At 45.2% G+C, this 288,358-nt stretch overlaps 1 protein-coding gene across 7 annotated transcripts; it reads left to right on the top strand.

The window, feature by feature from the left end:
* The first annotated feature begins 57,673 nt into the window (after positions 1–57,673).
* CAB39 (calcium binding protein 39) lies at positions 57,674–267,238 on the top strand. 7 transcript variants are annotated; one of them, XM_069213410.1, is made up of 11 exons: positions 57,695–57,866; positions 60,125–60,331; positions 85,922–86,077; positions 89,165–89,377; positions 92,314–92,478; positions 106,810–106,928; positions 124,409–124,577; positions 142,270–142,329; positions 192,425–192,490; positions 238,960–239,103; positions 264,330–267,238. In XM_069213410.1, exons 3-11 carry the CDS (start codon positions 85,964–85,966, stop codon positions 264,516–264,518), a joined length of 1,239 nt encoding a protein of 412 aa, XP_069069511.1. In that variant the 5' UTR covers positions 57,695–57,866; positions 60,125–60,331; positions 85,922–85,963; the 3' UTR covers positions 264,519–267,238. The 7 variants fall into 7 exon arrangements, with proteins under 7 accessions (XP_069069515.1, XP_069069511.1, XP_069069516.1 ...); XM_069213414.1 differs by lacking the exon at positions 89,165–89,377 and having other exon boundaries at positions 57,674–57,866; XM_069213411.1 differs by lacking the exon at positions 60,125–60,331 and having other exon boundaries at positions 57,734–57,866.
* Positions 267,239–288,358: the final 21,120 nt, after the last annotated feature.

The raw sequence follows: 288,358 nt of genomic DNA, 5'->3' as shown, positions 1-288,358 counted from the left end.
GGCAGGCCTCACTATCAAGGCCTCAAAGTGCCAGATAGGGCAGGGGAAAGTGGTTTACCTGGGCCACCTGGTAGGTGGGGAACAGATCGCAGCACTGCAGGTGAAGATCCAGACATTTATGGAATGGGCTCCTCCTACAACTCAAACCCAGGTGAGAGCCTTTTTAGGCCTCACAGGGTACTATAGGAGGTTTATTAAGAATTATGGCTCCAATGCAGCTCCTCTTAATGACCTCACTAGTAAGAACATGACTAAAAAGGTATTGTGGACAGCCAGCTGTCAAACAGCTTTTGATGAGCTCAAACAGGCCATGTGCTCTGCACTTGTCCTAAAAAGCCCTTGCTACTCCAAAAAGTTCATAGTCCAGACTGATGCTTCTGAATTGGGCATTGGGGCAGGGCTATCACAGCTTAATACTGAGGGCCAGGATCAACCTGCTGCTTTTATCAGCAGGAGATTGACCCCTAGAGAAAAGTGTTGGTCTGCCATAGAGAGGGAGGCCTTTGCTGTGGTCTGGGCACTGAAAAAGTTGAGACCATACCGGTTTGGTACTCACTTTATTGTTCAGACAGACCACAAACCTCTAATTTGGCTAAAACAAATGAAAGATGAAAATCCTAAATTGTTGAGGTGGTCCATCTCCCTACAGGGAATGGAATATACAGTGGAACATAGGTCTGGGAGTACCCACTCCAATGCAAATGGACTCTCCAGATATTTCCACTTAGACAATAAAGACTCATCTGGGCAAGGTTAGCCTTATTGTCCCTCATTTGGGGGGGGTTTGTGTAGGAAAGTACCATCATGCCTGGCATGTTACCCCCATTTTTACTTATATGTATGTTTGTTTTTGCCTGTGTCACTGGGATCCAGCTAGCCAGGACCCCAGTGTTCATAAAGTGTGCCCTGTATGTGTCCCCTGTATCACTGAGGCTCTGCTAACCAGGACCTCAGTGTTTATGGTCTCTCTGGTTTTAATATTGTCACTGCAGGCTAGAGACTAATTTTACCAATTCTCATTGGCACACTGGAACACCCTTATAATTCCCTAGTATATGGTACCTAGGTACCCAGGGTAATGGGATTCCATGAGATCCCTATGGGCTGCACCATTTCTTTTGCCACCCTTAGGGAGCTCAGACAATTCTTACACACGACTGCCACTGCAGCCTGAGTGAAATAACGTCCACGTTATTTCACAGCCATTTTACACTGCACTTAAGTAACTTATAAGTCACCTATATGTCTAACCCTCACTTAGTGAAGGTTGGGTGAAACGTTACTTAGTGTGAGGGCACACTGGCACTAGCCAAGGTGCCCCTACATTGTTCAGGGCAAATTCCCTGGACTTTGTGAGTGCGGGGACACCATTACACGTGTGAACTACATATAGGTCAATACATATATGTAGCATCACAATGGTAACTCCGAACACGGCCATGTAACATGTCTAGGATCATGGAATTGTCCCCCAAATACCATTCTGGTATTGCATCCCTGGGGCTCCAGCATAGAGCCCGGGTACTGCCAAACTAACTCTCTGGTGTTTTCTCTGCAGCTACTGCTGCTGCCAACCCTCAGACAGGTTTCTGCCCCCCTGGGGCCTGGGCAGCCCAGTCCCAGGAAGGCAGAACAAAGGATTTCCTCTGAGAGAAGGTGTTACACCCTCTCTCTTTGGAAATAGGTGTTAAGGGCTTGAGAGGAGTAGCCTCTCCTTGCCTCTGGAAATGCTTTGAAGGGCACAGATGGTGCCCTCCTTGCATAAGCCAGTCTACACCGGTTCAGGGATCCCTCCAGCCCTGTACTCATCTGGGCAAGGTTAGCCTTATTGTCCCTCATTTGGTGGGGGGTGTTGTGTAGGAAAGTACCATCTTGCCTGGCATGTTACCCCCATTTTTACTTATATGTATGCTTGTTTTTGCCTGTGTCATTGGGATCCAGCTAGCCAGGACCCCAGTGTTCATAAAGTGTGCCCTGTATGTGTTCCCTGTATCACTGAGGCTCTGCTAACCAGGACCTCAGTGTTTATGCTCTCTCTGGTTTTAAAATTGTCACTGCAGGCTAGTGACAAATGTTACCAATTCTCATTGGCACACTGGAACACCCTTATAATTCCCTAGTATATGGTACCTAGGTACCCAGGGTACTGGGATTACATGAGATCCCTATGGGCTGCAGCATTTCTTTTGCCACCATTAGGGAGCTCAGACAATTCTTACACAGGACTGCCACTGCAGCCTGAGTGAAATAACGTCCACGTTATTTCACAGCCATTTTACACTACACTTAAGTAACTTATAAGTCACCTATATGTCTAACCCTCACTTAGTGAAGGTTAGGTGCAAAGTTACTTAGTGTGAGGGCACCCTGGCACTAGCCAAGGTGCCCCTACATTGTTCAGGGCAAATTCCCTGGACTTTGTGAGTGCGGGGACACCATTACACGCGGGAACTACATATAGGTCAATACTTATATGTAGTGTAACTATGGTAACTCCGAACATGGCCATGTAACATGTCTAGGATCATGGAATTGTCACCCCAATACCATTCTGGTATTGGTGGGACAATTCCATGCATGCCCCGGGCTCCAGCATAGAGCCCCCGTACTGCCAAACTAACTCTCTGGGGTTTTCTCTGCAGCTACCGCTGCTGCCAACCCTCAGACAGGTTTCTGCCCCCCTGGGGCCTTGGCAGCCCAGTCCCAGGAAGGCAGAACAAAGGATTTTCTCTGAGAGAGGGTGTTACACCCTCTCCCTTTGGAAATAGGTGTGAAGGGCCTGAGAGGAGTAGCCTCTCCTGGCCTCTGGAAATGTTTTGAAGGGCACAGATGGTGCCCTTCTTGCATAAGCCAGTCTACATTGGTTCAGGGATCCCCCAGCCCTGCTCTGGCGTGAAACTGGACAAAGGAAAGGGGAGTGACCACTCCCCTGACCAGCACCTCCCCAGGGGAGGTGACCAGAGCTCCTCCAGTGTGTCCCAGACCTCTGCCATCTTGAATGCAGAGGTGTGAGTGCACAATGGAGACCTCTGAGTGGCCAGTGCCAGCAGGTGACGTCAGAGACCCCTCCTGATAGGTGCTTACCTCTCTCTGTAGCCAATCCTCCTCTGAGGGCTATTTAGGGTCTCTCCAGTGGGTTTCTCTTCGGATAACGAATGAAAGAGCTCACCAGAGTTCCTCTGCACTTCTCTCTTCGACTACTGCCAAGGATCGACCGCTGACTGCTCCAGGACGCCTGCAAAACCGCAACAAAGTAGCAAGAAGACTACCAGCAACATTGTAGCACCTCAACCTGCCGGCTTTCTCGACTGTTTACTGGTGGTGCATGCTCTGAGGGCTGTCTGCCTTCACCCTGCACTTAAAGCCAAGAAGAAATCTCCTGTGGGTCGACGGAATCTTCCCCCTGCTAATGCAGGCACCAAACCTCTGCATCACCGGTCCTCTGGGTCCCCTCTCATCTTGAGGAGCGTGGTCCCTGGAACACAGGAGCTGGACAGTCCAGTGGCCCTTCTGTCTAAATTTGGTGGAGGTAAGTCCTTGCCTCCCCACGCCAGAAAGGTATCTTTTGTACTGCATGAACTGCAGCTGCTCGGGCTTCTGTGCACTTTTGCAAGACTTCCTTCCTGCACAGCATAACCCAGGTCCCCAGCACTCCATCCTGCATTGCCCAACTTGCTGAGTTGGACTCCGACTTCGTGGGACCCTCTTTTGTTGTGTTGAGACGACCGTCGTGCTCAGATCTTCTGAACGCCTGTTCAGGTGCTTCTGCGGGTGCTGCCTGCTTCTGCGTGGGCTCTCTGTGTTGTTGAACGCCTCCTCAGTCTTCTCCTCCAAGGGGCGACCTCCTGGTACTTCCTGGGCTCTGGCAGCACCCAAAACCTTCAACCGCGGCTCTTGCAGCTAGCAAGGCTTGTTTGCGGTCTTTCTGTGTGGAAACAACTCTGCATCCTTTAGCACGCCAAGGGACATCTTCTGACCAAAGGAGAAGTTCCTGGCCCCTTCCGTTGTTGCAGAATCTTTGGCTTCTTCCACCAGAAGGCAGACGTTTTGCACCTTAATCCTGGGTTTAGTGGGCTCCTGCCCCCCCTGGACACTTGCGTGACTCTTGGACTTGGTCCCCTTCCTTTGCAGGTCCTCAGGTCCAGGAATCCGTATTCAGTGTTTTGCAGTCAGTTGTTGTCCTTGCAGAATCCCCTATCTCGACTTTACTGTCTTTCTGGGGTAGTAGGGTAACTTTACTCCTACTTTTCTGGGTCTTGGGGTGGGGTATCTTGGACACACTTAGGCGGTCATTCTGACCGCGGCGGTCGGCGCCCGCCAAGCGGTTCCCGCCGAAAGACGGCGGCGGCCATTCTGGCTTTCCCGCTGGGCCGGCGGACGACCGCCAGAAGACCGCCAGCCGGCCCAGCGGGAAAGCCCCTTCAACAATGAAGCCGGCTCGGAATGGAGCCGGCGGAGTTGCAGGGGTGCGACGGGTGCAGTGGCACCCGTCGCGATTTTTGCAGACAGTGAAAATCTTTGTGGGGCCCTGTTAGGGGGCCCCTGCACTGCCCATGCCAGTGACATGGGCAGTGCAGGGGCCCCCAGTGGCCCCTGCACTGCCCATACCAGTGGCATGGGCAGTGCAGGGGCCCCCAGTGGCCCCACTGCACCCGTTCCCGCCATCCTGGTTCTGGCGGGAAGGCGGTCGGAATCCCCATGGCGGTGCTGCAAGCAGGGCCGCCATGGCGGATACCCTGGGCCAGCGGGAAACCGGCGGGAAACCGCCGGCTCCCCTTTTCTGACCGCGGCTTTACCGCCGCGGTCAGAATCGCCCAGGAAGCACCGCCAGCCTGTTGGTGGTGCTTCCGCCGCCCTCCGCCATGGCGGTCATGGACCGCCAGGGTCAGAATGACCCCCTTAGTGTTTTCTTACACTCCGAGCAACACTCTACATACTACACTAGGCCTGGGGTCCATTCGTGGTTCGCATTCCACTTTTGGAGTATATGGTTTGTGTTGCCCCTAGGCCTATTGTCTCCTATTGCATTCTATTGTGTTCTACAGTGTTTGCACTACTTTTCTAACTGTTTACTTACCTGCCTTTGGTTTGTGTGTATATTTTGTGTATATTACTTACCTCCTAAGGGAGTATATATCCTCTGAGATACTTTTGGCATATTGTCACTAAAATAAAGTACCTTTATTTTTAGTAACTCTGAGTATTGTGTTTCTTATGATATAGTGCTAAGTAATATAAGTGGTATAGTAGGAGCTTTGCATGTCTCCTAGTTCAACCTAAGCTGCTCTGCTATAGCTACCTCTTCTTTGCATGTCTCCTAGTTCAACCTAAGCTGCTCTGCTATAGCTACCTCTATCATCCTAAGCTGCTAGAACACTACTAATCTAATAATAAGGGATAACTGGACCTGGCACAAGGTGAAAGTACCATCAGGTACCCACTATACGCCAGGCCAGCCTCCTACACCTCCCCCCAATTCACCTACCAAATGTCCCTCCTCCCTTTCGTGAAAGACGCAGGTTCCTAGAACCTTGGAATTAATGTGCACTAACTCTAGAAAGCAAGCTAGACATTAATGACACAATACATATAATATAAACTTATATAGGTATATGCATAGGTCAGTAAATTGCCCACACCTACCCATAGTATCTATTTCAGGAGATGGAAAAGATAGGGGGGAAACAGTGCAAACATTATCTATAGTTCATAAATGCAGAGTTCATCTCATAAGTACATAGTCAGTTCATACAGGCAATGGATATCCTGTCCAGATGTAGTTGAGCAATCAAGTCTCATTACATACCAAACAATAACTCCTCTATGAGTAATAACGTGAGTCCAAAATAAACTTAATCCAAACTAATATGTGTCACTTTTTCCTTTGTAGGCAGCAAACGGTGAATCGCCAGTTCTTCTTACTGTACTCCATTAGAGTATTTTGCTTTGTATATTTCGTGTGCACTTAATTGTTGCCATCCTGAAGGGTTTGCCGCCTTAACATTGTTTTTTTCTCTTCTGTAGATTTCTGCAGGTACTCAAGATATTCAGAGATGCAGCGAGAAGAAACCCAATGACCCGACGCCAAGAAAAAACCCTTTGCGACTTTTAGAAGGAGGACGCCAAACGCAAGATGGGGTCGAAAAAATAACCTGCAGAAGAACGCCGCACTACGGAACAGAGAATGCCAGCACGGGTACCAGGAATCAACAGGTGCGTTTGGAGGGTAGGGACGAAAGAACTGACAACGAGTGGTCGTCCTGGTGCAGCGCGCAGCCTTAAAGGCTACGCACTCCACTTTAAAGGGAGCGCAACCGCCATGCCCCCAAAGCAATGTGGCGTGCCTGTCATCCGCCCTTACAACTTCAAAACGATCTAAAAACCAAGTGGGTAGCGCAGAAAAGTTATGAAATCCACAGAAGCTACAAAGGCACAGAGAAATGCCCTCGAAGGGCACCAGCATGGTAGCCACTTCCACGAGGTATGTAGAAGGTGAGTAGTCTGCCAGCTCTGTGGCACCAGACAGTTCAAAGCACAAGGAGAGCTGTGGGATCAAGAACTCTTGACAATCAAAAAATTAGATTCTCTAAAGTTATTTGGCCAGGCGAGTGCTCTTGGGCCCACAGCTCTCCTTTCTTGCCCATGCAGCTCCAAGCCCAACCTTGTAGCTTACTATCACCCTGAAATCTAGAGCTCCCTGCAGCTCCTGGCTCCCACCACAGTTTATGGACTACCAGTAGCTCATGGCCTCTCTACCAGTAGGCTCCTCTCTAGAGCTCCTGGCACTCCCTGCAACTTCTAACCTTCCATGCAGCCAGTGGCTCCACCTGTAGAGGCAAAATCTCCTTAAACCTACAGTCCTCTCTACAGCTTCTGTGTTAGGGTCTCCCTGTAACTTCTGTCCTCACTGCAACTCCTCTGTGCCTTTCGCACTTGTACTGCCACTGAAGTCCTGGATGTACTGAAGCCCCTGGCTCCTCTCGTAGCTCTTGGTCTCGCTGAACTCTTGCACTAAGTATCCACAGTCTCAACAGCTTCCGTTCACCTGTCCTACTTCTACTGTTTCTGGCATTATTCAAGCTTCTGGACTCCCCAGAGTTCCAGATCTCCTAAAGGTTCTCGTTCCAGATGCAGATTATTGTTCTCCCTGCAGCTTGTGGCTGTCCATGCAGATCTAACCCCTTTGATTTTTGAGCCTCCAGATAGCCATGCAGCTCCTGGGCTGAAGCCGTCCTGCAGCCCCTAACCTCACCTCAGATCTTGATATTTAACCAGCTCCATGGTCTCCACCTCAGTTGCTCGGCACTTCTATTCCTCTCTAATCTGAAGCACAGCCTCTTTCTGCTTCATGGTCCCCTTTTCACCTACTCTGGTGATGTATTGGGATTATAAATGATAGCTTGTTATGAGTGTAATGTTATTTCTTACACTTTGTATATTATTTCCCTGGAACACTAGTCTGAGAGGTTTCTCGAGCGTTATGTTCCAATGTTGGTATTCAACATGATGTTCTACAGTATGTTATGTGTTCAAAAATATGTAATAGTATGTGTTTTTTCTTGGCTGCTGAAAATAAAAGTGAAGAAGAGACTGCATAAACCTCACCTCTATGTCCTAAATAGAACTGAACACTTTTGTTCATGTATGCTATAACATTTTTGACTAGTACCCTGACTGAAGCAAAGAAATATGGATTGAGTAACAGTGTTGCACACTATGCTTCATATTCAAATTATAACCCAGGTTATGGAATGCTTTAATAAATACATTTCGAAAAGCTGTGGATCAATTTACAGAGATTCACACACGTTTCCCCTTTTTTTATTTACACCATTACACTTTTCTTATTCCTACCAACATATCTCGTGACATTATTATTTACATATATAGATAATTATCTTTGACTATGGTTATTTCAAACAACATGATGCCACCACTTTCATTCTACAGGAATCTGGTAAACCATTTATTAAATGGTCAACTTGGATTAGGACTTTTAATGCATATTTGGGAGCAATTAATGGACACAGTTATAAGTCTGAAAGAAAAATATGCTTTGCTGTTACGTAGGACGCAAAGGACAGAATGGGTTTTGATAACCTTTCATCTTATATACCTCAGACAGGGGAAAAATTGGATGGGTTTCAGGTATCAACAAAACAATAGCAGAAGTATTTTGAATGTGTATTGGACCTGGCCCTTTTTTCAGGGTCATCCCCAAACTTTTTGCCTACTTCCTTCTATTTTTTCTGACCAGTGTTTGTTGGCTTTAGGACTCTGGGCACTTACCACTGCTAACCTGTGCTAAAGTGCAAATGCTCTCTGTGTAAGTTGTATTGGTGATTAGTTTATCCATGATTGGCCTATTTGATTTACTAGTAAGTCCCTAGTAAAGTGCACTAAAGGTGCCTAGGGCCTGTGACTCACATGCTACTAGTGGTCCTGCAGCACTGGTTGTGCCACCCACATGAGTATCCCTGTAAACATGGCTCAGACCTGCCACTGCAGTGTCTGTGTGTGCAGTTAAACCTGCCAATTCGACCTGGAAAGTGTACCCACTTGCCAGGCCCAAACCTTCCCTTTTTAATAGATGTAAGGCACCCCTAAGGTAGACCCTAGGTAGCCCCATGGGCAGGGTGCAGTGTTTTTTAAAAGTGGGACATGCACGGATGAGTCTTACGTGTCCTAAAAGTGAAATACTGCCAAATTCGTTTTTCACTGTTGTAAGGCCTATCTTTCTAATAGGTTAACATGGAGGCTGCCTTTAAATATCTTTTAAGTGCAGTTTCCCTTTGGGAGCAGATGGAGATATGGAGTTTGAATTCTCTGAACTCACAATTTAAAAATACATATTTTGGAAAAGTTGGTTTTTAAACTGTCAGTTTGGAAATGCCACTTTTAGAAAGTGGGCATTTTCTTGCTTAAACCATTCTGTGACTCTGCCTGCTTGTGTATTCCCTGTCTGGGTCAGACCAACAATTGGGCTGTTTGCGAATCTCAGACAGTGACACAAAGGGAGCTGGGGTGTAGCCTGAATATCCTGATGGGCCATCTGGGCTAGATTGGAGGGAGGAGTGGTCACTTACCCCGGAATGGAGCGTGCCTGCCCTCCCACAATGCAGTCTTCAACCCCATGGTGTGTGTCTGGAGCCAGGCATGGGCAAGGCAGGATCTTGTGAACAACAGAGACTTTCCTTTGAAGTTTGCCTACTTCAAAGGCAGAAAGGGGTATAAGTAGTGAACCTAAAACCCCAGATTTTAAGATTACTTCTGGAATCAAAAGAAATCCCTGCCAAGGAGAAGAGCTGAAAGGCTGGAGGAGGAGTACTTCCCCCTTGTCTGTGACTCTTCTTTGCTAGGTTGACATGCAGCTGCTGCTTCTACCTGAATTTGGACAAAGACTGGATTTTGAGGTGAGCTTGCCTCCTATTTTGAAGTCTCAGGGCCATCAAAGACTTCCTCTGCCAGCATCTGGACTCTCTGCTGAGACTCCTTCCCTGCCAAGTGGTACCCCATCCAGTACCTGGGCCCCTGAAAGGTAAAGCTTGAAAAAGGCTGAAATCCATGCACAAGATGCAGTGCAATGAAAATTTGTCACACCACCAAAAACGACGCAACCCCTTGCAGCGCAGTTTTTCCATCACCATGCGGCTGCGCAACGTAGCTGGGGATCAAAATTATCGTGAACCTTCATGGATCTGAGGTGCTTGTATTTGTACTTGACATATAGGCCCTCATTCTGACCCTGGCGGTCTTTGACCGCCAGGGCGGAGGACCGCGGGAGCACCGCCGACAAGCCGGCGGTGCTTCAATGGGGATTCCGACCGCGGCGGTAAAGCCGCGGTCGGACCGGCACCACTGGCGGGGTCCCGCCAGTGTACCGCGGCCCCATTGAATCCTCCGCGGCGGCGCAGCTTGCTGCACCGCCGCGGGGATTCTGACCCCCCCTACCGCCATCCAGATCCCGGCGGTCGGACCGCCGAGATCCGGATGGCGGTAGGGGGGTCGCGGGGCCCCTGGGGGCCCCTGCAGTGCCCATGCCACTGGCATGGGCATTGCAGGGGCCCCCGTAAGAGGGCCCCTAAATGTATTTCACTGTCTGCTGCGCAGACAGTGAAATACGCGACGGGTGCAACTGCACCCGTCGCACAGCTTCCACTCCGCCGGCTCGATTCCGAGCCGGCTTCATCGTGGAAGCCTCTTTCCCGCTGGGCTGGCTGGCGGTCTGAAGGAGACCGCCCGCCAGCCCAGCGGGAAAGTCAGAATTACCGCCGCGGTCTTTCGACCGCGGAACGGTAACCTGACGGCGGGACTTTGGCGGGCGGCCTCCGCCGCCCGCCAAGGTCAGAATGAGGGCCATAGTGATTAAGTGTACACTACTGTTTTCAGTGCAGACCATTACGTGACCACATACTGTTTTTTCCTCTTATGTTCTCTGGTGTCCTCCTAGAGGTATTGTAACTTTTTGGACTCTGGTTTTTGGTTGCACCTGTGAGCCCTTTGCAGAATGCAAGTCAACTTCTGGCATCTGGAGATCTATACAATAAGGGAGCTAAAAGGTTTCTGCAAGGGAAGGGAGCTGGCTGTGAAAAGAAGATCCCAAAGGTGGGTTCTTGAGACAGCTGAGTTTCAGTATGGGATTAAACGCTGGGAAGCAACCAACCAGATGATTCTGAGGAGGAGGACTACTCTGATGAGGAGGGCAGTGGCCCTGAGAGGGAACAAATGAGAGAAAAATGGAGTCTAGCTTGTGAGCAGAGGCTGAGGGAGCTAGATGAAGAGCTTGTAAAGGCTGAGGCTGAGAGAGCTTTAGCCCAGGAAAAAGAAACGTTGGGAGCTCGTGAACTGAGCTGTGAAAAGCTGAAGCTGGAAGCCATGAGGGCTGAGTCCAGTTCAGATGGTGGCAGCAAAAGTCTTACTTCTAGTACAGAAGAAGTGCAGATGCCCAGAGACTTGGTGCCCAGCTTGAAGGAGGAGGTTAACATACTCCAGGAGGTTCAGGGGTATGAGGTAGCTCCAGTGGTGCACAGGGTCCCTGAGGTGGATTGGGGAACTGGCATGGGGAGTCATATTCCTTGTGGTGGGAGGGACACTATTGGCTCTAGGTGAGAGTGACAGGGAAAAGGGTTCCCCCAGGTAGACGTCTTGGTTGTGAATTATGGAGACACCCCAGAAGAGTGTGGGTTGAGTGTCAGGGACAGTCAGATACTGTCTCACCACTCTCAGGAGGGTGATGTGGAGTACTTTTTCAAGGCGAGGCACTGGATGGTTGGGTGAAGGGTAGTTTGGTTAACTCATGTGAGGGGCTGTGCGATGTGATTGCTGGAGGGCATATGTCCAGTCCTTGTTTTCCAGAACTATGCCAACAACCGGTGGAGTGTGAGTTCTCTGACCCCAGGGAACTTGCACTGGAGGCAGACCCATGGGTGACTACCAGAGGGTCTGAAGAGGCATTTGGGGGTGCTCCTGAAGGGAGTGTCTTAGGTATTTCCCAACCAGTTGAGATGGGGAAGGCTTGCAGTATCCCAGGTAGGTCCCTCTGTAGTGGGATGGGTGAGGGATGTCCAGTCTCAGAGGAGAGAGAATAGGGGTGGCGGAGTCCCAGGATGCCCGAGATCCAGTCTCAGAGCATGGAGGGTTCCATGAGGGAATACCAGGAGGGTAGCCTAGCCTGTACCGTGGGACAATCTGCTGAGGGGGATCTCATAGACCCAGGAGAACGTGGGGGGGGGGGTCCTGTCTCCAGAGTCCCACCAGTTCTGGTGTCTGGTAGTGCCACTCCTACTGTCCAGACAGAGGGTTGAGGGGGGGTGGGCTCCAGTGGAGAGCCTGGAGGGTCAGGGTCAGCTCTGAGATCAGAGCCTCCAGGAATGACCTTAGTGATACCATTTCTGGGCTGGGGGGGATCCAGGCTCTGCCTGATGGGCAGAGGTCAGGTTACAGGCACCAGCCAGACTCTAATGCAGCACTTAGGGAAGGTGTTTATCTTGTGGGGGTAGGTATGCTCCCCAGGAAGTCCTTGATTGCCAGGCAGTAGTCCAGTCTTAGTGTACAGACCCTAGGCTGGAAGGTCAGGTGCAGGGGCTAAACTCTGATCTGATGGGAGGCGGGTTGCCCAATCACCCCCGGTGTGACTTCTAGGGGTACTCTCTGTGGTGGGGGTGCAGAACCCTGGGAATAGGGGCAGGGGAGGGACAGACTCACCTCTGACTTCGGTTCAACCCAAGGGTACAGACCCTGGGTTGAAGGGCCAGGTTCAGGGTGTCCCTCTGACCTGGAGGGAGGGGTAACAGCTACCGTATTTTGCTTGCATCATCACTGGGCGTCAAAATCATTGTGAACCTGCACAGATCCGAGGTGCCCCGTCTGGAAATTAACGCATTCCTCTCTGTTCAAGAGAAAAACGACGCATCTCCTACCCAACCAGAGAAGAAACGACACACGGCCTCACTTGCCAGTAAGGGATCGATGCATCGCTGACTTTTCTAACGCGCGCTTACCCATGTGGCTTTATTTTTGACACAAACCAGGTACTTTGTGTAACAACGTTTCCATTGTTTTCTATGGAGTAAGACTCTTTTTACTTTAAAAATTCATAACTTGACTTGTGTATGTTAGATTTTTGTTGTTTTGATCTTGTTTGATTTAGGTAAATATTGGCTGTTTCTTTAAATTGGTGTGGTGTCCATTTTGTAGTGTTTTTACTCTATCACTGTGTGTTTTGGTACAAATACTTTACACATTGCCCTTGGCTGCTTGTGCCAAGCTACCAAGTGGGTGAGCAGGGGTTATCTAAGATCTAAGTGTGTATCTCTTTTGCCCTGACTAGAGTGAGGGTCCCTGTTTGGACAGAGTGCAAATGGATTGCCAACCAGAGAGACCACATTTCTAACGATGTGAAATAAAATCTCATAAATATGATGAGACATCTTTAGAAATTTCACTGAAAAAAGATGTTAACAGTGAGAAAAAATAAGTGTACCTTTAGAGTAAAAGAAATGAAATATTTAGGCCACATCTTGTCCAGTAATTGTGTTAAATATAGGCCAGGGCTAGTAAATTGTATAGTCAAATCCCAATCTCCCAATAACAAAGATCAGCAATTTCCTTTTCTTGCCATGTGTGAATTTTAAGTACAATTTGTAAAAGGATTTGCCAAATTAACAGACATTTTCATACTTATTCCAAAAAAAAAACCATGTTTGAATAGAACAAACAACGTGAAATACCTTTAAATGAGATTAAGAAGAAAATAACATAAGCTCCTGCCCTTCAACTGTTCAGAGAAGAACACACTAGCCACGTCATTGTTGATGTCATTTCATATGGTTTGGGTGCTATCCTAAACCAGAGTTGTGGTTGCAAACAATAAACCATAGACTTTACATAAAGAACCTTAGGTCCAACAGAACATCGCTACTCGGTGAATGAGAAGGAGATGTTGGTATGGCTGCATGAATGTTAAGAAGACCACAGCCAGATAGCACCAAAAAGTAACAAGTCCCAATTGTAGTCTATGGAAGTGGTAGATCGGACTTAGGCATGATTTCAGGCTGACTGTGATAGAGTCTGGCTCGAATACACCTAGTTGATTGGTCCTGTTGAAAGTTTGGTAGTCAAAAAGTTTGAAAACGTTTCTAAGCCCCACACCAGAAAGGGACTTTGTCAATTTTTGGATGAAAAGCATTGAAACTTCTTCAAACTCTCATTGCAGAATAGAATTTTGCCACTTTTTAAAGAAGAAAATGTAACCCCGCTTCAGCCACAACTGAAACTGTAGCTGCCTCTGTGAAACCAAGGCTAGATACCTGAAACAGGTTAGACCCGCTGGTGCTTTGGGGCTTTGATGATTTCTAGCTGAAAATGATCTAAGTCCCAACTCAAATTGGGACTAAAGGGCCCAATTTAAATGTTGGTGATAGTGATACTCCATTGCAATGGAGATGGAGTGTGGTCCAGCCGTCAAATTTTTAAGCGGAAGGGCCATAGTTTGACCATGACAGAGACTACTATATTTCTGCCGTGACCAAACTTCTCCAACAGCCCAACAGATTATGGGCCTCCGTAGAACTGGCTATATGTCTGTCTGGCCAATTAGGATGGGTGAACATTTAGCTGCTTTTTACTTCCATTCAGACTGAGGCAAATTCCGGCAGTAAGGGGCAACAAAAAAATACCCCCCTCCCGATGGGAGTTGATTCCCATGGTGAGGAGGACATTGTTTTTTTGTTTTTTTATTTTCAAACTCAAAAACCCACTTTGGGGTTTTGCATTTGAAAATATAAAACTTTGAATACTTTGCAGTATGGCTCTGTCATGTTTGACTGAGCCATAGGGCAGAGTTGCAATGCATTCATAGGAACCTCCTTGACCCCCAGCCCATCATTTCTCCTTACAGGCTAGAACAGCAGGTGGGGTCCTTCTTCTGTTATTCTACTGGCACAAAAATATTCTTAAGAGGGTGCCTTGGGGTGCCACCTTTGTTGTTGGCACTAGCTAGAAGGTAGGTGTGACTCCTGTATCCTTCCTAACCAATGGAGTAAAAGTTTCTGGGGTAACCCTACCTACTTTTTAGCAGTTCCCCTTTTCTACCTCAAACAACCTACTGTGCCCCTCACTCTCAAAATTCAAGAAGGAGAAATGTTTTGTCCCTGTGCAAAACCTGTGTTCCCACCCAGAGGCGTGTTCAGGGTAATGAACAGTCCCTTACACTGTGGTCACTCATAACTGGTAATAGGGATATATTTCCTTCCAATGGGTTTGGTGCCAGCCTGACTAGGAAAGCAAAGGCTGGATCCTTTCTAGGTGACACCTGACATGTACTTATGACAGGGCAGGCCTCTTTGATGTTAATTAGGTTTCTGGCCCACCCTATCTTGTCTTCCTTTTAGGGGATGAAAAACACCTCCCTACTCCCATGCTATTGTATTGGCTCTGAGACAGTTTTCACACCTCATTCAGAACTTTGTGCTCTAAGCGTCCTTCTTTCATTGCCCTATTATGTGACCAGGAAAAACTGAAAGGTCTTCCTTTGCTCTCTTCCTTCCCACTCCAATCATGTGATGAAGGACATCATTTCAATCTCTTTCCTGCTTGAAGTGCTTGAGACATGCCTACCGAGACATCCATCCATCTGATACCACTGACACGAAGCTCCTCTGCACTGTATAAACACCCTGCTGCTGAGTGTGACAGAGAATAATGCAGCTAACAGCCAAGGCTGGAATAACTAACCAAAACATTACGACTATGTGACTGTATTTCAAAATGCCGCTTGACTGAAAATTGGACCCCTGTGCCCAGACTTCAGTATATAAAAAAGCTACGATTTTTGGAATCACCGATCACCACATGCCAGACAATCCCATATCATGGTGCTAGTGTTGTAAGTCTAGTCTGTGCATTGGTAAGTGGTTAAAATCCAAGGCCCGAATTTAGCAAAAAGTCATGCAACGCAGCATAACATGTAAAGTTATTGTGCTGTGTTGCGTCAACGTGAGGGAGCAGAACAGCACAATATGTACTAAGATGTTGCACTGTTCTACCATGTCTATGATGGTGCATTTATGCTGGCATGCACCAATGTAGACACCCTTACGCCATAGTGCATACTGGAAGGGTGTCTGCATTGTAGTAAGCATAGTTGCACAGGAAGTGGTCCCTTCCAGTATAGAAATATACTTTAAGGCGTTTCCCACTTTGTGTCCTGTAGAAGTCCTCACACATGCAAAGAGAAACAAAAGAGGAAATGAAAACATTTTTTGTTAGACCTGACAGCCCTAATGGTGGTCATCGCCCAAATTTTTTCCTGCCTCACACTATTTTTATGACCCTGTTTTTGCTAGTTTTAGGACTCTGCGCACTTTACCACTGCTGACCAGTTCTAAAGTGAATCTGCTCTCTCCCCTAAACATGGTAACATTGGCTCGTACGCAACTCGCATACATAATTTTCCTGTAAGTCCCTAGTAAAGTGCACTAGAGGTGCCCAGGGCCTGCAAGTTAAATGCTACGAGTGGGCCTGCAGCACTGATTGTGCCACTCACATAAATAGCCCCTTAACCAAGTATCAGACCTGCCATTGCAAGGCCTGTGTGCGCGGTTTCACTGCCACTTCGACTTGGCATTTAAAACTACTTGTCAAGCCTCAAACTCTCCTTTTTCTACAATTATGTCACCCCTAAGATGGGCCCGAGGTAACCCATAGGGCAGGGTGCTGTGTAGGTAAAAGGCAGGACATGTACTTATATGTTTTATTGTCCTGGTATTGGAAAACTCACAAATTTGTTTTCCTCTACTGTGAGGCCTGCTTCTCTGATATACCAGCATTAGAACTGCACTTATATACTTTCAAGTGGTAGATTCTTATATGAAAGGAGTAGCCTTGTTGTGTGTAGTATGGCCAGAATGGTAATAGAACATCTTGCTTACTGGTGAAGTTGGATTAAATAATACTATTTTAGAAATGCCAATTTTAGAAAGTCTGTACTTACTGCCATCTGTGCCTTACAGTCTGTCTCCAATCCACGTCTGGGATGTGCTGGTTGACAGCTCCCCTTGTGTATTCTACACAGACAGCCATAAACACACAACACTCAGTCACATCTACATACTGAATGGGTCTCCCTGGGCAGGAAGCGTGGAGGGCTCTTCAAAGGCCAGTGGCCTGCCTTCACACAAAGGACTGATAATATTATCTAATTTTCTAAACTGTTGTGGAGTACTTTTTGTGGTGTTTTTACTGTGTTACTGTATGAGTTATTGCAAAATACTTGATGCATTGCCTTCTAAGTTAAGCCTGCCTGTTCCATGCCAAGCTACCAGAGGTGGAGCACAGAATAATTTGGATTGTGTTGTGACATACCCTGAATAGGAATGTGGTCCCTACTTGGACAGGGTGTATACCTCTGCCAACTAGAGACCCAATTTATAATAATGTCTCACTACATTTGCCTAAAGGAAGCGCAGGATTTTAGCACAAATCCCTGTATACAATTGTTTGTAAGTAGAGATTTGCATAAAAACCAATGGGTGGTTGCATGGGAAGTCTGGTTTGTGTTAAAAAAATAACACATATGCCCTCATTACGACTTTGGCGGTCAGTTTCATTGACCGCCAAAGACAAACCCGCCAGACGACCACTAGTGCTGGCGGTCAGCAGACCACCATGTTACGAGTGGTGGCTGCTCTCCGCCATTATTGAGGCGGAAAGCAGCCATCATTTGTTCTGGCGGTCGGAGGAGCAGAGGCTGTTCCCTCGCTGGCACCGCCACGCCAGCAGGACTCCGCCCTCCGTATTACAAGCCGTAATATGGCTCGGCGGTGTCCTGCTGGCATGGTGGTGGCGGAGAGGGAAGACCGTCAGGACCCATCCCCGCCCGGACAACCTTCGAGACTCAGAAGGTAAGTGGGCGTCCGAAAAGGGAAGGCGTCTGTGTGTTTGGGTGCATGTGTGCGTGTGCGGGGGTGGTGGTGAATGCGTGTGTGTATGCAAATGAAAGTGAATGAGTGTGTGCATGTATGTGCGCGAGTATGGGGGTGTCTGAGTGGATGCATGCAAGTGAGTGGGGGTGTCTGAGTGGATGCATGCAATTTAGTGGGGTGTCTGAGTGGATGTATGTGTGTGCTGCATGTGTGTGTATGTGAATGCATGCGTGCATGAAGGGGGGGCTCGTGAGTGTGTGGATGGGTGGGGTTGTGTGCATTTGTGGCGACATATGTGTATGTGTGTGCTGGCGACAAGAATGAAGATTCCTGTTGGCGGGTGCGTGACTGCCAGGGCTTTCGTGGCCACGGAAAGCCTGGCGGTTTGCAACCTCGTAATCCGGATGGCGGCCTGAGGCCTACCACCCGATTGGAGGAGGTCAGCGCCGGCCACGGCGGTGCGACCACACCGGCAGACCAAGCGGATTTGTGGATGTTTGGCTTCAGCCAAACCCCCACATCTTGTAATACGGCGGTCTTCACCGCTGGCTCTGCAGTGGTAAGACCGCCAGGGCGAGGCTGGCGGACTCATAACTGCCAGATTGGTAATGAGGACCAAAGTGTTTGTAGATCTGAGTCCAGGTTTATTGAAGAGCATCCTACAATAAAGCCTGAGCATGCCCCACCAATGGAATGCTGCTGGCCAAAGGACCAAAATTTTGGCTAGTGCCCCGACAGAAGCAAAGACCTATGGATTCATGAAAAACTACAATACCTATGAATACAACAAGTCTATAGACATCAAGAATGCAAGGTGTTATAATCAATCAAAATGTAGCTGCCCGTATGATTCATTATGTTCAACAGAAATACTCTTCTTCTTACTGTAAGATTGTAGTGGCATCAGGATGTTGTAACCATCAGAATTATCCTTGTTTTTGGTCTGATGCTAAATGAAATTAAAGTGCTAAGTAACCGTTCACAAGAAATGAACTTAAAATAGGGAGGGCAAAAAATTAAGTTAACATTTTGCAATTAAAAATGACATAGTGCAATATATTACAAAATATGTGGGATACTCTTCACCTTCGTGTCCTTGATAGAATTGAAAATTCTTGTTAACAAATGCTATAAATGTTTTCAATTCTATGACAGGACTGGAACCTGCAGAATATACTACTTCAAAACTTGTTAACACTTAAATAAAAAGGATTACTTACAGGCTTACAACAGACTTCTTCAAACAGAGAATCTGATTACTAGTCAGCCATGCTGATGATGTCTTCAAATCGTGCATCAACATAAATGATATAGAATCCCTTGCTCATCTGACGGAATGAGCACCAAAGATAGTGGTGTCCTTGGCAGCTTCTGATAAAATCCGTTTGTCCAATATGGCCAGGGTAGTAGGAGATATTGGAGCATAAGGAAGTATGAAAGAAATTAGTAATTGCACTGAAGGTGATGAGCTCAATTCCGCAGTGACAACTTCATACATTTTTATGCAATGGATCACACACAATTTTTTTATTTCCTGAAAAAGCGTAAAATGTAACCTGCTTGTTAATGCATTTTGTTCTTTTTGAAAAAAGAAAGGAAAGTCCTTCTGGAGTGAAATACCTAACTGTAAGATGCAGCGCTCTGATATCTGAAACTTTTTTACAAGACGATAAGCAAAATTTATCAGTTAATTGCATTCTGAAAAGATATTTATTATCTGGCCAAGTCTGAAGGAATTTTTAAACAATTGGAATATCCCGTAAAGATGAGTATTTAGAACAAGGTGGAGAAGAAAATCTATACCCCTCAAGAATTTTGAAATTAGAGGATGGTCACCAATGGGATGATCATCTACCGGTAAATTAATGTCAAACTTGCTGAACTGTACAAAATTATGGTTCGCCTTCAGATGCAAGAGATATTCAGAAATTCAGCACAAGGTGAAATCTGCTACCACAGGATCCAAATCCCATTCCAAGCACCATCTAGACCATCTGTTCAAAGCTGATCAATATATTTTTTAGCTGAGTCAGAGCAGCTGTGTTCCAAAAGTCCTGGCACATTTCAGCATCTCCGGAAAGTCTGCAGGCTACTAGATGTAACAGGTCTTGAGTAACGAAGGATGAGGTTGATTTAATGGTTCCAAACGTAAAGAGGGAAATACTGGAAGAAAGATGTGTTGTTGGCAAGACAATTCTAAAAGAACTGGGAACCAACTCTTGAGTTCTCCATAAAGTGGTATTAAAATCACTTCTGCTTTCTGTCTTCTGATCTGAAGGGCTACTCTCAGGATCATAAAAAAGGAGGGAATGCATAATTCAAGCCTTTCCATTCCTGAAGAAAAGCATCAGTTGTTTCATCAAATGGATATGTTCTCCAAAAAAGAACATAGGAAGTTGGAATGTCCAGTGAGAGGCGAAAAGGTCTATTTTACAGCTACCATGCATCTACATTACCCTGGCAAACCACTCGCTGGAATCTCTGAAATATCTCGAGTTACAACACCAAAAAAAACACAATGGTCTCATATTTATGCTTACCTGGGGGACCTAATAATAAAGGGAAGTCCTTCAGGTTTACCCTAAAGTATTTATATTATTATTATCTGGAACTCTGCTTTATCCAGGCATAGGTGTTATCAAGAACTCCCTCATAACAAGAGTTCAGACCACCCTGGTAGAATCATCTTTCTTGGGTGAGGTAAGGTAGCCGATGATGAAGCATGTCACATATTGTGGGTGAGGAGTCCTCATCCAGAAAACCCGGATCCACCAACCGATCCTAGGGTTTGGATAGGATGAAAAATGGATATCCATCCCCACTTTCTGTACACCGTACTCAGTGTGTTTGTTGAGATGTGTGTTAGGAGGATGTATGGTGGGGGTTTCCTTGTCTTCCCTCCTTGTGATAGGATATGTCTTTCCAGTCTGCTTCTTTGTTAATTTTCCTGGGACGATGCATTGCTAGAATAGAACTGTTGCAAATGAGACAATAATGCCATACCTCTTTGGCTATTTATGCTAATAAACAATATTTCATTCCCCTAGAAGGCTGACATATTGTGCTGTGGCTTTGTTGTCCATTTAGGAAAGGATATAACAGTGGGATCTTTGAGAAGAAAAAGAACAAATTGCAAAAGACCCCGCTAAATGTTTCAAACGTTATATAAAGAGTGGTTTCTTGAAGAGACCATTTGGCGCCTGTTGTTATTTTTCCCCATCTTGCACCTCAGCTGGATCATTTGGCATATGATTTGATCACACTGTCCGGAATGAGACCACAAATTGCTCTGCCATTCCAGACTTCCATGTGATTGAGCCACCATTGTAACGCTTGGTGAACTTCTGAGGGTAGTTGAATTTTATCTAAGAAAAAACACTTTTGTTAAATGAAGAATCTTTAACTTTTGGAGGGCACAATTGTGTAAGGGTCCTGGGAAAATAGTCTGAACTGGAGATGCTGGAAGGCCAACCAATCTCACTATCCAATGAAGTTTGATCACATTTATTTGTAACAACTTTGTGAATTTATTTCTTGATAGCTTGAATCATTTGAATTGTAGTTGAGATGTAATCTTTTGCAAACCATAGGAAAGTCATTTCATTTGAGTGAGAAAGATATGATTTCTATTTGTTTCTGACAAAGCCTAGATTATGAAGTAGGGAAACAGTTAGATTCAGATATTGTTGAAAAAGATTGGATTTTGAGACATCAAAATATTGTCTAAATAAATAATTGGACATATTCCTTGAGCTCTTTAAAATTACACAACCATTATCAACAATGTGTTGAAATACCAAGGGACTGAAGAAAGACCAAATGGGAGAGCTGGAAACTCATAAATTTGATCTCTCTGTTGAAATTATAGGAATCGACGATGAGGACCATAAACTGGAAATGCTAAACGAGCATCTTGGAGATCTAGGTTGATCATAACGTTTCCTTCTCTTACAAGACAGATACTTTTCATCTTGAAATGTGTGTAAAGAATTCAATAGTAGAAACGTTTGAGGTTTACGACTAATAGAAAACGACCACTTATTTTGTCTACTAGGAAGACATTGCTAAGTACTACCCTAGGATGAAGGAAGGTTAGACTGGTTGCTTGTTTTTGAGTGAGCAATGGTTGTTGCTGTAGCATGATGAGCAGGCTGGGCGTCACGGACAGTGGTCACAAGAGCTTTGCGTTAGTGGTCCCAGCGGGCTGTCAATACTGTAGCACGAAGAGCAGATCTCGCAATGCCTGTCATCACCAGCATTCACTGTAGTACAAAGAGTCAGGTTCACTGGCGCTTCGCATTTGTGGTTGGCACAAGTGGCAAGGAGCCTGTTCATGGTCGCAAAGAGCCTGAAACTTCAAGATGTCTTCCTTTATTCAAGGAGGAGCTCAACTGATGCCACACGAGGGGCACATCTTGGGGTCAAGAACTAACTTCAGCAGAGACTAGCAGGATTCCTGCAGTTCCAGCTGCATAACCAGTTGCAGGTCCAGGTAGCAGGTCAGTTGGGCAGCTGCAGGGAGGCCTCTGGAGCTTGTTCCTGGAGCTCAAAACAGGGTATAAGACAGCTGACCCTTGGAGTCACTTCAAACCTGGGATAAAAGGTGCAGGTCCAGTCTTTCTTCTCAGCAAGCTGGGCAGGCCTCTAGCAGCAGAGCAGCAGAGCATCCTTTTTCTGTAGTATACTTAGGTCCAGGATTGTACTGAAGAGCTAGATCTGAGGGTCCAATAATTATACCCAGTGCCCACTTTGAAGTGGAAGAAGCTAGAAGCTTCTGGAGTTTCCCCCAATAGATGAGTATAGAATGTCCTTTCTCCCTACCCTGGTCCCAGTCTGGGAGCACAATAGGCAAGAGTGAAGTCCTTTGTGTGTGAACTCAGCCAGTGCCTTTCAAGTGCAAGTGTGGTAGATGACTGCTCCTTCCCCCTCAAGTGGAGATGACCTATGCTGATGCTGTCTGGGAGGAATACACACAGGCCAACTGCTAACTACACCTTGTCATAGACCCAAGAACATGCTACAGGTAGCAAATAGTTAGGGTAAGAAAATGTCAACTTTCTAAAACTGGAATTAAATTGTGACTTAAAATCTAAGTACAATTCCTCAGACACCAAACATGACTTTCCTACTCACTCTCAAACAAATGATATCACTTATTAAATGTAATAAGGTAACCCAATGTTATCCTATGGAAAGGTAGGTCTTGCTGTAGTGAAAAATTAATTAGTTTTTCACTGCCACGACAAGTATAACTTAATGCACATGCATAACTTTTCAACCACACAGCACCCTGCCTAAAGGCTATTTAGGGCCTACCCTAGGGGTACCTTATATGTATTAAAAAGTAAGATGTAGTTCTAGCAAGAGGTTTAATTTGCCATGTCCAACTGACATTTTAAAACTGTACACACATGCCGAAATGGCTGGACTGAGACAGGTTTAAAGGGCTGCTTAAGTGGGTGACACAATCAGTGCTGCAGGCCCACTAGTAGCATTTACTTTACAGCCCATCGGTACATGTAATACCACTTTACTATGGACTTACAAGTAAATTAAGGGGCATATGCACCACCTTGCGCCACATTAGTGTCATTTTTTTTATGCTAATGTTGCTCAACGAGGCCAAAATCCTAGCGCCATATTTACAAAGTGGCATAATGCATGCATTGCGCCACTTTATAGCCCTTTGCGCTACATTATGCCTGCCACACATTATGCCTTACCTGAATAAATTTAAACACATATGTTATTGAATGCATTTTATTTTCCTCTTCTGAGATGCATAATGGCACAGCCAAGTTATGCTCTCTCAACCCCACTCTGATATCGTATTAAGCAAACACAAACCTGCTTCCTTCTCGAATGAGACTCTCTAGCACCTCGTTGTTTTCATCAGCTTTCACTGAGACTCCTCTAGACATTTCATATCATTATAATTTTCACATTGACTATCTTCCATTTCAACATCTGTTCTCTTTCTTTTTCTTCACTGTTGAAAATGTTCCCTTTCTGGAAAACCTTACGTCTCATCAGCAGATCTATTGCAATTATTGCAATAACCAATAATGGCTTCAGAACAAAATCTATATTTTCACTTCCTGGTTTCCACCTGCCTATAGCAGAAAATCAATTTCCAGTTTCTTCCCATGCACTTATTGCTTCCAACTCTTTCGCCAAACCTGAAATATTCTGGTTATACTTCTGCAAATCTTTACTCTTATCCGAAATGTAAGTACAACATTGCTAAACCTTCAGCATCTGGCAGACTCCGCTCGCTCCTTTGCGAGAAATAAATCTAACGCAAGTCTATATTGCAAAACCATAGATCTTATTGCTACAATCTCTGTGTTCACAAGCAACAAGGAGTTTGCTGTGGTAGTAGCTAATTTGCCCACTATTGTAGACAGATTTCAAATCTTCAGTTCATTCACAATCATCCCTACAGATGGAATCAATGCACCAAACATTACTCCCACTAGTTCCGTAGCACTAGCTCCTCGTCTAGTTCAAGGTTTCGTATTCCACACAGGATCCTCAAGGTGTTCCACAGGATAGATCTGTAGAACACTATTGCTAAATAACACGTTCCATGCCATCCTTTAAGCAGCTTAAAATAAGCATACTGTCCACATATGAAATACACTCCAGGAATCACAGGATCCTTCCTATTCAGGAAGAATTCACTCTTGCCTTTAACATCAAAAACATGCTCACAATTACTCTTCCCCATAAACAACAGGTCAACGTAACTTCTGATCAATATGTATGCATAGCTTCCCCCTCTGTTGTCAATCTAAAGTCAAGGCTGGCAAGTTCCCTTACACTTGATGTTAAATTTTCTCCTTTTTCCATCTGTGTTGTGTCTGTTTTTGATCAAGGTTCTAATTCCCTTCTTTAGCCTCCACTATATTCAAAACATTATTTTCTATCTCAGACGTGGAACAGGTCAGTGTTTGTGTGCATATGCAGTATTTAAAGATGTTAGTGATACAAACTATTTCTCTGCTATATCTGTACCTTTAAAATAAGGGTTCTTGTTCAGATGTCTAAAGAAAGGGAAATCTGGCAACAACAGGTCATAATTGGAAAAATAATACCGGAAGCTTCCCTCGTTATGAAATATCCTAAATAAAAGACTGCACATGAAATGACTTCTGACATAGAAGCAGATAACTACATGGAAACGTAAAAGTCCCTTGCATTCATCGTGTTACTATATTCATACAGCAACTTAAAATATGCATTTGCAGATTAATCTCCTCTTGACACATCCAAGTGTAAAGCTTCCTCATCTAACAAATAAAGGTTATTATCTTTAGGGCTTAGTGTTTGTGGGGAAACACTAGGGGGTAACTCTTTCTCTACAGAAGTTGTAGGTGAAATTCTCCTATTAGGAACACTATTAGTACCACAAGGAAAATAAGCAATATGACTCCTACTATATACCTACACCTATTTCTCTTATTTGCCTCCATTACTTCCCTGAAATCAAATCTACCATTGATTAAAATGCAGCAGCAGAATTTTTTCTTCATAAATGTCATCAATGCAAAACAGCAAACAAAGTTCAACTCTTCTTCAATAACATATAGTTATTTATTTTATTTATTTTTAAGTTTTATAATGCGCACACCCACCCCGATGGGTTTCCCGGCGCATACGGGTGCAGGTAGGGTAAAATAAACTGATTAGATTAGCACAACCAGGTCTTCAGACTTATACGGAAAGTCAGTAAAGAGTTGCAATTTGTTATGTCTTCTAGAAAAGAGAGTTCCAAAGTTTGGGGCCTAAGTAGGAGAAAAAGCGACCTCTCATACGAGTGAGACAGAATCTCAGTACCGCAAACAAGGAATATGCAGAAGATCTTTACAAGCATGTGGTTTGGTAAGGACTCACTAAATTCTGAATATAGCGTGGTCCTATACACTGTTTGGCCTTAAACATATAGCAGAGAGGCATGAACTCGATCCATTTAGAATCCCTGAGCCAATGTAATTCTTGTAGTAAATGAGAAACAGGCGCTGATTTGGCAAAATGGAAGAAGATCCTGGCAGCAGAATTTTGAACTATCTGCAATTGATGGACCGTTGTCTTATCAGTGCCTAAATAAAGCACATTTCCATAGTCTAGTCTAGATATAACCAGAGTTTTTATAGCGGTCTTTTGGTGCTGCAGGAGGAATGAGCCAGATAATCTTTCTTAGCAATCTAAGTACTGTAAAGCAGGGGCAGTTACTTTGGTCACTTGGGGTTTCATAGAGTTTGTCATCAATAAGAAATCCCAGGTTTTTCACCTTTGAAGATGGAATGGGTAGAGCCCCTAGAAAGTCCAGTCAATATCTCGGGCCCCAGAGAGATGCATTCTTGCCCAAAACAAAGACCTCTGTTTTACCCCGATCAGCTGAAAAAACTTGAAACACGCAGTATGATAAGAAGGAAACAAGCTATTGTAGTGCAGTACCTTCCAGACCTAGATTTTCCAACCTTTCCACCAAAATAGGGTTGGATACTGTCTCAAAGACTACGCTGAATTCTAGTTGGATGAGTGCAGCAGTGCCTCCATCATCCAAATGTTGTCTGAGATGTTCTGTTACCCCCAGCAGTGCAGACTCAGTGCTGTGTCTGGCCCTAAAACCGGACTGTGAACAATGCAAGAAGTTGCAGGCCTTGACAATGTTGGTAAGATGTGCATTAACATGCTTTTCCAGAACTTTGGAGAGCTGGATAACAAAGAAACAGGGCAAAAATTAGACAGGTTTGCAGGATCCATATTGGTTTTTTTCAATCAAGGAAGAATCATAGCATGTTTCTACCTTGTAGGAACAGACCCGTCTTTCAAAGAAGAATCAAGATGTAGCAGTATTAAAGTTAAACAAGTCAAAACCAGTAATCAAAACTTGTTGGGGGTTAGAGGGTCAAGTGGGGAGCCTGATTTAATAGATTGCAGGATGGCTAGGAAAAATGGAAAATCAAGGAGCCATTCACCTCAATTTAGTATCACAACTAGACTGAGCTGACGGAACATTACCCTCCTCCACAGGCACATTTAACATGTTCACAACTGGGTCGAGATCTGTTTTCAAAGAGTCACCAGCCAGCTGTAAGTGTATTTTTTCTACTTTTTGATTCAAAAAGGAGGCTAGCTGGTTGCATTGCCTCTGAGAAAGGGGGGAAACGGGATATGATACTGGCATCTGCCAGTTCTTTCACCACTTTAAAAAGTGTACTGGGCAATTTTGGGAGTCATTGATCTTGTCTATATAACATGTTGCACGAGCAGACTTACAGAGGGCATGACAGACTTTCAAAGCTTCCTTATAGTGGTTCTTGGCCTCATCCGAGTAGCATTTCCTTTAGAGTCGTATTAAAGTTTTGCAACACTTCTTTTCTAATTTCAGTATTTGGTTAAACCAGGAGGCCGGAGGATGCCTTTTGCCAAGCTGTTTAGCAGTGATTGGCAGAGTAATAGCAATACAATAACCTCAGTGATCCACTGATAGATCATAGCCTGGTCAAGATCAACCTTATGTTGTGGAGCAGGCTGAGTGCTGGGTAACTGCTCATTAAGTGCAATGATATTGAGTTTAGACCAATTCCTAAAACTCAGGTTAGGTTTCGCCATGTTGAGGGAGGATGCAAACAGACCTTCAACTTAAAGGGCACAGCAAAGTGATCAGACCAAGAAAGTGGGAGAGGAGGGTCTGTTGTCAAATCCTTCATGTTCAAGAAAATGGGGTCCAAAAGATGCCCGGCGTCATGAGTAGGTGTAGAGTTTATGAGAGTCAGATTGAGTACACTCAGATCCTCAGTAAAGGATGTACTCAAATTATCATGCGCATTATCAAGGTGGAGATTAATATCCTCTAATAGAACATAATTAGTGGCTCACAGAATTTGAGGAGCCAAAAAGATTGGGTAGAAAGGAGCACCACTTCACAGCGTATCCCAGGGAGTGGTAGATCAAGGCTCCAGAGAGTGTAAAATTGTGGGTAAGGGAAAGTGAAATGGTCAAAGCTTCACAATTGGGGTCTGGGAATTTTTCAGTTTTGAACTGTTAGTCTTTTTAAAAAATAGTGGCAATACCACATCCAGGCTTAACTTGCCTGTCTATCCTTACTGAAGAAAAGTCAGTAGGAAGTATTGCGATATAAGGCAAGGAGCCTGCGTCTAACCATGTCTCATTGAGGAGTACTGCATCAGTATTATAGTCACATAAAAAGTTGAATAAGTGTTGCTGATGTTTCAGAAACAAGCAGCTTCAGTTTCATTTATGGCTTGTTCAAGGGCCCCCTCAGACCAATCGAGCGCTGTTTCAGGCTAAGTTTGGCCCCTGACAGCTTGATTATCCTGCTCCTGCCGCCTTTCGGCTCTTTTGGAACAGGTGCTGGGGAATCAAGGGGACATTCAACTTGACAAGTATGGGAAGCATGAATCCAGTTTGCGAGACCTCCACATTTCACAGCAGTCGTGGTCACCAAGATGACTTGATAAGGCCTGTGCCAACTAGGGTCCATGTGTTCCTGATGTGTTTCTTCACCAAGACCCAGTCGCGGGGACTGAGGTCAAGACACTGTTCTTGATGCAGAGGGGCTATAGTTGCTCCAACCTGATGAGACACAGAACAAACCACGTTAGCTAGTCCCTTGCAATAATCAAGGACCATATCATCTGAAATGTTCACAAGTGCATTCGCAGGAATCACTGGAAGATTCATCACCCTCCCCCATGATCTCATGGGGGAGAATCCAGTCTTTCGATCAGTTACACCCTGAAGACTCATCAACACAAGAGGCAAAGAATCTGGCCATTTAAAAAATGTCGGAGCTTAGACTGTTGCCACTCTGGAATTCAGTATACCATTCACTTGCTCCTCAAGACCTGAAGCCTCAGGTCTATAGCTGCAATGTAGTCTCTGTTCCATTTGTAATGCTGCACACAACAATTTCAGGTCCTCATTATTGAAATGAGTCCTGTGATCTTTTTCTAAAGAAGTCAGGAAGCCAAATCGAGGTATCGCTCTCTTAACAGTAATTTTGCTACAGTGAGACTATTGTTCCTTCTAGTTGGATATGCCTCAACCCAAATGGGAAAAGATGCATACAATGACCAAAACATACCTCAGTCCATTGAACACAGACATCTTGATAATGTCTATCTGCATCCTGCTAAAAGACCCTCTTAACCTTCCTATATGAATCAGTGTGACTGCAGTTTTCTCAACATTGTTAGGTTGACACACAATACACTTATGACACAATGTTTCAGCCATCAATCTGAACTTAGACTTAAACCACTCCTGTCTAACGAATCGCACCATAGAAGTGTCTAGCCATACTGGGTAACAGACTATTTGGCAACACTGGTCTTCTATCCATTGAAACCCAAATATAATCCTCTTTTGACACATCCTACTCTGATCTAACTCTGCTGTTCCTCCTCATATATTTCCTCCTGAAGCCTCTTTACCTCATCCCAGGTATTAGCTGTAGTCAACAAAAGGTTATAGTTAGTCTCATTCATTTCTTCATTTGTATATACCCCATTAAATGTACCAACATTGTGAGCCCAATACTTTGCAATTTAATCTGCATATCTATTGCCTAACGTCAGATGATCATCTCCAGAACAATGTGCAGGGCACTTAATCACTGCAATGTGCTCAGGCAACTATAATGGATCAAGGAGGCTTCTCACTTGCTTGCCAGTCCAGATCAAAATCTAGAGGACGTCATAAACCTCCTCTGGGACCCTAGCTGTCTGAAGTCATGAACGACACCAAGGCTGTATTGACTCTCTGTAAAGATTGTCACTTTCAATTGATCAGCGACACAACATGCTCTTGTAAGAACAATTAACTCGGCCACTGTTGCGTAGAATACTCCTTGAAGCCAGGAAGCCTCAACAACTCCAGAAAGAGTGCAAACAGCATAAGCCACTCTCAGTCTTCCTCCACTGTCTCACAAACTTGAACCATATGGAACAAAATCAGATTTGGGTAATGGTTCATCTTGTGTGTCTGGTCTCAGCTTAGTGCATAGTTCGGTGACATCAAGACAATCATAATCCACGTCATACTCATCATTACTTTCCTGGCCAGGTATTGGCAATAAGGTTGAAGGATTCTGAACATCACAGCGTTTCACAGTAACATTCTCCACGGCCAATATCATCTGTTCATATTTTGTAAGTTGGCTGCTTGTCAGGTATTGGGTTCTTTTTCGGGTCAACAACAGCTCCACAGAGTATGAAATGTGCACCGTTAATGAATGACCCATGAAAATGTTTTCACATCTCTCAATACTTATGCTGACCATTGCCACTGCTTTAAGTCAACCAGGCAGTGCAGAAGCTACGGGATCTGAAGCAGCAGAGAAGTAAGCCACAGGTCTCTTGGCATTCCCATGTGCTTACATAAACACTGAGAAAGTGCAGCCCTCCTTTTCACTGCAGAAAAGTTCAAATGTCTTGGTATAATCAGTCAACCCCTATGCTGGGGCATGACAGAGACTTTCTCTCAGCTGTAGGAAAGCAATGAAACAGTTGTTATCCCACGGTATCGGATCAGACACACCCTTGTGTGTCAGCCTCTGCAAAGGCTTGGCCACCAGAGAAAAGTTGGGTATTCACTAATGACAGTAGTCCACCATTCCCAGGAATATCCCGAATTCACTTTGTGTGGTTGGCAAACTCATTCTCAAAATTACTGAAATTCTCTCTTGTGACACTTTTCTCGCTCTTTTCTCAATGTGGTGTCCAGGGTATTAGACCTCTTTTTGACAATATTGTAACTTTCCTAGAGATACTTTATGTCCATTCTCAGCCAAATGGTTCAACAACGCATTAGTGTCCTGTCTGCAAGCTTCCTGAGAGTTCCACACCACCATTAGATTGTCGATGTATTGTATCAGAACTGAGTTACAGGGCATAACCAGAGATTCCAGATTTCTCTTTAGAATCTGGTTGAAGATGAATGAGCGCTCAGTGTACACATGTAGGACTCAGCACCATTCCAAAACACAATTTCCTAACCGGAATGCAAAGAGGAATTGGCTAACCTCATGCAACAGTATCGAAAAGAAGGCTTGCCATAAACCAATGACAGTGACCGACTCTGCCTCACATGGAATCTGAAACAATATCATAGCTGGATTCAGTACCACGGGACAACAAGGAACAACAATCTTATTTATTTTCCGGAGATCCTGCACAATTATATATTTACCACTTGGTTTCTGAAGGCCCACAGGGGAAGAGTTACATGAACTACCCATTATCTCCTTCAATATTCCCTGCTGAATCATTGACTTGATTATGGGAGTTTTCCCAGCAATTGTTTCAGGAGTGAAATTGTATTGAGGGGTTCTCAAGAATTCAACTTTTGGTTTGACAGAAATTCAGACAGGCTAAACACCTTCAATAAGTCTGAAGTACTTTCCAAAAAAATCCCACATTTCAGGTTTAACTTTCTCTTACAAATCTGAGGTCAAATCATCAACTGTCAACAAAGTCAGCAAAATACAATGTGATCCACCTCTGGTTAATTTAATAAACAGCATCCTCATCATCTGTCTGTATCTCAATGCCTGATGGCGTACAACAGATAACACTCAGTTTGGAAAGCAAATCTCTTCCCAAAAGATTCACTAGGCTGGAATCATATTATGAACTTGTGTTTGTCCTCATAGTACCCTATTTTCACTGTAACTGGGGGAGTTTCCTGAGTCATCGTCTGTTTATTCTCTACACCTATAACTTGGACTGTTTTTCCCAAGAGGGATAGGTTTGGGACTTCTACTGTTCTCAGAATTGAACAGGTAGCACCAGTGTCAACCAAGACAACCAAGCTATCTGTGAATGGTCTGCTCTGGTCTACCTCCAAGGCTGCACCAAGTATGCAGTCAGCCTCCTCTCTCAGGCACCATCAGGCTGACTGATTGGAGCCAGGGCTTCCATGCCGTTCCAATAAAGGAAGCTGTTGGAAAGGATTATTGTCTTGAGCCACATTTGTATTTATTCGCACACCCTGAGTTAAATTTTGTCATGGCCCAACTGCATTCATACGGTCAGTCTGGACCCCTCGACCTCTACCTTTTCATAGGATTAGGAGCTTACTGATATACACCCTGCATTGTACCAACATTAGCCAAAACTGTCTGCATCTGACTTGTTCTCTGAGCTGCTTTCATCTGAGCAACTTTTTCGGCTGTTTCTGTTTCATCTCAATCTCATTGTTGCTGTGCATGGCGTACTGCAGAATTTAATCAACTGACTTATTCCCTCAACAAATGAAATGTTGCTGAATCATCATGCTAATCTGATTTCTCAGTACTGTCACAAGTCTCGACAAATAATGTCCCAGGTCCTTAGCCTCTAACGTCTTCATTCCACTAGACTGCTTAAATGCCTGCAACAACCTCTCATAGTTAGCATGAATCGACTCCTTTGGTTCTTGAGCCGTTCGGTCAATCTTGACTCAGTCACTATGTTGGGGAGGCACCTTAACCTTCAAAAATGTCATAACCTACTGATCATTTTTCATCACCAATGGTGAGGGACCTTTTGTTATTGTGTTTCTAGTCAGTTCTGTCTCGGGCCATTCCGTCCACATATCACTTGGAACAACAATGTCAAACAACATATTCAAATCAAACCACACCTATGATATTTTCACAAATCATTTGACTTATCTGTACCATTCCACTGGTTTCTCTCTCAATTTTGGAAACTCATTGGTCAATCATGCAGGATCACTTCTGCTCCATGGCACATGTACATAACCTCCACCAGGTACTTCTCATAATGAGAAAGTTGTGACACCCACCTCTCCTGCTCCACGAGGTGGTTCTCCTGGGGGTTTATTTGCCTCTTCCTTTTTCACTTATTTAGTTTCCCACTTATCCAGTTCATTCCATTTCCTAACATTATGGTTTAATGATTTAATTTGTGTTTTCATTCCTGGGATTCTCATGTCAGTGATGTCAGTTTCATTGAAGCACACTCAGTAACTCCTGTTTAAAGCCTTTGTCGTATTCAAGTCCACGTTATATTTTTGGGCCAATTCTGCTAAGTTATCATGAACTTGTCCTGCACGTTTGGCAATATCCCTACACATGAATGCAAGTATAGCCTCATGATAAGTCTCTAATCGATTCAATCCAAGCTTACCACTAATCATTTCATCCAATTATATTTTAAGTTTCATCACATCCACCATTTTCCTTCGGAGATGATTGAATTGTTCCATTACTCACCTATGTATTGACACTTTCTATAGGTAGGGTACCCTCATTAAAAGCTTTTATGCAATCATCTATCGCAATGGCACTGAGAGTCTGAGTCACCACAGCAATCTTAGGCATGGTCTCATTTCCCTGTGCTCCATTTCCACAAGTCAAATGTGGCTCTCATAAAGGGGTTCCAGTAGTGGGCATTTTTTGGTATGTATCTACAGAGCCGTAACCTACTCTGCTATAAATATTCTCATCCTGGTACACTGTTATGATCGTCGCATTCCCCAATATGTTTCTTTCTCTGGAGAGAAGAGCGAAAACACGTTCAATGTAGAAAAAAAGCTGTGTGTGGAAAAATACATGTGCCACTGATGTGATGGAGTTTGAAGCTAAGCTAAGCACAAAATGGAGTCAGTGGTCAAGATGGAATCGGTGGTTAAATACAGATAGCATTACACTCCACCCTTTGACCAGTGACTCTCAAACATACAGGCCTAAAAGTAACCCTTTTTGGTTTAAACATTTTAAGTAGGTTAGGTTTGCATTGTACACATCAACATGGCATTATTGTAGTACAAATCACTACGAATATTCCACCTAAAATATTGCGTAATTGCCCAAAATTGGGTAACCAGTTAAATAACCAATCTCACCACCCTTTGTCAACATTTTGTCTTACTCCTTTCACAAATTCATGTAAAGTGTCAATATGAGACTAGATAGATTTAGAGTGCTCTGATAGATTAAAGCAGCACATTTCCTCAAACTCTGAGCAGCCTTGGCCATGTTTCAAGAGCAAGTAGTCAATGGCTGCCCTGTTTTGCAATGCAGCTTTTCTAGTGCCTCGTATGCCAAGGTGTAGTTCAGTTTATGCATTTGATGTGTGATGGATGTTCTTAACCAACAAACATGCTAACTTGTTAATAACTTGAGTATTATAAACAGCTAATTCTGGAACTCCTACTATAGAAATGCTTAAACTCAAATATTCTGATTTAGATAATAACTGAATTTTAGAGTCACAGCCTTCACTTAATTCAGAGGTCTTCAAACTGGGGGGGCCTCAAGTGATCACAGGAGGGGGGCGAGACTCTTGCCAAAAGAAGCATTACACACATAACAGGCCTTTGTTTTAAGCAGAAGCATGTTTTTGCGTCTTTAAAAAGGTAACAGTACTTAACTGCAATGTTTAAATAGGTCTAGACAAATTGAAACATTGCCATCTTTATACAATAATTGTGCAAAATTCTGAGGAGGGGGCCCAAAGATTTATATTTTTCAGCTGGGGGGGGGGCACGGCATTAAAAAGTTTGGAGACCTCTGACTTAATTGAGCTGTTTCCCTTGTATAGCGAGTATATACATGGTGATTGTTAGAAATGGGGTCTTTGGTTGGCAGTCAGGTTACCCCTTGTCCAAGCAAGGACCCTCACTCTAGTCAGGGTAATAGAGAATCACCATCAGCTAACCCCTGATTACCCACTTGGTAGCTTGGCATGAGCAGTAGGCTTAATGAGTGCTAGGTGTAAAGTATTTGTACTAACACACAGTAACTTAATGAAAACACTACAAAATGACACAACACAGGTTTAGAAAAATAGAAAATATTTAGCTATACAAAACAAGACCACAACAACAAAAATCCACAATACACAAGTCAAGTTATCAAGTAAAAGCCGAAAAGAGTCTTCATGTAATTTTAAACACAATGCTAATGCTGTTAGCATGAAAAGGTACCTTGGGTGTGTCAAAAATAACTCTGCAAGGGTGAGTGTGCGTCAAAAAGGGCTTGCAATGCGTCGATTTCACTCACCAGTGAGACCTTGCGTGGTTTCTCCTTTAGTCGGGTCGGTGTGCGTCGTTTCTTCTCTCTGCAGGAGAGAGATGTGTCGATCCGGTCAGCACTCTCAGGTCCGGGCAGGACTTGCGTCGTTTATACATGCCCAGCGGTGTTTGCGTCGGAAATCCAGCCACACGATGATCTGAAAACCATGCAGTACAGGTTTCGATCTCACCAGCCTCCATCAGCGATGCTGTGCGTTGTTTCTCCACCCAAGGGCGTCGATCTTCCGGTCGCGTTGCAGGTGAGCATCGTTTTTCAGCTGGGAAGCTGGCGGCACTTAGATTTTTCAGCCGCAGATCAGAGTCGCGTCGATCTTTTCCCTGCACGGCGGTCTGTGCATGGATTTCTCACTCTTGGGCTGCCAGCTTTTCTCCTCTGGGTCTCAGGAACTGGATGGGTACCACTTGGCAGAGTAGGAGTCTCTCCAGAGGCTCCAGCTGCTGGCAGAGAGAAGTCTTTGCTGTCCCTGAGACTTCAAACAACAGGAGGCAAGCTCTAAATCAAGCCCTTGGAGAGTTCTTCACAAGAAGGAAGGCAACACAAAGTCCAGTCTTTGTCCTCTTACTCTGGCAGAAGCAGCAACTACAGGATAGCTCCACAGATCACAGTCACAGGCAGGGCAGCTCTTCTTCCTCAGCTCTTCTCCAGGCAGAGGTTCCTCTTGGTTTCCAGAAGTGTTCTAAAGTCTGTGGTTTTGGGTGCCCTTCTTATACCCATTTTCTCCTTTGAAGTAGGCCTATTTCAAAGCAAAGTCTAACTTGATTGTGAAATCCTGCCTTGCCCAGGCCAGGCCCCAGACACACACCAGGGGGTTGGAGACTGCATTGTGTGAGGGCAGGCACAGCCCTTTCAGGTGTGAGTGACCACTCCTCCCCTCCCTCCTAGCACAGATGGCTCATCAGGAAATGCAGACTACACCCCAGCTCCCTTTGTATCACTGTCTAGTGAGAGGTGCAACCAGCCCAACTGTCAAACGAATCCAGACAGGGAATCCACAAACAGGCAGAGTCATAGAAATAGTTTAAGCAAGAAAATGCTCACTTTCTAAAAGTAGCATTTTTAAACGCACAATCTTAAAATCAACTTTACTAAAAGATGTATTTTTAAATTGTGAGCTCAGAGACCCCAAACTCCACATGTCTATCCGCTCCCAAAGAGAATCTACACTTTAATCATATTTAAAGGTAGCCCCCATGTTAACCTATGAGAGGGACAGGCCTTGCAACAGTGAAAAACGAATTTAGCAATATTTCACTGTCAGGACATATAAAACACATTACTGTATGTCCTACCTTAACCATACACTGCACCCTGCCCTTGGGGCTACCTAAGGCCTATCTTAGGGGTGTCTTACATGTAAGAAAAGGGAAGGTTTAGGCTTGGCAAGTGAGGACACTTGCCAAGTTGAATTTACAGTTAAAACTGCACACATATACACTGCAGTGGCAGTTCTGAGACATGATTACAGAGCTACTAATGTGGGTGGCACAACCAGTGCTGCAGGCCCACTAGTAGCATTTGATTTACATGCCCTGGGCACCTCTAGTGCACTTTACTAGGGACTTACTAGTAAACCAAATATGCCTATCATGGATAAACCAATCACCAATACAATTTACACAGAGAGCATATAAACTTTAGCACTGGTTAGCAGTGGTAAAGTACTCAGAGTTCAAAAGCCAACAGCAACATGCCAGAAAAAATAGGAGGCAGGAGGCAAAAAGATTGGGGATGATCCTGCATAAGGAAAAAAGTCCAACAGTGAAATAGAAACATCATGAGTCCTAACCGTGTAAAAACACAAGGTCAACCTGGTATATTGGCAGGAATGTATGTAAAAGTGGTATTTCCACAGGAGAACAAGCACCCCACTGGTAGTTTGACATGCTTGATGTGGCTAGCAGCAGTCACAATATGTTGGCAAGAGATGCTATTGTCCATATTCATACAAGTTCTATTGTTTCTACGCTGACACAGTACTCATTGTTCCCACAGGATCTCTTGAGGAGACCCCGTTCTTGTCTCCAGGCACATTTGAGCACATTTTCTGATTTTGTGAGTATCACAAGTTAAGTTGTACCAGACATAACCGCTAGTAATACTGTAAGTAATCACATGGGTAGGTTATCCCATTTCTCAGCGTTACCTCTTGGCAAAACCTGCAGTATTCGTATAAGGTAAAGTGTGACAACACATCACTTTCTTGAACTGCTCCATCTTTATTGGTGGCATTAAAGATTTGCAGCAAAACAGTGGCAGGAGTCGGTATGGTGACCAAGCATGTTGCTATGACATCAACAGAACTTTTCATGCTCAACATGCAGAAATCCGATTTGTTGAACATGGCTCGTGCCGGATGGGTCCAAACATTTTCAGACAGGTGCAGTAAAGGTGTCGATCGGTGTGGTCGATCAATCATTTCGAAGCTATGGGCTTTTGGTCCCTCCTGACCCCACAAGCCCGAAGGGAGACCACGTAGAACAGCTAACACAAACACACCTCATAGTATGATCTGTAAAAGAGACAAGTATGATCATTCTTGCAGATAACATTTATCATTTGGTACATGTTGCCACTTGTTCTTTCCTGGTATTATGATTATGAGGACATTGTCCCTGACCTTTGGGATAACTTCTACTGGTTCAGGAAGGCAATTTGGAGATTCTACTCACACCTTAGCACCAGTGTTTTTGTCAGTTGAGCCAAAACCTCCCTCCCCATGCACTGTAAGAAGGGCTGGGGCAGTCCCCTTTTTCACTATTTATCCATACACTGGAATTATTATAATTTGAGCAAGTATATCTCCAGGTTCTATTGTCAAGTCAGTATCTCTGGTATTTGAAAGAATAGTTTTTAATTCTCCTTGGTAGTCTGCATCAATCACTCCCTCCAAGACCTGAATACCTTTGTGTGCCAACCCATATCTGGGAGCAATCAATACAAAATGCTCCGGGGGAATCTATATTCCAACACCTGTTTCAAGAAGTGCCATGTCTCTTGGCTCTAATCAGCATGTGTTTAAGGCATGCAGATTATGACCTGCAGATTCTGGTGTGGCTCGGTAAGGAGCTAAGGCTCCTGGTTTTATTTCCCAATACATGATGGTGTTGGTCGCTACCTGGGGTTGTATCTGTAACACTGGGGTCATCATTCGCATTAAATGGGTCCCTGCATTTGTCAATAGTCTGTTATTCAAAATTGGGAGGGCTTCATTTAAATGCTCTCTTCAGTTTCTCAAAGTTCCATCGGATAACTTCTGTAATTGGGCTTTCAGTAAGCTGTTCATTCTCTCAATCAGTCCTGCAGCTTGTGGATAATATGGAATATGATTAATTCACTTAATATTGTGTTGTGAGCAATAATCTTTCACCAATTTTCCTTTGAAATGTGACCCGTTTTCACTCTGGACTTGGAGTAGGACTTTGTAATACAACATTAACAAGTCTAGAGTTTTGATGGTGTTACACTGAGTGGCACGTTTGCAAGGGGTGGCAATCAGGTAACCAGAAAAAGTGTCCACTACTGTACAGGCATATTGGCATCCGCAACTAATCGGTAGTGGCCCAATGTATTCAATCTGCCATATCTGGCCTGGCAACTTCCCCCTCCACAACTGACCTTTAACAGTTTGCGGGACAGATCTCTGTTTTGTGTGTGTTGACAAATAGGACAATGCATGATCACTATTTTTAACAAATCTAGGGGAATGTGGATCCCTCTAATCTCCGTCCACCTGTTAGTGGCCTTCACTCCCACATATCCACATTTTTGGTGCACCCACTTAGCCATCCCCAACGAGTCAGAATTGTGTGTCTCCACCTCTGCCTCTGAGATTTTGGCTTTGTCGTCTGCAAGGGAATTAAACCATTGTTCTAGTGAGTCGGTGGGACAGTAGGCATCTACATGATACACAGTAACGGTACTTTGCTCTTGCATTTCCCAAATTTCTTGCCATACTTCTTTGCCCCACACCTCCTTGGAATGTATTTGCCAGTTATGTGCATGCATTGTGGGAAGCCAAGTGGCTAACCCATGGACACTAGACCAAGAATCAGTATAAATGTGACAGGTCCCATGCAATTCTTGTTTTGGTGCCTGATATACAGCATACAATTCTGCATATTGACTACACTTCCCTTCTCCTGTAGTGGATAGCAACTTCTTTGTGACTGGCTTACATGACACTGCTTTCCAATGTCTTTTAGCCCCCACATACTTGGCTGAATCATTGGTAAACCATACATGCTTCCTATCCTCAAGGGACAAGGATTCAAATGGCTCACCCCACCTCACTGTGACTCTTTTATCTCTAGTACCTCCTGCAGCCTCTCATAATCTTGCACTGGGGCCTGTGCCACCTGTTCATGCAGGGCTGCTGTCCCTGCTGGTCCCACTCGGGCCCTGTATGTACCACTTCCACCTGATTATACCGGCCTCTTGTGCATGTCCTATTCGGTGAGTTTTATGTGAACTCATCATCCACTGCATTACTGGAATCTAAGGTCTCAGAATCACATTATGACCTAGGGTAATTTGCTCAGTATCCACTAGAACCCAGTAGCATGCAAGTAACTGTTTCTCAAATGAAGTATATCGCTCTCTAGCATCTGCTAGCTTTTAGGTCCAGAAACCCAGTGGCACCCTCTTTCATTCCTGTTTTTGCCCCATGCTCCAATGGGCATATTGCCCCTGGACGGTTACATGTAACTCAATGTCTCTTCCCTGTACTGGCCATATATGAAAAGCCTTTTGAATTGCCTCCTTTGCCAAGCAAACTCACACTGCTGCTGCTCTCCCTATCAAACTCATGTTTCTTTCTTGTCACTTTGTACAAAGCGGCCAAAATGAGGGATATGCTGTCTCTAGAAAACAAACAGTCCAATAAATCCCTGAGTCTCCTGCTTAGTACAGGGAGTGGCAAATTCAAACACCTATGTCCGTGATTCCACTGAATTCCTAGAAACTTCACATTTTGCGAGGAGCCTTGTGTCTTATATGAATTAATCATCCACCCCTGCTCTGCAAGAGTTCCACAACCCTGTCCAACTGACTCTGCATCTGTTCTTGTGTCTCGCCCTGAATCATCACATCATCCATATAATGAGACACTTGCACACCTGGAATGCCAGATACTTCGTCCAGGTGTTCTGCCACCAGCCGGTGGGGCTATGTTCATACCCTTAGGGGAGTCTTAGCATTCAAAATTGTCAGCTGTTCCACGAGAAAGCAAATTGCTCTCGACTCTCAGGGGCCAATGGTATAGAAAAGAAAGCACTGGCAATATCAATTGTTGCATACCAGGCCCCTTTATGTTTTTGTATTATCTCAATCAAAGTGATGGTGTTGGGGACTGCAGTAGTCAAAGGGAGCACTGTAGGAAAGTACCATCTTTCTTGGCATGTTACCCACAGTTTCTGCCTGTTTGTCAGTGTGTTTTTACTGTCTCACTGGGATCCTGCTAGTCAGGACCCCAGTGCTCATAGTATGTGGCCTATATGTGTTGTCAGTATGCTTGACTCTGTCACTGGAGTTCTGCTAACCAGAACGCCAGTGCTTATGCTCTCTCCGTTTACCAAATGTGTCACTATAGTTTAGTGACTCCATATTCCAATTCAGATTGGCACATTGGATCCCCCTTATAAGTCCCTAGTATATGGTACCTAGGTACCCAGGGCATTGGGGTTCCAGGAGATCCTTATGGGCTGCAGCATTTCTTTTGCGACACATAAGGAGCTCATACAAACACTCTTTCAGGACTGCCACTGCAGTCTGGGTTTTTCACTGCACCAGGTAACTTATAAGTCACCTATATGTCTAACCTTCAGTTACTGAAGGCTAGGTGCAAAGTTACTTTGTGTGAGGGCACCCTTGCACTAGCAAATGTGCCCCCACGTTGTCCAGGACCAATTTCCTGGACTTTGTGAGTGCGGGGACACCATTATAAGCGTGCACTACATATATGTCAACACATATATGTAGCTTCACAATGGTAACTCTGAATATGGCCATGTCAGGTGTTTAAGATTGTGAAATTGAACCCCTAATTCAAATCTGGTATTTGGGAGCCAATTCCATGCACCACGGGGGCTCCACCATAGGCCCCCAGTAATGCCAAACCAGCTCTCTGAGGTTTCCACTGCAGCCCCAGCTGCTGCTACCTCACAGACAGGTTTCTGCCCTTCTGGGGATTGAGCAGCTCAATCCTAGGAAGGCAGAACAATGCATTTCCTTTAGGAGAGGAGTGTTACACCCTCTCCCATTGGAAATAGGTGTTACAAGCATGGGAGGGGTATCCTCCCAGAACCTCTGGTAATGCTTTGAAGGGCACAAACGGTGCCCTCCTTGAATAATCCAGTCTACACCGGTTCAGGGATCCCCAGTCCCTGCTCTGGTGTGAAACTGGACAAAGGAAAGGGGAGTGACCACTTCCCTGTCCATCACCACCCCAGGGGTGGTGCCCAGAGCTCATCTAGAGTGTCCCTGTTGTTAGTTATCTTGAAATCCAGGGTGCGTGGACCCTCTGGGAGCACTTGGGTGGCCAGTGCCAGCAGGTGACGTCAGAGACCCCTCCGGATTTGTGCACCTGGGTAGGTAGCCAATCCCACTCTCAGAGCTATTTAGGGTCTCCCCTCTGGGTGTTTCCTCAGATTAGGTTTGCAAGACTCCACCAGGACTCCTCTGCATCCTCTGTTTCAGCTTCTGACCGTCGGATCAACCGCAGACTGCTCCAGGAACCGCTGTAACTGCAACAAAGTATCCAGGAAGGCTACTGTGACCTGCAACTGCAGCTCCAGCCAGCAACAGCAACAGTTTCCAGGTTGTGCACGCTCTGAGAACTGCCTGTCTTCATCCTGCACCAGAAGAACCTAAGGAATCTCCTGTGGAGTGACGGAGTCACTTTCCTGCTTCAGCAGGCACCTCTCTGAAACGATGACCGATACTCTGGGACTCCTCTCCTGTCGACAAGCGTGATCCCTGGAACACAGGTGGTGGACTGAAGTGATCCTGACTGTCCAAAGGTCCAGCTGTCCAAATTTGGTGGAGGTAAGGGCTTGCCTCCCTGTGCCAGACAGTACCCCTGTGCATCGTATCCCCTGCAGCTCCTTGGGCTTCTGTGCACTTCTTCCAAAAGTTCTTTGTTGTAGAAGGCTGGCCTGGTTTGTGGTGGGTACCTTGGGTACTTACCCGTTAGACCAGGTCCAGTTATCCCTTATTAGTGAAGTAGTAGTGTTCTAGCAGCTTAGGCTAATAGAGGTAGCTATAGCAGAGCAGTTTAGGCTGAACTAGGAAACATGCAAAGCTCATGCAATACCACTTATAGTTACACAGTACTTATACACAAGTAAAGACAATACTCAGTGTTACCAAAAATAAAGGTATTTATTTGGGTGACACAGTACCAAAAATATCTTAGAGACAATACTCCTTCTGGAGGTATGTATGATACACAATATATACACTAGACACCAAAATTAGACAAGTAAATAGTCATAGAGCAATGCAAACAGTAGGAAATCCTATAGAATGCAATGGGAGAAAATAGTTCTAGGGGCAACACAAACCATATACTAAAAAAGTGGAATGTGAATCACGAAATCCCCCCAGAACAAGTGTAGTGTGTGCAGAATGGCTGGGAGAGTAAGAATACAGTAAAGGTAAGTACATTACCCCACCCCAGAGCCCAGAAAAGCAGGAGTAAAGTACTGCAAGTTTACTTAGGACACACTACACTTCGTTTTTGGGATTTTGCAGCAGCCAACCAAGTCTGCAAAGAACAACTGCTGGATTATTGGACCTGAAGACCTGCAAAGGAAGGAGACCAAGTCCAGAAGTCGAAAGAAGTTCCAGGAAGGACAGGAGTCCCTGCCAACCCAGAAGAGGATGCAAAAGAAGAGTCCCCGATTAGTCAAAGACTGCAGAAATGCACCCTAGGAAGATGCCAGCAGGTTCCTGCATGATGCAAAAGATGTCCCACAGCATGCAGATCGTTGCAGACGAGATTTCGTGTTGGAAGGTGCCAACAAGCCTTCGCTACGGCAAAAGTGCGTTTTTCATCAAAATGGCACTGGATGGACCCAGGAGGGACCTGGGTACCTCCACTGTGTGTGGGGAGGAAGAGGGGGCTCTCAGCACTTTAGAGAGCCCTCAGGATACCAGCCAGCACCCCCAGAAGCCACAAGATCTGGGTTCAAAGGACGTGCAAAACGCAGTTGATGCAGCACAATAAAAGACGTTCCCACACCAGCAGGGAACAACTCAGCGAGTTGAGCGTCGCAGGGTGGAGTGCTGCGGACCTGGGGCAGGCTGTGCATAAAGGAATTTTGCAAAGAGTGCACAGAGGCCTCAGGAGGTGAAGAAGACACAATACACAGGGGTATCGTCATTACTAGGGAAGGCAAGGTCTTATCTCCTCCAAATTGCATCAGAAGGACCTCAGGACAGTCTAAATCGATGATGTCCACCCTCTATGTCCTTAGGAGCACCCTCATTGCCGTGAGAGGAGTCCCAGGGTACCGGTCATCGCCTTGGAAGGTGCCTGCTTGGAGCAGGGGAGTGATTTCGTCACTCCACTGGAGATTTCTTCGGCTCTTCTGGTACAGGATGAAGACAGGGAGTCCCCAAAGCCTGCACACTGTGGAAATTGTTGCAGTTGCTGACTTGGAGCTGAGATTGCTGAAGGAAAGTGTCTCTTGTAGACACTTTGTTGCAGTTACAGTGTTTCCTGGAGCAGGCTGCGGTTGATCGGAGGTCAGAAGAGTCTGAAGTTGTTGCAGAGGATTCCTGAAGGAAACTTGCAAGCAGAATCTGAAGAGAACCCACAGGAGAGACCCTAAATAGCCCTGAGAGGGGGATTGGCTACCTTATCAGCTAAGGACCTATCAGGAGGGGTCTCTGACGTCACCTGCTGGCACTGGCCACTCAGAGGCCTCCAGAGTGCCCCCACACCTTGCAAAGCAAGATGGCTGAAGTCTGGGACACACTGGAGGAGCTCTGGGCACCACCCCTGGGGTGGTGATGGACAGGGGTGTGGTCACTCCCCTTTCCTTTGTCCAGTTTCCCACCAGAGCAGGGGAGAAGGGGTCCCTGAACTGGTGTAGACTGGTTTATGTATGGAAGGAACCGCCTGTGCCCTTGAAAGCATTTCCAGAGGCTGAGGGATGCTACCCCTCCCCAGCCTGTAACACCTATTTCCAAAGGGAGATGGTGTAACACCCTGCTCTCAGAGGAAATGCTTTGTTCTGCCTTCCTGGGACTGGGCTGCCCAGACCCCAGGAGGGCAGAACCCTGTCTGTGAGGTGGCAGCAGCTGTAGCTGCAGTGCAAGCCTCAGAGAGCTGGTTTGGCAGTGCGGGGGGTCCATGATGGAGCCCCCAGGATGCATGGAATTGGCTCCCCAATACCAGATTTAGAATGGGGGACAATTCCATGATCTTAGACATGTTACATGGCCATATTCCGAGTTACCATTATGAAGCTACATATAGGTATTGACCTATATGTAGTGCACGCGTGTAATAGCGTCTCCGCACTCAGAAAGTCTGGGGAAACGGCCCTGAACTATGTGGGGACACCTTTCTAGTGCAAGGGTGCCCTCACACTTAGTAACTTTGCACCTAACCTTCAGCAAGTGAAGGTTAGACATATAGGTGACTTAAAAGTTACTTAAGGGCAGTGAAAATGGCTGTGAAATAACGTGTGCACTATTTCACGCAGGCTGCAATGGCAGGCCTGTGCAAGGGTTTGTCTGAGCTCCCTATGGGTGGCAAAAGGAATGCTGAAGCCCCTATGGATCTCTTGGAACCCCAATGCCCTGGATACCTAGGTACCATATACTAGGGACTTATAAGGGGGGTCCAGTATGCCAATTGAAATTGGTAAATGTATTCACTGGCCTACAGTGACAAATTTAAAAGCAGAGAGAGCATAAGCACTGAGGTTCTGATTAGCAGAGCCTCAGTGACACAGTTAGGCACTACACAGGCATACACATCAGGCCACAAACTATGAGCACTGGGGTCCTAGCTAGCAGGATCCCAGTGAGACAGGCAAAACACACTGACATATAGGTTTTAATCTATGAGCACTGGGGTCCTGGCTAGCAGGATCCCAGTGACACAGTAAAAACATACTGACACACACTCACACACAGGCCAAAAGTGGGGGTAACTATGCTAGAAAGAGGCTACTTTCCTACATTCGTGCACAACGTAGCTCAGGTCCCCAGCACTCTTTCCTGGGACGCTCAGCTCCATTAGTTGTTCTCCGGTGGTGTGGGATCCCTCTGTGTAGTACTGCGATGATGTCACTTTGCAACTCCTTTGTCCCTGTGTTCTGGGACTCCCGTGGGTGCTGCCTGGTCTTCTGAGGGTGCTCTCAAGTGCTGAGAGCCCCCTCCATCTCCTCAGTCCAAGTTTAGACCCCCAGGTCCCTCCTAGGTCTGGGCAGCTCCTCTTTGACGCAAAACACGATCTTGCATGAACCAATGCTTGTCGGCGGAATCCAGCAACGTAAATAGCCTACATCCAACAACTCGACTTGGGACAACGCTTGCACCAAGCAGTAACCCGCAGCTATCTACTCTGGTGCAATTCTGTACATTTCTTCCAACTGGAGAATCCACTTTTGCACCTTCTTCCAGGTTGGCAGGGGCTCCTGTTCTTCCTGGACTCTTCATCGACTTCTGGACTTGGTCTCCTATCTCCACAGGTCTTCAGGTCCAGAAATCCATTGGTGGTTTCTTGCAGTCTTGCTTGGTTCTTGCATAATCCTTTACCACGACTTCTAGTTTGTTCTGAGGAAACTTGCTGTACTTTACTCCTGTTTTCCTGGGCTCTGGGGTGGTGTACTGTACTTACCTTTGGTGTTTTCTTATACTCCCTGCCCCCCTCTACACACTACACTTGCATAGGGGGGAATCCAACTTTCACATTCCACTATTTTAGTATATGGTTTGTGTTGCCCCTAGACCCACTGCAATCTATTGTGTTTTTCACTGTTTGCACTATTCTATGACTGGTTACTTACCTGGTTTTGGTTACTAGTGTATATATTGTGTATAATACTTACCTCCAGTATTGCCTCTAAGATATTTTTTGCCTTGTGTCACTAAAATAAAGCACCTTTATTCTTGGTAACACTGAGTATTGTCTTTTATTGTGTATAAGTACTGTGTGACTATAGTGGTATTGCAAGAGCTTTGCATGGCTCCTAGTTCAGCCTTGGCTGCTCTGCTACAGCTACCCCTAGACAGCCTAAGCTGCTAGATGCTGCCTAAATTTCACTAGGGTGGATCACTGGACCTGGTATAAGGTGTAAGTACCTCTGGTACCCACTACAAACCAGGCCAGCTTCTGACAAGCGTACATTTGTTAAATTTGCGGTAATCAATAGTCATTCTATAGCGGGCATCTTGTTGGAGCACGGGCCACAGAAGATTGTTCTATTCAGTGGTGACTGGAGCCACCACACCAGCCTCCATCATCTCCTGTATAGTCTCACTTATATCCTCATACCCTCCCGGAATTCGATATTGTTTCAAACAAACCACCTTTGTTGCTGGGGGCACCTTCAGTGGGGGTATCTTCAGATGACCCACCCTCTCTGCTGCCACTGAAATATATCACTTTGGTCCAAACTGATAACAACCATCATCCAAGTACAAAGAATTTCCCTTCAAGTCTCAGTATATACTTTAGGAGGGACACAATCAAAACAGTATAGTCTCTTTTTGGCGTTCTCCCTATTTTCATTTGAACAGTAGTCTGCAGTGCAGGGGTTTGCTTTCTACCCAACCCTGTGGTGGTGTAGTAATGACCTGTAAACTTTTTGGGATTTCCATAAATGAAAGAGGCCTCCACTGCCCATGCCATGGGCCAGGGCAGTGTAAGGCCCCCCTGTGGCCCCCAGCACTGGCCTTCTGCCAGCCTTTTCATGGCAGGGACCCCACCATGAAAAGGCTGGCGGAAAGAGGACTTGTGATCAGCACGGTGGCACTGAACTCAGAGTCACCGTGGCTGACCACCACTCTGACTGCTGCCACCCCATCAAGATCATGTTCCCTGACAGTCTGACCACCAGGGTCATAATCTGGCGGTTGGACCGCCAGGAGTGGGGCGGTCTCACTGCCACCGCAGGTTTGGGTGTCCTCGGTCCGCCAAACTCATAATTAAGCCCAATGTCTTTAAATAAAGGATATGTGCTGGGTTCATTGCATAAAAGTTGGAACAATGCTTTAAAGCAGGCTTCTGTGCCTTGCAGATGCTTTTTGCAAGTTTCAAATGACTTTGGTGACACACTTGATAGATTACAATTTCCAGCTTTGTCAAGATACAGCAGGAAAGAAGATAAGTCAGCCTCAGACATACTCCCAATAGTCAGTGATTTCTGCTTCCCCAACGGGTTCTATAATGACCTCAGGATGTTCCACACCAAGAAAGCATGACTGCACACATTCCAGGCACCACGACTTCCACTAAAATCCATTTCCTATGCTGCTGTGTACAGCAGTCATATTGTGTGCACCTTAGCTCAACTAATATCTCTCTCTGTGAGAAATTGATATTCAACTATTTTTACTTGTCTTTCTGGCATGGGGCATTAGTCTGAGCACTGACTCAAGGCACTGCAAGGTAGCTACACCGCAGAAGACTTGCTAAGCTGAGTTGGTGCTCCACATGATACACAAATGTAACAGGCAACACAAAAGGGCCAGAGACAATCTTCTGATATCTTCCTTGGGCATAAGCTGAGTGGATTTATCTCCATCCTAGGGATATGAGTAACCATGTAGTCACCTGCTACCAGCTTGACTCCCAGTCACAGCATTCCCATCACCCCAACACCCGATGTTAGTTAACCTGGTTGGCTGCAGAAGTGCATATTCTGTATCGTCCTTACTTCTGTTGCCCATCACTTATTGGAAAGCTGTAAACATATATTGATCCCAATTATGCTTTCACGTAATTGCTTGGTCTCAGCACCTATAAGCCTACGGCATATCTTTGTGTCTGTGTTCGATGGGGTCTTAATGATGTACTTGGAGGGTCCAGGCCAGCTGACCTGCCACTAGAATCAGACATGAATTGTAAAGCAGTATTGCAGTCACTCTGGTTCTGTTCATAGGAAATGAGACGGGGAACCTATGGAAGTCAGTGTTAGTACTGTACGACATAACCTCATCACAGGTGCTCATTGCTTTCAGTGGTGAGTTGAACACTGAACCTTCTGCTTGACTTTTCAATGTTTGGCAGGAAACACTGCATATAGCACAGTACCTGATTAGGCATTAGAGGCAGTTGCCCACGCCCCTGCTCTAACCCTACAGGAACAAGTATTCTTCTCAAGTGTAGTGATTTTTGTATTTGACTACTGGCTACGTGTCGCACCACTTTTCACTCGGCTTAGCTGTCCACCGTCACCATAGTGGTCACCAGTTACAGACTCCATTTTGTATTCTGCTTAGCCTTAGCTTCACTGCCACGTTAAAGGTGCGAGTAGGTTTCCGTACAAAACATGTTATGCAACGTGTTTTCTAATCTTGGTGTTCTTTTTCTCACTGAAGATCTAGGACATAAGGTGGAGGAGTCAGTTATCAAGATAAGGATGTACTAGACTGATGTTTATGATACAGCAGGGAACGGTTTAGTTTTGGGAAAGACACCTTGGGATTTTGGCCAAGTTCCGACGTGTTTATTTCAAAGCTTACCTAAAATATCCAGCATTTTTTAATACTTCTTGTACAGCGGGAGGGGTTTTTCCAGAAACCTCCTTCCTCGTTTGTTTAAAATATATGAGACCCAGGTCGACAGTGGGAGATTCAGAGACCTCAATCAAGATTTTAGACGTCGAATGCCTGATAAATTTCCCGTGATGGTAGAGTTCTCTCTTTCTCGTTTCAGTCGAACAGGGTCATCGGCTTGCTGGCAGGAGAACGATGAAGAACCAGACAGGCCCTACGGTGATGCATTTTTATTAATTATTTGCTTTGAATTGTGTATGACTATATACATATACATATATCAATATAAGTGTTTGTATCCTTGCATGTATATATTTGCTGTTTATAGATTGAAGATTCTTTGTACATGGTTTTACTTAATTAATGCACATTTTAAAGGTACACTTTTGGCTATACAGGCCTTCCTTCACGAGCCTTGCAAAACAGTATAATAAATGTCTTCTTCAGATTGAGAAGTGCATTCCAGAGAATCTTTTCGACTCCTTTCAGTGTGTGTATTTTGGCACAGTCAGCAGTAAAGCAAAACATCAAGTCTTCGAGCTGTAATGGGAGATTAGTTCTTTCCAAAATCATACTTTGAGCCAGGCATGGCTGTGTCTGTAGAGAAAGCCTAATTTGCAACTCAAAATAGCTTTATATTAACTTTCTCCAAATTAAAGTTTTACCCATCTGACCCTAGTCCCAATCATTACATCATGAAATTATGTCACCTCATGACAGGAACAAAGAACTAGAGGAACCTTGCACGCCAGTCCAATTCACCTAGCAGCCATACAGTGGGCTGACACCCTTGGCTCCTCTTGTTTTTTGTTTCCTGTAACTGGAACTGATACAAAGAGTTCCCTGCTGGGCTTAGACTTTGACCTATTCAGGGCTTGGGTCACCTTTCTTGCCGGGCTTGAAAGGTAGCAAGCCTCGGTGGGGATGCAAATAGACGGAGGAGAAAGAATCAGGTGGCCTCTTCTACAGTTTCGGCCCAGGTATGCGTTCTTTTTTTCTGGCGAGGAGTGCTGGGATGCGGACATTAACTTCCTGTTTCAGATGCTCCCTCTGATAAGTTTGGTGAATGGAGGGTGTGTCTTTTGCCCAACGCATGCACGATGTGAGGAGATTTGTGCATGCACATTAGAGGAAGCCCTGGTCAGAGGATGTATGAAGGAACAATGCATGTGCCAACCACGCATGCCTGAATGATGCGGTCGGAACAATGACTGCGTTGTTTCCACGAATGCCTTTACCATGCACGTCTTTACAACAATTTTTCGTTGTAAAGGCATGCCTAGTAAAGGCATGTGTGGTTTTCGAATGCCATCCCCCCCTCTCGCCCTATAAAAACAACTACCCTGACCCTCCCTAAAAATACAACTATCCTGACCCCCCACCCGCCCTAAAAATAAAACTACCCCAACCCCCACCCACAAGATAAAACTACCCTGACCCCCCACCTGTCTCAAAAATAAAACTACCCAACCCCCCCCACGCCCCTAAAAACTACCCGATACCCCTCACCCACCCTGAGCCCTAAAACCCACCCAAACCCACACCCCCAAAAATAAAACTACCCCACCCCTAAAAACAAAATTACCCCGACCCCTTTACCCCACCCCTAAAAATCAGACCCCCGCCCACCCTAAATACAAAATTACCCCGATCCCCCCACACCACCCCTAAAAACCCGACCCCCTACCCGCTATAAATACAAAATTACCCTGACTCCCTCACCTCTGCCCCTAAAAACCTGACCTAAATACAAAATTACCCTGACCCCCTGCCCTAATAACCATAGTACCCCGAACCCCCCACCCCGCCCTACAAACAAAACTACCCCGACCTCCCACCTCTGCCCCTTAAAATAAATAACCCAATCACTCCCACCCCTAAAAACTACTCCCAACCCTCTCCCAGCCCGACTTACCTGTCTGCGTCCTACCCTGATCCCTGCCTCTAAAAACAAAAATTACCCCGACCCCCCACCTCTAAAAACCTGACTCCCCCCACCTGCCCTTAAATACAAAATTACCCCGACCCCCAACCCACCCTAAATACAAAAATTACTCCGACCCCGCAACCTCATCTGCCCTAAATACAAAATTACTCTGCCCCTAAAAAACAAAATGACCCCACCCCTAAAAACCCGACCCCCCCACGAACCTAAATACAAAATTACCCAAACCCCCCACCCCACCCTAACAACAAAACTACCCCCCAGCCCCACTTACCTGACCGTGTCCTCTCCCGATGCTGACTCCCTTTTTCTCTGCCTTAAACAGGCATGTGTGTTGTTCAGCACATGCAAGGTTAAGGCAGAGAAAAAGGGAGTCGTTGTTAACACAAGCGTGGTTCCGCTTGCGTTAACAACGTTGTTGTGGTTCTGGCATCATTGTTCTAGACGTTTCCTCTGGTCAGAGCAGGCGCATCCTTTCTGTTTGAACATGTGGGGAAGTGCGCTTTATCTTACATATTTAAAGCCCGAGGTAAGCAGCTTTTTCAAATGATTTATACTTTGTTCGTGCATTTGGCTGTATCTAGGGCATGATGGGGAAGCATTTAGAAATAAAGAGGCATGTTCCCCCCTCTCCATTCACTTCTAAATCTTCTGGGCATTTTCTTATCCACAAAGGTAGGAAGAAGCATGGTGAGGCAAAGGGAGGAAAAAAATGCAGGATTGTTCTAGAGACCTTGTCAGTCTTCAAGGAGAAAAAGCCTTCCAGTCATGGTGGTATGGAGACAATGTCTGCGTCTGGGAGTTTGGACTCTTCAGAAGAAGCCTCTGTCCCTGCTGAGTTCAAGGGGAAGTATGTTTCTAAGGAGATGCTTGGAAACTGCAAGCCCTTTTAAGAGGGTTTTCTCCTATTGGTAAGCCAGGAACATCTGAAGAATCCCTATGAGGCAATACCAGAGGCCCTCCAGTTCTGGAGTGCCTATCCATCAGTTTGTCACAGATGTCATCAAGCAGGAGTGGAAAGATCCTAATAAGATCATGTTGCCTCGATTTATCTCAAAATTATATCCCCCTTCGAGGACATGGATACTATTTTACCGGACATTGTCCATATTGACTCTGTTGTGGTGAGTATTATGGGCCTGTCCATCCTGCAGAAGAAAAGATTTTAAGGTACTTTTCAGACAAGAAGGTGGGTACTACATTTAAATATTTTTTTCTGGTTACTGTGTGGCAGTGAGAGCAGGGTGCAATCTCTTATCACAGATTTTAAGTCACTGTTCGCTGCCATTCAAAACGAGACAGATTGCCTCCACTTGCTCACGGACTTAGAGCGCCATATTAAATTCCTCTCTGACATCTCCTTTGATGTTGTTAGGACAGCTGCTTTAGCACAAGGACCAACCATTGCTGGAAGAAGGAACCTTTACTTGAAGGACTGGAATACTGTTGATCACAAAGAGCGGTCACTTTCAGGATGCCATTTGAGAGCTCTAGTTTGTTTGGTGTGGAACTGGAGGATAGACTACACTGTATTGTTAAAGAACGATAACACTTTTTCTCAATTAAATGACATTCCTTGAAGGGGACAAGTTCTTCAAAATTCAGATAATCATCTTGCAACCCTCAAGAATGCAGCAAAATGAGGACCAGTTGGCTAAGTTTCAACCTAGACCTTCATTTAAGTTGTGTTAGAAAAACAAATGGGATCCAAACTCTAAAAAGCAGCGCTCTGGACTATGTTGATACAGGGGCCTTTGCATTAAGACTTGGTGGATGGATTCAGGAGTTAACTTCTCACTGGCAACTGTCAACAACAGATCATTGAGTGCTTCAGGTGGTAAAGAGGGGTTATCTGATGGTCTTCCTGTTTCTTCCGGTCTTTACAGGGATCATTCGTACTCCACGGCCTCAAGATCCGATCAAGAAGAAAGATTTGCTGGAAGGAGTTTCAGTGCTTCAAAAGAAGGGCACAATTGTTGTTGTCCCCAGAGAGGAGCGCGGGCAAGGGGTCTTTTCAATTATCTTCCTTATTCCAGAGGCTTCAGGCGATTTTCTCCTGGTAATTGATTTGAAGAATCTCAATTCCTTCATTTAGGATGTCAAAATCAAAATTGGAAACTTGAGAAAGGATAATTCCTCTGATTCCTCGCAGCCATTTCCTAATAACCCTGTGTCTTATGGACACTAATCTGCACATTCTGTTTGTCATCTCTCATCACAGGTACTTGAGGTTTGTGGTGAGGAGTCACTATTGGCAATTCAAAGTTCTCCATTCAGCCTGAAGTCAGCCCTGAGAGTTTTCACCAAGATAATGGCACCAGTGGTGGAAGATATGCATCTTTTGGGACTTCTGGTCTTCCTTTACCTGGATGATTGGCTCCTGCACACATCAAGTCTAGAGCAGATCCATTTCTTCTGGGAGCAGACAAAAGAGATGATCTCCAGCTAGGCCTCTTCCTGAATCTTTCCAAATGCCAGCTGCATCATTCAAAAGATCTAATATTCATAGGAGCCTGCTTCAGAACAAATCTAGGGAGAGTTTTTCCACCTAAAAAACAGATTTTTACATTTGCAGTTGGCAGCACAAGATCTTATCTCCAAGGATCAAACTCCATCAAAGCTTTGTTTGGAGGTTCAAGGGTACTTGACAGCTACAGTGCATACAGTCCAGTGAATGAGGCTTCATGTACGTCCTCTTCTGTGGTATTTGAACAGTCATTGGTCCACATCAATCCATTCTCTGGACAAGTTGCCTCCTCTGTCGCAGAAAGTCAGACTGAGTCTTTTTTGGTCGTTGGACACCAAGAATCAGTCAAAGGGTGTACAGATGCAGTAAGATTCTACATTAGCAATTACTACAGATGCCAGCAAACTGGGCTGGGGAGCTACTCTGTTGGACAAGTCCTGCCAATTCAAGTGGTCAATCCTGGAGAGTCGCAGATCATCGAATTGGCGGGAGTTGATGGTGATCTTCTCAGCATTAAAGTTTTTCCATCACCATTGTCTCAGAGGAATGTGTTGCTAAAGGCAAACACCTGGTTGCAGTGTCTTACCTCAACTATCAGGGAAGCACACAATCCAGATCCCTCAATACAATAGCAGCACAGATGACACCTGGAGAGAGATCAACTTCTTGCATTTGTGAGCAGTACGTATCAAGGGCACAGACAACATGACAGCCAAAAGCCTCTGCAGGAAGTTCCCAAACTTGCAGGAGATGACACTATCCAGCATAACGTTTTTTTTAGAAATTTGAAGACAGTTCTGGAAAACTTTTCTGGATCTTTATACGACCAAGAACAGTGCTCATCTTTGCAGGTTCTGCTCTAGGTTTCCAGAGCTTGGGGAGTCGATGCATTAGTGATGAAATGGGCAAGACATATTCTCTATGCAATTCCTCCATTGCCTTGATCCAGAAAGGGCTCTCCAAGTTCCAGCAGGAGAGAGGGGATGTGATTCTTGTCATTCCACATTGGCCACAGGGGTTGTGGTTTCCGCTGCTGAAGCCTTTATCTCTTCTACCTCCTTGGATACTGCCATCTCCTTTGTATCTCAAACCTTCGGCTCTGGCATTCTAGCTCCAACTTACTCTGTCAGTTTGAAGGTTGAGAAGTCAGGATCCTACAAAGGATCTTTCCCCTTCCTTGTGTAGGTAATTTAGCACACCAGGAAGCCTTCAACCTTAAAGTCTTATTCAAAGCACTGACATGTGGTGTTCCTACATAATCATTCTGTGCCTGGCTGTGATGTATCTGATGTCTTGCACTTTCTTCTGGAAGGGTTTCACGTACATCTCTCTTGCGCAACCCTGAGAGCTCAATGGTTTGCTATTAAAGCTTCCAGGGATTTTTCGGAACCTCCCTCTGTGGTAGATTCCTTGTTCTCTAGACTGTTTAAAGGCTTTTTGGTGAAAAAACCAATGAACAAACATTTCTTCTGGCATGGAATCATCCTACCTTGTTATGGTATTTACAGTTTCACCCTTTTGAGCCTTTGCATGGTGTAGATCAGTGGGTTCCAACCTGTGGTCTCGGGATCCCAGGGGGTCTGCAAAGTCTTCTCAGGGGGTCCTTGACTGCTTAGAAAATCAAATAATATTAACAGATTAGGTCCCAAGCTTTCAGTAAGAACTAACTGAGGGGGTCCCCAGATTCCAATAATTATTCAGTAGGGGTCCCCAGGTTCCAGTAATGATAAAGTGGGGGTCCACGGAAGTCAAAAGGTTGGGAACCACTGGTGTAGATGTAAGGTTTATCTCTTACCAGGTATTTTCCTAGTTGCTATCACATCTGCTAGAAGATTTGGGGAGTTGGGAGCCTTGAAGTGTTGTCCTCCTTTTATTCTATTTATGAAAGATGGGATCATCTTGTGACCTGACCCTACCTTTGTTCCAAAGGATAACTCATTTGTTCATAGATCCCAGGAGATTCTTTTTTTTCTTCCTATTTCCCTTCTCCCTCGCCTGCGGAAGACCGCATAAAAGGACTAGCCACATCCTGGGCAGAGTTTCAGGAAGCATAAATGTAGGACATTTGTAGGGAGGCTACTTGGTCTTTGTTAAACATTACCACCTCAAAAAATGTTTCAAACTTCCATTTGAATTTGTGTGCAGGGGATCTGAACTCTGCGTCATAGTTTGCTATTGTTTTCACTTCTGTTTTTGACTTTTGACATGCATTAAACCTGATGTGTTGCTTATTGCCTTGATTCACTAGTTTGTCAAAGGATTTTGGCATACCTCATGATATAATGACCGGGACGAGGAACGTAAGGGTAATGCCCCAGTTACTTATTGTTAATCTTCGTTATCCTTAGTCCATCTTGTCCTCGTCACAGTCATTACATCCCACCCACCGACCCCCCTGCCACTCCTTTAATGATGGCTTGGGTATATACAGAAGGAGGCAGGAATGGTGTAATGAGGTTATTTTAGCATTAACACTGGCACATTATTTAGTCCTGGGCCTGAGGCCTGTGCCCACTCACCTAGTTACATTGCGCTTTTATTCCTTTTATTATTTTAGCAAAGCTTCATTTTAGTTGAGATGGTTTTCATTCTATTGTCAGTTGCCCTTCCAAGCAGAATTTGTTGTTCATTTCTTTGAACAACATTTTCATCTTGTGTTCAACCCAAGACTGTACACAATATTTACCAGATATTGCTGGTCCAAAGAGTACATTGTCTAACCTACACAGAAAAATATGTGTTGACACATCAGGGCAGTTCTTTGAATAGCAGATATGTTATTAAAAACATCACACTGCCCACACCAGGTTATTGGGGGCATTCTATCCAGCTTGCCATCTCATGATCCACGTTGTCGCAATTTCTGTTGAAATCCTTTGGTTTCTCTTCGTCTACATAGGAGAACTCCCAGCAGACCAACATACCTCTTCTTCACCTCTGAACGCAGGTATGGGGTTGGCTTTCCTTTTGGGACCAGAAGGGTGGATTAGGGCTACCACTGCTGCGTTCTCTTGTGTAGAAACTTAGTAGTGTAGGCAGGGATATTAGGGACACTATTATGACTTCTTGTGTTTCACTTTCCTGGTCAGTGCTGTAATAACCCTGTGTTTCATTATCCTCAAACCACAATTCATGCCTTTTTACGTAGACTGCAGTTGCTTCACTAAAATATATATTGAACCAAGAGCCTGCTTCTGTTTGTATTTGCATGCATGAGACTTGTATAATTTAGAGAAAGAGGTATGATCTACTCCACCACGATGTCCCTGAGGAGTCTGAGTGTCATGCGATAGGCTGCCAGAAATCCCTCTCACCTGTGGTATTGGTGAGGTGCTGCTTGCCAGCTGGAAAGGTTAGGCCAACAGTGTCACACAGTGTGTGGTCAGACTCAGTTACCCATACTCGGTGGTGCTGCCGCCCAAAATCTAGCAGTCTCGTTACTACAATGGGAGTCTACAACAGTAGCAGCTTATTGTCTTAATTCATTCTGTTCTTTTCTACTAGTTGGTCAAAGGACCTTGGCTTCAATATACCTCATGCTGTAATGACCGGGATGAGGACAAGGAATGTAGGGATAATGAAGTTTATTGATAACTCACTGAGGTATTACTCTCCAATACAAGTTAATTGTGAAATACATTCCCTCTTTTTTGTATATCTTGCAATTATTTGTTTCCAAACTATGGCAGGTAAGATTGACACCATGTGGACCAACATACCTTTGCAGAATACATAGAACACACAGTGGGGAGTCAACGCCCCAGCCTTATCCTTACTTTGTTCCATTATTTTCTGCATCTAATGCAAAATTTAAGTTTGGAAACATATTTTGCAAAAAATAAAAATCTATGCTTTGACAATAATTTCACATTTATTATAGACATGTCAACATTACCGATTCCATACATTCCAACATTTTAGAACATGAAAGTGGAAGATTTTTTTTTTTAAATAGGAGAATTTCTTTCCTCCATCAACTTCTATTAAAGCAGAGGCAATTTCAGGCGGGAAGCAGCCAAATTAAAGCCATTTTCTATGCAAGAAGTTGGGAGTCGCCCGTCTGAATTGGGTGTATTGGTATGTATGCGATTTGGGGGGAGACTTCAGATTTTTTTTAATGTCAAAATGTTTTTACCTTTCTCTTCAAGCCCCCAGCTCCCTTTAAAAGAAGCAATTACATCGACCACGATATTTTGGTTTATAGCTCAGTCTTATCTTTTTCAAAACTGCTGGGTGAGAATATTCAAGACTTGCAACACTTATTCAATGGGCAGGGTTTCAATGTGAGTGAGTCGGGGAAGTACTCAGTTACTGGCTTCTGTTCAATTCACACTGTTGCCAAAAGCGCCCTTGGCTTCTTTAGCGTTCGTTTCACTTATAATTTTTCAAGCCCGCATTTTAATGTGCTTTGTTGCTTCTTTGTTCATGGATTACTTTAAACCCTTACTCTTATTCATGCGCTTGAGTGAGTGTCTTTTGAGAGTGAGCCTCCAGCCACCCAATAGGAAACGGACTTGGAAGATTTCAGCCAATCATTGGCATAGCATATGTGGATCTTGCGGCCAACTGTCCGACAGAATAAAGGAGCTAGTAACAGAATGATTGAAATTAAAAAAGGACAGCAGCCCAACGTGGCGGCCATCTTAGATTGGTAGTATTTCTATTTAGGCTAAGAAAACGGATCCCAGGTTAATATGGTAATAGTCTTTTATTTCAATCGCTTTTTTACAGAAAAACGGCTGACTTAAGAGGATATGAATGTAAAACATACTCATATTCAATTATCGTTAATTTTGTAAAAAATGCATCACATAATGGAAGCAAAGCTACTTCCGCTACTGTTAATCCCTAGTTTACCCAACTTGAAATGAGATTTGTGCAAATAGTAACAGACATTTAGTGCATTCACAAACAAGAAAAAACGCTTCTATTTTAAACTTAAATGCGAATACTTCATTGCAGGCTCCTTTGCAGTGATGTTTAGGAGCGTGGCTTGTTTCGGGCTTCTTTTATAGTTTTGAGCCTGTTTGGGCTTGTTTTCAAGGGAAACTGCTTGTTTTAGGTTTGAGACCTGGCAACACTGACCGCAGGCCGCAGCTAACTGCGGCCAGGGCAGGCTGTTCGCCGAAGTGTGCCAGCGCCCAGGCCAGAGTCACCAGGACACACCAATGACTCGAGTGGCTCCCGTGAATGCTATTAAGTAAACCCGCACGTCGCACAAAGGTAGGCTGAGCTTTACAGTGCACTCACTAATGATCCAGCAGCGGCTGATGTGGCGCCATCACCTAGCCGAAAGCCACCCGGTCGTAACTCCGCAAGGGCGCGTCACCTCCTCCTCAGCGACTCCCCGCCCGGTCCCAGGCTCTCTCCCTGCCCCAACCCCGTGCGGCCGCAGTGGCGACTGCTGGAGCCCACTTCGGACTTCTCCACTCCCACCCAGTCCTGGGTTATTTTCTCCGAGCTATATCTTGGACAGGCGCTGTTGTGAGCGTCCCTGTGTGCGCAGGGTTCAGGCCGACCGCCTGGAATTCCTGTCTGGCCAGGCTCTCACTCAAGGCCTGTGCCTCCGCCCGGTGCCACTATGAGTTCGGTGAGTGTTACTGCTACTCTCTTGTACAGGTGGAGCGAGAGGGAGGTCAGACCCGGATGTGTTTCACAGTGCCCATGCAGGTGTACCCTCTCTATTCACTTTAGAGATGAGGGATGGGAGAGTTAGCTACATGGACGTTATCCCTGTGAAACGACCAAACTACTCGCAGACTCCCAGACGTCTACACCCTAAGTTAGGGAAGTATTGTTTCCTTGTGTATAAAGATGCCTTCGTCCATGTCACGGTCTACTTTTGGGTAGTTTTAAATGTTTTTATAATTATGGAATTTACAATACTCACACTCGACGTGTACTTAGTGCAGTCGCCGAAACATCTTGATCAAAATGCTGTACATACGACTGTAAAGCGGGGTACACCGGACTTGTGCACCGATTGACCAGTAACGAAAGAAATAGAACAAACATGTGGTGAACAGTAGTGTTTATCAACGCATGTGCTGCCTTATGTGTGTGACGGAGATGGTGGGAGTGTCCATATTCACAATTAACTGTTTTAGGAGATGGCTGAAGGCCGAAAAAGTGACCACACTCGTTTTTGTACAGTCGGATGAGTCTTCAGAGCTGTTTTTATTAAGTCCCGAAGTAAGCAGTATATCCGCATTACTAATGAAATGTGTTCCTCGAGGATGAACTTATATAACTTTACATCTGGCGCAGGTAGGTTTTGGCGACATTAGCTGTTGCTTAGTGGATCTCGGGTTGCTGGCGGAGTTTAGCGGCTAATAGGAGTTGCAAAGGTGCTTTGATAAAAGGCGATTAACAGACATGGATACCAGAATCAGTAGCTCACTGGTCTTCTTTCTCCGATAAATGTTCTTGAATTGTAACTGAAATGGCCATATCTATGTCCTAGAGGAATTGTGTCCACGAGTGAAACATTAATTTATTTCTTTAAACCCTCCACAATCTACTTCGTTCTGCAGTTTTTGTAACTGGCGCAAGTGTATTGGTTTATAAATATAAAAGCCACAGAGAACTTTCACTTTTATTTAGCGAGTTTATGTCAATGGTAGTATCATTGGTTGTGTAGTGTAGCAGCGTAGCACACTTCGCAATGACAGCAGGCCCCGCACCCAGGGTTGTTTAAGTTGCCCGCAGGTAAAGAGAGTTGGTGGTGGAGCGTTAGTTCTTGTGGTTAGATGTTTAGGGCGAGGAATGTTTCATGTGTAATAGTACAGCTTGTCTGGGAACTTTTTGGTGTGCCTTCTCCCAGACTAAAAGGGGAGGTCTACATTTGATGGTGGCAGGCATTACCCGAAACCATACCAATCTCACTCGCCCATTCACTTGGACTTTGAGATGACACTGCATCAGGTTAACGTAATCACATCATTTTGAGAGGTTTTGAAAAATTCGCTTTTATCGTTTTCACGCTTCCTGGAGCTGTTTTAGAACATGGATGCATTCCACTGTTCTGAGATGCTCGTTGACTGAAATCAAACAGGGCTGTTACTATTGTATTTGATTGTGGTTTGTGATATTTAGATGCAAACTGTCGTGGGCTGTTGCGGCCTGCGTTGGTGTAGACTTATGTTGTGATTAGTGATGGGATGTATTGTTTAACGCTTGTCTAGATCGTGTTACGAATTTTTCTGGTGTTATGTGCTTGGTTGCGTCTGTCGATACTGCTGTTTTCACCGATGTGTTTTTTTTTTTTTTTTTAATGTCAGTGGGTTCCATGGTATAATTTAATTTCCTGCCTTTCATATTCATGCCCCTCTTGCACTTGATGTAAATCAAAAAGCTAGTAGGGCCCTTTTTCCACTTAAAATGACATCTGTCTGGAAAATAATGCCTCTGATATGACAGTAGACAGATCACACCTAATATTTTGGCCTAATCAGTATCAATGCGTTCTTATTTTTTGTCAGGTGTAGGCTGTGTGGTCCTGGCAGTAAAGCACTTGCACAACAGCACTGTTGACTTCCTGACGGGAAAACTTACCTGAGAGAACAACAGCACTCTTCTTGTTGACCAGTAGTGGAACATAGAAGCAGCACTTTAACCAACAGACAGCAACTGCAATTGGATCTCCTCATAAAGTTAATACTGCATCCCAACTGAAGCAGCTATTTCTGGTAGGTACAGCAGCAGGTCAGCTGGGACTGTGCAGGTTGGGTGACAGCAGGCATACTGAGATTTGTCCCTTGGCAGCTGCTAGTATAATCTGATCCAGGTGTTTGATAGAACACTGTTTGTGTACTAGTCTCTTTAGACTGTCAAGGCTACAGGTGTCTGAACATATGTTTGATTATTGTAAAGCTGTTAAATCCTAAAGAGATGCAGCAATGAGATGTTTGGCCTGCTTTGCATTTGTCACCTGGAGTTGAGAAATGTTCGTCCCACTTTATCTCCATGTATTGCTTTTTAACTATATACCAATGTAAGTTTGTAGTTTGAAGCTTGACAGCAGAATCTACATAAACTCTCCAGTTCAAGTCTCTTTAAGGCCATTTCAGTTTTTATTAATCCTTCTGATGCTGATGAAAAGAGTACTACACAGCTAGGTATCTAGAATGTGTGATATTACATTCACAGTAGTAGTTTGTTGCATGATATTTATGTGGTATGATGAAATCAATCTTGCCATTAGTTTATTTTCTTATAATGTGATTTTTGTTTTATATCTAGCTGTCCCTGTACCTTTGATTATATGCTGGTTGAAGTTAATAGTGGCTAACGTAGAATCGATTGACGGTTCACGTTTTCTGTACAAAAAGCAGGATACATCTCTGAAATCTCAAAAATGCAACAAGCTGTTTTTTGAATCAGGTTTAGTGTTTTAAGAAGTGCAATCTGCCTAATCCTATTAAGTTGGATTGTCCTCATTTCAAATTCCATCCCATACACACTATGTGAACAGAACCATTTAAATAGGCTAGTAGTATTTTAATAAATAGTTTCCTTAATCACTGACAGGATTAGTTCTGCCTACGGTGCCAATAAAGTAACCACATTAAAGCTGTACTGACCACGCAGCAATAATCAGATTTTCGTCTTCAGGTAAGCCTTGCTGTGGTTTCTTGCACCGTGAGTTTCCAGTCAGTTTCCATTTTGGCACTATATTCAGCTGCACTTTCTGCGAAAACTCCACAGTGACAACTACAACAGTTTTGGGGGGTGGGGGGAGTTTTGTAAGGTCTTTGCTCGCTGTTGCACCATTTAGCCTTCATGTCACACCGTTTAGAATCGTTGTTGCATAGTTTTGAGAGTGAATTCTCATGTTGGGGCAGATTGCCCCAGCATTCCCCTTCATCTGTAGGCTAACCAATGAAAGCGCACATAGCTAAACCACAAATACATTTCAGTATCTTGTATGCTGATTTGGTTTAGAAAATATGATTCCTGCAGCAGGTATTATGACATAGCATGCATGCATGTTCAAAAGAATATGTATGTGTGTGTGTGTGTGTGTGTGTGTGTGTGTGTGTGTATGTATATATATATATATATATATATATATATATATATATTTTTTTTTAAATCAACGTGCAACACATTTGCGTCCAAATTGAATAGTGTCTGATAGTAACATTAAATATTCTAATCTATAGTTTGCTAAAAAGACTGCAGACCGTAAGGATGTTGTACTTTGTGCAACTTACATTTTATAATTTAAGTTGGTTTGGGTTTGTACCCAGTTAAAAGGCTTGTCTGGCTAATTGGTGCACCATTTTGACAGGTCCAACAGAGGTGTCCTGGATGGTAGTTATGCAGCCTTCTCTACTGCCTAATCAATGGCGTACAGCATTAAAAAAACAATCACAAGTTGCTATATGTGATAATATACGAGCCAGTTTCAGAATAAAGGAAGTCCGTAGGTCTAGAGAAGGTAGTCAGTTTTACCATATTATTATTGAGATGGATGTCTGTTGGGATATTTACTCTATGGTGTTATAAAACCCAGGGTCCTACGTCTTTAACTTGTTTTACAGATATTGTGCCTATTACCTTTTGTACCCACCTACTGAAGTTGACATTTATTCAGGGTTTTCTGTTACCCTGACTCCAGCTGGTGATTTAGGTCATTCTTAAGTTGTGAGGTGACACTTTTTTCATTGCAAAAGAACAGATGGGGGATGGAATGCAGAACAAATCAAACATTCGCCCCCAGTCGCAGATCTGGGTTTAATCCATCAGTTTATTTTGCTAGCCATGCCATTCCAGTTTGGATCCAGCCATATGCGTATCAGTCTTGACCCTACTCCCCATGGAACAGTAAAGATGAGCGCTTGTATGATAAGGTATTCAGTACCCATATTTACTAGTAGCTGAAAAGGAACTTCCAGCTATAAGCCAGACCTAGTGGCATTGCCAATGCCTTCTTTATCATTTGAATGCCTGAGCGGTCTCTCATGCCCAGTAATGATCTAAGATTTGTGTTTTTAATCTATGTTCCGAGTGTCTCCGTTTAATTCACGTGTACGCTAAAGGTCTCCACCCTCTGAATCTTTTTGTATTTTGTCTGTTTTTACGGACACTAGAACTATTTCATTGAACATTTTTAATATCTACTGAGTTAGCATGTCCTGTCTCCCAGTTCCCCCAAATCACTAATTTTATTTAGGACATCAGCATCTGTGATAATTTATTTTGCCGAATGCATCTCTGCCATCCCTAGCACACCTTGTCTTTATTTTATATACCTTATTTTGGCTATTTTAACTTTTTGACTTATTTAGTTAACTTATTTTGGCTCAGTTTCCAACATAAATGGCCTGTATTGCCTAACATCATGTCTGACACTACAATTTTCACTGATTTATTTAAATATTTATTTGTTAATATTGTACTTATTTTTCATTAGTACAGAGTTGATTTACCTAATATTGCTGCATAGATTTGGGGAAATACATTGAATGTTTTGGTGCATTCAATGGGTAGTGGCAGTCCTTCCATGTTAGAATTAACGTAATTTCTTTCTCCTAACAATGGAATGAGTTAAAGCAAAATGCATTGTGTGCTGCATTGTCTATGATCTTTAGCATGTAGGTGTTTTTTTGCCCAGTAGTATTTAATTAGAGCCCCCTATTATATACTCGTTTTATTCTGAACACTGCTAGACATCTTGATAATGGTATTTTCTTAACTCTTCTATTTTCAATTTAAATAATAATAATAAAAAAAACAACTAGGTACCTGTCTCAGAAAATTTAGGAACTCCATAAAAAGCATACTCTTTTAATAAATGAAATCACATTCACTGTAGTACATATCTGCCAGGATGCTCCAGCTGTTTTCTTGTAAAACATTGTGACAGTAATTCTTATTAAGCAATGTCTTGATTAACGTTAGACAGCAACAGTGGCAATTCAGTTTTTCCTGGCCCACTGGCAACATTAAAACTGTTACTGCTTAGCATTTTTCTTAAAACTCTTTATTTTATTTCCAGTCTCCCCTGTTCATTCTTCCTACATCATTCCCTTTCAGAGTGTAAGATCACTTTTTTAAGCATTTGTTTATACATTTAATTTAAAGTAAAATGCTTGGAGGCTGCTTACTCGCAGTTAGCAGTTCATCACACCTTCTCATCAGTTGGTTGTTGGCACATGACCAACACTTACTTACAGGGAATTCTTGTAATCATGAGATCAGTGTTGCCTTAACATTACATAGTTAATTAGCTGCGCTATAGACGACATTTGATGGAGGAATGAAAAACACTCCAAATTATGGCACAGAGGTGGGTTGGTAGAGTAAGGTTTATCAAGTTTACAGAACTGGTATATTCAAACGAACAAGTTAAATTGTCTGTTTACTATTGGGCACTAAGGTCCAATCAGACATTGGTCTCTTCTTGGAGAAATGCCTTCAGGTATGTATTTGATGCTTCAGTGCCAGAGCCCATTTAGTTAGTGCCCTCTTTGGGATAATCGTTTGGCTGTGACAATCCATTGCTCTTTGCATGTCTATTCATTTACCCTGTATTACTTAAGAACCTTCTTTTCTTTAACAGTACCATATAAACCGCTTGGTGTTTTGATGTAGATGGAGCAAACTGGCAAATCAGTTTGCCTTGTCCTGGACATTCACTTGAAAACTCATTGGTCTGATTCATATAGATTTTCTATGTCTGGCTTATTCTTGTAGAACTCTTACCTTACTCCCGGTTTTTAAGAGTAAGTGTGGTTTACTACTAGATCTCAAAAGTACCAGGGTAGTGAATTGCAGCATAATCTGTGTGAATCAGACCGATTGTTATCCATTGCATTATTATTCAAAGCAAAAAATAAAATATACAGATTTCTTAAATAGAGGCCAGGGGGCCACAATGGCGCCCAATGTACAGGAATCGAGCTAGCTAAATAGTTAATTAATTTTTCTATTCCTTCTTTCAAACACATTAAGGACACGCATACTCACCCTCCTCCCTTTCTCTCTACTTGCGTGGTGGTCTTCCCTCTGATTCCAGACATCTTTAGGAGAACGTACATTTGGTACTTGGGGGTGCTTTTCACATGCACTAAATATTTTGCCACTTAACAACAACTTCTGTAACAATAGCCTACGTACTTTATTCTTCTTTTTTTTGTTTTTTCCCTTGCTGGGCTGTCTCTGTTTATGTTTATTGGTGATAATTGCTCAAGAGTGCTACAGAGCTGCACTTTAAAAAAAATAAGATTTATTTATAATTTCAATGAACCGTACACAAAAAATCAAATGTGCATTTATGTCAAAACAGCTGTTTAAATGTGAATATACTGGCATAAAAGGACCTGGCAAAGGCACCCATACAGCAACAAATGGGAACACAAATGATCATGCAAGTGCCAATACAAGTGTCCAAAATCCCAATAAATCATTGTGGAGATCCTATGAAACTTTCAGCATTACTGAAGACTTGCTCATTCAGGCTGCAAAATAAAAAAAACATTAAGTAACAATAGAAATCAATAAAGTTTTATATATGTTAATATGACAGGAAGCAGAGATATAAAGCTGAAAATCGCTGATCTTCCTGCGCCCTTAATGGGTCTAACTGCGACCAAAAGGGAAAATGTCCAAATATCCTTCTGGGGTGTGGAATTTAATAAAATCTCTACTTGTCCATAAGACAGGTTGCTACTTAAGTCTACTTGTCCTGTCCAAAAAAAAAAATCCACTTGTAGGTAGGGAACAGCTGGGAAGGAGACCTGTAGGAAGCAAAAAGTTAAACACAATATCAAGATATAAAAACATTGACTTTCAATAGACTATGGTTCTAAGAGTTCTCATACTGTAACCATGGATAACTTAAGAAGTGACTATAACTAGACCTCAAGAAATCTGGGTACCTGGAAGAAATCAACAATGGGTTAATACAATGTTTCATATAAGCTTTTCATGAAATATCACATACTGTCTAGAAATACAAGAGCCTTCTAAAATAATGTTTCAGAACAAACATTGCATTTTTACATGAGGACAAAGGGTATCTGAAACATTCACTGGAAAACAATAGGAATTGTACTAGGGACTTAATATGCACAAAGAATGTCACATTTTGAATTTAGCATCTTTACAGAAAATCCAAAAGCTCAGGATAAATTTGTGCGCTTCAAAAAACACTACACACCAAAGTTTTAATTGATATGAAATGCTCGTGCACACTGTTGCCGATCTGAACGTCAAGTTTTACATACTGGAAATGAATCACACACACTGCCGATTCGAACAAAAATATACTAATGCCATGAAATGATCGCGCACACTGTTGCCGACCTGAACATCAAGTTTTACATACTGGAAATGAATCACACACACTGCCGATTCGAACAAAAATATACTAATGCCATGAAATGATCGCGCAAGCTGTTGCCGATCTGAATGCCAAGGTTTGCATGAGAGCAATGAATCGAGCACTCTGAAAGTTTCACAAGTCTGCCCAAAACTCGAGTCTCTCTGAGAATGGGGTCAGGGGCCCAGCCCGACCTCCGCCTTACCGCCCTGTTCAAGGATCACCAATATAATGCGGGGCAGGCCTGAAACATCAAGGTAGGCCTCCAGAACAGGAGCTCAGGAAGTTGGTACTGCTGTGCACCGGGACCTCTGAATAGTGAGCATGTGGAGCTGGGCTGGTTCCCTTATATAGAGTCTGGCTCAGCCCACAAACCACACCCAGTCATGCTGCAGGGAAAGCTTCTAGAAGGTCCTAGAAAGTGACCATACCCTAACACACTCAGTAAGCCTGCAGCAATACCTTGCAAATGAACAGTTATTGCAAATATCATTAATAGTGTTTTTCAAGGTTAAACTCTGCAATGCTAAAGGTTAACATACTGCATGTAAACACAATACATGAATTATGCTCTTGCATAAAGTCTGGGTTTTTGTATTTTTGTCGCCCGTAGAGCGCACACTGTTCTGATGTTGACATGAGAGGATGGAAATGTACTCCTCACAAGGGCAGAGATAAAAATTCTGAACTTTTGGGGAAAAAAGTATTTGGAGGGAAAGTGAACTCATAAATGCTGAAGTGATTTTCTTATGAGCCAAATTTACACATGCGTATCTGCTCATTTTAAAATGCAGTCCACAAATATTTTCTAGTTTCTAATAGTATGATTTCCTTGCCTAAGTCTGTAAAATATTGTGAATTCATGAAAACTGTAAATCTGCACTAATGCAAGGGCATATACCACTCGTGCACTTTGTGACTTTATTAAAGAATTGGGCCCTTAATGAGGCCTTTTTGTTTTTCATTAAAATTCTCTCTCCCTCTCCCTCTCCCTCACTTTGTGTGGCAGCATTCTCCTTGTTTGCAAGGAGCATATTGGTACACAAAGTAGTTTGACACAGACGGCTGGGCGCTTATTGAGACCGAAAAATATTATTGCTTTTCCCAATGCTTGTTATAATGATGAGGGCCTGGCAGCTCCCACAACATAAGGTTTACCAAAACAATGTCATAACAAGACATGCACTGACAAAACCAAAAGTCCGACTACCAATGTCAGACCAATTGTCTTTACCAGTGATTGTTTATTTCATGTTTCCTATAATCGTGTTGAAATTGGCTGCACTGATTTTATTTTTATTTTTTTGTCCATTCAGAATTTTTTGGGGGATACTAGCATGCATCAACATATTTTAGTAGCTGGTGCTTCCAAGAATTGTTACCTAAAATTTCACAGTAGTTTAACAAAACGTTTTTTTTCCAAGTTGCATGTTCGGTGAACATTTAATTTGAAAGCAAAGACGCATCAATCTTGCTTTCAAGCTTCTGCAAATATTTTCACCTAATCAGAGAGCATTCTGGGAGCATTATACTTAGCCACATATTGTAAACTTTGCAAACGTGTGTACACATTTTTATACTGGGACCACTTTCAACAGTGCAGTCCAAGCTTAGAACATTTCCTTACAGCGCTCACCCAAGTAATGAAAGCTTTGCATTAATGAACCACAAATACAAGTTCGAACAGCATTAACATATGGACCAAATATTACCTCAACTGCATCCGTTCCCTTCCTTGATCCACATTGTGATACTGTAAGCTGGAAGCCAAAGGGTTCATGCTGCAGGGGGTTGGGCCTACTTGTCCCAAGGACAAAGTAAACTTGAAAACTTGTTGTCCCTGACCCCTAAACAATTTGTCCTGGGAGTCGAGCTACAAGAATTCCACACCCGAACCTTCGCAATTGAGGTATTGAAGGGAGAAGTACCGCTAGCTGAAGACCGATATGTGTAATGATACTGTGATCGTGTACTGGGGAGGGGTCCTCCCCATGCCAGCAAGGGAGGGACCTTATATTTGTCACCATGGAGGCCATGGGGCAGTAGGGAGCAAAAGGGGGAGGATAGGGTCAGGGTGATACAGACATGGGGTTAGGTGAGATTGCAATGGAACGAAAGAACGTGGCATGGTGTGTGGGCAGCTGAACAAAAATAACATGGTTCACATTGGAGTGAGGTTATTCCGTGCAGCAAGAAAAGCGGATCAGATGTGCAGAAAGGTCCCCGACATATCCTGGACCTTGTAAATCATTTTCTCATATAAAGCTTCTTTGTGGATTCAGTGAGCCCCTTGACATGTTTGGGAGTTTGTGGGGATTGCCAATGCCCCGGATACAGAATACCGCAGCTAGCAACTGTCTTTAATTATTTGAGAGCGAGGAGGCATCTGTCACGTTATGTAGCAGTAGCCGTCTCTTAGTGGCACAGTTAAGTTTATGGTATCAGCGAGGGAAGTTCCTATTTGGGACCAATAACTGAGTATGTCAGGGCAGTTAAAAAGGATATGGGGTGTATTGCAGCTGGAGTCGCTGCATCTCGAGCAATTCGGTTCGAGTAGTGAACCCATCAGTGTCAGTTTTTTGAGATTCAGTGTCAGTCGTGAAGGGTCTCGAAAAGGCAGAATTTAACTTTAGTTTCTTTCTAAACCCGGTCTAGATTTACTAGACACTTCATACGGGAAACATCCTCAACCATGTGCTGTAAACAATGTAAATGTTTCCCATGCAAGCGTAACCACGCTTGCCTAAACAACGCATGGCTGTTTCTGTGCCTTAACTACGCATGTGCTGAACTACGTATATGTGTGGTTAAGGCACAGAAACAGCCTTGCTTTGTTCGGGAGAGGATGCGGTGAGGTAAGTGGGGCAGGGGTAGGGGTGGACTAAGGGATTTTGGGGGTGGGGCATTTTTTTTTTCTTCTAGGAGGCTGGATGGGGGTTTGGATATTGTTTTAAGGAATTAGGGTGGGGGTTGGGCTAGGGGCGGGAGTGACGTGTTGAGGGGCTGGGACAGGGGTGTGGCAGTGGATTAATGGATTGAGGTGGGTGGGAGGGGCTGGGGAACAGTCTATTTTTATTTGTATTTTTTTTTTTTTTTTTAAGGAATTAGGGTAGTAGGTTGGGCTAGGGGCGGGAGTGACGCAGTGAGTGGTGCAGGGGGCGGATTAAGGGATACGGGTTAGAGCTGGAGGCAAGGCGTTTTTTCTTTTCTTTTTTTTAATAGCCCCCAGGGTGGGGGTCGGGGTAGGTTATTTTTAGGGCTTGGGGAGTTGGGATAGGTTATTTAATTTTTTTGGGCTCCGGGTTGGTGGGGGTGTCATGGTACTTTACTTTTATAGGGGTGGGTGTGTGGGAACAGTTTTTGATTTTTTAGGGCAGGTGAGGATGTCTTGGTAATTTAGGTATCGGGGATGGGATTTATTTTTCTTTTTTTTCTTCAAGGTTTAGGATGGGTGGATTTATTTTATAGGGCTGAGGATGGGTGTGTTGGGATAGTGTGTTTTTTTTTTTTTTTTTTTTTTAATAGGGTGGGTGGGTTGTCTGAGTAGTTTAGATGTTGGGGGAGTTTTGGGCCTCAGGGCAGGGGGAGTGGTATGATATAACCAAGCATGCCACTTCCACACATGCCTTTACTAGGCATGCTTTTACAACAACAATTTGTTGTAAAGGCATGCGTGGAAATAACGTGGTCGTTGTTCCGACCGCGTTGTTAAGGCATGTGTGGATCTATCATACAACCCTTCATGCAGAGCTCCACTTTTTTCCCCTATCAGCGCCAGTGGGCTACAAATGAAAGCAGGAAAACTTGTATTAGATGCTGAGGAAGGCAGGTCTTATTCCTGATTCAGAATGCTTGTTCGTATATGAAATAGAACCAAGTTCCATCAGTCAATAGCCAACACGTTATTTACCTTGTCTTTTCGACTTGTGATAATTGAGTGACTGAAACAATGGCTATTTTTTTTTTTAATGTTGTTGGCAATGTACGAAATTATGACTTTCAACAGGAGTAGCAATATCCCATTTATTCCAAATACTGTTTAATATTGCATTTTAGTGGCTGCTGAGCGAAGGAAGAGACTTCATGACTTGAGTGTCGTTAATTTAGTCTCATTCTGCACCGCATTTTAATATTGCTCCGCAAATGGTCCGAAAAATAAACTAAACACTGCTACAGTCACCAGTTGTAAAGTTATGGAAATAATTATATATTTTGTATAATAATATTTGTAATTTCTTTAAATTGTTTCTGTCAGAACTATGAGCAGTTTTAACGTTAGTCACTTTATACTATGACAGATTATAAAGTAAAATCTATTTTTGTAAGAGACTTTACACGTTCTGATGCAAAATGTTTACAAATGCCAGTCAGGGCTGCTTAAGAAGTTCCTTTTGCTTGTTTTTACTCAAGTAGGTTACAGCCCAACCTTTCCGTTATGTTGACTGGGACAGTTTGTAATTGTGTCTTCTGTGTGAGTGGTTATCAGGGCCTGCCATATGGTAAAGTAAGGACTTCATAGATAAGCTCCCTCTGGCCTTTTTTGTATACCCAATTGCATTCAGTTAGTTAACTGTCTTAGTGCGCTACCTTTGCTGAACGGTCAGAAATAACTTTGGTTGTTTTGATTGTATAGTTGCAAAAAAATATTTATCTGCGATGTTGTTGAATTTAATGATTTAGAGGATCATCCAGTAAGTTCTTATTGCTGATTAAAAGTAGGATCTTCACAAGAGAGTTTGTTAGTGAGTGAATGTTCAGATGATCAACACATTGCGTATTGAACAAAAATGTGAAATTTTTGCTTTCCATAGTTTATTTTTCCAGTGTTCCTTTTGGTCTTAAACACATTGCAGCTTTTTCTCAATGCGAAAGGAGAATGAGGGAGCAGTGCTTGCTGCCCCAGATCCTGCTGTTGTGGGTTGACAGAAGAGATTTAAAGTGTAAAAGTGAGGATTAATTGTTGCTTTCTTAAATTTGTGTTGAAATATGTATCAGCTTTTCTCAGCTTAAAACCTAGATCTGACAGTTCACTGTTTTATCTGTTATATTTAGGTTTGCATGTGTCATATGCAGACTATATTCTTATCGTTTATACATTCTAAAACTTTTATTCTTGTTAAATCCTTATGAGGCATTCATCCAGACCGGTAAGTCCATGTTGGAATCAACCATCTTACACTACATATGCAAAACACACCATCTTAAAATCCATGTTATTTGCTGCAAGACTCACTCAAGAATGCACTTGTGAGATCACTGACCTTCTTGTATTGCATATCTTCAGTTTTACTATTGATTACCAAAACTTGGTTCTCCCCAATTCTCCACTGTCATTTAACATTCTAGTTCCAGGTGGTTGTACTCTCCATCACAAGGGTGGACTTCATAGCCTGCCCATCAACTTCATGATAACTGGCTTTTCAGTTAGTACTTCAGTTGAATTCTCCATTCATAGGAGCATCAAATAAAATGTGTCTTGTCTAAACTAATAGAATCCAGCACAAAAAATGAATCACCTAATGTTCCACAACCCCCATCTACTTTGACAAACCTATCTTTTTCTGCAATGGCTCGTCGAGGCTTCCAAGCGTGCTCTTGCAACCCAACTGTGATTATAACCAATGACAGAGGCTTCTTTTCTGAGAAGATCCTGAAAAGAATCCCACTCATCATCCAGCTACACCGAAATCTAAACTTTCAAATGTGTCTTCAGTTATCTTCATTATGCTATATTCTACCCATACATAAGTCTCTACCAAACCCTGTTCCTATGTTGATGACTGTACTGCTGCAAACCTGGTTAAATCATGTTCTCGGTACAGAGCAAATCTAATTCCCAAAATATGGTCAGATTTTAGCTTTACTGAAAAACAAAATCAAGCCTTTATGCAATTGACTTTAAGTAACATTCAAAGGCCTGTCTCCAAACTTCTTTTTTTGTGGGAGAGTCATAAATGCAAGCCTGTTTATACAAAGCCTTTTCACACCATTTCTAATAATGACCCACTAAACTCTTTCAAATCCAGATTTTGCTTTAAAAGCAGCACAAAAACGGTAACGCCCTAAGTACTCTGTGATATCGTACGTGTATTGGGTTAGGCTGACTGATGACCCCTAGTGTTTCTGGACCTATCAGTGGGAATTATCTAATCAGATGTAAAAATGACTTATCCTCTCCTCCAGGATGGTGTCTGTAAGTCATGTATTTAAACTGGTTTACTCTTACTAGGATCAAGTTAAGGAATTTGCTTCTCCTTGAACTGTCTGCAGGTGTCAGATATGAATAGCTAGGGAGGAAGAAACAAGAAATGAATATTTGAGAGTGGGGGCAGATGTTCATTGAGAGTGAAAAAGGGGTAGGGCTGGAGAGACCGATGGTAAGGGTGTACCTTGTTTTGACCCTATATTTGACCCCCCCCCCCCTTCACTTCTTGGCTTAAGTGTATTATAGCCTTAGAACCCGCCGTAGCGGGCTCTACCGGCTATTAAAGGCCCGCTCCCCGCGTTAAATGCCCGAGCCGAAGGCGAGGGCATTTAACAAGGTAGAGGGACTTTAATAGCCGGTAGAGCCCGCTACGGCGGGTTCTAAGGCTATTAGAACATTCTGCCACTCAGGGCAGAATGTTCTATAAACAAAAAAAATTTTCACGGAGCCCGAGGGGATTAAAATCCCCCCTGGCTCCGTGAGGCTTTGTTCACAGCTGTTGCTGTGAAAGCCGAACATTGGAATGTTGGCGCTGCGGGCTTTTACCGGCCAGTAAAAGCCCGCAGCACTCCATTGTTTTCAGTGGAGCACCCAGCATTCCAATGTTCTAATTTCTCTTGGAGACTTCACAATTTCTTTACTTGACCTTTCCTCTTTAGTCCCTGCTTTCATAGCCATATAATAAACAATATGCAGTCGCTGCCAACCCCCCTTTTTTTTTTTTTTTTTTAAATGACCTCTTTCTTGACCGGTCCGTCACTGATGTATTAACAGTCTGCTGCTTAATTTACAGGAGATGTGAGATGGTTAGCATTTGCTAACATTTACTGCTTTTCACTATCGGATGTTTTTTAGGTTTGTTTTGAACTCTTAAACATGGTACTATCAATTGGAAGAGAGCTCTTGTTGGGGGGTGGGTGGTGAAGGGTCCTAGCAAGTAGAAAGATTGTAATCTTAATACAGGGTAAGTTAGAACCATTGCAGATTTAAAACATGATTGCTACATTTTACCAGACTTGAATGAATGAGAGAAGTTATTCATAATAGAGCCTTGGAAGTGAGTGGCACAAGGCTTAGATGGGGCCAATTGGGTTGCAGATGTGAGAATGGAGGTAAGATTTGTAAGAGGTATGCATGCAAAGTACCCCATCACCTATCTCTTAAAGCTGTGTGTGCTAGGGTTTAGGTCCTTATACATTTGGGGTTTGTGGTTTTAGAAAACTGGTGCTACAGCAGCTTGTCTAGGCATAGTAGAGTAATAATGGCGATTACACCTTCCTGATTTGTAAGTGCAATGATTCCAGTTTGGCCTACTTTGAAAAGCATGGCTTATTTTTACGGGACCTAAGGACGCTTTTCCCATACTTCTTTTTCCCAATTGAGTGATTGCATTTTGGCCTACTTCAAAGTGAACTTGTGTATTGCTACATACACTACGTGCATGTGGCAGCACTACGTGCAAGGTAAACAGTGGTGCAGAGTGTGGACCATTGGCCTCTGCTTTCATTGGCCTTCGCTTCCATTTTGGTTCACGACTCCATTTTGTCGAGTCTGGTTCGGTGCGTAAGGCACTGTTCTGTGTTTTTCCACAAGCTTCGGCAAGCTGAAGGGTGGGGTGTTTTTCTGCTCAACTTCGCTCCATCTGCCTGGTACGAAGGGCGCTATTTACATTCCACGAGCCATCAGTTAGAACAACAGGGGGATGCGCCTGTACACAAGGAGGAATGCAAGCTTCACCTTGGAGTCCTCTCCTGGGAACTTGGCCCGTTCTGAGGAGACGTCTCGAAGGGTGAACAAGGTACCGCCGATTGCACAATTTGTAAAGGAGGGGGTCTTTTTCTAGAAAAGACTCCTGGGCGTTAGTAAATACTATAAAAGTTGGGTGCCTGGATGGGCAGGTTTAGGAACTCTCTTCTGGGTTGGACGCAGCGCCAGGAGGACTGATTGTCCCGAACAGAGGCTCCCTGTGCCAGCTGATTTGGGTTCCCCAGCTTTGTGTACGGCGGAGGGATGCAGACGCTCTTTTCGGTGAAGCTTTTCAATTTATTAAGTGTATTGTGTGTGCGCGCGTAACATGTACTTATTCTTGCAGTCATTTTCATGCTATTGAGCATTGAAGTATATTGTGTGTGTGCGCGCGCGTAATATGCACTTATTCTTGCAGTCATTTTCATGCTATTGAGCATTGAGGTATATTGTGTGTGCTTGTATTATATGCACTTACTCTTGCAATTATTCACAGAGTGCTTATATCTTTATCATTATTCTCATGTTATTCTCCTGATGTATATATATATATATTAGTGTGGTTTAGTTTTGCTAGCTGAGAACTTGCCCCTTAAATAAACTTGATTATTCTACTTTCGAAGGTGTTTGAGAGTGATTGCTTTACATTGTGCCTTAAAATATCCTGAAGTGCATAGCTTTGATATTCTGAAGAGTAAAGCAGCACAACTTGTTAATGCAAGTGAGCTAACGTTCCTTCTCTCAGTGAAGTAAAACCTGTTGTAATGATTATTTAGCATTTGTTTCTTTGCTAAAAGCAATTATTTTCTGGAGAACCTGACATTTTAAGATAAAGTGTCAATGTATTTAAGTTGTACTATTTGAAAAATCAAGAATTTTGAATGTCCAATGAATGATGCCTGGATTTAAACCTGTCAATAATGGGTTTGAAAGCAACATGATTTCCAAATATGTTGTTGAGCAAACTAGGATAAGTGATGTTTAAAATTGGAAGGTTGGAAAGGGGCAACTTTTTCCGACTAGAAATGTGCTTTTTGTGTCGCTAGAAGAATTCCTCTGCCCCTTTATCAAAATATGGTTAGTTGATAATTGTTTTATTACCTTGACCAGTATAATAAATGGGGTACTCTTAGAATGCTGACCTTCACTATACTCCTCCTAGAAAATGCGAGTGCCTTGCTGCTCAGCTTTTGTGTGTCTAAAATCATTGAAAGCATTCGAACTAATCCTAATGCATTTTTTCTGGTGAATGATAAGCTACTATGTGTAGAAAACATTTTTGTATGTTGCTTGCCTTAGTAATTTTCTGGAGTGTGGTCATTTGTTTTTAATTTTAGACTTTTCTGGTTCTTCTAAAACAGGAGCAGTAACAGAACAATCTTACTTTATAGCTGTAGAGCTTTTTATTCATCCTATAATCTGCTTGAGATGGGAAATGCCTTACTTAGTGGTGGGTGGCTAAGATTGGTTGTGTCCTGTTCTGCATCAAGTCATTAAAGTCAAATCGACTTAGCAGACCAAATTGTTTGATGCTTTTGGTAATTAAATTCAAATTAACTTGATGCTGGGCTAATAAAAGGTATTTCTTTACCAGTGACTGTATTGTCAATTTTTCCGGCTAGCTCTTATTTACTTATAAAATGCCTAGTCTCAAAATTCAAGTACATTATTATTTTTTTTAATATAGAAATTGAGGTGGTCTTGAGTTTTACAGGCCCAAAATAAAAACGATTTCCTGTAGTTGACAAATTATTTATTTACTAATAAGCATTGCATGTCCTGTGATTATTCCTTGGCATTAATAATATGGGACACTCATGACTTCAGACTGCTTAAAGTTACTTCTCAATACTGGGGGGGGGTGAGTTGGGGGGGGGGAAGACAGGGGAAGCTATCCAACTAGTAAAACGAAACTGTATCTGGATATTTGGTGACCACATGTAGGAAAGAGAGGCAGGGGAAGTGCAGGAATTAGCAGGCATTAGCAGGCCAATAAAACTCTGGGTCAGGTAAAAGCATTTTCTCCATATCCACGTGTTTTGGGGGGGTTGTAAGCACGTCAGTGGGCAGGGAGGCCACAGTGGATAGGAAGGCCAGTTCCTGTAGTGGATGGGGTGGGGGGTCCATCCAGCTGACCTCAGTATCATCTCTGTAACTCTGGTTTTCATCCTGACCACCATCAACCTGTTGAGCCCGCCCATCTGACTCTGTCTCGCCCTCAGGCTGTCCCAACTTGCCAGTATTTACATCCATAGTCCAGCTATCGGTTGTTGTCTTACCCCCTCTGGCATCCTCCCGTTGCAGTGTCCTCGCCTCCACTCTGGCCTGTCTGGAAACATCTCCAACATAGGGCAGATTTACACGCTATTGCAGTTCGGCTTCTGGCCAGTGTAAGACCCAGATCTGAAAACCTGGAGCCCATTTTCTGGGGTTTGCATTCAGTTGTTGCCACCTGGGCCATTACTGTGATTCAAACTCCCCTTCCCCCCTCCCCCACCATAGATGACCTGGAGTTTGCAGGGAGTCAGATATGTTATGTTAAACTGGCTCCCCAGTGTTGTGTTGCAGGATACTGTCTTAAGGTATTTCAGTACCTTGTGCCATTCCTGGACTGGCATTTTGCTACCTAACACTCCCTCCCAACCGGCCATGAGCCTCACTAGGGGTTTCCGCACCATCACATTGAGGGCCCTCTAAAACCAAGTGACCAGGTGTTCTGCCGACCCTGTAGTTATCAACAGTTGGAGTATTGCATGTGTCACCAGCTCTTCTTGGCTCTTATCCCACGGAGCCTCAAAGGTCAAAAACTGCTCTGGGGGTAAATCGTGGTGAACTGTCAGGTCGCCCAACGGGGCTAGAGCGCCCAGCTGGAAGCATACCCCAATTGTTGGGAGACCCGCCTCTGTCCAGGCCGATTGCTGTGGAGCCATAAAGGGGGAGATGGGATCTCCATGTGGTAATCCTTTTGTTTTTGGCCTTGCTAATTGGAAGGTCCAAAAGGGTCCCATACTCCTCCAGCTGCCTAATCTCATCCGCGGCGTCTGCCACACCGTTGGTCAGGTAAAGAAAGAGGTCGTCAACGTAAAGCAAAATAATGTGTTTGTGGCTGTCCACGACTATGCCACTGCCTCTGCCCAGTCCTGACTTCACCCTTCAGGTTAGTGTACAGTAATGTAACCAATATAATCCACCCTTGTCCCAGCACCATCTTGTGCATGGCTGCGATGAGAAAAACCCACCGAACCTTGTCTAAGGCTTTTTCAAGGTCCACTGACATAAGCTTGGCCTTTGGTAAGAGCTACACTACAGGGTTAAAAATTATATGATAGTCTCCTAAGAATAAGATAAGTGCTGTGGGTCAGGATAAAACCATTTTGATCTCTGTGGACCAACATCCGCATATGAGAGAGCAGTCGGAAGCCCAGAACTTTATGGAGAATCTTAAAATCCATGTTAAACACGGACAGGGGCCGGAACGCAGATGTTTGCGAACCCACAGCCATTGTCTTAGGGAGAGGCATTACTAGCGTGCTCCTCGTAGACTCACGCCTGGCTTCCAGTCTCAGCGATTCAGTATAGAGCGCTTCCAGTTTTACCTAATTGACCTGCGAACACAGAGTAAAACTCTTTGGGAAGGTCATCTGGGCCTAGGGTTTTGCCCGTTGCCACCATAATGGCAGATCTAATCTTTTGCACCTTAACTGGGCCTATGAAGTCCTCCTGGGCCCTTTGGGGCTAGGTCTGGAGCAGCAGCCAGCCCAGAAACACCTGCACACCTACTGGGAGTGGCTTTGGAGTGCGATAAAGGGTCTCATAATATTCCCAAAACAAGTAGTTTATGGTATCCTGTGAATATAGCAATGTACTGCCTGCAGCTGTGAGATTGATGCACCCCTAATCTCCGGCTGAATGAGCAAAGCCCGGAGCCACCCCGGGCTTCCCTCCTCTTCGTGGATTTAGGCAATGCAGTTTCTATAGTCATGGCAGTGTAGACGCTCTAGCTTGGTGTTCGAGTTCCTTCGCCTCCCGTAGTCTATGGTGTGTCATGGGATCCGCCCGAGGCATTATCGAGTGTGTGAAGGGTGGTATCCACCACACGTAGTTCACCATCTAGTTCCTTCCTGACCCCCCTCAGATTGACTCATACAGTGGCCACAAACCACCACCTTAAACTTCCTCCTGACCCCCCCACCCCCACCCCCTACCCCACAGTCACTGTTCCCCGGCTGATACCAAAATAACCCTTTTTGGAGGTCTGCAGTGACTCTCTATAACAGGCATCTTCAAGGGCCGTCGGGTTAAGGCGCCACACCGGGATGATTGTGCGATCGTCGAACAGTCGAAACAAGCTGTGGTCAGACAGGGTATAGCCAAGGTATTCAGAGTGTGTTGCATAGCGAGTCAGTCTTTCGAAACAGATAAATCTCTCCAGTTGAGTGTTCAATGCATAGATATGAGTTTAATATGAATAATCTATTTATATCCCATGTTGTATGCAGCAGATGTCAGCCAATCCCCAATGCTGCAACCAGGCCCATAGTTAGGCTGTGTAACTGTGCCCCAGACAGGGTGGGGTGTCGGGGTGTAACTATCTAGTAAGACATTGTGAAACAATAGAAGTAAATCATCTGTTGCCAGGCGACCCAGTGGAGCAGTCGGGGACAGGAAAAAAGCTACTTGATCTTTGTTTGGTGCATGGATACTTCAGAGAGTGAATTAACTGTGCATAACTCTACCCTTGAGCAACATATATCTCCCTTCCTTTTCTGTGGAGTAGTGTTCCAACTTAAATAAGAGTCCCGCTCCAATTCATGCCAAGGCACCTTGGGCATATGCAGAGGAAGAGGTGGCGTACAGTTGACCTCGTCACCGGCACCATAGCCTCTCTACTACTACACCTGTGAGATGGTTCTCCTGCAACGTAGCAATGTGGCCTCCCCTGTGTCTAAGATACCTATTGATATTGTGTCTTTTAGTGGTGGACCCCATCCCACGGATATTCCATGTCCTATTCGTCAGACCCCTACATTGAATAGCCATCTAGTCCAATGAAACATGTGTCCCTTAGAGACAGCCACCAGACACCCCCACACCCACTGCCTGCATCACAAAATGCACCACACTCCCCAAGACAGATAACAAAGACTCGAACTTCAAACTCCCCAACTCAAGACCAACCTGGCAATGGCCAGCCACCCAGTCAGGTGACAGAGATGTAATCATAGTCCTGACTGTCTCAGAGTTCTGACTAACCATTGGCATGGACCAAGTTGTGAGGGGTGGGTGAAAGTAAGATGTGCCTTCCAAGTCCACTCCAGTTCGGGCTGAACGAGTCGCTCCGGTACATACCCCAATCCTCCCCCAAACCCCACCTCCCCCCAGTTGATGAAGGCATGTTCAGTCATAAAGGTGTTCTATGTGCACCCATGTATACCAAAGACTGACTAAGTAGTTGGGGTACCAGGTAAGGAGATTAACGGGGTCCAACTGCAAAGGCCGCCGAGCCACAGTGATTCAAATAAAGTGTTCTGAGGTCTGCTGGGGTCAACTTTGGGAGGCCTCCCCTGTCCACCGCCGAACCCTCAAAGCCCAGTTCCAGAGATGGATGGTCTGAGTTGGATACATGTGACACCATGATTTCTGCTGTTCTCTAGTGCTGCAGCCCGATCTCTCTCCAACTGAAATCTGAACGGCTTATTAATTGCCCCTCCACAAGTGTTACTCCAAGAGCGCTTCCTGTGTCTACGATTAGTTCCACTCTGAGGAGACCAAGGAGCCGGTGGTGCTGACCCTGATCTATAGGTGTCTGTCTATTACCAGCCATCTTTTGGGGTCTTAAGAGGAGTGCATGGAGCAATTTGGTAGGGAGTAATGTCTAGCCCACATGCAGAGCCTTCTATCGTTAGGTGGAGACGGAGGCAGGATGTGATCTTTCCCCAAGCCGTGTCGCTGTCCCCAGTAGTCAGGAGGGGTCACTGGGGTCTACAATTGAACCAAACTCCAAATTTGGCTAGCATTGACTGGTGGAAAATGTGTTTTTGCTGGTTTGTCTCTCCTTCTGCATCACAGCCCTTGCTCAGTTTGAGGTCAATGACCAGGTACCCTAGTGGTGCTCTGCACTTTATTCTACATTTTCTTTGTCCTTATTCTTTGTTTTACTGCTTAAAGATTTTTCCTTGTCACTTATGCAGTTCGTTTTCGGTTGCGCCTTCTAGAAATTGTATGCTCTGTCTATTGCAAGACGTAGGTTTACCACAAATGTACAGGTACTTCGATCCCACCCATTGATTAACATTGGTTGTCTTTCCTGTCCATCTCCTTTCATGCTTCTTATTCGTTTCCCAGCCTGTCAATATTGTGTTTTTCCCCTCCCATGGAGCAGACTCTCTTTAGAACTCTTTTAATTGGATGGCGTTTGTGCTCCACTGTCAAAAATGCTAGCAGCACACAAACTCAAATTACAGAGATTTGATTGAGTTCCAGGCCAGCTTATGTCTATAAGATAGAATAGATTGTAGCTATGTGCTTCAGACAGACACACAATACATACCGTTTTCTCATTATATGCGCACTTTTCCTTAATGTGGTTTCTTCCTTTTTTTTACTGGGAGCACAGTGTACGTTCTTTCTAAATTGTAATTCCACAAGTTTGGTGGTGACTATGGATGAAGTACAAACACGTCTTAATATGTAAATCCATGACATCTTGAGAAGTGAGTCTTTACATCTGGGTATCTACGTCTTGATACCACTGTTAGTATTTCATTTTAAAACCTCATCAGCACTTTCTCATGAATGGAAGCTCCTCTGACTTGTTTATTTCACAGTAAGTAGATTACGTTCTTCTCTTCCACATGCTCCTACCTTGCATTGTGTCTGGAGATAAGTCAACAAGGGGACCTGCAGCAGTAGTAGGCTGTGAATAGGCACGCTCGGAGGCAAATATGCACGTTTTGGCATCTGGTGGTGTAGAGGTCTCTTTCCCCTTTTTTCAATTGGCTTCACCCACCTTACGCAAAACCTTTGCAAAACCCTCTTTAAGGCCTTTGAATTTGTAATTATAAATAGAGGGGAACTGATGTCTCAGTTGATATCTCATAGTAAGGAGCTACTGAGTTTGAAAGATTACATATCAATCAAATAACATTTTACAAGCCCAAAAACCAAGGAGAGTTCCAAGTAACTGACCTGGTCTGCTGCCACAAACATTTTAACAGCCAAAATCCAATGAAACCTGCGTACAGAAAACAGCCACTAAATATTCACCCATTCTGTCCTTATATTGGAGTGTGGTATCATTCTTGCCTTCTGCTGCAATCCCATGAAGGCTTTAATTAGCCGATCCTTTTAAGAAACTTCTGTTGGGGCCCCCAAATTTTCCCACCTTAACTCCAGAGACCCTTGCCCTTTCACATTTGACCCCTCAGATAAGTGGGTGATCTCCTATTCTGAGCTTTTAAACAGGTTATGCCATCAGTTCAGGATGACAAAACTGAGCCCCTAATTCTAGACAAGAGGAACATTTTGGTTGCAACATGCCTTGGGAAACTTGTAGGTACTTAAGAATAAAAATATGTACCCTTAAAACAAAAGGCTAAATTCAGGTATTATTAGAATCCATGATTTTAAAATATTGCTAACTGAGTTGAATGATACAATGGATTGAATCTTGATAGGCTGTTGAAAGAGCACCCACCCATGGTTATTACAGTCACTGTTGATGGCCAATACTGTTTCAGGCAAACTAAGTGTAGGCTAATATTTGGTGGGAAGCATGAGCCCAGAAATGCTTCCTGTTGGAAGGTGAAAATGAGATAGCCCGTACACTGGAGTAATGGCCTTTAGAGTGGACAACATATTGTGCTATAACCTGAACAGTCATGATTGGCTCAAATATTGGCACTTTACAACAGTAAAAGAAACTGCTCTTCTCCTTTACATTCCCCTCTGAAACACAGAAACCGCACCATTCCTATGATTTACCATTATTAATTCTTTGTCTTTTGCATCTTATTTAAATGTATTCTTCAAGCTTACCCTTCTTTTACCATTACCTACCTGTAGTATGTGGGCCATTCTCTATATATGCAATTTCCATCTCTTCTACCACCCTCCTTAACAAGTGTTAACTGCTATTAAATTGACTGGTTCAATCAGATATTATTATTTTGTTTTTAATTGAATGTATTTCTGTTGTGCTCCAAATGTTAGCTAACTGATGATTTATCAAACACATCTTCAGTTAGCATCCAACACCGTCCTCCAGTTTTTATTATCCCCTTTTCATGTTTCCCCTTCTCCATAGGTGGGTCATCACAGTGCTTGTGTTTTGTTGTGGGTCCTCCTGAGTATCTTATGACAAAATCCCCTTTTACTACTTGAAATGTTGGTCCTGATCCCCGTTTCCTGCTATTACAGCTTTCCAGCTAACTGATCGCTAATTACCCCAATTAGATCGAGGCTTACTCCATTCAGGATATGGCAACTTTGTAAGTCCAAATGCAGGATGCCAGGATTTGAATTTGAAAAGAGCAGCTATGTAAGGAAATGCCTCCTTGGCATGGTTGCCCCCTGACTTTTTGCCTTTGCTGATGCTATGTTTACAATTGAAAGTGTGCTGAGGCCTGCTAACCAGGCCCCAGCACCAGTGTTCTTTCCCTAACCTGTACTTTTGTATCCACAATTGGCAGACCCTGGCATCCAGATAAGTCCCTTGTAACTGGTACTTCTAGTACCAAGGGCCCTGATGCCAAGGAAGGTCTCTAAGGGCTGCAGCATGTCTTATGCCACCCTGGAGACCTCTCACTCAGCACAGACACACTGCTTGCCAGCTTGTGTGTGCTAGTGAGGACAAAACGAGTAAGTCGACATGGCACTCCCCTCAGAGTGCCATGCCAGCCTCTCACTGCCTATGCAGTATAGGTAAGACACCCCTCTAGCAGGCCTTACAGCCCTAAGGCAGGGTGCACTATACCATAGGTGAGGGTACCAGTGCATGAGCATGGTACCCCTACAGTGTCTAAACAAAACCTTAGACATTGTAAGTGCAGGGTAGCCATAAGAGTATATGGTCTGGGAGTCTGTCAAACACGAACTCCACAGCACCATAATGGCTACACTGAAAACTGGGAAGTTTGGTATCAAACTTCTCAGCACAATAAATGCACACTGATGCCAGTGTACATTTTATTGCAAAATACACCCCAGAGGGCACCTTAGAGGTGCCCCCTGAAACTTAACCGACTGTCTGTGTGGGCTGACTAGTTCCAGCAGCCTGCCACACTAGAGACATGTTGCTGGCCCCATGGGGAGAGTGCCTTTGTCACTCTGAGGCCAGTAACAAAGCCTGCACTGGGTGGAGATGCTAACACCTCCCCCAGGCAGGAGCTGTGACACCTGGCGGTGAGCCTCAAAGGCTCACCCCTTTGTCACAGCCCAGCAGGGCACTCCAGCTTAGTGGAGTTGCCCGCCCCCTCCGGCCACGGCCCCCACTTTTGGCGGCAAGGCTGGAGGGAACAAAGAAAGCAACAAGGAGGAGTCACTGGCCAGTCAGGACAGCCCCTAAGGTGTCCTGAGCTGAAGTGACTCTAACTTTTAGAAATCCTCCATCTTGCAGATGGAGGATTCCCCCAATAGGGTTAGGATTGTGACCCCCTCCCCTTGGGAGGAGGCACAAAGAGGGTGTACCCACCCTCAGGGCTAGTAGCCATTGGCTACTAACCCCCCAGACCTAAACACGCCCTTAAATTTAGTATTTAAGGGCTACCCTGAACCCTAGAAAATTAGATTCCTGCAACTACAAGAAGAAGGACTGCCTAGCTGAAAACCCCTGCAGAGGAAGACCAGAAGACGACAACTGCCTTGGCTCCAGAAACTCACCGGCCTGTCTCCTGCCTTCCAAAGATCCTGCTCCAGCGACGCCTTCCAAAGGGACCAGCGACCTCGACATCCTCTGAGGACTGCCCCTGCTTCGAAAAGACAAGAAACTCCCGAGGACAGCGGACCTGCTCCAAGAAAAGCTGCAACTTTGTTTCCAGCAGCTTTAAAGAACCCTGCAAGCTCCCCGCAAGAAGCGTGAGACTTGCAACACTGCACCCGGCGACCCCGACTCGGCTGGTGGCGATCCAACACCTCAGGAGGGACCCCAGGACTACTCTAAGACTGTGAGTACAAAAACCTGTCCCCCCTGAGCCCCGACAGCGCCGCCTGCAGAGGGAATCCCGAGGCTTCCCCTGACCGCGACTCTTGGAATCCTAAGTCCCGACACCTGGGAGAGACCCTGCACCCGCAGCCCCCAGGACCTGAAGGACCGGACTTTCACTGGAGGAGTGACCCCCAGGAGTCCCTCTCCCTTGATCAAGTGGAGATTTCCCCGAGGAACCCCCCCCTTGCCTGCCTGCAGCGCTGAAGAGATCCCTAGATCTCCCATTGACTTCCATTACAAACCCGACGCTTGTTTCTACACTGCACCCGGCCGCCCCCGCGCTGCTGAGGGTGAAATTTCTGTGTGGGCTTGTGTCCCCCCCCCGGTGCCCTACAAAACCCCCCTGGTCTGCCCTCCGAAGACGCGGGTACTTACCTGCTGGCAGACTGGAACCGGGGCACCCCCTTCTCCATTGAAGCCTATGTGTTTTGGGCACCACTTTGAACTCTGCACCTGACCGGCCCTGAGCTGCTGGTGTGGTGACTTTGGGGTTGCTCTGAACCCCCAACGGTGGGCTACTTTGGACCAAGAACTAAGCCCTGTAAGTGTCTTACTTACCTGGTTAACCTAACAAATACTTACCTCCCCTAGGAACTGTGAAAATTGCACTAAGTGTCCACTTTTAAAACAGCTATTTGTGAATAACTTGAAAAGTATACATGCAATTTTGATGATTTGAAGTTCCTAAAGTACTTACCTGCAATACCTTTCGAATGAGATATTACATGTAGAATTTGAACCTGTGGTTCTTACAATAAACTAAGAAAAGATATTTTTCTATATGAAAACCTATTGGCTGGATTTGTCTCTGAGTGTGTGTACCTCATTTATTGTCTATGTGTATGTACAACAAATGCTTAACACTACTCCTTCGATAAGCCTATTGCTCGACCACCCTACCACAAAATAGAGCATTAGTATTATCTATTTTTACCACTATTTTACCTCTAAGGGGAACCCTTGGACTCTGTGCATGCTATTCCTTACTTTGAAATAGCACATACAGAGCCAACTTCCTACAAGCTATTTTCCAGTTTTTGAGGGAATGAAGCTTTTTTTCCGGAAGAAAATTCTACCTTTGGGGAAACATACACTTTCTATTAAAAACAAAAACAAAAAACAACATCTTCAAAGAGCTAAAGCTAAAAGGACATGAGCTTTAACTTGTTCATGTGTTTTAAGAAGATTACTTACTGAACAAAGGACTATCATGACCCTCTGCCAAACCAATTATCCAGCAAAAGTATTTTTTGGCATATTCAGATCCTGCTGTCTCTGGCCTTGTTTCTAATGGCCACGTGTTCTAGTATATCTGGTTCAGGTTTCAGATGTATAATTTTATTTGCTGCCATGTGTATTGAGAGCAACTTAAAATTGTTTTGTCAGGACTGTGGCTATCATACAGCGAACCAGCAGTGGAAATTGCTTTTCAGTAATAATTTTATTCTGATTCCATCTCTTTATCAACCCTGTTCATGTGTTATTTAATGCATGGCTATGGTTTGCTAAACGTGACATTTTGTGAGCGAGGGGTGGGGTCATGGATTGTGATTTCTTTGCACCTTACAGCAGAGGGCAGAACATATTTTGTAATCATTTTATGGTTAAGTGAGGTAGTCTACTCTTGAGTAAAAAAAACTACCCTCTTTGAGGAAGGACGGTTTCGATTTTGAATTATACTTGGGTTATGATGCTTACCAGTAAATAATTGCATGTTATAAGTAAAGGAAATTTTTGAAACTGTATCTTGTTAAAACTGAACACACAATATTTCGAATTTTTTTCTCGTTATGTAGGGAAGGCTGGTGTTTTAGAGCGAGGAACTCAAGCTTGTGGTCATGCCGTTCCCCTTTGGAAAGTCTCATAAATCTCCTGCAGATATTGTGAAGAACTTGAAAGAAAGCATGGCAGTGCTTGAAAAACAGGATATTTCTGATAAAAAGGCTGAAAAGGTACATTGCATGGACATCTGTATAATCAATGTTCATGTTTAAACGTGAATGAGTGGGCATTACCTCTTACCTGCATGCTTTTAAAGATAGTCTAGCTTGTTTTTCATCATATTAATTTCAGACTGAACCTCGGGTAACATGTTACACTTGCCTTTCAGCACAAAGGAGTACTGAAACCATATTTCAAAAGCTTTATTTTTATAAAGTTTATACCTTAAACCAATCTATTAGATCTGATTCAATTATTGTTTTTTGTTTTACTTTTATACCACTGTAAAGTCTCTTCCACACACCTTAGGTGGGATAGGTGTGGATTGTTGAAATAACTGTTGGGGGTAAAAAAAGACAGTGCTGTGGTTACATAACTATACTTTCATCATTGGGCTTCTTTTTGTTATATTTGGTATCATGCCTTCGCCATGCACTGCTAATTACCCTACATTTTACAGCACTCATGACATCTTTGATAACACCATTGATAATATCAATGTAATACTTGCAGTAAAATTATTGAGGAAAAACTGTATGGCAGGGGAACGAGTATTTCTCCGTGATCACTTGACAGGGGTCTGTTTCCTCCAGTGGTTAATTTGTAAAAATGTATGGGCCAGGACTCAAGGTATTTCACATAAATCTACCTCACCTGGCTTAACCCACATGTCACTTTAAACCTCAGGCTTAAGTCAGGGTTTTATCATTGTGTAAAGATGTATTAAACAGTTAAGTACTCTACTAATGAGCTATGTTTAAAAATATGTACACAGTGCCACCAAGTGGTGGAATCTCAGCAAAATGCAAATAAATGTCAGTGCTGAGCAGAGGAAACCACCGGCATAAATTAACAACTGGTTTCCTCATTCCTTTCGTTCTTGAAGAGCAGGTGTCTCTTGCTGAGTTAAACGTTTACTCTGTGACTTATCAGTCCATAGCCCAATTTGTGTTGCAAAATTGCCTAGATCAACCTGGGCAATCCTGTTACTACCTGTAACAGGCGATCCCAGAAAAAGGAAACACATGGAAATTATTCTTCTAAACTGAGGGAGAGGATACATTCTTGTTCATAGCAACACTTGGTTGCACCAGGCAAATACACAATGCCCATAGGCTTCAATTTCTTCCACCCTCTGTCCCCCTTCTAAATCCCAGAGTCCTCCATAAAGTTAAGGGCAGTTCTGGATGCACTATTGTTATAATAGACAGTGTGTGGCCCAGCAGGTGGGAGACTTTAGCAGTTGGAGAGCTCATTACCATCAGTCTCTCACTGTCACTCCCTCACTCTAGGAAGTTCTATCCATGGAAATGTGGACAATTTGTAACCACTCCCTACTATCACTCAACTTGAGCATTCGATTTCTGAGGAGCTTGCCTTTGACCATTATGGACTTTGGAGTAGCTTGATTTACTGGGGCTTCAGAAAAATTCTCCTGAAGTTTGAAGCAAAAGCAATTTCTCTTTACTGGGCCTTTACATCCAAAGAACTTTACCCCTCGCTCTTGCTCTTTGGATTGTTTCATTTGCTCAAGGTTGTCTTGGGTGCACTTAACCTCCCTGTAGCCACAAATAGTTTGATTGAATTCAACCTAAAATAAATTTTTCGTACAGTGGTGTTTTTCCTCATCTTTACTCTTTCTTGATTAATAGAGCACTGCTCAGGTTTCCTCATTGGAAACTCCACACAGCCTTGATGGTAAATCATAATGAACTGAAGTTATAATTTATTGACATTTTCTAAGTTAGGCAGGCAGATTTATAAGAGTTGTCCTGATCTAGCAATGTAGCATGTTCTCGATGTTTGTAAAGGTGCATCTAAATTTCCCTAATTAAAAGTGTTTGTACATGACACAATCATTCTACTTTACTTCGATAGTATGAAACGTGTCCTATACTATTAAAAAGTAAAAGGTGTGGTGTTGGTGACTTAGACTTTGATTTCTACCCCCACCTAGCACTGGACTGCGCTTCACTGGGCAAGCAACTGCTGTCTATAATGATTAAAGACTGCATGATTACATGTACCAATGTGCACTCAGAAGAAAGGGGGCAGGCTTACCACCCCTTTTGCAACCCAACCACTTTGATTGACGTTTTTGAACTCTTCAAGGCAGTTTGTCTATTTTAGAAATAAAAAGCTCATCCAACAAATCATCCTGTAAAGTATTCACATCAGTTGTTCCTTTATTTCAAATGACTTACTGTGCTTCTTGGTTGTATTGTCTGTGTTCGATTAAACCAAGCTGCTCTCTGTTAATGTGAAGCCTGACTTTGCTTTATGTATTCACAGCCTCCGACCAGTGTGCTTAGAGATCTGTCTAATGTATGGTTAATGAGAGAATTTAACTAAAGCAATGAAATATTACCAGTACTATTGGTACTTTTAATTTGTCACAAGCTCTCATATTACTGATCCAATAAAGATGGACGTAGAGCATTCGTATACTAATCTTAAATTACCTCCAAAGTATGTGATCTATCCAAGCATCTGACTTGTTGCCCTCTTGGAGGAGCTGGGTGCATCTCAAGATTCCTCCTTGAGAGGAGGTACGTAAGACCTTTTCTGATAGTGGAATGTGTGCACCAACACCTACCTAACACAAGAAGAAGATTGTCCCTTGAGTTGAATGTAATGTTCTCTCTGAAGCTTTAAGGGATGCACTATTGGATCAGGGGCTGTGGACCCCCCCCCCCCCCCACATATCACCACAAACCTCAATTTATCCTGCAAAAGGTCAGTCAGAGTATGAATATTAAAGAGATGCAGCATGCGCGACGAGTTAGAGCCTGGGCCATATGAGTAAGCTGTCCGCACACTGCTGCTTGTCATTTCTGAGCAGTAGATGGTAGCATGAGACCCTCGGAATTAAAAATCTGGTGGTAAGTAAAGTTTTTTTTTTTTTTTTTTTTTTTTTTTTTGTGTTATTTTTTACATTCATTTTGTAATATCGCATTCAATTTTTATAGCATTTTCTAGACCTTTAGTGTTTAATTAACTGCGACAATATATAGCTTGCTTTTTGATAAATTATTTTATAAATATTTTGTTTTAAATAACTTCACTTTCTTGCTTTAATCTTTGCTGTTTTCTTACAGTCTAGAGGGATTTTATCTTACACCCAAAGCTCTCCTGTCTTACAAAACAGTTCCCTCAGCCGCATGGTTCCAAGACATAATAATACTGATACCACTTACTCTGATGATATGCAGATCGGCAATAAAAACAAGGATTCTAAGAAAATGCCTTGGTCTAAGAGACAATCTTTTGTTGCTGGCAAAGAGAAGATGGACCGCACAGCTGTTTTAACAGTTAATATTTGTCTCTTCCGGCTTTTATTCTAGGGATACCTGGTGGTGGAAAACACCTTTCTGATGGAGTTACTAACCCCAAATAGGCTCTCGAACTAACAACACATGTAGGTTTTTCCTCAGCGTTTTTCAAATCCTTCTTACTCCCATTTAGAGCTTCCTGATATGTGACCTAATACATCAGGAAATGTGTTAAAACATTCGCAGTTGAACCCTTTCTCTTTTTCTTCAAACTCTTTCATGGTGGTTGAACACATGAATTGTCCAGATGGATTTAATCAAATTGCTTTTCTGTAATAAAATTACACTTTATATGAAAATGTATATATTTCCCACAAAAGCATCCACAGCTATTGCTAGATAATGTTGACAGTTCTGATTTCTTTGGAAATTGGCCTTGAAATGGTATGGATACTTCTTTTTTTTTTTAATACATGGGTCTGAGACTATTTATCATGGTTAAAAATACAAATAATTGTGCTACTTTTTAAAAGGATTATTTGTTATAGTTTGTTTCCTAAATTCAGTGCATGTTACTGAGCCACGTTCACCTTTTGCTCACCTTGTGTGGTGTTTTTAGAGAGCTGGTGTAGCATAGTCGCTTAAAGATTCACGTGGATAGCAAGAGGCCTAGGAGAAAAACTTTTGTTTGCGAGCTAAGACTCACAATGCGCCTCTGGTAAAGTTGGACGACAACATAAAATTGCACTCAACCATGCTGGTGAATTCAATACCTTGCACCCCTTTGCCAGGATCAATAACGCAGCCTCTTGTTCTCCCGCCTTGGAAATGGTGGCAGGGCACTAGAGAGTAACAGAGATATGTCCCTGCTTCCCAGATTAGGGTACCATCACCCATACCAGCAGACTTTAGCTCTTCAAGCAGTACAGGTTCCAAATTGAGGATGTTTACATCAGAGCTTCACCATTTCCTCCTACCCCTTCCAGCCCAACACCCCATATCTCTCCTTTCATCACCCCGAATTACCCAAGTGGAGGAGATAGAGCTGTATCCTTATAAGCCTCCACTGTACTATCTTTATTGAAGGAAAGGAAAAAGGGATGCAGGGCCTATTATGTGACACTGCTCTTGGTCCATGGCTTTACCCTACCCCTGCAAAATAGGCCATTTAGCTGTTGGTGATAAGTGGTCGAGATGGGAGCTCCTGGGGTGTATGGATAGCATCTATCAACTAATTTTTTTTGTAACTATTTCCTGTGGTGCATTTCTGTACTCTACAACCATTGCAATCTCCTCAGTCTTCTCAGTTCAAGCCTGTGTTTGCATTGTTTGTTTTTAGAGATTACTCCTGCTTCTTACTTTCAATATCAACATATACAAACTTTCCTCATCTATCCAACTGATAAGCAGATAGAATGCAGTGTACCTACATATCTGTATGGGATGCTCTATATGCAAGATATTACGAGATGCAAAGCATACATGTTTTCAACCACTATGTTTTAAGTTTTGTAGTGGGACATGTTCAGCTCCAGTCCTTATGGGTATACATTATGATTTTAATGCAAGCAAAAAAACTCAAATACATTCCCACTCAGTCTGTAGTTTACAATTGCCTGTTTTTGGGACCTATTATACACTTAAGTTTTCAAACCATAAGGATGACAGTTGTGCATCGTTTTTTCATAACCCAATCAACTTGACAATTTTGGTGGCAATATGTTTGAAACCGGATACTAACGTTTTGATTCACTTCTAAATTCACATTTATTCTGTTTCAGGTTCTTGGTGAGATGCTAAATAGGCTCTTGCCTTCTGAAATAAATGGTTTGAAGCAACATTTTATCACTTTTTTTGTTTCTATTTGTCATCTCATTTGTTTGCTAAGCGGACAGAAAAATCCTTGAGAAACTAATATGTAACTTCAGGAATGTCCATGTTTTTTTTTTTTTTACCCACAACGTTGTTCTGCGAATGCTTCAGTTGAGAAGAAATGCATCTCCCATAAACTTAAAAAAATATTCTTTGTTTTAAAGTGTATTCTTCCTGTAAATATTTCTTATTAAGTTGACCATTAATTGACGTTCCAAGGGAGATAAGTGCTTGAGGTATTTTTTTTTATTTTTTTATTTTATTCTTTTAATTGGGTGACATTTCCTTTACCTTTGCAATTGCGGCGGCCATTCCGTTATGCTAAGAAAAAAATCTCAAAGATATATTGTAATTTATATGTAGAAATCTGTCTTGCTGAATAATCTGGGCAAGGGTATTTGTGTCGAGTATAGCATTGGGCACATTGGGTACATTTGTTAACATCATGCAATTGGTATCTTTATGCAAGCACCATGTGGAGAATAAAAGTATTTCAAAATCGGAGGTTTAGGTTACAAATGTAGATGCACAAATCCAGGTTCCTTTTCAATCTGTGAACAGCATTTACTTCAGTTATAGACGTTTGAGTCAAACCTTCTCATCTTCCTTACGAAACCGAGGTTGATAAAACGCTGTAAAAAGTCCTCTGATTAATGCTGCTTTATAAAAACCTGCTGTAGTTTGTGCAGCGAGATTTTCATTTGTAGATCATGTTTCATCTTGTTAATTTAACTGGGGTAGGCACGCCTGTTGGTGGCGCTATGGTGAAAAAATGTCTTTGAGCTATGTGCCAGTATTCTATCAAGTACCCTAATGCAGAGAATAGAACCCCTTTGTTTTAGTCTTTATCAACATGGCTTGTTTGCTTCCCAGAAATATCAGTTATAGGGTTTCAAAATTTTTTAAGTACCCTGCTCAGACCACTGAAAGTGCAGCATAACCTCTTTTTCGTGTGATGGAAAATAAAGGGCACCACAATTGCAAATGTAAGATGGAACTTGAGGAGAGACCCAAAGTTCTGGTGAAACAATTAACAGTAGGCATAGATTAGTCTAATGGCTTTAGTGCATTCAGAATGTTAACTTTTGGTTTTTCACCCTCAGGCTACTGAAGAGGTATCCAAGAACTTGGTGGCCATGAAAGAGATCCTATACGGAACAAATGAAAAAGAACCTCAGACAGAAGCTGTGGCACAGCTTGCTCAAGAACTATACAATAGTGGACTTCTGAGCACATTAGTGGCAGATTTACAGCTAATAGATTTTGAGGTAAGAAACACAAAAATACCAACTGGTCTGTGTGTACGCTGTTTTTCCCTGTTGGCTAAGGCCGAACAAACAATTCTTTTTATTTTGAATGGTTTCAATCAGCTCACCCTTTGAAATAGGTCTTAGAGTTGTGAATGTGAATGTGAGCTCAAGAACCTTCTGTAATGGCATGTTTGTACATTCACAATGTTTACACTTGGATTTGAAACTGAATATTTGTGTAAAGATTTCTTAGCAGTGATGCTGTCTTTTCTCACCTCAGTCAACACAGCATTTATAGGAAAACCCTGTTTACCATCCATTGAAGGATATAGGTTCTGCTTTGGTGTCCACAATGAGCCACAAGCAAAGAACACAGCTTTCCATGGTAGCAACCTTATTTGATTAACATGAGCATCTCATCAACCTAGGAAGACAATATACTGTTGGTTGTAGGCTACATCAGTGGTACACATGCCACAGCCCAGCATTGTAGTCCGTTCTCTTTATAGTGAATCTCCTGATCACAAAACGCTCCCTCTGCTAAGGAAATCTCTCTCCCCTTAACAATTGAGTTTTAGCTTCTTAAGCAATTTTATACATTACATTAATAACATACTAGGAAATTATATGGGTTTTAATGCTACATGGGGATGCATTTTCATTTTCTCCATTTTTAAATTAGCAAGAATGAAAGGAAGGAGTGTATATATGCATGTCATATCATATCATTTAAATATACTTTTTTGAGAGGGCCCAGAGCTCTCACAAACCTGCAGTTTGGGAGTACAAAAAACTAATCGGTGGACTGTTTGGATTAATCTCTGTGGTTGCTTGTATTCAGGTTCTGAAGGGATCTGGCATTAGAATTCTTGGACTGTTAGTACTGGAGCAAATCAGAGGCTGATATGCGTATGGCTGTTTCCTCACTGATGTGGCCTTGTGGACAAAAAAGTACACTGGGATGTGGCCAATAGTAATTACCGGTTGCTGAGATTAATTTGGGCCTACCACCCCTCACTTTTTGTATTCTTCAGTTGTACCGTTTCTCCGCATGGGCAGTTAAGACCTCAGTATGTTGTGGTGATCTGGTGAAGGAAGTTGACATTTCTTGTGTTTTAAATTCTGATGGCCCTTTTCTGGTGAATGGTGTTTATTAGTTTGTGAAGATACCAGTGAAGAAGAAATGGTGTTACAAGTAAGTAACTTTTTCTTCTTTGTTGTGTGATTTACCCTTTTATTAATAAACATTAAAAGACAATTGTAGGTTTATTATTTCCATTGAGTTGGTAGAGCCATGAGGAATCTAAAGTGTGGGGTGGAAGGGTATCAGAATGCTGTGAATATCTGTAAACTGGACTATTTGTGAGCAGCATTGGAAGTCACACTGTAGGGAAAAATACTCATTCTTTTATTAACTGTCGCAGCGACATCTTCAGAAAAAGCTCATGAGGCAAGGCCTAGACCCCTTGCTTTAAAAAAAAGAATTAAGGCCTTTAATACAAGAAAGAGGTTGCATTTTCTGTCTTAAATAAAAACTTTGAGTGTGGGGATAGTGACCGTGATGCAGGCAGACAAGTTTTACTTTGACATTGCAGCAAGAATGCTCCTTAAAAATTGTGCAAACCTATAGCCTTGTAAAATGACGACTCCAAAACACACACCCCAAAGTAGGATTTTTACCTGCAGGGATCATTCATTACTTCCCTGATTGTTTAGATGGCTTGCCCCTCATAACCACTAAAGTTTGCAGTCCTAGCCACTCACTCAAGGGCCAGCTGAAGCGTCTGGACAGGTAAGAACATACTGAGCCATTTTTCTGCTGTGTCCTAAAGTAGTGACCAAAAACAATAATATACCTTAATCTTTTCTGTCAGTTAAAGTGGTAATCATCCAGGGGCAGGGACACCTACAGGGGATTAGTCACACCCACTGAAGTCCAGGGGGTCACTGATGGCCACTGGCTTCTAATAAGGAGGGGTGTGGCACTGGATAGTACGTTTACTCTGTAGTAACTCTGGCACAACTAGAATAGTATTTTACGCAGATCTTGAATCTGCACAATCCCTTCAGGACAAGGACATTGTGTGTATAAATGTGAGTTGCTGAAGACTAATTGCTTCCTGGTACATCTTCAGCAATGAAGGAAATCCGAGAGGCACCCTATCAGCAAGGGGTGGGTTGGAGATGAAGTAAGCTTGATGATGCAGTGGGACAGCTCGTTCACCGGTCTGTTTTTTATTCTTCTGCAGAACAGCTGGGCTAGGTTGACCTTGTTACTCCTGGGCAGTCTCAGTTGCATGACATGTCTTGATGGTAGTCCTTCCAGTCAGCTAGGCTTTGGGCTCTCTTCTCTTTCTGACTGATGCGTCTTCCTCATGCACGCCAGCAGGTTGGTCTTACTTCTCTCCTCAGGTCAGTGAACAAGACCAGAACGGCATCAGCAGGCACTCTTGGGATGCATGTGCAAGTTTGCTTTTATAGGATTAGGATACATATTTTTAAGTGGGACCGCTTTCATTCTGACCATATCCAGTTGTTCAGGATGGCACCTTTTATTGAGACATTATAGCTGATATGATAGCTAATTTTGCTTTATGACTACAATTGGCCCCAGAGGCACTGCATCCAATTACCTGGCCCACTTTTCAGAACTGTTCATAGTCCTGCTACCCCTCTCAAACACAACGGCTTGAGCGGTTTAAACATCCTATTTTTGTCCTGAATCAAGCCCCGTATGATAACATTGGGTGTAAAGCCAACCATGTATATATCTACTACTTAACAAGGTTACGCTTTAATAATCGTTTGTGCGTACCTCGACCCGAGAAGAATCTAGAACTTTGTTTTCTGCTTACCTATTAACTAAAGTCACCTTTGTTTTTCCAGAATATAAGCACAGGCTGCAAATTTATATTATTGGGTATTAATTAATGCAACACAGAGAATCTGAATTCATCACTCAACACCACTCAGGTAGTCAGTTGCTCAAGGTGATTATCTTGATTATCCATTTGGAGTGCATTAGTGTGGCGGTCCTTTAGCAGTTGTGATAAATGACAGAGTATCCCACTGCATAATGCACAGTAATAGCTGATTGTTTCAAAATTCCCCTATCAGACCTTGTAAGGCCTAACTCCTTCACTAAAATGGCATGATGCTCATAACTGGTAGAGCACTGGTCTTGGCAGAATGGTGGTAATTCTGTGTGTATTGCATGCATGGCATATAATGCAGTTTTCCTGGCTGTGAAAACTTCAGCAAAGGACATTTTGGTACCTGCTCTCAACCGCAGCACACAAACAGCACTGCAGTAGCAGACATGGAAATGCACTAGAGGTAGGGAGGGGAGGCCAGGGAAGGGGTCTCCAGGAGAAAGCAACAGCATAGGGTTTTGGAGGTGGTTAATCCCCATAAGTAAAAAACAAAAAAAAAATGGTAGCGGCAAAGTGCAAAGGAACTAAAAACATACAGGTCACAGCAGTCCCTTTCCAGTGATGCTGTGCTGCTCAGAGCGCCACACTTGCTCCAAGTATAGAAGTAACCTACAGAGCGTACATTAGAAAAATTTAAAAGAAGCATTAGGCGGATTACTAATAGTGCAACAATCACCAGTGCAAAACATGCAGTAGTTAATGTTGTGCGTTGAAATATCCTACAATCAAATGTCATGATGCTCAATCTGCAACCTACTGTTCTTTACGTAATAGTAATTTTTGGCGTATTGTATGCATTCATGGCATGATGGTTCTCAACGTTGCTTTGAGGCATGCTGTGGCATAATAGTAGCATTTCTTGTGCTATGATGGCCATCTTACGAGATGGTGATGTACAGGAATATAAAGCAACCTCTGTCCTTAAGTAGCACCAGCAAATGTACCAAGGTTAAGAAAATTAGCAAAAGTGTATTTTGCTTGTATTCCAGGAAAATAAAATGTTTGTGTAACTGATGAGCCTTTGTTTAATTAATTTTCTAAAATAACGTATGTAATAGCAAAATCTATGGGCCTAATTACAATGTTCGCGAATGGGATACCCTGTCCCAAACGTGATGGATATCCCGTTCGCTGTGTTGCAAGTTCCAATATATCCTATGGAACTTGTAAAATGGCAGTCAGGATATCTGTCACAAGCTCGTAATCGGGCCTATATAATGTTTCATTAACCAACAAGCTAATGCTGGTTTGTGAAATAATTGCATTTCAAGATAAATGGTTGGAGTGATACTTGAATAGTAATCGCTGCTGCGGACTGAGACTGTAGACTTTCAGATTTGTCTAACTGGTCTGCTTTCCAAATTTGTATGGCTTCACTAACCTGAAAATAGTACTGCTGTGTGAGCCTGAAAAATATTTGAATCTGTGCTGCCTTCACCCTGAGATAATGAGCTTTGTGAATTCTCTTTTTTCATTTTCCACCTTGACACATCTTAAGATACTTTTGGTAAAACAATGAAAGGACTGTAAAATGTTCTGAATGCCCCAGTAGAACAACACACATTCACTTTTTTTTCTTGTTTTAAATTCTTGGTTGCTGAAGCCACTGGATCCCCTATTTAGAAGATTGTGCTCCCTCTCTGCAACTAGTGGCATATTTCCTCTTTAAAAGATCAGCAGCCATAACTGCTAAGATCGTAGTCGCTGTTCTCAATCTGTATGCATCATTGGGACAACAAATTATACATTTGAAATTGCTATACAAATAGAAATCTTAATGTAGTTTACATGTGATTAACCACCCTCTCCTCAATTAGCTTGCCACAATAAGCATCTTTACCCAAAATATTAAATGCCTTGTTATTAGGTGAAAATATTAATTGGCAGGCACTGTTTGAGAGCATACGTTTACCATGTCTCTGTACCAGCACACAAACCAGTGCAAGTAAGGGATCAGGGACACAATATCATCTAACACAAATAGTCAAAAATATTGTTTACAAAAACATCATGTCCGTAAAAGGCTAAATATAAAAAATATTTTCATACAAATAATGTTAAAAGATAAAAAATATTGTTTCATAATACATGCATAGCTAAAAGCAGTACATCCTAAATATTGTAATAAATAACATTAGTATGTTAATTAAGTAAAGCTAACTGATACTTAATACTATATATATACTTACATTACCAGATACATGTGTATCTCTATTATATATACATATATAATGTAACAAAATATTTTACATTAAATTATTTTGTTTTATTTTTTAAGTTTACTAGTATAAAAATCACTATATATTTATATGAAACATCACAAATATTAACAATTCTGTTTTAAAACATTAAATTACCCAACAAATGCAATTAAAAAAAAGACTAACAATAGATACTATAAAAACATTTTCATCAAATAAAAATAAAACGAATATAAAATTAAGATTGTAAACAAATATTAATACATATATTTACCCGATATTAGGAAAAATATTGGAGTATTGGAATAATAGATATACATTTACTATTCCAACTCCAAACAACATAGTAGTGGGGAAAGTGCTGCACTTAAGATGGGTAAGATTTCCTATTCCCACTCCAGTTTGCTACCATAGGGAAAGCTTTGGACTTTGAGGGGGAAAGAGTTACTATTCCCACTCCAGTTTGTACAACAGTAGGGTAAGCATTGGACTTCGGAGGAATTACATTTACTATTCCCACCCCAGTTGAAGCCACAGTAGGCAAATTACTTCACTTCAAACATTTTTTTTTTTTAATAATCCTATTAATCTAGAAAAAATATAAACCTCAATATAAACATTACTTAACGTAGAAAATATATATTTAAAAAAAATGAAACTAATAAAAAACGAATTAGTTTCCAGATTAAAAAAACTTGCTACGTCGCTGTACATTACTATTGGCAATTAACTAAAAATTCTAACTCACTTAAAATGACTATCTTAAAAGAATAACAATTATACATTTAATAGTAACACATAAAAAACATGAAAATAATGTTTAAAATAACAAATATTCTTAAGAATATTATTTACCTCATAAAAAAGTCTTGCCAACGATATTTCTGCATTACAATATGTTTTTGCCCCAATACTACTGTCTCAATATTTACAACTTGATAGTTTGTCTAAACACCCAAATAAGCATTGAAGGGTAGCAGCAGGTCTTTAGATTTCAGGAACTATGTTTAAACTAAATCACCATTGTGGGAAGTTGGCTCTGTATGCACTATTTCAAAGTAAGGAATAGTATGCACAGAGTCCAAGGGTTCCCCTTAGAGGTAAGATAGTGGCAAAAAGAGATAATACTAATGCTCTATTTTGTGGTAGTGTGGTCGAGCAGTAGGCTTATCAAAGGAGTAGTGTTGAGCATTTGTTGTACACACACAGGGAATAAATGAGGAACACACACTCAGAGACAATTCCAGGCCAATAGGTTTTTGTATAGAAAAATATATTTTCTTAGTTTATTTTAAGAACCACAGGTTCAAATTTTACGTGTAATACTTTAAATGAAAGGTATTGCAGGTAGGTACTTTAGGAACTTTGAATAATCACAATAGCATATATACTTTTCAAATAAATCCCATATAGCTATTTTAAAACTAGACAGTGCAATTTTCACAGTTCCTAGGGAGAGTAAGAGTTAGTTAATTTTTGCAGGTAAGTAATCCACCTACGGGGTTCAAGTTTGGGTCCAAGGTAGCCCACCGTTGGGGGTTCAGAGCAACCCCAAAGTTACCACACCAGCAGCTCAGGGCCGGTCAGGTGCAGAGTTCAAAGTGGTGCCCAAAACGCATAGGCTTCAATGGAGAAGGGGGTGTCTCGGTTCCAGTCTGCCAGCAGGTAAGTACCCGCGTCTTCGGAGGGCAGACCAGGGGGGTTTTGTAGGGCACCGGGGGGGACACAAGTTAGCACAGAAAGTACACCCTCAGCAGCACGGGGCGGCCGGGTGCAGTGTGCAAACACACGTCTGGTTTCCAATGTAAATCAATGGGAGACCAAGGGGTCTCTTCAGCGATGCTGGCAGGCAAGGGGGGGGGAACTCCTCGGGGTAGCCACCACCTGGGCAAGGGAGAGGGCCTCCTGGGGGTCACTCCTACACTGGAGTTCCGATCTTTCAGGTCCTGGGGGCTGCGGGTGCAGAGTCTTTACCAGGCGTCGGGATCTGGGAAGCAGGCAGTCGCGGCCTGGGGGAGCCTCTGGATTCTCTCTGCAGGCGTCGCTGTGGGGGCTCAGGGGGGGCAACTCTGGCTACTCACGGTCTCGTAGTCGCCGGGGCGTCCTCCCTGAAGTGTTTGTTCTCCACAAGTCGAGCCGGGGGCGTTGGGTGCAGAGTTGCAAGTCTCACGCTTCTGGCGGGAAACGCAGTTGTTTTGAAGTTGCTCCTTTGAAACAAAGTTGCAGTCTTGGGTGAACAGAGCCACTGTCCTCTGGAGTTTCTTGGTCCTTCTAGAGCAGGGCAGTCCTCTGAGGATTCAGAGGTCGCTGGTCCCTGGGGAAAGCGTCACTGGAGCAGTGTCTTCAGAAGGGGGGAGACAGGCCGGTAGAGCTGGGGCCAAAGCAGTTGGTGTCTCCGTCTTCTCTGCAGGGTTTTTCAGCTTAGCAGTCATCTTCTTCTTAGGTTGCAGGACAAGACATTAAAACCTGCTGAAAGAAATTGAATGGTGCTTGCAGACACTTAATAAGAAAAACAACACACTAACATCCTGAATACATAGTATTTCTGAAACATTAGACCAGCTGGAAGCGAGAATAGATGTGACTTAGTAGTGGATATCACACATCAAGGGTGATACAACAAGCGCAGGTAAAGAGACCTCAAGAAGGGGAAAAACTGTAGCGATCATGAAAGCAAAGTGTGAGGAATTGGGTACCCAGTGAATATCCATTTAATCCAGATAATACCTATCAAAACCCAGAAGAAGGACTCCTAATGGTACAAAGTATTATTGAAGGGCTGCAGATCATTCAGATCCATATTTTTGGAACCAATATAGCTTTCACCACCAAAGAAAAACAAACTATACACCCACAAAACCTTACACAGTGCTTTTGTGCGCTGGAGTCATAAGTACAGTCCTGAATGTAAACTTGGACAGATAAAAAAAAAAAAAAACTGTCCTATGCTGCCACGCTGCTCCTCGGAATAATGCAGCAGGATACCTTCATAAAAATCTGGAGACAAAATAAACCAAATATGTTGTAATACATAGTCTGTTTATCGGTACATGAGGGACACTCCTGCATCAACTATGGGCTAACCATGAGAGATATTGCTCATTGGGTAACAGGTTGCAGACACATTGGATCACATTCCTGTGTTTCAGGAACCAGCGCTTCCTATATTGACCTCCCACATTTTCAAATGGTGGTTCCCATCAAGGCCCTTTCAGACTCTGTATTTAGATCAGAGATGTGTGATGAGATTTTAGGGTACTTTAGTAATAATCAGGGTTCAGTATCCAGATACGATACTCTTTGGAGACATTCATGGCCTACATCGAGGTGTCTTTACCCAGAAGGAAAAAGCTGACTGCTTAGAGGTGCTCACAAATACTCAGAAGTAAACATTTAAAAAGTACGCCATGGAGGGAGGTAAACTGACCCGGAAAGAAATGGATTCCATATTAAAATAATTATTTAAGGCATAATATAAACAGCTGAACACCTCATAAAAACTGTATTCATAGTTGAATATAGCAACTTGGTTGGGTTTACTATGGCATGGCTTTAGGAGTATGATCAAGAACCTAGCACTACCCACCACAGAAGTAGATGTGAAAAATGCAATAAACTTTGCAAATTAACGAGCACCAGACTCTAATGGACTGACAGTAGACTGTTGACATTTTAGCTCCTTTATTTTTGACCATGCAGTAGGAACCCCTTGACTGCAGAGTTCTTCCCCTATCCCTGCGGGTAGCCATGATAAGCATTGTTCTTCAAACCTGGAAAACTGGAGAGACCATTGCTCATACAGGGCAATATAGTTCCTGAGGACAGATAGGACATTCTTGACCCACATCTTAGCAGATACATTTCCATTCTTGGGATGGGCCTGGTGCACCTGGAACAGGTGGAATATGTTAAATCTGTTCCTCTGTGCCAGAGCTATATTCCTAGATGTGGAGAAGACTTTGTTGCTTGAACGTAAGCTGATAACTGATGTGCTTAAAAGAATGGGCATAGGAGCCAGATGGTTTTGACTTGCATATCTAGCCCTATTGTTTCACCACCCTAAGAATGACCTTCAATATAGAAGCCTCCGAACCAGTACATAGCAAACGATACACAAGACAGGATGCTTTTGCTCCCTCGTTTGAATGTCATAGTTGTGGAATCACATGCATGTGAAGTCCGAGCTGGAGATTGCTAATATCATTATTCGCAGATGATCTGTTACTGTAGGTCAGTGGCATGAGGGGGTAACCTTTCAACCATTATACGTTAAATCTTTTTAAACGGTGGGGTCTCTGGATTGAGAACAAACTGGGGCAAATTTCTAATTGTGACCTTGAAAAACAAAATGTACACCAAATGCCTGATTTTTTTTTTCCTTGACTTGTATTAAATATTTGATTAGTTACTTGACCATAAATTGACCAGTACTTGCTAGCGGTATAGTTATTGAATTGCAATAGACCAGCTGGCTGCTAGAATTGATAGATGGTGCAAACACCTGTTAAGACTGGTGTTTTGAATTACTGTAATTAAAATGATAGTTTAAGGAAATGCCTCCTTGGCATGGTTGCCCCCTGACTTTTTGCCTTTGCTGATGCTATGTTTACAATTGAAAGTGTGCTGAGGCCTGCTAACCAGGCCCCAGCACCAGTGTTCTTTCCCTAACCTGTACTTTTGTATCCACAATTGGCAGACCCTGGCATCCAGATAAGACACTTGTAACTGGTACTTCTAGTACCAAGGGCCCTGATGCCAAGGAAGGTCTCTAAGGGCTGCAGCATGTCTTATGTCACCCTGGAGACCTCTCACTCAGCACAGACACACTGCTTGCCAGCTTGTGTGTGCTAGTGAGGACAAAACGAGTAAGTCGACATGGCACTCCCCTCAGGGTGCCATGCCAGCCTCTCACTGCCTATGCAGTATAGGTAAGCCACCCCTCTAGCAGGCCTTACAGCCCTAAGGCAGGGTGCACTATACCATAGGTGAGGGTACCAGTGCATGAGCACTGTACCCCTACAGTGTCTAAGCAAAACCTTAGACATTGTAAGTGCAGGGTAGCCATAAGAGTATATGGTCTGGGAGTCTGTTTTACACGAACTCCACAGCACCTTAATGGCTACACTGAAAACTGGGAAGTTTGGTATCAAACTTCTCAGCACAATAAATGCACACTGATGCCAGTGTACATTTTATTGCAAAATACACCCCAGAGGGCACCTTAGAGGTGCCCCCTGAAACTTAACCGACTGTCTGTGTAGGCTGACTAGTTCCAGCAGCCTGCCACACTAGAGACATGTTGCTGGCCCCATGGGGAGAGTGCCTTTGTCACTCTGAGGCCAGTAACAAAGCCTGCACTGGGGGGAGATGCTAACACCTCCCCCAGGCAGGAACTGTAACACCTGGCGGTGAGCCTCAAAGGCTCACCCCTTTGTCACAGCCCAGCAGGGCACTCCAGCTTAGTGGAGTTGCCCGCCCCCTCCGGCCACGGCCCCCACTTTTGGCGGCAAGGATGGAGGGAACAAAGAAAGCAACAAGGAGGAGTCACTGGCCAGTCAGGACAGCCCCTAAGGTGTCCTGAGCTGAGGTGACTCTAACTTTTAGAAATCCTCCATCTTGCAGATGGAGGATTCCCCCAATAGGGTTAGGATTGTGACCCCCTCCCCTTGGGAGGAGGCACAAAGAGGGTGTACCCACCCTCAGGGCTAGTAGCCATTGGCTACTAACCCCCCAGACCTAAACACGCCCTTAAATTTAGTATTTAAGGGCTACCCTGAACCCTAGAAAATTAGATTCCTGCAACAACAAGAAGGACTGCCCAGCTGAAAACCCCTGCAGAGGAAGACCAGAAGACAACAACTGCCTTGGCTCCAGAAACTCACCGGCCTGTCTCCTGCCTTCCAAAGAACTCTGCTCCAGCGACGCCTTCCAAAGGGACCAGCGACCTCTGAATCCTCTGAGGACTGCCCTGCTTCGACGACGACAAGAAACTCCCGAGGACAGCGGACCTGCTCCAAAAAGACTGCAACTTTGTTTCAAGAAGCAGCTTTAAAGAACCCTGCAACTCCCCGCAAGAAGCGTGAGACTTGCAACACTGCACCCGGCGACCCCGACTCGGCTGGTGGAGAACCAACACCTCAGGGAGGACCCCCGGACTACTCTACGACTGTGAGTACCAAAACCTGTCCCCCCTGAGCCCCCACAGCGCCGCCTGCAGAGGGAATCCCGAGGCTTCCCCTGACCGCGACTCTCTGAAACCTAAGTCCCGACGCCTGGAAAAGACCCTGCACCCGCAGCCCCCAGGACCTGAAGGACCGGACTTTCACTGCAGAAGTGACCCCCAGGAGTCCCTCTCCCTTGCCCAAGTGGAGGTTTCCCCGAGGAAGCCCCCCCTTGCCTGCCTGCAGCGCTGAAGAGATCCCTTGATCTCTCATTGACTAACATTGCGAATCCGACGCTTGTTTCTACACTGCACCCGGCCGCCCCCGCGCTGCTGAGGGTGAAATTTCTGTGTGGGCTTGTGTCCCCCCCGGTGCCCTACAAAACCCCCCCTGGTCTGCCCTCCGAAGACGCGGGTACTTACCTGCAAGCAGACCGGAACCGGGGCACCCCCTTCTCTCCATTCTAGCCTATGCGTTTTGGGCACCACTTTGAACTCTGCACCTGACCGGCCCTGAGCTGCTGGTGTGGTAACTTTGGGGTTGCTCTGAACCCCCAACGGTGGGCTACCTTGGACCAAGAACTGAACCCTGTAAGTGTCTTACTTACCTGGTAAAACTAACAAAAACTTACCTCCCCCAGGAACTGTGAAAATTGCACTAAATGTCCACTTTTAAAGTAACTATTTGTGAATAACTTGAAAAGTATACATGCAATTGAAATGATTCAAAGTTCCTAATGTACTTACCTGCAATACCTTTCAAACAAGATATTACATGTTAAATTTGAACCTGTGGTTCTTAAAATAAACTAAGAAAAGATATTTTTCTATAACAAAACCTATTGGCTGGATTTGTCTCTGAGTGTGTGTACCTCATTTATTGTCTATGTGTATGTACAACAAATGCTTAACACTACTCCTTGGATAAGCCTACTGCTCGACCACACTACCACAAAATAGAGCATTAGTATTATCTATTTTTACCACTATTTTACCTCTAAGGGGAACCCTTGGACTCTGTGCATGCTATTCCTTACTTTGAAATAGCACATACAGAGCCAAAACTATGGTATCACTTCAATAATATACCATTTACTTCACTATAACGTTTCTCAGTACACTAAGATCTCAAATGATAAGACTTGCTTGGGTAGATACACAGCCAAGAATAAGCCGGAAAACACTAGTTAGTCACTCAAAAGCTGGTTGGGGGGAGGGGGTGATAAACAGCACCCAACTTACACTTCTGCTACCACGTAGCCAAAGTACCATATTGCACACTTGGATAATGGGAAGAGACTGGCACATCTAGCAGAAAAAGTAGTGAGTCCCTTGTGGTTCTCAAACTATTTAGCATGCCCAGAGCAGGAGTAGATATTGTAAGATGCATCACATGTTCCTTGCAATGGCTACTACGCAGAATGGGCTAGACAGGTTATACTTTGCCCTGATTTCAAGAAGAACAAAATATCCCTTGGCTTCCAGTTATAGCATAACCCAAAGCAGTTGCTCAGCTAACCAATTTCAAATGAAATGTATAGGGTACCAGTTTATGGAAGGAAAGTACCAAGACCTAGCACAGTCCAAAGAAATTAGGCATTTTTCTATACTGTAGATCTCAAACTACACTCCCCAGTCTTCAGCTGGATAGCAAATATGACTGCTCTTACACCAGTGTTGAAAATCACTAACCCAAGAAACTTAGTAATGCAATTGTATAAATCGGTCATATCTCAAAGATCACATATGGGTGAAGCGATGTTGAACTGAGAAATGAACCTAGCCATAGAAATAATGTGCACAAACTACATTTTGAGTACTTTCAAAGGTTTTACCGTACCCCTCTAATGCTTCTTTAACTACAGACTAGATAAAGCTGGGCGTGTCCCTGGTGCACAACAGACAAGCAGGCTTTCCTCCATGTTGCTCAGGAGTGTTCTGGAATAGCAGTCTTCTGGATCTCTGTCTTTGAGAGTATAGTACAAATGATCATCAAGAGGTCACCCACTCTCCAGTGACTGAATTGCTGGGATATATAGAAGTCCTGCGTTACACAGCAATGTTCTGGGGTAAAGGCCCTCTTCCTAAGAGGGAACTAGTTTTCAAAACATGTATAATAGCTAATGTGAAATGAATCCCTTTTGACATGAATGTTTGCCTTAAAACAGTACTCCATATGCTGTGCTCCCTAACTGTAAACTATGTCTGATTTAATTTTATGACAGTTTTTGTCATTTGGAAAGTATAATTATAGGTTAAAAAAAAAAAAAAACAGTTTTTTCCCTGGACTGTGCAGCGTCCGTGTAGGAAAGTGCCTCACTATTACATGGTTACCCCCCACTTTTTTGCCTGGAATCTGATGTGATTTCGACTGAAAGTGCACTGGGTTCCTGCTCACCAGGTGACCAGTGCCCAGATCTCTTTCACAAAACTGCACAGATGTTTCCCCAATTGGCAAAACCTTTAGCGCCCTCTGTAAGTCCCTAGTAAATGGTACTCCTGGTGTCTGGGGTACTGAAGAGGGTCCCTAAGGGCTGTAGCACGAATTGTGCCACCCTAAGGGGCCCCTCACCAAGCACATGACAGGCTGCAATTGCAGGCTGTGTGTCTTGGTGCAGACAAAAATGAACACACCACACAACTCAGTCTTTGTGCCATGTCCTCCAACACTGCATGCACTATATGTAAGTCACCCCTATACCAGGCCTTTCAGCCCAAAGGCAGGATGCGTTATATTAAATGTGAGGGCATATCCTCAAGCTCAACTTTAGCTATGCAAAATGTATTGCTTGGGATTGTGGGTATTGATTTATATAGCTCAACACAAATGCAAACTAGGATAATTTTATAAATGTGTACAGGTCTCATAATTAGTTTTATACACTACAAACTCTTTAAAATACCAGTTTTAAAGGAAACACTGTACAGACTTATTTTGGTATTTGTATCATTTATTTATTATTTGATTATATTTGGATGATTGTAAGAAATGGTCATTTGTTTTTTTTCATCGTTTATCCAATCAAAGTTGTTTACAAGAATTTTTTTTAAACAGGGAAAAAAGGATGTAGCTCAGATCTTCAACAACATTTTAAGACGCCAGATCGGTACAAGAACTCCAACTGTGGAATATATATGTACCCAGCAAAATATACTGTTTATGTTATTAAAAGGGTATGTATTAATTTGAATAATTGGTATTTCTTTCCTTTTCATGGTTCACACCTTTGGGCCAGCAGATCTTTTGTCTGTCTGGCCGAAAGGTTAATTCTGAAAAGTTTGTTCAGCAAATAGTGTTGATGAATGTCATTGGAGGACGAATATGTGGAGCTTATTCAAGCACACCAGCCAGGTGGCTTATGATTTGCAAAGGGGCAGCAGTGTTATAGAGCAGACATTGAAGCAAAAAAATAAATAAATCTTAAGCCTTTTTACCCAGAAGGATTGTTGTTCATAGGAACTTGCATGCCCCCCTCTAATTCCAGCATGCACATGTTCATGGTATTACTTAGGACTCATGTGCCAGCAAAATATGAAGCTACATTGGATACCCTTGTCGGTGTGAAAAGTGTCTTTATATTGGGATGCCATGAGCTATTAGAATGCCCGTTTTCTTTTCAGATATAACCCAGGGCTTTGGCACATTTTCATAGAATAAATATGTTGAGTGAAGTAAGTCAGAGTACATTGTAGCTCCAGTTGTGCCCCTTTTCTAAGCATCTGTCATAGAGACCTGGACCTTCTGTTCATGCCATGGGTTGTTTTGCTTGTGGTGTGTCTATTAATGTTTAGGAGTTCTCAGCGGTTGGATTTTTCGGTACTCTTTTCCATTTCCCACTTCTACATTATGCTTGTTACAGTACAGGCATAGGGTTCCTGGTAATTACACATCTCTGAGACAGACTGTTACGATTGACCCTCCTATAATTACGAACTAAGTAATACATACACTTGTGCTTTTATGCAACATTTGCCCTACGTGCAATGAGAAGCCGTTTGCTGCAAGACGTGATCAACTTTAAAACTGACCCTCATTTAGAGCTCTGGAAGCTTGTAAACCAAGAGGAGGTGATGGTGGTTCTAGTAGGGCATCGTGGGACTCTACATAGAGCCGTCCGAAGATACAAAACAGTTTGACTTCCAACAGATTATTCTCCAGGGTGTTATCAGAGCTGCGCCAGATGTAGTCAAGAAGAGCACCCTGGCAATACAAGCAGGAGTATTTCCAAGGCATCAGTGTTCTTTCTTTTGGCACTTTTACAAGACATTTAGATCCTTGCCTTCCTTCTTGACGTGTTGTGACAACAAGCTTGCGTCCAAAAAATAAGGATTGCAGCTACCCAGTCCTTTATACTACTGTTAAAGACGTCTGACAAGGAGTAGACGTTTTAGAAGTCTTGTGATTCAAAGGAGGGCACGACTGATAATGAGCCAAGCTTGTACACTTTTACATTTTTGGGAATTGTCTGTTTAACCCCCAGGCTGGGTAATCCCTCATTCTTTATTAATGTTCTCTCAGTGTTCCTTAGCATCATCACAGTCCCTACTCAAGACATCATTTTAGAAGCTTTCAAGACAGGCAATATCCTCCCTCTCCAGAAAACTCCACACTGGGCCCTGAGTACCTCACCAGCTTTCAGGCCATAACTCACCTACCAATCATCAGCAAGTAATCTACCACAACTCCCTGATTGTATCCCCGTCATCCATCTCAAAATGTCTACCAATCTGGCTTCAAATCATGCTGCTGCATGGAAACAGCTACCTTGCAGCTGATAGACAATGTCCTTCGGTTTGCAGATATAAAGGACACCTACCTCCTCACACTTCTGAACTTGTTTTCCTTGATCCTCATAAGCCAGCTGCACCTTCTAGACTTGAATGGTGTTCACTATTGACATTCCACTCGGGTTTTCCTCCTTGTCCAGGGTTGTAGCTTACATAGATTCACCTGCTTCAATCTTCCCTGTAACACCGTAACAGAATTAAAAGCAATGCTAATACTTAGCATTAGGAGTCACATTTAAAGCAGTAGTCGTTGTTAGCCAATTCACATTTTTGTAAAGCAACCAAACTTCAACCTATCAGAGCAGAAAGCCCGAAGCACATTTCCCTTGCAGAGCCACCACACGTCTGATACCTTACCGCTCGTCGTCCCAAAAAATCTCTGCACTCCCTGCTCTGCTCCTCCGAAAAGGAGGGTAGAAGTTTAGACATCCGAAAAAAGCTTTTACGCTATTGCTGCAACCTCCATCAGAGTGTCCACTGCACTGGCCATGCTAGGTAGTTATCATCGTCAGATTTAGTCTGATGGATCAGCAAATCTGGAAAAAAGAAGTGAAGGAAATAATTCAATGTGGTGAGAGAGCTTCTTCTGAGATCAGTGATGCTGCAATGGATATTTTTGGGTGTTAGATGTAATACAGCACAGTCACACCCTGGAATTTGTTCTAAAGCCTTCCAGTTGCCCATCTTGCAGAACATCCCATCGTCTGTCGCTGCTGAGGCAAGAGATTCATTTGCTTCTTCCATAAGATGCGATAGAGGAAGTTCCTCTATTTCACCGCCGCAAGTGCTTTTATTCAAACTTCTTCCTCATCCAGAAGAAATTGGGCAAATGGAGACGAGTGATTGATTTGAAGCTCTTAAACAAGCACATGAAGAAATAACCTTTCCGGAAGCTATCCTTGAAAGAGATCCTGCAGCTCGTGACTTCTGGGCATTGCATGACTTCGCTAGACCTTATGGATGCGTGCTTCTATATTTCCATACACATCGAGCATCAAACATTTCTGAGATTGAAGGTGGCAAGGTGCCACTACCAATTCAAAGTAGGGCTACATTCAGCTCCTAGAGTCTTTTTGAAATGCAGGCCCCGTGGCTGCCTTTTCGAGAAGGGATGGTCACCAGGTGTTACCTTACCTGGTTGATTGGCTCTTAAATAGTCCCACATTCCTCTCTGCTAAAAGATCTGCATGGCCTGTCTGCGGCTGTTGGAAAAGCTAGGTCTCAAACTGAGCAGAGAAAAGTTGTCACTAATCCCATCCAGGTCGGCCGTTTTCCTAGGCACAGTGTGGGATACGACCATCTCCAAGGCATTTCCTACTGCAGAGAGGATCCATCGCTTGAAGACAATAACAGCTTCCCTAGTGGGAAAAGAGTCCCCTTCTGTCCGAAATTTAAGATCAGTTTTGGGAATTATGTAATCTTGCATTCCATTGATACCAAATTACTGTCTCAACATGAGACCCCTAGCGACCCACAGAGGGTTCAAAGCCACTGAGCCTTTGATAATGTTAGATTAATAATTCCAGCTAGGAGGTTAGAAATGGCCTGGGGGTACAGGAACTGCCAATATCTCAGGGACTATAGTTCACCCCTGTGCAGCCCCATATTGTAATGACAATAGATGCTTTTCTAGAGGGCTCGGGAGCACATTTGCAATTGCATTTGGAGATTCATAGAAGATGGTCCGCACAAGAGGCAGACTCTCACATCAATCTTCTGGAATTAAAATCTATATTCCTGGCCCTTCAGCCTTTTCTTCCCAGACTTCACAGTTCCTCGGTTTTGGTAAGAACAGACATTACCACAACTATGTTTTACCTAACCAAGCATGGGGGAACGAGGTCTGCTCAGTCTCAACAGATTTGGGAATGGTTAATTATGCACAGCCTGTCTTTGAGTGAAGCATGTCCCTGGAGTGGAGAACGAATGGACGGATTCTCTCAGCAGAAAAACAGTGTCACAAATGGGAACTGAATCTGTGTCAGTTACTGCAAGTGTTCTATCAGTGGGGCACTCCAAATCTATTTGCTGCTTTTCAAAACAAAAAAGGCAAGATGTACGCAAGCAGATTTCCACAGAAAGGGTCTGGAGGAAATGCGTTCCAACTAGCCTGGACAGGAATGTTCGCTTACACCTTCCCTCCTTTTCCCCTGATTGCAAAGGTCATTAGAGGGGAAAAAAAGCAGGAACCATGCCGTCTAATTCTGATAGATCCAGTGTGGCCAAGGCAGTACTGGTTCACAGATTTTCTTATCATGTCAGAGTGTCCAGATATTCCATTCAAGCCAGTGGAAAATCTTATTTCCACGAATTGGGAAGGGAGGGTGTGGTTGTCAGATCGTGCATCCGCAGATATGTTTGCTTAGCTTGTCAGCTTGGCTTATTCTAATATTGAGTGTGGGTCGTGAAACATGCCAGAAGACTGGCAGGCAATTCTCCAGTCTTGTCTCAGCTAATGAGGTCCTTTCGAACCCATTCATAAAGCAGATGTGAAATATCTTTCGGTGCAGTTGCTTTTCTTTTGGCTCTCCCACCAGCTAGAAGGATAAGTGAAATTCAAGAACTGCATGTCAGTGAACCATATCTACAATTCCTGAATGACAGTCATATTATGAACTAATCCTAAATTCATCCAAAAGTGCCAATTTTGTTCCACCTGAACGAGCCTATTGTGTTGCCAACGTTCTTAAGTAAGCATTCATCCAAAGCAGAGAGAGTCCTGCACTCTCAGGATGTCAGACGATGTCTAAAATTCTACTTGGACAGAACAAAGACTTTTGGAAAATAGGATCAACTTCTGATTTCGTTTGCCCCACCGAGAATGGGTCACAATTTATTGACCAGTATTGTCTGGCGGGTTCCTGCAGCTCAAGCCTTTTTCCATGAAAAGGTAGGAGCGCCATTCACTGCAAAGGTAAGAGCACATTCTGCAAGAAAAGCAGCTGCATCTTCAGCCCTGTTTTGTTACCTTACAGTTGCAGAGCAGCAACGTGGACTAATTTTTACTTTCATGAAATACTATTGTCTGGTAGGCGGATGCCGCTGTTGGTCACGCAGTATTACGTCGCCCCCTGTCCATTAAAGTACAGAAATGTTATCTTTGTGTGTATATGTTGGATGGCATGTGAAGCTGCAGATACACAGGCTTTGCATAAGTCCGCCATCTAGTGTGGGCTTGGAGAGTTACAAGTTGTTTTTCTTCAGAGAAGGTTTTTGAGTTACAAAATCGAGTGACTCCTCCTCTCGGTGATAGTGCCCATGGGCATCGAGTCCTTTGTTAGATTGTTTTCTTTCCACTGTCTGGTTTGGATGTGGTTCCTCTCGCTCTGGTAGATCTTGGTTCAGTACTATCTGAACCTCTCATTTTCTATGAACATCGGTATAGTTCTCGATCGCTTCTTCTAAACTTACATTCGATCCTATTGAAATTTTCTGGGTCGATTTAACGCCAATTTCGGGCGACCTCGCCCTTCTTGGGCCTACTTCGATGCGTGGCTGTCGAACAGTGTCAGGCTGATGGAATGGACTCCGTTTCGCTTTTGCCCTCTCTGTCACGCCAAGTTCCCATACACTGATAGGACTTGGTGTGCAATCTCTGTCTTTCTCCGGATCACAGAGAAGAAAGCTGTGAAGCGTGTCGATCCTTTCGCTTGAAGAAGACTCTTAGGGATTAAAGGGCACGTCTTTTGGAGATGGCGTCCAAGTCGTCAGAACAAACGCCCGACATCTTCGGCGAAGAACACACACAAGAAGAGATGGCTCATCAAACTGCAGTTTGCATTGCAGACTCCAATTTGGATCGAGATTCCGATGGCGACATTCCAGCAGCACAGTGCATGAGTACATCAGCCCCTTCCCATCCACAAAAGACAACCAAAAAGACTTTAGCACTGGTCTTGGGATCCCCACTGCTTGCCGGCCATGGTCGAACCCTAAAAAACAGTCGGATGACCCACCCTTCGGCACAGAAAAAGAAGACCAAAGTGCATGCCATACCGGTTTTGGGATCAGGGCCGAAAAACAGAGACTTCCACTTCGTAGCGGACAAAACTGCCATCATTTTCGGCTCCAATAAAACATTCTGTTTCCAAACGTTCGGAGCTGAAACCTGTGGGTGGGAAATATTCTCCAGCTACTGAAGAGTCTTCTTAAATAAGGCCCACATTGGAAGTAATGGACGCTAAACAGCAAAAATGTCTTATACATAAGGACACAGGAAGAATTATTGCTTCTCCTCCTACTAACTTTCCAAGAGACTGTAGAAGCTGAGCCTCCACCTGCTGAAATATTTAAGCAAAAGGGGAACCAAAGGCACCACAACAGCCTTCACCACCACATTCTCCTTTACTTCCTGGTTCTCCATGACCACATACTCAATGGGACATATAGGATTCCGATCCCATTCCTTCTAATGATCCTGATTTATATCCTGAAAGACCATCTCCAACTGAAGATACCACTGCTTACAGTCAGGTTATAGCTAGGACAACTGCAAATCACAAGGTGCAATTAAATACAGATCCCATTAGGGATGACTTCTTATGTGACACACGAACATCTACTTATAAGGAGTATCAATGTCTTCCTATGCTCCCAGGCATGTTTTAAACATGCAGATGGCATTTTCAGAGAGCCAGTAAAGTCTAGAGTTATCACTCCAAGTGTAGACAAAAAGTATAAACCTGCACATTCAGGTACACTTTTTTTATCAGAGTCCAATTGCCACCTGACTCTATAGTTGTCAGTGCAGCAAGGAAAAGGGCAAATAGCCAATCCACAGGGGATGCTCCTCCCCCAGACAAGGAAAGTCGTAAATTTGATGCACCAGGGAAAAGAGTAGCAACTCAAGCTGCTAATAATTGGAGGATTGCAAACTCTCAGGCACTGTTAGCAAGGTATGACAGAGCTCATTGGGATGAGATGGGAGTTTTGTTGCAGTACCTTCCACCAGAAAAGAGCGCAGCAGATAGCCTGCCCCTCTGTTACTATCTCTAACAATCATATTAGATCGGCAATAGATGCAGCAGATACAGCAGCAAGGGGTATCAATGCCAGTGTAATCATTAGAAGGCACACATGGTTAAGAACTTCAGGGGTTAAACCAGAAATACAACAGGTAGTGTTAAATATGCCCTATGATAAGCCACACTTATTTGGCCCAGAAGTCTATACCACCATAGAAAAGCTGAAAAAAGACTCCAATACACCGAAAGATATGGTTGCCCTTTAGACTACCCCTACTAGGGGAATTTATCGCAGGCCCCAGTTTAGCGTTGGCTTCAAACAATCTACCTCAGAGCCATCCACATCCCAACAGAAACAAGGGCCACATTTTTACAACAGAGGCAATAATTAGGGAGGGAAAGTTAAATCAACCACCCCAAGAGGTTCCTCCACTTCAACCAAACATTTACTTCTTACACATCCCTACTGACCATACCTATCCTGTAGGAGGAAGACTGGAACATGCTTACCAAGAGTGGCACAACATTACTACAGATCAATGGGTTCTATCAATTATCCAACATGGTTATTGAGTAGAACTTATTCCTTTGTTCGCACAGACCTTCTCTGGAACATCTATATTTTTTTAAACAAGAGGTACAATCACTTCTACTCAAAGGTGCCATAGAGATGGTACCTATATCCCAACAAGGGTCAGGAGTATATACCCTATACTTCCTCATACCAAAGAAAGATGGTACTCTCAGACCAATCTTGGATCTCAGACCCCTTAATCATTCTGTCAGAGCATTTTCATATGGTCACTCTACAGGACATCATTCACCTGCTTTAGAAACAAGACTACATTAGATTCAAAAGATGCTTATTTCCGCATTCCCATACATCCAGCACATCGCAAATTTCTAAGATTTGTGATAGCAGGCAAGCACTACCAGTTCAAAGTACCATCATTTGGAGTAACAGCACCAAGAGCGTTTACCAAATGCCTCGCAGTGGTCGCAGCATAACTCAGAAGACAACATATACATGTCTTTCCCTATCTGGACGACTCGCTCATAAAAGCCAGCACAATTCAAACCTGTCAACAGCACACCCAAACCCACTGAGAATTCAAGCTTTCCACAATCTCATATCTCAACTACAGTACAACCACACTTGCACAGTGAGGTTGATCATGAAACTCTTGGGAATGATGGCGTCGTGCATAGCCATAGTACCCAATGCACGGCTAAACATGAGACTGCTACAGCAGTGTCTCTCACAACAATGATCTCAAGCACAGGGTCAGCTTTAGGATCTAGTGTTGTTGGACCGCCAAACTCTGCAATGGTGGAATCACACCAACTTACTAAAGGGGTGGCCGTTTCAGGACCCTGTCCACAGACCATAATCACAACCTATGCATTAATTATAGGTTGGGGAGTCCATCTCCACAAACTCACCATACAAGGGGAATGGAACTCAATTCAATAAGCTTATCACCATAAACCATTTGGAATCGCTAGCAGTGTTCCTAGCACTCAAAGCTTTTCAAACACAGATCACACACAAAACAGTGTTAATAAGGACAACCAACATGACCACAATGTATTATCTGCAAAAACGGGGACACACACTCATCTCAATTGTCCCTTTTAGCACAGACAATTTGGAAATGGGCAATTCACAATCACATTCAACTACTAGCAGATTATATCCCAGGGATACACCACCAATTAGCAGACCTCTTAAGAAGGACTCAGCAACAAATACATGAATGGGAGATTCACCCATAAGTCCTTCAATGATACTTCCAAATGTGGGGAACTCCAGACATAGACCTCTTTGCCACAAGCGGAAGTGCAAAATGCCCAAACTTCACATCCAGGTACCCACACCCTCAATCTAAGGGCAATGCTCTATGGATCAATTGGTCAGGGATATTTGCTTACGCTTTTCCCCCTCTTCCTACTAATTCCATTTTTAGTCAACAAGATCAGTCACACCTCCCTCACTATGATACTCATAGCTCCCACCTGGGCACGTCAACACTGGTACCCAACACTCTTGGATCTGTCTGTAGTACCACATCATAAACTACAAAACAGACCAGACCTCCTTGGGACAGCTTTGTTACCGCCTTGGCCATCGACCCTGTTGCATGGATAATTTCACGTTTGCCGATACACTTGACTGCGAGCGAACTTTTTTCCTTCTGTGTTTTGTTCGCCCGTACACTTAGGGCGGCCCTGGTGCTTTGAATTGGCTTGCTTATATCAACTGTTTTACTTTTCGTTTTCAATTTATGTGGCAAGAAAAGCCCAGTTAGGAATTTACAACGCTAATAGCTCTAACCCGAGCAAACACAAGACCTATTGCATTGCAGATGCCTGTCTAGAAGTGCTATTTATTTTTTGAAAATGTATTCTCAAAACCGAGTTTTCGGAACGGTGGTAATGGAAACTATTATCCTGGAGTGGAATTTTGGAAGGCGCAAATCTTTATTGCGCCATCTGTGATTTGTTGGGACTTTACTCTTCTGTGAATGATCAACATGTTCTGACGAGGAGTCTGCCATTTGGCCTTAAGTTTGCCTCCTGATTTACTTATTTTTATTTATTTATTTTGGTCACATGCATGGCCTACATTCACATACATGTCAGAAGGAACTAGGTGTCTGTGTACTGTGTTCTAGACAACTGGTTAGTAAGAATATCAACTGTCAGAAGCATTTTAAACCCCACAGACCACAATGGAGTTTTTTTTAAAGAAATATGGTCTGTGAAATAAAAAGCAATAAGTGATAGCTAGAAAGAAAGTGGACTCTTAAGAGCTATGTTTGACACAACACTGCGAATAGTAACTCCAACGGAGGGAGGGACTTGAGCGCTGCGCTGATGAGCAGTATGCCTTTCCAGTCTGTATACTTGGTGAGAAAGTAGAGGTTTTTGTCTGGGATCTGGGTCTTCCTGTAAATCTTGTGTCCTTCAGTACATACCCAGCAGAGGTTGAGTCAGGAACACTTAGTTACACGTTCGTGTCAACCAGGATACTAGGAGGACAAAGTTGACTGAACTCCAGTTACTGATTGTGCTGCACCTGTAATTGGATCTAGAGAACTTACGGGTAGGGCCAGGGAAAGTACGGACCTTTAAACTGTACTGTCAGTGCCTCACCCACATTCTAGGTAGCCGGTGTGGAAGAATAGACCATGAGAAATCACTCAGTGAAGCAAATTATCACAAGTGTTCTCTAGCTCAGGGCAGTACATCTAGCCTTCTACAATCAATCAAAGGAAATGTCATCAAGACCACCAACAACATGCTCACCATACATTACATCCTGAAACAAGGTGGTTCCCCATTGCTAACTGTAATAATGGATGCTCAGACTCTATGAAAGTAGGCCATTCCACAGAGAATTCTTGTGATGATACCAGATCTCCAGAGCAGTGATTAATCAGGCATTTGGTCTAAACAGGAAAAGTGAAGCAAGCCATTACTTAAAGATTGACAAGAATCAATCAATAAGGTAAATGAGTCTTGAGGCATAGCTGAATTAAACTTGCGCCCATCCCTTTACAATCCACAAATACTCTTGTGCTGTAGCTGGTGTACTCCTTTTTTTCATAAGGTCAACTCCATTAGCGGGCCTGGGTTTCAAAAGGCGTTGTACATGCATTCATGTGAGTTGTAAGCAAAAAGCCTTCCTTGAAAGATGAACTCCCAGTTAGCTGCGGACTCACCTTTTATTTCTTATCAATACTCATAAAATTGGGTTAGAGACCAAATATAAACAGGTCAGTCAGCCTTCATCATGACACACGCCAACAGCTGTGTATACCCACATGTGGTAGGCAAGTCATGCTGTTCTTCTTTCTAAATGTCAACTGGTTTACACCAAATTTCTGTCTGCCTAAGCACTTAACCTTTCTTTCAATTTCTGCCATTATTACCACAGCGTCTATTCAGACAGTCTGAAATTCACCAGTGTTGACTCAGCACCTGAATTAGATATGTTCCTCTTTGGTACTGGAGATCTCTAGCCACAGAAGACGGTTTGACTATTCACATTAGATACATGTGATTACTCTAGATTAGGGGTCACGTAAAAGCTTGTTAGCCTATACGCCAGGTGTAATTAAAGCCATGAAGCAGCATTGGCAGTATCCGTACCCATTTTAACATGGTTGTTTCGGAGGTAGTTCAAGCTAGTGCCTTGAACTTCCTACATACAATATTGTTCCCTATTATTACTTTTTATTTTTTTACTACTCTTCGGTATTTAATATTGTCTCCTAATGTACTCGGTTTAGTCATGCTCTGTTGTGCCTCATTACTGCTTACTTATCTGTTTTCTCCGATTGATTATTAGCAGTATCTTAATAAATGCGTCCCATGTAGGAAAAATTTGAATGACCAACAGTTGACCATTGACTGAATCAGGTAAAAATACTGATTCTTTTTCCAGTCCCCAGTTTAATTGTTGTGGCAGAGCTGACTTCTTGAGAGGAAAAACAGACCTGAAGACTCCCTACTCTTGCTTGCTGGCTTTCCCATGCTCTTGTTTTTTTGTACCTTTTGTGATTGAGCAACTGTAGTCAATGGTATAACTAATTCCAAGATTGGAAAACATCTTCATATTAGCTATATTACAAAGCTGATTTTGTCTGCTCTGATGTGCACATAATTCAGATGTTAGATTCACTACCTGCAAAATAAGAAATATTTCCCCACATCAGTCATTAATTCATGAGAGAGAGAGGAAAAAAAAAAGAAGAAAAAAATAAATATAGAATCTAGTCCTTTATTCCAAAGTGTCATACATGTTTACCATGTTCTTCGGATCAGAACTCCTAGCAAGACAAACCAATCACTGCTTTTTGTGATTTAAAACCGTTATGCCCTCAGAGTGCTCCTTGGTTGTAGAGCATTCTCTCCTTACTCAACCAAGACAAAGTTCTCTACTGTCTATCTTTCATTTTTTATAGTGCATGGCAGTGCATGGCGTGTACAGCATTTATCTTGTTTTGTTTTAATTAGTGTCCCATACAAAACCAAATTCTGAATAGTTATCTATGGAAACTGAACTTTAGAGTATTGATTTATACATGGCATTTTTTTAATTCCTGTTCTTGAAATGTTTTTGCAGACATCCCATGACATTTCCAAAATTACACCAAGATAGTAGACTTGAATTGGGGTTATACAGATTCTATATGGGATGGTTGACCTGGTCTTGTTATTGACAAGCTGCAAACCTTTTTTTTTTTACTCTGCTTCTTATTATCCTGCCTGTGAAGCTGTTCATTGTTCCATGAATGTTTTTACAGGCAAGTAACCTTTTTCATTTTTCCTGATAGTACAGGCACACATAATCACATCTTGTAAGGAAATGCCTCCTTGGCATGGTTGCCCCCTGACTTTTTGCCTTTGCTGATGCTATGTTTACCATTGAAAGTGTGCTGAGGCCTGCTAACCAGGCCCCAGCACCAGTGTTCTTTCCCTAACCTGTACTTTTGTATCCACAATTGGCAGACCCTGGCATCCAGATAAGTCCCTTGTAACTGGTACTTCTAGTACCAAGGGCCCTGATGCCAAGGAAGGTCTCTAAGGGCTGCAGCATGTCTTATGCCACCCTGGAGACCTCTCACTAAGCACAGACACTCTGCTTGCCAGCTTGTGTGTGCTAGTGAGGACAAAACGAGTAAGTCGACATGGCACTCCCCTCAGGGTGCCATGCCAGCCTCTCACTGCCTATGCAGTATAGGTAAGACACCCCTCTAGCAGGCCTTACAGCCCTAAGGCAGGGTGCACTATACCATAGGTGAGGGTACCAGTGCATGAGCATGGTACCCCTACAGTGTCTAAACAAAACCTTAGACATTGTAAGTGCAGGGTAGCCATAAGAGTATATGGTCTGGGAGTTTGTCAAACACGAACTCCACAGCACCATAATGGCTACACTGAAAACTGGGAAGTTTGGTATCAAACTTCTCAGCACAATAAATGCACACTGATGCCAGTGTACATTTTATTGTAAAATACACCCCAGAGGGCACCTTAGAGGTGCCCCCTGAAACTTAACCGACTATCTGTGTAGGCTGACTAGTTTTAGCAGCCTGCCACAAACCGAGACATGTTGCTGGCCCCATGGGGAGAGTGCCTTTGTCACTCTGAGGCCAGTAACAAAGCCTGCACTGGGTGGAGATGCTAACACCTCCCCCAGGCAGGAATTGTCACACCTGGCGGTGAGCCTCAAAGGCTCACCTCCTTTGTGCCAACCCCGCAGGACACTCCAGCTAGTGGAGTTGCCCGCCCCCTCCGGCCAGGCCCCACTTTTGGCGGCAAGGCCGGAGAAAATAATGAGAAAAACAAGGAGGAGTCACTGGCCAGTCAGGACAGCCCCTAAGGTGTCCTGAGCTGAAGTGACTCTAACTTTTAGAAATCCTCCATCTTGCAGATGGAGGATTCCCCCAATAGGGTTAGGATTGTGACCCCCTCCCCTTGGGAGGAGGCACAAAGAGGGTGTACCCACCCTCAGGGCTAGTAGCCATTGGCTACTAACCCCCCAGACCTAAACACGCCCTTAAATTTAGTATTTAAGGGCTACCCTGAACCCTAGAAAATTAGATTCCTGCAACTACAAGAAGAAGGACTGCCTAGCTGAAAACCCCTGCAGAGGAAGCCCAGAAGACGACAACTGCCTTGGCTCCAGAAACTCACCGGCCTGTCTCCTGCCTTCCAAAGATCCTGCTCCAGCGACGCCTTCCAAAGGGACCAGCGACCTCGACATCCTCTGAGGACTGCCCCTGCTTCGAAAAGACAAGAAACTCCCGAGGACAGCGGACCTGCTCCAAGAAAAGCTGCAACTTTGTTTCCAGCAGCTTTAAAGAACCCTGCAAGCTCCCCGCAAGAAGCGTGAGACTTGCAACACTGCACCCGGCGACCCCGACTCGGCTGGTGGCGGTCCAACACCTCAGGAGGGACCCCAGGACTACTCTGATACTGTGAGTACCAAAACCTGTCCCCCCTGAGCCCCCACAGCGCCGCCTGCAGAGGGAATCCCGAGGCTTCCCCTGACCGCGACTCTTTGAACCTAAAGTCCCGACGCCTGGGAGAGACCCTGCACCCGCAGCCCCCAGGACCTGAAGGACCGGACTTTCACTGGAGAAGTGACCCCCAGGAGTCCCTCTCCCTTGCCCAAGTGGAGGTTTCCCCGAGGAATCCCCTCCTTGCCTGCCTGCAGCGCTGAAGAGATCCCGAGATCTCTCATAGACTAACATTGCGAACCCGACGCTTGTTTCTACACTGCACCCGGCCGCCCCCGCGCCGCTGAGGGTGAAATTTCTGTGTGGACTTGTGTCCCCCCCGGTGCCCTACAAAACCCCCCTGGTCTGCCCTCCGAAGACGCGGGTACTTACCTGCAAGCAGACCGGAACCGGGGCACCCCCTTCTCTCCATTCTAGCCTATGTGTTTTGGGCACCACTTTGAACTCTGCACCTGACCGGCCCTGAGCTGCTGGTGTGGTGACTTTGGGGTTGCTCTGAACCCCCAACGGTGGGCTACCTTGGACCAAGAACTGAACCCTGTAAGTGTCTTACTTACCGGGTAAAACTAACAAATACTTACCTCCCCTAGGAACTGTGAAAATTGCACTGTGTCCACTTTTGAAACAGCTATTTGTCAATAACTTGAAAAGTATACATGCAATTTTTATGATTTAAAGTTCCTAAAGTACTTACCTGCAATACCTTTCAAATGAGATATTACATGTAGAATCTGAACCTGTGGTTCTTAAAATAAACTAAGAAAAGATATTTTTCTATACAAAAACCTATTGGCTGGATTTGTCTCTGAGTGTGTGTACCTCATTTATTGTCTGTGTGTATGTACAACAAATGCTTAACACTACTCCTTGGATAAGCCTACTGCTCGACCACACTACCACAAAATAGAGCATTAGTATTATCTCTTTTTGCCACTATCTTACCTCTAAGGGGAACCCTTGGACTCTGTGCATGCTATTCCTTACTTTGAAGTAGCACATACAGAGCCAACTTCCTACACATCTGATGAATGGAAATGCAGTTGCATACCCGAGTGAAGTGAGAGAACACTTGGTTATTTGCCCATTTGATAACATGTTTATTTTATTTCAGTAAGTGCCAAAGCACACCTTGCAGCTAGTTCAGCCAAAGCAAATAAAATGAGCCCAAAAAGAATTAGACACAATGTTTAACTTTAATGAGTCATAGGCTTGGGTAAAAATTATTTTAGGGCATTTCTGGCCCCGTTGGGGGCAGATATGCCTATTTTTATCTGCCCCCTTGGGGCAGACTGGCCTATTTTTGGAAGGCCCATCTGCCCCCAAGTGGGGCAGAAAGCCCACCAGAGACCAGGGAAGATTTTATTTTATTTTTCAAAAAGAGGGTGGGTGTATGGCCATACCCCCACCACAAGTAAATGGGGCCACCAGTGGGCGGATGGGCCATTTAGCCCCGATCCACTCCCCGGTGGGGAAGAAAGCCTACTAGATGCCAAGGAATTCAAAAAAATAAATAAAAAATAGTAGGGTGATGGCTACCAATCAAAATGGGCATGGTTTTGCCCCCACACCAACTGAAGGGGATAACAGTCTTTCACCTCTCTCCCCGCACACTAAAACATCTTATCCCATGGCAAGCAAGGGGACATTTGATTATTTTGGGTTTTGATTTTACATTTGGGCCATGAGAGCTTCTCTAACTCTCAAAATCGTCCCACTTGGAATGGTGAGGCTGCACTTTTTGGACTTTGGGATGCTGCCATGTAGAAAAATCCACAAGACCTAGACACATCTGAAAACAAAACATCTGGGTGAGTCCAGGGTGGTGTGCTTCACATGCACCCCACACCATTTTCTTACCCACATTGTCTGGCAAACCTCCAACTTTGCTGGAAATCACACATTTTTCCCACATTTTTGTGATGGAACCTTCCGGAATTTGCAGGAATCCACAAAATTCCTACCACCCAGCTTTGTTGCATCTATGCCAATAAAAAATTCTGCCCCACTTTGCAGCCTAAAAATGTTTTTTTTTTCTTCAAACTGCCCTTTCGGACCAGCTTTGGTTCCCGCTCAATTTCAACTTATTTTTGGCTCGTCTCTGTCGCAGGCACTTGGCCCACCTACACAAGTGATGTATCCTTTTTATCGGGAGACTGAGGGGAACGTTGGGTGGGAGAACATTTGTCCCTGTGAGGTGATCCCACACAGATGTGGGAAAAATTTGTATTTCTTGTTTATTTTAGCTAAGTTTTAAGTTTGCTGAGAATTCTGGTAAGAAAACACTGGGAGATCCATGCAAGTGACACCTCCCGGGACTCCCTCGGGTGTCTAGTTTTCAGAAATGTTTGGGTTTGGTAGGTTTCCCTATATGGCTGCTGAGCCCAGGACCTAAAAAGCAGGTCCCTCTCCCCCCGCAAAAACAGGTAGTTTTGTATTTGATAATTTTGATGTGTCCACATAGTGTTTTGGGGCATTTCCTTTTGCGGGCACTCGGCCCACCCACACAAGTGAGATACCATTTTTATCAGGAGACTTTGGGGAACGCTGGGTGGAAGGAAATTTGTGGCTCCTTTCAGATTCCTTTCTGTCACCGAAATGTGAGGATAATGTTTTTTTGTTTTCTTTGGCCAAATTTTAAGGTTTGCTAAGGATTCTGGGTAACAGAACCTGGTGAGAGCCCCACAAGTCACCCCATCTTGGATTCCTCTAGGTGTCCAGTTTTAAAAAAAATGTACAGGTTTGGTAGGTTTCCCAAGGTACCCACACAATTGAGGTACCATTTTTATCGGGAGACTTGGGGGAACGCTGGGTGAAAAGAAATTTGGGGCTCCTCTCAGATTCCAAAACTTTGTCATAAAAGTGTGAGGAAGAATTTTTTTTTGTTTTTTGGGCCAAATTTTGAGGTTTGCAAAGGATTCTGGGTAACAAAGCCTGGTGAGAGCCCCACAAGTCACCACATCCTGGATTCCCCTAGGTGTCTAGTTTTAAAAAAAATGCACAGGTTTGGTAGGTTCCCGTAGGTGCCGGCTGAGCTAGAGATCCAAATCCATGGGTAGCTTATGTGGACAAAACGTTATGAGGGCCTAAGCGTGAACTGCCCCAAAAAGCCAAAAAAGGGCCTGGCACCTGAGTGGGGAAAAGGCCTGGCAGCGAAGGGTTAAAAAGTGATCTGGATGCTGCGGATACAGACCGCTGAAGGTGCTGTAGAGATCCGGTGACTATTCATCGGGCTACCCTGATATCCATGAGCACAGTGGTCGTCTCTGGCCTCAGGTCTTGGTCTCTAATGAGCTTTACAAATGGCATAACTATCTGTTAAACAGTATGTGTCATACCTAAGCTTGGATATGTTCAGGGGAATGTCATGTTTATTCTGAATAAAAGCAAGAGATGTTCAAATGTATCCTTGAGTTTTAACATGCTCCTAAACTTGGTTGCATTAATTAAAAATAGTCAGTGTTTGAGCCTAGTAAGATTTAAGTCTAGATTTTTTGTCTAGAATTGCTGATCTATTGATAGTTGCTTACTTCTTAATTCCATCCCATCTTACGCAGTTTGTGTGCTTCAGAGACTCGTAGAGTTACTTTCACCAGAAAGGTGACTAGTGTTTCATTAAAATACATGCAGTGAACAGCGGACTGTTGAAAACGAATAATTGGCATCAGTTGGTTGTGATAGGATTTTTTTTTAAACATACTTAACATGTTTGTCCCATTCATATCCATAATTGTGAAGGCAAGTCACAATTATCATACATAAGTTACATGTGGTGTTTGTTTGATAACTAATGGGAGCTGAGAACATTATATTTAGTGTATTCACTATACCTTGTTATGAATTATTTTGTAACAATTTGTTTTTCCTTTTACAGCTATGAATCTCCGGAAATCGCTCTGAATTGTGGTATAATGTTAAGAGAATGCATCCGACATGAACCACTGGCTAAAATTATATTGTGGTCTGAACAGTTCTATGATTTCTTTAGATATGTGGAAATGTCAACATTTGATATTGCTTCAGATGCATTTGCTACCTTCAAGGTAATTTATTACCATTTTTTCATGACTGATTTAAGCTTTAAGCAGTATGACATTGAGCCCACTTTAATCATGCCAGTTTGCCAAAAGTACACATTTTTCAAGCAAACCTTGGATAGACTAAGAGAAATTACAGAAATCAAAGCCTTACTCAGTTCTGCAAGCATATAAACAATAATAGTGTCCTCCTATTTCAGAAGCACAGTATTTATCTGTCAGATGAACCTGACATCAGTGGAGGCATTTTATTTTCTTGAGAGCTTATTTTGTTGCCAAAAGAGTCCTTTATTCACTGTAGATGCTATAAAGTAAACAATTACTATAAAGGCAGCATGGCACATTCTAATGGCTTTCTTTGCAATGCCTGGCCTTCTAGTGATTCACTATCATAAAGCTCTGCACAGGTTGCTTTAAATTGACACCACAGTACCATCAAGTGCCAATTCAGTTTTGGATTTTGTATCAAAGTGCCTCTTTTTGACATGACTCACACTCACACTCTCACACACTCTTACTTGTTTACCCAATTGACAAAACCTTTAGCACCCACTGGAAGTCACTAGTAAATGGTACCCCTGGTGCATAGGGCGTGGGGTAATAAAGAGGGTCCCAGGCTGCAGCATACATTTTGCCACCCTAAGGGACCCCTCACGAAGCACATGATAGGCTGCCATTGCAGGCTGGGTGTCTTGGTGCAGACAAAAGTGAAAACAAGATATGGCACACAGTCTGTGTGTCATGTCACATAACACTGCATGGATTATGTGTAAGTCGCCCCTCTAACAGGCCTCACAGCCCTAATATAGCATAATATTACATGCAAGGGCATATCTGCTTGTTAGTTCTTAGACATAGTAAGTGACCAGGGAATCCATTTTACATGCAGGTGCTGTACACTGGTCAGTAGGGGTTCTGCAGCTACTTGATGGCTTCACTGAAGTAGGGATGTTTAGTATCAACATCTTACATTGGTGAACCCACACTGATGCCACTGTTGGACTTACCAATACATGCACCCAGAGGGCACCTTAGAGGTGTTCCCTAAAACCATACTAGCCTCTGGTGTGCTTATAGACTGCTTTTCTGCCAGCCTGCCACCCGAGACACTGTTCCGAACCCCTAGGGTGAGACCCTTCTGCTCCCAGGAGGCCCAGAACAAAAGCCTATCTGGGAAGTGGGAGTAACAACTCCTCCCACAAGATGACCTACTGATTGGACTTCCTAAGACGGCAAGTCTTAAGGGCTGCCACCTGGGAACTGCGAATCTGACTCCCCTCACATGAGGGAGCTCCCTCCTGTCCAGAGTCCACTTGGCACCCAGACAGGTGGAAAATTCTGCTAGATTAGCTAGTAAGGTCGGCGTGCCTCCTCTAGGCTAGTACCACCCCTAAGGTGGGCTGCTGCAAGGCGGAGACTATTTTTCAGAGATAGCGGTCATTGGCTACTCCCTTACACACCCCAAATGCCCCTAAAATCAGTATTTTGTGGAGTCCTTGGCACCAAAGAGCAGATCCTGATGACCTAAGAAGACCAAGGACACAGAAGAGCCATGAAAGCAGAAGAGGAGAAAAGAAGCAGCTGACCTGTTACCAACCCTGCCGAGGTGTCTGCATCTCTCGTCAAAATCTACATCAAAGTTTGACTTTTCTTGCAGCTGCGACTCCAGAAACCCAGGAGAACCGGTTGCCTTCAAAAAAGTCTGAAGACCTCCTGTGAACTGTGGACCTTGTCTCCAGCAAGCTCCAAAAGAAAGGACTCTCAAGCCTCTGGAACCACCAAATGCTGACACCTTAAGTCACCACTAGGCCTGGCATCTCTGACTTTTTTGAAGTGGACCACCGGTGCCAGCAAGGTTCCCCGGCTCCCCAGAGTGCGAGTCCTTTGTGGTTTGACCCCTCCTGGACTCTCCGACAGCTTCTGCACCCAGCCCCTTTCTACCGCGACTGCTCCAGTTAGGAAAAGCCAACACCAAAGGACACCTCTGCACCCATCTCACCTGAGCCATGGAGAAGAGGTTCAAAGGTGTCTACCTGTGCTTGAGCATCGTGAGGCCTGAACCGTGCTTTTGGATCAGCTAGACTGGCCTCCCAGGCAGAGCCTGCAGCCTATTTCCACAGTGACGGACCCCCGTAGAACGCATTGGCCACCCAACGCTGTTCTGCACTCTGCGCCTCACCCGTGCCATTGAAGGTGCTACCTTGGACCTTGGCCACTACTCAACTCTTGGAGATTGGTCTTTTAAGTCGCTGTACTCTACCTGTTCGCAGAACTTGTCTTTCCTCTCAGAGGATAACGTTGCAGAGCTCAGAAATTGCACTGTGTCCACTTTTTGAAGTGAAAAGCATTCCTATTTAAAAACGTACTTTATTGATTTTTCTCTGATTCCTAAACATATTTAAAGATACCTACTTTTTTTTTAAATAAATTGGTGTGGATCTCTTTCTTGAGTTCTGTGTCTCATTTATTGACTATTGTCTGGATTTAAAGATGTATTGCTCTCACAGTACCCATAAATGGAGCACTTTTGGATTGCATTGCAAGCCCCGTCCAGTGACTGGGGAACCCCTGGAGCCTTTAACACGATATTCAAATACCACATAAAAGGCCTTCACAGGAGCTCAACCTGGCACCCTATCAACACCTTAAGGGACCCCAACTTAAGGAGCTCTGTAAAGCATGGAAACTTGCCACAGGGCCTAAACCTAAAAAAGCCCACCTGTAGATGTTGCTGGCAGAGGCTAAGGCCATGGCAAGATGAAATCCCCCCCCCCCCCCCCCCCCCCACTGGTGAAGTGAAGGAAAATGCAGAAGTGATGGAAGTCAAAGATGACTCCAGCTCTACCTCTTCTACCCCACTAAGAACATTTCTAGTAGTGTCTCACAAGATCTAGATACTGAAGATGCCGATTTTCAGAAACTAGCCACAGTGGTAGCCTTCGAGGCTAATCTCTTACCTATAGAAGAAAAAGCTGAGGTGGGCATGGACCCTGATCTCTAGTGGCAGCAAACTTATAACTAGGGAGGACACTTGTGACCCTAAAATTCCCAAAGGGATTATGCCAAAGTACTCTGAAGATGATGATATCACCAAATGGTTCACAGCCTTTGAAGAGAGCTTGTAGAGACAGGAAGGTCAGCCTTAAGTATTGGGGCTCTCTCCTTTGAGAACTGGTCTCTGCTGCACGGGTAGACTCCTGACATTGAATGAGGCAGATACTGAGTCCTATGACCTCATGAAAGATACCCCGATTAAGGGCTTCGGACTCGCAATTGAGGAGAATAGGATCAGGTTCAGTGATACTTGAAAAAACGTCAGACCTGGGTAGATTTTGTAGAGTTTTCAGTGAAAACACAAGTTGGTTGGCTAAAAGATAACAATGTGTGTGAATATTGTAGGAAAAGTACCTTCTTTCTGGCATGGTTCCCCCCACATTTTGCCTATTGTCAATATGTTTTGACCGTGTTCACTGGGATCCTGCTAACCAGGACCCCAATGACTGTGCTCTCTCCCTCTAAACTTGGTTGCTTGGACCACACCCCCCCCCCCCCCCCCCCCCCAACACATTTGGCATACTAGTGCCCCCATATAAGTCCCTAGTATATGGTACCCAGGGTATTGGGGTACCGAGGTTCCCCATGGGCTGCAGCACGTATTATGCCACCCATGGGGAACCCATGCAAAGTGAATCTGCAGGTCTGCCCTTGCAGCCTTTGTGAAAGGGTACATGCACCCTTTTCACTGCAGGTCACTGCACCAGGTCACTGCAAGTCACCCCTATGGTAGGCCCCCCTAGCCCAGAGGGCAGGATGCAAGCACCTTTGTGTCAGGGCACTCCTGCATGAGCAGAGGTGCCCCTATGAACTCCAGCTCCATTTTCATGGACTTTGTGAGTGCAGGAATGCCATTTTACGAGTGTACTGAACATAGGTCACTACCTGTGTCCAGCTACGTAATGGTAACTCCGAACCTAGGCATGTTTGGTATCAAACATATCGGAATCTTACCCCCCAATACTGTTTGCAGTAATGGAAGTATGATTCCATGCACTCTGGAGGCTTCTTAGAGGCCTCCCCAAGCCACTGGTGTGCTTTGAAGGACAAATTTGGTGCCCTCCTTTGCCTAAACCAGTTTTCACCGGTCCAGGGACCTCCAGGCCCTGCTCTGGTGCGAAAGTTGACAATGGAAAGGGGAGTGACCACTCCTGTGTCCATCAGCACCCCAGCGGTGGTGTCTAGTGCTCCTCCAGATGGTTCTTTGATTCTGCCATCTTGAATCCAAGGTGGGCAGAGGCCTCTGGGAGTATCTGAGTGACCAGGTCAGGCAGGGGATGGCAGAGCTCCCTCCTGGGGGCCAATCACCCTTCCAGGGCTATTTAGGGTCTCCCTCTTGGGTGGGGTCCTCAGATTTGGCTTGCAAGATTCCAGCAGGACTCCTCTGTAACTTCGACTTCTGGCCACCGGAACTGCGGCCGGAACTGAGACTGGACCCTCCAGGGACCGACAGTCTGCATCCACGACGAAGAGACTGCTTGCAAAATTGTTTCCACGGCTCCTTCCAGCTTCTGCAACATTTCCCCGGCTGTGCATCCTCTGAGGCCAGCAAGTCTTCAGTCTGCACAAGAAGGAAGAAAGAGACTCTGTTTGATTGAAGGAGTCACTCCCCTGCACCTGCAGGCACCAACTGCAACGACGACCGGCTGCGTGGATCTCCTCTCGTCCTGAGCTGCGTGGATCCTGCATCACTGGTGGTCTGGAGTGGGTCCCCTTGGTCCTCTTTGCCAGCTGTCCAACTTTGGTGAAGGTAAGCCCTTGCCTTCCCAAGCAGGACAAGTACCCATGTGCACCGCGTCTCTTGAAGCCCCCCCAAAAGCTCCCTTCTACAGATTCCACTTATCTGGGTGGGGGTCCTGCAATAGCATTCCATTTTTTTAGTATATAGTTTGGGCTTTCTCTGTAAGGTCACTATCACTATTGTATATTGCTATTGCACTGTTTTCTAATGCTATTTACGCCTATTTCTGATTTACTATTGCACATATTTAGTGTGTTTACTTACCTCCTTTTGGAGGGTTGCCTATCGAGTGCTTTTGGTAATTGTGTCGCTAAAATAAAGTATCTTTATTTTTGTAACACTGAGTGTTTTCTTTCATGTGTGTAAGTGCTGGACATATTGGGAGGAGAGAGTCCTTTTCACTGAGGCCAGAGACCCAGTACCTGGTGCCACTAGGAGAGTGATAGTGCCTCAGCAATGTAGAGAATTTCTCCTAACATTAGCCCATGACATCCACTAGCTGGGCAATGTGTCCAGGCAAAAACGTAGAGTAGGTTAGTGAACCACTTCTACTGGTCAGTATGTCCCAGACTGTGAAGGAGTTTTATAACTCCTTTGCCATCTGTCAGACCAGTGGCAAGAGAGGTGGCCACCCAAAGGCCCCCTTAATTCCACTTCCAGTGGTTGGGGTTCCCTTTGAGAGGGTAAGGTTTGATATTGTTTCCTGACATCAACATCTGTCAGTGGCCTCTGATTGTTGCTTTATTTATGGACCGGATTCTCCTTGGGTTGGAGGCAGAAGTCAGACCCAAGGGGTGGCATAAGCCACATCACTTGGTTGGCCATGGTGGTACTGTCTGCCTGCTGGGATGCATCTGCGATCCAGTTAAAGTTAGGAGTGTCCTAGATGGGGGTCCACAGATAGGGAGAAGAGTTCCCCATGGGCTAGCTTAGTGGGTTTTGAGAATATAGACAGAGAGATCCAACTGGGTACAGCGTGACGTAGAACTGGCAAGTGCTGCCCCTGCAGTTACTGGCCATTGCCCATGTTTTATTGTCCCGAGCAGGGAAGCCCATCAAGGTTTTTATTGGTCTTCCTGACTTTACGCTGGTGGGTCATGGTTTTGGAAATTACCCTTTCTGCAGGGTTATCCCTAAACCTTTTGCCTTTCTCCTCCTATTAGTCTGACAATCTTTTTTGTTGGCTTTAGGACTCTAGCACTGTTTAGCAGTGGTGAATTACCTAAGGTGCATGGGCTCTCTGTCTCTGAAAACTGGAAATGATTGGCTTACATCTATTTGGTGTATTTAATTGACCTGTAAGTCCCTTGTAAAGTGGTGTACTCTGGGCCTGTAAATTAAATGCTACTAGTGGGCCTGCAGAGCTGATTGCACCACCCACAGAAGTAGCCTTTCAAGCTTGTCTCGGGCCTGCCACTGCTGTCTTTGTGTGCAGTTTACTGCCACATTGACTTGGCATACAAACTTCTTGCAAAGCTTGAAACTCTGTTTGATGACGTGTGGCTGTAGATGCACATGCTTCGAAATGCAAACCAACTTCGGTACTAAAAACTTCAGATTCAACACCTGAACCGATCCTAGAGACTATGGCAGAAAGGATCGACCCAGAACAAGAAAATATACATCAAGCCCAAAAGTTGATGTATTATGGCGAAGGCAGTGCAATTGATGCCTTCCATATCTAAGAGTCAGCTTACCTTTGAGGAGGACATTGAACCGCCAGTACCTCCTAAAAAGAATAAGGAGGACATTGCCACTAGTCCTTTGTATATTTCTCCACCACCTCTAACCCCTTTTTCACCACTCATACCTCATTCACCACATCATTCCCTTGATGATATAGGTGATGATACACCTTTAGGATCCCCACAGTCATACATAGAAGATCAGGGAGATTGAGACATTACATAGCAGCCACCTACAGATCCACGGAATGCATATGATCTAGACCCTACTGGAGATAATGATCCAGATCTCTACTCAGCTAAACCCTCACCCCCAGATGATGCATCATTCCAGGAACTTATTGCTAGGGCCAGTTCATACGATCAAGTCCCATTGAATAAAGATCCTATTGAGGATGACTTTCTTTTCGAGACATTGTCTTCTACCGTAAGGGCATGTCAGTACTTGCCTATGTTGAAAGTGATGACACGTCTTGTAGAAGAGATCTTTAGAGATCCAGTGTGAGCATGCATAAAAACACGAAGAGTAGACAAATATAAGGCTGCACCCTCAAACCCTATAAATATTAAGGGTCAACTCACCCCATCTTTTCGTAGTTTCAAATGCACGGAAAAGGACAAACTGCCAAACATCGGCAGATGCCTCTCCACCTGATAGGCAGCTAGGCTTATCGGAGGGTAGTGCTAAGTATTTGTTGTACTCACAGAGGCAATAACTGAGACACACACTCAGAGAATGAACCCAAGACCAATTTAGAAAAAAATAACAATTCTTTTATGTAAGTTTCAAACCCAAGAACTTCAAAATCAGGTAAGTAGACTTTTAAGCATAAATACTTTTTAGGTTCAGCAATCAAACCCAGGATTAACATTGACTTACGTGATTGAGCTCAGGGAGCAAAGGTAAGTACTGGGCCCTGATAAAACCACACTAACAGTTCAACCTGGTGACTGGCACTGGGGGTGGCAGGGCGGGGGCGCAGAAACATGTCTGTGGTGGCTGAACTGGTCAGGGCCAGTCAGTTAACACACTAGTAGTTGGTAGGTTTTCAGGGGGGCATCTCTAAGGTGCCCTCCGTATGCATTTATTAATCCATCACTGGAGTCAGTGAGAGTTTATTATTCTGAGATGTTGGTTACCAAACATCCCAGGATTCAGAGAAGCCATCTTGTAGCTGTGGAAACCGTTATGACTAGTGTCCAGCACATGCGTTTAAAATGGCTTCCTTGTGCACTTACTGTGTCTCCGAATCGACTGAAAAATAGCAGGGGCATATCTGTACATGCTTGTATGCCCTCATATGTGCCTGGATGCACCCTGCCTTAGGGGTGACTTACACCTGGCACATGCAATGATAGGGGACGTAGCACACAGGGGTGTGAGACAGGTCATGTTTTCAATTTAGCCTGCACCAACACATGCAGTCTGCAATGACAGTATTGTGTGGGTTTGGTGAGGGGTCCTGGAGGGTGTCGCAATTGGTGCCGCCGCCATCAGACTCCTTCTATAGTACCCCTAAGTACCAGGGATGCCATTTACTAGGGTCTTACATTGGTAGCTAAAGAGTTTGCCAATTGTGCAAAACAGCTGTGCGGTTTTGGGGAAAGCGATCTGGCACTAGGGACCTGATTAGCAGAGACCCAGTGCACTAACAGTCGAAGTCACTTCAGAAACCACGCAAAAAATGCTTCACTGAAGATAAGGATGTTTAGTATCAAACATTTCGTTTTGGTGAACTCACACTGATGCCAGTGTTGTATTTACCAATACATGCACCCAGAGGGCACTTTAGAGGTGACCCCTGAGATGCTAAAAGCCTCTTTTGTGCTCAGTCTGGTTTCTACCAGCCTGCCACCCGAGACACTGTTCTGGACCCCTAGCGCGAGCGCCTTCAGCTCTCAGGAGACCCAGAACAAAAGCCTGTCCGGGAAGACATCCCACAATATGACCTACTGATTAATGCTTAATGCTGCTTAGGTGTCAAGTCTGAAAGGGCTGCCTCCTTTGAAATGGGAATCTGGCTCCCCTCAGAGGAGAGGAAGCCAGCCCCCGTCCAGAACCCATTTGGCACTTAGACAGGTGGGAAAATTAGTCGGGTATGTGTGCCACATCCAGGCCAGTATCACTCCTAAGGTGGGCTACTGCAGGTGGACTAGATTTTTCAAAGGTAGCCCTCTTTGAGATGGCATACCTAGGAGTTCTGTGTCTGGGGTATGCGGAGGGACGAAGTAAGTCCAAGGATCAGTAGCCCATTGATTACATTACCTACGCACCCCTAATACCCCTAAATTCACTATTTAGTGGAGCCCATGTCACCATAGAAGCAGATCCTGATGACCTAAGAAGACCAAGAACACAGAAGAGCAGCAGAAGAGGAGAAAAGAAGCAGTTGACCTGGTACCAACCCCTCTCGCCTTTCTGCATCCCTCATTGAAATCTGCACCAAAGTCAACACGTCCTGTAGCTGTGACTCCAGAAACCTGGGAGGCCTGTCTGCCTTTGAAAAAAGCCTCAAGACCTCCTGTGAACAGCAGACCTTGTCTCCAGCAGACTCCAAAAGTAGTGATGCTGAAGCCTCTGATACCACTAAAACCCGACACTTAAATTCACCACTGCACCTGTGTCTCTGACCCGAGTTGAAGTGGACCACCGGTGCTAACAAGTTTCCCCAGCTCATGGTTTCACCCCTCCTGGACTCGCTGACGACACCTGTAGCTTCTGCACGCAGCCCCCTCTACAACAGCCGCCCCAGTCAGATGAACCTGATACCAAAGAACACCTCTGCACCCGTCTCCCCTGAGCCGTGGAGAAGAGGACCAAAGGTGTCTACCTGTGTCCAAGCATTGTGAGGCCTGAGACCCGGTGTTGGTTCAGCCCATCTGGCCCCCGGGCCAGAGCCTGCGGCCAATTTCAGTATCGACTGATCATCTTAGGTATGCATTGGGCACCCAACACGGTTTTGCACTCTGCACCCTGCAGCCCCTGTGCCGCTGAAGGTGCACAATGGGTGCTGCTTTGGACTTTTCCCACTACTTACCTTAACCCCAGGAGGTTGGTTTTGTAAGTCGCTGTACTCTGCCTTTTTGAGTCGTGTCTTATTTATTGACTATTGTGTGCATTTGTAGTACCTTGCACTCCTCTGTTTTAAGCCTAAGGCTGCTTGACCATACTGCCTCTAAATAGAGCACTTTGGCATTGCATAGCAAACCCTGTTCACTCACTGGGGAGCCCCTGGACCATTTACACAGTATTCACATGAAGGACCAGCTTCCTACAGCGTTTTACTCTGAATTGGAAGTTTCATCTGGGGAGGCTTGAGTGATGTTTGAAGTGATGTTTTTTCTAGTACATAAATAACCACTGCCAAATAACTTTCAAGCACTACCTGTAACATTATTCTCAATTAAACCAGTCATGTAGAAAGTATTGTTAATCTCCTAAATTGTAATCACAATTGCAGCTTCTAAACAAAGTCATTAAAAAGTTACTAAACCGTCTCATCCCTTAATATATTGGGTCTTTAAGAGATAATTTTTTATTTTATTTTTATTTTACAAATTCAAAACAATTACTTCTCTTAGTGATAAAATGCAACGGTCTTAGCTAATATCTGACTTGTGAGGAGGGACCGAAGAAGAGAAGAAAAAATGTTTGTTGAAACCAAACAGGATTTTCTTTTATTGAAGAAAAAAAAAAAAAAACACTGCTGACAGTCCGTGCTTCCAGACCAAATGTCTGCAGTAATCAAAAGCGTGGCGAGGCTATATTGATATCGGAGGGATGAAATATCAGCCGTTCAAGAACTGAAATCAGCTTATCACTGATGTTCCTGCAAAGGATGGATTAGCCTACTATGTTGATAATGTTATCTTTGTGCTCTGCTGGATAAATACTTTATTGGGACAAAATTATTTGTATTAACCCATCCGTTCAGTGGATGATGTTGACTGCGCTTAGATTTGTGATGTTGCTAAAGCTATTTTGAGGCAAAACCTTGACAAATTGTTAATATTGGCTGGAAAATCATCATAAATACTTCATTTCGGCAGTTTCGCCCATAAAAGCATAACAGAATAAAACACATACAAACATTCAGCAATAAAATACATCAAATTATGCAATAAAAACAATAAAGGATAAAAACCAGACAAAGCTGGTAACCTCAGTTGACCATTTACCACTTCCAAGCCCCACCCTGCCCAGGTTGCTAAAAATACTGGTTGCTAAAAATACATTAACAATAAATCAAGGTCAGCATACTTACCGGAGAATAAGGCTTAAGATCGTGCATATTGACTTTTCCTAATCTTCCAGACCACGAACCAAAAACGTGACATGGCATAGACCAGGCTTTGTCTAGTATCGGACTTCAATATCCTGAGTGAGACGCAATATTCCCTCACCTCTAAAACCCTGCACACAGGAACAATCCATTTTTTCCTACTTTTAGTATAAGCCGGGCAGAAAAAGATAATTGTTTTTTGTCTCCCTGTCCGCCCCACACAAGTCACACGCAGTCCTAGCAATATGGGCCCTTAGATGCCCAGATGCCAGTAAATGCAGAAGTTGGCAGGCAACTATATCTAAATGGAAGGTACAATTTTGTAGCAAGAGGGGGCTGAATTTCTTCTAAGAATAGTTCAGATCTGAAGACATCCTTAACCGGAAGGAAAAAATTATTCAAGGTTCCATGTACTGAGAGGGACCACAAATTGGGCCAGTTTGTGTTGCCAATACATTTGTTTTAATTCAAGCTTACCAATGACGGGGACAGCCTCTGGTTTCTTCCACAATGCACCACATCCCAATTCCTTTAATAGACCTTTGACAAATCTTAGCCACTGGATATTTCCAGAACCAGAGATTCTTAACAACTGATTAAGCACAACACAATATGAATAAAGCTCGTGGGAGGCCCATAGTCTAGGCCAATATAGAATTGGCCTAATCCTCGCCCCCAATGTGATAGATTTAAAATCCAGGTCTAATCGAAGCTATAGGAGAGGGGTACTGCCTGGGAGCCCTAGCAAAGAGCTAAGAAAATGATTCTCAGTTACTAGTAGTTTAGGCAGTTATTAAGACCCCCACAATTCAGCCCCATAAAGGGTCTCATCTGGAGCCTGTGTTTTATATATTTGCCAAGCAAAAGTAATGGGTCATTAAGAAGAATTAAGAGATGCCCTTAGAAGTTCCCCCGTGCACTGCACTAATTTTAACCTCTGTTTTTCACATGGTACCTCCATTCTAGATCTTCGTTGAGGGTCAGCCTCAGATAGTCAAATACTTGACCCCGGTCCAAAGGGACACCAGATGACTTGGGGATTTGGTCTGGAGAAATGACTCTGATTGATGATCATAAATGCAGTTTTGTTCACATTTATTTCTAAGCCCTTCTCTGCGCAAAAACTCTTGAAGTACTTAAGAATTCTGTGCAACCCCATAGCTGATTTAGAAATCAAAAGGGTATCATCCGCAAATAATAATACTGGAATTTTGAGATTGGTCAACCTAGGGGTGGTTCCCTTCACAATAATTCAGATAAGCCACCAAATCATAAGCAGAAAGTAAGAAAAGGGTGGGTGCAAGGACGCAGCCCTAACTAAAACCTTGGGCCACAGAGAAGAGGTCTGACAACTCTCCACGAGGTCCTCAGCGCAGTTGGGCAGAATTATCACAGTGGAGTCTCATCAAAATGCCAGAAATCGTCAGGGACACCTAACTTGGCCAAAGTATGCCATAGAAAAGAACACAAATCAACAAATACAGTGTAAAAGCTGCCACTCCCTAATGTCACGGTTTTCCAATAAATTAACTGAATTCTAAAAACGTGGTCAATAGTACTAATACCCTTCCTAAATCCTGCTTATATATCTGTTAAAATGTCATTCTCTTCCATCCACAAGCGCAACTGATCTAGTATTATAGAGCTGAAAAGTTTGAGAGCAATCAATGAAACTTATTGGCCTGTAGTTGTAGGGATCAGCAGGGGAGCCATTTTTAAAAATGGGGATAATCTCTGCCCTGGCCCATGTGTAAGGAGTAAGGGCTCCTCCCAAAATATTATTAAATATAACCGAAAAATAGGGGCCCCAAACTCCCTATTCGTTTAGGAAGACATCCCTAGGGACTTTATTGGGGGTAATTTTAGCAATTGCAACTCTAACCGATATTGGGGCACAGAGGTTACCATTACCAAAGGCTGTTCTCCCACCCCCAACATCCAGAGGTACACACACACACACACACACACACCCACACCCACACCCACACCCACACCCACACCACCCACCACCCACCACCCACACCACACACCACACACACCCCCCAACACCACCACCACCCCCCCACACACACACACACCCCCCCAAACCTTTACTAGTTGCAAGCAGCTCATGATTGGGATAATCACCTATGGGCTACCCTGTCTAGAATGGGAAAGTTCACTTCCAGAACCAGGGTGTTGTGATCACTATCAAGCGAGGTAAAACAGACATTTCCCTGACTAATGGCCAGAGCCTGACATCCACTAAGAAATAGTCAAAAAGACTAGAATCAGGGGTTATAATTGAAGTTGTTACTCCCCACTGGGTCCGACCTTGTTCTCCTGTTTGAAACTCAAAGACCCTGTTTCATTGTGAAGGAATTAATTTGCAGGCCCAGGATGGGCCATTTCTTAATTGGAGACATAGACAGCCTTGGGATGCACCGAACATTATCTTCATCTGACATAATGGTTTCATCACAAATATCCACGGGTTAAAACTGGCAGTTAAAATCACCGTCCACAAGCATCAAAACACCCCCGGGGATATCCAACATATACTGAATCAACACCTCGATTAGGGGAGACTCCTGGTTGGCCCCTCCTGGACTAAGGTACACATTATATAGTTAGAGTATGAAACGCAGTGCATAATGCAACTCACAAAATATCCTGGGAGGGCACAGGGACTTCTCTAACCTGGCAAGATAATTCAGGTTATCAAGGAGAAGGAGGAGGGGGGGGGGGATCCGAGGTGACCCTCAGCAGCTGGGAGAGTCCCAAGAAGAGGAGGCAGCCCCCACAGGCGACCGCAGGCACAGGAGTCTCAGTGAGGCCCACTCAGCACACTTGAAGAAGAGTCCTACGTCGCAGGAGCAGATGCAGGAGACTGTGCTTTGCAAGGAAGAGTGCTGGAAGCCTGGGCTACACGGAGCTTGAAGATCCCTTGGAGGAGGGTCTAGTGGCAGTCCCAGAAGATGAAGTAGAAGATGCAGAGGAGTTATGCAGGAATCTTGCACGTCTATTCTGAGGACACACCTGATCCGATAGGGAAACCCTAAATAGCCTAGAAACGGGGATTTGTCACCCAGCAGAATGACCATCTATCAAGAGGGGACTGTGATGTCACCTGCCTGACCTGGCCACTCAGATGCTCCCAGGGGCCTCTGCCCACGATGGATTCAAGATGGCAGAATCAAGTGGCCACCTGGAGGAGCTCTGGGTGCCACCCCTGGGGTGGTGATGGACAGGGGAGTGGTCACTCCCCTTTCTGTTGTCCAGATTTGCACCAGAGCAGGGACCTGGGGTCCCTGGACTGATGCAAACTGGTGATGCAAGGAGTGCACCAAATGTGGCCTTAAAGCATACCGGTGGCTTGGGAAGGCTACCCTCTTCCAAGCCATGTAACACCTATTTCTAAGGGGGAGGGTGTTACCGGCCTCTCCCACAGAAAATCCTTTACTCTGCCTTACTCTGCCTGAGTAGGTGAAGCAGCAGGAGGGCAGAAACCTGTCTGAGGGGTGGCAGCAGCAGCGCCGTGCTGCTCAGAAACCCCAAAATACTAGCAGGAGCGCAATGCTGGTGGTCCTCTAAGGAGCCCCCAGAGTGCATGGAGTCATACAACCAATACTGGCAACAGTATTGGGGTATGATTCCAAACATGACCAAGTTCGGAGTTACCACTCTGTAGCTGGACACAGGTAGTGACTTATGCCCAGTACACGGGTAAAATGGCTTTCCCACACTTAACGAATAAGGGTTACTTACAGTGACCTGGTGCAGTGACCTATAGTGAAGGGGTGCATGCACCTTTTCACGCAGGCTGCAGTGGCAGTCCTGCAGACACATTTTACATGACCTTCCATGGGTGGCACAATACTTGCTGCAGCCTGTGGGGAGCTCCTTTTGCCCTGGGTACCTCAGTACCATATACTAGGGATTTATATGGGAGCACCAGTATGTCAATCGTGGGGTTGCTTAGTCCTAAGCAACCAAATTTAGAGGGAGAGAACAGAGTCACTGGGACCCTGGTTAGCAGGATCCCAGTGAACACAGTCAAAACACACTGACAGCAGGCAAAAAGTGGGGGTAACCATGCCAAAAACAGGGTACCTTCCTACAAGTAACATAAAAGTAGGCTCATTGTATAATACCAGAAATCCAAATGATATAAAAGTAGGTATGAGATGATTTGCACAAAGCTCTGACCAATAATCTGCGTGTGCTGATCTGATTTCAGTTACGCTGAACATGATGGTGTGTTAAGTGAGATAAATGATCGAAGGGATTTTATTTCGGTTCACCAGGTTCAGTGTGACCAACCACAAGACTGGTATCTATAACATACAGCAAGTAGCAAAACTGTTTCAAGTTAGATACATTTCTTCACCATCCTAGATGTTTTACTCATATTCTGAATATAATATCCCTAACCTTTGTGGTTGAGATGTTATTACCAAGCCCAGTGATATTAGGCAGCAGTTGAGGACCAAATCTCCCTGCAGGCTTCACTAAATTATGTGTCAAGAAAAGACAAAGGGCATAATGCGGGACATTCTGTGGCAGAATTATTGGGATATTTTATCATTTAAAGCACATTAATGCTGTCTTGTCACACGTTTTACTGGATTAACACCAGTTTAACACCTGCATACAGCAGTCGTCATTTGAAAAGAGCCCAATATCCTCTGAATTTTGTAGTATTTTAGTAACTTTTCCTTTGTTTTAACAAGTAACATTTTATTGAGATCTGAACATTATGCCGTAAATGTTGGATTATGTAAAAAATTTGGTAAATCCATAATCGTGCTTAAAATGCTTCAGCCTCCGAATTGCATAATACCTTTGTTCTTGGTTTTGACACATCAGAACACATTTTGATGAAAGCTTCAGGTCCACTCAATTTTTAGGTCGAGTGCACAATCGCTTTTCGACCTGTTGTAAGTATTGTGTGGGCTTTTAACCACCCCCATCTCACGCCTACCACTTTAACTCGTTCGTATGCTTGCCTCTTAAAAATCCCTTGATCTCATTGGTAAATGCTTTACATTTGTCCCGCTTTGGGGCGGTTTTGTTACCACGTTGCAGACTGACCCTGTTACATGGATTATTGCATGATTGCTGTCTCTCCCCTTCACGCTCCATAGCGCTCACAGCGGGAACAGCACAGAACACATCGAACTCCATTATTGAAGCTCTGGTCATATTGTTGACACTGTTACCTAATCTGATTAATTTCTTTTGGTTCTCTCCTTCATACTCCATTGCTTTCACAAAAACACTTGTCATTGATAAATGCTTTAGGCTAACAAACACAGAAATCCTTAAGCGGCTCTCCAACACAGCGGGAGAACCGATACTATAATATTCTCTGCACTCTGGAAACTCTCCACAATGCTTTACAGGCCATTACTTTTAGAAAACATTTTTGCTCATAACTCCTAGCCTGTGGCGGTTCTAGCTCAATGGGACCACATTCACAACAATGTGCTCTTTCTGTCTACATCATCTCTGAGTCCTCACACTAGGTCAGGGGGACCCCAAAATAACCTCTTCCTCCATTGAGTGTCTTTTTAAGTTATTTAATGGCTGGAACGTTTGTTTTGCAGCTGGCAGACATATTCTTTTAAGGGCCTTGTTTGTTACAGCATTGCAGCAGGCCTGCTAGCCTTCAAAATGTGTAATGCACTACGCCCCTTGGGGCTAAATATTTGGTTACACTGCATTACTTTCTGATATTCTCTTCATGTGGTTATGTCCTCTAGCGGCTAACTATAAGGCTATATGGTTACATGACAATGTTTCTTACAAGTGCTATTTTTATTGTGGTATCCTCTAGGGGTTGTTCTGACCATTACAGTCAACATCTTTGGGTCCCCACACAAGGTTAGCGGGGACCCCAAAATTATAACTCCTCCCATTCAGTGTCTTTTTAAGCGCTGTCTTGGTTGTAACGTTTGTTTTACAGCTGGGAGTAGTTTGTATATTAAAGGCCTTGTTTGTAATTTTTGCAGTAGACCTGCTAGCTCTACAAATGTGTAATGTGCTATACCCTCTAGGGGCTAAATATATGGTTACATGACCATGTTTCTTACAAATGCTTTAATTGTGGTGTCCTCTAGGGGCTGTTCTGAGCATGACAGTCTAATACCAACAGTTTATTTCGGATAAAGGTTTTATTGGGTTTACAGGATAATTGTATGTGTTTTTATTAATCTCTCTGTATTACAGTTATGACCATTATTCAGGCCAACTTAACATCCTTATTACATTATTTAGTTATGACATTGAGTGTTTGAACGCTCTTGATATATTTTGGTGACCCTTCTAGTTTATTTCTCTCACTACGCATCTTGTCTTGTTTTTTGGGAACTGTGTTAGCCAGCCAGCAACTCTGATTGTGGGGTGGTGAAAGTGGCATTCTACTGGAATTAGCATGGCAGGTTTAAATTAGGATGCGAAATGGCAACATTTTCATTTTTGGCTGCTGCTAGAGGAAGAAGGTAAATGGAAGTGGCAAGAAATGTCCAGTTATGAACTTACAACACCAATAGCTCTAACTCAAGCAAATGTGAGACCTGTTACATTTCAAATGCTTGTTTACGAATGTCTTTAATCTCAGCGGAGAGTAGAAGTCTTCAACATAAGAACTCTACTCTTAGATCTGTACTCTTTCCTAAATATGTTTAAAGAAGAACATAACCGTAGTATAAGTCAAACGCTAATAGATAATTTAGTGATTGAATGTAAATGGAAGTTAACTAGCTTACTTGCTGACTCGCTAGCGGTGCCTTGTGATCATGCTGGCATTTCTGAAAGGTAAAAAGGATTCGTAACAATTTGGCTGGAAAGTGACATGTTAATGTCCATTGATAATTATATTATTACTATCTTTCAAATGAAATCTCTATGCACAACTGGTCTTTACAGAACTTTAATTAAAACGTTTTTTACAGGATTTGCTTACGCGGCACAAATTGCTAAGTGCAGAGTTTTTGGAACAGCATTACGATCGGGTGAGTAAAAGGTTTCCTCTTTCATCTTACGTTTTGTGAGTTAAACCTCATCTACCCCATGGAAAGTGTCCAGCCATGCAATGCTGTCCAATATAAATTACATTGGACAGCTAAGCATTGTGCAACTATTTCGCGGCATGATGAGTCATTTTGATGTATATGATCAAAGTGTTATATAAGTGCTTCTTCTCAGTACGTGCAGTTGATTTAACAGTAGTCTGTGATACTTTCTACAGCCTAGCTTTTGAAAACAGTAAATATTGGCTCCAACCTTTGTTCTCCGACACCACTTCTGTCGCCATCAGGAGGTATCTGTGGGTAATGCAGAAGTCATTTTGCACTCTGTTGATTGTACTCTGTTTTAGTCTATGGAGGGCCATTTACTGACATGAATATATAAGTAAGGTTTTGCATTTTAAAGCTTTTCTGGATGTACATTGTGTGCATTATTCTGCTGTGTAGTGGCTGGGTCGAGAATTCTCCCCTTGTAGTAGTAGTAGTAGTAGTAGTAGTAGTCCTTCTCTCTCTTTTTTTTTAGGTTGGAAATAGCAGAGCACATGTGGTGCTTTTCTGACGTGTTATCTGTCTGTGGGCTTTAGCCATGCCCCCCTCATGCCCGTCGCTTACACTCGTTTGTGGGCTTGCCTTTCAAAAATTCCTTGATGTCATTGGTAAATGCCTTAAGTTTGTCCTCTTTTCAGGCTGCTTTGTTACTGCCTTGGGGACCGACCCTGTTGCATGGATTCTTGCACAGTCGGTCATATACCTTAGTGTTGCCCACTATTTTATTTCTTTGGCTTCTCGCTGTATGGCCGTATGTTGTTTCTTTTGCCTCAGCACCATTGTTAATGGTTCCCGTGTCGCTACGTTACATGCGCTTCATTCTGTTTTAACGCGCTTCCTTTGTGGGCTTCCACTTTACCTATCTGCCTTGTGATTGCCATTATTTATTTAATTTTATGTGTACTAATTTTATTTTTAGATCTTAATGTTTTTTTTTTTTTTAAAGAGCTGACACCAGACCACCAGATCAAAATAGGTTCCCAGGTCTCAAAGTTGGCAGCTCTGTATGTTATGCCACAATGCAGTTGTCACAAGTATTCTCGAGCCGCAGCTCGTCAACCTGCCATCCCAGCGGTTTGTGTACAGCTTTGTGGGTTGAATGTCTATACGGCTCTATCCACCAAGTGTCAGTGCTAGGGGCGAAATGTAGTACGTAACCTTTGTTTTGCTCGGGTACAGCATTAAGAGGGGCTGTGCTTTAACTTGAAGCCTGCGTAGCCTATTGGTTTTGTCTGTGCAGCTTAAAGCCTTGCTCCATTTGCCATGTTGGTGTCTGGGCATACCCAACTGAACTGACGTGCTCTGAATACGCAGCGAGTGCCTTCGCTTGGAATGGGCCACAGGCCCGGGTGGTGCTCTACTTCATGCTGCTTCTACCTTGCCTGGGAAGCTGCATCCGCTGCTGGTTGCGAGTTATGGTAAAAGAGCTGGCTGGTGGTCTAGGTTTGGCAGTAAATCTCTTTTACTGAAGAGGAGGGTTGTGTCTCTGTAAACATTTTCCTCAAGGTGCCTTTTTTTTTTTTAATTGGGCAACTTATAACTCCCCTATTAACTGTATTTTCCTTCTCGGCCTTCTTAAATTATTCTGCAGTTTAATATAGCGCAAACTCAGTTTAAAGACGTTATATCACTTTATATGGGCATCAAATTACATTACGTAAGGTCAGATTAATCTTTTTCGTTTTTCAAACACTGGAATTAAAAGTGATTTGCTCAGAATTATAGGATGTTCAGCAGGCGCCTGGACTTGAAACCTGGTCCTGCTTCACCAATTCCATAGGTGACAGATCTGGCCATGTCTCTCTCATTCCTGTTGAGCCTTAAATCCTGAATTCAGGCAACCTTTGTAAGACTAGTCGTTCTGCTGTTGCCTTGGACCTCTGCCTGAATTTACGGACAAAATTTAGCACGCCATGGAGATCTGAGGGGCAAAAATATTGTGGGCATCAGTGCCCCAATGGGGTGCCATAATCTGCTGCTTCATCTTCTCTTCTGGGATCCAGCTTGCTGTGGTGTGTGTCACCAACCCCGCTCTTACTTTTTAACCAACCCCCAGGGATAGCTTTTTCTATTTTTCTTTTGTATGGGCTATGATAAAAGATGGCCTTGTCCGAGTGTCTCGTTTAAATGAGCCAAAGGAAATTGGATAGACCGACCAGCAGCGTTCTTTGTGTCATTCTGTTTTTTCATACCTCTCGTTTTCCCTACGGAGTTTGATATGGTAGTTTAAAACACTTATTTTCAACCCATATTGCTGTTGTAAAGCATTGTGTCGACGGGCATCACTTTACTTTAGAACGAAATTTGTTTAGTACAGCATATAATCCTTGCCCCCTATCTGTATTTTAATAAGAGGCATGTGTGCAGCTGTGTGTATCTGTCTTGTTTTTAGATTCACATCTTGTAAAACAATTTGAGCTCTGTACAAACAAAAGCTAAAAGTGAACGTAGACATGGCCGTATTCTCCATATGAGGTCTTTCATGGAGTTTGAGCTGATATGAGTTCAATAGCAGACAGTGGAAGAAGGTAAATGGAATGCTTTAGTTGTATGCAAGAGTTAGAGAGGACCAAATTATGCGACAGGGATGACCAGTTTATGAGGCAGGAAAAGTCCAGTTATGCATTTACGCAGCAGTAGTTCTAACTCTGGCAAATGTGAGACCTATTGCATTACAAATGTTTTTTTTTGTTTTTTTTGGGCTGTTGTTGTTGGGTGTCAACGGATCCATCATTTGGTGCCTTATCTAGCTTTCTTTGACGTAATACGCCTCCCCCGTCAGCTCCTCTCTTGGTCGCCATCGTCATCTTTTTTTTTCCCCACAATTGGGTCTGGATGCAGAACTGAAGGGATCCCCAGGTCGTTGGGGGAAAAAAAGTGACGTCCATCCAGGAATTTCAGAATAACAGCACCAAGTAAATGTAAAAAAAAGTACCACTTAGAACTCCTACCTTCAGAGGGAGCATCAACAGTGTAAAGAATGCATGGGCAGGGGGCTCCCTGTTCCGCTGATGGAGAAAACCCATTTCCAATTCTGCATGAAGTGCCACCACAAAGTCTCTCAGAAGGTTCATCACGCGGTGTGTAACCTTTGCCTACCACTCAAACACCTAAGGGAGGACTACGAGGAGTGTGATGGGTTCAATGCGAAAATGTTGAAGGAGAGGCAGAGGCAAGCACACTTTCCATGCAAGGACAGAAACAAGCACCATCCCTGAAAAGTTCTGGGTCTCAAATGATGATGACAGTATAGCCAAAGGAACACAGGGAGAAACATTGGATGTTGAGCTGAGAATCGTCGACGTCGGACACTGAAAAGTCGAGGGAGATGACACCGCAGGTAACCCTGAAAAAATTCACAGGGAGGTGATGGTGACAGTCAGAAACACCAAAAGCTGGCTCGGCACTGAGGAAATTGCCGACTAAAGGCAAGCACTGCCAAGTCTATGGGTGCCTTGCAATTCAGAGTAAACGTAAGGAGAGGAACAGCAATGAGCAGAAGACCAGTCCAGTTTCCAGACATCTCATCAGGGGTTCCAAAGCACACCATAGATATAGTCATCATCTCAACAATGGCAGTATCGGCCTCAAGCAAAACAGTGCTTTCGGGGAGAGCACGTTGAAGAGTTCAGCTACACAATGACAGATCAACTTTCTCAGCAAAGTGACTGTGCAGACCCTCTACACTCTCTCATGCAACACCTGTGGGAGGGAGGAAAATACCTTCTTAACTAGTGGAGGAAGATAACATAAGACATCCGTATTTTGAATATCCTAAAATGTGGATGTTGCATAGCATTAATAAAGACACCACATGGGGGACCAAAGAAAAGAACTCATTCACAGGAAGAAACATCTTGAGTAATCAAGGAAGTAGAGGAATTATTGCAAAAGAAGTAAAAACAAGTCCTCCAAAAAAGAGATAATTAAGGAAACTACTCAACATATTTCATGATTCCAAAACCATATGGAAGCCTACAAACAGTTCTGGGCCAAAGGTTCTTAAACACATTTATAAAACCCACAAAAATTCAAAACGACAACTCTGCAAGAAGTCATTCCACAACTACAAAGGGGAGAATACCTAGCAACAATAGATCTAAAGAATGCATCCTTGCGCATTCCAGTGAATCACAGTTATAAAAAACATTCACAGTTTGTGTACAAAAAACATTACCAGTTCAAAGTGCTGGCTTTCAGCTTAAAATCTGCCCCAAGAGTTTTCACAAAATGCTGGGCGGCAGTTGTAGCATATTTGAGAAAACTGGGAATACATTTGTATTTACTCCTAGACGACTAGCTTATTAGAGCATACTCTGCACTGCAATGCAAAAACAGATGTACAAGAGGTGACATCTACACTGTCCAAACTAGCATATTCAGTAAATGAAGAAAAATCCTCCACAAGACCAGAACAGCAAAACATATTTCTGGGAGCAAGAATCGACACAGTAGAAGTAAATGCTTATCCCTGTGAGAAAAAGGATTGCATCCATTTTACATGAAGCTCACCGTTATCAGATGAGGCAGTCTCTGGCAGTGAGGATTGTGGGGAAGGTATTGGGAAAGATAGCATCTTCTATACCGCTTATCCCACATGCGAGCCTTCCCATGAGACTAATGTAGGAATGGCTGCAAACACAATGGTCACAAGCCACAGGGAGTTGAGAGGATCTAGTGGTTGTCACGCAAAAAATACGGGAAGAGAAGACGTGATGGAACAGAAAACATTTAACAGCAGGAAGCCTCTTCACAGAACTAACTCCAGCAGTGACCATCACTACAGAGGTCTCACATATGGGTTGGGGAGCTCGTATCGGCGCACTCAACGTCCGAGGTGCTTGGAAGGAGCACGTAATAGTGCAACATATGAACATTCTGAAACTGAAAAAAGTGTTCCTAGCCTTAAAAGCCTTTCAGAAGCAATTGTGGGGGAAAGACTATTTTGATCCAGACAGACAACACCACAACAATGTTTTATATAAACAAACAGGAAGGAAAGCAATCCTTTGTTCTTTCAAAGCAAGCACAAAATCTGGAAGTGGACACAGAAGAGAAACATACACTTTACAGCGATTCACCTCCTAGGAAAAGACAATGTTCAAGTGGAGAAATTAAGCCAAGGGTACTCACAAACATTTTCCCAAGGGCCACAAAATATGGTCTGTTTTGGGCCCGAGGGCCGCAGTGATGCCAGCGGGATGAAAGTGGGGCTTTACGGGATGGTAAGGTGGGTATTGGGGAAGCAAAACATGTACATAGTGTTGTCAGTGCGTCATGGAATTATTTTGAGGGTTACAGTCCATACTGCCCTCTAAATCAATCCCCTAGTCTCTAGAAGAGTCATTTATTTGACAATACTGTTCTAAGCAATATCTGAATCTCTATCCATTTATCAGCCTTCTCTACTTGCTAGCACTACCTCGGAAGAGTTAAGTGTTTAAACATTCTTGAATTGGAATGAAATAGAATTGCACAGTGTTAAAACCAAAAAAAACTATCATCAATCCTGGTTTCCCCACTTTGCCAAATAGTGTGATCCTAGGCAATTGTTTTATTTCACTTTGTCTCCATTTTCTTCATTTACATTTAAGTGCGCTTGAAAATATCTGTGTTCAGGATATGAATGTTAGAAAATCTTCTATTGTGTTGTATTTAATAAACTATAATGTTGCCCTTAAATAGTAAGAACCCAGGCCATCCTGAGTGTTAGACAGGACAACTGACTTGCCTCTTAGTTCACTGTTGGCATTGTTGTCAGAGTGGGAGGAGGCATGAATGTTTCTACGTTCATTTTTAAAAGCTTTTAAAAATACTTCTCAATGTAGTGATATAATTGTAGGTACTAAGGTAAAATGCCTTCTGCATGTTAATGAAAAATTTTTGAACAAATGTTACCATTTTCATACATGTTAGTTGCAAACCACCAGCTTACAGTGAGGATGGTTGTGTCTACTAGGGATGATGGCTTTCTGTATTGCCACAGTTCCCCAAGCAAGATTACATAGCATCCGTTACAGGAATGTCTAGCTTGTCAGTGGTCCCAGTCTCGGGTCCATTTGGAGGATATAGAGTTGATAGACCACCACACTCGCCCTTCTCTGCAAAGGTGAAACACCAACAACCTGTTGGAGGGGGGGGGCACCTTTTCTCAACCCTGTTCCCCATATCACTCATGTCAGGCGCATCACAGACTGGATGGGAGGCTCACCTACAACACCGGGCCTCTGGGATATCAAGCTCTCCACCTAAACTACCTAAAGCTTCAAGCTGGTCATCTAGCATTGAAAGCATCCCTACCTCACCAGATTGACAAGGTTGTCCTAGTCCGGATGGCCAATGTGACAGACATGTATTACTTATAAAAACAGGGTGGGCTGTGAGCGGAGGGGGGGGATCTCAGACCATCTGAAATTGGGTTATTCACCACAACTTTGCAGACCTGCTCAGCTGGATGCAGCGACATGTCCACAAATAGAAACTTCACCCACAAGTCCTCCTACCATACTTGTAAAAGTAGGCGTTAGCTCAAATAGACCTTATCTCCACAACAGAAAATGGAAAAATGCCTTAACGTTGCCTCCAGGTTTCCACACCCATTATCCAAGGGCAATGGACTATGGATGAGTGGGTTGGGTATATTGGCCTAGGCTTTTACGCCTCTCCTTGTCCTTCCATTTCTGGTTCTGAAGCTTAGGCAATCTTCTTTAGTAGCTTCCACTTGGACTGATCAGCCTTGGTTCACAACACTTCTAGATCTCTCTGTAGTTCCAAACAGAAAGCTCCCCACAGGGTCAAACCATTAAACTCGGAAACAAGGGCAAATCATCCTAGCATTTTGGCTCCTGAGGTCATAGAATTTGGATACCTTAACTTACCACCTGAATGTATGGACGTTCTTAAGGACGCAAGTACATCCACCACTAGCGCCTGTTATGTAGCAAAATGGGAACGTTTTGTTAGCTACTGTCACTCAAAACAAATTGCCTGTTTCAATACCACAGTGCGAGACATTGTCTGCTACCTACTTCACTTACAAAAGGCAAATTAAGCATAAATTCCTTGTGGTTACATCACACTGCCATGGCTGCGTACCTTCAAAATTTCTTTCTTTAAAATTCCAGCCATCAAAGCCTTCATGGAAGGTCTCACACAAGTTATTCCACCAAGAGTTCCCCCACCACCTTTCTGGAACCATAATATCGTTCTTACCAGAGTCATGTGTCCCCCATTTGAACTTCTACACTCATGTCCTCTTCAATTTCTTTCTTGGAATGTGGCATTTTTAGTCACCATCACTTAATTAGACATGTTTGTGAGCTCCAGGCTTTAATCCCAGAAGAACTATTCTATCAAATACACAAAGACAAGGTGGTTCTCCGCACCAACCCTGCATTCTTACCTACGGTAATATCTTAATTTCACCTCCACTAAATCCATTGAGATGCCATTTGTTTCCCCCAGCCAGATTCTGTTGCAGGAGAAGCGCTTCATACATTGGATGTGAAAAGAGCACTTATGTTTTTTCAGAAATTCCAAAGAACGTTTTGTCACCTTTTCACCACCACACAAATGCAACCCTATGTCCTTATCGGGCAGAAGGATCGCAAAATATAGTTAGACTAGCTGTGCTAAGGCCAAGAGACCTTTACCTATTCCTTCCAGAGCACACTCCTCTCGCATAAAAAGGAGCAACCATAGCTGACATATGTAAAGCAGCTACATGGTCTACGTCACACAACTTCACCAAACATTACTGTGTGTATGTTTTAGCAATCCACTGTAGGTCAGGCAGTGTTAGGAATCCTTTTTTCAAACCACTGCAACCCGCACAGGTTAGCCACCCCATCTGTGGGGATGGGGGGGGAGGAGAAAGTGACTACTTTACAGTCTATGCAGAGCATGTGTATCTACCACCACACATGCCATTGAACAAAATATGTTAATTGCCCTGTAGGCATCTGTGGTATGTAGTGTTGTAGATTCACATGTGCCCCTCCCAGGACACCTGTGGCCATTGCAGTTCTTTATATTTACTACTACTTTTCACTGTTTATACATTTAGCATGATTATCACATTACTTAAACATACTGTTCGATGGCATCTGTTGCTGCAGATACACATGTTGTGCACAGTCCGCCATCTGGTGTTGGGTCGGAGTGTTACAAGTTGTTTTTCTTCGAAGAAGTCTTTCGAGTCACGAGACCGAGGGACTCCTCCTCTTTGCTTCCATTGCGCATGGGCGTCGGCTCCATCTTAGATTGTTTTTTTTCTGCCCTCGGGTTCGGACGTGTTCCTTTTCGCTCCGGGTTTCGGGACGGAAAGATAGTCAAAACTTCGAAAAATTACGTTGGTATTGTTTCGCTCGGGATAGTTAGAATAGACACCGAATCGTGAAGAGCTCCAGTAGCCCTTCGGGGTAATTTCGATCCCCCGTCGGGGCCTGGTCGGCCCGACCGCGTGTAACATCGACACCGATGGAACGGACCCCGTTCCGATTCTGTCCTAAATGCCACAATAAATATCCATATACGGCCAACATTTGGTCTGTAACTTGTGCCTGTCACCCGAGCACAAAGAAGAAACTTGTGAAGCCTGTCGTGCGTTCCGGTCCCGAAAAACGCTCCGTGACCGTCGAGCCAGAAGACTACAGATGGCGTCCACGCCGACAGAACACCGAGAGTTCGAGGAACAAGGAGAAGAGGAGGAAGCCTTCTCCATCCATGAAACGGACTCAGATGAATTCGACGTCGACGAAACTCTGAGTAAGACGTCGAAAAGCACACAGCACAAGAAAATAGACCAGGCCCAGGGGACGCCACTGCCAACTGGCCATGGCTCAACCCATAAAGGTGACCGTCCATCGGCACCGAAAAAGGCCGAACTGGTGCCCAGATCGTCCGACTCGGGTCGAGACACAGGCACGCAACCCTCTCGGGACCGAGAAAGTGTTGCCGAAAGACATCGACGCCGAGAAGGCGGAGCCGACGCTGCTCGACGCAGAGACAGCGGCACCGAGGATGATCGACGCCGAGAAGGCTCAACTCCGAAAAAGAAGAGATTCGCCTCGGAGCCGAAAACAAAAAAGGACACAGTTTTGGTGCCAAAACAACCAGCAACCGAAACCACTACCGGCTCATATTCAGAGGAACATTCATTGTCCTCTCAAATGCGTAAGCACAGGTTTGAAGAGGAGCTACAGACTACTGATGTAGACCATACACAAAAGAAGATCTTCATCCAGAGTGGAACGGGGAAGATTAGCACTCTTCCACCAATCAAGAGAAAAAGGAGACTAGAGTTCCAAACTGAACAACTAACACCACAAGCAAAGGTGGCAAAGAAAGCAACTCCGCCACCCTCTCCTCCACCTGTAACTCAAATATCACTGGCACAAACTCCGTCACATTCACCGGCTCACACCACCATGAGCCGAGATGACCAAGATGCTTGGGACCAATACGACGCACCAGTGTCAGACAATAGCCCAGAGTCATACCCTACCAAGCCATCACCACCCGAGGACAGCACAGCGTTATGCGCATGTGGTAGCTAGGGCAGCAGAATTCCACAACGTGGCGTTACACACAGAACCTGTCGAGGATGACTTCCTTTTTAACACCCTCTCCTCCACCCATAGCAACTACCAAAGCCTGCCTATGCTTCCGGGAATGCTAAGGCATGCGAAGCAAATCTTCAAAGACCCCGTCAAGAGTAGAGCAATCACTCCAAGGGTAGAGAAGAAATATAAAGCACCTCCCACAGACCCTGCTTTTATCACCTCTCAACTGCCACCAGACTCAGTCGTGGTAGGAGCAGCTCGCAAAAGAGCTAATTCACACACATCGGGCGATGCACCACCCCCGGATAAGGAAAGCCGAAAATTCGACGCAGCTGGGAAAAGAGTCGCTGTACAAGCTGCCAGCCAGTGGCGCATCGCCAACTCTCAGGCGCTCCTAGCGCGCTATGACAGAGCCCATTGGGATGAGATGCAGCATCTCATCGAGCATCTACCCAAGGAATTTCAGAAGCGGGCAAAACAAGTGGTTGAGGAGGGACAAAACATTTCCAATAACCAAATACGCTCCTCTATGGATGCAGCGGACACAGCTGCAAGAACAATAAACACTGCAGTTACCATCAGAAGGCACGCATGGTTGCGCACATCTGGCTTTAAGCCAGAAATACAGCAGGCGGTACTCAACATGCCGTTCAACGAACAACAACAATTGTTCGGACCAGAGGTTGACACGGAGATTGAGAAGCTGAAAAAGGACACTGACACAGCCAAGGCCATGGGCGCGCTCTACTCCCCGCAGAGCAGAGGCACTTTCGGCACCTTCCGTAAAACAACATTCAGAGGAGGGTTTCGGGGTCAGGCCACACAAGCCAGCACCTCACAATCAACACCGTCTACCTACCAGGGACAGTACCAAAGGGGAGGTTTTCGGGGCCAGTACAGAGGAGGACAATTCCCGAGAAACTGGGGGAAATTTCAAAGCCCCAAAACCCCAACAACCAAACAGTGACTTACAGGTCCCTCAACCCCTCCACATAACACCAGTGGGGGGAAGAATAAGTCAGTTTTATCAATCATGGGTGGATATAACAACAGACACTTGGGTCTTAGCAATTATCCAACATGGTTATTGCATAGAATTTCTACAGATCCCTCCAAATATCCCACCCAAAACACAAAAAATGTCAAAACAGCATTTAGACCTCCTAGAAATAGAAGTTCAAGCACTACTGCAAAAAGAAGCAATAGAACTGGTGCCATGTACAGAAATAAACACAAGTGTCTATTCACTGTACTTTCTAATACCCAAAAAGGACAAAACACTGAGGCCAATTCTAGATCTCAGAATACTAAACACCTACATCAAATCAGACCACTTTCACATGGTCACGCTACAGGAAGTGTTACCACTGCTAAAGCAACAGGATTACATGACAACCTTGGATCTCAAAGACGCGTATTTCCACATACCGATACATCCTTCGCACAGGAAATACCTAAGGTTTGTATTCAAGGGAATACACTATCAATTCAAAGTCTTACCGTTCGGTATAACAACCGCACCAAGGGTGTTTACCAAATGCCTAGCAGTAGGAGCCGCACACATCAGAAGGCAGCAAATACACGTATTCCCGTATCTAGACGATTGGCTGATCAAGACCAACTCGCTAACAAAGTGTTCACAACACACAGAGTATGTCATACAAACCCTCTACAAACTCGGGTTCTCCCTCAACTGCACAAAATCAAACATTGTGCCGTGCAAAATACAGCACTACTTAGGAGCGGTAATCAACACAACAAAAGGATTAGCCACTCCGAGTCCACAAAGGGTTAAAAATTTTCACAAGGTCATACAGGCCATGTATCCAACACTAAAAATACAGGCAAAAGTGGTTTTAAAACTCCTAGGCATGATGTCTTCATGCATAGCCATTGTCCCAAACGCAAGGTTGTACATGCGGCCCCTACAACAGTGCCTAGCATCGCAATGGTCACATGCACAGGGTCACCTTCTAGATCTGGTGTTGATAGACCGCCAAACATACATCTCGCTTCTATGGTGGAACAGTACAAATTTAAACAAAGGGCGGCCGTTCCATGACCCAGTGCCACAATACGTAATAACAGATGCTTCCATGACCGGGTGGGGAGCACACCTCGATCACCACAGCATCCAAGGACAATGGGACGTACATCAAACAAAACTGCATATAAATCACCTCGAATTACTAGCAGTATTCCTGGCGCTAAAAGCATTTCAACCCATCATAACCCACAAATACGTTCTTGTCAAAACAGACAACATGACAACAATGTATTACCTAAACAAGCAAGGGGGAACACACTCGACACAGCTATGTCTCCTAGCACAAAAGATATGGCAATGGGCAATTCACAACCACATTCGCCTAATAGCACAGTTTATTCCAGGGATCCAAAATCAACTAGCAGACAATCTCTCTCGAGATCACCAACAGGTCCACGAATGGGAGATTCACCCCCAAATCCTAAACACTTACTTCAAAATTTGGGGTACACCGCAAATAGACCTATTTGCAACAAAGGAGAACGCAAAATGCCGAGACTTCGCATCCAGGTACCCACACAGACAGTCTCAAGGCAATGCCTTATGGATGAACTGGTCAGGGAAATTTGCATACGCTTTTCCCCCTCTCCCTCTCCTTCCATATCTAGTAAACAAATTGAGTCAAAACAAACTCAAACTCATATTAATAGCACCAACATGGGCAAGACAACCTTGGTACACAACACTACTAGACCTGTCAGTAGTACCACACGTCAAGTTACCCAACAGGCCAGATCTGTTAACACAACACAAACAGCAGATCAGGCATCCAAACCCAGCGTCGATCAATCTAGCAATCTGGCTCCTGAAATCCTAGAATTCGGACATTTAAACCTCACTCAAGAATGAATGGAAGTCATAAAACAAGCTAGAAGGCCATCCACTAGACACTGCTACGCAAGCAAATGGAAAAGGTTTGTTTGCTACTGCCATAATAATCAAGTTCATCCATTACACGCATCCCCAAAAGATGTGGTGGGATACTTACTACACTTACAAAAGTCAAACCTAGCCTTCTCTTCCATAAAAATACACCTTGCAGCAATATCTGCATACCTGCAGATTACTCATTCAACTTCACTGTTTAGGATACCCGTCATTAAAGCATTAATGGAGGGCCTAAGAAGAATAATACCACCAAGAACATCACCAGTTCCTTCATGGAACCTTAACATTGTCTTGACAAGACTCATGGGACCACCTTTTGAACCCATGCATTCTTGGGAAATACAATTCTTAACCTAGAAAGTTGCATTTCTCATTGCCATCACATCTCTAAGAAGAGTAAGTGAAATTCAGGCATTTACAATACAAGAACCTTTTATCCAAATACACAAAAATACGGTTGTACTAAGAACCAATCCTAAAGTCCTACCAAAGGTTATTTCACCGTTCCACTTAAATCAAACGGTAGAGTTACCAGTGTTCTTCCCACAGCCAGACTCAGTAGCTGAAAGGGCACTACATACATTAGATGTCAAAAGAGCACTAATGTACTACATCGACAGAACAAAGGAGGTTAGGAAAACAAAACAACTGTTTATTGCATTTCAAAAACCTCATACAGGAAACCCAATACCAAAACAAGGTATAGCCAGATGGATAGTTAAGTGCATCCAAACCTGCTATCTTAAAGCAAAGAGACAACTGCCCATTACACCAAGGGCACACTCAACCAGGAAAAAAGGCGCTACCATGGCATTCCTAGGAAATATTCCAATGCACGAAATATGTAAGGCAGCCACATGGTCCACGCCTCACACATTTACTAAACACTACTGTGTAGACGTGCTATCCGCACAACAGGCCACAGTAGGTCAAGCCGTACTGAGAACTTTGTTTCAGACTACTTCCACTCCTACAGGCTGAGCCACCGCTTTTGGGGAGATAACTGCTTACTAGTCTATGCACAACATGTGTATCTGCAGCAACAGATGCCATCGAACTGAAAATGTCACTTACCCAGTGTACATCTGTTCGTGGCATTGGTCGCTGCAGATTCACATGTGCCCACCCGCCTACCCGGGAGCCTGTAGGCGTCGGAAGTTATCTTCAACATCTGTACATTTGTATATATATATATATATATATTACTTAACCTTAATTTGTACATACTTATTCATTCCATTGCATGGGCACTATTACTAACACACACAACTCCTACCTCACCCTCTGCGGGGAAAACAATCTAAGATGGAGCCGACGCCCATGCGCAATGGAAGCAAAGAGGAGGAGTCCCTCGGTCTCGTGACTCGAAAGACTTCTTCGAAGAAAAACAACTTGTAACACTCCGACCCAACACCAGATGGCAGACTGTGCACAACATGTGAATCTGCAGCGACCAATGCCACGAACAGATGTACACTGGGTAAGTGACATTTTCATTACACCCCCTTGTCACCGCCTAAGCGAAAACAATCTAACAATGGTATTGATGGCCATGCGCTTTACTAGTTAGAGAAGTAAAGTGCATGTCCATCAGTTCCATTGTTAGATTGGCAAGCCTACCAGCTGTTTTTTACTTGCATCCTTTTATTTAGTTTGCCATCAGATTTCAACTTTTTTTTTTGAGCTGCTACGAACTGCATGGTGAAAATATTTCAACACCTGCGCTACTTCGGCAAAGTTGCATTCAAAGTTCCCGCTTACCATTCCTCCCTGGAAAACCATGGGTAGGTTTTATAAGAATGACCCACTGGGGCAGAGAAAGAGGACATGGAAGTTCTCCTTGTAAACTCTCTTCTAGTTTTAGATACAAAATTACTGTTGTCTTACATTTAATCTGGACTGCTATTTATGCACGCCTCAAGAGCACAAGGAAGATAATTGTTCAGCGTGTAATACGCTTATGTGAAATAATTATTAATGAACACAGATGGAATATATGAATGTATCATTCCTTAATTGAAATACTGTACTTTACTGAGTCTGACCATGAATCGTTTGAAGAGGAATCGAAAAACATGGATGTTATTGAACAGTCTGGCGTTACAGCTGTCGATTTGGAAGATAGGAGCCAGAGAACTGCGAAACTCCATGCTGTTAAGAATGTTCCCTATAATTTAGCAGAAAAAAATTAACATTTTGTGGTGTACTGTTGAATTTATTACCAATCTTTGTTCCCTCTTCTCCTCCCACTCTCCCTTTACAAAATATATATTGGTATGTAAACCTGGGGCAGGATGTCATGTCCTAAAATGTTTGCAGATAAATCACTACTTTAATATCACAATCCGAAACATCTGTTGTAAGTGGTGATACTGTATGTGCATGATCAGTTCTTGGGCCATTCTGTTTGGCCTGAACTCAATTCAGTCGTCACAAACACCTCCTCACATACCCTCAGAGGCTAAGACAAAAGTCAAGGGTCAGGAACTCGCACAACTGAGAAAGGAAGTTGCAGAGTTTTCCCAAAAAAGAGCCGTAGAAAAGGTCCCTCCAGGGGGACCAGGCAGTGGGATCTAATCCCCTTACTTTCTGTTGTCACTAAGACCAATCCTAGACCTTAAATTTGTAAACAAGTTCATAAGAATTCAACCCTTCAAGATGACAACGCAAGGGTTAATGCCACCCTTAAGGAAAGGGGATTATATGGCTACCCAAGATTTGAAAGATGCCGACATACATGTTACTATGAACTAAAGAGACAATTCGTATCTCGCATATCTTCTAGGAAAGATAGCTTACCAATTCAGAGTGCTACCCTTTGGCATAAAATCGTCACCAAGAGTATTCACAAAGTGTCTAGCAGTGGTAGCAGCCCACCTAAGAAGACAAGGAGTCATGTCTACCCGTACCTAGATGACTGGCTAATAACACAATCAAAAGAAAAATGCCACATGGACATGGAAGCAGCGATTGCAAAACTGCAACACCTGAGGTTCACAATAAACAAGAAGTCTTCACAACAGTAGCAAGTGAAAGTATTCCTGGGAGCAGCCATAAACTCACGGACAGCAGGAGTTTATCTGGTCCAGAAGAGAGCAGAGGCGATTGAGGACAAGCTCATATTTACCAGAGGGTCTGTCTCTGGCAGTGACAACTGTCCTGAAGCTGAATGGCATAATCTATCCCACTCATACCACATGTGATATTGCATATACACCCCATTCAGGAATAGATATGCAGGGATAGTCACAAGCCACAGGGAGCTGGGAGATTCTAGTTGTAGTCACAGCAAAGGTACAAAGGGAAAGAGAATGGTGGAACGTGACCAATATGAACACATGGAGACCATTTGAAACAGCAACTTCCTCGGTGAACATTAAAGACAGACACATCCCCACAAGGCTTGGGGTGCGCACACGGGCAACCTTAAAGTCAGAGGACTATGGAACACCAAGGGTTCCTTGAAACTCAATAAATTATCTAAAATGAAGACAGTCTATCATGCCCTAAAAGTGTTCCTAGCGTGGAACTACCTCAACAAGCTGGGGGGAACCGAAGAAGTCCTTCACTCTGTCAAAGCTAGCTCAGAAGATATGGAGGTGGGCCTTTCAGAGGCAAATCACACTGCAGATAGATCAACTACCAGGGAAACAAAACAGAGAGGCAGACCGACTTAGCAGGCAGGATAGCACCTCCCACAAATGGGTAATAAAACAGACAGTACTGGACAACATTTTAAAATTTTGGGGCACACCAAGCATAGACCTTTTGGCAAGCCCACAAAGCGCAAAATACCAAAACGTCACCTCCAGGATCCCACACCACCAACCCAAGGGAAATGCCCTGTCAAACTGGTTAGGGAAATTTGTGTACACCTTTCCACTGATTCCCCTGGTCCCTAGGTACTGAACAAGGCCAGGCAACGAGGGACAATGCTCATAGACCCACAGTGGGCCAGACAGACCTTGTATTCAGACTTACTGAGAACTCAAAGGGGAACATGATTCCAATCAAGTTTAAAAGATTCTTAGAAGGTTCTAAGAGTTGCACCACCTAGAATGGCGCCAACTTCATTGTGGAACCTTAGCACGGTACTAACACAATTGATGACCGAGTCGTTTGAACCCATGCACAAGACTGATTTAAAGTAGGTAACTCTGAAAAAATCCTTTCTAATAGCAAACACACCACTACACAGTCTGTGCTACAAGAGCTGACAAAACAAGAAACATACCTGCAAATCCACAAGGACAAGGTGTCCTTAGAACAAATCCACAGGTCACTACCAAAGGTGGTGACTCAATTCCATGTCAACCAATGCATACAGCTACCAGCTTTCTTCCACAAGCCAAAGACACAGGCAGAAAAACCCTTTCACACACTGGACTTGCGGAGGGCATTGACGTACTACCTACAGGATCAGAGTGTTTTCGTAAGGGAAACCATTTTGCCAGAGCAAGCAAGGGATCACCAGTTACCAAGGAACTAATTGCAAGATAAATAGTGCATACTATACAAACCTGCTGCTCCAGAGCAGGAAAAACATTACTCATGAGCCCCAGGGCACACTCAACAAGGATGAAAGGTGCAAAACTTGCATTCCTAGCACACATTCCCATTTACGAAATCTGCACAGCAGCAACCTGGTCATCGCCACACACCTTCACAAAACACTACTGTTTGAACATCCAGCGGAATAAGGAGGCACAGGTATGTCAGAAAGTAATACAACACTTGTTTGCCAGCACATCTAAATTTCAAACCCAGGGATCAGATACCGGTGTGTAATCTAATGCATAACATGTGAATCCAGAAAAAGATTCATGCTGCAGAATGAAATGGCTACTTACCAGTAGGAGTAGTTTACAACTTAAAGAATTTTCCAGATTCACATGCGACCTACCACCTCCCCAATAATGGGAAATGAAGCAAAAGGTGGTAAAGAAAAAATGGAGATAAGAACAGAGAAAAAAAAAAACAATCTAAAGATGGCGACCACACACAGAAACTTCAGGGGTGCTGTCTCACGTCACACAAGGAATGGACTTACCACCAAATAGTGGTCGACAGCCACAACAAAAAAGGGAAAAAACAATAACGTTTCTGCTTCTAGCCACTGGATGGTGGAATAATGCGTAGCATGTGATTCCAGAAACTTTGTCAAGCTGCAAATGTACTCCTACTGCTAAGTAACAATTTCGGTTTGGTCCATGGGACTCTAAGTTCATTGATTGCTTAAAGTAAGTGCCATTAAATGACAATATGAGCCAACTTTGAAAGCTGTCTGGTGGTACGAGCAAGAGTTTAGGAGACTCATTCCCTCCATAAATACTTATGAATGTCAAGGGTAAACGAGTAGAACAATGCAGGAGAAGTAAGTGTGGGAAAGCAATATATAATTTCTAAATCCCCAGATTCAGTGCCTACTGCCTCTGCTAAAGTCTGAATAGACTGAGAGAGAGTGTTTTCGGCATGGTGTCGGAAAGCATAGACTGAATAGACTTAATAGACTGAAAGAAAACCTTTTGGCATGGTTAGCCAACACTTTTTGCCTGGTATCTGATGTAATTTCAACTGAAAGTGCACTGGGTTCCTGCTAACCAGGTCCTCGGTGCCAGATCTCTTCCCCCAAAACAGCAGTTGTTTCCCATTTGACAAAACCTTAAGCACCCTATGTAAGTCCCTAGTAAATTGTACCCCTAGTACATTGGACCCGAGTTACTAAAGAGGGTCCCTAAAGGCTGCAGCACAAATTGTGCCACCCTAAGGGACCCCTCACCAAGCACATGACAGGCTACCATTGCAGACTGCGTGTCTTAGAGCAGTCAAAAGAGGAAACCTGACATGGCACACAGCCTATGTGCCATGTCACCTAAGACTGCATGTAATATATGTAAGTCACCCTCTAGCAGGCCTTACACCCCTAAGGCAGGGTGCACTATATCACATGTGAGGGTATAGTTGCACGAGCAGAGATACCTCAACTATGGCTCTGTCAATTCTCAGACATAGTAAGTGACCCGTGAAGCCATTTTATATACAGGTGCTGGTCACTACGAGTTTCCCAGCTACATGGTGGCTTCACTGCTGATAGGGATGTTTGGTATCAAACCTCTCGTATTGGTAAGCCCACACTGATGTCAGTGTTGGATTTACCAATACATGTACCCAGAGGGCACCTTAGAGGTGCCCCCTGAACTCCTGCCAACTACTAGTGTGTTGACTAACTGGTCTTGGCCAGCTCAGCCACGTTTCTGACCCCCTACGGTGAGAGCCACCGCTCTCGGAGGCCAGAGACAAAAGCCTGCACTGGGTGTTGACACCTCCTTCAACCAGGATGGACATTCCAGGGCAGGAAGCTTCAAAGGCCTAGCCACCCTTGTAATGCAATCCAAGTCTCTCCAAATGGCGGAAATGACCAACCTCCCTGTCCTGACCCCACTTCTTGGCGGTAAGACAAGTGGGAAAATTAATTAGATTAGGAGGTGTGCCCACATCATGCAGGTCCCACCCCTGAGGTGGACGAGCTGAAGTGGACAGCACTTTTTAAATTCCTCCATCTTAGTTTGGGGGGACTTGGACCTCTAGGGTCGGGGTTATGCCCACTTCCCACGGAAGTGGGCATAAAGAGGGTGTTGCCACCCTAAAGGTGGGCAGCCCATTGGCTGCCACCTGACACTCCCTGTAATGCCTCTAATTTGAGTATTTAGGTGGCACCCCTGTACCCAAGAACTTAGATCCTGATGACCTAAGCAGCCTGGGGACACTGAAGAGTCGCGCCTGCAGAAGGGAAGCAGCTGACCTGGTACCAACCCTGCCGGCCTATTTGCAACCATTGACGTACTCTACTCTAAAAGACTGCTTGTCCTGCAGCTGAGCCTCCAGAAACCCAGAAGGACTACCTGCCTTAGACTCGAGACTCCCGTGAGCACCTGCTCCCTAACCACCTCTAAAGAAAGGACTCTGCTGTTTCCAGAACCACAGTGACCGACACCTAAATTCACCACTACACCTGAAGTCACCACTGACCAGCCGTCACCAACCCGGGTCGAAGTGGAGCTCTGGTGCCATCAAGGTTCCCCAGAGTTTCACCCCTCCTGGACCGCCAAAGTCACCTGCTGTTAGGGAAACAGCTTTTCCAACCCTCCTCAGAGTGACATAAAGAAAACACCTGGCAAGGCTCTGGAACAGATTAAATGCTTGTTGAGGTCACATTGTTTATTGGCAGGCCAAGGCAGAAGGCAGACTTGCATCCCAGTTTTACACCTTTGAATCAAGCACTGAATCATTCTTACCGGGCCTTCATATATGTTAGAAAGTGCTGTCACAGCAAAACCCCGAAAGGGGACATAGTCCAAACATGAGCAAGCATATACAAAATAGAAATTCTGCATAATCACAAGCAACAAGACCACTGAGTAAAATTATGCATAGTTCAGTGTGGGCAAAAACGAGAACATAAAACAGGTGGACTGTTTGTAGGCAAAAGTAAGCTATGAGGAATCTTGCTTGCGGGTTGGCCTGATGGTCTGAACTTAACGTGTGAGACAGAGCTAACTTAACATGGCTTGAAGGGGGTTTGTTTGCACAGCTGGCGTAGGTGTCAGAGAGGTCAGCAGGGATGCCTTGGTGCAGAGCTTAAAAAGTAGGGGGAACCACCATTTTGAAGGAGAGCGGAGCACACGAGCAAGCAGCTTGGTCAGGGACAGGAGTAGATAGCTTAGTGAGATTCGGATAATGCAGGAGAGAATTGGAAATTAAGGAGGATATCTATGTGGTACATACGCGAAGAGGAACACGTCCGAACCCGATGGCGGAAAGAAAACAATCTAAGATTGAGTCGATGCCCATGCGCAATGGAGCCGAAAGGGAGGAGTCACTCGGTCCTGTGACTCGAAAAGACATCTTCGAAGAAAAACAACTTGTAACACTCCAAGCCCAACACTAGATGGCAGGAACAGTGCACAGCATGTGAATCTGCAGCGCAACATGCCACGAACAGATGTACACTGGGTAAGTGACAATTTCCATATTTAAATATATATAATGTGTGTGTTCGATGGCATGTGTAGCTGCAGATACACATGCTGTGCATATCTCGCCATCTAGTGTTGGGTTCAGAGTGTTACAAGTTGTTTTTCTTTTAAGAAGTCTTTTTTTTGAGTCACTGGATCGAGTGGCTCCTCCTCTCGGTGATAGTGCACATGGGCATTAACTCCTTTGTTAGATTGTTTTCTTTCCGCCATCGAGTTCGGACATGTTCGCTCTCGCTCTGAGACTTTCGATTTGGAAACTATATATTAACTTTTCTCATACTGTCGGTATCGTTTTCAAATGCGTTTTCTTCTGCAATCAATCCAGTAGTACCATCGGGATCAAGAAAACATCCTTTCGGGCGCTTATGCCCTTCTTGGGCCTGTTCGGGCCTACTGCGCCATAGCCTGATGGAAAGAGGTACAATCTCTAGAACTCAAGGGGGCAATAGAAATGGTTCCCATCTCACAGCAAGGGACAGGAGTATGCTCGCTATACTTCCTTATACCAAAAAAGTATGGTACTCTTAGACCCATTCTAGTTCTCTGACCTCTAAATCTATGTATCCTGTCTGCACATTTTCACATGGTCTCTCTACAGGATGCAACTCCCTTGCTACAAAAACAAGATTACATGACCGCGTTAGATCTAAAAGACGCGTACTTCCACATTCCCATACATCCAGCTCACCGCAAGTACCTAAGGTCCGTAATATCCGGCAGCCACTACCAATTCAAAGTACTACCCTTTGGAATAACAGTACCAAGACTGTTCATAAAATGTCTAGCTGTAGTAGCAGCATACCTCAAAAGACACCACATACATGTCTTATGTCTTCCCTTATCTAGACGATTGGTTAATAAAATCTAGCACCATTCTACAATGCCAACAACACACACAATACACAATCAGTTACCAAATATCTAATCTTCAACCAGCACAAATTCATCCTTATCTAGGTGCAATTCTCAATACCCAATCAGCATTAGCATACCCAAATCCACAACAGATACAAGCTTTTCAATACCTTATAGCACAAATGCAGGTCAAACAAACTTACACAGTAATATTTGTCATGAAACTATTGGGAATGATGGCATCGTACATAGCAATAGTAGCTAATGCAAGACTTAAACATGAGACCACTGCAACAGTGTCTCTCGCAACAATTGTCTCAGGCACAGGACAATTACAGGATCTAGTGTTGTTAGACCGGCAGACTTAAAAATCTCTACAATGGTGGAATCACAACTTCTTAATAAAAAGGCGGTCCTTTCAAGACCCAGTGCCACAGACCATAATCATAACGGATGCGTCAATGATAGGTTGGGGAGCCCATCTCAACAATCTAGCGATACAAGGGGAATGAGACTCAATACAGTCAACTTACCACATAAACCACTTGGAATTATTAGCTGTGTTCTTAGCCGTCAAAGCATTTCCACCTCAGATCACACACAAAACAGTCTTACTATGTACAGACAACATGACAACAGTGTATTATCTGAAAAAACAAGAAGGACACACATATCCCAACTGTCCCTTCTAGCTCAAACAATATGAAGATGGGCAATTCACGATCACATTCACCTACTAGCGGAATATATCCCAGGAATACACAACCAGCTAGCAGGACGCAGCAACAAATACATGAGTGGGAGATTCACCCACTGGTACTTCAATATTACTTTCAAATGTGGGATCATCAAACATAGACCTTTTCGCAACAAGTGAAAATGCAAAATGCAAAAACTGCATCCAGAAACCCACACCCTCAGTCAAAGGGCAATGCTCTATGGATCAACTGGTCAGCGATATTTGGTTATGCTTTTCCCCCCTCTCCCATTAATTCTGTTTCTGGTTCGCAAAATGCGTCGCACTTCTCTCACCATGTTACTCATAGCTCCCATGTGGGCCCGCCAACCCTGGTACACAACACTCCTAGATCGGTCAGTAGTGCCCCATGCCAAGCTTCCAAACAGACCAGATCTGTTAACACAGAACAAAAGTTGAATCAGGCATCTAAATCCCAGTATGCTCAACTTAGCAGTTTGGCTCCTGAAGTCATAGAGTTTGGGTATTTACAGCTTCCATTAGAATGTATGAACTTTCTAAAACAAGCACGTAAACCAACAACCAGACAATGCCATGCAAATAAATGGAAACGGTTTGTATACTACTGCCAACCTAAAAATATAGATCCACATAAAGCATCAGTACAAGTTATTGTGTGCGGTTTGCTTTATTTACAAAAAGCAAACCTTGTTTTTTCCATCAATTAAGATTCATCTAACGGCAATATCAGCCTACCTACAAAACATACAACATACCTCTCTTTAGAGTTCCTGTCATAAAAGCATTTTTGGAAGGACTTAAATGCATTATTCCACCTAGAACTCAACCAGTTCCTGCATGGAATCTTAATATTGTGCTCACAAGGCTTATGGGTCCCCCATTCGAACCCATGCACTCTTGTGCTATTCAATTTGTCACATGGAAGGTTGCTTTCTCAGTAGCAATTACTTCATTAAGAAGAGTAAGTGAAATTCAGGCTTTTATTCTAGAAGAGCCCTACTTCCAAGTACACAAACACAAAGTAGTAGTTAGGACAAATCCAAAATTCTTGCCTAAAGTGGTTTTACCTTTTCACATTAATCAGTCAGTGGAATTGCCAGTCTTCTTTCCACAGCCAGACTCTACTGCTGAACGAGCTCTACACACTCTTGATCTTAAAAGAGCTCTAATGTATTATGTAGACAGAACAAAGCACTTTAGGAAAACTAAACAGCTTTTTGTTGCTTTCCAACAATCTCATCATGGTAATCCCATTTCAAAACAAAGATTAGTTAGATGGATTGTGAGATGTATTCAAACATGCTACCTTAAAGCAAAAAGGCAACTATTAATAACTCCAAAAGCACATTCCACTAGAAAAAAGGCTGCCTCCATTGCATTCTTAGGAAATATACCAATGGCAGATATATGCAAAGCTGCCATATGGTCCACATCACATACATTCACAAAGCATTACTGTGTGGATGTCTTATCAAGACAACAAGCCAATATTGGACACACAGTGCTAAAAAAACTATTTCAAACCACTTCAAGTCCTACAGGCTAACCACTGCTTATTTGGGAGGAGAACCGCTTTTTAGTCTATGCACAGCATGTGTATCTGCAGCTACACATGCCATTGAACGGAAAACGTCACTTACCTAGTGTACATCTGTTCGTGGCATGTAGTGCTGCAGATTCACATGTGCCCTCCCTCCTCCCCGGGAGCCTGTAGCCGTTTAAGTTGATGAAAACGGTATATTATATGTTAATGAAACTTGTACATTTGTAAATTTGTAAATATATATTACTTTTAATCACATTATGTACTTACATACTTACTCCATTGCATGGGTACCTTTACTATATACACAACTCCTACCTCACCCTCTGCGGGAAAAACAATATAAGATGGAGTCGATGCCCATGCGCAATGGAGCCGAAAGGGAGGAGTCCCTCGGTCACGTGACTCGAAAATACTTTTTCGAAGAAAAACAACTTGTAACACTCCGAGCCCAACACTAGATGGCAGGATAATGCACAGCATGTGAATCTGCAGCATCTAATGCCACGAACAGATGTACACTGGGTAAGTGACATTTTCCATATATATATATATATATGTTCGATGGCATGTGTAGCTGCAGCTACACATGCTGTGCACATCCCGCCATCTGGTGTTGGGCTCGGAGTGTTACAAGTTGTTTTTCTTCGAAGAAGTCTTTTTTCGAGTCACGAGACCGAGGGACTCCTCCCATTTCGACTCCATTGCGCATGGGCGTCGACTCCATCTTAGATTGTTTTTTTTCCGTCATCGGGTTCGGACGTGTTCCTTTTCGCTCCGTGTTTCGGGTCGGAAAGTTAGTTCGAATCTCAGAAAAATCGTCTGTATTGTTTGCGTTCGGTATCGGGTTAGTTACAACAGATCGTCACCGAATTAAGAAGAGCTCCGGTGGCCCTTCGGGGTTTTCTTCCATCCCTGTCGGGGCCTGGTCAGCCCGGCCACGTGTCTCTTCAAGGCTGATGGAACGGACCCCATTCCGCTTCTGTCCAAAATGCCATAACAAGTATCCATATACAGATCAACATCTGGTCTGTAACTTGTGTTTGTCACCAGAACACAAAGAGGATACTTGTGAGGCCTGTGGAGCGTTTCGGTCCAGGAAGACAATCAGGGACCGAAGAGCAAGAAGACTGCAAATGGAGTCGGCGCCGACAGGACAAGAGCGTTTCGAGGAGGAGGAAGAAACATTCTCCACCCAGGAGTCGGACTCTGAGGAGATCGATCCCGAGGAAACGCCGAAAACCGTGAGTAAGACGTCTAAACCAAGAACTCACGAGAAAAGCGCTAAAGCCCAGGGGACGCCACCGCCAACAGGCCATGGCTTAACCCGAAAAGTAGGTGAGCGTTCATCGGCACCGAAAAAGGGCGAGCTGGTGTCGAAGTCATCCGACTCCGGTCGAGATACCGGCACACAGCAATCTCGGGCCCGAGATAGTGGCTCAGAGAAGATTCGGCACCGAGACAGCAGCACAAAAACGGGTCGGCACCGAGAGAGCACGATGCCGAAAGTAAAAAAAGGTTTCGTCGGAGCCGAAAAAAGCAGCCGAAAAGGTTTCGGTACCGAAATATCCGGCCTCTGAACTCAAAACCAGTTCCTACACTGAGGAACAAGGACTGTCCACACAAATGAAGACACCTAGATTTGGACAGGAATTACAGGCAATAGAGCCAGATCACACACAAAGACGGCTCTTTATTCAAAAAGATACAGGGAAGATCAGCACTCTTCCTCCAGTCAAAATGAAACGCAAGCTTGCCTTCCAAGACAAAGACAAACAGCCACACGCAAAGGTGGCTAAACAAGTAACACCGCCACCATCCCCACATCACTCTCCGCAACCATCACCGGTAGCCACTCCAGCAATGATGCAATCCCCAACTCATACAGGAATGAGTCAAGATGACCCTGACGCATGGGACCTTTATGACGCACCAGTGTCAGATAATAGTCCAGAATGCTATCCAGCTAAACCATCACCACCAGAGGATGGTACAGGCTACGCACAGGTGGTGTCAAGAGCAGCTGCATTTCATAATGTCAGCCTTCATTCAGAGCCCATTGAAGACGACTTTCTTTTTAATACACTGTCGTCCACACACAGCCAATATCAGAGTCTTCCTATGCTACCCGGAATGCTAAAACACTCCAAACAAGTGTTTGAGGAGCCTGTTAAAGGGAGAGCCATTACTCCAAGAGTAGATAAAAAATATAAACCGCCACCAACAGACCCAGTGTACATTACACAACAGCTAACACCAGACTCTGTTGTAGTGGGAGCAGCGCGCAAAAGAGCCAACTCTCATACTTCAGGAGATGCACCACCTCCAGGTAAAGTCGAAAATTCAATGCTGCAGGCAAAAGGGTGGCGGCACAGGCAGCAAACCAGTGGCGTATTGCAAATTCGCAAGCTGTGCTAGCCAGATATGATAGGGCCCATTGGGATGAGATGCAACACCTTATTGAACATTTACCCAAGGAGTTCCAAAAAAGAGCGCAGCAAGTAGTAGAAGAAGGACAGGGTATCTCCAATAATCAGATACGGTCAGCAATGGATGCTGCAGACACAGCTGCTAGAACTGTCAACACAGCTGTAACAATAAGGAGACATGCATGGCTGCGTACATCAGGATTTAAACCAGAGATACAGCAAGCTGTGCTGAATATGCCATTCAACGGACAGCAGTTGTTTGGGCCGGAGGTGGACACTGCGATCGAAAAACTTAGGAAAGACACTGACACGGCCAAAGCCATGGGCGCACTCTACTCCCCACAGAGCTGAGGCACATTTCGAAAGACACAATTTAGAGGGGGGTTTCGAGGGCAAACCACAGAAGCCACAACCTCACAAACAAAGCCCACTTACCAGAGCCAGTATCAGCGGGGAGGTTTTCGGGGACAATATAGAGGGGGACAATTTCAAAGGAATAGAGGAAAGTTCCAAAGTCCCAAAACTCCTCCAAACAAGCAGTGACTTCAAGGTCACAAATCCCCAACACATAACACCTGTGGGGGGGGAGACTAACAAAGTTTTACAAACATTGGGAGGAAATAACAACAGACACTTGGGTCTTAGCAATTATCCAGCATGGTTATTGCATAGAATTTCTCAAATTCCCTCCAAACATCCCACCGAAAACACACAATATGTCAAAACAACATATAGATCTTCTAGGACTAGAAGTTCAGGCATTGCTACAAAAAGAAGCAATAGAGTTAGTACCAAAACAACAAATAAACACAGGAGTTTACTCCCTGTACTTTCTGATACCCAAAAAAGACAAGAGTCTGAGACCTATACTAGATCTCAGAACATTAAATACCTACATCAAATCAGATCACTTTCACATGGTTACATTACAAGACGTAATCCCACTGCTCAAACAACAAGACTACATGACAACACTAGACCTAAAGGATGCATATTTCCATATACCAATACATCCTTCACACAGAAAGTACCTAAGGTTTGTTTTCCAAGGGATACATTACCAATTCAAAGTGTTGCCATTCGGAATAACAACTGCACCAAGAGTTTTTACAAAATGCCTAGCAGTAGTAGCTGCACATATCAGAAGGCAGCAAATACATGTGTTCCCGTACCTAGACGATTGGTTAATCAAAACCAACACGCTAAGACGGTGTTCACAACACACAAAATATGTCATAGAAATCCTCCACAAACTAGGTTTCTCAATCAATTACACAAAGTCACACCTTCTGCCGTGTCAAACACAGCAATACTTAGGAGCAACAATCAACACAGCAAAAGGGATTGCCACTCCAAGTCCGCAAAGAGTTCACACATTTCACAATGTGATACAGACCATGTATCCAAATCAAAAGATACAAGTCAAACTGGTGATGAAACTACTAGGCATGATGTCTTCATGCATAGCCATTGTCCCAAACGCAAGGTTGTACATGCGGCCCCTACAACAGTGCCTAGCATCACAATGGTCACAAGCACAGGGTCAGCTTCTAGATCTGGTGTTGATAGACCGCCAAACATGCATCTCGCTTCAATGGTGGAACAGTATAAATTTAAACCAAAGGCGGCCTTTCCAAGTCCCAGTGCCACAATACGTAATAACAACAGATGCTTCCATGATAGGGTGGGCAGCACACCTCAATCAACACAGCATCCAAGGACAATGGGACATACAGCAAAAACAGTTTCACATAAATCACTTAGAACTGTTAGCGGTATTTCTAGCGCTCAAAGCATTTCAACCCATAATAAGACACAAACACATTCTTGTCAAAACAGACAACATGACAACAATGTATTACCTAAACAAACAGGGAGGCACACACTCGACACAGTTGTGTCTCCTAACACAGAAAATATGGCATTGGGCGATTCACAACCACATTCGCCTAATAGCACAATTTATTCCAGGAATTCAGAACCAGTTAGCAGACAATCTCTCTCGGGATCACCAACAGATCCACAAATGGGAGATTCACCCCCAAATACTAAACACTTACTTCCAAATGTGGGGAACACCACAAATAGATCTTTTTGCAACAAAAGAAAACTCAAAATGCCAAAACTTCGCATCCAGGTACTCACAAGATCAGTCTCAGGGCAATGCGTTATGGATGAGCTGGTCAGGGATATTTGCTTACGCTTTTCCCCCTCTCCCCCTCTCCCACTCCTTCCATATCTAGTAAACAAATTGAGTCAAAACAAACTCATACTAATAGCACCGACATGGGCAAGACAACCTTGGTACACAACACTAGTAGACCTCTCAGTAGTACCTCATGTCAAACTACCAAACAGACCAGATCTGTTAACACAACACAAACAACAGATCAGACATCCAAATCCAGCATCGCTGAATCTAGCAATTTGGCTCCTGAAATCCTAGAATTCGGACACTTAGACCTCACACAAGAATGTATGGAGGTCATAAGACAAGCTAGGAAACCTACCACTAGACACTGCTATGCAAATAAGTGGAAAAGATTTGTTTATTTCTGCCATAATAATCAAATTCAACCCTTACACGCATCTGCCAAAGATATAGTAGGATACTTACTACAATTGCAAAAGTCAAAGCTAGCTTTCTCTTCAATAAAGATACATCTGACCGCAATTTCAGCCTACCTGCAAATTACGTACTCAACTTCATTATTTAGGATACCAGTCATAAAAGCATTTATGGAAGGCCTAAAGAGAATTATACCACCACGAACACCACCAGTTCCTTCATGGAACCTCAACATTGTCTTAACACGACTCATGGGTCCACCTTTTGAGCCCATGCACTCTTGTGAAATGCAATATTTAACATGGAAAGTTGCATTTTTGATTGCCATCACATCTCTAAGAGGAGTGAGTGAAATTCAAGCATTTACCATACAAGAACCATTTATTCAAATACACAAGCATAAAGTAGTTCTACGGACAAATCCACATTTTTTACCAAAAGTGATCTCACCGTTCCACTTGAATCAAACGGTAGAATTACCAGTGTTCTTCCCACAGCCAGATTCTGTAGCTGAAAGAGCACTGCATACATTAGACATCAAAAGAGCACTAATGTACTACATTGACAGAACAAAACTAATTCGAAAAACAAAACTATTTATTGCTTTCCAAAAACCTCATACAGGGAATCCAATTTCTAAACAAGGCATTGCTAGATGGCTAGTTAAGTGTATTCAAACCTGCTATCTTAAAGCAAAGAGAGAGCTGCCTATTACACCAAAGGCACACTCAACCAGAAAAAAAGGTGCTACCATGGCCTTTCTAGGAAATATTCCAATGAACGAAATATGTAAGGCAGCAACATGGTCTACGCCTCATACATTTACCAAACACTACTGTGTAGATGTGTTAACGGCACAACAAGCCACAGTAGGTCAAGCTGTACTACGAACATTATTTCAAACAACTTCAACTCCTACAGGCTGAACCACCGCTTTTGGGGAGATAACTGCTTACTAGTCTATGCACAGCATGTGTGTCTGCAGCTACACATGCCATCGAACGGAAAATGTCACTTACCCAGTGTACATCTGTTCGTGGCATTAGTCGCTGCAGATTCACATGCGCCCACGCTCCTCCCCGGGAGCCTGTAGCCGTTTAGAAGTTGATCTTGAACATTTGTAAATTTGTAAATATATTACTTTAAACTTCATTATGTACATACGTATTCACTCCATTGTATGGGCACTATTACTAGCATACACAACTCCTACCTCACCCTCTGCGGGGAAAACAATCTAAGATGGAGTCGACGCCCATGCGCAATGGAGTCGAAATGGGAGGAGTCCCTCGGTCTCGTGACTCGAAAAAAGACTTCTTCGAAGAAAAACAACTTGTAACACTCCGAGCCCAACACCAGATGGCGGGATGTGCACAGCATGTGAATCTGCAGCGACTAATGCCACGAACAGATGTACACTGGGCAAGTGAAATTTTCCATATTTTTGCATGGGCATCTTATTTACTTCTTATAGATCTATAGTTGTACATACACAATCTTTCACTCCTTACTTCACCCTTCTGCGGGAAAACAATCTAACAAAGGAGTCAATGCCCATGCGCACTATCACTGAGAGGAGGAGTCACTCGATCCCATGACTCGAAAAAAGACTTCTTCCAAGAAAAACAACTTGTAACACTCCGAGCCCACACTAGATGGCGAGATATGCACAGCATGTGAATCTGTAGCACTGCATGCCACGAACAGATGTACACTAGGTTAGTGACAGTTTATATATATATATATATATATATATATATATATATATATATATATATATATATATTTATTATTTTTCCCCAACACATGCAGCCCCCCTTTCCCAGAGCCTCTGTGGTGAGGGAAACTTGACACCTAAAGCAACCACTACACCAGTCGCTTATGGCCTGATCTGAAATGGGTCTCGGGTGTCAACGATGTCGCCCCAGCTCTACTGAACTAAAGTCTTCTGTGGTTTCACCCCTTCTAGGCTCCACAACGACTGCTGCAGCCTCAGAACACAGAACCCCTCAACCGTGAGTGCTCACAGATACAGAAACCTGGTGCCAATAGATACCCCTGCATCCGTCGCCGTTCCTGAGCACCCCACGTTTGTTACCCATATGTTGGTTTTCCACGACTGGCCTTCAAGCCAGTCTACAGCCCACTTCCACTGAGACTAATCCCCATAGAAATACATTGGGCACCCGACGCCGTGCTAAACCTATGCACCTGGTTACTCCCCAGTGCTGCCCAAAGTTACCTGTTGGTGTGGTTCTGACCCTTGCTAATACTTACCATAAGTCTCACGGTCTGTTTGCAAGTGAAAAGTATTTATGCTTAAAAACATGCTTACCTTGTAACTAAGTTCTTGGTTTCAAAGTATATTTAAAAAGCGGATTTATTTTTCTAAATTTCACTCTGATTTATTTTTTGTGTCTCATTTATTGCCTCTGTGACTACAACTAATTCTTAGCACTACCCTCTGATAAGTCTAACTGCTCGCCCACACTACCACATAATAGAGGGTTAGTACTATCTGTTTTTGCCTCTGCAAACAATCCACAGACTCACTGCACATTGTATTTCGTTTTAGTGCACAATATATAGAGCCAGCTTCCTACAAATGATTTAGAATTGGATACAGATTTTGGTTGCTACTAATTGTGTGACTGTGTTGTCCTTTCTTTGTGCTCTACCCAAAGAAGGGAAAATTCCTCTCTCTGCTGAAATACAGGTATTAAGCCTATTTCTATCACATGCCAGCAGTGTTAGAAGAATTTTTCAATATACAGCTGGTTAATTCCCATGACTACTCAGGGCAGATAAGGCTGAGTTGATCTGCAGCAATATGCCTAAATGCACCACTCCCGCATAAAAGATCAGGATAAGCACAGGTTAGGCATGTTGCCTCAGTGCTTTCGAACAGGAGAAGGCCGGTGTAATAAAAAACTGCTGCTTCAAGATTTTACTTGCACAAGACAATTTTGACCACTAGATGGCATAACAATCACTTTTATGATTAGAGCCGGACTGATGCATATATTTAGAGAAATGCATTAATTGCCATGTAAGCAGGAACTCTCAAGTTGTTGAGGATGTTTGTAAAAAGTGAGTTTTGCACTTTATTTGCGTTGTGCCAAAATCCTGGAGGGTCTTACAAATGCTACATCTAAGGAGATCTTAGGAGGTTGATAGGTGATAAAATCAAGAGGATTGGCCTCGACAGGAGTTTCTAGTTTAAAGCAAGGGACAGTCTAAGAAGCAAGACCATACCCCAATTTTAGATTGACCCCGAAAAAAAACTGACTTTTGAAGGGAAGCCTTTTCTCTTTAATTGAGGGATTTTCCAATATCAAAGAGAAGACGACCCCCAGAAGTTGACTCAGCAGGTGCATACTCAGACTCTGAAGGTGATATAGAACCAGATCAACTATTTCTGATATATGTTTAATCATAGATTCCTCTCTTCAGAATATTCCCCAGGCCACGTGCGCAATACGTATGTAGACACCAATCTATGAAGCCAAAGGCAATTAAAGAGTGGGTGATGAAGATCCCGGAGCTGCAGCAGACTGCTCTGCACCGGTCCCAATACAGAAAGGGCTCGTTCTTGGAGTCAATCCTGAAGACTATCGTCATCCTAATCCATCATCCTCATCAAAGTTGGGTAGCTGTGAGAAGCACAAGAAGTAGTCGAAGTGTTCTTCGACTTCTCCTAGCAAGCTATGTGCTTCTCGGCCCCACTCCACCCACCGAGCTGGCGGCCGGGTCAGCTGCATGTTTCTCCAAAGTCCTCCAGAGCTGGAATGACTCCTCCCCAACTTCAGGAGTTCTACAATGCCACACACGCCATCCATGAGCCTCTGGTTCCCTCTGGTGGGCCTTCAGCCCCACAGAGCTGCGAGGTTCCACTCTTGGATTACCATCAGTGGGTTCGCCCTCAATGCCAGCCGGGCCCACTGGTTCCACCCCTGGATCCAGACTGAATGCAACACCAGTGCCTCCACCATTCCTGGTCAAAGTCCACTCAACAGCATTGTCGGTGGCAGTCAAAGAGGAACGTATTCTCCTCTCTGACTCTGAGACGGCACTGCCTCAAAGTCAACACCGATGTCATTCGATCCAGTCAATCCACCCTAGATTTGCCACTTCTGGCAGCCCCTCTTCACCAGAAGGAAGGTATGATGAATGGTTTGGCCTCCTGGTGGATGACTCCTTCCAGAAGGAAAAATGGTGCGAGGAGCTGAGTGGTGCCAGTGGCCTGGACAACTTTGCAGATGCCGGCTTGATTTCTCCCCTGGGACCTGCCACAGAAGATGGTGCATCTTTTACAGTAGCAATGTGCATGACAGAGGGGGTCCTTGACCTACAGCTACCCTCTGCCGAGGTCAAGACCAAAGTCTTGACAGGTGCTACATCTGGAGCTAAGCTCTGCAGAGGTGCTGCTCCCTTTTTAATGAAACCCTCACCAGCGTTCTCCTGGGGTCCTTTGCCAAACCATGCATAGGGGCTCCCATGCACAGAATTATTGCCCACCATCATCACTCCGTCCCCAGATACCCAAACTTCCTTTCCTAACTTCCCTCTCCTGAGAGTCTGGTGATAAAGGCCTTGACAGACAAGGTAAACCCAAGCACGTTAACTTCCCCACCAGATAGGGAATCCAAGAGGCTGGATAGCTTTGGGGAGCAGGTCCTCGATTTCACCAGCTTGGCACTGCGGTCGGTGAAGACCGCATGTCTCTTGGGGGCGATACAATCACATCTTGTGGGTTTCGGTTGCCCAGCTGTTACCCATGCTTTCCAAAGAGGACTGAGCCATCCTGAACCAGGCATTGGCAGACGACTGGGACAATGCGAAGTTCACCATTCAGTGTGGACTGGACACCACTAACTCCCTAGGCAGTGCCATGTCCAATCACCTCTGATAACTGTTTCGTTTGACAGCTCCGCCTGGTTGGTGACAAAGCTGACACGGTGCTCAAGTGCTTGAAGGAGAACTAGCTCATCGCCAGATCCCTTGGCCTTCCTTGGGTTTCCAGCAACAGAAGCAGTCCTTTTGCCTCTCCCATTGAGTTTTCATGGGCATCCTCAATGCCGACCTTACCCCCAGGCAAGCAAGCTTCCCAGTCCTTTTGTGGCCAGGATCTGGTTCCCACAAAGGACATGGAGCCCACACCGACCGTACTTTCCAGTCCCTTAGCCTCTCCAGCTTCCGCAGCCTCCAAGCCTCTTTAGTGGGTCCCTAACACAGCACATCCATCCCATTGGCGGCAGGATCAGGCACCACCTACTCCGGTGGCAAAATGTAACCTCTGACAAGTCGGTTGTCCAAATAGTCCTGCAAGGTAATGTCCTTCTGTTTCTGGAAACCCTGTCTACTTTGCCTTCGTCCACAGAGCTTCTGACTGAGGACTGTCTCTTTTTGCTCCATGAAGAAGTGGTGGAGGTGTTGCTTTCAAAAGAAGCCATTGAGAGGGTGCCGACTTCAGAAATAAGGTGTGTTTGTTATTCTCGCTACATTCTGGTGTTTGAAAAGGACTGAGGACTCTGCCCTATTGTACATCTTCACACTCTCCATGCTTTTCTATGGAAAGACAAATTTAAAATGCTCAACTTGGCCCTGATTGTGTCTGCTATAGATCCTGTAGACTAGCTGGTAGCGTTGAACCTTCAGGACGCCTATTTCAACATTCCTGTCCTGCAGACTCACTGTCATTAGCTACGGTTTACAGTGGGCCAGGGGCATTTGCTGTTTGCTGAGCTCCATTTTGGCCTTAGTAGTACTCCTTGGGTGTTCACAAAAGGAATGGCATTGGTTATGACTCATCTGTGGCAGTCAGGGCTTCCTGTCTTCCCTTACCTCGATGACTAGCTTTTGACGGTGGGCTTGTCCTATGCCGTTGTCACCCACCTCCAAACTACGGCTAGCTTTCTGCATTCTCCGGGGTTCACGAGTAACATTCTGAAGTCACACCTGACGCTTTCAGATGCTCCCTTTCACCTGAGCCATTCTGGATATAGTGCAGTTTTGCACCTATTCTCCCCAGTGGAGAGTCCAAGTCCAGGACATACGGGCTTTGATGCTAATGTTTTAGCCTCAGACCTGAATTTCGCTAACACGGACTCCGCGACTCCGGGGATTGATGGCCTCCTGCAAGTGAAGCGCACCAGATGACATAATCAGGCCCTGCAGTGGGTTCTGAGGTGCCAGTGGGCACAGTATCTAAAGAATCTTTGCGATCTGGTCCAGATTTAGGAGGAGACTGCAAAAGATCTGCATTTGTGGTTGTTCACCATGATTTGGTCAACGGCAGACCCCTCTACTTTTCCCACCCAGAATTGAAGAGGGTGACTGATGCATAGCTGCTGGGATGTGTGGCCACCTTGGATAAGGCAGTGATCAGAGGACACTGTTCTCCGGCAGAGAAGATGTTCCACATAAACCTTTTGGAACTACAAGTGAGTCACTTGGCGTTAAAGGCCAGCCATACATCCATCAAGGGAAGGCTGATTCTGTTGTAAAGAGGCAACACCACTTCCATGTGGTACTGTAGCAAGCAGGGTGGGGTTGTGTACCCTGCGCCAGGAGGCTCTCTCTCTCTTTGGACTTGGGTGGAACTTCGGGGCATCTTCATGGTGGTGCAGCACCTAGTGAGATCTCTAAATGCTAGGACAGACTAACTCAGGCATCGATGCCTTGCAGGTCACTGGTTCTTTGTTCTCATGTCTCCTTTCTACGAAAATGACTTCTTTCCACGTTGGCCATAGCATTATGGTATCTGAAATTTTTTGCCCCCACCTCATCCTTCTAAGAAAGAGGAGAGACTACATCATTTGGACCCAAAGGGAGCCCTCTGTTTTTACATCAATCGCACCAAAGAACACGGTGTGGATGATTAGCTCTTCATAGGTGAGGCAGTGCAGAATCAGACCATCTCTCAGTTGGTTGTACTCCTCATCAAAATCAGCTGTCCTAGCTAAGAAGTAACTTCCTGAAGACTCTAAAGTCCCATTCTACCAGGTCCAAAGCTGCTACCACTGCGTTTGCATGCAGGGTGCATGTCCTGGACATGTGCCAATCTGCTAAGTGCAAATCTCTCCAAATGTTCAAGAAGCACTTCTGTTTTAACGTTCAGGTCCGTGGAGACTGGCATTTTCCCATTCGGTCCTTCAGCATTTTCTGGTGTTATCCTGTTTGCAATCCCTCCTGGGAGGTATTTTTTGGGTATCTATTCTAAGGTAAGGAATCTGCAGTTAGAAGTCTCTAGCAGAAGAAGTTACTTACCTATGGTAACTTTTTCTAGAAGAAGATCTATCTAATCGCAGATTCCTGAGTTATCCTCCCTGCTCTGCCCAATCAGATCTTCACCCTAAAGCCTGTTGAATGTCTGCACATTGGTCGCATATGTTTCAGGTGGGGCTCAGTGTTTTTGGTGTGAAAATGTCATGAATGAAACTGATGACAGCATCCTGGGGTTCACTCTATATAGGAATTGTGCACATAATTTTCATCGCGGACAACATTAACAGGGAGTCACCCAACACCAGCTACTGGCTGTCAGAGGTACTGCAAGATTTTCCAGATCCAGTCTGATGCCTGGGGAATATTCCAAGTAGAGGAATCTGCAGTTAGTCTCTCCCAGAAAGTGTTACTGAAGGTAAGTAGCTTGTTCAAGACCAAGTGAATTGGGCGAAGGACAGTGCTTGGAGTAAGTACTGTGCAATCTTGACAACTAAGGAACATTGCGTTTATGAAGTTAAGACCATCCCTCCTGATGTGACAAACTCCTGTCATGTGGTCATACTAAACGCAGTATTGAGCCTAGTGTGTCTGTGCAGCCAGAGAAGGATTTCCTCCAAGAAACTCTATCCTGCACTAAAAAAAAAGAATTGATTTCGATCACTGCTAAAGACGGAGGTCAAAAGCGTACGAGATCATTTCAAAGACTCAGTCAATTTCAGACTGGTCACACTTAGGAATAGAGGTAAAGTTTTAACCTGCACTACATGTACACCTGTTCACCAGGGCCATGTTCCTCTGGTTTATGAAGTTGTATGTAGCACAAGGAAAATAACTCCTATGCAGTGTACCAGACACTGGCCACACAGCGGCAAATGAGTAAAAAGATTCATGCAGCTAGCAGTAGGGTTGTAGTGGGAGCAGTTACAAAGTCGATGCAGTGCCAATTCCCTAGTACTTTTAGGCCTGTATGACAGATCTCTCTGGTTGGAAATCAAACAACTTCTTGAACGTCTTTGTGAGCCTTCACATAAACAAGCACAAAACATTGGGTAAATGGAAAACAAAATTCAAACCTGTGCATAACATGCAGGTTTGACGCTGCTGATAGAGCCACTTACCAGGTTATTATCAGCACATCAAGGTGACGTGCATGAATATTTCTTTCCAAGTTTGACAGAATGGTGAGAGAAATAAAAATAGACACTACTGAATCAATGGGTCCTCAGATTCAGCTTGCAAGATTACAGCAGGACTCCTCTGCTTCAACTTGTGGCCACTGGAACAGCAACTGGACCCTCCAGGAACCAACAACGCTGCTACCCTGCAATTTTGTTTTCACGTCTCCTGACAGATTTGTAACATTCCCTGCCGTTACATCCTTAGAAGACTGCAACTCTTCAGCCTTCACAAGAAGAAGAAGGAGGAATCCTCTTTGGAGTGAAGGAGTCACTCCCCTACAACCGCAGGCATCTACAGCAAGCGACGACCGGCTGTTGGTTCTTCCCTAATCTTGAGCTGCATGGATCCTGCATCACGGGTGGTGGTCCGGAGTAGTCCTCTTGGTCCTCTCTTCCAGCTGTCCAACTTTGGTAGAGGTAAGCCTTTGCCTTTCCATGCAGGACAGTACCCCAGTGCACTGTGTCTCTTGCAGCTGCCAATGCTTGTTTTCATCTCCTCCTTCAGGTGACTTGTAGCTCCAGCCCCCAACACTCCATTCTGCAAAGCAGAGCCTCCTGCGTGGTTCTCCGGTGGCGTGGGATGCTCTTGTAGTGCTGCGTGGGCTTCTTCTGTGACTCCTGTGTCCCAGTCCTGTGGGTGCTGCCTCTGCTCCTGTGGACTCCCTGTGATGCTGAGGGTCCCCTGTGACTCCCCCTGCTGGGTTGAGTCCTCCTGGACCTTGCTGGTCCCAGACAGCACCACTTTTTCACTAACCACGAGTTTCCTTTGCCAAGGCTTGGTGGTGGAATCCCTGCACCGACACAAGTCTACAATCTTCCTTCCAGCGTGGGACATCATCTGCAGCCCTCAGGAACTCTTCTCCGGCTCCAGGGCTGCAATGCGGACCTGTTCTTCATTAGCTCCTACTCCTCCTGGACTCCACAGTGACTCTTGGACTTTGTCCCCTCTCTCCACAGGTCTTCTTGCTTCAGGAATCCAACGCTAGTTTTCCTGCAGTCTTGTCTGGATGGCCTCTTTGTTTTCTTTTCCTCCTTTTGGGTGGTTTTGGGGTAAAATCCAGTGATTTAGTCTTGCATTCCTGGTCGCGGGGTGGGGGAGGGGTGTGGTTACTGTGTCACTCTGCGGTTTTCTAGTACTCCCAGCTCCCCTCTACACATTTTACTTACCTAGGTTAGGCTCCTGTGTTCTCATTCCATTTTTTAGTATTTGGTTTGTGCTCCCCTAGGGTCACTATTGGTTGTTCCTATTTGCACTGTTTTCTAACCTTTTCTATGCCCGTTTCGGATTACTAGTGTATATATTTAGTGTATTACTTACCTCCTATTGGTGGGTTACCCTTCTAGTATTTTGTGGTGATTTGTTCCAAAAATAAGGTACCATTATTTTTGTACAACTGAGTTTCTTTCATGTGTGTAAGTGCTGTGTGACTACAGTGGTTTGCATGAGCTTTGCATGTCTCCTAGATAAGCCTTGCCCTACACTACACTAATAGGGGATACCTGGACCTAGTTTAAGGTGTAAGTACCTTAGGTTCCCACCACACACCAGGCCAGCTTCCTACATGGTGTATTGTGGGTTGAGTCAGGGTTATCACGAGTCACATCAAAACCAACACTTGTCTGAAGCAAAATAATTGGAGAATTCTGGGCCCAGAACAAGTTGGCAGTATTTTGTATAGCATCTGCATCCCTGTAAGGAAACCAGTTATTAGTAGGTGAAGTTTTTCTTGTAAGAGATAGTAACTGTGTGTAAGGAAATGCCTCCTTGGCATGGTTGCCCCCTGACTTTTTGCCTTTGCTGATGCTATGTTTACAATTGAAAGTGTGCTGAGGCCTGCTAACCAGGCCCCAGCACCAGTGTTCTTTCCCTAACCTGTACTTTTGTATCCACAATTGGCAGACCCTGGCATCCAGATAAGTCCCTTGTAACTGGTACTTCTAGTACCAAGGGCCCTGATGCCAAGGAAGGTCTCTAAGGGCTGCAGCATGTCTTATGCCACCCTGGAGACCTCTCACTCAGCACAGACACACTGCTTACCAGCTTGTGTGTGCTAGTGAGGACAAAACGAGTAAGTCGACATGGCACTCCCCTCAGGGTGCCATGCCAGCCTCTCACTGCCTATGCAGTATAGGTAAGACACCCCTCTAGCAGGCCTTACAGCCCTAAGGCAGGGTGCACTATACCATAGGTGAGGGTACCAGTGCATGAGCATGGTACCCCTACAGTGTCTAAACAAAACCTTAGACATTGTAAGTGCAGGGTAGCCATAAGAGTATATGGTCTGGGAGTCTGTCAAACACGAACTCCACAGCACCATAATGGCTACACTGAAAACTGGGAAGTTTGGTATCAAACTTCTCAGCACAATAAATGCACACTGATGCCAGTGTACATTTTATTGTAAAATACACCACAGAGGGCACCTTAGAGGTGCCCCCTGAAACTTAACCGACTATCTGTGTAGGCTGACTAGTTTTAGCAGCCTGCCACAAACCGAGACATGTTGCTGGCCCCATGGGGAGAGTGCCTTTGTCACTCTGAGGCCAGTAACAAAGCCTGCACTGGGTGGAGATGCTAACACCTCTCCCAGGCAGGAATTGTCACACCTGGCGGTGAGCCTCAAAGGCTCACCTCCTTTGTGCCAACCCAGCAGGACACTCCAGCTAGTGGAGTTGCCCGCCCCCTCCGGCCAGGCCCCACTTTTGGCGGCAAGGCCGGAGAAAATAATGAGAATAACAAGGAGGAGTCACTGGCCAGTCAGGACAGCCCCTAAGGTGTCCTGAGCTGAGGTGACTCTAACTTTTAGAAATCCTCCATCTTGCAGATGGAGGATTCCCCCAATAGGGTTAGGATTGTGACCCCCTCCCCTTGGGAGGAGGCACAAAGAGGGTGTACCCACCCTCAGGGCTAGTAGCCATTGGCTACTAACCCCCCAGACCTAAACACGCCCTTAAATTTAGTATTTAAGGGCTACCCTGAACCCTAGAAAATTAGATTCCTGTAACTACAAGAAGAAGGACTGCCCAGCTGAAAACCCCTGCAGCGGAAGACCAGAAGACGACAACTGCCTTGGCTCCAGAAACTCACCGGCCTGTCTCCTGCCTTCCAAAGATCCTGCTCCAGCGACGCCTTCCGAAGGGACCAGCGACCTCGACATCCTCTGAGGACTGCCCCTGCTTCGAAAAGACAAGAAACTCCCGAGGACAGCGGACCTGCTCCAAGAAAAGCTGCAACTTTGTTTCCAGCAGCTTTAAAGAACCCTGCAAGCTCCCCGCAAGAAGCGTGAGACTTGCAACACTGCACCCGGCGACCCCGACTCGGCTGGTGGAGATCCAACACCTCAGGAGGGACCCCAGGACTACTCTGATACTGTGAGTACCAAAACCTGTCCCCCCTGAGCCCCCACAGCGCCGCCTGCAGAGGGAATCCCGAGGCTTCCCCTGACCGCGACTCTTTGAACCTAAAGTCCCGACGCCTGGGAGAGACCCTGCACCCGCAGCCCCCAGGACCTGAAGGACCGGACTTTCACTGGAGAAGTGACCCCCAGGAGTCCCTCTCCCTTGCCCAAGTGGAGGTTTCCCCGAGGAATCCGCCCCTTGCCTGCCTGCAGCGCTGAAGAGATCCCGAGATCTCTCATAGACTAACATTGCGAACCCGACGCCTGTTCCTACACTGCACCCGGCCGCCCCCGCGCTGCTGAGGGTGAAATTTCTGTGTGGACTTGTGTCCCCCCCGGTGCCCTACAAAACCCCCCTGGTCTGCCCTCCGAAGACGCGGGTACTTACCTGCAAGCAGACCGGAACCGGGGCACCCCCTTCTCTCCATTCTAGCCTATGTGTTTTGGGCACCACTTTGAACTCTGCACCTGACCGGCCCTGAGCTGCTGGTGTGGTGACTTTGGGGTTGCTCTGAACCCCCAACGGTGGGCTACCTTGGACCAAGAACTAAACCCTGTAAGTGTCTTACTTACCTGGTTAACCTAACAAATACTTACCTCCCCTAGGAACTGTGAAAATTGCACTGTGTCCACTTTTAAAACAGCTATTTGTGAATAACTTGAAAAGTATACATGCAATTTTGATGATTTGAAGTTCCTAAAGTACTTACCTGCAATACCTTTCGAATGAGATATTACATGTAGAATTTGAACCTGTGGTTCTTAAAATAAACTAAGAAAAGATATTTTTCTATATAAAAACCTATTGGCTGGATTTGTCTCTGAGTGTGTGTACCTCATTTATTGTCTATGTGTATGTACAACAAATGCTTAACACTACTCCTTGGATAAGCCTACTGCTCGACCACACTACCACAAAATAGAGCATTAGTATTATCTATTTTTACCACTATTTTACCTCTAAGGGGAACCCTTGGACTCTGTGCATGCTATTCCTTACTTTGAAATAGCACATACAGAGCCAACTTCCTACATTGGTGGATCAGCGGTGGGGTACAAGACTTTGCATTTGCTGGACTACTCAGCCAATACCTGATCACACGACAAATTCCAAAATTGTCATTAGAAATTGATTTTTGCAATTTGAAAAGTTTTCTAAATTCTTAAAAGACCTGCTAGGGCCTTGTGTTAGATCCTGGTTAGCATTTCTTTTAGAGTTTAAAAGTTTGTAAAAGTTTGAATTAGATTCTAGAACCAGTTTTAGTTTCTTAAAAAGTATTCCAACTTTTAGAAGCATAATGTCTAGCACAGATGTGAATGTGGTGGAACTCGACACCACACCTTACCTCCATCTACAGATGAGAGAGCTAAGGTCACTCTGTAAACTAAAGAAAATAGCAATGGGCCCCAAACCTACCAAAGTACAGCTCCAGGAGCTTTTGGCAGAGTTTGAAAAGGCCAACCCCTCTGAGGATGGCAACTCAGAGGATGAAGATAGTGACTTGGAGGGAAATTCCCCCCCTCCAGTCCTACTTAGGGAGAGCAGGGCTTCTCAAGCCCTGACTCCACAAATAATAGTCAGAGATGCTGGTTCCCTCACAGGAGGGACCAACAACTCTGAAATCACTGAGGATAACTCCAGTGAAGAGGACATCCAGTTAGCCAGGATGGCCAAAAGATTGGCTTTGGAAAGACAGATCCTAGCCATAGAGAGGGAAAGACAAGAGATGGGCCTAGGACCCATCAATGGTGGCAGCAACATAAATAGGGTCAGAGATTCTCCTGACATGTTGAAAATCCCCAAAGGGATTGTAACTAAATATGAAGATGGTGATGACATCACCAAATGGTTCACAGCTTTTGAGAGGGCTTGTGTAACCAGAAAAGTGAACAGATCTCACTGGGGTGCTCTCCTTTGGGAAATGTTCACAGGAAAGTGTAGGGATAGACTCCTCACACTCTCTGGACAAGATGCAGAATCTTATGACCTCATGAAGGGTACCCTGATTGAGGGCTTTGGATTCTCCACTGAGGAGTACAGGATTAGGTTCAGGGGGGCTCAAAAATCCTCGAGCCAGACCTGGGTTGACTTTGTTGACTACTCAGTGAAAACACTAGATGGTTGGATTCAAGGCAGTGGTGTAAGTAATTATGATGGGCTGTACAATTTATTTGTGAAAGAACACCTGTTAAGTAATTGTTTCAATGATAAACTGCATCAGCATCTGGTAGACCTAGGACCAATTTCTCCCCAAGAATTGGGAAAGAAGGCGGACCATTGGGTCAAGACAAGGGTGTCCAAGACTTCAACAGGGGGTGACCAAAAGAAAGGGGTCACAAAGACTCCCCAGCAGAAGGGTGATGAGACAACCAAAACTAAAAATAGTAAAGAGTCTTCTACAGGCCCCCAAAAACCTGCACAGGAGGGTGGGCCCAGAGCCTCTTCACAAAACAATGGGTACAAGGGTAAAAACTTTGATCCCAAAAAGGCCTGGTGTCATAGCTGTAAACAGCATGGACACCAAACTGGAGACAAGGCCTGTCCCAAGAAAGGTTCCACTCCAAACTCCCATCCAGGTAACACTGGTATGGCTAGTCTCCAAGTGGGATCAACAGTGTGCCCAGAGCAAATCAGGGTCCACACTGAAGCTACTCTAGTTTCTGAGGGTGGGGTGGATTTAGCCACACTAGCTGTCTGGCCGCCTAACATGCAAAAATACAGACAGCAACTCTTAATTAATGGGACTAGAATAGAGGGCCTGAGGGATACAGGTGCCAGTGTCACCATGGTGACAGAGAAACTGGTTTCCCCTGGCCAATACCTGACTGGAAAAACTTACACAGTCACCAACGCTGACAATCAGAGAAAAGTACATCCCATGGCAATGGTTACTTTAGAATGGGGAGGGGTCAATGGCCTGAAACAGGTGGTGGTCTCCTCAAATATCCCAGTGGACTGTCTGCTTGGAAATGACCTGGAGTCCTCAGCATGGGCTGAGGTAGAGCTAAAAACCCATGCAGCAATGCTGGGTATCCCTGAACTGGTGTGTGTGAAAACAAGAGCACAGTGCAAGGCACAGGGTGAAAAAGTAGAGCTGGAGTCTGGAAAAATGGCCCAGCCTACCAAGAGAACAGGAAAGTCAGTTGGGAAACCAACTGCAACACAGCAAAAGAAAGGGAACCTCTCTTCTCAGGAAGAAGTTCTGCCCTCTGAGGGAACTGAGCCTTTGGAGCTTGAACCTTATCAGGTTGAGCTCTTAGGCCCAGGGGGACCCTCACGGGAAGAGCTGTGTAGGGGACAAGAAACCTGTCCCTCTCTTGAAGGCCTTAGGCAGCAAGCTGCTGAAGAGTCCAAAGGCAAGAAAAATGGAACACATAGGGTCTATTGGGAAGATGGGCTCCTGTACACTGAGGCCAGAGACCCCAAACCTGGTGCCACTAGGAGAGTGGTAGTGCCTCAGCTGTTCAGAGAGTTCATCCTAACATTGGCCCATGACATTCCCCTTGCTGGACATTTGGGACAAACCAAGACGTGGGAGAGGTTAGTCAACCACTTCTACTGGCCCAATATGTCCAACATGGTTAAGGAGTTTTGCCTCTCCTGCCCCACCTGTCAAGCCAGTGGTAAGACAGGTGGGCATCCAAAGGCCCCCCTCATTCCACTTCCAGTGGTGGGGGTGCCCTTTGAAAGAGTGGGTGTGGACATAGTTGGTCCACTGGAACCTCCCACAGCCTCAGGAAATATGTATATCCTGGTAGTAGTGGATCATGCTACCAGGTATCCTGAAGCTATTCCCCTTAGGTCGACTACTGCCCCTGCAGTAGCCAAGGCCCTCATTGGTATCTTTACCAGAGTGGGTTTCCCTAAGGAGGTGGTGTCTGACAGAGGTACCAACTTCATGTCAGCATACCTAAAGCACATGTGGAATGAGTGTGGAGTGACTTATAAATTCACTACACCTTACCATCCACAAACTAATGGCTTAGTTGAGAGATTCAACAAGACATTAAAAGGCATGATCATGGGGCTCCCAGAAAAACTCAAAAGGAGATGGGATGTCCTCCTGCCATGTCTGCTTTTCGCTTACAGGGAGGTACCACAGAAGGGAGTAGGGTTCTCACCCTTTGAACTTCTGTTTGGTCATCCTGTAAGGGGACCACTTGCCCTTGTTAAAGAAGGCTGGGAGAGACCTCTCCATGAGCCTAAACAGGACATAGTGGACTATGTACTTGGCCTTCGCTCTAGAATGGCAGAGTACATGGAAAAGGCAACCAAAAACCTTGAGGCCAGCCAACAGCTCCAGAAGTTTTGGTATGACCAAAAGGCTGCACTGGTTGAGTTCCAACCAGGGCAGAAAGTCTGGGTTCTGGAGCCTGTGGCTCCCAGGGCACTCCAGGACAAATGGAGTGGCCCTTACCCAGTACTAGAGAGGAAGAGTCAGGTCACCTACTTGGTGGACCTGGGCACAAGCAGGAGCCCCAAAAGGGTGATCCATGTAAACCGCCTTAAGCTCTTTCACGACAGGGCTGATGTCAATCTGTTGATGGTAACAGATGAGGATCAGGAGGCAGAGAGTGAACCTCTCCCTGATCTTCTGTCATCAGACCCAAAAGATGGTACAGTAGATGGAGTGATCTACTCAGACACCCTCTCTGGCCAACAGCAAGCTGATTGTAGGAGAGTCCTACAACAGTTTCCTGAACTCTTCTCCTTAACCCCTGGTCAGACACACCTGTGTACCCATGATGTGGACACAGGAGACAGCATGCCTGTCAAGAACAAAATCTTTAGACAATCTGACCATGTTAAAGAAAGCATCAAGGTGGAAGTCCACAAGATGCTGGAATTGGGAGTCATTGAGCGCTCTGACAGCCCCTGGGCTAGCCCAGTGGTCTTAGTCCCCAAACCTCACACCAAAGATGGAAAGAAAGAGATGAGGTTTTGTGTGGACTACAGAGGGCTCAATTCTGTCACCAAGACAGATGCTCATCCAATTCCAAGAGCTGATGAGCTCATTGATAAATTAGGTGCTGCCAAATTTCTAAGTACCTTTGACTTGACAGCAGGGTACTGGCAAATAAAAATGGCACCTGGAGCAAAAGAAAAGACAGCATTCTCCACACCTGATGGGCATTATCAGTTTACTGTTATGCCCTTTGGTTTAAAGAATGCCCCTGCCACCTTCCAAAGGTTGGTGAATCAAGTCCTTGCTGGCTTGGAGTCCTTTAGCACAGCTTATCTTGATGATATTGCTGTCTTTAGCTCCACCTGGCAGGATCACCTGGTCCACCTGAGGAAGGTTTTGAAGGCTCTGCAATCTGCAGGCCTCTCTATCAAGGCATCCAAATGCCAGATAGGGCAGGGAACTGTGGTTTACTTGCGACACCTTGTAGGTGGAGGCCAAGTTCAGCCACTCCAACCCAAGATCCAGACTATTCTGGACTGGGTAGCTCCAAAAACTCAGACTCAAGTCAGGGCATTCCTTGGCTTGACTGGGTACTACAGGAGGTTTGTGAAGGGATATGGATCCATTGTGACAGCCCTCACTGAGCTCACCTCCAAGAAAATGCCCAAGAAAGTGAACTGGACTGTGGACTGCCAACAGGCCTTTGACACCCTGAAACAAGCAATGTGCTCAGCACCAGTTCTCAAGGCTCCAGATTATTCTAAGCAGTTCATTGTGCAGACTGATGCCTCTGAACATGGGATAGGGGCAGTTTTGTCCCAAACAAATGATGATGGCCTTGACCAGCCTGTTGCTTTCATTAGCAGGAGGTTACTCCCCAGGGAGCAGCGTTGGAGTGCCATTGAGAGGGAGGCCTTTGCTGTGGTTTGGTCCCTGAAGAAGCTGAGACCATACCTCTTTGGGACTCACTTCCTAGTTCAAACTGACCACAGACCTCTCAAATGGCTGATGCAAATGAAAGGTGAAAATCCTAAACTGTTGAGGTGGTCCATCTCCCTACAGGGAATGGACTTTATAGTGGAACACAGACCTGGGACTGCCCATGCCAATGCAGATGGCCTTTCCAGGTTCTTCCACTTAGAAAATGAAGACTCTCTTGGGAAAGGTTAGTCTCATCCTCTTTCGTTTGGGGGGGGGTTGTGTAAGGAAATGCCTCCTTGGCATGGTTGCCCCCTGACTTTTTGCCTTTGCTGATGCTATGTTTACAATTGAAAGTGTGCTGAGGCCTGCTAACCAGGCCCCAGCACCAGTGTTCTTTCCCTAACCTGTACTTTTGTATCCACAATTGGCAGACCCTGGCATCCAGATAAGTCCCTTGTAACTGGTACTTCTAGTACCAAGGGCCCTGATGCCAAGGAAGGTCTCTAAGGGCTGCAGCATGTCTTATGCCACCCTGGAGACCTCTCACTCAGCACAGACACACTGCTTACCAGCTTGTGTGTGCTAGTGAGGACAAAACGAGTAAGTCGACATGGCACTCCCCTCAGGGTGCCATGCCAGCCTCTCACTGCCTATGCAGTATAGGTAAGACACCCCTCTAGCAGGCCTTACAGCCCTAAGGCAGGGTGCACTATACCATAGGTGAGGGTACCAGTGCATGAGCATGGTACCCCTACAGTGTCTAAACAAAACCTTAGACATTGTAAGTGCAGGGTAGCCATAAGAGTATATGGTCTGGGAGTCTGTCAAACACGAACTCCACAGCACCATAATGGCTACACTGAAAACTGGGAAGTTTGGTATCAAACTTCTCAGCACAATAAATGCACACTGATGCCAGTGTACATTTTATTGTAAAATACACCACAGAGGGCACCTTAGAGGTGCCCCCTGAAACTTAACCGACTATCTGTGTAGGCTGACTAGTTTTAGCAGCCTGCCACAAACCAAGACATGTTGCTGGCCCCATGGGGAGAGTGCCTTTGTCACTCTGAGGCCAGTAACAAAGCCTGCACTGGGTGGAGATGCTAACACCTCTCCCAGGCAGGAATTGTCACACCTGGCGGTGAGCCTCAAAGGCTCACCTCCTTTGTGCCAACCCAGCAGGACACTCCAGCTAGTGGAGTTGCCCGCCCCCTCCGGCCAGGCCCCACTTTTGGCGGCAAGGCCGGAGAAAATAATGAGAATAACAAGGAGGAGTCACTGGCCAGTCAGGACAGCCCCTAAGGTGTCCTGAGCTGAGGTGACTCTAACTTTTAGAAATCCTCCATCTTGCAGATGGAGGATTCCCCCAATAGGGTTAGGATTGTGACCCCCTCCCCTTGGGAGGAGGCACAAAGAGGGTGTACCCACCCTCAGGGCTAGTAGCCATTGGCTACTAACCCCCCAGACCTAAACACGCCCTTAAATTTAGTATTTAAGGGCTACCCTGAACCCTAGAAAATTAGATTCCTGTAACTACAAGAAGAAGGACTGCCCAGCTGAAAACCCCTGCAGCGGAAGACCAGAAGACGACAACTGCCTTGGCTCCAGAAACTCACCGGCCTGTCTCCTGCCTTCCAAAGATCCTGCTCCAGCGACGCCTTCCGAAGGGACCAGCGACCTCGACATCCTCTGAGGACTGCCCCTGCTTCGAAAAGACAAGAAACTCCCGAGGACAGCGGACCTGCTCCAAGAAAAGCTGCAACTTTGTTTCCAGCAGCTTTAAAGAACCCTGCAAGCTCCCCGCAAGAAGCGTGAGACTTGCAACACTGCACCCGGCGACCCCGACTCGGCTGGTGGAGATCCAACACCTCAGGAGGGACCCCAGGACTACTCTGATACTGTGAGTACCAAAACCTGTCCCCCCTGAGCCCCCACAGCGCCGCCTGCAGAGGGAATCCCGAGGCTTCCCCTGACCGCGACTCTTTGAACCTAAAGTCCCGACGCCTGGGAGAGACCCTGCACCCGCAGCCCCCAGGACCTGAAGGACCGGACTTTCACTGGAGAAGTGACCCCCAGGAGTCCCTCTCCCTTGCCCAAGTGGAGGTTTCCCCGAGGAATCCCCCCCTTGCCTGCCTGCAGCGCTGAAGAGATCCCGAGATCTCTCATAGACTAACATTGCGAACCCGACGCCTGTTCCTACACTGCACCCGGCCGCCCCCGCGCTGCTGAGGGTGAAATTTCTGTGTGGACTTGTGTCCCCCCCGGTGCCCTACAAAACCCCCCTGGTCTGCCCTCCGAAGACGCGGGTACTTACCTGCAAGCAGACCGGAACCGGGGCACCCCCTTCTCTCCATTCTAGCCTATGTGTTTTGGGCACCACTTTGAACTCTGCACCTGACCGGCCCTGAGCTGCTGGTGTGGTGACTTTGGGGTTGCTCTGAACCCCCAACGGTGGGCTACCTTGGACCAAGAACTAAACCCTGTAAGTGTCTTACTTACCTGGTTAACCTAACAAATACTTACCTCCCCTAGGAACTGTGAAAATTGCACTGTGTCCACTTTTAAAACAGCTATTTGTGAATAACTTGAAAAGTATACATGCAATTTTGATGATTTGAAGTTCCTAAAGTACTTACCTGCAATACCTTTCGAATGAGATATTACATGTAGAATTTGAACCTGTGGTTCTTAAAATAAACTAAGAAAAGATATTTTTCTATATAAAAACCTATTGGCTGGATTTGTCTCTGAGTGTGTGTACCTCATTTATTGTCTATGTGTATGTACAACAAATGCTTAACACTACTCCTTGGATAAGCCTACTGCTCGACCACACTACCACAAAATAGAGCATTAGTATTATCTATTTTTACCACTATTTTACCTCTAAGGGGAACCCTTGGACTCTGTGCATGCTATTCCTTACTTTGAAATAGCACATACAGAGCCAACTTCCTACACTGTGCCCAAGTGCTTTACTAAAATAAACTAAGCACTTTCCTTAGATGGGCATAATGCATGCATCCTTAAATCCATAGTTGTAATACAAGTGAGATAAACCACCTCTAAGTGGGGCACTCCTACATTATTTATCAATCTGGAATGCTTTAAAATCAACACCCAACTATAACGCCACTTTAACCTTTGATTTTGTCAGTAAATATATATATATAATATAAACACTCTGTCAGGTGTTTGGTATTGTTACCTTTTTCATTGGCCAAGCAACGTAAAGGTTATCAGAAAACCCTCACCCCTACTGCCTCCTATGTAGGCACTAAACTCTTTAATTGTAGAGCTTTGGTGCAGTGTGATTTAACTCCATTGATGTTGCTTCTATGTAGCAGTATGTGCAGGGTACAAGCTGCATGGGGGTGAGTGCAAGGTGGGCCCCTAGTATGAGGATAAGGGAAAGCCTGGCTCGGGCTGGGCGCTTGTCATCTCTCACCAGATGCAGGCAGAAATTGTGGAGGTAGTGGTACTGGAAGTGGCCTGCCGAGTTCAAAGTACCTCCTCTTCTCAATGAGCTGTTTTCTTACTTGTGCACCCAAAATTATTTTTGCAGCTGTTATTACAATATGATATTGGGGACCATTTGTAAGTGTGCATAACTGATAATTGTAAAATGTAGTAAAAACTTTAAACAAAATTGTAAAATAAGCATTCCTTCCAATTGAACTGTAGACAATAGAAGCGAATTGTAGGTGATTTTTTACCATTGTAATAGCTCTTCTTCTTCTGTTTGATTAGTTCTTCAGTGAATATGAGAAACTGCTTCATTCAGAAAATTATGTGACAAAAAGGCAGTCACTCAAGGTAAGACATTTTTGTTGTATATATGTACTTGAACCACCATAATTTTTCTGATTGTTAAATACATGGGTTTGTTCGTACCTAGATTATGCGCATGTCTGTGTTTAAGCTACTCTTGGGCAACTTCTTTTAACTATTTACCTATTTGACAATGTACGTATGCAGTTTATTGCACATTACAGCAGAGATGAGGACTTTAGTCTCTGCATCTCTTAACTAGAAAGTCCTCTCTCAACATCTAAGAAGTAATATTATACTGTTATAATGTTCTATTATACTTGTCAGCCCTTTAATGCATCATGATTTTGAGAGCTTGCATGTTTATTAGCATAATGTGAACTACTGACCCGAACAGATAACCGGTCTCAAAATCTTTCAAGTAATCGTAAGAAAAAATAATTTGTGAAGCTTTGAGTACCCACTCTATATCTTAGTTCTTTCTGTGACTTCCCTAAGTGAACCAGAGTTTTCATTGAAAGAAGAAGAGATTTGTACAAGCAAATATTTTCTCCTTCAGGCCACTTACGGGTAGGATCCAATTGACAGTCTGTTAGTTGTGCCACTGCTTTGAGCTATATGAGATCTAAACAGATCCTGACTTAAACCCTACAAAGCCAGATGTGTTTAGGGAAACTGGATTACTGAATGTAGGAAGTTGGCTCTGTATGCACTATTTCAAAGTAAGGAATAGTATGCACAGAGTCCAAGGGTTCCCCTTAGAGGTAAGATAGTGGCAAAAAGAGATAATACTAATGCTCTATTTTGTGGTAGTGTGGTCTAGCAATAGGCTTATCAAAGGAGTAGTGTTAAGCATTTGTTGTACATACACACAGGCAATAAATGAGGAACACACACTCAGAGACAATTCCAGGCCAATAGGTTTTGGTATAGAAAAATATATTTTCTTAGTTTATTTTAAGAACCACAGGTTAAAAATCTACATGTAATATCTCATTTGAAAGGTATTGCAGGTAAGTACTTTAGGAACTTTGAATAATCACAATAGCATATATACGTTTTACATAAAACACATACAGGGAGTGCAGAATTATTAGGCAAGTAGTATTTTTGAGGATTAATTTTATTATTGAACAACAACCATGTTCTCAATGAACCCAAAAAACTCATTAATATCAAAGCTGAATATTTTTGGAAGTAGTTTGTAGTTTGTTTTTAGTTTTAGCTATGTTAGGGGGATATCTGTGTGTGCAGGTGACTATTACTGTGCATAATTATTAGGCAACTTAACAAAAAAAAATATATACCCATTTCAATTATTTATTATTACCAGTGAAACCAATATAACATCTCAACATTCACAAATATACATTTCTGACATTCAAAAACAAAACAAAAACAAATCAGTGACCAATATAGCCACCTTTCTTTGCAAGGACACTCAAAAGCCTGCCATCCATGGATTCTGTCAGTGTTTTGATCTGTTCACCATCAACATTGCGTGCAGCAGCAACCACAGCCTCCCAGACACTGTTCAGAGAGGTGTACTGTTTTCCCTCCTTGTAAATCTCACATTTGATGATGGACCACAGGTTCTCAATGGGGTTCAGATCAGGTGAACAAGGAGGCCATGTCATTAGATTTCCTTCTTTTATACCCTTTCTTGCCAGCCACGCTGTGGAGTACTTGGACGCGTGTGATGGAGCATTGTCCTGCATGAAAATCATGTTTTTCTTGAAGGATGCAGACTTCTTCCTGTACCACTGCTTGAAGAAGGTGTCTTCCAGGAACTGGCAGTAGGACTGGGAGTTGAGCTTGACTCCATCCTCAACCCGAAAAGGCCCCACAAGCTCATCTTTGATGATACCAGCCCAAACCAGTACTCCACCTCCACCTTGCTGGCGTCCGAGTCGGACTGGAGCTCTCTGCCCTTTACCAATCCAGCCACGGGCCCATCCATCTGGCCCATCAAGACTCACTCTCATTTCATCAGTCCATAAAACCTTAGAAAAATCAGTCTTGAGATATTTCTTGGCCCAGTCTTGACGTTTCAGCTTGTGTGTCTTGTTCAGTGGTGGTCGTCTTTCAGCCTTTCTTACCTTGGCCATGTCTCTGAGTATTGCACACATTGTGCTTTTGGGCACTCCAGTGATGTTGCAGCTCTGAAATATGGCCAAACTGGTGGCAAGTGGCATCGTGGCAGCTGCACGCTTGACTTTTCTCAGTTCATGGGCAGTTATTTTGCGCCTTGGTTTTTCCACACGCTTCTTGCGACCCTGTTGACTATTTTGAATGAAACGCTTGATTGTTCGATGATCACGCTTCAGAAGCTTTGCAATTTTAAGAGTGCTGCATCCCTCTGCAAGATCTCACTATTTTTGACTTTTCTGAGCCTGTCAAGTCCTTCTTTTGACCCATTTTGCCAAAGGAAAGGAAGTTGCCTAATAATTCTGCACACCTGATATAGGGTGTTGATGTCATTAGACCACACCCCTTCTCATTACAGAGATGCACATCACCTAATATGCTTAATTGGTAGTAGGCTTTCGAGCCTATACAGCTTGGAGTAAGACAACATGCATAAAGAGGATGATGTGGTCAAAATACTCATTTGCCTAATAATTCTGCACTCCCTGTATAGCTATTTTAAAAGTGGACACAGTGCCATTTTCACAGTTCCTAGGGGAGGTAAGTTATTGTTAGTTCTTGCAGGTAAGTAAACCACCTACGGGGTTAAAATTGGGGTCCAAGGTAGCCCACCCGTTGGGGGTTCAGAGCAACCCCAAAGTCACCACACAAGCAGCTCAGGGCCGGTCAGGTGCAGAGTTCAAAGTGGTGCCCAAAACACATAGGCTTCAATGGAGAAGGGGGTGCCCCGGTTCCAGTCTGCCAGCTCGTAAGTACCCGCGTCTTCGGGGGGCAGACCAGGGGGGTTTTGTAGGGCACCGGGGGGGACACAAGTCAGCACAGAAAGTACACCTTCAGCAGCGCGGGGGCGGCCGGGTGCAGTGTGCAAACAAGCGTCGGGTTTTCAATTGATTTCAATGGGAGACCAAGGGGTCTCTCTAGCGATGCAGGCAAGGGGGGGTGCTCCTCGGGGTAGCCACTGCGTGGGCAAGGGAGAGGGCCTCCTGGGGGTCACTCCTGCACTGGAGTTCCGATCCTGGGGGCTGCGGGTGCAGGGTCTTTTCCAGGCGTCGGGATTTTGGATTCAGACAGTCGCGGTCAGGGGGAGCCTCGGGATTCCCTCTGCAGGCGTCGCTGTAGGGGTCTCAGGGGGGACAACTTTGGTTACTCACAGTCGTAGAGTCGCCGGGGGGTCCTCCCTGTAGCGTTGTTTCTCCACCAGTCGAGTCGGGGTCGCCGGGTGCAGTGTTGCAAGTCTCATGCTTCTTGCGGGGATTGCAGGGGTCTTTAAATCTGCTCCTCTGGAAACAAAGTTGCAGTCTTTGTTGAACAGGGCCGCTGTTCTCGGGAGTTTCTTGGTCTTTTGAAAGCAGGGCAGTCCTCTGAGGATTCAGAGGTCGCTGGTCCTGGGGAAAGCGTCGCTGGAGCAGTTTTCTTCTGAAGGAGGGAGACAGGCCGGTAAGGCTGGGGCCAAAGCACTTGGTGTCTCCGTCTTCTCTGCAGGGGTTTTTCAGGTCAGCAGTCCTCTTCTTCGTAAGTTGCAGGAATCTGAGTTCCTGGGTTCAGGGGAGCCCTTAAATACTAAATTTAAGGGCGTGTTTAGGTCTGGGGGGTTAGTAGCCAATGGCTACTAGCCCTGAGGGTGGGTACACCCTCTTTGTGCCTCCTCCCAAGGGGAGGGGGTCACATTCCTATCCCTATTGGGGGAATCCTCCATCTGCAAGATGGAGGATTTCTAAAAGTTAGTCACCTCAGCTCAGGACACCTTAGGGGCTGTCCTGACTGGCCAGTGACTCCTCCTTGTTATTCTCATTATTTCCTCCGGCCTTGCCGCCAAAAGTGGGGCTGTGGCCGGAGGGGGCGGGCAACTCCACTAGCTGGAGTGCCCTGTGGTGCTGGAACAAAGGGGGTGAGCCTTTGAGGCTCACCGCTAGGTGTTACAGCTCCTGCCTGGGGGAGGTGATAGCATCTCCACCCAGTGCAGGCTTTGTTACTAGCCACAGAGTGACAAAGGCACTCTTCCCATGTGGCCAGCAACATGTCTCGAGTGTGGCAGGCTGCTAAAACCAGTCAGCCCACACGGGTAGTTGGTTAAGGTTTCAGGGGGCACCTCTAAGGTGCCCTCTGGGGTGTATTTTACAATAAAATGTACACTGGCATCAGTGTGCATTTATTGTGCTGATAAGTTTGATACCAAACTTCCCAGTTTTCAGTGTAGCCATTATGGTGCTGTGGAGTCCGTGTTTGACAGACTCCCAGACCATATACTCTTATGGCTAAGGTTTTGCACTTACAATGTCTAAGGTTTTGCTTAGACATTGTAGGGGCACAGTGCTCATGCACTGGTGCCCTCACCTATGGTATAGTGCACCCTGCCTTAGGACTGTAAGGCCTGCTAGAGGGGTGACTTATCTATACTGCATAGGCAGTGTGAGGTTGGCATGGCACCCTGAGGGGAGTGCCATGTCGACTTACTCGTTTTGTCCTCACCAGCACACACAAGCTGGCAAGCAGTGTGTCTGTGCTGAGTGAGGGGTCCCCAGGGTGGCATAAGATATGCTGCAGCCCTTAGAGACCTTCCCTGGCATCAGGGCCCTTGGTACCAGTTACAAGGGACTTACCTGGATGCCAGGGTGTGCCAATTGTGAAAACAAAAGTACAGGTTAGGGAAAGAACACTGGTGCTGGGGCCTGGTTAGCAGGCCTCAGCACACTTTCAATTCAAAACATAGCATCAGCAAAGGCAAAAAGTCAGGGGGTAACCATGCCAAGGAGGCATTTCCTTACACTGAAGTAAACAGATTTCTTTACTGAAGTGACCCTTACTGCAGAAGTGTAATGTGAAAATGGAACTAGAACTTTAACTTGAGTTGTACAAATAAATAATCCCTTCCAGAGTCTCTATTATATTTACCAGCTTCTCAGCATGAATCTTTCTGGATTCACATGCTGTCAATATTTTGCCGTCTGCTCATTGGGTGTGGAAGAGTCGCTTCTGTATTTTTTTCTGGACCCCTTCAATGTTGTTCACCATTTGTTGCCAATGTCCATCTTCCAGTGATGTCAGACGTGTGCCATGGAAGCCTCTGAGTGAGGTGACCATCTTCAGATTCTTTTTTCCTCCTTTGGGTCTAGAAGCATAATGGGAAGCTCCGTCGATGGAGAATCCAAGGGTTTTCAGCATGGATGTCGATGAGAAAGCAAGAAAACTCAGACAATGATGAGATCTTTAATAGATTTCAAAATCACTGAAGAAATCGAGAAATGTTGAGCATTTTCTACCAAACTGTAGTAAAATGAGAATGGAGTATGGAGCACCCTGCCTAGGCGTTAGGTTTTTACCCCAAGTACCATGATAGGTTCTCTCCAAGGATACTCATGACATGTGCGACCTTCGTTTGCCGAGGGATCACAGTGCCATGGGCTGTACTGGGTACACCGAATTTCAACCAAAAAACTGTGGTGGGCACATTATGCAATGGCCCAATCATAACACAAAGAAATGTTGCTGAGGGATCTGGAGTTGTCCAGCGATGGAGAGACACAAGGAAATCGAGTTGGTGCAAGTAGAAGGCTCTGATATTGGATAGGTTGAGCAGGAAAGTATATAGAGAAAGCCAGCAAAGGGCTCAGATGCCAAAAACTAGGGTAAAACTACAGGCACGTACGGATGTCTAGTGTAAACAACGAGAGGAGTAGCACATGGCGATGAAGCTACATTCAACACCACAGCTGTCAGAGGAAGAAGTCATCTTCTACAAATGTAGGGGGTATCCAAATGCGACGGGCAATAACTCAGTTTTGAGGCAGAAGAGTTATGAATGCAGGATTGATACACACTCTCCAGAAGATGTCGCGTCATACCCTTTAAGGAATTTAGCATTGTATAAAACCAGTTCGATGGCATCTGTCACTGTAGATACGCATGTTTTGCATAGCTCGCCATCTGGTGTTGGGCCGGAGTGTTACAAGTTGTTTTTCTTCGAAGAAGTCTTTCGCGTCACGGGACCGAGTGACTCCTCCTTTTGTCTCCATTGCGCATGGGCGTCGACTCCATCTTCGATTGTTTTTTTTTTCCGCCATCGGGTTCGGACGTGTTCCTGTCGCTCCGAGTTTCGGAACGGAAAGATAGCTAATTTCGGAAGATTTTCGTCGGTATTGTTGCGTTCGGGATCGGCGTAGTTAGATTCAACACCGCGTCTAAGATCGAAGAGCTCCGGTGCCCTTCGTGGTAATTTTTTCGATCCCCCGTCGGGGCCTGGTCGGCCCGACCGCGTGCAGAAGAACGCCGATGGAACGGACCCCGTTCCGTTTCTGTCCCAAATGCCACAATAAATACCCCTATACAGACCAACACTTGGTCTGCAACCTGTGCCTGTCACCTGAGCACAGTGAAGACACCTGCGAGGCCTGTCGTGCGTTCCGGTCCCGAAAAACACTCCGAGACCGTCGAGCCAGAAGACTTCAGATGGCGTCCGCGCCGACAGCCCACCGGGAGTTCGAGGAACAAGAAGAGGAGGGAACCTTTTCGATCCAAGAATCGGACTCCGAAGGATTCGACGATACACAAACCGTGAGTAAGACGTCGAAAACCACTCAGAAGAAGATTTACAAGGCCCAGGGGACGCCACTGCCACCAGGCCATGGCTCGACCCATAAATTCGGTGACCGACCGTCGGCACCGAAAAAGGCCCAAACAGTGCCGAGATCGTCCGACTCCGGTCGAGACACCGGCACGCAGCCTTCTCGGGACCGAGAAAGTGCTGGAGACAAGCATCGACACCGAGATACCGGTGTAGACACGGCTCGACGCCGAGACAGCGGCACCGAAGAAGATCGACGCCGAGAGGTTTCGGCCCCGAAAAAGAAAAAAGTCACCTCGGAGCCGAAAAAAGATGCAGACAGGGTTTCGGTGCCAAAACAAACTGCAACCGACCCAGTTTCAGGCTCTTATACAGAAGAGCACTCGCTAACCTCCCAAATGCAAAAGCATAGGTTTGAGGAAGAGCTACACTCAACTGATGTAGACCATACGCAAAAGCGTATTTTCATACAGCAGGGGACAGGAAAAATAAGCACCCTTCCCCCTATTAGAAGAAAGAGAAGATTGGAATTCCAAACTGAACAAACACCACAAACAAAAGTGGTGAAAAAAGTTACCCCACCACCCTCTCCTCCACCTGTGATTAACGTCTCACCAGCACAAACTCCATCACATTCCCCAGCTCACACCACCATGAGCCAGGGTGACCAAGATCAAGACGCATGGGACTTATACGACGCCCCAGTGTCAGATAACAGTCCGGAGGCATACCCTACGAAGCCATCTCCACCAGAGGACAGCACTGCGTATTCTCAAGTGGTGGCTAGAGCAGCACAATTTCACAATGTAAGCCTCCACTCAGAACAGGTCGAGGATGACTTTTTATTCAACACACTCTCCTCCACCCACAGCTCCTACCAAAGCCTGCCTATGCTCCCTGGTATGCTCCGGCACGCAAAAGAAATCTTTAAGGAGCCGGTCAAAAGTAGGGCAATCACACCAAGAGTGGAAAAAAAGTATAAGGCGCCTCCTACAGACCCGGCTTTCATCACTACACAGCTGCCACCAGACTCTGTCGTTGTAGGAGCAGCTAGGAAAAGGGCCAACTCCCACACATCTGGAGATGCACCACCCCCAGATAAAGAAAGCCGCAAGTTCGATGCAGCTGGTAAGAGTCGCAGCACAAGCTGCAAACCAGTGGCGCATCGCTAACTCCCAGGCACTACTTGCGCGCTATGACAGAGCCCATTGGGATGAGATGCAACATCTCATTGACCATCTGCCCAAGGACCTACAAAATAGGGCAAAACAAGTGGTTGAGGAGGGACAGACCATTTCCAACAACCAAATCCGCTCCTCCATGGACGCTGCAGATACAGCTGCACGGACAATTAATACATCTGTAACTATCAGAAGGCATGCATGGCTCCGAACGTCTGGATTTAAACCAGAGATTCAGCAAGCAGTTCTCAATATGCCTTTTAACGAAAAAGAACTGTTCGGTCCAGAAGTGGACACAGCGATTGAGAAACTCAAAAAAGACATGGACACTGCTAAAGCCATGGGCGCACTCTACTCCCCGCAGAGCAGAGGGAATTACAGCACATTCCGTAAAACACCCTTTAGAGGGGGGTTTCGGGGTCAGAGCACACAAGCCAGCACCTCACAGGCAACACCGTCCAGTTACCAGGGACAGTACAGAGGAGGTTTTCGGGGACAATATAGAGGAGGGCAATTCCCTAGGAATAGAGGAAAATTTCAAAGCCCCAAAACCCCTACTACTAAGCAGTGACTCACATGTCACTCACCCCCTCCACACAACACCAGTGGGGGGAAGAATAAGTAATTATTACAAAGCATGGGAGAAAATCACTACAGACACTTGGGTTCTAGCAATTATCCAACATGGTTATTGCATAGAATTTCTACAATTCCCTCCAAACATACTACCAAAAGCACAAAATTTGACAAAACATCATTCCAATCTCCTGGAGATAGAAGTGCAGGCACTATTGCAAAAGAATGCAATCGAATTAGTGCCAAACACACAAATAAACACAGGAGTTTACTCACTGTACTTTCTGATACCAAAGAAGGACAAAACGCTGAGACCAATCCTAGACCTCAGAATAGTGAACACATTCATCAAATCAGACCACTTTCACATGGTCACACTACAAGAAGTATTACCATTGCTAAAACTACACGACTACATGACAACTTTAGACCTCAAGGATGCGTATTTCCATATACCAATACACCCATCGCACAGGAAATACCTAAGGTTTGTATTCAAAGGAATACATTACCAATTCAAGGTACTGCCTTTCGGATTAACAACCGCACCAAGAGTCTTTACCAAATGTCTAGCAGTAGTCGCTGCACACATCAGAAGGCAGCAAATACATGTGTTCCCATATCTAGACGACTGGCTAATCAAGGCCCATTCGTTAATAGAGTGCTCAAATCACACAAATCAGATCATACAAACCCTCTTCAAACTAGGGTTCACCGTCAACTTCACGAAATCCAACATTCTGCCGTGCAAGGTACAACAATACCTAGGAGCCATAATAGACACAACAAAAGGAGTAGCCACTCCAAGTCTCCAAAGAATTCAAAATTTCAACACCATCATACAACGCATGTATCCAACACAAAAGATACAAGCAAAGATGATATTACAACTCCTAGGCATGATGTCTTCATGCATAGCCATTGTCCCAAACGCAAGACTGCACATGAGGCCCTTACAACAGTGCCTAGCATCACAGTGGTCTCAAGCACAGGGTCATCTTCTAGATCTGGTGTTAATAGACCGCCAAACTTACCTCTCGCTTCTGTGGTGGAACAACATAAATTTAAACAAAGGGCGGCCTTTCCAAGACCCAGTGCCACAATACGTAATAACAACAGATGCTTCCATGACAGGGTGGGGAGCACACCTCGATCAACACAGCATACAAGGACAATGGAACGTACATCAAACAAAACTGCATATAAATCACCTAGAACTTCTAGCAATTTTTCAAGCACTAAAAGCTTTCCAACCAATAATAGTTCACAAATACATTCTCATCAAGACTAACAACAATGTATTATCTAAACAAGCAAGGGGGGACGCACTCCACGCAGTTAAGCCTGCTAGCACAAAAAATTTGGCGTTGGGCAATTCACAACCAAATTCGCCTAATAGCACAATTTATACCAGGGATCCAAAATCAACTCGCAGACAATCTCTCTTGAGATCACCAACAGGTCCACGAATGGGAAATTCACCCCCAAATTCTGAACACCTGTTTCAAACTCTGGGGAACACCTCAAATAGACTTGTTTGCGACGAAGGAGAACGCAAAATGCCAAAACTTTGCATCCAGATACCCACACAAACAGTCCCAAGGCAATGCCCTATGGATGAACTGGTCAGGGATATTTGCTTACGCTTTTCCTCCTCTCCCTCTCCTTCCTTACCTGGTAAACAAACTCAGTCAAAACAAACTCAAACTCATATTAATAGCACCAACTTGGGCAAGGCAACCCTGGTACACAACGCTGCTAGACCTATCAGTAGTACCCTACATCAAATTGCCCAACAGGCCAGATCTGTTGACACAACACAACCAAAAGATCAGACACCCAGATCCAGCATCGCTGAATCTAGCAATCTGGCTCCTGAAATCCTAGAATTCGGGCACTTACAACTTACCCAAGAATGTATGGAAGTCATAAAGCAAGCCAGAAGGCCATCCACCAGGCACTGCTATGCAAGTAAATGGAAGAGGTTTGTTTGCTACTGCCATATTAATCAAATACAACCATTACACACAACTCCAGAACATGTAGTGTGTTACTTGCTTCACTTACAAAAATCTAACCTGGCTTTCTCTTCCATTAAAATACACCTTGCAGCAATATCTGCATACCTGCAGACTACCTATTCAACTTCCCTATATAAGATACCAGTCATTAAAGCATTCATGGAGGGCCTTAGGAGAATTATACCACCAAGAACACCACCTGTTCCTTCATGGAACCTAAATGTTGTCCTAACTAGACTTATGGGTCCACCTTTTGAACCCATGCACTCCTGCGAAATACAGTTCCTAACCTGGAAGGTTGCATTTCTCATCGCCATTACTTCCCTAAGAAGAGTAAGCGAGATTCAGGCGTTTACAATACAAGAACCTTTTATACAACTACACAAGAATAAGGTCGTCCTAAGGACTAATCCTAAATTTTTGCCAAAGGTTATTTCACCGTTCCATCTAAATCAAACAGTGGAACTTCCAGTGTTCTTTCCACAACCAGATACCGTAGCTGAAAGGGCACTACATACATTAGATGTCAAAAGAGCATTAATGTATTACATTGACAGAACAAAGAACATCAGAAAGACTAAACAACTGTTCGATGGCATCTGTCGCTGTAGATACACATGGTATGCATGAGCTCGCCATCTGGTGTTGGGTCGGAGTGTTACAAGTTGTTTTTCTTCGAAGAAGTGTTTTCGAGTCACGGGACCGAGTGACTCCTCCTTCTGTGCTCATTGCGCATGGGCGTCGACTCCATCTTCGATTGTTTTCTTTCCGCCATCGGGTTCGGACGTGTTCCTGTCGCTCCGGGTTTCGGAACGGAAAGATAGCTGAAAACGGAAGATTTTCGACGGTATCGTTGCTATCCGGTTCGAGATAGACACATACGACGACGCGTTGAACATCGAATCGCTTCGGTGCCCTTCGGGGTAGATTTCGGCACCCCGTCGGGGCCTAGTCGGCCCGACCGCATGGAGAACAACGCCGATGGAACGGACCCCGTTTCGATTCTGCCCCGAATGCCACAACAAATATCCTTATACGGACCTACACTCGGTCTGTAACCTGTGCCTGTCACCCGAGCACAGCGAAGAATCCTGTGAGGCCTGTCGGGCGTTCCGGTCCCGAAAAACTCTGCGCGACCGTCGAGCGAGAAGACTGCAGATGGCGTCCACGCCAAAGGAGCGTCGACAGTTCGAGACAGAAGAGGAACAGGAGGAATCCTTTTCGATCCAGGATTCAGACTCCGACGAGCTAGACTCTACAAAAACTGTGATTAAGACGTCGAGATCAGAACTTAAAAAAGGAAAGAAGGCCCAGGGGACGCCACTGCCAACCGGCCATGGCTCCACCCAAATTCTCGGTGACCAACAATCGGCACCGAAAAAGGCCCATTCAGTGTCGAGATCGTCCGACTTCGGTCGAGACACCGGCACGCAGCCTCCTCGGGACCGAGAGAGTGCTAAACAGAAGCATCGACACCGAGAGTTCGGTGTCGACACGGATCGACGCCGAGACAGTGGCGCCGAAGACCATAGAGGCCAAGAATTTTCGGCACAGAAAAAGAGGAAGGTTACCTCGGAGCCGAAAAAACTATCAACAGGGTTTTCGGAGCCGAAAAAAGCGACATCAGACCCTGTTTCAGGCTCCTATACTGAAGAGCATTCTATGTCTTCACAAATGAAGAAACATAGATTTGAACAAGAACTGCAATCCACTGACGTGGATCACACGCAAAAGCGTATCTTTATTCAGCAGGGGACTGGGAAGATCAGTACCCTTCCACCTGTCAAACGAAAGAGAACGCTTCAGTTTACTCCTCAGCAACAAACAGCACAAAAGGTAACACCTCCTCCCTCGCCTCCACCTGTAACTCCGGCTTCGCCAACTTACACCCCGTCACATTCGCCAGCTCACACCGCCATGAGCCACGATGACCAAGATCAGGATGCGTGGGACTTGTACGACGCACCAGTGTCTGATAACAGCCCAGACACATACCCAACTAGGCCATCACCACCGGAAGACCGCACAGCCTACTCACAAGTGGTGGCTAGAGCAGCACTATTCCATAATGTGGAACTACACTCGGAACAAGTAGAGGATGATTTTTTATTTAACACCCTCTCTTCAATCCACAGCTCCTACCAAAGCCTGCCGATGCTCCCAGGCATGCTACGCCATGCAAAGGACATTTTCAAGGAGCCAGTTAAAAGTAGGGCAGTGACGCCTAGGGTGGACAAAAAGTATAAGGCGCCTCCTACGGACCCTGTATTCATCACCTCTCAGCTGCCACCAGATTCTGTGGTGGTAGGGGCTGCCAGAAAACGGGCAAATTCACACACTTCTGGGGATGCACCTCCCCCAGATAAAGAAAGCAGGAAGTTCGATGCAGCCGGGAAGAGGGTTGCTGTCCAAGCAGCAAACCAGTGGCGCATCGCAAATTCACAAGCGCTGCTAGCGCGATACGACAGAGCCCACTGGGATGAGATGCAGCATCTCATTGAACATCTCCCAAAAGATCTGCAAAAAAGAGCAAAACAGGTTGTTGAGGAGGGTCAAAACATTTCCAACAATCAAATACGCTCCTCCATGGATGCAGCAGACACGGCCGCAAGGACCATTAATACGTCGGTTACCATCCGTAGGCACGCATGGCTCAGAACGTCTGGATTCAAGCCAGAAATTCAGCAGGCAGTGCTTAACATGCCAGTAAACGAAAAACTTCTGTTCGGTCTGGAGGTCGACACAGCCATAGAAAAGCTCAAGAAGGACACTGACACTGCCAAGGCCATGGGCGCACTCTACTCCCCGCAGAGCAGAGGATCTTATAACACCTTCCGCAAAACACCTTTTAGAGGAGGGTTTCGGGGTCAGGCCACACAAGCTAGCACCTCACAGTCCGCACCGCCCACCTACCAGGGACAGTACAGGGGAGGTTTTCGGGGCCAGTATAGAGGGGGGCAATTCCCTAGGAATAGAGGAAGATTTCAAAGCCCCAAAACCACTACCAACAAGCAGTGACTCACACGTCACTCACCCCTCCCACACAACACCAGTGGGGGGGAGGATACGTCAATATTACGAAGCATGGGACAAAATAACTACAGACACATGGGTCCTAGCAATTATCCAACATGGTTATTGCATAGAATTCCTGCAATTCCCTCCAGACATACCACCAAAATCACAAAATTTATCAAAATACCATTCACAGCTTCTAGAGATAGAAGTTCAAGCACTACTGCAAAAAAATGCAATAGAATTAGTACCAAGCACACAAATAAACACAGGAGTTTATTCACTGTACTTCTTGATACCAAAAAAGGACGAAACACTGAGACCAATTCTAGACCTCAGAGTAGTAAACACATTCATCAAATCAGACCACTTTCACATGGTCACACTACAAGAAGTGTTACCATTGCTCAAAAAACACAACTACATGACAACCCTAGACCTCAAGGACGCATATTTCCATATACCAATACATCAATCACACAGGAAATATCTAAGGTTTGTATTCAAAGGAATACATTACCAATTCAAAGTATTGCCTTTTGGTTTAACAACCGCTCCAAGAGTATTCACAAAATGCCTAGCAGTAGTCGCTGCACACATCAGAAGGCAGCAAATACATGTGTTCCCGTATCTAGACGACTGGCTAATCAAAACCAGTTCGCTCACACAATGCTCAAACCACACAAATCAAGTCATACAAACCCTCTACAAACTAGGGTTCACCGTCAACTTTGCAAAATCAAACATTCTGCCAAGCAAAGTACAGCAATATCTAGGAGCCATAATAGACACGACAAAAGGAGTAGCAACGCCAACTCCACAAAGGATCCACAATTTCAACAGAGTCATTCAACACATGTCTCCAAAGCAAACAATACAAGCAAGAACAATACTACAGCTCCTAGGCATGATGTCCTCATGCATAGCCATTGTCCCAAACGCAAGACTGCACATGAGGCCCTTACAACAGTGCCTAGCCTCACAGTGGTCTCAAGCACAGGGTCACCTTCTAGATCTGGTGTTGCTAGACCGCCAAACTTACCTCTCGCTTCTATGGTGGAACAGTATAAATTTAAACATAGGGCGGCCTTTCCAAGACCCAGTGCCACAGTACGTAATAACAACAGATGCTTCCATGACAGGCTGGGGAGCACATCTCAATCAACACAACATAAGAGGACAATGGAACATACATCAAACAAAACTGCATATAAATCATCTAGAATTATTAGCAGTTTTTCAAGCACTAAAAGCTTTCCAACCAATCATAACCCACAAATACATCCTTGTCAAAACAGACAACATGACAACGATGTATTATCTAAACAAACAAGGAGGAACACATTCAACGCAGTTAAGCTTGTTAGCTCAAAAAATATGGAAGTGGGCAATCCACCATCAAATTGGTCTAATAGCACAGTTTATTCCGGGGATCCAGAATCAGCTGGCAGACAATCTCTCTCGAGATCACCAGCAAGTCCACGAATGGGAAATCCACCCACAGATTCTGAACACCTACTTCACACTCTGGGGAACACCACAAATAGACTTATTTGCAACAAAAGAGAACGCAAAATGCCAAAACTTCGCGTCCAGATACCCACACAAGCAATCCCAAGGCAATGCCCTATGGATGAACTGGTCAGGAATATTTGCTTACGCTTTTCCTCCTCTCCCTCTCCTTCCTTACCTAGTAAACAAATTGAGTCAAAACAAACTCAAACTCATTTTAATAGCACCAACGTGGGCAAGACAACCCTGGTACACAACACTGCTAGATCTGTCTGTAGTACCACACATCAAACTGCCCAACAAACCAGATCTGTTAACGCAACACAACCAACAGATCAGACACCCGGACCCAGCATCGCTGAATCTAGCAATCTGGCTCCTGAAATCCTAGAATTCGGACACTTACAACTTAGCCAAGAGTGTATGGAAGTCATAAAGCAGGCCAGAAGGCCATCCACTAGACACTGCTACGCAAGTAAGTGGAAAAGATTTGTTTGGTACTGCCATCATAATCAGATACAACCACTAGACGCAACTCCAAAACATATAGTAAATTACTTGCTCCATTTACAAAAAGCAAAGCTAGCCTTCTCTTCTATTAAAATACACCTTGCAGCAATATCTGCATACCTGCAAACTACCTATTCAACTTCCTTGTATAGGATACCAGTTATCAAAGCATTCATAGAAGGGCTTAAAAGAATTATACCACCAAGAACACCACCTGTTCCTTCATGGAACCTAAACGTGGTTCTAACAAGACTCATGGGCCCACCTTTCGAACCCATGCACTCTTGCGGAATACAATTCCTAACCTGGAAAGTTGCCTTTCTCATCGCCATTACATCTCTAAGAAGAGTAAGTGAAATTCAAGCGTTCACAACACAAGAGCCTTTTATACAAATACATAAAAATAAGGTCGTCCTACGACCTAATCCAAAATTTTTACCAAAAGTTATTTCACCATTCCATCTAAATCAAACGGTAGAACTACCAGTTTTTTTCCCACAGCCAGATTCTGTGGCTGAAAGAGCACTACATACATTAGATGTCAAAAGAGCATTAATGTACTACATTGACAGAACAAAAAACATCAGAAAAACTAAACAGCTATTTATTGCATTCCAAAAACCTCATGCAGGTAACCCAATATCAAAACAAGGTATAGCCAGATGGATAGTTAAATGCATCCAAATCTGCTACCTTAAAGCAAAAAGACAACTGCCCATTACTCCCAGGGCACATTCAACAAGGAAAAAAGGTGCTTCAATGGCCTTTTTAGGAAACATCCCAATGCAGGAAATATGTAAAGCAGCCACTTGGTCTACGCCTCACACATTCACCAAACACTACTGTATAGATGTGCTATCCGCACAACAAGCTACAGTAGGTCAAGCTGTATTAAGAACTCTATTTCAGACAACTTCTACTCCTACAGGCTAAACCACCGCTTATGGGGAACTAACTGCTTACTAGTCTATGCATACCATGTGTATCTACAGCGACAGATGCCATCAAACTGAAAATGTCACTTACCCAGTGTACATCTGTTCGTGGCATCAGTCGCTGAGATTCACATGGACCCACCCACCTCCCCGGAAGCCTGTAGCAGTTCAGAAGTTACCTTCAATTTTGTACATTTGTATATATATTATTTAATCATTTAATAGGTACATACTTACATTTTTCATTGCGCGGGCACTATTACTATAGTACAACTCCTACCTCACCCTCTGCGGGGAAAACAATCGAAGATGGAGTCGACGCCCATGCGCAATGAGCACAGAAGGAGGAGTCACTCGGTCCCGTGACTCGAAAACACTTCTTCGAAGAAAAACAACTTGTAACACTCCGACCCAACACCAGATGGCGAGCTCATGCATACCATGTGAATCTCAGCGACTGATGCCACGAACAGATGTACACTGGGTAAGTGACATTTTCAATTTATTGCATTTCAAAAACCTCATGCAGGAAACCCAATATCAAAACAAGGTATAGCCAGATGGATAGTTAAATGCATCCAAATCTGCTACCTTAAAGCTAAACGACAGCTGCCCATTACACCAAGGGCACACTCAACCAGAAAGAAAGGTGCTACCATGGCCTTTCTAGGAAACATCCCAATGCAAGAAATATGTAAGGCAGCCACATGGTCTACGCCTCACACATTCACCAAGCACTACTGTGTAGACGTGTTATCCGCACAACAAGCCACAGTAGGTCAAGCCGTATTAAGAACATTATTTCAAACTACTTCCACTCCTACAGGCTGAGCCACCGCTTTTGGGGAGATAACTGCTTACTAGTCTATGCAAAACATGCGTATCTACAGCGACAGATGCCATCGAACTGAAAATGTCACTTACCCAGTGTACATCTGTTCGTGGCATCAGTCGCTGTAGATTCGCATGTGCCCACCCGCCTCCCCGGGAGCCTGTAGCAGTTTGGAAGTTACCTTCAACTATTTGTATATGTATCATCTCAACCTTAAATAGGTACATACTTAGTCACTCCATTGCATGGGCACTATTACTACAATTAGACTCCTACCTCACCCTCTGCGGGGAAAAACAATCGAAGATGGAGTCGACGCCCATGCGCAATGGAGACAAAAGGAGGAGTCACTCGGTCCCGTGACTCGAAAGACTTCTTCGAAGAAAAACAACTTGTAACACTCCGGCCCAACACCAGATGGCGAGCTACGCAAAACATGCGAATCTACAGCGACTGATGCCACGAACAGATGTACACTGGGTAAGTGACATTTTCATTATCTAACACATGGTGGACACATATGGGGTACAGTTGGAAGGGGAGCAAACAGAATATTACTTCCTGTTGAAGATGCCCTTGCCCGCCCAGTGTAGTAACCAATTTCTGCTGATACCAGTGAGATAGATCAAGGACGCACAGTTTAAAAAAAAAAAAAAAAAAAAAAACAGGCATCAGGCGTAATACTAAGATTTGAAAGAGGAAAAAAAAAAATACAAGTCTTCATCTAAGGACCTGAGTTATATCATGAGAAATACTGTGGCATAGTACTTGTAGGACATAAACAAGCCAGTACTCCTGCAACAGTGGACCCCCACCCGAAAGAGGGTAATTATATTAAGAAGGAAATCATAAAGATCATCTGCAACCCATTGGCAAATCGCAGATTCAAATGCTGTACTGAGCAGACCCTAATGCCCTACTTCTGCCTGTTTTGCTGCATCCCTGTCTTCTCTCCTTTTCCCACATTTTGTGTGCCTACTCCTTGCTTTTCCCTCGTTTTCACTGCTTTCTCCCACATGTTTGTGCGTTCTCTTTGCTTTTACATAATTTTCACTGCTTTCTTCTTGCTTTTTCCCTCATTGTTGCTACTGCCTGCTGCCCACTATTACCCGTCTAGCCCTATCCAGGGCCCGTCCCTCCTCACAGGATCTACTTAATGGAGGCTGCAGCGCAGATGCCCATCAGGCACACTGCCGGCGTACCAAACGTAAGCCCTTCCACAACCCTGGCCCACCCCCAGTTCTGACACTGCCACCCTCCTCGCCCTAAACATACGTCAACCCAGCGAATGCTGCTGGCACACTACAACCCACTTAATAGTAGGACTGTTCTCCTGCGACAGCTGCAGCTTCTCATGCTTGCCACAGTCATGCCGAACAGCACCACATTGAACTCTCACCACAGGACGCCATGAGGTACCCTAGCATACCTAAACCCAGGTGTAGGAAGTTGGCTCTGTATGTGCTATTTCAAAGTAAGGAATAGCATGCACAGAGTCCAAGGGTTCCCCTTAGAGGTAAAATAGTGGTAAAAAGAGATAATACTAATGCTCTATTTTGTGGTAGTGTGGTCGAGCAGTAGGCTTATCCAAGGAGTAGTGTTAAGCATTTGTTGTACATACACATAGACAATAAATGAGGTACACACACTCAGAGACAAATCCAGCCAATAGGTTTTGTTATAGAAAAATATATTTTCTTAGTTTATTTTAAGAACCACAGGTTCAAATTTAACATGTAATATCTTGTTTGAAAGGTATTGCAGGTAAGTACATTAGGAACTTTGAATCATTTCAATGTCATGTATACTTTTCAAGTTATTCACAAATAGCTATTTTAAAAGTGGACACTTAGTGCAATTTTCACAGTTCCTGGGGGAGGTAAGTTTTTGTTAGTTTTACCAGGTAAGTAAGACACTTACAGGGTTCAGTTCTTGGTCCAAGGTAGCCCACCGTTGGGGGTTCAGAGCAACCCCAAAGTTACCACACCAGCAGCTCAGGGCCGGTCAGGTGCAGAGTTCAAAGTGGTGCCCAAAACGCATAGGCTTCAATGGAGAGAAGGGGGTGCCCCGGTTCCAGTCTGCCAGCAGGTAAGTACCCGCGTCTTCGGAGGGCAGACCAGGGGGGTTTTGTAGGGCACCGGGGGGGACACAAGCCCACACAGAAATTTCACCCTCAGCGGCGCGGGGGCGGCCGGGTGCAGTGTTAGAACAAGCGTCGGGTTCGCAATGTTAGTCAATGAGAGATCAAGGGATCTCTTCAGCGCTGCAGGCAGGCAAGGGGGGGCTTCCTCGGGGAAACCTCCACTTGGGCAAGGGAGAGGGACTCCTGGGGGTCACTTCTGCAGTGAAAGTCCGGTCCTTCAGGTCCTGGGGGCTGCGGGTGCAGGGTCTTTTCCAGGCGTCGGGACTTAGGTTTCAGAGAGTCGCGGTCAGGGGAAGCCTCGGGATTCCCTCTGCAGGCGGCGCTGTGGGGGCTCAGGGGGGACAGGTTTTGGTACTCACAGTCGTAGAGTAGTCCGGGGGTCCTCCCTGAGGTGTTGGTTCTCCACCAGCCGAGTCGGGGTCGCCGGGTGCAGTGTTGCAAGTCTCACGCTTCTTGCGGGGAGATTGCAGGGTTCTTTAAAGCTGCTCCTTTGGATAAAGTTGCAGTCTTTTTGGAGCAGGTCCGCTGTCCTCGGGAGTTTCTTGTCGTCGTCGAAGCAGGGTAGTCCTCAGAGGGTTCAGAGGTCGCTGGTCCCTTTGGAAGGCGTCGCTGGAGCAGAGTTCTTTGGAAGGCAGGAGACAGGCCGGTGAGTTTCTGGAGCCAAGGCAGTTGTTGTCTTCGGGTCTTCCTCAGCAGGGGTTTTCAGCTAGGCAGTCCTTCTTCTTGTTGTTGCAGGAATCTAAATTCTTAGGTTCAGGGGAGCCCTTAAATACTAAATTTAAGGGCGTGTTTAGGTCTGGGGGGTTAGTAGCCAATGGCTACTAGCCCTGAGGGTGGGTACACCCTCTTTGTGCCTCCTCCCAAGGGGAGGGGGTCACATTCCTATCCCTATTGGGGGAATCCTCCTTCTACAAGATGGAGGATTTCTAAAAGTCAGAGTCACCTCAGCTCAGGACACCTTAGGGGCTGTCCTGACTGGCCAGTGACTCCTCCTTGTTTTTCTCATTATCTCTCCTGGACTTGCCGCCAAAAGTGGGGGCTGGGTCCAGGAGGCGGGCATCTCCACTAGCTGGAGTGCCCTGGGGCATTGTAACACGAAGCTTGAGCCTTTGAAGCTCACTGCTAGGTGTTACAGTTCCTGCAGGGGGGAGGTGTGAAGCACCTCCACCCAGAGCAGGCTTTGTTTCTGTCCTCAGAGAGCACAAAGGCTCTCACCGCATGAGGTCAGACACTCGTCTGTCAGCAGCAAGCTGGCACAGACCAGTCAGTCCTGCACTGAACAATTGGGTAAAATACAGGGGGTATCTCTAAGATGCCCTCTGTGTGCATTTTTTAATAAATCCAACACTGGCATCAGTGTGGGTTTATTATTCTGAAGTTTGATACTAAACTTCCCAGTATTCAGTGTAGCCATTATGGAGCTGTGGAGTTCGTTTTTGACAGACTCACAGCCCATATACTCTTATGGCTACCCTGCACTTACAATGTCTAAGGTTTTGCTTAGACACCGTAGGGGCATAGTGCTCATGCACATATGCCCTCACCTGTGGTATAGTGCACCCTGCCTTAGGGCTGTAAGGCCTACTAGAGGGGTGACTTACCTATGCCACAGGCAGTGGGAGGTTGGCATGGCACCCTGAGGGGAGTGCCATGTCGACTTAGTCATTTTCTCCCCATCAGCACACACAAGCTGGCAAGCAGTGTGTCTGTGCTGAGTGAGGGGTCCCTAGGGTGGCATAAGACATGCTGCAGCCCTTAGAGACCTTCCCTGGCATCAGGGCCCTTGGTACCAGGGGTACCAGTTACAAGGGACTTACCTAGGTGCCAGGGTTGTGCCAATTGTGGAAACAATGGTACATTTTAGGTGAAAGAACACTGGTGCTGGGGCCTGGTTAGCAGGGTCCCAGCACACTTCTCAGTCAAGTCAGCATCAGTATCAGGCAAAAAGTGGGGGGGTAACTGCAACAGGGAGCCATTTCTTTACACCAGGCCTGTGCACAAGCTTCTGCAACACCATTGCAGACTTAATCGTGCCCCTAGCCTCAGAATACAAGGACTACATCTTCCTTGGCTACCTTATTTTGCCACATTGGCAACCCCAATGATAAAAAACACTGCACACCTCCTCAATAGTATGAGCTGCCTTGGATTAAACTAGATTGCCTACGACCCTATGCACACCGCAGGACACGCACTGAAACCCATCTTCATCTACACCAGCTGCGTCACATTCATCCACGTCACCGAACATCTTCAGCCCCCACACCATCACCCCTAAGACATCTAGTGCACACCATGCGCCCCACCCCCCAACCTGGCATGGAACAAAGTTTCAGAGACCAATTTGGCTGACTCCCTCAAAACCTCCAGTTCCACCCCAGACTTTGAACAAGGGAAAAGTCTGCGTCACCAACTGAGCTGACTGCATCGTCCATGTCAAAAGCAGCATCCAGAGAAAACCCTGAAGAAAGGACAGCTCGTATACCCCTTAACTGAGAACCTTTAGATGAAATAGCAAACAGCTGGAGAGGAAGTGGTTTGCAAGCAAAGACACTTCTGACAGGGTGGCTTTGAAGACCTCCCTCAACCTATGCCGCCATCTGCTGAGAGCAACAAAGGAGGCAGCACTAGCCATGTATATCGAAACCATCAGCAGTAAGACCAAGGAATTGTTTAATATAGTTAAGGAATTCTCCAACCCAGCGGCTAGTAAAAAACAACATCACACTCTCTCAGAAGCTGTGCGACAACCTCTCCAATTTCTTTAACAGGAAGATTGCAGCCATATACAGAAACTTCGAATCCGAACCTATGACTATGGACTTCGACAGTCGCCACCACCACAACCAACACCCTAACAGAATAACCACCTGGAACCTTTTCTCAACCATGGACTCACCCTCCATCATGAAATCCATCTACCCTGGAGCCCCCACTGACTCCTGCCTGCAACACATTTTCAATCTCAGAAACCAAAGGATCGGCCAGGGACTCACCACTCTACTCAACACATCCATCACTAACCACAACATTCCCCGATGCTTTGAAACATGCCAAAGTCAAACCACTACTCAAACGACACACCGCCGACCCCATTGTACTAAAAAACTACTGGTCAATCTTCCTGCTTCCTTTCCCTTCTAAGTTACTGGACAAAATCATCAACAAACAACTCCTGACCGACCTGGTACAGAACCAGCTTCTTGATGCCTCCCAGTCCGGCTTCCTTAGCAGTCACAGCACTGGGATCCCCTGACTCTACCCATTCCCTGCTTCACCGGTGTCACATCGCTGTAATACCCCTGGGCAAAGGGCCAGTGGGATGAAGGGAGATCTAAATCGGGAATCTTCTATGAAATTAGCCAGTTGGAACATTGCGGCCTGAATAACAAAGATTGAGAGCTGGTTAAATTTTGTTAATGGGCATCATATATTAGCATTGCACGAAAACTTGGTTTCCGATACTTCGTTTCATTTGGATGGTTTCTCCTCCTTTTTTAGTGGTGCCCTCAAACTCTGGAATAGCGAAAGCAGGCTTATTAACTTTAGTCTCTCTGCTCTCTGGCATGAACCTGCATCCCTTGCCAAGTAGAGACAGGGTCCAGCTGCTTATTGGTGGTACATTTGGATTTCAAAGCGACACCTTCTCTGTTAATTGTCTACTTTTATATTTCATTTGTGTGGGGGGAAGTCACTGAGCACATATCAAGTTTAAGACACTTCTTGGAAGATTATTGTAGGAAGTTGGCTCTGTATGTGCTATTTCAAAGTAAGGAATAGCATGCACAGAGTCCAAGGGTTCCCCTTAGAGGTAAAATAGTGGTAAAAATAGATAATACTAATGCTCTATTTTGTGGTAGTGTGGTCGAGCAGTAGGCTTATCCAAGGAGTAGTGTTAAGCATTTGTTGTACATACACATAGACAATAAATGAGGTACACACACTCAGAGACAAATCCAGCCAATAGGTTTTTATATAGAAAAATATCTTTTCTTAGTTTATTTTAGGAACCCCAGGTTCAAATTCTACATGTAATATCTCATTCGAAAGGTATTGCAGGTAAGTACTTTAGGAACTTCAAATCATCAAAATTGCATGTATACTTTTCAAGTTATTGACAAATAGCTGTTTTAAAAGTGGACACTTAGTGCAATTTTCACAGTTCCTAGGGGAGGTAAGTATTTGTTAGGTTAACCAGGTAAGTAAGACACTTACAGGGCTTAGTTCTTGGTCCAAGGTAGCCCACCGTTGGGGGTTCAGAGCAACCCCAAAGTCACCACACCAGCAGCTCAGGGCCGGTCAGGTGCAGAGTTCAAAGTGGTGCCCAAAACGCATAGGCTAGAATGGAGAGAAGGGGGTGCCCCGGTTCCGGTCTGCTTGCAGGTAAGTACCCGCGTCTTCGGAGGGCAGACCAGGGGGGTTTGGTAGGGCACCGGGGGGGACACAAGTCCACACAGAAATTTCACCCTCAGCAGCGCGGGGGCGGCCGGGTGCAGTGTAGAAGCAAGCGTCGGGTTTTCAATGTTAGTCTATGAGAGATCTCGGGATCTCTTCAGCGCTGCAGGCAGGCAAGGGGGGGATTCCTCGGGGAAACCTCCACTTGGGCAAGGGAGAGGGACTCCTGGGGGTCACTTCTCCAGTGAAAGTCCGGTCCTTCAGGTCCTGGGGGCTGCGGGTGCAGGGTCTCTCCCAGGCGTCGGGACTTTAGGTTCAAAGAGTCGCGGTCAGGGGAAGCCTCGGGATTCCCTCTGCAGGCGGCGCTGTGGGGGCTCAGGGGGGACAGGTTTTGGTACTCACAGTATCAGAGTAGTCCTGGGGTCCCTCCTGAGGTGTTGGATCGCCACCAGCCGCGTCGGGGTCGCCGGGTGCAGTGTTGCAAGTCTCACGCTTCTTGCGGGGAGCTTGCAGGGTTCTTTAAAGCTGCTGGAAACAAAGTTGCAGCTTTTCTTGGAGCAGGTCCGCTGTCCTCGGGAGTTTCTTGTCTTTTCGAAGCAGGGGCAGTCCTCAGAGGATGTCGAGGTCGCTGGTCCCTTTGGAAGGCGTCGCTGGAGCAGGATCTTTGGAAGGCAGGAGACAGGCCGGTGAGTTTCTGGAGCCAAGGCAGTTGTCGTCTTCTGGTCTTCCTCTGCAGGGGTTTTTCAGCTAGGCAGTCCTTCTTCTTGTAGTTGCAGGAATCTAATTTTCTAGGGTTCAGGGTAGCCCTTAAATACTAAATTTAAGGGCGTGTTTAGGTCTGGGGGGTTAGTAGCCAATGGCTACTAGCCCTGAGGGTGGGTACACCCTCTTTGTGCCTCCTCCCAAGGGGAGGGGGTCACAATCCTAACCCTATTGGGGGAATCCTCCATCTGCAAGATGGAGGATTTCTAAAAGTTAGAGTCACCTCAGCTCAGGACACCTTAGGGGCTGTCCTGACTGGCCAGTGACTCCTCCTTGTTATTCTCATTATTTTCTCCGGCCTTGCCGCCAAAAGTGGGGCCTGGCCGGAGGGGGCGGGCAACTCCACTAGCTGGAGTGTCCTGCTGGGTTGGCACAAAGGAGGTGAGCCTTTGAGGCTCACCGCCAGGTGTGACAATTCCTGCCTGGGAGAGGTGTTAGCATCTCCACCCAGTGCAGGCTTTGTTACTGGCCTCAGAGTGACAAAGGCACTCTCCCCATGGGGCCAGCAACATGTCTCGGTTTGTGGCAGGCTGCTAAAACTAGTCAGCCTACACAGATAGTCGGTTAAGTTTCAGGGGGCACCTCTAAGGTGCCCTCTGGGGTGTATTTTACAATAAAATGTACACTGGCATCAGTGTGCATTTATTGTGCTGAGAAGTTTGATGCCAAACTTCCCAGTTTTCAGTGTAGCCATTATGGTGCTGTGGAGTTCGTGTTTGACAGACTCCCAGACCATATACTCTTATGGCTACCCTGCACTTACAATGTCTAAGGTTTTGTTTAGACACTGTAGGGGTACCCTGCTCATGCACTGGTACCCTCACCTATGGTATAGTGCACCCTGCCTTAGGGCTGTAAGGCCTGCTAGAGGGGTGTCTTACCTATACTGCATAGGCAGTGAGAGGCTGGCATGGCACCCTGAGGGGAGTGCCATGTCGACTTACTCGTTTTGTCCTCACTAGCACACACAAGCTGGCAAGCAGTGTGTCTGTGCTGAGTGAGAGGTCTCCAGGGTGGCATAAGACATGCTGCAGCCCTTAGAGACCTTCCTTGGCATCAGGGCCCTTGGTACTAGAAGTACCAGTTACAAGGGACTTATCTGGATGCCAGGGTCTGCCAATTGTGGATACAAAAGTACAGGTTAGGGAAAGAACACTGGTGCTGGGGCCTGGTTAGCAGGCCTCAGCACACTTTCAATTGTAAACATAGCATCAGCAAAGGCAAAAAGTCAGGGGGCAACCATGCCAAGGAGGCATTTCCTTACACAACCCCCCCCCAAACGAAAGAGGATGAGACTAACCTTTCCCAAGAGAGTCTTCATTTTCTAAGTGGAAGAACCTGGAAAGGCCATCTGCATTGGCATGGGCAGTCCCAGGTCTGTGTTCCACTATAAAGTCCATTCCCTGTAGGGAGATGGACCACCTCAACAGTTTAGGATTTTCACCTTTCATTTGCATCAGCCATTTGAGAGGTCTGTGGTCGGTTTGAACTAGGAAGTGAGTCCCAAAGAGGTATGGTCTCAGCTTCTTCAGGGACCAAACCACAGCAAAGGCCTCCCTCTCAATGGCACTCCAACGCTGCTCCCTGGGGAGTAACCTCCTGCTAATGAAAGCAACAGGCTGGTCAAGGCCATCATCATTTGTTTGGGACAAAACTGCCCCTATCCCATGTTCAGAGGCATCAGTCTGCACAATGAACTGCTTAGAATAATCTGGAGCTTTGAGAACTGGTGCTGAGCACATTGCCTGTTTCAGGGTGTCAAAGGCCTGTTGGCATTCCACAGTCCAGTTCACTTTCTTGGGCATTTTCTTGGAGGTGAGTTCAGTGAGGGCTGTCACAATGGATCCATATCCCTTCACAAACCTCCTGTAATACCCAGTCAAGCCAAGGAATGCCCTGACTTGAGTCTGGGTTTTTGGAGCTACCCAGTCCAGAATAGTCTGGATCTTGGGTTGGAGTGGCTGAACTTGGCCTCCACCTACAAGGTGTCCCAAGTAAACCACAGTTCCCTGCCCTATCTGGCATTTGGATGCCTTGATAGAGAGGCCTGCAGATTGCAGAGCCTTCAAAACCTTCCTCAGGTGGACCAGGTGATCCTGCCAGGTGGAGCTAAAGACAGCAATATCATCAAGATAAGCTGTGCTAAAGGACTCCAAGCCAGCAAGGACTTGATTCACCAACCTTTGGAAGGTGGCAGGGGCATTCTTTAAACCAAAGGGCATAACAGTAAACTGATAATGCCCATCAGGTGTGGAGAATGCTGTCTTTTCTTTTGCTCCAGGTGCCATTTTTATTTGCCAGTACCCTGCTGTCAAGTCAAAGGTACTTAGAAATTTGGCAGCACCTAATTTATCAATGAGCTCATCAGCTCTTGGAATTGGATGAGCATCTGTCTTGGTGACAGAATTGAGCCCTCTGTAGTCCACACAAAACCTCATCTCTTTCTTTCCATCTGTGGTGTGAGGTTTGGGGACTAAGACCACTGGGCTAGCCCAGGGGCTGTCAGAGCGCTCAATGACTCCCAATTCCAGCATCTTGTGGACTTCCACCTTGATGCTTTCCTTAACATGGTCAGACTGTCTGAAGATTTTGTTCTTGACAGGCATGCTGTCTCCTGTGTCCACATCATGGGTACACAGGTGTGTCTGACCAGGGGTTAGGGAGAAAAGCTCAGGAAACTGTTGTAGGACTCTCCTACAATCAGCCTGCTGTTGGCTAGAGAGGGTGTCTGAGTAGATCACTCCATCTACTGTGCCATCTTTTGGGTCTGATGACAGAAGATCAGGGAGAGGTTCACTCTCTGCCTCCTGATCCTCATCTGTTACCATTAACAGATTCACATCAGCCCTGTCATGGAAGAGCTTAAGGCGGTTCACATGGATCACCCTCTTGGGGCTCCTGCTTGTGCCCAGGTCCACCAGGTAGGTGACCTGACTCTTCCTCTCTAGCACTGGGTAAGGGCCACTCCATTTGTCCTGGAGTGCCCTGGGAGCCACAGGCTCCAGAACCCAGACTTTCTGCCCTGGTTGAAACTCAACCAGTGCAGCCTTTTGGTCATACCAAAACTTCTGGAGTTGTTGGCTGGCCTCAAGGTTTTTGGTTGCCTTTTCCATGTACTCTGCCATTCTAGAGCGAAGGCCAAGTACATAGTCCACTATGTCCTGTTTAGGCTCATGGAGAGGTCTCTCCCAGCCTTCTTTAACAAGGGCAAGTGGTCCCCTTACAGGATGACCAAACAGAAGTTCAAAGGGTGAGAACCCTACTCCCTTCTGTGGTACCTCCCTGTAAGCGAAAAGCAGACATGGCAGGAGGACATCCCATCTCCTTTTGAGTTTTTCTGGGAGCCCCATGATCATGCCCTTTAATGTCTTGTTGAATCTCTCAACTAAGCCATTAGTTTGTGGATGGTAAGGTGTAGTGAATTTATAAGTCACTCCACACTCATTCCACATGTGCTTTAGGTATGCTGACATGAAGTTGGTACCTCGGTCAGACACCACCTCCTTAGGGAAACCCACTCTGGTAAAGATACCAATGAGGGCCTTGGCTACTGCAGGGGCAGTAGTCGACCTAAGGGGAATAGCTTCAGGATACCTGGTAGCATGATCCACTACTACCAGGATATACATATTTCCTGAGGCTGTGGGAGGTTCCAGTGGACCAACTATGTCCACACCCACTCTTTCAAAGGGCACCCCCACCACAGGAAGTGGAATGAGGGGGGCCTTTGGATGCCCACCTGTCTTACCACTGGCTTGACAGGTGGGGCAGGAGAGGCAAAACTCCTTAACCATGTTGGACATATTGGGCCAGTAGAAGTGGTTGACTAACCTCTCCCACGTCTTGGTTTGTCCCAAATGTCCAGCAAGGGGAATGTCATGGGCCAATGTTAGGATGAACTCTCTGAACAGCTGAGGCACTACCACTCTCCTAGTGGCACCAGGTTTGGGGTCTCTGGCCTCAGTGTACAGGAGCCCATCTTCCCAATAGACCCTATGTGTTCCATTTTTCTTGCCTTTGGACTCTTCAGCAGCTTGCTGCCTAAGGCCTTCAAGAGAGGGACAGGTTTCTTGTCCCTTACACAGCTCCTCCCTTGAGGGTCCCCCTGGGCCTAAGAGCTCAACCTGATAAGGTTCAAGCTCCAAAGGCTCAGTTCCCTCAGAGGGCAGAACTTCTTCCTGAGAAGAGAGGTTCCCTTTCTTTTGCTGTGTTGCAGTTGGTTTCCCAACTGACTTTCCTGTTCTCTTGGTAGGCTGGGCCATTTTTCCAGACTCTAGCTCTACTTTTTCACCCTGTGCCTTGCATTGTGCTCTTGTTTTCACACACACCAGTTCAGGGATACCCAGCATTGCTGCATGGGTTTTTAGTTCTACCTCAGCCCATGCTGAGGACTCCAGGTCATTTCCAAGCAGACAGTCCACTGGGATATTTGAGGAGACCACCACCTGTTTCAGGCCATTGACCCCTCCCCATTCTAAAGTAACCATTGCCATGGGATGTACTTTTCTCTGATTGTCAGCGTTGGTGACTGTGTAAGTTTTTCCAGTCAGGTATTGGCCGGGGGAAACCAGTTTCTCTGTCACCATGGTGACACTGGCACCTGTATCCCTCAGGCCCTCTATTCTAGTCCCATTAATTAAGAGTTGCTGTCTGTATTTTTGCATGTTAGGCGGCCAGACAGCTAGTGTGGCTAAATCCACCCCACCCTCAGAAACTAGAGTAGCTTCAGTGTGGACCCTGATTTGCTCTGGGCACACTGTTGATCCCACTTGGAGACTAGCCATACCAGTGTTACCTGGATGGGAGTTTGGAGTGGAACCTTTCTTGGGACAGGCCTTGTCTCCAGTTTGGTGTCCATGCTGTTTACAGCTATGACACCAGGCCTTTTTGGGATCAAAGTTTTTACCCTTGTACCCATTGTTTTGTGAAGAGGCTCTGGGCCCACCCTCCTGTGCAGGTTTTTGGGGGCCTGTAGAAGACTCTTTACTATTTTTAGTTTTGGTTGTCTCATCACCCTTCTGCTGGGGAGTCTTTGTGACCCCTTTCTTTTGGTCACCCCCTGTTGAAGTCTTGGACACCCTTGTCTTGACCCAATGGTCCGCCTTCTTTCCCAATTCTTGGGGAGAAATTGGTCCTAGGTCTACCAGATGCTGATGCAGTTTATCATTGAAACAATTACTTAACAGGTGTTCTTTCACAAATAAATTGTACAGCCCATCATAATTATTTACACCACTGCCTTGAATCCAACCATCTAGTGTTTTCACTGAGTAGTCAACAAAGTCAACCCAGGTCTGGCTCGAGGATTTTTGAGCCCCCCTGAACCTAATCCTGTACTCCTCAGTGGAGAATCCAAAGCCCTCAATCAGGGTACCCTTCATGAGGTCATAAGATTCTGCATCTTTTCCAGAGAGTGTGAGGAGTCTATCCCTACACTTTCCAGTGAACATTTCCCAAAGGAGAGCACCCCAGTGAGATCTGTTCACTTTTCTGGTTACACAAGCCCTCTCAAAAGCTGTGAACCATTTGGTGATGTCATCACCATCTTCATATTTAGTTACAATCCCTTTGGGGATTTTCAACATGTCAGGAGAATCTCTGACCCTATTTATGTTGCTGCCACCATTGATGGGTCCTAGGCCCATCTCTTGTCTTTCCCTCTCTATGGCTAGGATCTGTCTTTCCAAAGCCAATCTTTTGGCCATCCTGGCTAACTGGATGTCCTCTTCACTGGAGTTATCCTCAGTGATTTCAGAGTTGTTGGTCCCTCCTGTGAGGGAACCAGCATCTCTGACTATTATTTGTGGAGTCAGGGCTTGAGAAGCCCTGCTCTCCCTAAGTAGGACTGGAGGGGGGGAATTTCCCTCCAAGTCACTATCTTCATCCTCTGAGTTGCCATCCTCAGAGGGGTTGGCCTTTTCAAACTCTGCCAAAAGCTCCTGGAGCTGTACTTTGGTAGGTTTGGGGCCCATTGCTATTTTCTTTAGTTTACAGAGTGACCTTAGCTCTCTCATCTGTAGATGGAGGTAAGGTGTGGTGTCGAGTTCCACCACATTCACATCTGTGCTAGACATTATGCTTCTAAAAGTTGGAATACTTTTTAAGAAACTAAAACTGGTTCTAGAATCTAATTCAAACTTTTACAAACTTTTAAACTCTAAAAGAAATGCTAAACAGGATCTAACACAAGGCCCTAGCAGTTCTTTTAAGAATTTAGAAAACTTTTCAAATTGCAAAAATCAATTTCTAATGACAATTTTGGAATTTGTCGTGTGATCAGGTATTGGCTGAGTAGTCCAGCAAATGCAAAGTCTTGTACCCCACCGCTGATCCACCAATGTAGGAAGTTGGCTCTGTATGTGCTATTTCAAAGTAAGGAATAGCATGCACAGAGTCCAAGGGTTCCCCTTAGAGGTAAAATAGTGGTAAAAATAGATAATACTAATGCTCTATTTTGTGGTAGTGTGGTCGAGCAGTAGGCTTATCCAAGGAGTAGTGTTAAGCATTTGTTGTACATACACATAGACAATAAATGAGGTACACACACTCAGAGACAAATCCAGCCAATAGGTTTTTATATAGAAAAATATCTTTTCTTAGTTTATTTTAGGAACCCCAGGTTCAAATTCTACATGTAATATCTCATTCGAAAGGTATTGCAGGTAAGTACTTTAGGAACTTCAAATCATCAAAATTGCATGTATACTTTTCAAGTTATTGACAAATAGCTGTTTTAAAAGTGGACACTTAGTGCAATTTTCACAGTTCCTAGGGGAGGTAAGTATTTGTTAGGTTAACCAGGTAAGTAAGACACTTACAGGGCTTAGTTCTTGGTCCAAGGTAGCCCACCGTTGGGGGTTCAGAGCAACCCCAAAGTCACCACACCAGCAGCTCAGGGCCGGTCAGGTGCAGAGTTCAAAGTGGTGCCCAAAACGCATAGGCTAGAATGGAGAGAAGGGGGTGCCCCGGTTCCGGTCTGCTTGCAGGTAAGTACCCGCGTCTTCGGAGGGCAGACCAGGGGGGTTTGGTAGGGCACCGGGGGGGACACAAGTCCACACAGAAATTTCACCCTCAGCAGCGCGGGGGCGGCCGGGTGCAGTGTAGAAGCAAGCGTCGGGTTTTCAATGTTAGTCTATGAGAGATCTCGGGATCTCTTCAGCGCTGCAGGCAGGCAAGGGGGGGATTCCTCGGGGAAACCTCCACTTGGGCAAGGGAGAGGGACTCCTGGGGGTCACTTCTCCAGTGAAAGTCCGGTCCTTCAGGTCCTGGGGGCTGCGGGTGCAGGGTCTCTCCCAGGCGTCGGGACTTTAGGTTCAAAGAGTCGCGGTCAGGGGAAGCCTCGGGATTCCCTCTGCAGGCGGCGCTGTGGGGGCTCAGGGGGGACAGGTTTTGGTACTCACAGTATCAGAGTAGTCCTGGGGTCCCTCCTGAGGTGTTGGATCGCCACCAGCCGCGTCGGGGTCGCCGGGTGCAGTGTTGCAAGTCTCACGCTTCTTGCGGGGAGCTTGCAGGGTTCTTTAAAGCTGCTGGAAACAAAGTTGCAGCTTTTCTTGGAGCAGGTCCGCTGTCCTCGGGAGTTTCTTGTCTTTTCGAAGCAGGGGCAGTCCTCAGAGGATGTCGAGGTCGCTGGTCCCTTTGGAAGGCGTCGCTGGAGCAGGATCTTTGGAAGGCAGGAGACAGGCCGGTGAGTTTCTGGAGCCAAGGCAGTTGTCGTCTTCTGGTCTTCCTCTGCAGGGGTTTTTCAGCTAGGCAGTCCTTCTTCTTGTAGTTGCAGGAATCTAATTTTCTAGGGTTCAGGGTAGCCCTTAAATACTAAATTTAAGGGCGTGTTTAGGTCTGGGGGGTTAGTAGCCAATGGCTACTAGCCCTGAGGGTGGGTACACCCTCTTTGTGCCTCCTCCCAAGGGGAGGGGGTCACAATCCTAACCCTATTGGGGGAATCCTCCATCTGCAAGATGGAGGATTTCTAAAAGTTAGAGTCACCTCAGCTCAGGACACCTTAGGGGCTGTCCTGACTGGCCAGTGACTCCTCCTTGTTATTCTCATTATTTTCTCCGGCCTTGCCGCCAAAAGTGGGGCCTGGCCGGAGGGGGCGGGCAACTCCACTAGCTGGAGTGTCCTGCTGGGTTGGCACAAAGGAGGTGAGCCTTTGAGGCTCACCGCCAGGTGTGACAATTCCTGCCTGGGAGAGGTGTTAGCATCTCCACCCAGTGCAGGCTTTGTTACTGGCCTCAGAGTGACAAAGGCACTCTCCCCATGGGGCCAGCAACATGTCTCGGTTTGTGGCAGGCTGCTAAAACTAGTCAGCCTACACAGATAGTCGGTTAAGTTTCAGGGGGCACCTCTAAGGTGCCCTCTGGGGTGTATTTTACAATAAAATGTACACTGGCATCAGTGTGCATTTATTGTGCTGAGAAGTTTGATGCCAAACTTCCCAGTTTTCAGTGTAGCCATTATGGTGCTGTGGAGTTCGTGTTTGACAGACTCCCAGACCATATACTCTTATGGCTACCCTGCACTTACAATGTCTAAGGTTTTGTTTAGACACTGTAGGGGTACCCTGCTCATGCACTGGTACCCTCACCTATGGTATAGTGCACCCTGCCTTAGGGCTGTAAGGCCTGCTAGAGGGGTGTCTTACCTATACTGCATAGGCAGTGAGAGGCTGGCATGGCACCCTGAGGGGAGTGCCATGTCGACTTACTCGTTTTGTCCTCACTAGCACACACAAGCTGGCAAGCAGTGTGTCTGTGCTGAGTGAGAGGTCTCCAGGGTGGCATAAGACATGCTGCAGCCCTTAGAGACCTTCCTTGGCATCAGGGCCCTTGGTACTAGAAGTACCAGTTACAAGGGACTTATCTGGATGCCAGGGTCTGCCAATTGTGGATACAAAAGTACAGGTTAGGGAAAGAACACTGGTGCTGGGGCCTGGTTAGCAGGCCTCAGCACACTTTCAATTGTAAACATAGCATCAGCAAAGGCAAAAAGTCAGGGGGCAACCATGCCAAGGAGGCATTTCCTTACAATTATGATGCATGCCACGACATTACTTATTTTGTGATTATTATGGGTGATTTTAATGTTCATCTGTGCCCCGCAACTGTTTTTCCACGATGAGATCAGCCTTGACTGTGGTACTAGTGCTCAATGTGAGCATCCAGTACAAGGAGAGGCACTGGGAAGTCTCTAAGCGGCCAGACATTTGCATCATATTGACCTGGTGGCTGAAGGAGACACTGTACCGTCATTTATAGGGAGAGGAGAGTTATTCCATAATTGACTTTATTTTCAGCCCCGCTGGCCCATCAAGTTACCCAGATGAAGATCGAATGGAATAATTTAAGTGATCATAATCCCCTCGTAGTGGAAATGCAATGGGGGCTTGAGCAATTAGTCTCCCAGGGGGTGGGCCAGAATAATACTGTAATCTCCCCTAAGGATCAGGGACGGACTCAAATGGAGTAAGGTGGTACCAAAGTCCTTCATGGAAAAACTGGTAACCATGAGGGAACAAGAAATTTCTGTATGCTTGGATTAGGGTGCACACGACTGCGAAGCAGTGGAGACTTTTAATAGGCTTTGTGAGCAGACTGCAAATAACCTTACTATTGGGGTGAAAATATCAAAGTGGGGGGCAAAATGGATTGGTGAAAACTCTTCGAAAGCCTATTAAAAAAATTACAAAAAATAAAGCCTTAAAACTAAACTCAAAAGACAGGGCTAGGATAAAAAAAAACATACACATATTTCTCTCTTTTTTTCTCTCTTTTTTTTTTTTTTTGCTGATTATTGATGCTGACTTGACTGAGTGAGTGCTGGTACCCTGGTAACCAGGCCCCAGCACCTGTGTTCTTTCACTAAACACCTCCTCTTCCACCCTCCATTTGACCACATACCCCCTCTCCACCTCATCCTGAGGGCGGCCCCCTAGATATTACTCCACAGGGATCACCACTTTCCTTCATAGGCAGACAAGGTAGGGGTTTGGGGGGGCAGATAATCCTTATGATGCACCACAGCCTACAGATCCCTGATCAAATTATGATGTTGATCGCTTGGGGGACACCGACCCAGAACTGTATTGTGCCAAACAATCACCTTCTGATGACACCACCTCTTATCAGGAACTCATCAGCATGGCAGCAGCCTACCACCAAGTCCCTCTCCATAAAAAACCTATAAAACAGAATTTGTACTTCAAAACTGTAGGAAGTTAGCTCTGTATGCACTATTTCAAAGTAAGGAATAGTATGCACAGAGTCCAAGGGTTCCCCTTAGAGGTAAGATAGTGGCAAAAAGAGATAATACTAATGCTCTATTTTGTGGTAGTGTGGTCGAGCAGTAGGCTTATCAAAGGAGTAGTGTTAAGCATTTGTTGTACATACACACAGGCAATAAATGAGGAACACACACTCGGAGACAAATCCAGCCAATAGGTTTTGTTATAGAAAAATATCTTTTCTTAGTTTATTTTAAGAACCACAGGTTCAAATTCTACATGTAATATCTCATTTGAAAGGTATTGCAGGTAAGTACTTTAGGAACTTTGAATCATTTCATTAGCATGTATACTTTTTACATAAAACACAATAAGCTGTTTTAAAAGTGGACACAATGCCATTTTCACAGTTCCTGGGGGAGGTAAGTTTTTGTTAGTTTTGTCAGGTAAGTAAATCACTTACAAGTCTCAGGTTTGGGTCCAAGGTAGCCCACCGTTGGGGGTTCAGAGCAACCCCAAAGTTACCACACTAGCAGCTCAGGGCCGGTCAGGTGCAGAGGTCAAAGAGGTGCCCAAAACACATAGGCTTCAATGGAGAGAGGGGGGTGCCCCGGTTCCAGTCTGCCAGCAGGTAAGTACCCGCGTCTAAGGAGGGCAGACCAGGGGGGTTTTGTAGGGCACCGGGGGGGACACAAGTCCACACAAAAAGTACACCCTCAGCGGCACTGGGGCGGCCGGGTGCAGTGTAGAAACAAGCGTCGGGGTTTCAATGGAAATCAATGAGAGATCAAGGGATCTCTTCAGCGTTGCAGGCAGGCACGGGGGGGGCTCCTCGGGGTAGCCACCACCTGGGCAAGGGAGAGGGCTTCCTGGGGGTCACTCCTGCACAGGAGTTCCGTTCCTTTAGGTGCTGGGGGCTGCGGGTGCAGGGTCTTTTCCAGCCGTCGGGAAATGGAGTTCAGGCAGTCGCGGTCAGGGGGAGCCTGGGGATTCCCTCTGCAGGCGTCGCTGTGGGGGCTCAGGGGGGACAACTTTGGTTACTCACAGTCGTAGAGTCACCGGAGGGTCCTCCCTGAAGCGTTGTTTCTCCACCAGTCGAGTCGGGGTCGCCGGGTGCAGTGTTGCAAGTCTCACGCTTCTTGCGGGGAGTTGCAGGGGTCTTTAAATCTGCTCCTTGAAACAAAGTTGCAGTTCTTTTGGAGCAGTGCCGCTGTCCTCGGGAGTTTCTTGGTCTCTTGGAAGCAGGGCAGTCCTCTGAGGATTTAGAGGTCGCTGGTCCTGGAGAAAGCGTCGCCGGAGCAGGGTTCTTTAGAAGGCAGGAGACAGGCCGGTAGGACTGGGGCCAAAGCAGTTGGTGTCTTCTTTCTTCTTCTGCAGGGGTTTTCAGCTCAGCAGTCTTCTTCTTCGGTAAGTTGCAGGAATCTAAATTCTTAGGTTCAGGGGAGCCCTTAAATACTAAATTTAAGGGCGTGTTTAGGTCTGGGGGGTTAGTAGCCAATGGCTACTAGCCCTGAGGGTGGGTACACCCTCTTTGTGCCTCCTCCCAAGGGGAGGGGGTCACATCCCTAATCCTATTGGGGGAATCCTCCATCTGCAAGATGGAGGATTTCTAAAAGTTAGTCACTTCAGCTCAGGGCACCTTAGGGGCTGTCCTGACTGGTCAGTGACTCCTTGTTGTTCTCATTATTTTCTCCGGCCTTGCCGCCAAAAGTGGGGGCCGTGGCCGGATGGGGCGGGCAACTCCACTAGCTGGAGTGTCCTGCGGTGCTGTGACAAAGGGGTGAGCCTTTGAGGCTCACCGCCAGGTGTTACAGCTCCTGCCTGGGGGAGGTGTTAGCATCTCCACCCAGTGCAGGCTTTGTTACTGGCCTCAGAGTGACAAAGGCACTCTCCCCATGGGGCCAGCAACATGTCTCGGTTGTGGCAAGCTGCTGGAACCAGTCAGCCTACACAGATAGTCGGTTAAGGTTTCAGGGGGCACCTCTAAGGTGCCCTCTGTGGTGTGTATTTTACAATAAAATGTACACTGGCATCAGTGTGCATTTATTGTGCTGAGAAGTTTGATACCAAACTTCCCAGTTTTCAGTGTAGCCATTGTGGTGCTGTGGAGTTCGTGTAGAACAGACTCCCAGACCATATACTCTTATGGCTACCCTGCACTTACAATGTCTAAGGTATTGCTTAGACACTGTAGGGGCACAGTGCTCATGCACTGGTGCCCTCACCTATGGTATAGTGCACCCTGCCTTAGGGCTGTAAGGCCTACTAGAGGGGTGACTTATCTATACCTGCATAGGCAGTGAGAGGCTGGCATGGCACCCTGAGGGGAGTGCCATGTCGACTTACTCGTTTTGTTCTCACCAGCACACACAAGCTGGCAAGCAGGGTGTCTGTGCTGAGTGAGGGGTCTCCAGGGTGGCATAAGACATGCTGCAGCCCTTAGAGACCTTCCTTGGCATCAGGGCCCTTGGTACCAGGGTTACCACTTACAAGGGACTTATCTGGATGCCAGGGTGTGCCAATTGTGGAATCAAAAGTACAGGTTAGGGAAAGAACACTGGTGCTGGGGCCTGGTTAGCAGGCCTCAGCACACTTTCAATTCAAAACATAGCATCAGCAAAGGCAAAAAGTCAGGGGGTAACCATGCCAAGGAGGCATTTCCTTACAAAAACTTACTCCATAGCGCTACCCAATACCTCCCTACATGAAAAGGCATGATTCGTCATACCGACATCTTTAGAGACCCTGGCCGAGCACATATCACTCCCAGGGTCGACAAAAATTGAAAAAGCTGCACCTTTAGACACTGTGTACACCCAAGAGCAATTTCCCCCCTGACTCAGTAATTGTGTCCAATGCCCGGAAAAAAGGGCTAATTCACAAACCACAGCTGATGTTCCACCTCCTGAGGCAGGGTGCTCCCTTTCTGTTTTTTCTGTTTAAGAAGGCTGCCTTGAGCCAACGAGCTGACGAGCTCTGGTTGAAGTACCTGCGTGCCAGTGAATGGTACACAACCTGAGAAGACTTTTGGCAGCTTTTCCAGTAACCCCACAGACAAAGCTGCTCTCTGCTGATGAAGGGCTTACCCAGAAACACGTGTCCAGAGATTTACAGCACTTGCTGCACCTACTAAGGAGAAAAACTTTAGTTTACTTTTTGGATAAGAAACGAACTTGTACTGCATTTACCATGATGCACTGGGGCTGACTGCATGCTGGAGTGTGAGGCAGGGTGCTCCCTTTCTGGTTAATCAGTTGAGTTACCGTTTTTCTTTCCTCAAGCAGACTCAGTAGCGGAAATGGCCCTTCATACACCAGATGTTAAACTTTAATGTAATACATTGACAGAACCTAAGGCTTCTGTAAAACCAAGCAACTTTGTTGCTTTGTCCCCCCCAATAAAGGAAACCCCATATCTTTATCGGGCATTTCTAGATGGATAATTAAATGTAATCAGACATGTTGAACCAAAGCTAAAAGGACTTTACCTACACTCTCTAGAGCATATTCTTTTCGTAAAATAAAGGCTTCTATGGCTTTCCTGGGTAAAATCCTGATAGCTGACATTTTTAAAGAAGCTATGTGGTCTACAACGCACACTTCCACTCAACATTATTATGTGGATGTTCTAGCACGCCAACAAGCTAACGTAGGACAGGTTGTTCTATGTGCACTCTTCCAAACAACTGCAGGACCCACAGGTTAGCCACTGCTTTTGAAGGGCACTGCTTTACAGTCTATACAAAGCATGTGTATCTATAGCCACACATGCCTCAAACGGAATATGTTACTTACCCTGTAAGAATCTGTTCATGGCATGCAGTGCTGTAGATTCATATACGCCCACCCTCTTCCCTGACACCTGTGTCCGTTGCAGTTCCTTTTAAATATTTCATATGCATGGACATTACTTTGCTGATGCTTACTCACATTCCATTCTAAATCACCTGCGGGAAAATAATCTAACATTGCAGTCATTGCCCATGTGTCTTCTCACCAAGAGTAGGAGTCGAAAGACTTCTTTGAAGAAAAACAAATTGCACACATATATGGACCCAACGTTAGATAGCAGGAGTATGCAAAGCATGTGAATCTACAGCCTGCATGCCATAAACAGATTCTTACAGGGTGAGTAACATATTCCTCGTGAACATGATGCACGACCTGGGTTTCTCTCTAAACATAGAAAAGTCATCCCCAACTCCAGAAAGAGAAAAAAAGCACTAAGGGTGAGATTAAATTCACAGCTTTCCCTATGCAAAAGAGTCTTGGCTATAACAGAGCAGACTCTCAGATACCAGAAGGGGCAAGCTGAGAACAGGGGGGGAAATTACTGGCCATGATACTTATTGCAATATAGTGATCCCCTATGCCAGGGTGCATATGAGGCCACACCAGGAATGCCTGCAGTCAGTGGTCACATGCAACAGAGTTGGGAAGTTCTAGTGGTTGAAACAGGTGAAATAGGGAAATACAGTAGTGGAGCATAGAGAATATCCACGTAAGCAGACCTTTCAAAACCCAGCTCCTTCAGTAACAATCACAACGGATGCGCCACAAAGAGGCTGGCGTGTTCTGATATGGAAAGTTAACACCAAAGGCTTATATGGAGCCCAGTAGATGCAATACAGCACCATGAATGTGTTGGAAGTGAAGACAATCGTTTTGGCCTTGAAAGCCTTTCAAACATGTATATTGGATGAAAGCAGGTCTGAATCAAACAGACAACCTAACCACAATGTTTCACCTCAACAGACCGGGTGAAACATGGCCACACCCAACTGATATGGAATTGGGCCATACAGAGCAGGATTACCATAATGGCTGTTCACCTACTGGGGAAAAAAGGCAGACAAGCTGAGCAGACACTTCTCACAAGTGGGAGCTAAAGCAATAGATAGAAAACATTTCAGGCTATGGGGCACACCGCAAGCAGACCTCTTCGGACCCCCAGAGAATGCAAAATGCCAAAACTTTGCATCCAGGTGTACCCATTTCACCGATCTCTAGCAAATGCAGAGTCATGAAAATGTGGATATGCTTTTCTAGCAATGCCCCACATACCTGTTGTACTTGAGGAATGCCGGCAAACTCAGGTGACATAATCTTGATTGCTCTTTAATGGACCAAGCAGACACGTTTTTCAGACCTAGTAGAAATGGCAAAGTACAGAGCGATGACACTACCAGTGCACCCAGACCTCCTAACAAAAGAGAGGGCACTAGATATTCCACCCAGAACCGAACACCCTCAGCCTAGTGAGGTCATCGAGTTTCAGAATCTAGGATTACCTCAGAGGACAATGGAAAATCTAAAAGAATCTACAAGAGTAACCACAAGGAAATTTTGCACAACAAAATGGAACAAGTACCAAAAAGAATGGGTGCAGGAAGCTGCCATTCTGAGGTACCTTGCATATCTTCTAGATGAGGGACTTCCTTAGACCTAGCTTAAGGTACACTTCTCAGTCATAGTGGTATAGTCAAAAGAGGTCATGGGAGGAAGCTTCTTCAGTGCACCAGTGTAAAGAAATGGCTCCCTGTTGCAGTTACCCCCCACTTTTTGCCTGATACTGATGCTGACTTGACTGAGAAATGTGCTGGGACCCTGCTAACCAGGCCCCAGCACCAGTGTTCTTTCACCTAAAATGTACCATTGTCTCCACAATTGGCACAACCCTGGCATCCAGGTAAGTCCCTTGTAACTGGTACCAAGGGCCCTGATGCCAGGGAAGGTCTCGAAGGGCTGCAGCAGGTCTTATGCCACCCTAGGGACCGCTCACACAGCACAGACACACTGCTTGCCAGCTTGTGTGTGCTGGTGGGGAGAAAATGACTAAGTCGACATGGCACTCCCCTTAGGGTGCCATGCCAACCTCACACTGCCTGTGGCATAGGTAAGTCACCCCTCTAGCAGGCCTTACAGCCCTAAGGCAGGGTGCACTATACCACAGGTGAGGGCATATGTGCATGAGCACTATGCCCCTACAGTGTCTAAACAAAACCTTAGACATTGTAAGTGCAGGGTAGCCATAAGAGTATATGGTCTGGGAGTCTGTCAAAAACGAACTCCACAGCTCCATAATGGCTACACTGAATACTGGGAAGTTTAGTATCAAACTTCTCAGAATAATAAACCCACACTGATGCCAGTGTTGGATTTATTAAAAAATGCACACAGAGGACATCTTAGAGATGCCCCCTGTATTTTACCCAATTGTTCAGTGCAGGACTGACTGGTCTGTGCCAGCCTGCTGCTGAGAGACGAGCTTCTGACCCCATGCGGTGAGGGCCTTTGTGCTCTCTGAGGACAGAAACAAAAGCCTGCTATGGGTGGAGGTGCTTCACACCTCCCCCCTGCAGGAACTGTAACACCTAGCAGGGAGCCTCAAAGGCTCAGGCTTCGTGTTACAATGCCCCAGGGCTCTCCAGCTAGTGGAGATGCCCGCGCCCTGGACACAGCCCCCTCTTTTGGCAGCAAGTCCAGGAGAGATAATGAGAAAAACAAGGAGGAGTCACTGGCCAGTCAGGACAGCCCCTAAGGTGTCCTGAGCTGAGGTGACTCTGACTTTTAGAAATCCTCCATCTTGCAGATGGAGGATTCCCCCAATAGGATTAGGGATGTGCCCCCCTACCCTCAGGGAGGAGGCACAAACAGTAGCCATTGGCTACTGCCCTCCCAGACCTGAACACACCCCTAATTCGAGTATTTAGGGGCTCCCCAGAGCCTAGGAAACTAGATTCCTGCAACCTAAGAAGAAGAGGACTGCTAAGCTGAAACACCCTGCAGAGAAGACGGAGACACCAACTGCTTTGGCCCCAGCTCTACCGGCCTGTCTCCCCCCTTCTAAAGACACTGCTCCAGCAACGCTTTCCCCAGGGACCAGTGACCTCTGAATCCTCAGAGGACTGCCCTGCTCTAGAAGGACCAAGAACTCCAGAGGACAGCGGCTCTGTTCACCCAAGACTGCAACTTTGTTACAAAGGAGCAACTTTAAAACAACTCGCGTTTCCCGCCGGAAGCGTGAGACTTGCTACTCTGCACCCGACGCCCCCGGCTCGACTTGTGGAGAACAAACACTTCAGGGAGGACTCCCCGGCGACTGCGAGACCGTGAGTAGCCAGAGTTGACCCCCCTGAGCCCCCACAGCGACGCCTGCAGAGGGAATCCCGAGGCTCCCCCTGACCGCGACTGCCTGCTCCTCAGATCCCAGCGCCTGGCAAAGACTCTGCACCCGCAGCCCCCAGGACCTGAAGGATCCGAACTCCAGTGCAGGAGTGACCCCCAGGAGGCCCTCACACTTGCCCGGGTGGTGTCTACCCTGAGGAGCCCTCCCCTTGCCTGCCTGCATCGCTGAAGAGACCCCTTGGTCTCCCATTGATTCCTATTACAAACCCGACGCTTGTTTGCACACTGCACCTGGCCGCCCCCGTGCTGCTGAGGGTGTACTTTCTGTGTGGACTTGTGTCCCTCCCCCCCCCCACCCCCGGTGCCCTACAAACCCCCCTGGTCTGCCCTCCGAAGACGCGGGTACTTACCTGCTGGCAGACTGGAACCGGGGCACCCCCTTCTCCTTTGAAGCCTATGCGTTTTGGGCACCACTTTGACCTCTGCACCTGACCGGCCCGGAGCTGCTGGTGTGGTAACATTGGGGTTGCTCTGAACCCCCAACGGTGGGCTACCTTGGACCCAAACTTGAACCCCGTAGGTGGTTTACTTACCTGCAAAAACTAACAAACTCTTACTGCCCCCAGGAACTGTTGAAAATTGCACTGTCTAGTTTAAAAAAAGCTATATGTGATTTATGTGAAAACTGTATATGCTATTTTGCTAATTCAAAGTTCCTAAAGTACCTACCTGCAATACCTTTCATTTGAAGTATTACATGTAAATCTTGAACCTGTGGTTCTTAAAATAAACTAAGAAAAGATATTTTTCTGTACAAAAACCTATTGGCCTGGCATTGTCTCGGAGTGTGTGTTCCTCATTTATTGCTTGTGTGTGTACAACAAATGCTTAACACTACTCCTTTGATAAGCCTACTGCTCGACCACACTACCACACAATAGAGCATTAGTATTATCTCTTTTTGCCACTATCTTACCTCTAAGGGGAACCCTTGGACTCTGTGCATACTATTCCTTACTTTGAAATAGTGCATACAGAGCCAACTTCCTACAACCAGTAATCAAATGTTGCCTCTGAGAGGCAAATACTTGATGTTAAAAGCTGCTTTTCTCATAGCCATCACATCCTTGTGTAGCTTCACCTTATAACCACACAAGAATCTCTTTTGAAAATGCACAAGGATATAATGCTGATGTGACTCAATCCAAAATCGTCAGTCTCAACCTTCTATGTAAACCAAGCTATTTAGCCACTGGCATTTTTCCGAAAACCAGCAGAAAAAATACTACTCACACTGGATTTTAGGAGGACAGTGATGTACTACTTACAGGAACCAAAGCAATCCATAAAGGTAAACCCTTTATTTGTCTGCTTTGCAGCGGTTGTCAAAGGTTTGTTAATACCAAGGGAACTATCTCCAGATCAATATTCCAAACAATACAGACATGCTATAAAAAGCAGGAGAACAAGAGAAACCAAGAGCACACACAACAATGAAAAGCAGGCGCAACACTGGTCTTCATCGCCAATATTTCTATCAGTTACATTTGTAAGTCTGCTACATAGTGTAGGAAAGTGCCTCTTTTTGACATGGCTATCTACCACTCTTTTTGCCTGGTACATGATGTGATCTCGACTGAAGGTGTACTGGGGTCCTGCTAACCAGACCCCAAGTGCCATATCTCTTTTGCAGAACTGCACAGTTCTTTCCACAATTGGCAAACCCTTTAGCACCCTCCAAGTACCTAGTAAATGGTACCCCTGGTGCCTAGGGCCAGGGGTGCTAAAGAGTTTCCCTAAGGGCTGCAACATGAATTGTGGCACCCCGAGGGACCCCTCACCAAGCACAACAGGCTGCCATTGAGGGCAGGCAAAAGTGAAAACACAACATGGCACACAGTCTGTCCCATGTCCCCTAACACTGCATGCAATATAACCGTCACCCGTCTAGCAGGCCTTACAGTCGTAAGGCAGGGTGCATTATCTTACATGTGAGGGCAGATCTGCATGAGGAGGTATGCTCCTGCTATGTCTTTGTCAATTCTGAGACCTAGTAAGTGGCCAGGGAAGCCATTTTAAATGCATTTGCTGGACACTGGTTAATAAGAGTTCCCCAGCTACATGATAGCTTCACTGAAGAAAAGGATGTTTGGCATCTTAACATCTCGTATTGGTGAAGTCACACTGATGCCTGTGTTGGATTTACCAATATATGCAACCAGAGGGCACCTTAGAGGCGCCCCTGAAATCCTACCAGCCTGTGGCATGTTCGTGACCAGTTTCTGCCAGTGCGCTACCCGAGACACAATTTTGAACCCCTAGGGTTGAAAGCCTTCTGTACTCAGGAGTCCCAGAACAAAAGTCTACCCTGGAAGAGTGTGTAACACCCTTATCACAGGATGATCTGTTAATTAGCCTTCCTAAGGCAGCAAGGCTCAAAGGACTGCCACCTTTGAAATGTGACTCTGCCTCCCCTCACAGGAGAGGAAGCCACCCCCTGTCCAGAGCCCATTTGGCACCTGGACAGGCGGGAAAATATAGCTAGTCAGTTAGGCATGTCCCCTCCAGGATAGTACCATCTCTATGGTGAACTACTGCGAGGTGAACACACGTTTTTAGAGGTAGCCATCTTTATGATGGCATATCTAGGAATTCTGTTACCGGATTATGCCCACTTACCACAGGAAGTGCTCATATATTGGGCATGGAACCCCAAGGGTCAGTAGCCTAATGGCTACTACCCTACACACCCCTAATTTCAGTGTTTAGGGGATGCCCTGGCCTGTGACCTTGAAAGACCAAGGGCACAGAAGAGCCGCAGAAGAGTAGATAAGAAGCCGCTGACCTGGTATCAACCCTGCCGACCTTTCTGCATCCCGTGTTGAAATCTGCAGCAAAGACTTCTCATCCTGCAGATTTGACTCCAGAAACTCGGGAGGTCTGCCTCCCATGAACAGCGGACCTGTTCTTGAACAAACTCCAAAAGACGGGACTTTGAAGCCTCTGGAACTACCAAAACATGACACCTGAAGTCGCCACTGCACCCACCGTCTCCGACCCGAGTTGAAGTGGACCACCAGTGCCAACAAGGTTCCCCAGTCCTCCAGAGTCCTAGTCCTTCGTGGTTTCACCCCTCCTGAACCCCCACTCTACTGCGCCCACTCCAGTCAGAAAAACCTGGCATCTAATGTCCCTTCTGTACCTGTGAAGAGGACCAAAGGTGCCTACCTGTGCCCGAGCCCTGCTGTGGGTCCAGCCCGACTGGCCTCCTGGCCAGAGTCTGCAGCCTTTTTTCGAAGTGACTGATCTTCATAGGAACTCATTGGGCACCCATTTCTGCTTTGATCTCTGCACCCGGTTGCCCCCATGATGCTGGGGTGTACTGTTGGATGTTGTCTTGGACCTTGCCCACTACTCGCCTTAAATCCTGAGATTGGTCTTGTAAGTCGCTGTACTCAACCTGTGTTCAGAACTTGTCTTTCCTCCCATAGGATAATATTGCAAAACTCAGAAATTTCAGTGTCCACTTTTTTAAAAGTGAAAAGAATTCCTATTTAAAAACACTTAGCGATTCTTCTCTGATGCCTAAACATATATTAAGATACTTTCTATTTTTTTAAATTGTGTGGGTCTCATTTAATTATTATTTGTATTTGTGGATGCCTTGCACTCCTCTTTATTAAGCCTAAGGCTACTCAACCACACTACCCCTAAATAAAGCACTTTGGGATTGCATAGCCAGCCTTGTCCACTCACTGGGGAACCGCTGGACCCTTTACATGGTATTCATATACCACATAAAGGGCCATCCTCCTGTACATAGTCCTCTGTTAATGTTTACAGAAACACTAGTGTGTGGATAATCAAGCCAATAAAGAAGCACAATTGTAACAGCAAGTTCTCCACCAAGAAATGAAGTGTATTAGCTAACCTAAATAGAGGGGAAAAAATCCAATCAATGGGAAGCCTAACAACATTTGGGGGGAGGGAGTGGGAGGTTGAGGATGGGAACTGCGTGCAATGGCTTCCTTTGTGCATATCTGCCATGCTTAGAGAATGGACATGGGCACCTAATTGTGAACATCAACGCCTCCACACTCAAAAAGACTGTTTGGGATCCCACCTCAAGATGGCGGAACGAAGCACAGAATGTGGATTCAGAAAATTGTTTTAGCTTCAAAACTGGCCTATATAAGAAACCTTTTTGTTCCCACTCCTCACGTAAAATATGACAACTAAAAAAAAGAACATCATTGGAAGAGTTAACCACGCTTAGTTTGACAAAGTGATATTTGAGATACTTTGCTTTGTAGTTTTCCATATAAGTGGTCTAGCGTTGAAGCGAAGATTAGGTGAACACTGTTTCCAAGTAAACTGTTCTTTACTGTAAACAGCTATAACTTTTTTTTGCAGTTTGTAGAAATTGAAAACAAAACATGGCTTTATGGCATGAATGGCTTTTAAGTTTAGTTTTCTAGTGATTTTGAAGCATTGTCTGACAGTTTTACCTTTTTCTTTATTCCTCATTCAAAGAATTTAGTTCTTTCAATAAACGTCTATCCTATTTTGTCTTGTAGCTACTTGGTGAACTGCTGCTAGATCGACACAACTTCACAATTATGACAAAATACATCAGTAAACCTGAAAATCTAAAACTGATGATGAATCTTCTGCGGGACAAGAGTCGAAATATTCAGTTTGAGGCCTTTCATGTCTTTAAGGTACTGGAAGCCTACTTCTGTTAAACCAGTGTACATAGATCTGTTTGATTTGTAGTAACACCCCCTTTGTTTTTTGTTGTTGTTTGTTTTTGTTATTTTGATATATTGAGATAAGGGACAATAAGACTTGATGATGAATCCTGATGTGCTTTCAAACTGTCAATTTAAACACAGTTGAATACTGTCTACAACCTTTTAATGAAGGGCTTGCCATTGACATTGTTACCCATTGTGTGTGTTTGCAGTTCTATCCACCAAAGCTATGTGCTTATTTGAAGATCCAGTTATTGTAAAATCTTTTACTAATACAGTCTTGCTTGCTTAAGTTACCTTGTACTGAATCAGCTCTGATTGTGGTCTCTGAGGAAATTAGGGCGATTTTGGGTAAGGGAGGTAAAGCAGCCCTTTTACTTAACCGGTTGGCCGCATTTGACGCAATCAACCACAGTTTGCTGCATGATCGTCTCTACAATATTGGAGTCAAGGGAACTATCCTGGCTTGACTAGGATCCTTTTTTTCTGTACAAGAACTGTGAGCCCTACGCTTTTTAGGTCAAGTGTGCAAGTGATTTGACCTGTTAAAATCTATCTGTGGGCTTTTAACCACGCACACCCATCGCTATCACTCCTTTATGGGCTTGCCTTTCAAAAATCCTTTATCATTGGGAAATGATTTATGTTTGTCCCACCTTGGGGCAGTTTAGTTACTGCCTTGGACATCGACCCTGTTACATGGATAATTGCACATATTCCAAAACGTTTGACTTCTTTTTCCTTTTGTGTCTCTCCTTCGCGGCCATGGCGCTTTGAATCGCCTTGCTTATGTCAACTGTTTTACTCTTCATTTTCAATTTATGTGGCAAGAAAAGTCCAGTTAGGCATTTTCAACGCAAATAGCTCTAACTCGAGCAAATGCGAGACTCATTGCATTACAAATGCTTGTTAATATGTTGTACCATTAGCCTGCCTGATTAGAGCCTTTGGGTTTTCCATTGTTTCATATGCTGATGACACACAAATTGTCTGTTTCTAATGATGGTCATGATACCGCCGCAAGATTCCAGGATGGTATGCTGGAAATAGGCAGTTGGATGAAGGGCAATTGCCTTAAGTTAAACTCTGGTAGGACAGAAGTGCTCTTTTTCGGAAACAATATTTACTTCTGGTCACTTCTTGGTGGCCACTGGAGCTTTAATCTCTCCCAAGTCTGTCAAGAAGGCAAGGACCTAGGTGTTGTTTTTGATGACAAGCTCACTTTTGGAGACCAAATTAACACCGTCCTAGCTTCCTCATCCCACACATTAAAGATAATAAGAGATATTCTTCCATGCATTCCATTTGAACTTAAGAAGTCTGTAGTGGTGAATAGTGTTCTCTGAAAAATTGATTACTGCAATGCCCTTTATTTAAATATGGACTCCTCCAAACTCCAGACTGTTCAAAATGCAGCAGCCGACATGCTGTTAGGGTACCCCACATTTTAGTCAATATTGCAAGCCCTGCTTAAATTACGCTTGCTACCAATCAGGAAGTGCATTGCCTTTAAGGCTCTTTTCATTACTTACAAGGCCCTGCTGATACTGGCCCTGATTATCTTAATCACAGCTTTAAGTGGTACCAGGACGCTTTGATACACCTTGTCCAAAAATTTCAGGGTTTCTAAATTTAAGCGTTCCTCCTGGGGCGGCAGACGTTTTATTGTCTGCACCATCAAACTATGGAACAGCCTATCTCTAACCTTGAAGTCTTTGACTAGTCTCCTTCATTTTAGGAAGGCTTAAAAAAATCTTGGCTGTTTGTTAATTAGCACAGGCTTTTCCATTTTCATATCCTTCTTCCACAGTTGTAGTACGAAGACACTTTTGGTCATTCATGCGCTCTATAACAATTTATCATACATTTTCTACCTAGACTAATCTGTAAAGCCATCCGTTACTTTTTCCAGGCCGTTCAAGTGAAATATAATTCTTTATACATCGTCCGGTTGTTTTGAATCTCTCTTCAGGTAAAAACAGAATTTTGTGTCCTCTTACAAATTCTGCCTCCTTAAATCTCCCACCAGGCTTGTAGTACAGGCTTCAGTTACCCGAGCCAGCCTCATGTGGGGTCTTTTGAGCTAGCTCGGTCTTGTATTGATTTTCCCAGTATTCAGATCCACCCTTCTGTCTTGCACGGCGCAGCTCCATCACAGGGAGGTGATCTTCCTTCTTTTCCGTAGTCTGAAAAGGAAGAATACTCTGCTTTGCCATGCCCAGGTCTTGTCTTAGGGGAGGGTAGCAGTTTGGCATAGACTTTTTATCCTATTTATGTATTTTTCTTTCTTTGTCTGGTCTACAGGCCACCTCATTTTGGGTTAATGACTATGAACTAAGGACCGGTGAGGGGTTTAATACTTATATACCTCTGGTGGTTTAGAACTGATCTGAGGGTGTACAACATTCAAAGGATGGGGGCTCCTCCCATTTGAAGAGCATTTTGTTACTGGTGTGCTGACTAGCCTGTGTCCACACTGAGGCCTTTTCCGGTTAACTCAGGTGTAAAGCCTATTCGCCTCCTTCTTGAAGCTCATTCTGATCCCTGCTTCCAGTTTAACTGCAACAACACAGGAAATGTGGGGATGTTTCACCCAGGTAGTAGAAGCATACGCTAGAACAATAAGAATGGGGTTCGTCATGCCCTAACACCCCAATTCACCAGTTAAAATTTTTATTTGTGGCTCAGAGAAGTGACCCCAGTACTTACTAACCCATTCATACACGTTTCTGAACATACAAGAAGGTATCTTCCATGTATGTCCCAGCCTTGAAGGCACATGAGCTGAACTGACCTTTTGCAAGGGAGAGCAGTTAGCAGTCATTCTTTCAGGGTGAGATAGTTTAAGGGCCTATACCATGGACTAGAATGTCATTTCTACCATTGGTAGTCACTGCATAGCTAGGGGGGGTAGAGGAGAACAGAAGCCACTCCTAGTCAGAATGGAAGGGGGCCCATTGGGCTCAGCCCCAACCCCGGAAAAAAATAATCAGACCCCATCTTTGATGTTGTCCAAAAGCATAAAACTCAAAAGCCTACTCCAGTGGGTTTTAAAAGTGGTTCTGTGCAATGAAAGAAAATCATAGGGTTGGGCAAAAATATACAGAGGCATAGCATTGCAACTTGACCACAGCCATACAGAGTAGTTTCCTTACAACACGTTTAATTACTGAACCAGATTTCTGTTGGTGGCCGCATATTTGTAAGTAGAACATGGGTCTTTTTCTCTGTACCACCACTGAGAGATTGCATACCACCTCTTCCATGTAAAGATCTGTTCATATATGCACAATAGTGGATGCATTTGTGAAATTGTGTAGGGTGTGAGTGTTTGTATGTAACTAGGTCAACTAGTCCTGGGTCCATGAGACTCAATGTGTTTGTGTGGGATGCACAAAATACGAGATCTTTTAAGCGAGGAATGGTGTTCACCTCGTTCACCCTAGCCCTGCGTGCATCCACATGCCTGTTCCCATATCTGAATACTGAGTTACTGTTGGGGCCGGTATAGTCTCCAGCCAATTCCCTATATTTCACAGTAGGTTTCCTCGGACACCAGAGCCCCCCAGACAGAGGTGAAAACAAATCACACTTGAGCTAGCTCAAAACCTTGCTCATGAAGAGAACAGGGGGAAGTTGTCCCCCCCACCTCTGTCCATTCAGGATTTGGGGTTGGAATCAAGTAGACAACTCAGAAACCAACAGGGACAATGTTAAGGCCAGTGGTATATCCCTGGCTTAACACAGTATATGTTCTGTCACCCCTCAAAAAAGATAATTGTATCCTTTTCTTTTTTATTTAGACCCTCATCCACTCTAGTAGTGGCATGCATCATCATTGGGTCTCATCGTGGCCTCTAAAAGCCAGGATGGGCTCAACCATGTTCCAAGGAGCACTTTAAATATAGTATGTGACTTGGGGATCTAAAAAACTAAAAATACCTCCATCAGACCTAGGTATCCCTTTATTAATGGTCTGAGCAAGTATAAATAAAAATGTATTACCCCTTATTATCCAGGGGGTTTTAGGATATAGTGGACCTATGACTTTTAATTTGTCATCTACATGTTTCATCTCCTATCCTATGGCTTAGGAGCCATAGGATACCCTGGTCCAGGGCTTTCATCAGGATGCACTATAGATTCAATGCCCCAGTGTTCTATATTGGAATTTTTGTTTATTCATGCAACTCAGCCTTACATACAATGTGAGTATTTTTACTCACCACTTCGTAGGGCCAATGTTCCTGTATTAAAGAGGCTCAAGAACGATGGAACATTATCATTCACTCTGTGTATCCTTGTACATCCTATGCAGGCAAGGTATCCTGACGGTGCATACGCGACTACCTTCTAGTGCACGCATCAAAGGTATTAGTGACCATCTCCTGATATGTGCCTCCCCATGCTTATTTATGTGTGGCAGATGCTAAGCCACTGATCACTTGTGTATCACACTGTGTAGGAGGCTGACCTGTTTTGTAGTGGGTGCCTATGGTATGGCCAGGCTGTCTAGAGCTAGGTGTAGGCAGAGCAGCCAAGGCTGAACTAGAAGACCTGCAAAGCTCTTGCAATACCACTCTAGTCACACAACAGTCATACACATGAAAGACAAGACTCTGTTACCAAAAATAAAGGTACTTTTATTTTAGTGACACAAGGCCAAAAATATCTTAGAGGCTATACTCCCTTAGGAGGTAAGTAATACACACAAAATATACACTAGTACCCAAAATCAGGTAAGTAAACAGTCATAAAATAGTGAAAATCGCCATAGGATAGAATGGGCCTAGGGGCAACACAAACCATATACTAAAATAGTGGAATGCGAAAGTTGGGTCTCCCCTAGGCAAGAGTAATGTGTAAAGAGGTTCTGGGAGTGTAAGAAAACACCAAAGGTAAGTAAAATACCCCACCCCAGAGCCCAGCAGAACAGGAGTAAAGTACAGTAAGTTTCCTCAGAACACACTAGGAGTCGTGATGAAGGATTATGCAAAAACCAAGCAAGACTGCAAGACACCAATGATGGATTCCTGCACCTGAAAACCAGTGGTGAGAGTCGACCAAGTCCAAGAACAGATGAAGAGTCCAGGAAGAACAGGAGCCCCTGCTATCCCGGACGAATGGGCAAAAGTGGATTCTCCGGTTGGAAGAAAAAGTTAGAAATGCACCAAAGGAAACAGTGCGGGTTCCTGCTTGGTGCAAGAGATGTCCCACATCAAGTAGAAGAATGAAGGCTTGTTTTTGTCATTGGATTCCACCAACACGCCTTAGCTCACGCAAAAGACGCGTTTAGTGGGAGAAGGGACTACCGGGACCCAGGAGAGACCTGGGGGGGTCTCAACTCGGACTGAGGAGACAGAGGGGGCTCTCAGCACTTCAGAGAACCCTCAGAAGACCAGGCATCGCCCACAGGAGTCCCAGGATACAGGGACAAAGGAGTTGCAAATCGCGCTCTTCGCAACACTACACAAAGGGATCCCACACCTCCGGAGAACAACACAGGAAGCTGAGCGTCGCAGGATAGTGCTGGGGACCTGGGCTACGCTGTGCACAAAGGACTCCTTGGAGAAGCGCACAGAAGCCCTAGAAGCTGCTAAACACGCGGTGTACAGTGGTACTGTGTGGCTTGGGTAGGCAAGCTCTTACCTCCACCAAATTTGGACAGTTGGACCTTTGGACAGTCTGGGTCACTTCGGTCCACTACCTGTGTTCCAGGATCCATGCTCGTCGTCAGGAGAGGAGACCCAGAGTACCGGCCGTCACTGCAGAGAAGTGCCTGCTGAAGCAGGGACGTGACTCCGTTACTCCACGGGAGATCTCTTCCGTCCTTCTGGTGCTGGATGAACTTGGAAACTGTTGCAATTGCTGGCAGGAGCTGGAGTTACACGGTTGCAGTAGTCTTCTTGGATACTTTGTTGCAGTTGTAGAGTTCCAGGAGCAGTTCTGCAGTTGATCTGATGGTAGAAGGTGAAGCAGATGTTGCAGAGGAGCCCTGCTAGAATCTTGCAAAACTGAATCTGAGTAAACTCTCGGAGGAGAGACCCTAAATAGCCCTGAGGGGGGATTGGTCATCTAACCAGGTAAGCACCTATCAGGAGGGGTCTCTGATGTCTCCTGCTGGCACTGGCCACTCAGATGCTCAGAGTTCCCTGACCATCCTGAAAACAAGATGGCAGAAACCAGGGACCCTCTGGAGGAGCTCTGGGCCCCACTTCTGGGGTGGTGATGGACAGGGGAATAGTCACTCCCCTTTCCTGTGTCAAGTTTCACGCCAGGGCAGGGACTGGGGGTCCCTGACCCGGTGTTGACTGGATTATGCAAGGAGGGCACCATCTGTGCCCTTCAAAGCATTTCAAGAGGATCTGGGAGGATACCCCTCCAATGCCTGGAACACCTATTTCCAAAGGGAGAGGGTGTAACACCCCTTTCCCAAAGGAAATGCATTGTGCTGCCTTCCTTGGATTGAGCAGCTCAAGCTCCAGGAGGGCAGAAGCCTGTCTGCGAGGTGGCAGCAGCTTGGGCTGCAGTGGAAACCTCAGAGAGCTGGTTTGGCAGTACTGGCGGTCCATGGTGGATCCCCCAGGGTGCATGTAATTGGCCCCCCAATACCAGATTTGGATTGGGGGTGCAATTCCACAATCTTAGACTCCTCACATGGCCATATTCAGGGTTTCCTTTGTGGACCTACATATAGGTAGTGACCTATATGTAGTGTACGCGTGTAATGGTGTCCCCACACTCATGAAGTCCGGGAAATTGGTCTTGGACAACATGGGGGCACCTCTGCTAGTGGAGGGGGTGCCCTCACACACAGGAACTTTGCACCTAGCCTTCAGGAACTGAAGGTAAGACGTATAGGTGACTTATAAATGGCTGTAAAATAGTGCTTGCACTATTTCACTCAGGCTGCAATGGCAGTCCTGAGAAGTGTTTGTATAAGCTCCTTATGGGTGCAAAAGAAATGCTGTAGCCCATAAGGATCTCAAGGAACCCCAATGCCCTGGGTACCTAGGTACCATATACTAGAGACTTATAAGGGCGGGGGGGTCCAGTATTCCAATTTGGAGTGAAATATAGGGTCATGACTATAGTGAAAAATTTAGAAACGGAGAGAGCTACCCCAGACATTTTTTTAATAACTGCAACACTTTTGTTGATGAATTTTTGACGAGTTTTGGATGCATCGAGGGATGTCCTGAAGGACCGGATTCGAGTCCTGCAACTCTTGTCACCGAATGATGTCGGTGACAGATCCACAACTAGTCTGCCAATAGTGTCTGGAGCACGACCATGGCCCGAAGTCGTGCTCAGAGTGTCGGTCTACATACCCGAAAGCTTTGAGGGCGTGGTCCCTAAAGCTCATGGCGGCCCGGCACTCGACTCTGTGTCGCTGCTGGTCTAGTTCGAGAGGAAGGTCAGGAGACCAGTCGAGGAGTCATCACCACTCTTAATCGTCCAAGTCATCTGGACATTCGGGTCACAAGAAGAAGTCAAAGAAGGCAAACATTCTTTGACTTCGCTCAGTCACACAGTCAGCACAAAGTGGGAAGAGCGTCAATGCTCTAGGCCTCTGTCTTCGGGGCCTCCGTCTGGGTCCGCTCTGCACCTCCCAGACTTCCTGGGAGCCGGTGCAACCCCCTCCGCAACTCAAGGATTTTTGAGGCCATGTGCCTCATATTTGGGCAGACCGACCCACACTTGGCGCCTTCGGGACCAGGGGAGTCGGTGAAGACCCCCTTGGGTTCCATGTCGACTGCTTCAGCCCAGACTCAGGAAGGGCACCTCAGGATTTGTTTCCGGATCCACCCTGACGCTGGTCATGCCAGGCATCCTTCCCCGGCGTCGGATCAGACGCTGGCGTTCCCGACGTCTGGGCCACAATCAACGTCGTTCCTATACTAATCCCTGACTACTCGGAGCCGGAACAGCGTTGCTAGACGACAATTCCGTTTTTTATGGGCTCTCCTGGACCTAGGGCTGATCCTGACCCCTATTGCTATGGGTATGGATATGGGGATAGTGTAGAGGGGTCGCTCTACTCTTTAGAATACGAGCTTGCCCCCAGACATGGACTGGGTTCACGGTCTGAGTGATGCCAGCAGGTTGGACTCCTCCCCTGATGCTGGCATTCTTTCGCCCAGGCCTCTGCACCAGTGTTCTTTCACCTAAAATGTACCATTGATTCCACAATTGGCACAACCCTGGCACCCAGGTAAGTCCATTGTAACTGGTACCCCTGGTACCAAGGGTCCTGATGCCAGGGAAGGTCTCTAAGGGCTGCAGCATGTCTTATGCCACCCTAGGGACCCCTCACTCAGCACAGACACACTGCTTGCCAGCTTGTGTGTGCTAGTGGGGAGAAAATGACTAAGTCGACATGGCACTCCCCTCAGGGTGCCATGCCAACCTCACACTGCCTATGGCATAGGTAAGTCACCCCTCTAACAGGCCTTACAGCCCTAAGGCAGGGTGCACTATACCACAGGTGAGGGCATAGGTGCATGAGCACTATGCCCCTACAGTGTCTAAGCAAAACCTTAGACATTGTAAGTGCAGGGTAGCCTTAAGAGTATATGGTCTGGGAGTCTGTCAAAAACGAACTCCACAGCTCCATAATGGCTACACTGAATACTGGGAAGTTTGGTATCAAACTTCTCAGAATAATAAACCCACACTGATGCCAGTGTTAGATTTATTAAAAAATGCACACAGAGGGCATCTTAGAGATACCCCCTGTATTTTACCCAATTGTTCAGTGCAGGACTGACTGGTCTGTGCCAGCCTGCTGCTGAGAGACGAGTTTCTGACCCCATGTGGTGAGGGCCTTTGTGCTCTCTGAGGACAGAAACAAAAGCCTGCTCTGGGTGGAGGTGCTTCACACCCCCCCCCCCTGCAAGAAAAGTAACACCTAGCAGTGAGCCTCAAAGGCTCAGGCTTCGTGTTACAATGCCCCAGGGCACTCCAGCTAGTGGAGATGCCCGCCCCTTGGACACAGCCCCCACTTTTGGCGGCAAGTCCAGGAGAGATAATGAGAAAAACAAGGAGTCGTCACTGGCCAGTCAGGACAGCCCCTAAGGTGTCCTGAGCTGAGGTGACTCTGACTTTTAGAAATCCTCCATCTTGCAGATGGAGGATTCCCCCAATAGGGATAGGAATGTGATCCCCTCCCCTTGGGAGGAGGCACAAAGAGGGTGTACCCACCCTCGGGGCTAGTAGCCATTGGCTACTAACCCCCCAGACCTAAACACGCCCTTAAATTTAGTATTTAAGGGCTCCCCAGAACCTAGGAACTCAGATTCCTGCAACCTAAGAAAAAGGGGACTGCTAAGCTGAAAAACCCTGCAGAGAAGACGGAGACACCAACTGCTTTGGCCCCAGCTCTACTGGCCTGTCTCCCCACTTCTAAGGACACTGCTCCAGCGACGCTCTCCCCAGGGACCAGCGACCTCTGAATCCTCAGAGGACTGCCCTGCTCTAGAAGGACCAAGAAACTCCCGAGGACAGCGGACCTGTTCACCAAAGACTGCAACTTTGTTTCAAAGAAGCTACTTCAAGACAACTGCGTTTCCCGCCTGAAGCGTGAGACTTGCTACTCTGCACCCGACGCCCCTGCTCGACTTGTGGAGAAACAACACTTCAGGGAGGACTCCCCGGCGACTACGAGACTGTGAGTAGCCAGAGTTGCCCCCCCCCCCCCCCCCGAGCCCCCACAGCGACGCCTGCAGAGGGAATCCCGAGGCTCCCCCTGACCGCGAATGCCTGACTCCCAGATCCCGACGCCTGGAAAAGACTCTGCACCCGCAGCCCCCAGCCCCCAGGACCTGAAGGATCGGAACTCCAGTGCAGGAGTGACCCCCAGGGGGCCCTCTCCCTTGCCCAGGTGGTGGCTACCCCAAGGAGGCCCCCCCCCTTGCCTGCCTGCATCGCTGAAGAGACCCCTTGGTCTCCCATTGATTTACATTGGAAACCCGACGTGTGTTTGCACACTGCACCCGGCCGCCCCGTGCTGCTGAGGGTGTACTTTCTGTGCTAACTTGTGTCCCCCCGGTGCCCTACAAACCCCCCCTGGTATGCCCTCCGAAGACGCAGGTACTTACCTGCTGGCAGACTGGAACCGGGGCACCCCCTTCTCCATTGAAGCCTATGCGTTTTGGGCACCACTTTGAACTCTGCACCTGACCGGCCCTGAGCTGCTGGTGTGGTAACTTTGGAGTTGCTCTGAACCCCTAACGGTGGGCTACCTTGGACCCAAACTTGAACCCCATAGGTGGTTTACTTACCTGCAAAAACTAACTCTTACTTCCCCTAGGAACTGTGAAAATTGCACTGTCTAGTTTTAAAATAGCTATATGTGATTTATGTGAAGACTGTATATGCTATTTTGATTATTCAAAGTTCCTAAAGTACCTACCTGCAATACCTTTCATTTAAAGTATTACATGTAAAATTTGAACCTGTGGTTCTTAAAATAAACTAAGAAAAGATATTTTCCTATTCAAAAACCTATTGGCCTGGAATTGTCTTTGAGTGTGTGTTCCTCATTTATTGCTTGTGTGTGTACAACAAATGCTTAACACTACTCCTTTGATAAGCCTACTGCTCGACCACACTACCACAAAATAGAGCATTAGTATTATCTCTTTGTGCAACTATCTTACCTCTAAGGGGAACCCTTGGACTCTGTGCATACTATTCCTTACTTTGAAATAGTGCATACTGAGCCAACTTCCTACACTGGACAACTTGGGGAACAGATGTTTTCTTCCGCCAGTCTAGTGCTGCGGTCTGTGAACACTGCATGCTTTTGTGCCGATATTCCCATACTTTCTGGGATACGGTCGTGCAAGTGCTGCCTCGAGTTTAGGAGGAGGCCCGGACCGTTCTTTCCCAGCAGTTACGGACAGGAGAGTTGCAGCGAAGTTCATGATTCTTTGTGGACTGGATACGACCGACTCATTGGGCAGATCGGTTGCATCGAAGGTGGTCTTGATGCGCCACGCCTGGCTTTTCAGGGGATGTCCATCAATCCTAGATGGACATACCATTTGATGACACTCGTCTCTTCGGAAACAAGGCAGACGCACACAGTCCGCCTTTCACTCCTTTCGTGGCAAAGGAAGGGGCACCCAACTGCGTTCCTTTCCATCTTGCCACCAGACCCGCACATGCTGTACAGCCCTTGCTCCTGAATCTGGGAGCCAGCGGGCCGCCCAGTCCTGCACCCCCCCTCCCCCCTCCAACCCGCTCCTCTGCCTCCAAACCTTCATAGTCCATCAGAACATCGGGGACCAGTTGGCAGCAGGATTCGCCATCACCTGCCCCACTGGGAATCCAATAACATGGACAGGTGAGTGTTACAAATTGTCCGAAGGGGCTACTCCCTCCCCTTGTAAACTTCTCCAACCATGTCACCATCATACGATCTTCTACCGAAGGATCATATGGCACTTCTCCGCGAGGAGGTCCAGGCTCTCTTGGCCAATGAAACGATAGAGATGGTCCCTGCGCCTGAAGTAGGTTGTGGTGGTTATTCCCACTACTTTCTGGTGCCCAAAAAAGGCAAGGGCTTTTGCCCTGTCCTAGATCTCAGGTCCCTCAATCTCTTCGTCAAGAAGAAGTTCAAGATGCTAACCCTAGCTCATGTCCTTTCTGACATGGACCCAGGAGACTGGATAGTAGCATTGGACTTGCAGGACGCGTATTTTCACATTCCTGTTCTGCCGAACCACAGACTTTACTTGTGATTTGTGGTAGGCCACGAGCACTTTCAGTTCACCGTGCTTCCCTTTGGCCTTACCAGCGCCCCGCGGGTGTTCACCAAAGTGATGGTAGTGGTTGCACCCCAGAAATTCGTCTCCCACCTGTAGACTACGGCGAACCTTCTGCATTCGCTGGGGTTCACTATAAATATGCTAAAGTCACACCTGACTCCCTCTCAGATGCTCCCTTTAATCGGAGCTGTTTCAGGCTTATCCTCCCGAAAAGCGTGTCCAGGATATTTGTGCTGATACCGCTCTTTCAGCCTCTATCCTGGATTTCGGTGAGAATGACTCTAAGGCTGCTGGACATCTGACATCCTGCATCCTGCTGCGCCAACATGCCAGATGGCATATGTGGGCTCTGCAGTGGGACCGGAAGTTCCAGTGGGCGCCACATCAGGCGAACCTCTCTGACATGGTTCAGATCTCGTAGGGAACTGCGAAACACCTGCAGTGGTGGTTGTTGAATCAAGATTGGGTCAATGGCAGACCCCTCTCCCTTCCGCAGCCAGATTTCACAGTAGTGACAGATGCGTCACTCCTGGGATGGGGCAGCCACATGGGAGAGGCGGAGATCAGAGGCCTCTGGTCTCCGCCAGAGTCTGCCTCCATATCAGCCTTTTGGAGCTCCAGGCGATCCGACTTGCATTGAAAGCATTCCTTCCCTCTCTCAAAGTGAAAGTGGTGCAGGTGTTCACCAACAGCACCACCGCCATGTCGTATCGCAACAAACAGGACAGAGTGGGTTTATGGACCCTTTGGCAAGAGGCTCTTCGCCTCTGGACATGGCTTGAACGCCAAGGCATTTCACTGGTGATTCAACATCTGGCAGGCTCTCTGAAAATCAGGGCAGACCAACTTAGCCATCGCTGCAATGTCGATCACGAATGGCGTCTCCATCCGGAGGTGGTGCAAGAGCTCTTTCAGCAGAGGGGATAGCCTTGGTTAGATCTGTTCACCTCCGCAGAGAACACACAATGTTGGCTGTTTTGCGCACTGGAGTTTCCAAGGCAGCACTTGCTCTGCCCCGTTTTTCATCACAAGTGGAGCTCAGGTCTCCTGTACGCCTTCCCGCCAATACGACTTCTACCCAGAGTTCTGAAGATCAGGCCCAAGTAATCCTGGTAGCTCGAGACTGGGCACGAAGAGTCTAGTATCCTAAGCTATTGAGCATGGCCAACAATCCTCCATCAGACTACCCCTTCAGGAGGATCTTCTGTCGCAGCAGCAGAGGGACAGTCCTTCACAAGAACCAGTCCAGTCTCTGCCTCCTTGCGTGGAGATCAAGCAGTGGCAGTTGACGTCTTTTGGCCTTCCGCTTGCAGTCTGTAATGTCATCTTGACAGCCAGGCGTCCCTCCACCACAACGGTATACGCCTGTTGTAAGACATTTGTGGCATGGTATATCAACAAGTCTGTTGATCTCCCTCTCTGCACCTCTCAAAGGTTCTCCTCTTTATTCTCTTTTGCCCAGCAGGTCTCTGATCTGGGCACCCTCAAGGGATATTTGTCTACCTTCTCTGCCTTTTTAATGCTACCAGACCAACTTTCTCTATTCAAATCTCCCATTGTTGGGAGGTTTCACAAAGGCCTCACACACATTTCCTCCTATCCCATTCATAATGCCCCAGTGGGATTTGAACTTGGTCTTCACATACCTTATGTGTGCTCCTTTCGAGCCGCTCCACAACTGTCCTCTACGGTTCTTGACCCTTAAAACTGCTTCTTGATTGTCATCACCTCTGCTCGCAGAGTGAGCTCGAGGGTCTCTCTTCGAAGCCACCATTGCTAGCAGTACATCATGACAAGGTGGTGCTTTGTACCACGGTTTCTTTCCTTCCCAAAGTGGTGACACCTTTTCACGTAGGTCAATCAATCACCTTGCCTCCTTTTTACACACCCCCACATCCCTCTCACGAGGGGGAGAGACTCCACCACCTGGATCCAAAAAGAGCATTGGTGTTCTACTTAAATTGTATCGGGTGTATGATCAACTCTTTGTGAGTTATGTGCGTGTGAAGAAGGGAAGGGCGGTGAAGAAGAGGACTATCTCGCAATGGGTAGTCCTCTGCATCAACATGTGCTACGCTTTGGCGAAAAAGCAACCCCCTGAGGGTTTGCGCACACATTCAACCAGAGCAACTGCTGCTACCATAGTGTTAGCACACGGAGTTCCAGTCCTGGATATCTGCCAGGCAGCAACATGGTCATCTTTCATACGTTCACCAAGCATTATTGCCTGAACAGTCAGGTCTGCAGAGACAGCTTGGCCATTCGGTCCTGCAGGACTTTTTGGTGTACTCTTAGTTCGCAGCCAACCACCGGGGATGGTATTGCTTGGGTATCTATTCTAAGGTACGGAATCTGCAACTAGAAGCCTCTATCAGATGTACAAGTTACTTACCTTTGGTAACGATATATCTGGTAGAGATATAGTCTAGTTACAGATTCCTTACCGACTCTCCCTTCCTCCCAGCACTGCAAACTGATTTATTTTTCAGTGTTCTTCATGGTTCTGCGCTACTGGTGTGAAAAGTTGTGAAAAGAAACTGGCGTCAGCATTTTGGGGTGGCGCCTATATGCAACAGTAACGTCATCACAGCGACCACTATGCCAACAATGCACGCGGAGTCGACCGACGCCACCTAACAGCACTCAGGGGTACTGCTCGAAGAAAGGTAAGGAATCTGCAACTTGAATATGTCTCTACCAGATATATCATTACCAAAGGTAAGCAACTTGTACTTTAAAAATGAGAAAAGTGTTATGTGGGATAGCGGAAGACACCAGGCAACGTGTTTTCTTTAAATACCATGCTAACTGTCACCACTTATGTTTTTTAGGATAGCCGTCCTACCACTCGGGGAAGGGGTTGGGGTGGTCGGATTAGGGAAGCTTGTCCCTTTAATTACACACTATTTGTTCAAAGCACCACCGGAAGTAGGGATAGAATGGTCAAATAATTAACACCTACATCTGCAAAACAGGAAAGCTTAACCAAATCAGCGTTAAGTATAGTTTTCAAGCTCAGGACGAAGTCTCTAACATGTCGTCAAGTGTACCAAGCCTTAGTGTACCTAGTATGGTCCCACTCACACCAAGCTTGTCGCAATCTGTACGTGGGGCGGCGTTGGTTTTCAATGTTTCATGGTGGTTCCAGGTACGGGGGCCCAAAATCGCATCATGTTCACTTACACTTGAGTGATATCATAGGAAATTGAGTCCCTACAGACAAGATGCCTCCAAAGGGGATAAATGCAATGCCATAAAAGTGAGTACCCGCTTTCTGGTATGGTTACACCCACTTTTTGCCTGTTGTCAGTATGTTTTGACTGTTCATTGGGATCCTGCTGCGGCTAATCAGGACCCCAGCGACTGTGCTCTCTCCCTTTTACATTTGGTTGCTTGGACCACACACATCCACCATTTGGCATACTTGTGCCCCTCTGTAAGTCCCTAGTGTATGGTACCCAGGGCATTGGGTTAACAGAGATCCCGCATGGGCTGCTGCATGTATTATGCCACCCTTGGAGCCCATGCAAAGTATATCTGCAGGCCTGCTATTGCAGCCTGCATGAAAAGGTGCATGCACCCTCTTCACTACAGGTCACTGCACCAGGCCACTGTAAGTCACCCCTATGGTAGGCCCTCCCAGCCCAGAGGGCAGGGTGCAAGTACCTGTGTGTGAGGGCACCCCTGCATTAGCAGAGGTTCCCCGTAGGAACTCAGCCCCATTTTCATGGACTTTGTGAGTGCAGGGATGCCATTTTATAAGTGTACTGGACAGAAGTAGTGACCTATGTCCAGCTACATAATGGTAACTCCGAACTTAGGCATGTTTGGTATCAAACATGGCGGAATAATACCCCAATACTGTTACCAGTATTTAATGTATGATTCCATGCACTCTGGGGGCTCCTTAGAGGACCCCTAGCATTGCCCCTACCAGCTTTCTGGAATTTTCCAGGCAGCCCAAGAAGCTGCCACTCCTTAGACAGGTTTTTGCCCTCCTGATGCTTGATCAGCTCAAGCCCACTAAGGCAGAGCACAAGATTTGTCTTTGGGAGAGGGGGGCTAGTACCCTCTCCCTTTGGAAATAGGTGTTACATGGCTTGGGAGGAGTAGCCTCCCAAGCCACTGGTATGCTTCGAAGGGCACATTTGGTGCCCTCCTTGCATAAACCAGTCTACACCGGTTCAGGGACCTCCAGTCCCTGCTCTGGTGCAAAACTGGACAATGGAAGGGGGAGTGACCAGTCCCCTATCCATCACCACCCCAGGGATGGTGCCTAGAGCTCCTCCAGAGGTCTCCTTCATTCTGCCATCTTGAATCCAAGGTGGGCAGAGGCCTCTGGGAGCATCTGAGTGGCCAGGTCAGGTAGGTGACGTCAGAGTCCCCTCCTGATAGATGGTCACCTGGCTACGTGACAAGTCCCCCTTCCAGGGGTATTAGGGTCTCCCTCTTCAGTAAGTCCTCAAATTCGGCTTGCAGGATTCCTCTGCTTCGACTTCTGGACACTGGAACTGCGACTGGACGCTCCAGGAACCTACAATCTGCATCCACAATGAAGACCCTGCCTGCTACATTGTTTCCACGGCTCCTTACAGCTTCTGCAACATTTCCCCGGCTGTGCATCGTCTGAGGGCGGCAAGTCTTAAGCCTGCATGAGAAGGAAGGAGGAATCTCCCAACTACGATGACCGGCTGCGTGGATCTACTCTCATCCTGAGCTGCGTGGATCCTGCATCATGGTGGTGGTCTGTAGTGGTCCCCATGGTTCTCTCTACTAGCTCTCCAACTTCCCCTATGCACTGCATCTCAAGCAGCTACCAATGCTTGTTGGCATGTCCTCCAAGAGATCTTCAGGCTCTGTGCAGCCCCAGCCCTCTTCCCTGCGACTCACAGCCATCTGCATGCTTCTCCTGCGGTTTGGGACCCTTCTTCAGTTGTGCTGCGTGAGCCCCTCTGAGACTCCAGGGTCCTTCTCCACTGGGTCTCCTGTGGGGGCTGCCTTTTCTTCTGAGGCCCCTGAAACTCCCCTCTGTGGGTTGAGTCTTCCTGGGCCTTGCTGGTCCCCGGCAGCTCCACTTTTCTTCTACTGCGACTCTTGCATTTGCCACGGCTGGTAGGTGGCTTTCCACTCCACAGACAGACTGCAATCTTCCATCCGGCGTGGTACGTCAACTGCATCCTCCAGGAACTCTTCACTGACTCCAGGGCTGCATTGCTAACTGTCTTCGTCATACCGGCAACCACATACGGGTGGGTAGTGGCTCCTGCCACCACCGGACACTTCTGGACTTGGTCACCTTCTTTTCAGGTATTCCTCTTCTTGAATCCATCACTGGTTTCTTGCAGTCTTGTCTGGGTGTTGCATTATCCTTATATTTAGTCCTTTTGGTTTTTTGGGGAAAATCCAGTAATTTACTCTTCTCTTCCTGGTCGCTGGGGGGCACTGTGGTACTTATCTTTGGGGTTTCTTAGCTCCCCCAGCTCCCCTCTATGTATTCACGTACCTAAGTGGGGGTCCTGCATTCGCATTCCATTTATTTTTAGTATATGGCCTGGGCTCCCCCTAGGGTCACTATTGTCTATTGCTATTGCACTGATTTCTACAGCTATTTATGCCTATTTCTGAAAACTGGTGTACATATTTAATGTATTTACTTACCTCCTGTTGGAGGGTAGCCTATCTAGTGTTTTCAGTAATTGTGTCACTTAAATAAAGTACCTTTATTTTTGTAACACTGAGTTTTTTCTTTCATGTGTGTAAGTGCTGTGTGACCTACATTGGTATTGCCTGAGCTTTGCATGTCTCCTAGATATGCCTTGTCTGCTCATCCACAGCTATCTCTAGAGACCTTGGCTTCTAGACACTGCAAACCCTACTCTAATAGGGGATACCTGGACCTGGTATAAGGTGTAAGTACCTTAGGTACACACCAGGCCAACTTCCTACAATGAGGAACAACGCTCTACCTCTAACTGCAAAAAAAAGTGTTTTGCCTCTTGTACTTAACCTTACAGTGAAAGTACTCTATGATAACCGATGACCTGAGGGGTAGACACACCTCCCTTAATACTAAATTGCTCGCCATCTTTCCTTTGAGTGGAACCAGATCTACATACCGAGGGCAGTGGGCTTCTTTGAAGCCCCCTGCCTTGAAATGCAGACTCAGAGATCCTGTTGGGTGGGGTGTGTAAACCTCTCTCCCAGATCAGGCTTAGTTTCTGACTGCCGAGAGCAAAGGCTTTCACCCTAGGGGTCAGAATTATGTGTGGTGGTGGCAGGCTGGCTAAAACTACTCAGCCCCTACACTTGTAGTTGGTAGAATTTCAGGGGGCGCCCCTAAAGTGCCCTCTGGGTGCACGTATTAATAAATCCATCATTGGCATCAGTGATGGTTATTAATACGAGATGTTGGACACCAAACCCCCCTATTTTCTCTGAAGACTTTGTGTAACTGGGGAACTCTTATTGACCAGTGTTCAGCACATGTAAATAAAATGATTTCCTTGTCTACTCACTGTGTCGAAGAATCGACAGACCTAGCAGGGGCATATCTATGCTTGCAGATTTGTCCTCACTTGTAATATAATGCACCCTGCCTTAGTGCTTTAAGGCCTGCTGTGAGGTGGAATAAATATATTGCATGCAACATTTAGGGGACATGACACACAGGTTGTGTGCCATTTCGTGTTTTCACTTTTAGTTGCACCAAGACACGCAGACTGCAATGGCGCAGTGTGCATGTGCTAGGTAAGGGGTCCCTGAGGACACAGTACTTGCTGGCACAATACTTGCTTGACCCCTTGGGGACCTTCTCTGGTACCCATCCTTTAGGTACGAGGAGTATCATTTGCTAGGGACTTATAGCGGGGTTAGAGGTATTGCTAATTGGGAAACAGTTGCACAGTTTTAGAAAGAGATCTGGCCCTGGGGACCTGGTTAGCAGGAACCCAGTGCGCACTCAGTCAAAATTGCATTAAGTACCAGACCAAAGTGGGGGTGACCATATCAAAAAGGGGCACTTTCCTACAGGAAGTAACAACAAGGGTAGAGACAAAGATGCCTCCACAAGCAGAGCAACACCCACTGCAAAGCAGTCACTACCCAAACTGCTCCATGACCACACATCTGTAAGGTGAAGACTACAGTTCTTTCACCCAGTCTGGAATACCATCACCACAGAAAAAATGGGTACTAGCCATTATCCAGCATGGCTATTGTCTGGAGTTAATTACCACACTGCCCAACATTCCACCTCACACTCTTAGATTATCACAGGAACATCAAACACTTCATGCAGCAGATCCAAGCGCTTCTTCTTAAAGGGGCCATAAAACCCATTCCTTTTCAACACCAAGACTCAGGAGTATTCCTCTTGAGACCCAAAAAGGAGGGGGTCCCTAAGACCATCCTTGCATCTCAGACCTCTAAACACGTATATTCTATCAGAGCACTTCATATGGTTACTCTATAAGATGTCATTCCGCTTCTGCAACAGGGTGACTTTATGACAATATTTAGACCCAGAAGACGTCTAGTTTCACATACCAATACACCCTGCTCACCCAAATAACAAAATTTCTTATAGTAAACTAACATAATCAATTCAAAGTGCTTCCATTCAGAGCCACTACCACAACTTGAGTGTCCACAAAAGGCCTGGCGTGGTCGCAGCACATCTGTAAAGACAAAATGTCCACGTATTTCCTACCTGGATGATTGGCTCATCAAAGCCAGCAGGCATCCGTGTCAGTAACGCACTTGGATGACAATAGTTCTTCTTTTCAGCTTAGGGTTTGCTATCAACATGCCCAAGTCTCAAAACCACTACAGGTTCAACCATATTTAGGAGCAATCCTAGACTCACAGTTGGGATTAGCATACCCCAGTCATGCTTGAATTCAGAAGTTTAAGGCAGCTCTGCCCTAGTTCCATCCAAACCAAATACTCACAGTAAGGACAGTCATGCCATTGCTAGGACTGATTGCCTCCTGCATTGCTGTAGCTCCCCTTGCAACACTACAGGGGCATCCTCTGCAACAGTGTCTAGCTCGCCAGTGGTCTCAGTCAGAGGGTCACCTGGAAGATCTAGTGTTGATAGACAGCCGCACTCTCTGTTCCCTGCAGTGGTGGGACACCAACAATCTGTTAATGGGGTGGCCGTTTCTGGACCCAGTTCCTCACATCAGTCTCACCATGGACGCATCACAGACGGATTGGTGTACCCACCTGCAAGACTTGACAGTACAAGGTCTTTGGGATCCAGACATCAATCTCTTCACGTCAACTACCTGGAGCTTCAGGAGGTTTACCTTTACTTCTTCACCTGTCTCGCAAGGTTTTCCAAGTCCGGACAGACAGACAGCAAGACAGTCTTGCAATATCTATACATTATGGGGGGGGGGGGGGGGGGGGGTGACTGGGGAGGGGGGGGAGAGGGGAGAGAGGAGGGGGTGTAGAGGGAGGATTTCATGGTCTTCACAACAATCACACTTGTTTCAGACCATATGGAAGTGAGCTCTTCACAACATTCACCTTTTGGCCGAATAACTTCTGGGAACAGACACTGACTTTGCAGATCTGCTTAACAAGATGCAGCAACAAGTCCACAAATATGAACTTCGCCCACAAGCCTTTCTTCCATACTTTCAAAATTTGGGTTCCTGCTAGATCTGTCAGTAAGTTCCTCACTTGAAGCTCCCCACAGGTTGGGCCTCCTTACTTAGACTCGAGGACAAATCCGAAACCCATACACCAAAACGCTGAACTTACCAATTTGGCTCCTGAGCTCATAGTTTGGTTACCTCCACTTATCACCAAAATATATGGACATTCTCAAGGAAGCACGCAGACCCACCACTGGAGCCTGTTATGCAGCAAAATGGAAGCACTTTTTTGTTTGCTATTGCCAATCCAAGCAGATTGATCCTCCCAAAGCCATGGTGCAAGACATTGTCTGCTACCTGCTTCACTTACAGAAAGCAAATTTAACGTGCACTTCCATATGATTACATCTCGCTGCAGTTGCTGCCTACCTCCAAAACAGACAGCATCTCTCACTTCTCAAAATTTCAGTCATCAAAGCATCGATGGAAGGACTCAAAAAAAATTCCCACCATGGGTTTCTCCAGCACCCTCCCGGAACCTTAACATTGTTCTCACTAGACTCATGGGTCCCCCATTTGAGGCTCTACACGCCCACTTCAGTTTCTTTCGTGGAAAGTGGTATTCTTAGTTGCTATTACCTCACTCAGGTGTGTTAGTGAGCTCCAGACTTCAAACTTATAAGAATCTTTATTACAAATATGTAGAGGCAAAGTGATTCTTCGTACTAATCCTAAATTCATACTTTGACAATTTCACCTCAGTCAATCCATTGATCTGTTTTTTTGTTTTTGTTTTTCCCCTGAACCAGATTCCGTTGCAGAAAGAACTCTTTATATCCTAGATGTCAAAAGAGCACTCATGTTCTACCTAGATAGAAGTAAAACTTTCAGGAAAATCAAACAACTCTTTGTAGCATTTTCTCCACCTCATAAAGGCAACCCATTATCCAATTCAGGCATAGCCAGATGGATAGTCAAATGTTTTCAAATTTGCTACATTAAGGCCTAAAGACTTGTACCTGTTTTTCCCAAAGCACACTCTATGCATTAAAAGGGAGCTACTATGGCCTTTCCTGGGAACACTCCCATAGCTGACATTTGTAAGGCAGCTACATAGTCTACACCGCACACCTAGCACTACTGTGTGGATTTTTAGCACTTCATCAAGGTAGTGTAGGTCTGGCAGTGTTACATAAACATTTTTATTTTTGTGGCATGTAGTGCTGTAGATTCACATGCCACCTATGTCCTCCCCGGACACCTGTTGAAGTTACAATATTCATTTAGCATGGTCTTCTCGTTACTTACACATACCTTACACTCCTTTCTCACTGCCTGTGGGAAAACAATGTAACAATGGATGCCTATGCGTAATATCACCAGTAGGAGGAGTCACTCAAACTTCTGACTCGAAAGACTTATTTGAAGAAAAACAACTTGCACAAATCTGGAACCAGCACTAGATGACAGGACTATGTGGAGCATGTGAATGTACAGCACTACATCCAACGAGCATATGCTTTCGGGTAAGTACCATTTTCCATCTATGTTCTTGGAGTGTCTGGTCAGGGTACATATTGTGCACTGACCACATCAGTAGGGGCCTATTGTTGGTAGGTAATCCAACAAAGTGTTTGGTCTCTGGGGTGCATGTTTTTTAGGTCTGGTATGGGCCAGCATGTCCCAGATGCTTTTATTCCTTCAGAATGAAAAAAAGACGTTTATCAAAAGTTAGTTAATTGGAAGTGAGAATGCATCAGTGCCTGTTAATGATCTCTATGAGTACAATTGAAGACGTTTTGTATGTGCTCGCATAAATCGGGGGTTGTGATTCCCTTCCGACCTGGTTCCGAGTTATGACTCCTAATAATGTTATGGGCTTGTTTCTTTGCTCTTTTAACTATCATCCTTCGATATTCTCGATCAGTCAACTTCTGTGTGAGTATTCCTGCTTCTTGTTTGAAATTGGACAAAATCCGAAAAGTTCCTCCTGTCCTGCAAAAACTGTCCTACCAGAAGGTTCTCTGAGTGCCCAGGGGATGGGCACTATTGAAGTGGAAGAGACTATTTTTGTCTGTTGGTTTCGTGTAGAGGGTAGTGGTTAATGTTTCATTCTCAGCCTTGATGGTAATGCCCAGAAAGGATACTTCTCTAGTGTCCGAGGACATAGTAAACTTAAGGAAGACATTTCTGTTATTCAGCCAATCTAAAAAGGTCCAGGTATCATTGTTATTACCACGCCAGATCACAGTGATGTCACCTATGTAACAACTCCACTGGTCTCTCGCCTCCTGGTATGGATTGTTAAACCAGTCTACATAGAAACAAGCCACACTGGGTGCGAAAGTGCTTCCCATGGAAGTCTTTTATAGCGCTGGACATAGATCTTGTCCTCCAAGGCAAAATAATTCTATGTTAAGGCTAGTTTGGCTAAACTCATAATTCAGTCTCCGGGTGAAGCCCAGCTCCACTCTTAGCTGTATGGTAAGTCGAAAATTACTCTGAGACTTTCCTCCTAGGGTATACTCATGTAAAGAGCTTCTACAGCTAGGCAAAGCATCCTCTCCATATCCAGATCATATGTTACATTTTCAAGTATTTTGAGAAGGTGTTTAGTGTCTTTAATGTAGGACTTGGTCTTTTCAACCAAAGGTCATAGGAACCAGTCAGTAAATTGGGATAATTGTTCCAAAATGGACCCTATACCCCAGACAGTGGGCCTGCCTGTCGGTGGCTGTCTTCCTTTGTGTATTTTGGGATAGTGTAGAACTATGGTATCCTAGGCTTTGTAGTGCTGAGGAACTGTGCTTCCTTTTGGGTGATCCACACATTATCTTCTGCGTCTTCCATCAGGGGCTTGCTTTTGTCCTGCAAACGGTTGGTGGGATCTACTTTACGGGCCACATAATTCCTCTTATCTCTCAGTAAGGTTATACATGTCTCTCTATAATCCTCCTCAGGTTGGATCACTATTCTCTTTCCTTGTCCTCTGGTTTTATGCTCGGGTGTTTTCTTGCTGAGGGAAGCCAGGGCTTATCTCTCCTTGCTTGAGAAGTTCTGATAACCTTTTCTTCCAGGGTTCAATTGTTTATAATTTTTGATACGTTTCCTCAAAAGCAAAGACCTCAGGTCGTATTGCTGTCAGAGGAGGATTGAAATGAGATTTTCTATTAGGCTAGTATGCCCCTCATTGGTGCCAGGTAAAAAAGCGCTCTGGTAAAAGACCTTGGTTTTCCTGAAGAATTCAGCTAGTTCACATCTTAGTCTAGGAATCAGTTATTAGAAATATTAATCAGAAGAACAAGTTTCTTACTTTCAGTATTGCTTATTAGGGTGGATACTCTAACAGCAAATTCTTTACCGTGCTCCCTCCTGGTCTCTTTCCATCTAAAAAAATTTTTAACAAAAATTTACGAATCTGCACACTGATCCTTTAATGTGCTGATGGGCTCTACATCTCAGGACATGGACAAGCTTCTCTAAGAAACTGACTTCAGCACACATATGTTGCTTTTATAAGGGGCTCAATTGCTCATTTCCGGAGTAGAATTAGGTTAGCTCAGAACCACACAGCACCACATACTGGCACACAGGAGCACTGCGTTTTGAATTTCTGCCTCCAGTCTCTTCATATTGGTCTATTCACAAGGTTTAGAATTTGCTGTTAAGAGTATCCTCCAGAAAGAGTGTTACCTAGGGTAAGAAACTCGTCTTTTAAAACTACTACCCTTCTCTTTAGTGTCTCTCCTCAAAAGCATTAAGTATGCTCAGAACCAATGTGGGATCCGACTACCCTCACTAACATGTGTTGTTACAGTAGACTCTTAAATGTAACTGTCTTACTTAGATTCCTTGGGTATCTGATATCTTTGAAATACTGAACTGTGCAAAGGCAGGATAGGTCAACAGGATTTAAAGTAAGGGCCCTCTGCCCCCATACTCTAAAGCAAAAGTGTTTCATTCCCTACTCCCTAATGTAGTCATTACCACCGTATTTGGGCATGTAAGTATGAAAAATAATTCAGTTTTATCAGATTTAATTGCCTCTGTCGAATCAGTTATTGAATTCTATCCCCCAACGTCCCCCCCCCTCCAAATTAACCCCTCCCCTCAATTCCTGGTTAAGGTCTGATCTTGTTTCTTTGTGTACGGCGATGTGTTCTGCAATGTAGAGCTCTTTTCAGACTGCTTAGCCGACGAATATACTTATCCACACTGGTTCAAATATTTTTTTAGACAGGAGTCTGTTCTTGTATATATTGAACAAACTATTGATACTTACATTTAAACCAGACGTCCTGTCTTTGTCATGTCTGTCAGTCATAAAAGGCTGCTTAAAAAAATATCACCTTACACAAAGCAAACAGTCTGAAGTTTGGTTGGCAGCTTTCGAGCCGCAATAGTGGTAAAAAAAAAAGGAAGAATATTGGAATACACTTGGAAGTTCCTACATATATTAGGTATCAGCTGTTCACTACAGTATATGATAATCCTACAGCCGCCCTTGCTCTGAGTGACCAAGTCAGCTACCCATGTTTACCTGTCGAGCAAAATCTCTAGAAGAAGGAATTTGCAACTGAACTTTAAGAAAGTTAGTGGGTGTGGTATCCATTGCACTGGATAGGAATGGCGTTTGACCATTAGACTGAAGAAAGAGCACTGCAGTCAGCCAACTAGGTTATTTTTACTTACTGTTTTACTCTTCAAGGGTATCGTTATCCTTAGTTAACTGTACCCATTTTTGACTCCTGATTGCTAGCTAGTCAAATAATGACCCCTGATAACTAATTTCTCCTTAACATTCTATTGGTTGCAGGTGTTCGTAGCCAATCCCAACAAGACGCAGCCTATTCTAGACATCCTTCTCAAGAACCAGACCAAACTCATCGAGTTTCTTAGCAAGTTCCAGAATGACAGGACTGAAGATGAACAATTTAACGATGAGAAGACCTACCTAGTGAAACAGATAAGGGATTTGAAGAAGCCAGCTCAGCAAGAAGCTTAGATCTCCATTGGAACCTTAAAATATTCAAAGTAAAATCAGCATTTGCTGTTAGATATTCAACATCTGCACTCGATTTATGAGGAACATTACCGCTAATCTGCTGTTCAGTGAACGGTTTTTCGTTTTTCTTATTTTTTTATTTGGTCCAAGTTCGTGAAAAATAGCTGCTGCTTTCTTGCACATTATAGCACAATGTGGACTTTATTTCTTAATAAATGCGTCATTTGCGAATGCTAAGACACTGCTTGTTTTAGAAGTCCTGAAAGCAATGAGATCATAGGTGCATCAGACAACCTGTATATGCTAATTTGATTCTGGACAACAATGGTGTTTGTGTAGTTTTAAGCAGAAGGGTGCATGCTTGTAAATCTGATGGCACATCAGTATGTCTGTCTTGTTTGAGATGAGCACCCTGCGATCAGTGCGAAGTTGCCACCATAGCATAAGATTGTATGCCCTGAGATAAAACACAGAAATCTAGTTGTGCAGTGCTTTGCCTGTAATCAAACGGGACAAATGTAACTACGATTCGAGCTTTTTGGTTAAAACAGCTGTCTTGAAAAAAAATCGATAGTGCAAATTTAATACCTTGAAAGGATTAAAAACATTGTAAATACAGTACCCATGCCTTTTAACTGCTTTCTAGGTCGTTTTTCTTTGTTTGTTCCATTTGGACATCATTTGATTTAATTTGAGAATGGACTGTGTAAAACTTGGGAATTTGTCCTAAGGTTCTGGTAATTTTACTTTGAAGTTATTTCAAACAGTAGATCTAGCAGTGGCACACTGCATTTCATTTCAAATACTCTTGTTGGTGACTTTTGTACATAACTCTTAGACTGCGCATTTCTTTTTAAATATGTTTCATTTGTACAGCAAAGGAATGTTATTGTACTAGTCTGTAACTATTACCTGATATTAAAAGGGTAGGGGTATTTTTTGAAAAAATGAATGCTCCAGTGAAACTGAATACATACGATCTCCTGGGCGAGCAGATATATTTCTTATGTACTGCAGCATTTAAATGGCCACTAAGCAAATTATTTGTATTCACTTGTAAACAAGTGGAGAAATTGGTGTAGCATAGGACGATGACTTAAAACTAGAACCTGGGAAATTGCATTCTTACTGGATAGTTTTGGTCTTATATGCTCAAGTATTAAAATTGTTTCACCAAATCTGCAAATGATTAATGTACTTCCTAACTTCTTCGACTTTTCCATAATTTTCTGCATACCCTTCCCAGACGATCTTATAGCGAATTCCAGTGCAATAGTTGTCAAACTTGTTTTTATTTTCCTTTTCTGACAGGTTGTCTTTTAGCTCAGTCATATTTAATGTTTTAACAAATGCCCTGTTTAGTATATTTTATCAAACTGTGCCCTAATGCTTCAAGTATTCAGTATTGAATGTTTGAAGGAATTCAGATGCATTTACGCCAATCTTGGCCCTGTAAGTGAACAACCTTTTTCATTATTATTCAAATCTGAACCGTTTTTCTTTTGGTGCTATGTAATCATAGTGAAGTAGTATTAGCACATAAACAATCAACTTGTATTTTAGTAAAAATTCAGATTCTGCATTTCTGGAATGGGCTCTATAAAATGTTGGATATGCAGACTCCATTTCTACCTTAATTTTGATCAGCTATTAAGTGATTATTTAGTCGGTATTTAATGCATGCTATAATGACAGTGTTCAGGTACAGTATAAAACTTAATGCGCACAGTCGAGAGGAGTTGTCACCAGTTCTCGATATATTGCAAGAACAAAATGAAATTTTATTCTGTGCCCACATCACACTTGCATAACCACTCTAGAAATAAAACCTAAATTCAGTTCTGTGAACCCACTACTCCAAGTAGGCTGTAATGGAAATTTAGAGAACTGACAGTCACTCAGCGTAGTTATACAAAACACGTACTACGTTGTGTTAGAAGTGTTTGTATTTCTGCGTTCACTTCGCTGACAGTATGCATTTGAGGCAGTGGCTACAAGCATATGTTTTTTTTTTTTTTTAGAGTAATGCCTGGTTTCGGGTGATGCGTGTGTTTTGAAGTTTGTTCTTTACAGGGGGTTCAGTAGCTAAATGTACGTCTCGGTTTCACTTTGTGAGGAAAAAATCTACCTTTTAAAATATCCGTAAAAACATTGCATTACCACATTAAAGTAAAGGTGCATAATAAAATGTCTTTGCATTTTTTTTTTCTAACACTTTCAAATTTACGTCACCGCAGTAAAGTACAGTATACATATAAAGTCAATTGGGTTACATGGCACAGTTATTCCCTGAAAATGTTTAAACGTTAGAAAAGGAAATAATTTGGATACTTTAAATCTGCAAACGTGCAAAAGGTGGAAATGGTAGGAATGAGGTACTGATGTTGAACTCTCTCTATTAATCACACGTTTTTATTGTCAAAATGTATGAATTGACCTGCAAAAAATATAAAGTTATTTAACATGTTCAAATATTTGTACATATTTATATATAACTATTGTACTGGAAATGGTTTCTTCTTGCCTGCTTAGAGGATTCAAAGATATTACTAAAAGGCCTGCAAAAAAGTAATTTAATGTGAGTCGTTTGAAGTGAAGATGTATACAATTGTGACGACTCTTCAGTGAAAAACATTTCTCCGTAGGAAAGAGAATTTCATATCAGAAAAATCAGGTTAGCCCCATAATTTAAAGACTGAAATAAAGTTTTGAAGAAACAACTTTTTGTGTATCATTGTTTGGCTTTGCTGATCATAAGCCTCTACTGGGGGTAAACAACTTTTTGTGCATCATTGTTTGGCTACACTGGTCATAAGGCTCTTCAGGGGATATGGTGTTTGCCTTTCTTGATGTCTTGCTAATCATCAAGATAATCTTTTTCAAAAGTTTTGTTCAACAGTTCTTCCCTAATTGATATTACGATTATCTAATTGTGTGCCAGTAAAACAATGTCATGTTTCCTCACAGCTATGTGTAATGTTAAAAAGGATAATGTACCTCCTGTGACACAAGGCCATGTAAATATCAGAACTATCTATTCACTGTTCCCAGTTTGGCACATATTGAAACAAAAAGTAAAATGTGGAAAAAATTTTTTTGCGTAGAATAATAGAATACGGGGTGTTGCCTTCCTGAATTTTCACCAAAGCATTCTATCATTTCATATTTGTACTCACATATATATGAGAAGCTGGTTAAAAATGACCATCTTACCATTGTTGCAGTAAAGTGACATTAAAACTAATGGCAAAGAATAAAAGGTGACCATATAATCAAGCTTTACTTATGTTTGTCCTAATTTTCAGGACTGTTCCTAAGCCCATACACAAGTTGTTGGCAACTGAGTGGTGCTAGATAAATACATTTCCTGCTAATGTATTATTGGATTATTGAAAGCAACATCCTTACCCTGATATTTATTCCTCAGCAATATTGGATGAACTTCAATCACCTTTTTGGCCAGTGCCCTAGCTTGAGATAATTCTATGGTTTTAACAGAAATGTTCATCTCTGTTTTTCTGTGATGTTGAGGTTCCTGTATCACATTTGTTGACATAGGAGGAATAGGGTTGAAAGGCACATTCATAAGCTGGCAATTTTCCAAAAATAGGTTTTCACATGTACTCTAAGCTGCTCAGTGCCAGCATTGTTGTTGTAATTTGTGGGGTAGACTGTTTGCTATGCATGGTGCACTTAGTATACATTCAGATTTTAGCATCTATAAATTCTACATTTAAGCGAAATCTCTGTTCTTTCACATTTCACTCCCTAGACAGTTTGTTAAAATTTGTAGTGCGATATATACCCACCAGTCGAGACGTAGGTAAATACAGAACATGGACTTTCTCTCCTTCTTCACAGTAACTACACGCAGTTGGATAAGATCTGCATTAACCCCAACTGTTTCTTGTCTAACTACACGAGGAGAGAGGTGATGTGAAGAGACCGTATTGGAATCTAGTCGTTCTTTTAGTAAACAATCCTAGTGTATATTAAAGAGACTCCTTTCTGATGGGGTACATGTGCACTTGAAAAGGTTAGTGAGGTTAGGATATAGTAGTCTCTCCGGTAGCACAGGAATAAAACAAAAACTGTTTAAATGGCAAGATTTAAAATTATTTTGAGGAAGGTAAGTAGTTTGAATGTAATCAGTAATTCATAAGGAAGCAATACAGTGATTTTTTGTAAGAAGCGTTTGAACTGAAAATAGTTAATATTACAACTACAAAATGTTCCAGCCTCTCTGCATAAGGCAATACTGCATTCTTAAAGAATGTTTTTTACTATCCACAAGTTTAAATAGTCAGTGTTCTATAGAGACATCCATTGTACCTATTCTTCAACACCCCTTTGTATAGGTAAATATGATGTCATCATGACACTTGAGAATAACAGAAAAGCTGTTGTACATCGAAGAATGGATCATTTGAAAGGCAGCACGGGAACTCCTAATCTGCCCCATGATGGGTCTTTTTCTGCCACTCCAGTTGATCAACCATTTTTTGTACACCCACCTGATCACGTTTTTGGTGAGCTCCTTGGCTTTCACTCTTGAATATTAGTTCTTATGACCAGCTTCTAGGAATGCCACTCATGCCAGTCTGAGTTCCCTGACAAAGCTTTTTTTAGTATTCTTCCATGTTTAGATTTACTGCGTAGCACAATTTAATGAGAAACTGAAGAGACCTTCAGCAGGTGGGATATTAGGTTCACTGAATGACATTCTCACCTTATTTGAAGTGCAGTTGAGCCTGTCTTTAGGAGAAAATAAATAGTAGTGCAGAATATTTGTAGGAGACAAGAGTATGTTTTGCAATTCTAAACATGCCTAAGTGGCCGGTCCTTTGACTATCTGAAAGCGATCCCTTGTTTCTTTCGAAAGGCAATTTATTAACACCCAGCTTCTGATACGAGACTTCAATCCACAGATTCATCACCTTATAATATTCCCCGGACATCAGTCTGGAGCCGGAAAATCTTGAGCAGTACTTATGCACTCTGGTTGGTGGCATTAAGCGGCTTTTCTGGTTGTGATGCGAGTGATGGCCATGTGGGCACCACCCCAGCGCACTAACATGAGTTCTACTCATTCCACGTCATCAGTGCAGTTCTGGACGAGCTGCCTCTGTCATTTTTGACTGCTTTTTTGACTTTTTGTCAAACCCTTTTTGAACTTCAGCTCTCAGTGTGCTTTAGCCATCTCTCCTACAGAAAAACTGTGGGTTTTAAACACTGTTGAGCCTGTCACAGTCAGATGTCTGTGACCCACGCACCTGGTTTTCTTGTGGTACCTGAAGCTGGGCCATAACTCCAAGACTTCTGGGCGATGGTCCCCAGGGCGGTCCAGGAGCATGGCTTGAAGCTCCTGGTTGCTCAGCATTGGATGACTCTGCACCAATCAAGGTCCCGGTCGCGTGGAAGGTCCCGGGCCCGCTCTTGGAGTCGCTTCCATTGGTAGCCCTCTAGGTCTAAATCTTTGTCTGATAAGTCCCACAAGAAGAAGCCCAAGAAGTCAATACACTCTTCAACTTCACTGCTTATGTCTAAGTCATCAGACCAGGCGTTGGAACAAAGCCACATACACAAGCCCGCTCCCCTGTGGAAGCCGAATCTGCGTTTGCTCTGCGTCTCCTTGAATTTCCTGGAGCTGGAGTGACCGACACCAAACTGAAGGAATTTTGTGGCTGTGCATCTCATATTTGGGTGGGCCAAACCTTCTGGAGCCCACAGGCTCCTTTAGACCCCACAGGTTTGGTATGTGCCCCGACTGGATTCGCCTCGGCACAAGTTGGGCCCTTTGGATCCTTTCCTTGAGCCAGATTATCTCCGGTTTCGAATCCAGAGCCTTCCCTGGAGTCCGTTACAGTGGCACTATTCCTGACACCGCCCCTCGGCTGCACCAACCCTATTGTCATTACCAACTCAGATATGGAACCAGACTGATGTCATATAATGTCGAATCCAGGGCTGGCTGGGCCAAGACCCTTTGGGTCAGAGACAATGCCTCCCATTTTTGATCGGCCCTGTGGAGAATATGATTGGGGTTAATCTTGGGATTCTTATGGTTATAGTGACCTCTTTGAGGAACCCTTGGCCGAGGAAAACTGATATGAGGAAACTGGCTGATGCCAGGGGTCTGGACACCTCACCAGTCACTGGCCTGGTCTCTCCTCCTAGGGTGGCTGTGGAGGATGGGGCTTCATTTGCCATGGTGGTATTGAGGGTCACTGAGGTCCAGGGCCTTACAGTGCCCTCGGTCAAACCACCATCTTGACAGAGGTGCTTCGACTCTGTATCCTGCATGGAACCTCTTCTCCCCTTTTAATAAAGCCTTCACTGATGTCCTGCTTGGGGCCCATGTGAAGACCTGCACAGGCGTACTTGTGCACAGGACAATAGCCTGCTGGCATCACCCCCTCCTGAGGATCCAGCACCCCAGACAGCCTAGTCGTTCTAGCCTCTGCATCCAAAGTTAACCCTGATAAGTTCCCTACCACCCCACCAGATAGGGAATTCAAGAGGCTGGAGACCTTTGGCAAGAGGATTTTCTCTTCCACCAGCCTTGCACTGTGATCAATGAATACCGGGTGCCTCTTTGGTCCGTATTCCCACACAGTTTGGGATTCCGTTCCAAACTATGTGGAAGTGCAGCCCATCATCTCGCAGGAGGCCCAAGCCCTCTTAACCCAGGTTAATGCAGTTGGCAAGGATGCAGCAAAGTTCACAATATGCTGCAGACTAGACATGACAGACTCACTAGGTAAAGCGATTGCTTAGTCTGTGATGCTTCTTCCCCATGGCTGGCTGAGGTCAACTGGCTTCTTCTGTATGTCCAAGCATCCCTTATGAACATGCTCTTTGATGGCACTCACCTGTTTGGCGGCAAGGCAGATTCAGCGCTCAAGCACATTAAGGACAGAAGGGTCACTACCTTTCGTTGGCACTCTCCTTGGCCCTGTGTGTTCTGTGCGAGCCACTCACCTGAATTCCAGGTGTTAAGATGGGGGGTATGATAATTCCCCAATCCCGGTGAAGACTAATGTGACCACTATGATGAGTAAATTGTCCTCTCCTAAACCCTCAAGGGGAAGAGGGTTTTTGGAATCGAAAAAGAGGAAATACCAGCCTCTGCTTGTGGACTGCAGAATTGGACTGCTGGATCCTGGACTGCATGTCGTGTTAGGCGTCAGGACTTCTGATTTCTCAAATTACTGGGCTCTTGGTTTTTTAGGATTCTGAGGTTCCTATAAGGCTGAACAGGTCTCTTCCTCTTTTTACAATACTTTCAGAGTCTCTGAAGCAATGTCCAAACTCAAAAAACAATCAACTTGACTAAAGGGCTTCTTTGTGTTGTGGCGTAATCTCTTGCCAATAATAGTTCTGATAAACTTGCTCTATTTCCAATCTCCTAATTCTCAGGGGAGATCTTGTTACAGGAAATAAGTCTTTCCTTAATGTCAGTTTAGCGGTATCTTGGATTCCCACCCAAACGATAAATCACGCTAGGCCTTATTGTCATAAATTATTTTGAAAAAGCAGAGCTCTGTTTTGTTTCATGTAAGCGATTAATCTTTCTTTACCTTGAAATGAAGTTACTTGAAAATTTCAGAAGACCCCAAACTATTTTTATTATCACATTTCTTATTTTTTCTTTTTTACAATAAATACTGGATAGTCAGCAGAAGAGGGAAGAGAAGAGCCGGCACTCTGCAGTAAGTCGTCCAGAGGAAGAGGATCACCAGAGCTTGACGGGAGGCTGTCTGGAGGATGAGAAGTGCTGGAACTCGACTGGAAGCTGGTCAGAGAACGAGGAACACTGGACCTCGACTGGAGGAAGGCTGTATAACAAGGAACATGACTTGCGCTGGAACTTAACTGAAGGTAGGCTGGAAGACAAGGACCTCGACTTGACTGGAAACAGGTGAGCAGAGCAATAGGTACAAAGCCAAGCACTCGGACTCGCAGGCATCGTTAAATAATGAAATGTGCACATGTGCCTTTTGGCAGTTTATTGCTTGTTAAGAAAATGAGCATTTATCCTCCTGATTGTGGCACATGTTCAATACAAATCACATTGTGAAGAGGACATGAATTGGCAGTTACAGTTGGAACAGATGGAATACACTGCATAATCAACTAGCTTTGGTTATAATAAATGAGACATTTAACCAGCATTGGTTATTGCAAACTTGATACTCAATGATGTAATAAATATACCCAAATAAGTCGGAATGTTGCAAGCACCAGTATCTTACTGTAATCAAGCTTTTGGATGTGCTAGTGTACCCACAACACTGTCAACCTCATTCATCTTTCTGCCCCTACAGTAGGGGTTACCAGGCATGTCCTTTTTCTCCCAGCTATCACATCCAACAGGCTCTCCGATCCTTTTGTGGCCATCAACATGGCTGCCATAAGCCTTGTAGAACGCACAGCCAGAGATCTGCCCAGTCTGCCAGCCCTATCAGCCACAGCCTCCAAACACCCTTAGTATGCCCTTACAACATCATGGGCAGCCAGTGAGTGGCAGGATCAAGCACCACCTGTTCCCCTGCCAGCCCATTACTTTTGACAAATGGGTACTCCAAATTGTTCAGTAGGGTTACGCCCTTCCATTCAGTGGGACCTGCCGCCCATGCGACCATCCTCAGATCGGCTGACTGACGTGCCTTCTCCTTGCTGCCACAACAATTCTTCTCCACCCCCCAGGCCAACGTGCTGGGCATAGTTTCATAGGATTTACCAGGTGAAATGGTCGCACCAAACAAGGGGCATGAACAAAAATGGGTGTTCCCAACAACACTCCGAAGGATCATATCCTTTCCAGTCTATCAGACAATGCATTTTACCATGGATTCGCTTAGCGTCTAAAATATGACTTACCTCATATTCCTTAATCCTATTAACAATGACTGGAGGGGGTGGTGAGTCAGTCAAGTAGTCGGTGCTTCTAAAGCGCAGCTCCTCACCCGTTAGGATCCCAAGGCGCTTGGGGGGGGGGGGGGTGTAGCATATACTGGTGAAGTGCTTTTTAAAAAGCCATGTCTTCAGTTCCTTCTTGAAGCTGTGGAGAGGTGGTTTGTCTGATGTGGATAGGTAGGGCATTCCAGATGGTGGCTGCAAGGTAGGAGAAGGAGCGTCCTCCTGTTCTGGTTTTCCTGATGCGGGGTACTTCTGCAAGAGAGCGCTTGGCTGAACGTAGGGCCCTGTGGGGTATGTGGAAGTTGAGTTGCTGGTTCAGGTATGCTGGTCTGATGTTGTGGAGGACTTTGTGTGCGTGGGTGAGGATCTTGAAAGTGATTCTTTTCTCTGTGGGAAGCCAGTGCAGTGTATTTAGGTGTTGCAAGATGTGGCAGTGTCGGGGTAGGTCAAGGACCAGTCTGGCGGCGGCGTTCTGGATGTTTTGCAATTTGCAGGTGATTTTTGTTGTTGTTGATTCCGGCGTAGAGTGCGTTGCCGTAGTCTAGTCTGCTGGTGATGAGGGCGTGTGTGACGGTCTTTCCATGTTCGAGGGGGATCCATTTGAAGGACTTGCGTAGGAGGCGGAGGGTGCGCAAGCAGGTGGAGGAGACTGAGTTGATTTGATGGTTCATGCTGAGGTCAGGGTCCAGGATGATTCTGAGGTTGCACGCTTGGCTGGCGGGGGTGAGTGGGTTTCTGAGGGTGGGTGGCCACCAGGAGTCTCTCCATGCGTTGGGTTGGGGGCCCATGATGAGTACTTCTGTCTTGTTTGTGTTTAGTTGAAGGCAGCTGTTTCTCATCCAGTTGGCGACTGCTTCCATGCCTTCGTGGAAGTTGTGTCTGGCCTTGTTGGGTTCGTTGGAGAGGACGAGTTGGGTGTCGTCAGTGTAGGAGATGTTTATTTCATAGCTTCTGACGAGGGTGGCTAGCGGGGCCATATAGATGTTGACCAGTGTGGGGCTGAGGGAGGATCCCTGGGGCACTCCGCAGGTGGTGGGTGTGGGATCTGCGAAGAAGGGGGCGAGTCTTACTCATTGTGTTCTGCCAGAGAGGAAGGATTGCATCCAATCGAGGGCCTTGTCTCTGACAGCTTCGTGGAGTCTTCTTATCCGGGTGTGATGGGAGACTGTGTCGAAAGCCGCCGAGAGGTCTAGTAGGATGAGTGCTGCTGTCCCTCCCTTGTCCAGTAGGGAGCAGATGTAGTCTGTTGCGACCAGGAGGGCTGTTTCGGTGCTGTGGTTTGTCCTGAATCCGGATTGGGTGACGTCGAGGATGTTGTGGTCTTCTATAAACGTGGTGAGTTGGCTGTGGACTGCTTTTTCTAAGACTTTCGCAGGCAATTGAAGTAGGTTTCTTGAAGAGGAGGTTGATCTCAGTGTGTTTCCAGTCGTCTGGGAAGGTGACTGCAGCCAGTGAGCGGTTGATCGTGAGACGGAGCTTGGGGTCCATAGTGTCTGCAGCTCTATTGAAGATGTGATGGGGGCATGCGTCCAAGGGGCCACGGAGTGTATGGACTTAATGGTTTTCAGCGTATCTTCGGTGATGAGGGGTGTCCAGGTGGAGATTGTTGGTTTGTTGGTGTCTGGGTTTGGTAGAGGGGGTTCTGCGCGTAGGTTCTTGCTGAAACTGTAGTAGATGGTCTTGATTTTGTGGCAGAAGTAGGTGTTGTCTGTCACAGAGTTCCTGTAAAGGTAGGATGTGTGTTGTTTCACTGTTGGGTTGGGCAAACTTCTTGATGATGCTGAAGAGTTCCTTGCTGTTGTGTGCTTATGAGGAGATTCTGTCTTGTATAGCTTTCTTTCTGGTGTTTCTGATGAGTTGGTGGTGGTGGCTCTAAAGTGGATGTGGGCTTCTGGGGATTTGGTGTTTCTCCAGATTTTCTCAAGGCAGCGACAAGTGCGTCTCGATTCTCGGAGTTCGGTGGTGAACCAGCTGGCTCTCTTTGCATGGGTGGTGTTTTTTTTGAGGGGGGCTATGGTATTGGCACAGTTGGTGATCCATTTGTGGAAGGTGCGTGCTTCGGTGTTTGGGTCGTTGTGTGCGATGGTGAGGGCGGTGGTGAGCTGATCGTCTGTTGTTCTTGTCCAGTTACTATGCAATGGTTAGAGTTGAGGTCTGATGACTATGAGTGTGTTGAGGGTGTAGTGGATGCATCGGTGATCTGTCCATGGGAGTTCTGTGGTGAGGCTGAAAGTTACGGAGGTTCCTGTAGTGAAGATGGGCTCGAGGGTGTGTCATGCTGAGTGTGTTGACTGTCACGATCTGTCGGAGTCCTGTGTTGTGTATGTTGTCTAGGAGGGATGCGGTGTTGGGGTCTTGTAGATTCTCGAGGTGGAAGTTGTGGTCTCCCAGCAGGGTGTACTTGATGGCTGTGATGGCTTGTGCGGAGATGCAGTCCGTGATGGAGTTGGCGAATGGTGTACGAGGTCCGGGGTGGCAGTAGATAATGGTTCCCCTAATGGTGGCTGTCGGGCTGGTGTGTAACTTGAAGTAGAGGTGTTCCATCAGGCTTGTGGATTCTTAGGAGTCTTCAGAATGTGTGTTCAGGTGGAGGTTGGACCTGTGGACAATGGCAATTCCCTCCCTCCCCCCCCCCCCCCCCCCAACAGGGCTTCTGGGTGCTCTTTCTGGGCGATCTTGTATCCCTGGGCAATGGTGGTGTCTGGGCCTGAGGTGGTGTTGGTCCAGGTCTCGGTGAGGAATGCAACTTCCGGGGTGGTGCTGTCCAGGAGGTCACAGATTTCAGTGGCGTGTTTATGGAGGGAGTGGACATTGAGGAGGATGCACTACAGAAATTTTGAGGTCGGAGAGTTGTTGCGGGTGGGTTGTGCTGGGTCCCGGGTCTTGGTGGTGGTGCAAGCTTGACGGCAGCAGATGCAGCTGAAGGGATCGTGTCTGTTGCCTGGAGATGCCTGCTTGGAGATGTTGTTGCATCCTGGGTTGAGTGCATTGAGTGTTGCTGCCGTGTAGAGGCGACGGGTGGCAGGACCAGGGGTCCTGGCGCTGGTCGCACTCGGGTTGCGGACAGGCGCAGACAGGCTTGCATTAGGCACGCCAGCAAGTAGGGAGTGGGGGAGGAGAGGACAGCTGGGAGGCGGGAGCAGGAAACGGCGCAAAAAAAGGGGCGGGCCAGCGGCGGCGGGGATCAAGCGTGCACATGGAGGGGGGCGGGCTGCAGGGGCAACAGCGGAGGGGAGAGAGAGCGAGAGAGAAAAAAAATAGAAAAAGTGTAGAAGTGAAAGTCACAGAAAGACAGCACACAAAAGAATATCAGCGAGGAAAAAGGAGAAGATAGGCAGAGGGCAGCCTAGCAGAAGAACAGAGCTCTCCCACTAGATACCAGGGATGAGGCGCAGGCAGAAGCCTGTGGGTGGAGGAGGGCCTCGAACTCCTGATAGAGGTCAGAGTTCAGGGACAGAAGGGCTTCACTTGCAGGTGGACCTACGAGATGGCAGAGCAGTTCACTGGTTAGGTGTTTGGGTGGTAGGGTTTTAACAGAGATGCATGAAATACTGGGTGTATCGTATATTCAGGAGGTAGTCTGAAGCTTCACCGTAACTGTTCCTAAGGTTTGTGTGATCTTGAATGGTCCTAGATAATGTGGTTGCAGTTTTCTGGGACCTGCTAGGGTAATGTTACGAGTAGAGAACCATACTAAATCGCCAATTCGGTACTTAAGTTCAGGGCTTCTGTGTTTGTCAGCCTGTAATTTAATTTGGATCTTGCGTTTAGCTTGTTTTTCGTTTTACATTGGATGTCCTGTAAAATCTTTAATCGTTCAGTGACGGAGGGGACTGAAGGGATTAAGTCTGGAAGGGTTACTGGGAGATTACGGGGATGAGTGCTAGTGAGAAAATAAAACGGCGAGCACCCTAACCCTGAATGGATCGAGTTATGTGTGAATTATGCCAATGATACGGCTTTGTCCCAAGTCCCTATTAGCGAGGACAGGCGGCACCTGAGTGTTTTTTCTAATAATCCGGTTAACTTTCTCCGTTTGACGATCCGTTTGAGGGTTTTAAGCAGTAGATAGTTATTTCTATGCCAAGTAAAGAACAAAAGGCCTTCCAAGGTCTGACCAGAGTGCTAAGCTCAGCAGCCGTTGGTAATTTCTTGAGTGGCACGAAATGTGCCATTTTTGACGAGATCTGCTACAACTAACACAGGAGTATGTTTGTTAGGTTCTGGTAAGACTGTAATAAAATCCGTGCTGACTATATGCCATGGTTTAGAGGAAATTGGCAAGCGTTGGAGAAGGCTAGCGTGAGCAAGGTGTGAAGAATTATTCCAAGCACAGGTTGGGCATTAATTTTCATGGTCCTAAACAACTTGAAGCATGGTTTTCCACCAGAATTTTTGTGGACAGTTTTCTAAAGTCTTTTGTATACCTGGGTGTCCAGCCAGAGCGGAATCATGACTCCAACTAGTACTTGATGTTGCAATTCCTGCGTTGGAATGTACAATTTCCCTGCATGTAAGTAATAATCCTGTTCAGTCGTATTAAATGGTTTTCTGAGCCGCTGTTCAGTGGGGAGGTCATGAGATGCCATCTTGACGTTATCCATGGAGGTATCTATTGTGGTTAGAGCTAGCACGGTTTCTCCAGGTATTATGCAGGGAAGATTATGAGAACTAGCATCCTCTGGGTGCCCTATACGGGACAGGATATCTGACTGAAGTTGTTTGGTCTCTGGTCTGTATGTGATAATAAAATCAAAATCGCAGAAGACGTGAAGTCAGCACATTTGTCTAGAGGTCAAAGCCCTAACTAAACTAAAGAATTGCAAATTCTTATGGTCGGTGTAGATGGTGACACTGCTTTTTCTCCCAGCAAATGATGTTGCCACTCAGTAAATGCTGTTTTAATAGCTAATAGTTCTCTTTGAGCAATGGTATAATTTTGTTCAGCTTGAAGGTCTTTAGAATAAAAGGCTGCAGAATTGAGATGACCTGTAAGTGGATCTTTTTTGAGATAACACCTCCCAAAGCGAATTGAGAAGCGTCCGCTTCAACATAAAATGGTGGCACAGAATCTGGTGGGTGTAAAACGGGAGCAGAGGTGAAACATCTTTTGAGAGTTGTGAAGGCCTGTTCTTCTGTTTGAGGCCAGATAAATGGTTGTCTCTTCTTTAATTAGATGGTTATAGGGACCACTATTTGTGAGAATTAGGGGATGACGCTATGAGAAAGTAGCCTCTTTCTAGCATAGTTACCCCCACTTTTGGACTGTTTGTGAGTGGGTGTCAGTGTGTTTTGCCTGTCTTACTGGGATCCTGCTAGCCAGGACCCCAGTGCTCATAGTTAAAACCCTATTTGACAGTGTGGTTTGCCTGTCTTACTGGGATCCTGCTGCCAGGACCCCAGTACTCATAGTTTGTGGCCTAATGTGTGTGTTGTCAGTGGTGCTTAACTGTGTCACTGAAGTTCTGCTAACCAAGACTCCAGTGCTTATGCTCTCTCTGCTTCCAAATTAGTCACTATAGTTTAGTGACTTCATATTCCAATTCCAATTCCAATTGACACACTGGACCCCCCCCCCCCTTAGAAGTCCCTAGTATATGGAACCTAGGTACCAGGGCATTGGGGTTCCAGGAGATCCTTATGGGCTGCAGCATTTCTTTTGCCACCCATAAGGAGCTCAGACAGCCTGCGTGAAATAGTGCACACAGTATTTCAGCCATTTTCACTGCACTTAAGTAATTTATAATTCACCTATATGTCTAACCTCCAGTTACTGAAGGCTAGGTGCAAAGTTGCTTAGTATGAGGGCACCCTTGCACTATCAAAGGTGCCCCCACGCCGCCCAGGGCCAATTCCCCGGACTTCATGAGTGTGGAGATACCATTACATGTATGCACTACATATAGGTCAATACCTATATGAAGCTTCACAATGGTAACTCCGAATATGGCCATGTAACATGTCTAAGATCATGGAATTGTCCCCCCCATTCCAAATCTGGTATTGGGGGGTCAATCCCATGCATCCTGGGGGCTCCACAATGGACCCCCAATACTGCCACACCAGTTCTCTGAGGCTTGCACTGCAGCTCCAGCTCTGCCACCTCACACAGGGTTCTGCCCTCCTGGGGTCTGAGCAGCTCAGTCCCAGGAAGGCAGAACAATGCATTTCCTTTGGGAGGACGGTGTTGCACCCTCTCTTTGGAAATAGGTGTTATAGGCTTGGGAGGGGTAGCCTCCCAGAGCCTCTGGAAATGCTTTGAAGGGCACAGATGGTGCCCTCCTTGCATAAGCCAGTCTGCACTGGTTCAGGGACCCCTATCCCTGCTCTGGCGCGAAACTGGACAAAGGAAAGGTGAGACCACTCCCCTGTCCATCACCACCCCAGGGGTGGGGCCCAGCGCTCCTCCGGTGTGTCCCTGGCATTAGCCATCTTGTTTTCCAAGGTGTGGGGACACTCTGGAGATCTGAGTGGCCAGTGCCAGCAGGTGATGTCAGAGACCCCTCATGATAGGTGCATACCTGGTTAGATAGCAAGTCCCCCTTTCACGACTAGTTAGGGTCTGTGGGTGTCTATTCAGATTCAGCTTGCAAGACTCCTCCAGGAATCCTCTGTGTCCTCTGCTTCAGCTTCTGACCGTCGGGTCAATTGCAGGCTGCTCCAGGAACAGCTTTAACAGCAACAAAGTATCCAGGCCGACTCTTGTGACCTGCAACTTCAGCTCCAGACAGCATTTACAACAGTTTCCAAGTTGTGCACACTCTGAGGACTCCCTGTCTTCACTCTGCACCAGAAGAACCAAAGGAGTCTCCCGGGGAGTGACGGAATCACTTCCCTGCTCCTGCAGGCACCTTCTGTGACGACAACCGGTTCTCTGGGACTCCTCTCCTGATGAGCGGGCTCCCTGGAACACAGGTGGTGGACTGACATGACCCAGACTGTCCTAAGGTCCAGCTGTACAAATTTGAAGGAGGTAAGAGCTTGCCTTCCTGGTTTGCGCCAGTACCCCTGTGCACTGCGTCATCTCCAGCTCCTTGGGCTTCTGTGCACTTCTTCCACGAATCCTCTGTGCACAGTGTAGCCCAGGTCCCCAGCACTCCTTCCTGCGACGCACAACTCGCTGAGTTGTTCTCCTGCAGTGTGGGAACGTTTTGTTTTGCTGCACCAACCACAGTTTGCACCTTCTTAGTCCCCATGTCCCGGGACTCCAATGGGTGCTGCCTGGTCATCTGTGGGCTCTCTCTAGAGTTGGGAGCCCCCTCTGCCTCCTTAGTCCAAGTTGAGGCTCCCAGGTCTGTCCTGGGCCCAGGCAGGGGCATTTTGATGCAAACTGCGACCTTGCTTGAACCAAGGCTTGTTGGATGAATGTAGCGACACAAACAGCCTGTATCCAACATCTTGACATGGGAAATCTCCTGCACCACTCAGGAACCCGCAGCTGTCTTCTTTGGTGCTCTTCTGCAGACTTCCTCTAACAGGAGAATCCTCTTTAGCACCATCTTCTAGGTTGGCAGGGGCTCCTTTCCTTCCTGGAATCTTCTGCGACTTCTGGACTTGGTCTCCTCTCTTCACAGGTCTTCAGGTCCAGGAATCCATCATTTGTTGCTTTCAGTCTTGCTTGGTTCTTGCAAAATCCTATATCAAAACTTGTAGTGTGTCCTGAGGAAACTTCCAGTACTTTAATCCTACTTTCCTGGTCTCTGGGGTGGGGTATTCTACTTACCTTTGTGGTTTTCTTACACTCCCAGTGCCCCTCTACACACTACACTTGCCTAGGGGGGAATTTGTGATTCGCATTCCACTTTCTTAGTATATGGTTCGTGTTGCCCCTAGGCCTATTGCATTCAATTGTATTTTCTACTGTTTGCACTATTCTATGACTATTTACTTATCTGATTTTGGTCTCTAGTGTATATAATACTTACTTCCAGAAGGAGTATTGCCTCTAAGATATTTTTGGCCTTATGTCCCTAAAATAAAGTCCCTTTTGTCTTTTATTGTGTAAGTACTGTGTAACTATAGGGGTATTGCAGGAGCTTTGCATGTCTCCTAGTTCAGCCTAAGCTGCTCTGCCACAGCTACCTCTAGACAGCCTAAGCTGCTAGAACACTGCCTACATTTCACTAATAATGGATAACTGGACCTGGTATAAGGTGTAAGTACCTAGAGTACTCACTACAAACCAGGCCAGCCTCCTACAGACGCGCCTATAAAAATTGGTGAAACCAAGAATCTTTTGGACGTCCTTAACAGATGTAGGGGTTGGCCATGAAAGATTAGGCTCTACCTTCTTGGGGTCCATAGTAATGCAGATGGTTAATAAGTGATATCCAAGAAACTCTACTTGGTGTTAAAGGAACATTTTTTCTTATTTGGCGTACAGAGGGTGTTTACGCAGACATTACAGAATGGCCCTAACGTGCTGAGTGTGCTCCTGCTTATTTTCTGAGAATATCAAGATGTCATCTATACAGACAACAGCACAGACATCTAGGAATTCATGTAATACATCATTGATAAAGTATTGGAATGCCGCCGGGGCATTGTAAAGACCAAAGGGCATCCACAGTGTATTTGACCAAACCAGACTTTGTCCGAAAGGCAGTCTTCCATTCGTCTCCTTCCTTGACACGGATCAGGCAATATGCACCGCACAAGTCTAGCTAAATGGTGGACCCCCGGACTTGGTCCAACAGGACTGGTATCAGAGGCAAGGGGTAACAATTTTTGATGGTTGCTTTACTAACCATTCTGTAATCAATACAATCCATATATATATTTTTTTTGCCATGAGGAGGTGACGAAATGGGAGAAGTCGTAAGTCTTATAAACCCCAGATCCAACACCTCATCCAAATACTCGCGCAGATATTGATTCTCTGGTTCTGTAAATGCATATATTTTACTCCAGGGAAGGACTGCTCCAGGAACTAGGTCTAGTCGACAATCATAAACCCTATGGGGTGGCAACCAGTTGCTTTGACTGGGTTAAAGACGTCTTGGAAATCACAATATTCTTCTGGTAGAATAGTGGGAGAAGGGTAATTGGTTGCAGCACAATGTAGGAGTGTCACAGGGTAGTGGGCTTCTTGATAGCACGTGGTCATGCAGAAGGGGGAGTACAAGGTGACTGTTTGAGAAACACAATCAATTTTAGGATTATGGCATTCCAGCCAGAGAATACCAAAAATAACGCCTAAGGTGGGACCTATCAATGAAGTCAAAGGTTGTATCTTCTGTATGACCATTGTCACATACTATGTTTAATGGATTAGTGTGAAACCTATTAAGGCCAGAGGACAAGGCTGAGCCATCAACTGCCCTAAATGGTTCGGGTACTGCCTTGGTAACACGTTACACTCCCACCTTGGCTGCTAGGGCCAGATCAAGGAAGTTACCTGTTGCACCTGAGTTTATGAGCACTGACAGACTTGGTCTATTCTGATGGGATAATATGAGGGTTACTCCAATGGTCAGTTGTCTAGGTACATGGTTTAGGACATTAGTCAAGTATTGGGCGATCTGGTGAAGGGACCGTCTCGGAGAGGCGATCTCAGTTCTCTCCATGAGCATTAGTTTTCATTCTGCAGTTCGGGAACACTCACACTAGTGACAGCTTTTTTCTTTTTAGGTTTAACTGCAGTCTTGTCCAAAGTGACCGGATTTACCACAATATAAGCACAGGCCATTTCTTCTCTTCAATAGATAAAGGACTTCTAACTCCCCCAATTTGCGTGGGTTCTGGTTCCTGTGCTTTTTCTTTGATTTCATCTATTTTTAAAACTACTACCCTGGGTTTACTCCGAGGATGTTCAGATTTCCTTTCTCCTAACCAATAATCTAGTCTCACTACTAAATTAATACATTCAGCTAAATCTTCTGGTAATTCAATTATATTGGAAAAACTATCATTTAAATCCTCCCTCAGGCCTCAGTAAAAAAGTGAGGTACGATTTTCTTCAGGCCATCTAGTCTCGTAAATAACAGATTGAAAGTACTAATGTAAGTGAGGAGGTCCTGGACCCTTGCCTTAAATTTAATAATTTGTTATCACAAGACTGGATAAAAACATGTTTTGCAAACAATTGTGTTAGGGCTTCCTTAAAAGCAGGAACATTTTATATTGGATGGGGTCATTGTTTTCAATAAGTGGAACAGACCAATTGGTGGCAACATCACCTAGATAGGAAACTACAAAAGCTACCTTAACAGAATCAGATGTAAATATTTGAGGTTGACACAAAAAAATGCAGTTGGCATTGGCTCATGAAAGCAGCAAAGTGAGAACTATCCCCAGTGAATTTTGCAGAGTTGGCAAACGGCACAGATGTTGGAGCGGTCACTGTTACATGTAGATTGTGGTCAGAGGGATTAGGGAGTGGAAGTGGAGGGTTGAGTAGCAAATGTTGGGGGATTAATAATGGGCCTTGGACCTGAGGGATCTCTCTATTGTGTGAAGGATGTTGAACGTGTTAGTGTCTCCCTGAGCTCTTGATTCTTGGTTCATAATTTCAGGGCTTGTTCCTGTAAATTTTGTACTAGAACTGGCAACTGCTAAGTAGGGGTTAAATGATCTGATTCAGTTAAAGACTCCTGATCCATGATGACTTTGTCCCAAGGGAACTTTAATTTTGTGGCTTGGCTTTCTGTTGTGTGCGAGCCACTCACTTGAATTCCAGGCATTCTGATGGGGCGATGACCCGGTGAGGACTAACATGACCGCGATGAAGAGTACATTGCCCTCCTGTAGGTCCTCAAAGGCATGGGGTATTTGGGAGGAGAAAAAGAGAAAATACCAGCTTCTGCTTCGTGGACTGCAGAATCTGACTGCTGGACCCTGGACTGCGAGTCATGTTAATAGTCAGGACTTCTGATTTCTCAAAATACTGGGTTCTTGATTTTTTTAGGATTCTGGGGTTTCTATGAGGCTAAACAAGTCTCTTCCTCTTTGTACAATACTTTCAGAGTCTCTGAAGCAATGTCCAAACTCAAAAACAATCAACTTGACTAAAGGGCTTCTTCGTGTTCTGGCGTAATCTCTTGCCAATAATAGTTCTGATAAACTTGTTCTATTTCCAATCTTATAATTCTCAGGGGAGTGCTTGTTTCAGGAAATAAGTCTTTCCTTAATGTCTGATTAGCGGTATCTTGGATTCTAACACAAATGATAAATCACGCTAGTTATTGTCATAAATTAATTAAAAGACAGAGCTCAGTTTGGTTTCATTCAAGCCATTAATTTTTATTTACCTTGAAATTAAGTTGCTTGCTTGAAAATTTCAGACAAACCCAAACAGGGTTTGTTCACCTTTCTTATATTCTCTTTTATTTACAGGAAATATGGGATCGTCAGCCGAAGACTGAAGACAAGAGCCTGGACTCTGCAGGAAGGAGACCAGAGGGGGAAGATCGCCAGAACTTGACTGGAGGCTGTCCCAAGGATGAGAAATGCTGGAACTTGACTGGAAGCTGGTCTGAGAACAAGGAACACTGGAACTTGACTGGAAGCAGGCTGGAAAACAAGGAACTTGATTTGAACTGGGACATGACTGAACGTAGGCTGGAGGACAAGGAACTCAACTTGACTGCGAAAGGGGAAGCAGAGAAATGGGTATGCAGCCAAGCAAGACCTCAGACTCACAAGCATCCTTAAATAATAAAATGTGCACATGTGCCTTTTGGCAGTTGATTGCTTGTAAGGAAATGAGCAGTTATCCTCCTGACTGTGGCAAATGTTCAATACAGATCACATTGTGAAGAGCTCATTTTGGCAGTTACAGTTGGAGCAGGTGGAATACAATGGGCATAATCAACAAGCATTGGTTACAATAAATGAGACATTTAACAAGCATTGGTTATTGCAAACTTGATATTCAAGGATGTAATGAATATACCCAAATAAGTCTGAATGTTACATACAACAGCATCTTAATGAAATCAAGCTCTTGGATGTGCTACTGTACCCACAACACTATCAGCCTCCTTCATCTTTCTGTCCCTACAGTAGGGGTTACCAGGTGTGTCCTTTTTCTCACAGCCATCACATCCAATAGGCTCTCCGATCCTTTTGTGGCCATCAACATGGCTCCCAAAAGCCTTGTAGAGCGCACAGCCAGAGATCTGCCCAGTCTGCCAGCCCTATCAGCCACAGCCTCCAAACACCCTTAGTATGCCCTTACAACATCATGGGCAGCCAGTGAGGGGCAGGATCAAGCACCACCTGTTCCCCTGCCAGCCCATTACTTCTGACAAATGGGCACTCCGAATTGCTTAGTAGGGTTACGACTTTCCAGTCAGTGGGACCTGCTGCCCATGCGACCATCCTCAGATCAGATCAGCTGACTGACGACCCCTCTCCTTGCTGCGTCAACAAGTGGAGGCTATTTTGGCCAAAGAATCCATCATCAGGAATAGGTTGTGGTTGGCATTCCAGCTACTTTCATGTGCCAAAGGAGGACGGAGGACTCAGCCCTATACAAGACCTGTCCCCTCCCAACTTCCTGAAAAAGGAGAAATTCAAATTGCCCACATTGTCACAGGTCCTGTCTGTTCTGGACTGTGGAGACTGCATGATAACATTGGACTTACAGGATGCATATTTCCATATACCTGTCTCGGTGGCCCACAGACGTTACCTAAGGTAAGCATCAAGCACTTTCAATTCGCTACACTCCCCTTTAGTTTCACTGCCACTCTAGAGTTTGCAAAAGTGATGGCAGTGGTTGCAGCCCATCTGTGGAGGTCTGGGGTTCCAGTCTTCCCACCCTACCTTGATGACTGGCTGTTGAAGGCAAGCTCTCCTAAGGTGAAACCACCTCCCAGACTAAGGCATACCTCCTGCATTCGCTGGGGTTCTCTTATCAACATGCTGACTCCCTCTGATTCTCCTTTTCATCTGAGCCATTCTGGAAGAAGCGCAGTTCTGCACCTATCCTCCAGAGCAGCGAGTCCAGGATTTTCAGGCTATGTTTCTAATGTTTCACCCTCTGTCCTGGATTTCTGTGAAGCTGACTCTGAGGCTGCTGAGTCTTCTGGCCTCCTGCATCCTACTGGTACAACATGCCCGTTGGCATATGCAGGTTCTACATTGGGACCTGAAGTCACACTGGGGGAAGCATCAGGGGATTTTCTCCAACTTGTTCCAAATATTGGTGAGAACTGTGAAGGATCTGCACAACCAATATGCATCGCTCCTTTTTTGTGGTGGCAATCTCGGAAAGGTGGAGATCAGAGTACTCTGTTCTCTGGCGAAGTCTCAGCTCCACGTCAACCTGTTGGAGGTGAGAGAGAGGTGCTTGGTGTGAAAGGCAATCCTCCCTTCCAACATGGGAACGCTAGTTCGGGTGTTCAGACATCTCAACTGCCATGCACTACTAAAACAGAGTGGGATGGGGTCGTGGACCTTGTGGTAGAAGGCTCTGTCTCTGAACATGGCTGGGATGTGAGGACATTTTCCTGGTTGCGCAACAACTGGAAGGGTCTCTGAACACCAGGGTGGGCAAACTCAGCCCTCGGTCTAAACCTAACAGATTACAAATGGCGCCTACATCCGGAGATGGTGCAAGTTCTCGTCCGCAACTGGGGAGAACCTTGGTTAGATCTGTTGGTCACTACTGAGACAGCGCAATGTACAAGTTACTTACCTTCGGTAACAGTATATCTGGTAGAGACATATTCTAGTTGCAGATTCCTTACCTTTGAATTTCCCCAGGTGTCAGTCTGGATCCAGAGATTTTACATCGAGCAGTACCTCTGAGTGGCGTCTGTCGACTCCACGAGCACTGTTGGCGTCGTGGTCGCCTTGATGACGCCGCGGTTGTATATAGGCACCACGCCAGCAGGCTGATGTCAGTTTCTTTTCATGACTTTCCACGCCAGTAGCGCGTAGCCATGAAGAGCTCTGAGAATGGTGCGCCACAACTAGGGCCCTTAAAGGGAAGTTCCTGTCCCTAGAAATCAGTTTGCAGTGTGGGGAGGATGAGCGGGTCGGGAAGGAATCTGCAACTAGAATATGTCTCTACCAGATATATCGTTACCAAAGGTAAATAACTTGAACATTTGGTAGAGGCTTCTAGTTGCAGGGTCTTTACCTTTAAATAGATATCCGTGCAATACTTTCCCCGGTGGTGGGCTGCGAACCAAGATCACACCAAGAAGTCCTGCAGGACCGAACGGCCAAAGTAGCCGTCCCTGCGGACCTGACTGTCCAGGCAGTAGTGTCTGGTAAAAGTGTGCAGAGATGCCCACGTTGCTGCCTTACACATGTCCAGGACTGGAACGCCCCGTATTAGCACTGTGGTAGCAGCAGTAGCTGTGGTGGAGTGAGCACGCAAACCTTCAGGGGGTTGCTTTTTAGCCAGAGTGTATGACATTTTGATGCATAAGAGCACCCATCTTGAAATGGTCCTCTTTTGCACCACCTTCCCCTTCTTTGCACCCACATATCCCACAAAGAGTTGATCATCCCTCAGGAAGTCTTTGGTACGATTAAGGTAGAACACCAATGCTCTTTTTGGATCCAGGCTATGGAGTACCTCCTCTTCATATGAAGGATGTGGGGGGGGGGGTAATACAAGGTAGGCAAAGTGATGGACTGCCTGACATGGAAGGCTGTCACTACTTTAGTTAGAAAAGAAGCCCTTGTGCGAAGTACCACTTTGTCAGGGTATATTGCCAGTAAAGGTAGTTTAGATGAAAGAGCTTGGCGCTCACTTACTCTGCGAGCAGAGGTGATGGCAACCAAGAAGACAATTTTGATGGCTAAGAGCCGTACAGGGCAGTTGTGAAGCGACTTGAATGGGGCACAGTTGAGGTATGTTAAGACTAGGTTCAGATCCCATTGGGGCATGATGAATGGGATTGGAGGAAAAAGATGTGTGCGGCCTTTAAGAAACCTCCCAACAATGGGATACTTGAATA

This window comes from Pleurodeles waltl, chromosome 11 (assembly GCF_031143425.1).
Source record: "Pleurodeles waltl isolate 20211129_DDA chromosome 11, aPleWal1.hap1.20221129, whole genome shotgun sequence".
Lineage (NCBI taxonomy): Eukaryota > Metazoa > Chordata > Amphibia > Caudata > Salamandridae > Pleurodeles > Pleurodeles waltl.
Note: the sequence above shows the minus strand (reverse complement) of the source record. Positions and strands in the feature narration are given on the sequence as shown.

Bases quoted from the DNA above. Each gene is read 5' to 3' on its own strand.
- CAB39 (XM_069213410.1), top strand. From the start codon at position 85,964: ATGCCGTTCCCCTTTGGAAAGTCTCATAAATCTCCTGCAGATATTGTG. The intron at 124,578-142,269 runs GTAATTTATTAC...CGTTTTTTACAG, and splicing joins ATGCATTTGCTACCTTCAAG to GATTTGCTTACGCGGCACAA. The intron at 192,491-238,959 runs GTAAGACATTTT...TTTGTCTTGTAG, and splicing joins CAAAAAGGCAGTCACTCAAG to CTACTTGGTGAACTGCTGCT.